This window comes from Dromaius novaehollandiae, chromosome 8, assembly GCF_036370855.1.
Source record: "Dromaius novaehollandiae isolate bDroNov1 chromosome 8, bDroNov1.hap1, whole genome shotgun sequence".
Classification (NCBI taxonomy): domain Eukaryota; kingdom Metazoa; phylum Chordata; class Aves; order Casuariiformes; family Dromaiidae; genus Dromaius; species Dromaius novaehollandiae.
This window is the reverse complement of record NC_088105.1, coordinates 20,086,525-20,330,317: the sequence shown is the minus strand read 5'-3', so window position 1 is coordinate 20,330,317 and position 243,793 is coordinate 20,086,525. Positions and strand designations below refer to the sequence as shown.

The 243,793-nt window shown below is 38.8% G+C and overlaps 7 protein-coding genes and 2 long non-coding RNA genes across 22 annotated transcripts; 4 read left to right on the top strand and 5 right to left on the bottom strand.

The window, feature by feature from the left end:
* Positions 1 to 4,896: 4,896 nt before the first annotated feature.
* GPR88 (G protein-coupled receptor 88) lies at positions 4,897 to 6,290 on the bottom strand. Its single transcript, XM_026094265.2, has one exon. The coding sequence runs from the start codon at positions 5,980 to 5,982 to the stop codon at positions 4,897 to 4,899; it is 1,086 nt and encodes a 361-aa protein (XP_025950050.2). The 5' UTR covers positions 5,983 to 6,290.
* A 5,833-nt stretch (positions 6,291 to 12,123) lies between these two features.
* On the bottom strand, positions 12,124 to 79,277 carry CDC14A (cell division cycle 14A). 5 transcript variants are annotated; one of them, XM_026094260.2, is made up of 16 exons: positions 79,135 to 79,277; positions 77,830 to 77,920; positions 62,157 to 62,232; positions 54,248 to 54,340; positions 47,603 to 47,682; positions 38,003 to 38,069; positions 35,552 to 35,614; positions 32,466 to 32,553; positions 31,103 to 31,333; positions 29,338 to 29,476; positions 26,333 to 26,492; positions 23,507 to 23,622; positions 22,930 to 22,977; positions 21,701 to 21,829; positions 20,475 to 20,802; positions 12,124 to 13,935 (listed from the first exon to the last, which is right to left on the bottom strand). In XM_026094260.2, exons 3-16 carry the CDS (start codon positions 62,196 to 62,198, stop codon positions 13,906 to 13,908), a joined length of 1,614 nt encoding a protein of 537 aa, XP_025950045.1. In that variant the 5' UTR covers positions 62,199 to 62,232; positions 77,830 to 77,920; positions 79,135 to 79,277; the 3' UTR covers positions 12,124 to 13,905. The 5 variants fall into 5 exon arrangements, with proteins under 5 accessions (XP_025950045.1, XP_064371911.1, XP_025950044.1 ...); XM_064515841.1 differs by lacking the exon at positions 79,135 to 79,277 and adding an exon at positions 78,975 to 79,014; XM_026094259.2 differs by lacking the exon at positions 79,135 to 79,277 and adding an exon at positions 78,423 to 78,875.
* A 3,246-nt stretch (positions 79,278 to 82,523) lies between these two features.
* Positions 82,524 to 90,788, bottom strand: EXTL2 (exostosin like glycosyltransferase 2). Of its 2 annotated transcripts, XM_064515833.1 has the most exons (6): positions 90,587 to 90,788; positions 89,812 to 89,928; positions 88,846 to 88,918; positions 87,154 to 87,581; positions 85,729 to 85,799; positions 82,524 to 85,108 (listed from the first exon to the last, which is right to left on the bottom strand). In XM_064515833.1, exons 3-6 carry the CDS (start codon positions 88,848 to 88,850, stop codon positions 84,617 to 84,619), a joined length of 996 nt encoding a protein of 331 aa, XP_064371903.1. In that variant the 5' UTR covers positions 88,851 to 88,918; positions 89,812 to 89,928; positions 90,587 to 90,788; the 3' UTR covers positions 82,524 to 84,616. The 2 variants fall into 2 exon arrangements, with proteins under 2 accessions (XP_064371903.1, XP_064371902.1); XM_064515832.1 differs by lacking the exon at positions 89,812 to 89,928.
* SLC30A7 (solute carrier family 30 member 7) lies at positions 90,751 to 122,886 on the top strand. Its single transcript, XM_064515831.1, has 11 exons — positions 90,751 to 91,420; positions 91,604 to 91,705; positions 96,587 to 96,700; positions 98,346 to 98,433; positions 99,966 to 100,092; positions 101,037 to 101,192; positions 102,854 to 102,904; positions 104,190 to 104,325; positions 116,204 to 116,294; positions 117,349 to 117,498; positions 118,877 to 122,886. Exons 1-11 carry the CDS (start codon positions 91,341 to 91,343, stop codon positions 118,922 to 118,924), a joined length of 1,143 nt encoding a protein of 380 aa, XP_064371901.1. The 5' UTR covers positions 90,751 to 91,340; the 3' UTR covers positions 118,925 to 122,886.
* A 2,018-nt stretch (positions 122,887 to 124,904) lies between these two features.
* Positions 124,905 to 146,006, bottom strand: DPH5 (diphthamide biosynthesis 5). 7 transcript variants are annotated; one of them, XM_026094209.2, is made up of 8 exons: positions 145,926 to 146,006; positions 145,058 to 145,242; positions 142,053 to 142,177; positions 138,898 to 139,006; positions 129,590 to 129,710; positions 127,322 to 127,361; positions 126,151 to 126,254; positions 124,905 to 125,158 (listed from the first exon to the last, which is right to left on the bottom strand). In XM_026094209.2, the coding sequence occupies exons 2-8, from the start codon at positions 145,190 to 145,192 to the stop codon at positions 124,932 to 124,934; spliced, it is 861 nt and encodes a 286-aa protein (XP_025949994.1). In that variant the 5' UTR covers positions 145,193 to 145,242; positions 145,926 to 146,006; the 3' UTR covers positions 124,905 to 124,931. The 7 variants fall into 7 exon arrangements, with proteins under 7 accessions (XP_025949994.1, XP_064371907.1, XP_025949992.1 ...); XM_064515837.1 differs by having other exon boundaries at positions 145,181 to 145,242; positions 145,926 to 146,002; XM_026094207.2 differs by lacking the exon at positions 145,926 to 146,006 and adding an exon at positions 145,499 to 145,592.
* On the top strand, positions 138,334 to 142,057 carry LOC135329033 (uncharacterized). Its single transcript, XR_010390183.1, has 3 exons — positions 138,334 to 138,567; positions 139,353 to 139,511; positions 141,413 to 142,057. It is a non-coding gene; the product is annotated as an uncharacterized LOC135329033 (long non-coding RNA).
* LOC112979776 (uncharacterized oxidoreductase ZK1290.5-like) lies at positions 145,553 to 198,589 on the top strand. Of its 3 annotated transcripts, XM_026094204.2 has the most exons (8): positions 145,557 to 145,719; positions 160,907 to 161,155; positions 169,067 to 169,168; positions 183,170 to 183,261; positions 188,990 to 189,172; positions 189,703 to 189,762; positions 191,936 to 192,037; positions 198,322 to 198,589. In XM_026094204.2, exons 1-7 carry the CDS (start codon positions 145,635 to 145,637, stop codon positions 192,029 to 192,031), a joined length of 867 nt encoding a protein of 288 aa, XP_025949989.1. In that variant the 5' UTR covers positions 145,557 to 145,634; the 3' UTR covers positions 192,032 to 192,037; positions 198,322 to 198,589. The 3 variants fall into 3 exon arrangements, with proteins under 3 accessions (XP_064371905.1, XP_064371904.1, XP_025949989.1); XM_064515834.1 differs by lacking the exon at positions 191,936 to 192,037 and having other exon boundaries at positions 145,556 to 145,719; XM_064515835.1 differs by lacking the exons at positions 169,067 to 169,168; positions 191,936 to 192,037 and having other exon boundaries at positions 145,553 to 145,719.
* Positions 184,185 to 185,583, bottom strand: LOC135329112 (uncharacterized). The gene is made up of 3 exons (XR_010390329.1): positions 185,446 to 185,583; positions 184,878 to 184,974; positions 184,185 to 184,416 (listed from the first exon to the last, which is right to left on the bottom strand). It is a non-coding gene; the product is annotated as an uncharacterized LOC135329112 (long non-coding RNA).
* A 5,644-nt stretch (positions 198,590 to 204,233) lies between the features above and the next one.
* S1PR1 (sphingosine-1-phosphate receptor 1) lies at positions 204,234 to 208,802 on the top strand. Its single transcript, XM_026094293.2, has 2 exons — positions 204,234 to 204,465; positions 206,032 to 208,802. Exon 2 carries the CDS (start codon positions 206,126 to 206,128, stop codon positions 207,263 to 207,265), a length of 1,140 nt encoding a protein of 379 aa, XP_025950078.1. The 5' UTR covers positions 204,234 to 204,465; positions 206,032 to 206,125; the 3' UTR covers positions 207,266 to 208,802.
* The last annotated feature ends 34,991 nt before the right edge of the window (positions 208,803 to 243,793 follow it).

Below are 243,793 nucleotides of genomic sequence, written 5' to 3'. Positions count from 1 at the left end.
TTTCATAACAAGGTCATTTTTTAAAGTTAATCATGATAAGCTCTTTAACTACAAAGTGTTTTTTCTCCAATTGTCAAACTATGCATGACTTTTTTCTACTTTTCTTCCTCTCAGATGAGAATATCAGCAATACAGAGAATATTTGCAGTAAGTCTCACCACTGCTCTACACAGAAAAAAACCCCCACCTTCAACTCCTACTCAGTTTTAGATAGACTTCTAAGTATCTGGGATCCACCCCTTGACTCTTTAGTTTTAGTTTACATTTGTGTCCCAAAACTCACACTGCTCAAGGAGTCACTCTCTGATCAGCAGGATCAAGCATCTGTCCCTCAGTGAAGGATGCTACAGTTACTGAAGTTAGGGAAAAAAGAAAGAGAGCAAAGAAACTATCACTCTGATAAAATGATGACGGTGCATGGGAAGGATTGGCATAAGAGACCAAAAAAAAAGTAGCTTTCTTAGAAGTTAAAGTCACGAGAAAAGCTATTTTCGCTCCCCTTTGGAAAAGGGACTTCTGAATTTAAAGAATACTGCAATAATCTAGTTATGTGATTTAAGATGAAATAGAAGGGTAAAGTATATGTTGTCACTTTTTCTTTAATGAAATGCTACACTTAAATGTCTTCATTTGAAAATAATCTGTATGTGGGTTTTTTAAAAATAGCATCAATTCGGTGGTTAGAAAAAAAGGTTCACAATGTGCTTATGGCTGACTGAATCTGGAGGTTAACTAAGATCTTATTCCAGCTTGTAATGCCAGTAATGCTGTTGAATGTAGTCTCCATAAGTATGCTGATGCAATTCATACTGTTCGGCTTTTTGACTCAAGAGGTTAATAAAAAGTTGCTGCCGTGTGGAATGTTTTGTTAAAAGAAATTGATAATAAAGTTATGTAGCCTTACTTACTAAGAAAAGTACAGAATCCTCCTTCCTAGCACATATATGGAGTCAAATAACTTCAGATGGTTTATTTCATCGTTATCCCAGGTATCTTTCGGCTTTCAGACTTCTTTCTCTGTGCTGCTTCTCAGCATCACACTGTTAGTGCCCCTGTCCTGACACCTTCGTCACGCTTTCCCAGCCTCATTTTGCTGCTTGTACATTTTTACCGTGCCCTTGCTTTGGGCAACGATTGTCCAGTTTTGGTGAAGACCCATATTATTGTAGTTAACTGATTCCACAAAGGAGCTCAGTGGCTCTTCACAACTATCTTAAATAAAGGGTAACCTCAAAAGTTTTAATCCAGTATAAACACCCTCTTTAAGCTATTTCACAAATAACTGTATTTCTGCCTTAGGGTGTTACTCTGAGCATCGCAGCTTTATCTCAAAAGAGCAGATCCCACAGGGAAAGGCTGTATTTCTGCAGGGGCAAACCACAAATTGAGTGGCTGAAGTACAGGCAGCTTTATGTAGGCCATGGTACCAAACAGATGTTTTAAAGCCATTTTAGTAGCCACTACGGTTCATCTCACCCATTGCAGACTCCTAGTTGCTCTCTTTTCCAGAAGCCCTGAGAAAATAGCAAGGGAGTAGGCACCTATTGCACATGAATGATGTGACTGATCTGCTATTGTATAAAGAAAGCCAATGTTTTGATGAGACTACACCCGTCATCTAATAGACGTGAAGCCAACTGACCAGCCATTGTTGGTAGGGAAGTTTTAAGCCATGCTCAAAGCAACTTACTTGGCAGAGTGTTAGAGCAAAGGAGAACTTTGCTTGAATTGCTGATGGTATTTCCCATCGTCTTCATTCACACCTCTTGAAGGACTGGTTGGTTGAAACATTTTAAAGGACAACTGGCAACATAAGCCCTGTAAATTAGTTGTCTGAACACAACAGGAGTTCACACTGAAGAAAAGTCACCAAATTGAAGTGGGCACATTTGAATGAGCTGCATAAAGTACAGCAGAGATGCCAAAAACCAAGAAGCAGATAATTTTCTCATCCAAGAGGTGCCGGCAACACAGAACCAACAGAAGTTGAGCTAGGCCAAGCTTCCATGATCATTTACCACAGAGTATTTATATTGTGGAAATATAAAGAATATGGCTATAGAACAAGGCATACATGACTTCTCTGAGCAGTAATATCTCAGAGTCTGAGATCTGAAGTTGAGATAATTCTTTTTTCTTAATTACTTTAAATTAAAATTATTTTCTGTGTAATGCTATTTTTAAGTCACCTGAGTATATTAAAACAGTCAAAGATATACAGTCAGATGTAATTGCATCAAACTTTCCAAAAGATTTCCAGCTGTTCTCTGGAATTAATGCATAGCATAAGGATAGCTGACTGAAATTTTGTACACAATAGCATTTTTTTATACATATTTGCATTTAAAACATTTTCTATATAAAATACAGGCATTTCAGATTTAACTTGCATGCTCTTCTGTAAGGGACCAAATCCAGAAGTTCCAGTTATTTGACGTTTGGACATCGAATGCTGAAACAGGTTATTGCTTTAATTCCAGACTAACATGTTTCATAGCTTAAAAACAAGGTATTCAGTCTAATTTATTATTTTAAATGTTTGTTCTTTTGCTTATGGGCCCAAGTACTGTGGTTTACCAAATGTCTTTAGTTCCTTTAGATATGTGAGAGGTGGTGATGCTGATCCTTTGGTGGGTTCAGGCCCAAAGACTACTTCATAGTAGAATGAGATCTTAGCCCGGGGTAGCTCTCAGTTTAGATTTTGGCAGTAATCCTGAATATTTTCCACAGTTGGTATAGCTCAAACAGTGGGTGGCTGGAACAGTTCTTCCTCTTCTCCATTTGCACCATAAAGCTAGCAAAAACACAGTCACTGTGATTAGGATGTGAGATTAGAACAAGGATCCTCCACTCTCCAAGATAAGTGCACAGTGTTGATAAAATAAATCTTGCAAGTCTTCTGTGTTCATGTTACCATGCTAGGCCTCCTCGTCTTCCTGATGCTGCCACTCAGGTGGTAGGTACACTGTCGTCGTAATATGGAGGAAGAAAACCTCCCTAAGCTTCAGACTCTAGGAAACCTCTCCTACTTTTCCACAGGTCCTCATAAGTGAATAAAGCTATTTTCACGTTGTTTATGCCAAAATATGGGGGTTTTTTTCTTTTATTTTCATTTTGAAGCCTTGGCTCCTTGTCTTTGTTGAATCCTGACTTCAAGCAGAATTTTCTTCTGTGATGATGGTGACTTTGTTATTTAGAAAAATAAAATAGTGGTATTGGGATTTCAAATATACCATAGTTGCCCAACAGATTTCAGGCTCAGGAAAAAAAAAATGAAAGTCCTCCTTTCCTCTTAAAGCAATTTCTGCTGAAACTTAACCCACCTCAGGCAAGGTAAGCAAAGCATGTAACATTATAAAATATGGCCATATGGACTTATGTTTTACTCCACGTGGAGGAAGATATGTCTGTTCCTTCCTCACTATTGTCTTGCCACTCTAATATCATCATGAGAGCTGCTAAAGTTGTAATAATTCCGGTCACCCAACACAACAAATTTCTATGTTCACACATCCCTATTCTTGTTCTCAAACTAATGTGATTTAGATGTTACCGCACTGATCATTTTAATGAGCAGGGCCCATGAATTTAGGACAGGATTAGCTTCTTCCAGTCTTTTGTCACAAAAGGCAAACAGTGCTATGCACCACCATCACCAGGACCGCACCAGCCGTGTCACGAAAGAGGAAGTAAGTGATCAAGTGATGAAGGAAACAAAGGATTTCAAGTCCATTCCTGAAAGAAATCTTGAGGCTGCAGTACTCACCATGGAGCAGCTCCACTTCCCGCACTGCTCTGAGTGGGAGGAGTTGTTGCCTTTCCAAATGCTACAGAGAATCTGTCATTTTATATTTAGCAGAGGCTGTGAAATCCCACTTTAACAATAATGTGTTTAATAGAAATGCCATGAACTGGTAATTGAACAGATGATAAGGTTAGATGGAGAACACCAGTCTCCATATTGCATTATTTTTCACCTAGTTCATTGCCGTAGGCAGAGGCCTTTGTCAAAGTGTGTTTTATTTAGAGAACTTTCAAAAAGAAAAAAATCCAAACCAGACTACTGAAAGGGGGGGAGTTGTTTGTAACAGTTTCCACAGGTAGCATCAGCCAGAAGTCTGTCAGGAAAAAGTTCAAGGAGGGTCTTGCATGGAGCACAGAGACAATAAAGGGGGGAAAAAACAGTTCCTTGTGGGTGGCTTGGAGTGGGGTTTTTTTGGTTTGTTTGGAGTTTTTCTTTTTTTTCTTTTTTTTGTCAGAATGGGACATTCATCCTTTCTTCACAAGTGAAGCCTGCGTTTCAGGGAGCTCGTTTTAAAGAGATACCGTAAGAACCACACAGATTATACAAACTTGCACTAAGCACCAAGAGGGATGTCCAGGTGCCTCTCCGTCTTACACTGAAATCTCTAAGACAACAGCAGGTACGTACGCAGCAGTATTGACCAGTCGTCCCAGACTCCTCAGCCCAGGCTCTGGGCCGGTCCCCGGCGACAGGCGCTGCCGGGCAGGGAGCGGGCGGCCTGGTCGCCGCGGGCCCACGCAGCCGGGGGCGGCCGGGCCCCAAGGGGAAGGCAGCCGGAGCCCCGGGCCGCCCCTCCGCGCACGGACAGCGGGAGAGGCGCCGGCGGGAAGGGAGGGCGCGGGGCCTCCCGTCAGCGGGGAGGGCCGGCGCGGCGGCAGGGAGGCGGCAGAAGCGTCGCCGCTCCGACGGCGAGTCCCGGCGCGGCGCCGCGGCCACCTCGCGCTGCCTCAGGCGCCGCCGCGGCGGGAAGGGGCGCGAGGCGGGCGCGACCCCCGCCCGCCCGCAGCCCGCGAGCGCCGCCAGCCGGGCGGGCGCGGCGCGGCGCGGGAGCCCCCTCAGCCCCGTGCCGGCGGCTCCGCGCGGGGCGCCGCTCAGCGGGGCGCGGCGGCGGCACTGCCCGCCGTCCCCCGGCGCCGCGGCAGCTGCGGGCAGGGCGGCGCGCTGGCGGCGGCGGCGGCGGCGGCGGCGGCGGGGCGCGGGGCGGCGGCGGGCTCGGCGCGGGGCAGCACGGAGCGCGCCGCGCGGCGGAACTCCTCGCTGCGCCACGTGTAGAGCAGCGGGTTGAGGGCCGAGAGGGAGCAGAGCAGCAGCCAGCTGGCGGCCTGCAGCGCCGGCGGCGCGGGCGGCAGGAAGAAGCCGAGCAGGCTCACCCACACCAGGGGCTGCGTGCCCAGCAGGAAGACGCAGCAGAGCAGCAGGACGGAGACGCTGCTGAGGCGGCGCTGGGCGCGGCGCGGCGGCGGCGGCGCGGCGGGGAAGGGCAGCTGGTGCAGCAGGTGGAAGTTGAGGACGCTGACGCGCTTGGCGCTGCCGCGCACCCGCCGCACGATGCCCAGGTAGCAGTGGAGCAGCAGCGCCGTCTGGCCGAGCACGGCCAGGGCCAGCAGCAGGGCGGTGTAGCGGGGGCCGCCGTCCGTCTGGCGGCCCGGGGGCGGCTGCTGGGCCGCGGCCGGGGCCCAGAGGCCGGGCAGCAGCGGGAGCAGGAGCAGCGCCAGCACCCAGGAGAGCCCGATCATGCAGCCCGTGTGCCGCCGCTGGTAGAGGGCCTGGTAGACGCTGGGCAGCTTGGTGATGAGCACGTACCTGTTGAAGGCCACCAGCAGGTGGGAGGCCAGGGAGACGGTGAGGCCGAGGCCGAGGAGCCCCCCTCGCAGCAGCCGGTACTCCGCAGAGCGGAGCGACGAGGAGTTGGGAGGCAGCAGCCCCAGCACGGCCTCCTGGGGCATCCACAGGGCGCAGACGCTCAGGTCGGCGGCGCAGCCGTTCACGATGAAGGCGTTGCTGGTCGTCTGCAGCTTCTTGAAGGAGAAGACCAAGTAGATGACCATCACATTGGATAAGGTCCCTGAGATAGCCAGCGCCGCGTAGAGCAGCGACAGGAAGATGCGGGTCCCGGAGGAGTCCTCCCAGAGCAGCAGCAGCGGCGAGCTAGCGCTCCAGGAAGAGGCGTTGGGCATCTCGCTGAATGCGGCTCAGTTTTGACTTCTCCCTCTAAATCCCATCCTCACCGGGGTCAGAGGATCCTGCTGCAGAAGTCCCCCGCCAAACACAAGGGAGAAGGTGCAGCTGATGCACTCCAAGGCAGGTTTCAGCCAAATGAGCTGCTAGGTCCAGAAAATGCAGTTAGCAGAAAAGATCCAGCGAACGGCAGTGTCCAGGGCAGGTAGCTAGCAGAGATCCCATGGACTGTAGCTCATGAAAGTGGGTCCATAGGACGCAGATAGCTGTTAGCAGACAGCAGCGGGATTGAGCATTTTGTAGCTGTGAAAATGCCAAAAGCAGCAGCACCTTGCAATCAGCAGCAGAAACGGCAGCAACTGATACAAAGCTTTGCAGTTTCTCCTGTGCCACACTACGTACACTGTATATCATTCCAGGAAGATTCAGCCCTTCCACTCTTCATGAATTATTCAGCAGATTTTCAACTTGTTAAATCAAGAAGAAAAAAACCCAAAACCCTACCATGCTCCAGAAATACTGCAACTACACGGTCTGACTCTTTTCTCTTTGACTTACCAGTTTCTTGGTTCTAACACATTTACACAGCAACTTTCATTTTCAGCAAGCTTTCAAACTAATACCAATTTCAGTCCCTTCTGTCTCAAACACAATCCATTTACTGTAGAAACTCCTCTCCTAGATATTCACTTAAGCTGTTTTTTTGATCTTATTTTTGTTATTAGAAAGCATTCTATGCTTCTATAAACTTTTAAAATTACTTTTAGAACTGGTCTGTAGTAACAGTATGCTTTCCAAATTAAATCACTCTCAGACATGATATATGGGTCCTCGGTAAGACAGTATTTATTTGAGGGAGCTGATAATCAGTCTATATATTTTATGTTTCTTCATATATTTATGAAGAAATGGGAATGGCAAATGAAATGAAAATTCATAATGTATTTCTCTGTCTGGGAGCTATCACTGGTCTTCACTGGAGACAGCTCACATCTCTGGAGTCCTTACATGCATGAGTAACCCTGTGGACCTCTGACCAGGCTTTCAGGTGCAGGAATCTGATATAAAAAACATGTCAGAAGTTCCACACACAGTGTCACAAACAATTTCCCTAAAGCCTTTTGCCATATCCAGCTGGTGGTTAGCAGGAATAGCATGGGAATGAGAAAAGGTGCCTGAAGCTTTTTAAAGTGGTGGATAGAGTAAGTGAACATGTGTGAGCATAGGGGCTAATCTGCACATGCTTTAAAAAAAATGCTGTGCATAAAGGACAAACTATGTTTAGAAACCATCTTCTGAGAAATGCCAAGACTGAATGGCAAAGCCCATTCAAACACAAACTCCCTTATAATATCTTCTTTTTACAGGCAAGAGCCTGAGTTACTTGTCACTTCAGAAATACACTTCATTTCCTTTTGATGCTCAAAAGGTTCTGCCGCCCCCACCCTGCAGCACAGCAATGAGCAGTTTAAAGTGACAAGTCTAAACAGAGCTGCTTCTCCTTTTGCCATCTAATCTCGCCACGGCTGTTTACATGAATTAAACCATTTCAGTATTGCTTTATTAAATGCACTAAAAGTAGTGCTCAGATAAAATAATCTGCAACAATAATAAAGCCGCAAATTCCTCGGATTAAAACCCAAAATGCTAAATGATCAGAAAGAGCAGCCTCATCCTGCTTCTCCTTTTCTCCTTTTGTCTTTTTCTCTCCAAATTGCCAACCTGACTGTTCTGAGAGACGATTTCTCATATTGTAATTATATTTTTAAAAAAAATCCCCTTCCCATATTCCCAGTGTATGACTCACTCAGGTTTCAACACAAATAAAACATTTATTGAATATGGGAATCCCCTCCTAGCAGTAGCTGCTGCTCAGCAAGAACTTTCTTTCACTAGTGACTTATGATCCTAAATCAATGTACAAACACGACAGGATTTATTACTAGGTGCACTGTTTCCCAGCCATTCCGTGCAAAGAGAACAAATACAAGCCTAGATGAACTTTAGATTACATAAGAAAAGGTTTTATCAGAAGAAGTCAGGTCCTCTAATTGTTAGGTCTGCCATCTCGATTCACTTAACAAGTCAAACTATTTACATTTGAAAACATATAAAATGTGCAGAACCTGCACTTCTGCAGCGCATGAGAGCGCTCTTCATGGAGTCTCTACATACAAGGTCAGACAGACCCTTCATGATGTTGGTACGAAAAGAGCCGAGACAGGCTGTATAACGCATGTGAGAATTTCTTGGGTCTAGGGAATTCAACTATAGGGAGAGTCACATTGCTACTTTGTAGTCACCTGGATGGGTGATCTGGAAGGAGCACCTCCTGAAGAGGAAGAGCCTACTTTTCCTCCCACTGAGGCACAGAGACTGGACAACATAAAACAATTTCAAAGACCTCATATACCCCTTCACTTAAAAAATTCAGTTGCCATCTGATATCAAACTACCTCTTCCCAGGTATTCTCATAAAGAAACAAACCCCAAGAGGTTAGCACGAGTTCATCTAAACTGAGCAGGTATCATACACCTAGCACAATGTGGATTTAGGTCAGAATACAGAACTGAAAACTCTTCATTGCTGAGCACAGCTTATCTTCTGTCACCAGGTGAAGAACAACTGTGTTCCTTCTGGAGCTTTCTACAGTACTCAATCTTGTTGATCTACCGTCCCACCTGAAAGATGTGGGAAATAAATGGCTATATATGTTAAAGTTATTTCAGACCTTTAGAGAGATGCATGCAGCAAATAATCACCAGAAAGTCCATGTGCACCACCACAGTCCCATCCAGTGCTCTCCAACAGCTAAACCTCAATAAAAGAGCATACATATTAAAGCTTCAATATTGATAAGTTCTGTACTCTTAGCAAAGGTGCAACCTTGAACAATGCACTGTGTTGCCTAGCAGCCAAAAGGCATTGCCTTCTTAGATACATATATGATGAAGATTTGAGGTTAATGAGTTGGGAAAAACATACATAACTCAAAAAGAGAATTCTGTAAAGACTCAACTCCTCTTCCAGCAACTCTATTTTCTCTTTAATAGCATCTATGGTACCACTTCACTACGGCAATTAAATAAGCTATATATGAGAAACCAAAGCTCTCTGAACACAGTATTAAATGAGTAGACACAAGGCTACAAGGAGCCACTAGAAATTATAATCATTAGAAAACAATTCACTACAAAGCCATTGCCAGTGACTGGAGTTCAAGATTTTCTTTTTCACAGGTAGAAGGGTTATACTGGGTAGTATTTGTTTAGATTTGTTAATCAACTAACATCCAAATTAAAATAAATTGTTAACAGAATGAGAACAGCTCCTAAAACAAGTTAAAAGGAAAAAAAAAAAAAAAAAAGAGGTTATTTCTTTCTGGATAAGAGAAATAAGTTACTTTACCTGGAGCAGTACTGTAGTTTTTGAGAAACATTTTTCCTGGAATATATTCTTGCTGCATAAGGGCAAGTATGAAATAACTGAAATGGGAAAGGACTGTAGGAGACCATTTACTCCTTACCTGATTCTGACTGGGGAGACACATACTCGGAAATAAGTTACTCATCTTTTATTCATGATTAGGTGGGGCACATCTCATTCAAATTGCTGCTTGCGTGTTTGTAGATTCTGTAAGTGAAACACCAGTGAAAAATCAAACATTTCTAAAAGGATATGCCAATGGTAGGTTGTTTTGCACAAAATGTATTAACTTGCTCTGTGTTAAAAGGATAACAAAGGACAATCATAACATGCATGGAGAATTCTCACTTAAGAACAGAGACACCTTAGGCTTGTGCAACACCAAGTTACTGTCACTAGCTCCCGAGATGGCAGAGCTGCTCATTAACAACTTAAGTTCACATCTGTTGGAAAGGAGTCAGCATGACCGAAAATCCTGCATCGCTATCCTGCTGGAGTTGAATGTGGGTGTCAGTAAGTACACAGATAAAAGGGAATCAGTGAAGCCTTTCTAACAGTCCCACACCAAAATTTATTCAGAAAATAAGTTCCCACAGGACTGAATGACAGGTTCTTATATGCACTTAAAGCTGGTTGAAGGGGGGAAAAGGAAGTTACTTTCAAACGGAGAAGAGTTGGTAGCAGGTCCCCCAGATACTCTACAGTGCTTTATTGAAATAGGGACAAAGTGTTAGCTCTCCTTACTCTGGACAAGATTCAGTAAGAAACTGAGTAAAAATACTTGTTTCTCTCAAAAGCATTGATCAGAGTTCCTTTTTTGGAATTAGTTTTGCAGAGAGGTTAAGAGAGAAACTGCTTTTACATGTGGATTATATGCGGGCTACAAAAGTAATCACTCGTCTAATAAGGAATTACCTGGGTATTGGCCAAAGCTGTATTTAGATGTAAGGTGTTTTCAGATACAGTTAATCTTATGATGCTAACGAATGAGAATACCAAAATAGTATGTTAAGAGGTAATTACAGTTGCAATCTAAATTCATTAAGGTAATGAAATTAACTTGTGTGTTTGGATTATTTTGTTACAAAATAGCACATCTTATTTGACAGAAAGGCTCATGTTTGTAATGGACAGGACAATCAATCCAAATATGGATTAATTACAAACATGATTATCTACAGTCTTTTTTAATTAATTAGATTGCTCATATGCTTCAGGTTAGAGATATACATAAGTGATATACTTGACAAGGCCCTTAATTACCGTATTTCTTTCCTGCTGCACTTTACAGTGCAGAGCTAATCAAGTGTCAACCTTTTGAGGCCTCTCATTGTTTAGTTGTCAGTGGAGACCGTTATTACAGAAGCTAAAATCTTCCTCTTTCTGCAGTATTGCAATTCAAAAATATCCTCTAAATTTGTAATAATATCTGACTGAAAAGCTTCATAAACTATACTTTAAAGAGATGATTAAGAGTTTCATAAGTCATTAACCATGGAATTGCAGGCCTAGAGACTTCTAGATTTATCTAGTTATCCTGTTTATCAAACCTATTGTTAAAAATCTCATATGCTATAGCTTGTTCTCACATAATAAGGGAAAATGTATTTATGAAGCAACAAAAAAGGTAAGTTCAAGGATGAGTGACCAGAGGATACAAAACAAAATTCATGGTATTTCTTAAAAGCTAGAAGATTCTAAAGACACTAGTACCTTCCTCAGCTTTAACTGTCCACAAACTCTTTCCATGATGGTACTGACTATATTTATCATGCATTTTTTAAAAGCCTAGAAAATCCATTATGCATTAGCTGGCACTTACTACGTTTTTATCATAGTGAATCCATGTAAGAAAGTTTAAAAGAAAAGGGGAACATAGAACAAGATGGTTGCTTTCAACATATTAGAGATATTTTTAAGCTGCTTTTGCTCTATACCTATACACATCCAAATCAGTATCCATTAACTGAACAAGCCCTTTACTATGCTATTGGAATAGACGGACACTGGAATTTAGGCTATTTCTGCAACTTCTGTTCTATACCTAGTTTTGCCATTCCTTTAGAGTGGCTATGCAGCAGTTATATACTCCATCCACATCATTATAAAAGAAAAACAGTATTGCAGTCCAGACTTATCTGACAGGAATATTAAGTACTGTGGAAAAATAATCACGTAACACAACAAATTTACTGAAAGTGCAGCACAGTGAAACCACATTAGAACCATTTGTGGCTAGTTTTTAAAATCAAAGGAACTCTTCATTTAAGAAAGGATAAAAAACCTAAATGAAAACATGATCTTTCAGATTTTCATGGACAAAGACTGTGCTGTTAACAAGACTAAATAAAACTGTTGCACATGTACAAGAGACAAAGTATATTACACCTTTAACAAGGGTCCCTGTCCAAGAAAATTCAGATACAGGTTTTAAGTTATGGATCTGGAAGTATAACACATTACCATACTGCCACTTTGATTAAATAGGTGAGACTTCATGCTATACAAAGCAAATATAAGAATCTTAGCTAAAGAGACTAGTTATAAAAGAAACTTTTTTGGAAACATTTTGTCTTATTCATAAATACTTTATAAGCTTTAGTAGAAATAAGGTGTTTTGAAGAGCTGCTTTTGTTTGATGTACATTAATATGATTAGATCTCTAACATCAACATAAGACCTGAGTAAGAAAGGCCAAGAAACAAGATAAGAATCTGGCTGATATATGCATTTTATTATCAATTAGCTATATATATATTTATATATGTATGTATCTACATTTCAAAATAAAACAGTATTTATTAAAGAAAACTATTTATAACAAAATACATGACAAAATTCTTTGTAGGAGGTAGAATTACCTTACCATTAACCTATAATTCATATACAGTATATTGTATATATATGCACACACATATGCTACTTAGTGTGTGTATATGTTACATATACACAGTTGTGATAAAGTACAGTATTGCATGTAAATTTTATTCAGTGATTTATATAGCTGCTCTCAGTATTGCTTACTACCACTTTCAGTGCAACTTTCCATGGCAATTGAGACCTGAACTGTTTCAGAAATGAAATGCCATTTTGCAGAGCAAATGCACGTCATTCACAGGTCTTCAGGAACGAAGACTGATAATTCAACCAAATTTTATTTTCTGTTTTCTGTAAAAATATTGGCAAAACGTATGCTATCAATTGTTTTGGTTTGCCTTCTGAATTATAATAACAAATCAAGTTATCATAGCTGTTTAAAAAATGTTGCTGACTATGCACTTGTGGAGTTCTGAAAGATTAGCAGGTGATCTCTAGTACTTTACTACAACACTTTCTTTCAGAATTTCATCCTCAATTGAGCCCAATTAAACTACGTGTTGAAGAGCATCTTTACTACTGCCAAAACTGTTCTATGATACAGATTACATCATGATTAGCTATAAGGTTAATAATATTCAAATTAAAGAACAGGTTTCTGAAATGTCCAGTCGAAAAGTGAAAACACTTAATACACTTCTACATTAACTTCTTGTATGCTTTGCTAAAGAAACTGAACACATCCTGCCAAATGTAGCTTACAAACACATAAGTATGCAACTCTGCCAAATTCACTGTACATATACATTCTTACCAAGTTTAAATTTGGTCTTCCTTTATTGGTGCAGTATATATTGCACAGCAAGATTTTACATTCTACATTGAAAAGTTAAAATACTCCTTTAAGACAAATTAAGGAAAGTATTAATTGTATAAAAGAATCATCAGCTAAATTACTCTTTGCAATGGAGAATGTAAATTATCTCAAAAAAAATATTTTCTCTTTATTTTCCTTATGAGACATCAGCAGCTGAAAGTGGAAAGCTGACTATGTATCAAGTGCTTTCAGTTGATCATGTAGTAACTAGTCTCCCACTAGTTAGACTTCCGTTAAGTTACCACAAGACCAACTAGTGAAAAAGTAATTACATTAGGCTTTAAGCAATAATGATGTTCCCTGTAAGTCAGAAAAAGCTTCTTGCTCATAAAAACAACTTTTCATATCTTCTAGATAAACACCTAAAACATCATTAAAATACACATTTTGGTAGCAAAGAACTGAAGAACACTAAATTAAAATATATTCTAATTTTTACATAATTATATATATTGCTTATCAAAATAGTCTCTTAATACATACATATTTTAACACTGTACACAAGTTATAAATGTATTAAATTCATTAGAAATATCTTCAAGTTGTCTCAGCATTAAAATTTTAAATCTGTATATAACACAGGGTAGTAATCTCCATAAATTCAACTTCAGTGCATCTGTAGTAGTCATTAACCAGAAAATTCTGGCTGTTAATAAGTCTCATCATGATGTTGAAGATGTTGATATATCTTGGATTGAAGACTCCTCCTCTGGATGAGCAGTTTCTTTTCTTTAGTTCTCCTCCTTCACGATGGACTTAGATTTCTAAGAGCTCAACAGGTTTCACCGAAGCAGCAAGGCTTTAGTACTGAACATATTCAGACTGAAGGGACTGTGCAGAGGAGAAAAAGAAACTGATTAAGACTCACAGAGGTGGTCATACTTAGATAGAATATACGTTTTGCACTCAAACATAAGGAGCAGAGGAAGAACAGGAGGAAGAAAAATAAGTCAAGAGAGTTGGGTGGAGGGGGAAGAAATTTGATAATCTGTGTGCTTATGTAAAATGCAATAAAATACCAGTAACTCAAAAACTGAATACAGTAAAGTCCATCAGCTTTTCTGTATCTTCACTTACTTTTCCAAACGAAATTCTAGAGATTTTTGAAAGTTTTACAAATCCTTTAAAACAACACAGACAATACCAAAGCCTTAACAATGTGTTGGGAAAACACACAATTGCAAATATTGTAATTGAATTGCTTTCATTTCTCCTGAACAATAAGAATGAAAGTGCTACTATAAAAATACAGCATACTTCACACGTTGATTCAGATGACAACACAGGAAACATGTATGGTGTAGCTAATCACTGAGGAAAAAATGACAGCACAATTATGCACATGAATAAATTTAGGGATAGTTACTAGGAATAAGAAAACAGAGATGAAGTGAAACTGTTATTGCCAATGGTTCATACGGGTTAGCAAAGAACGTAAGTGTAGTTAAGAGTAAGGACATAATCTGTTCTACTGTATTTATGTGCGTTTCTGATTCTACTGCAGTCTGTTTTATAATAAAAAAAAATTTATCAGTTTAAAAAGACAGCATCCAGACATCTTATTTCCTCCTACACAGATGTGTTCAGTGACAGCTTTTATTGCAGCAGTTTTGTAGTTAATGAGGATTCATCAATGTTTACAAATTTTAAATGATGTAATTTTGATGAATAAGAGCAGTCTTATCTGAAGGCTCCTTGTTGTACAAGAATGTTTTAAAAACAAATAGCTAACAACAACAATAAAACACGCTATCCTTTGAGTTAGATTTATAGAACTATCCTAGAGGTATAAAAATCATGTACATGAATTTAAAAATACTGTTATACTTAATTTTTTTCAAATTTTTCCATCTTGCCAGTTTCCATGACAGCACAGAAGCAAAAGGTGACTCATCTTAAAACTATGTAGATACATACTTTTCAGTAAAAATAGTTATAAATCTAAACATCACTTTAAAAATATTGCAAAAGTAAGAAAAACTTATTGTGAAGTGTGGTTATATTTGATAAGGTATTTCTGCAAGTTATAGCTGGCAAATTCTGTTTTATTTGAAAATTTGAGAAACTGGATATTTTCATCAAATACTTATTCTTATTGGCTAGAATGGCAAGTTTTTTTTTTTTTTATAGCAAAATCAAGTTTTCTATCTATCTGGTTCATCAGCATACAACAGCATAAAGACACATGAGAAAAAAGTAAATGGTTTAAGTTCTAAACTTACACTGATGAAGGAACAAAAACCATTAGGGAAAATATATGGCTGACAAAACTGAAGAACAACAGGAAAACAATTGTCATAGTTATTTTTGTTTGTTTTAACTAGAACAGGAAACACTGTATTACTAAATGGATGTTAACAAAAAACCCCACAGTCCTAAGTAACTATTTCTCTTCCATACTGGCGGGACAGACATGAATGGACATATTTGCATCACAAAATTGTAGACATTCCCAATTTCCTCACTATTGAAATTAAAGAAGACTCATTACAGATGAGCAGTTGGAGTCCTACCAGTCTTAAAAAGCTCCTGCACCACTGGTGTTAACTAGTGGTTAACTATACCCTCTCAGAAGACAGTAAAAGAGTAACAAGTTGATTTTTTTAAAATAGAGTATCTGTACAGTTAAAGATTGTTAGCTCCACATCTAAATACTAGTAAATATGATTCTACTAATAAAAGGAATAGGAATATAATTCATATCACTCAGGAGTTCTTTGATGAGACAGGATAAATGAATAAACATAACCACAGGTATATGTAATAGACTTCTGCCAGTCGCATTATCTCATGTGCTCCAATTAGAAAAGAGTGCAATATAACATACAATTAATCACTTACTGCAGGAGATTAAAGTTTGGTTGACAAGACTGCACAGGATTTCCACATCTCAAGCAGTGAGGTGGAAATCTTATAAAGAGTTCTGTTTTTAACAGAATTATACCAGAACTGCTACCAAGGTTTGATGCTATTCTATATTTTGTTGATGAGTTTAAGACCACTGCTAAAAATCATCACAAACAAAATACCTGAATGACAGCAGTTGAAATGAGAAGACAAAACAATCTTCCTTGGCAGGTAAATTGATTCCATTAAAAAGAAAGTTTTAATATAGCCAAATGCAGAGTTCTATATACAAGAACAAAGAATGCGGAGCATTAAAATATGAGAGTCAGTATCTTTGATAGCAAGAACTCTAATTTTTTGCATGAACTTACAGTGCGTTACACTTAAAAGACTAAAACAAGCTATAGATTTATAAGCAGGACAGCACTGTGTAGCAGCTTTCTGTACCTGAAAGATAGGTGTTAAGAGTGATGCATCTACTTCTTGGAAAAGGATGTTCGGAAACTGTAGAGGACTATCAAACCTATCAAAAATGATCTTTGGGACAGAGAAAGTGTCATAGATGCAAAGAGCTCAACTTAGCTTACTAAATGAAGCCAAAATTGGGATGACTGTCATGAAAGTATTTCAAGCTAGGAAAACAAGGTAATAAAGGACTATAACAATGGCATAATAAAGAGATACAGCAATTTTTAGATTAAAAGTTAAAAGGTTTTAAGCATGACTGTACTCAACCAGTGGAACAAACCATCAAGAAAAGTGATACTGTCTTCAAAATAAGTCACCATCAAGAAGGATCTGCATTAGCCAGTAAATTATGTGCTCACTATCAGACAAAGAGCATGCAGAGATTAAATGATCAAATAATCTATAATTTGTCATCACAAATATAAATTCTATAACTGCACTTAGCAACTCAGTCAGTGGTGTGTAAGAGGTAACAATTTAGTGCCTTCCATTGATTGTGATGGAGGCACAAGGCCAGATGGCACATTTTAGTTAATAAAGGAAGCGCACACAACATTCAGAACATGTTTGAAAAGCAGATCTTCTGAGAAGGAAAGCAGTTTAACCACTATTTCAAAATAAGAGTACTTTACAGATAAGTCACAGAAATCTGTATTTTGTTAGAGATTTTTGCATTACATGATTCTTCCTAAGAAATGCTGCTTCTCACTTCACAATATGTAAAATCCCTTTTCTCCCAACTCACTCTTTTAGTGAAGACCAGATATAGCATCTAATTTAAAGATCTTGCTATGCTGGACTGTGTGTATCCTCTAGTCCTAACCAGCAAATGATAGTAAGACAAAAAACTGTTGAAAACTTACACCATTACATCCTTTCATACATTAATAAGTCATTAAGATAGGTAGGAAGATTAAAAACAGGAGAAACATTCTAAAAAGCTACTTTTTCTGCAAAAATACTTTCTGCTCAGCCTAAAGCTTCATACTATGCCTAGTAAGTTTGATCTGAATCATCATGCCAAGTCACTGAATAGGACTGCAAGGGAACAACGGTTTGTTTCCCCTTGTTCCAACACATGAATAACTACAGCCCCTCTCTGCAGCCAGGATGGCTGCTCACCTGCTTATTAACTGCTCTTTTCATCTTGCTTAAAATAGGAGGCAGTGCTCTTTGCTCTTCTCTTTCCCCCCCCCAAGTATTTTAGTCACCCTTATTCAAGGAGGCCACAATCCTGAAAGTGAGACAGTAATGTACATGGTAATTGCCACTCCCTCCCCTCGACTGCAAATTTTTTTTGGAAATTCCATTAATTTGAACCTTAAGGTTCAACCTTTGTATTCCACAGCATAATAAATAGATACACCATGCTAGCCTAGAATTCTGCAGAATAGCTAATATGTATAAAAAACCAAGGTGCCAAACAATACTACATTTCTTAGCCTATGCCGATGGAACAAGCCAACTAACCCTGCTTTTGTTAACTACCCTTGCTTTTGCAGCATAAAGATATGGCAACTCTACTTTTCCAAAGGAAATGACAGTTCTTAAAATGATGCATTTTCATTAGACATTAAGGTTTGGATATCTGAGGAAGTGTCTCTCGTTTCTCCGACTGCTTACGTTATAGCACTCTTGGAACGTCCGACCTGCTGCGAACAATGCCAGCTTGCTTTCCCTGGCTGTCACACTGCAGTTACATGGCACCTCTCGCCCCAAGGGCTCTGTGCATAGGTGCACGTATTTACACAAAATATGCAGCTGTAACTAAAATATGGACACCCCCCCCCCCCCCCCAAGAATTGCTGCTGAAGCATACCAATCACACAAGGTGCAACAGAAGCGAATGGGAATGGATTGACCTTCCAGAGAATTATTGTTCAAATATATCAAATAAGAGACAACATTGAAGGGCAGGAATAAAAAGACACTGTCACTTAATTATTCAGCTAAGTGATTGTTTTCTCTCTTCATTTGCATATTGACTTTGGTTCCAATATACTAAACTAAAGCCTCTGTCAGTCTTCCTCTTCTCTGAGGACTGGACTTCTGTAAGCACGTTAGATGAAAAAAACTGGGAACACCTTACAAGGATGGCTTTTCAGAATCAGAATTCATGACCAAATGAAAGAATCATGGCTGTGTCTTCAACCAAACATCCTCAGCTTGCTATAGAGCTTCTTTGATTTTTTTTCTCCCCATCTCTACACCTGGAGGTAATAAACCAAATTAGTGACTTGAACTAAAAATAGTATCATATTACTGCTCTAGAACTAGGTTTCTCCTAAGATAACTAGGTTGCTTTTACATCCAACTGGGGAAAAAGCTCCATTATAAATAGTCTGCCTCATAAGGGTTCCACAAAATGTGTGAAAAAACATGGTCAAATTCAACAGCTAAAGCATAACTTTGTAAAACTGAAAGGATGAGATAATATTCAAGATGCCCATAGCAAGTAAGTTACTGCTGATGAGTTTAAACTGAAGTTTAAACTAAATTTAAATGTAACTTTGATCTCAATGCAGAACATACCGATTCTAAGATTGTGGAATATTAACATTTATTTGCAGATGTTGTGGTGAATAATAAGCTAAACGTACTTGCAAACAAGGCCTTTGAAAGCATCAAGTATTTTAAAGAGATATTTCAGGTCAAACAACCTAGCACAGCAACTCTCCTCCTTTTCCAGTGAAAGTTTCCACCAAACTTATAAGAATACAGAACATCTAAGCAGCATCATGCTCTTTTTGTTCTAGTTAGGTTCCAGTCACACACACAGTCAAATAAATACTCAATAGTCTGTTGTGGAATTAATTTTCTGCTGTTGCCTATCCCCAAAAGAAGTGCAGTTCATGCTTCCAAGCTAGAAACATGGCTTCTGAACTGTTAGAGGTGCCACATACTAGCTGTTAATGAGAGAACATATCCCTCATTTCTTCATGAAAATACATTTAGAAGAGAACACAAAAGATGAACAATCTTTTTTGGTTAGGATCTCAACAGCACACAACATGTGCATTGCCTGTTTTAAGACAGCCTCACCACACTCTGGAAAATAGAAACAGGTATAATACACTGAAGAAAGAAAAGAAAGGAATAGTATTCTGAAGTTAACTTATATGATGGTTATTTTATTTCAGCAACTACAAAAAAAATTAAAAACATGAACTGTCAGTGCTACTAAACTGAGATTTACAGGCTTGATTAACTCCTGAGAACGTATTTTATTAAGAACACTGCAGCAAATTCTATGATTAGCAGCATACCAAATCTTTGGATACCCAGATATTTTAAACTGGCTTTAGAATCTGACTTCTATATATGCTTATTTTTTCCCCCCTAAAAATCAGTATTCTATAAATAAAGTTATTTTGTAACTGAAGTCTCCCTAGTCTCTGTACTCAGGATTTTGCATAGACCCACTTTCAAGTTGCACTAATTTATCCATGTAGCTTTTTGATACAGACTCTTTCATACAGAAAAATGGGCATAAAAGAACCCCTAGGCAGCAAAGTTGTAAAGTTAGGAAAACGAAAATGTTGAGAGCATCAGAAATATATTGCCTTAAAATATTTTTCATTCGGTGTTAGAAAAGGTCTAGATTCCAAGTCAAGTGGACTCATTTTCTAAATGAGCATTGTCTTTCAGAACGTAAGATCTTCCACTTAGTATGACAAATGCAAGTTTTTTTAAAACTGTTACTGCATGAAGACTAAGCTACATAGTAAACATAAAATTACTATCTCATGTATAACTTGAAATGAAAGTCTAAAGCAGAAGAAGGTAAAAAAAGAAAGAGAAAAGGTATTAAAATTGGTTTAACTGTAGGAATTATTTATTTTCATGAAACCTCCATGATCTAGAAGCCTGAAAGAGGCAGGAGAAAAAGGTAGCTGAAGTGATATTTACTTAAATTAACAAAGGTGCTGTTAGGTCAGAAAGAGGTCAGAAAGTCATGGTGGGTTACAAGTTTTGGGTGACAGCTTTTCTTGCAGAAGCAAGGAAGGTAAGCATTGGTCAGATGCCTGAAAGGCCTTTTGTGACTGTGAACTTACAGGAATTGATCGACTCAGGTATCGTGCTGGAGGAGTTGTAAGCCCCGTAAAGGAGGGTTGATAGATGCTGTACTCATCTGTCACGGCGCTGTGAGAACTGGTTTGGCTGCTCAGGTTGTTGCCACTAGTGCTGCTTCTGTTGTACAGGTTGTTGTTCAGTTCACGGTTATTTCTGTGAGGCAGCTGCAAGCTGCCATTCAAGTGGCTGGAGATTTGGCTTACAGAAAAACCTGTCCTAGAGGACGATGATGTCATTTTGCTCTCATCATCATCTGAAGCAGCATACAGGTTCCCTAGAGAACTGGCTAGCCTGGAGTTTATGGAAACGCTGAATGGAAAACACATGCAGGGAAAAAGATATACACAATGTATGTACAGATATATGAAAATTTAACAGACAATTCAGGAGACATTAGGGGAATAACATGGACCATTCTGAAATAATTAATGTTTGCACACAGCTTCACTTTTTCCTCTCTCAAATAATGGAAACCAGAATTCTGTGTCTGGAGTTCCCAAACTTGGTTTGTTCAAGTACTATCACTGCCAGCTTCTACCTTGGTGTCAAACCTCACACGTGACAGAAATGGTATTAAAAGGTTCAGGCAGTGAGTGATCCACACTGAAGTGCTTTGTGAACATGTAACAGTTTGGGAATTTCTGTTTCTTAAAAGCCATAACATAAGACAAGACTTCAGGTAACCAAGAATAAAATAAGGTATCCTAAAATACTTACGTTATTTTCAAGTAAACGTTTGTACCCAGAAGTGGTGGAAAAAAACCCTTTCATTTAGCATAATTACTTGGTACAGTAGTAATAATGGAATTAAATAGCAATAACTCAAGGGTTCATAAAAATCATTAATTACAACTCTGTATTCTTCTGGGATTAATAGTATATAGAAATTTTTTTAAGTATTCTTACAAGTCTATAAACTCCTATAAACTCAGATGAGTTTAAAAAAAACACCCCAAAAACTATGAATGGCATAATACTGTTTCTAAATTGAAATAATCCCCCCACGATTCTTATATCAGTAGTTTTCCTTCTTTTTGATCTGCAAATAGCTAACATTTAACTAGTAGAACAGCAAGTAATTTTGTAAGTAAACATAAGCTGTCTTACAACTAAGAACAGCAACCTCTTCATAGATCACACACATGCTGAAAACCATTATACTAGACAATAAGTAATTGTACCGCAATGAAAATAGGAAAACAAAAACCTTTTTAGATTAGAGCCTAAGGATGTGGGGATTCTGTTTATTCTTTTTGCAGATGGTGAAAGAACTGCCATCACTCTGGAGGCCTTCAGAGGAGACATGGATCCTTCTGTACTACCTGAAGTATTCAGCCTAAAAGGAGTGCAGAGTTTTAATGAGAAGCAAGGTTATTAAAATTGAAATATACATCTCCAACACACAGTTTTTAAATATTGACATTTTCAGAAGTGGGAATCTCATGTTTCAAGTACTGAGAACTCATTAGCACACAATTTGCCTGTTCTGAAATTAACTTTTGTCTTACTATCCTCTTCCCAAATTGTATAATATGATATAGCAAGGGAAAAATTATGGGCTACTTCTCATCTTATGTGAAAAATGTTTTGTAGAGGTAAGAGTCCATTTTGTATTGAACTTATCATGAAAAAGAATGGTTTTTGTGCTTATTAAGCATGTATGAGTAGGAAAGCTTAAACTGTAGCTTACACGAGATGAAAAACATCCGCCTTTCCAAATGACAGCAATAACATTTTTGCTAAGTTGCATAAAACATACAGGTCTTTAAGGGGTGACTCAATGACTAAATTCTTCATATTTTCTTAAAGAGTTCTAGGTATGGTGCATTGGGCTATTCCAAAAAAGTTAGCATTCACAGGTGTTCATGTTAGTTTATTAATCTTTAATAAACTAATACACCATCAGTAGTGTGAAATTCTCTCCATCCTTAGACTGCAATATTACCACGATCAGCTCTTAGGGATGAAAGGCCTTGGATACAAGACTCCAATGACAAGCACAGAAGGAATGACACTGAGCAGAAATTAATTTAATTCTGTGCCAAAAAAGGATAAACAGAAGTCTCCCAAATTAGACTTCTCTAGAACCCACCTAAAAATGTGTTGCAATAAAATTGATGGTAATGTGTTTTCTTATTAATGCTTTATAAAGACAAATATTTTATCTTTCATACTTTATTTTAGATGCAGTGATAAAGGGTCCATTGGTTACAAAAACAAAAGACTAGATTCTACCATTCCTATAGTTCTTAAGTCATACTTTTCACACTAGATCAAAGGAAAAAAGTTGTTCCCTGACACTTCTGAAAAGTAATCTGAAACTGCTAATCAATCCATGTGACTGAATACAACACAAGTGCTAACAATTTAAGACTAGAGTGGCATGCATTTAGAACTACTATTAAATATACTGGATGATTTATTCCAAGTTAATACCTGAGAGGTTGTGATATTGACCTGGTGTGCAGTTTCATTTCTTCCAGCCTAAAGAAACCAAAGCAGAAATTTAACTAATCAAATGATAATTTTTTTTGAAGTATAAACCTTATATAAGACATACATGTAAAGTACGAAACTCACAAGAGTTAAGAATTATCAGCAATCTTTTTCAATTTACAGTTTTAATTTACAGTTAAACAAAAGTACTTCAGGTTTATTTTCAGACTTTGCATTTTTACTGTTCTTGAAAGATTCAAGATTTATATGAAGAATAGAGAAAAATAATTTTAGAAACATAACCAAGTTCTTTGAAGAACATTTTGTTAAGTATATAAGTTTTAAAGTGCTAGATAAACATGACTTTGAAGATTCAGACATTTTTCTACTTTTACTGCTAAGCAACAAGTAGTTATCCTAAGCAGGAAGACAGGAAATAAAAGAAATGAATAAAACAAATGTGCAACTATTATACATATAAATTTCTACCACAGATCTAGTACAGCATCCTTAAACAGGACCATATACTTGCTATGAAGATCTGATAGCACAGACTGAATTTAGAACTGCAAATTACCTCAGAGCTCCAGTTGTAGCAGAACGTGGCTGTCTCCGACTTTTTAAGGCACGAAGTTTATCTCCCTGTGTCATGCCATTCTTAGTTTCCATACCTGCTTTTTCTTCAGAATCATTCTGGAAAACACCAAATATGCAAACAAAGAAAAATACAGAATCCTTAAGAGCACAGTGCAGTTTCAAAACATTGAGCATCTCTGAGTGCAGAGATTAATACTTAAAAGGCTAATCCTACAATCTTCTACGTTGATTTGGGCTGTACTCTGCCTTTGCGTAGCTCCAGTGAAGTTAATGTGAGCATGTATTCACAAATGCCTTTTGAGGAATCGGATCTCAAAGTCAGTTCAGAATACTCAAGTCTAGTGTCCGTATATATAAAAAACAAGTTTTTTTTCTTAAGTCTGTTTTTAACGGAACCTCAACTCCAACTCAATACTGCATCACTGTTTTTGAAGTTGTTGTTAATATAGAGGGGAGAGACTAACATGCAATTTTGTGATATACAGAAGACATGGAAGAAATTTAGTTAAAGGTCTGTGTTCTGCAACAGGAGCTAAAAAAAAATATTTTCCTAAGTTACTAAGTTGTGTTTGGACTGGGAGGTTGTTTTTTAAATGAGAAGCTCCTCTGACCTTTAGAAAAATACAGTTTTGGAAGAATTCCCCTTCAAAAACTTAATAAGGAATAGAGGGTGAACAGACTTCAGAGTTTTAATCTACTTTTGCAGTAGTAGAAAATATTTTAAACTAAAAAATATTAGAAGTGTGTGCCAACACTGTTTTTAAGTGTCTATTTATCATTTCTGACTGGCCTCAAAATAGACACTTTTCCAAGGCCCAGATACTAAGTAGAGACTGCCTCTTTAGTATGTAGCAGAAAAATACAACAGCTACACAAAGTAACAAGACCAGTGTAATTTTTTTGTAATTGCCAAATGAAAGTGTATACTAATTACGCTACACATGACCTCAGATTAAGTGTTCATTTGTATTATAGTAGTTCCTATTGAGCATAAGTGACCTCATTGCTCTGTATAAAACAGAACAGTTTCTGCCTTTAACCAAGACAAAAGATTGACAGAAGAGTCTATACAATAGAAGATAATCAAAGTCTGATAGTCTATAAGTGGTGTTGCATTAATTACAGAAGAATGTAAATATTTTAGCTAGATTTTGTTGAAGACCATACACTAGGCCTCTGTTACCTATCGCTCAGCCTCAATGCTGATCAATTTTGTTTCCCAGTCCTTACCGGCCCAACAGTTATCATGTGTAGCTATCTGTCCTCTCAGTCTTAGAGCATATACATTTTGGAACTGGGAATGTTCCTCTGTTTTGAGCTTCTACAGAACCTAGTATAACGAAGTCTTGAAGCATAACCAAAGATACAAAGAGATAAAGAAAAGTAAATGTTTTCAAAACTGAATGTTAACAGTTTTAGTATCACATCTGTAAAAACCTGAAATGGTCATATTAGAGAAAGTTACAGCAGAAAAAGAAGCACTAGGAATAAAAACGAGAACTCAATTTTTGGGTTCTCATATGAGTAGAATCCATGACTGTCAAGATGATCAAAGAAGATCAAAGTGCAGTTTGAACATCTATGTCCTGATAGGATACCTTAAATGACAGGAAATATGTTGCAAAAGACAAAAGGAATGAATCCTATTCCAAGAGCTATTTCTTGTGCATTTTAATAGAGTCCACAGTGCTGATCCCACTGATGCTAGAAGCTACAACAGGGCACCAGGAAACGATCACTTATAGTCAAGTTACACTCTGAATCTGTACTTAAGCCACTGCACAGTGTTCAGGTAGTTGAGTTACATGCAAATAAGCTGCCTTAAATACAGGAAGTACAGAAGTTGTAGCAGCTCAGATTCAAAAACATTACTTTAAACTATATAGCCACGTGTCTGCTGTTTTCATTAGGCATACAAGTCCAGGCATCTCTACACTAGGTTGTATTCTCCTGCTAATAATCTCGATAATTACCTTTATAGATGCCAAGCCACAAATTGAAATTCCAAAAGGCAAACAGTTATCAGTATATAGTCATCACTGTGATAGATCACAATCTGGAAGACTACATTATATATGTTTCTGTGAAGGAACTATCTAGAAAAGGTGCCCAGTAGAGCTTGCTGGTCTTTTACATCAAAAAAGGATTCTGTTGGCAAAATAAAAGCTTTTCAATTACTACAGAGCTAAGACGGAATTACTCAAATGCAATTTGAACAGTTCCTCTGAACTGCTCCTGAAAGATACTATAGGGCAGAATAATGGTTTATAGTTCTTACTGGCTCAGGAGCAGAAATAGGTCTACTTAAGCTCACACTTCAGCTAAAAAATTGTTAGGTCCTCGCCCTATTATGTGCGCATCCCATCAAAGCTTTGTGGACTGCCACAGGATAAGGGATGGACATCTGTACATGCATGCATTAGTAACTAGAAACTTGGAATAAATAACTTCCAGTAGGAAAACTGATTTTTTTCCCCCTCCATTCTCCCATAAATACCTGAAAACCCTGAAAGAATGACTTGAAATAATGCAAACCTGCTGAAGTTTGTGAAATGACTTACAAGTTTTCAATTTGTTTTTGAGAAAGTTGAGATTTGTTCTAATTTGGACCCATTTAGTTTAGCTGTGAAAGACCCATTTAGAGTTTAGCTGTGAAAAACCAATCTAATACAAATACAATTCTAACAGAAAAATCTAAGAATGATCTATAGCTATTTTATATATATATATACACACACACACAGACATGTATATATATAAAAAGCCCCATCTCTGCTTGTGTGAAATTTTTCCTCTGAAACATTACCTCCCCATATTGATCCAACTCCTGTACTTTATTAAAGCTGCCACTGATTGAAACATCATCCAAGCCACAGAGAACTCTGTTAATGTTTCCATCATCAACTACTCGTTGTTTCTGTTTTGATCGTATGAGGTCTCCCTGAAGCCACAGCATTCCTTGCTTCCTGTCAGATAGAAAAGCTAAATTATCAATACATTTGTACACAGATAAAAACCAATAAGAAAACATGCTACCCTTTCAGCTTGCCAGCATTTGAATTGTCTATACATCTTCTTCAGTGGAGAAAGAAAAATCTGCATGAATATCAGAAAAAAAAGTATCATTTTGAATGGTAAAAGGATCACCAAACATGTCTCTAACCATCACAGAAATACTACAGATAAAGCTTCATTTTACAAAATCCTAATGGAAAAAGAATGAATAACTAAACAGGAATTTGGCATAGTATTTTAAAGACTTAAAATAAATCTTTAAAATGAACATAAAATAATAATGCATTTTTAACATGTAGAACAAATGCTGTGGTGCTGTACAGTGTATTATTGGAAGCATGAGTTTTGTATATACAGGCATTGTGCAGTAAAGCTGCAGCTGACTTGCACAGCAGAGCTGGTCATAGTCACATGAAGCTGAACAGGACTACAGCATCAGCTTTCAGGAAATGGAATATTATATTCTGCAGACGGTTAAAAAAAAAAAACACCATCATTTAATTGCTACATCAATATGTGTGGCTGGGTAGGCCTCTGACTAGACCACCTCATTCTTTAATAAGGAAGTTTGCTGGATAGGTATCTGTCAACCATCTATCCATAGACGTTCCATTCAAGAACTGCGAATTCATTATATATTATCATAACAAATATTTATTTATTCTGGACAGAAAAAAATGTGAAGAATTTAATTGCAAAATACCTTCACTGGCAACTTCTCTTTGTTTGGAAACAAAACATTAAGGTGATGCCTAAAAGTTAGTCTGAGCCAGTTGCCCAAACTCCCTCAGCAATGAATGGGAAAGGTAAGGACTTCCAGGAAGACCTCTCTGCATGCCAAGATCAAGAGAGAGGACAGAGTACAGGTGCACACACCATTTTTTCCACCTAACAGAAGAAGCCCAGAAGACGTACTTAATTTTAAACACCTTAGAAATCTCTCAGGATTAATTGCATCCACAGTAACCAACTCATCTGACACTCTCCTAGCAAGTGAGGCCTCTACAGAAAACTGCTCAAATTTCCTTCAATAAAACTCAAAGGACCTAAGAAACAAAGCCCGGACATCTACAGAGGCTTGGGGAGATCAAGTTTGCAAGATCTTACCTTTCTTCCAAATGCAACTTTGTAGCCCTCAAGCCAAGATATTTTAGATAAAATGTATGCAACTGATGTTAGCTTCTTCCTTCTCCCTCCCAAGGAAGGCATTTTGACACTACCAGTGACATCACTTGAGTTTTGTTTGATTATCACACCAGGTATGTATTGTCATTAGGGTAACAGAAAATACTTCCTGAATGATACTTTGCTTTTGATGCTCAGCTCCTAGCCATAAATAAGCAAGATATGAATGAAAACAAAATGGGGGGAAGGGGCAGGGAAACACTCTCAAAACAGGAGATATAGGCCACTACAGAAGTGAGCAGACACTGGTCTTGTTTCTCTTATCTTTTAAGTGAACAGTACTTACTGACCACGCTACCTACTATCTTCCCTCTCTTAATTTTGCTCTGTTGTGGAAGTTTTTCTTGAAAGAGTGCATCATCCAAGCATCAGCATGGTATGCAGAAGAGTTCAGTCCATCTTAAGAGAGCACTAATGGTTTGTAAACACTTTGATTCACATTGTATTTTCAATGATGGTGGGCCATGTCTTGAAAGAGTTCCCTTTCATTTATACTTCAAAGTAAATATGAACCTCATCTCATGCTCAGTTTCTTTTATGAACTCCAATACTACTCCTTCTTTCCCTTTTATATCCTATGTATTTTAAATGCAAGGTCAAAGAACATCTTACTGTATTTATACAGTATTGAGCAGAACTATTATATTCCTCCTTTTCCAAAGGAGTCAAATATCAGGTGGATTTTCTCAAAGTGATTTTTTTTATAACAATGAAACCATCTCCAACTAAAACATATTTGCTTCAGAGCTCACAAAAGTACATCAGTCCTGTATACAACCCACAGAAGTGTTCTCACAAATATCATGATGGCAACTGTAATAGAAAACACACAATGTAGAAACTGCCAGTTTCTACAGTGAAATCAATTTCAATGATTCAATCAAATTCAATGAATCAATCAATTTCTGTAGTGAAATCAAACTCAGTAAGAATACCGGTCTACATCACTGAAGCCAGTGCAATTTTGTCATTCACTGCCAGTCAGCCCAGGATCAAACTGTGAAACACTCCTTCAAATTATCTGTACATGAAATGTTTTCAAACAGAAGTATATAGTCCATTTTGAGAAGGAAGCATATTTAAACCATGCATTTACATTTTGCTAACAACTGTACTAGCTCTGAGTCAGAACTGCTTCATGTATTATGCTAGGAGTTTGACAGGGATCATAAGCTGTCCACCATGTCCTCATCTCATCTTTAGTTAGAAGAAGAAACATATGGACTACACTATGGTAAGACTCGTTTTTAATCAAGCATCATCTTAGGCTATTTTAACAAAACCCTGCTTGTTGGTTTAATCTTTTGTCCACACCTGGAATTTACACTCCCAACGCTGATTGTCTTTATCTCCTATATCCCCAGAACACAAATGTACAAGCTGAGCTTTCAGACTCTCTGTCCCCTAAGATGACAAAATGCCTAGCACTCCAGAAAAAGACAGTTGCTACTGATTAAGTTTGATCTTAATCTCAAATTAACTAACCTTAAATGTATTGCAACAGGCAGTAATATACCACCTCAAGATAGAAAGTAGATCCTATAAATAGTTTAAGATGAATAAAGATGTAGAGAAGCAGCTGATTCTTAGCAATAAAGAAAGTATACATACTCTTCCAAGAAGTGTTGCTGTGGTCCTATAATAGAACCTGGTCGACATATTCTTATCCAAGCAATGGCTTCAGCATGTGTGAACCTGTAGTGTTTCATTATGTAACAGGCGATCAGTGTTCCTGTTCTCCCCAGGCCAGCTACAGAAACATATGAACATATTCATGCACAAAATTGTGAGTTTATAATTATCAAATTAATTTTGCGTATGGGACATGAGGAGAAGGCTTCTTTGTAATGTTATTCACTACCTTGATATTTGAAGGAGGAATTTCTGGATCAGTATCCCATTTATCATAAATAGTTAATAGTGTTAAAGAAAACACACAACAGTGATCATCCTTGTCATTTGTGTAATTCTACTTAAAAACAAAATTAAGGCTCTGATATTAAAGCTGTGAAAAAGCTCAGTAAGAGTTTTGTATTTGTAAACCTAGTAAAAAACAAAGCAAATTAAAGTACCTTTGTACAAAGGCCAATGTGCATACTTTACAAGTCAAAACTGAAATACATGCAAATACATGTGCAAATACATCACTGCATTTAACAGCATGTTTAACTGCCGTGTGTGCTATTTTTTGAATCAAATTTGTTGTAAGTGAGGCTAACCTGTATGGCTATTCAATGTTTTCTATATAAACAGCAATAAATACTGACCAGCACATAAAATTATGTCAGAAGAATCATTTAGAGTGGCAAGAAGTACTCCTAGAGATATAGGTCAGGGTTTGTTTTTTTTTTTTTAAATGCAAAACGAATGCAAGCTGCAAATAGATTACTAAAAAGCTGTACTACGCTAAACATACATCTGAGTAAGAAAACAGCATTAGAAAATTGCAGGTAACACCTACCAACTGCATACGTCGGTAAGACTTCTGTTCTTTCCTGTAAGTTCCTGCTAATATACAAACTTTCTATAGCAACTTTTTGCATTAAAATCTTTTTCTAATAACTTCTGGGAAAGGTGATTTCCAGTGTGGAAGTTCTGCCAGGAATACTTCTGTAACAAGAGTACAAGACTACTCTTGCTAATAAGTAATTTAAATTATGATTATGTCAAATAGCAGAAAGTCAGCTTATTAATGCCAGAAGTTCGAGGTTGTAGCTGCACTAAAAACTTTGTTAAGCAAATAAACTTATTTACCTTTGATATGCATGTTTAGTGCTCAGAGAAGAAATGATGAATGAATAGCACTACTCTTATTTCAGATCAGCAAACCATTTGTCTCTACAATGCCCTTACACAGTTCTAATAACATAAAACAAGCTGAACTCTACAGAGCCTTTGTTATTCCTCCTTGACTAAGGATGCTTTGTGTATTTTCTAGTTGACATGCTGAAACAGGCTGGTTTAAAATACTGGCATCACACTACACTCACAGTAGCTTGAAACGTGGAAGTCACGCTAAACAGAAAAATGTAAAAGCAGTAGTCCAGAAGCATAAAGAAAACCTTCTAGTCTTCAACATTTCCTAGACAATTATTATAATGTTAGTTGTGAAAGCATAATGCAAAAGAGAAATTTCTATCAACTAAAACCCACACCCTTACATGAAATTAAGGGAAACAAAACAAAGAACAACAGATTGTCATGTGCTTTTAGTAGTAGGGTGTAGTACTAAAGAATTTAACATGTACATGAAAATATTGAGTATTTGTCATACATTTAGTCAAATACTGTAAAGCAATATTATTTTCAAAACCAGACAGGTTTTTTTTAAATTTCTGGAATAACTTCCATCTGAGAAATAAATTAGTGAACATACCTTTACAATGTACAGCAATAGCACCCTCAGCATTCTCACAGATGTTCAAGAACCTCTGAACTATACTGTCGCTTGGTGTGCTTCCATCTATGAAGAACAGGTCAAAATGCTCAAAACCAGCATCAATAAAGCGTTTTGCCTCATAGATCTTTTTGTTTAATCTTATGATTGATGTGACATTATGTTTCTTGAAATATGGAAAGTAGGCTTCAGGTGCATGAAGAGGATAGCCTATTTAAAACAAAACAAAAAAAAAACAAACAAACAAACAAAAAAACAAAAAAAAACCTGTTACAACAAATAAGCCATTTCATGTCATAGATTAAGTTTAAGGTCCTAATACCCAAAATCCCCCCTCAAGCATTTTTCAGTATGTTAAACATTCTAACACTGCAAGTGTTTTACTATTGTATTCAAAACAATACACAGATATTAAGTTATAAAGAAATGGTCCACAAAATGCTTTCATAAAGGCCAACATTTATTTATTTTATACATATATATATATATGTATGTATATATATATATATATACATATATATATATATGAAAGCACAATACATCTGAACCACTGTACTGTATCCTGTTTAGCTCACTGCCCTCTACAAGTAGGGATTTATACATATATTAAAGCTAGGCACCTATGAATTCATGTCAGAACAGCTGCTCATCTATAGTAAAGCTGCAGATCAGAAGACAGAATAAAAGGATACTTTAAGACGAGACTTTAGGAAGAAGCTAGATTGGTGATCTATAGCATAGACAAGAGGAGCAGCTAAAGGAAAAATTGTAGTACTGGAAATATTCTTCCTCTGTTATGAAATTAAAAAAGCTTTAGTGCCTTGATTCAGTGGAAAGACAAAAATGATCTTTGAAGAGTTCAGAAAGGTAGAGTGTGAAAAGAAAGAAATCTGATGCTGTTATCAACAGATCTGTACTTGGTTTACCTTTAAATTGCCAACTACTTTCTTTCCCCAGGTCTTTTTTGATAAGTTTCTAATCCTTTATACTTGTAAAGAAGCATGCAGTTTTGTTACAAAACCCTTAACACATTATCATTATTTTATGTAGATCATCTTTAATTCTGCATATTTATCCTATCAGTTGTCTGGCTCAGAAGAAGAGTAAGGGATCTAAATTTCTCAGGCACTTTGTCACTGATTGGAAGTCATTAACTGTTAGAAGAGACCTTTGGAATTAAGCTCTATGATCTTATATAAAATATTCACTGCACAATTATTTTTGAAGAACAAACTTCCTGTAAGGCTTTACCTTCTTCTGCTTATTTGTTGTAACTGTTTAACATGCTGGATATAAGACTGAAGAATAGCATTAAAATGTACATTAGAACACTGAAACATACCATTTTCAAGTTTGCTTTTTGGGTGTGGTCCACTAAATGCTAAAAATTTTCCTGGAATAATCCAGTTGAAGTCACCATTTTCTACTCGCTAAGAAAATTTCAGGAGAGAGAGAGAGAGAGAGAGAGAGAGAGAGAGAGAGAGAGAGAGAGGAGAAAGCATTTTAATATCTTAAAAATTAAAGAAGAGATCAATTTTTTTCAAAACTATTTTTAAGTGCATTAAACAAAACATTTCAGATGTAACACATATGAGAGAAGCTAATTAACCATAAGCCATTTCCCTGAAACTATTGGGGGGGGGGGGGAAGAAAACCCAACTACCAAACTCCACAAAAATCCATTTTGCTAAGATTTTCAAGTAAAAGCAAAAAGATGCTATCATCTAAGGTATTCATCCCTTAGAGGGTTCAGCATTTCAAAAGACACCTACTCATAATAGCACTGGCAAACACCAGTGTTCTTTTATGTGCCAAAGAACATGGAAAAATGCCTTCCCATGAAGCACTGGAAAAAAAAATACACATAGAAAACAAATTAAGAGCAACTAGCCTTCAGAAACAATTATACTCTGTGTAGAAGCATAAATTTACATATTGGCTTATTAATTACAAAAACAGCATGAATCAAATTAAAAGATGGAAAGTTTTTTGTTGTTTTTATGTGAAGTGTGTTCATTCCTTCTTTGACAATGTAATTATCCTCAACACGAGATTTAAGGACATGGCACTTGGTTCAACTGCATTATGAAGCTTTGTGTTTTTTGCTCTCAGCTCAAAGTGCCCTAATGAGTAAAGGGCCCTGATGATGGACATTGCTGTAGTCAATTCATCAGCTGCTTGCCTGGCTAACCCCATTAGGCTTGTTCCCGACGTCCTCACACAGTGCTTGCATAAGGACTAGTGACCTGACTCTCACTGCCAAGTCAGAAAAAAGAAAAAAAAAACCCAAAACTTCCACAAGTTTGTACTGAGGACTGCAATCTCAATATATCAGCACCTCCGCTCCCTTTTTAATGAAAGTCCTGTTGAATAAGTTTTATTTTTTTTATTTTTTTTTATTACCAGATGTATAGCTTCTTTATATTTACAAGGGTTATTGTGGATAAGTTTTAGCCTATCTGAACAATATACATTCAGCACTGCATACAAGTGACATTACTGAGGAAAAGAGAGACAGACACACTGAGTATTTTACATCTAGTTCAACAAAAGGGGAATTGGCTGTCTCAATGTAGGAAGCTGAAAAAAAGCTATAAATACGAAAATGCATTTTCTTTAGCCTGCTTCCTTAACTTTTATGCAACTTTTCTCCCTGTAACTACAAATTTGAAGGCCCAACACAGCAAAACCCTGGAACATTTAAAGTTTTAGAACTACAGCACAGAACATATCTAAACATACAAAGCTGACCACCACGTGTGAAATAGTAGAAAACAAACAAAAGACAGAAACATTAAAGAGGATTCCAGGTTCTCGTTTCTTAAACTAAGAGAGCAGGCAGCATTCTTTAAACACCATTCATACGTATATGCTTTTCATAAAGCACAGACGTTTCATAGACTAATGTAAGCATTAAACAAGATAAGGGGACAGCTTTGTATATAGTTCTAATCAATTATTTTCATACATTTCTCAAGCAGCTTTACTCAACACATACTATCTATATTCATTCCTAGAAAATTCCCACCCATCATCATTTGTTTTTAGAACAAGTTTTACTGCGGTATAGAGAGTAGGTAGAAGGTAGCAGCTTAATATGAAGCTAAACAAACTAAAACAAATGCTAAGTAATTCAAAAATTACTGTTGTAGAGAACAGATTTCTCAGTCCAACCACTATGGAACATTAGAGAATACAGAAATCCTTTTATAAATAATTAAGTTTTATGAATAGCTATATGTTAAAGTGCATCTATTACAATCAATAATTACAGTACAGATTTGTGTTGTAAAATTTTTCCTGTTTATTTCTCTCATGGCTTTCCCTCTTGAGCATTTATGAAGCATTTCCTACAGTTGTGTGTATTTCAGTGATATGCACTGAATCACCCATTTTCCTCACTTGTAAAAACAAAATTGTTACTTAACAAATGCTACATAGACATTTAGAAGAGCAAGCAACCCTAAAACTTGTTTGGTATTAGATACAGTCAACTTAAGATGACAAAATTAAAAATGGACACCTTCAGAGTAAGCAAACCAATTTATTTTCATCATTTGCAAGTTTTCTGAAAATACCAATAGAGAGCAGGCTGGGGGAAGAATACTGGCTGCATACATCCGCTGAGTCTAGGACTTCCTCTGGCTGCAGCCCAGATCACAGGTGCAGGATGGGGCTACTTTAAAGATTTCCTGCAGCAACAGAGCTTGAAATGACTGTCTGCTACTTGAATACAGAGGCAAGAACACCTTAAAAGGTTTAGGTGTGTGTAAGCTACAGAACATGGCCCTAAGGACATCCAGAGTTTCTGTTCTTAAATTCTGAGAAGGCTGGCAGAACAATGGACAACTTCTGTTAGCTTTTGGGGACTCCATTAGGAAGACATTTTAGATGTACTTTCACTACCAGAATCTCCATATAATGCTACTAAAACAGTTCAGAAATTGCTCAATCTATGTGGCTATCAAAAAAGTTGTTTTATATCTGGGACTAGCAGCACCTTAAGAAGTAAGTCTGCAAGTTTTGAAGGAAAACAGATTCTGTGGATCAGCTAAGAGAGATTTTGAGTCATGACGTACACTGGCAGAAGGACAGGGAAGCATAAAAGAGGCCTCAGAAGCCAGGAAAGGTAGGAAAAAACAGTTTAGTTTTATCACAATGTGGTGTCACTAAAATGGCAAGGATTTAGATACTTATCCTGCATGCTGTTGACCTACAGTATACAGCTTAGGATGTTAGTATCAAAGCTTCCAGGGAATATCTAACCAAGAAAGAATACCTGCTTTCATGTGCATACCTTACATATGAACACCGGGTTTTACTTGAATTGCAGTGTTTTTCCAGTATGTTTTAGGTTGTGGGATACTGGATATTCCAACTCATTTTAGACAAACCAAACATATTTAACTCAATATTAGATGTACAAACCTCATAGTGTTCATACTCATCCACATCAAATGTCTTAAAGTCAAAAAGTCCATGCTGCAAGGCCTAAAAGGCAACAAGTTGTCAGTTTATTTTTAGGTATGATATGTAATCCCATTTTCATAATACTGTTCTTGAGAAGCAGAACTAAATCACTACAGATTTGTGCTTGTGGCTTATTAAAGTCTTTACATTAAGACAACATTAAATTTTACACAGATTAACAACACAAAACAGACTACAACAATGGCAACAGAGCATCTCAGTTTCCTTACTACCCCTTCATAAGGATGTTATGATGAGGCCTAAGTTTGTTGCCTATTACTTAAGCCATAAAATTGACTCTCCCCTCCCCAGTATGGATGTGTTTTCTATAAGGCAGATTATAAGAGTTAAAAGCAAATCCCTTTTTGTTGTACACTCAATCATTTTTTTCTTTAAAACAATGAATACATTGTCATGCAGTCGGACACAAAACAGATTATTAGTTTTATATACTGAAATATGATGTTCAGATTTTATCATCATAATATCCAGGCAAAATGACATATTAGAAGATTACAGTACTATGTATAATGGCTATTTTGCAATTTCTTGTTAATATTTTCCTCAATCTGCTGATAGAATGAAGCTAACATGACTGTGTTAAACAAGATTTACTATAGAATTGAAAGAAATCAAATTATGTATTGTACTTGATTACTGTACTATTAAATATATCCATCTTATACTAAATGTTTGTGTATAATACCCTATTAAAAACTAAATTTTGTAAGATATTGATAGCACAAATTTCTTCTATGGAATAGGTGGAGTAAGTTTCTGCAGCATATGCTTATACTGAATCTACCACATTCTGCGAAGTACAGATATTGCACAACATTGTGGGATTGGGTGTGTTAAAACCAGACCACACATCTGTCATTTAAAGCAACAATAATAATTGCCATTTTTTGCTACACAATGCATTTTTTTTAAGGCAAAACAAAAACAGTTTCTTTATAGATGACACAGGATTAATGTTGGACCTGTCACGAAACCTAAGATACTAAGAAGTTTGTTTGAAAAGCTGATTTAAAAGCTGATTTAGAAAATTTCATTTAACTATGGCTGGCTGGCCACACCTCAGAATTGTAGGCCACCTGAATTATGTATATACGATGATATATGCACACACATACCAAATTTATCCAGATAACCCAAGATTTTACTTTAGGATAAGGGACAGTTTCTACTGGAAGTGTTTTTACTTCTGCAGGTGAACAGGGTAAAAATTCAGTAATAAGATTTATGGGAACAACGGGGGGGAAAGAAAAAAAAAAAGATTTGCAAAGTCCTTTTCACGTTTGTTGCAGATAAATTACTGTAAACTCACAGACTGCTTCAGAGAGCTTTAGGATCTGTAAAATGCCTCACAAATTAACAGTCGTAGTGTTAACTGCCAGTTCTTTTCCCACCCACATGGGACTACAAATATTAAACCTACACTGCCCTCTTTCAATTTTTAAGAAATATTTGTTTTATCATATTCTTAAGAATTACAAAGGGTCTTTAAAGGATCTGCCTGTACAGAACCATTCATATAACCTTCCTCCTTCATCAAGATCACTGGGAAATTAGAAGAACAAAATGCAATCCTAGCTTACAGTATGATGTATATACTACTACACAGTTGCCAATTCTTAAGATGGGCCATAAGATTTTAAAAAAAGCAACATTGGAACTTAATTTTCCCCAGGATCACTATCATGATAGAATATATTCAGCAGTCTAAATTAAAATTTTTAAACAAACTTTTTCAGTATGTTTATAGCTTTCCACACTGGGTAACAAACATATTTGGAAAGTGTAACATAGATAGAAAGCCGTGCTTTCAGCAGTAGTCAGCTTGCTTGATAAAGTGACATACCAAAACACTAGTAAAATTATGTCAGTTTCCCTTCTTTTTAAACAATTCTAAAAAGATTAGTGTGTCAAACACCTAAACAGATGGAGCCAAGTATGGGCAAAAACTGCATAAAAATAGTTGTCAGATTAAATCACAATAACCTCAATGAGATAAACACCGAAGGTATCAACCTATGTTACTCCCCTTCACCAATGTTTAAAACCTATTTATTAGCAGATCTGACACATTATCTCGCACTGCTGACTTCAGAACTCCACCCAGGTAGGCCGGGTATGTTTGCACCTCCTAACATGGCAGGTGAGCTTCAGAAACCCGCAGGAGGCCATGCCAGCTAGGGAAAATGCCACCTTCTTCCACTGTCATCATTCAAACACAGTTCTCAGTAACTTAGGCTTCATGGCAGCATACTATTCATTCACACACATCCTGCTTTGAAACCAGATTTTTCTATGTATTTTAGAGTATTTTGCTCCTTTTTTTTTTTTTTTTTTTTTTTTTTTTTACAGTCTATTTAAACCTGTTTGGCTAAGGAAAAGTGTTATTACCTTATTTACTCCCTGTAAACAGTCCAAGATCGTGAGATTGTACGTGCAGTTCCCAAATGAAGCATCCCTATAAATTTAATACAAATGAATTTAATATACACAGAATTATTTTAAGAAGTCAGGAAAAAGAAGCACACAATAGAGTATATTCTTAAAGTTATTCAATCCCACCTGAGAACTATGAATCAAAGTTCAAAGATGACAAAGACGACATCTCTCTACACTCTTGTCTATGCTAAAGCACTACGCTAGAGAGGATGCAACTCAGTGTAAATACAATTAGATACTGCAAGTTATTTTAAGTGCATGCTTCTACCCCAGCTGACAGCACAGCTTTGTACCAAGTTATCCTGACCTGGAACAGGGAGCTTTGCATTCTCAACTGTTCAAGAATAGTGACAAAGCAAAAACTCCTCAGCTGTTACCAGGTTTTAGTCGAGTTATACTGTCTAACAGGAAAAGGTGAATAGATCACTCATTTGAATTTCACTTATAGGCTCTCACTCCAATGCCTGATGCAGATGTGGTTAAAAATTAACTAGATACAATGAAATTGAGAATTCTTCTGACCTTAGTTTTGCCACTATGGAAATAATATAGTTTCTCTTTAAAAGATGATAAAGTACACAAAAGCAGGACATATTCAAGTAGTATGAGACACCAAAATATATCTACACAGCAAATGTATTGTGGAAAACTGAAAAAGTAGTTGTTTTTAAAACACTGCTTCAGGCCAATTTGCATTTTAACAAAGTCCTGCCTGGGCAGATTATTTTCAAATCGCTCACTGATGAAATGTTATAATTCTGCACTAAACTATCTTATCCAGAATGCTAAGAACTGCAGTTAATCAGTTCTGCACCAGTTTATCAAAATCACATCAAAATTTTAGGATAAGTCAGATACATCAGTAATCCACAGTCGATTCAAAATTTTAATCTTGTGTTTACAACTTCCATGGTTTGGCAGTCTACTTGCCACACCTAGCATAAACATCAGTATGGGAAGTTTCATTCATTCCAAAGTGCTTTAAGAGTAGAATAGTTTCTTTTTTTTTTTCCCCCAAAAGAGTAGAATACATGTAGTCATTTTAATTAGCCAGTATTCATAGAAAATGTATTTAATATAACGAAATTAAAAGCTACAAATTTTGCAGTGTCATGTTATGGACAGGCCAGTCCAGAACAGGTTTCTAGTTATTCATTATTAAAAAAAATACTTATCCAGAATATCCTAAATTGGAAATTTTAAAGTGTGAATACACTTTTTAAAAACCCAAATCTAACAAGAAGTCTTCAAAACTGTAACATCATAAAGTATTTTCATTAAAAAGCAGAACATATGAAAGCTGTAAAATATTAACTTAATACATTTTTTTGACAGGAGAAAATGAGATAACAGGTCATTGTGGCGCAAAACAATTCCAGCAAAGTAAAGTGTCTTCTGAACAAAAATCTTAAAGACCAAATGGTAATACGTACCTAACAGAAAATCTTTAAAAGCTGTAATAGTTTTATGAAAGGGCTGACAGAAGCAACTTTAGAGAAATACAGATGGAAGGTATGATGGTAGCAGACATTCTGTATTACATGCTATTTTGATGCAACAAGAACATAATTTTGATTTTATTCATATGAACATAACTACTCCTTCAATTGATAAAATATCTGGTATTACAGCATACAAAACAACACTGGAAAGAAAAGAAAAGAAAAAGCCATGCAATCCCTGAAGCAATAATAAGAAGTGCTCTAAGAGAGGGAGAACACAGAATTTGACCAAGATGCACAAGGTAAGTCTATCACATTTTCAGGTGTATATATTTTTTTAAAGTTACAATTCCCACAGCTATTATCAGTCAGAGCAGCACCATGAAATGGGTACCATCAGCAATCATTTCACAGACCCTACATTCCTAGTCCTGTTCAATGAGTGCACATCGATGCTGGCAACTGACATCTACGGCCTATGTCATCAAGCCTCAAATGTCTTATTTCCATTGCTGTACACCTAGCTATTACGGTAGGTGTACTCTAATTGGAGAGGACAGCTCTGCTGATAACAGAAAAAACAAAAGTCAGGAAAATTCCGAAGAAGCAGAACTTTGGATGAACAAATAAAATTGTTGACACCTAATCCTAAATTCCCACAAGCTCGAATAGTATTCCATAAGGCTTTTTAATACAATACAGTGAATGGGCAACTGAGAAACTCATACCTCCATGTATCTTTTGTGGTAAAAAGTTACAATGTTGTGAAACAATAAGCTCTAGATATGGATGACAGTACAACATAATAGTGATATAATTCCTGGAAGCTGTGCCTAAATATAACCTAATGCTTTAAGGGAAAGCATGATATTTGATGAACTACAGCACATATTCAATATATTACACCGGACTCGCCATAATCTCTCTCTTCCCTTATGTATCAACTAGTAAAAAGAAAAAAATTGTTTGGAAAACAAGTAAATGGAACAAAAGCTATGCAAGTTTCTAAGCTTCTTCATAGCCATTCTGCTTTTAGAGCTCCCAATCCTTTTTCTGGAAGAATCTTTTTTAGTCCCCAAAAATTCAGCTACCTGCTTAGAATCAATTCCAGATGCAAACCCCTTTCTGAAGCTTTATTGTTTTCTACTTCAGACTTTTAAAACTAAGCTATCTCCAGGGATTAAGTTGTAGGTATAAGAAAACTAAACAAACAAAATTAATCTGGCAGAATTTTCATGTACAATCAACTAGGACTCCACATGCCATTATCAATTCACACTGTAGAAAAATATCCCCAGGGTAATCTTACATAGCACACATCCCAAAAGCTACCTTACATGCTAAAAGTAACAGCATCCCACTCTCTCTCTCTTTCCCTCTGTCAAACTAATCCTTTTTGCTAAAGTATGAGGGGGAGATTTTGGTACTTATCAGTTTTAGAGTTGTTTACAAACATAGTTTACATGAATTAACACTATAAAAGGATCACTGAAACAAGAAATGTGCCAGTATTGGTTATTTGGGGTGGGGGAGAATCTGACCATAGTAATCCAGATACTCCATTTTAGATAAGACCATTTTCAATAATTGACTCTAATGATTAATTTGAAACAAAGAAAATTCATCTCTGAAAGTAAAAGTGTCTCTTAATCTCATCACTCTGTGCATCACCCAATTCACCTTTGGGCCTGTTCAAGAATCTGTATTAAGCCTTTAAACTTGCTCATTAACTAGAAAGCACAATACTAGAAAGCATCTTTTATTCCTCCCTTCTATGTACCAACAGTCAAAATTCAGGAAGAATTAAGTACAGATCAGGCAAGTGCTTGTGGAACCAGTATTTGAAGAGAAAAAACTTTTTTTTTCTTAAAAACAGTTTTCAGAACACACAGCAAGCAACAGAATTGTGGTACAATGCATGAGTTATAGGAAGAAGTTTTAAATATACATAGCCTACTTTATGCCATCTTTTTAAATATTAAAGCAATAAAAAACCTAATATACTTATGAAGTAGTAGTGTACTTCTGAAGTGATGCTTTTTATATTCAATCTTCCTATCAAATAGACAGATTTCATGCAATTCCAAAAAGACACATTAATATCCCTCTAGAGTTTAGTCAAACATCATTTTACAGAAGTATTACTCAGAGGGCAGACGCTTAATGCCAATCTTACTGCTAATCTCATGTCTAAAAAGGCCTTGACATACTCAACAGGCAAAGGTTAAAGGTTTATCTTGAACCAACTTCCTGAACGTTTTAAATAATCTACTTGAGTAAAATACCTCAGATAAAATATTTTTCTTTAGAGGGAATTAAGACAGTAACTATTTTGATTCTTTGTTAAATACAACCCCCCCCATAAAAACCCAGAATACCTAGAAGACACAACCTTCTCCAGAATGAAGATAAGTGACCAAGCTGAGCTGAGTGGCCCAGAGAAACCTCCACTTCCCATACCATTGCACTGCACGTCACTTGCAGTCAGAAGTCATGTCAAATCATTACGAAGCTTTGTTAAATATTTCAAAACAAACTTTGATCTTATTTTCTGAATCCTACAATTAATGCATTTGCTAGTAAAACAGAAATAATTAAAAACTAATGCAGAACAGCTGGCTCTACTTCACCATTCTTTATATCAATCTTTCTTCCTACTGATTTCATGCTACCTTCTAGACCATGGATAAAAAAAATACTAGTTGTCAGAACTAGTACTAACCTTCACGAAAATTCTGTTAGAAATACAGTTATTTGCACAAAGTGACTTGCAGAATCAATTAGCTAGTACTGGAGCCATTAGCATGCATTTCCTTGCTCCCCAAGAACAATAATTAATAAATAATACCTAAGTTTTTTTTTTTTAAGCTTGGATAACATGCAATAGGTTCCAAATGGACCACACTTTGTACAACAACAAAACCAAATATATTGAATCATACAAGCACTAATAGTTAATGAGGAAGAGTCCTGTAAGGAAAAAATATCTTTACTAACCTCTGAGAGGCAGCATTTTAGATGAAACTATGATTAAATCCAGACATTCTTTCTGTATAAGCTTACTATTTTCCCCTATCCACAGTCAGCATTCCATCATACACAATTTATGCATGTGCTTAGGTTTAAGGGTACTCATTTTTAAACTTACTGGGACTATTCATGCAGGCATAAAAATTTAGGTGTGTGTTTTTAGTGATGTAAACATAGCTATTCAGATTTAAGTGTGTTCTACCTCTTTGTTTAACTCAGAGGTCTATGCTAAAGGCCGAGAAAAGAGAGGCTGCCTCATTTGATATTGAGATATTAGAGCACATGCAGATATCTCCTGCAGAGTTTTACAGTGTGGCTCCTCTGATTTCTGTTACTGACCACACATATTTCATTACAGTATTCTTTTAGTCTTCTAATGGCCAAATGCTTTACCCTCTTGATTTTTAAACAGTATTTTTACTAGCTGTTACTTGACAATACAAAGTATTTGGTTTCAAAATGAGAAAAATGTGAGTGTTTCTGTGAACTACAGATGGAGTATGAATCTGAATTGGTATTACAGAGCTGTAAATCCCACATCAAATTTCAGTCATCGTGGCTGACCTGAATACTGCACAAGGCCTTCCTTCTAAACACTTTCAATAACAAAATAGTTCGTTTTTATTTGCAAAAGCCAAAAACACAAACTAAAATCTAGCTCTGAAATAAGTGTCATATTTAGAGACTGAACGTTATAATACTAAAATACCTTTAGGCTTTTCTCTTTAATATAAAGTAGTTTGAGATGAAAATCCAGAACTTAGTATTGTTTTATTTTGTGGAATTAAGAAGACACAGTACAAGTTCTTCAAGAGACTAGATGGCCCCACTACAAGGAAACTGAATCAGCCATAAGTAAGATGAAAGTGTTTCAAAGACAGTAATAATGCCTTATCCCCCTGGTTTGGCTACACGTCTTCCATTATAAAAAAGAAAAAGAAAAGCAAACAAACAAAATCCCAATCCCCGCCTTTCACATATCTGGGCAAGGAGAATATTCCAATTTTCATCCACCCCTGAATGGTATTTATTGAAGCAGTCTTTAAATGAAACACAGCTGAAGATCTAAGCCGATTAAAGCCTTTTGAGGTCACCGAACTAGATAAAACTAGATCAGTTTCCTAGTGATCACTTCATGTAAACATACCTCAGTGCCCCATAAAGAATCTGTCAGTCCTGCAACTTCTACCTATTAAAAGTTATTTTTTCCTCCAAATAAAAGACACTTCAGATATCAAATTAACAAACTTTCTAAATAATCTAGCTGCAGCAGTGAACCTTTGATCATTACACACTGATAAGCTCTTACATTTATGTTACCCAACATTACTTACATTACTATTTAAACAGAGATGATCTATTCTAGGAAAGTCGTATAATGTTTTAGTCTCAAAAAAGGGGGGGAGGAAATCAAGTCAATTGTTGGTATTCAGTGTTTACTAATATCCCAAATTATTTCCTTCCTAGACCTTAAAATTGGAGGAAAGGGGTAAGACATTTGAATTGTATTTTTTTCATTGCATACAAGAATTATTATAGTTCTGCTCAAGACAATAACAATATGAAGGGAGTACAGACTTTCTCCTAGCACCAACTTGTTTCCTCACAGTATAGCTTGATGCCAAGCAGATACAGTCCTTAGGCCCAAGCACAGCACAGAGCATGGCACTATGGTGACAAGAGAGCTCTAGTTCCAGCGGCAGTGTAGATTCAATTTGCTTGAGCCTCTGTATCGTGCTCCATTTTGCAGTAGATGCATCTAAAACGTCTTAAAACGGACGGGGGAGAAAGTTATCTCAAGCAAGGGTCTTTGAAAACCAGGCAAGGAAGAATAAATTACTTCTTCCACATCCCTAGCTAATTCTCCCACAGTAGGTCCTCAGTTCTACTTGCCCTTCTCTCACCTCACTAATTCCTAAGCTCCTTAGGTAGCTATTTCCAGCCTCTCCCTATGAATACAATTCCCAAATATCCCCTCCCTATCAGATTCCTTATTTCTTAACTAGCTTCCTATCATGTCAGACTCTTTCAGTCTTACTTCCTCAATCCTCTGTCTCACCTGCTGCACAGCTAGATTAGACTGCTTTCTTTCCCAGCAGGACAAGCTATACCACAGGTAACAGTGTGGTTAGTCTCTAAACCAGTGCCAAGATCTGACATAGTCCAAAGCAGCTCCAAAAGAAGCTTAAGAAGCACTTCCCAACTCCATGTCAAATAAGAATGAAAGAGAGAAAGAGAAAAAGACACCCCTCCCCCCAAAACACAACACAGCCAACCTCTCCCCATGCCACAAGCCACAACCTCCTAAAAAAGGAGAAGTTTTAGTCAACGTATTTTAAGGATATAAAAACAGGCAAATGGATACAGGAAGTGAAAAGTAAAATTAAGCCCCCCAAAGCCATATATACATTAATCCTGAGTTTAATCAGAATTTAATCCTGAGTTTAAATAATACATGTTTTGCCAACAAATTGTTTACTAATATAGCCATTATATAAATATTTCAAGGTGCATCAGTATTTCAAGCTGCAAGGGTTGTTTCAAAGGAGACGTTATGGTTAAATATATATACATACATTTTTTTTTACATTCTAGAGCATGTTTTTTTCATTCAAGCATGCTTCGGATGAAATAAAACAATACTGCAAAAAGTCACAATTCTGACAAATGGGTATTAGCAAGCTTAGCAGCAGCGGAAATGAGAACACCTCCTTCCTGCCTCTGGAAAAGCCAAGCAAACAGAACGATTGCTACTTTAACAAGCAGTTTAAGTTAGGACACAGATTTCGTCAGAACATGGCACATTTGACACTTTGTTCTGCCAACAGTCATGGAAACAGCAATCCATATTAGGACACTAATGTCTTAATTAGCCAATGTTTGCCAAAACAAACACAACTCAAAAGCTTTAGACAAGGACATGGGCATTAACGTGTATTAGAAGCAACACGCTAATAGGAGATTACTGCTCACAGAACCTTTTTGCCAGTGTAGTGCAGGGTAAATCTGTAAGTATAGATAGCAATTTTACAGATTTCTCTGTTGAACATATTTGACATTGCTTGCCTAGAAGGTTTTCACTTACTGTACTGATTTACTTCTCATTCCTTCTGGTTTTGGCTTATGTACAATTAAATTTTGTATTACTATTGTGGTTCTAAATGTTTTCATATCAAGTTGGAAGATGGATGTGAAATAAAGATTTTTATTCATTTTATACATACTAATTTATTTATGAAACATCTTTTCACATGCAGCACCTGCTTTGTTTTCCATGTTCTGGACAAGAAAAAAAAAAAGCATTTATTTAAGAATTAACTGAGGATCACCTCTATCCTCAGTCAGGTGTGATATTCTAAAATTCAAGATTTTAAAAGGTAAAGATTTTATATTTGTTGTGCAGTAAAATTGTCCCCTGGAAACTTATCTTTATAAAATTCATGAATTCTCATGGATGGGTTACGACAGTCCATAGCACTGTGGGCAGATTTGAGGTAGGAAAACAGGTTCATGGCTATGGATAATATTCATTGCTTTAAAGAAATCTGACACCATCATTTGATCTCCCAGCAACCTGCAGCTTGGGAAACACAGGCAGAGAATGCAGGAGAGCTTTAAGTATCAGAAGACTACCTACTCCGCATGCATCTATTGCCTTCTTCCCCTGAAGCTGACAAACTGAATGAAGAATGCACTTTTGTGACAGTTCTGACAATCCAAATTGCAAAAATCAAGTAGCTCCTTTGCTGAACATTGTCTTCCTCAATGTTTTCAGTCAGTATTCTCTCCTTTGGGTAACACAGAATGCTCTTTTTATAAGAGCTATTTTTAGAAAACCTTGCTATTTCTTATATGTCTTTGAAATCCTCCTTTGCTGCCCTGGAGTAGCAGCTTTTTTTCTTGGTACAGGATTTTGTGAATTCAGACTCAGAGGATTTGCTGTGAATAATTAACACTTAAAAAGTTTTTTTTTTCCTGATCATTAAATGTGTTATTGCAGTTCGTATCAGCCTCACAAGAAGTCAGGGAGCCAACTGCTTTCATTGCTCCCTGCCCCCTCAAATAGGTCGACATATGAACTCTCCACTGAAAAAGACCATCACTGATTTGATACTTTCCCCCACCATGCATACCAAATGTATTCATCACTGGCTTAAGATTTTAGTCAAACTGGTCTTTGCATGTACATCTATCATCTCAACAGTTTATATTCTACCAGACTCCTGGGCAAGCCAGAAGAAAGGAAATATCATCTTCCTTTGCTACATGGCCTTAGAATCAGATGAAGCTTTTGCTATAGACAAGGTAGGTCCATGTTTACTAAAGCACAGGCTGACAGCAAATACTATTTTTAAAATGCAGACTTTGCTGGAAAAGAGGATCTTAACCTACTGGCAGTTGCTTTATGCAAACACAGGTAACATCTCATAAGAAAAATGTGAGGATTTTGGTTCATAAAGCAGAGGGGCATTTCACGGTCCACACCATGAAGGAAAAAAAAAAAAAATCTGAAAGTCTCTTTAGATAGACACGACAGTTAAAACTCCTTAGACGCAAGTTGCAATACAACTGCACTATGGGCAGTACAGACAGTTAGAAATTTTCTATTATTTGTTGAAAACAGAAAGGCAAAGTAACTTTAATAACAAACTTCAGTACCCTCTGTAAGACAGAGAAAATATAACAGCTAGAAAACCCCTTTGTTCATCCAAGTCTAGTTGTTCAGCTCCTAGCTAATATGAAAGATTAAGAGTGACTTCAAATAGTAAAACAGGATATATCACGAAGGAAAGTTTTAATTGCTAACTCAAACATGCTTACAGCAATTTTCTAAACCAAAAGTTAGCAAGATTGGCAGTGACTCTCATGACTGAAATCAAAGTGGCTTTATGACTCCATCACAGGGTAAGTAATTTCACCTTAAGTCAAAAACAAATGTTTTGGGAACTAATCATTTTGATACAATGTTGGTATCAGACATTAAACCATTTTCTGCGAAGGGAGAGGGATCTAAAATAATATTTGGTATTTAACAAATTCCAAAACACAAAACTTAAGTCCATTTCACTTAGCCACATACCTAAATGGAAGATATGGTGGATTAGACCCAGATAAAAGTGTCCGGTAAGCGTCTTCTGGTGTTTTCTTCAAGTATATTACCTAAGAGGGAGGAAAAACAAAAACAAAACATCAGCCCTGAGCCTGAAAATCATTACCCACATACATGCATGCCCCTGCTAAACTCCTAAGAATGCATAATATACTCCTTTATGACAAACTCTTATGCCCTTTATAGAACGGAAAAGACACACCTATATGAAGTAAAAACTTAAGCAGAAGTCAGTCAAACAGCTTTTTTTTGTTTGTTTGTTTAAAAAAAGTCACATACTGCTGCAATTGGAAAACACTAAGACAGACTCAACATCATACTAAGATGAAAAATAAGTATGTATACTAGGAGGTCTTTGTCCAACTTCAAATTGATCTGAAAGAAGTATCAACCCAAGTGACACAGGAGACATTTCTCCACCACACCTCGATGGAAGCTTTCCTAACACAAATATTTTCTGATTCTTAATTATCAATATCGAATCAGTTATTAACAATCAACGATGGCCAATTCAACAAGGTTTAACAAGCTGAACCTGTTACTATATGAGACCAGCCTATAGGTGAGGTAACACCTTAAGCCAAGGCTTATTCTAATATCACTGAACACTATCAGCTGCATTGACTTCCTATATAGTAAGAAATTAGAGGACTGTAACATCTTACTGCACTTCAAATTCTTATTTGTACAAGAAAACTGATCCTAAAATACACCTAACTTCAAATACAAATTAAGCAAGCACATTTTTATAAAAAAGGCTTCATTCAGGTTGGAGTGAAGTATTTCACGTGCATAAACATGTTGTGAACAAAGCCACGGAGTTTTCCTATCCATTTCTCTCCAACTCATCTTAAAATCAGCATCTTTGTCTCTATTTTTCAGCTCTATGTATATTTAACTATCGAATAAAAAGCATTATAATAGTTATTTTCCAAATCAAGAAATAGGTTAGTTCCCAATGCAAAAGCTTTACTATCTACCTTTTGACCTCAAGCACATTAGAATATGGGTAAGTGGTGGTCACTGCCAAGGTATCTGCAATTTGCTTTTTTATATCTAGAGTCATATCTCAAGTTAATGAATTCTAACTATTCTGGAAGATGCCAGTTAATACTTTTCTGTATTTGTCTGAACTTCCATATTTCCCCTACAACCTCTGAAAGCACTGCATCCTTTCCATCATCAAAATAGACCATGATTTCTATATGATAACCATTCCATTTATTTTATATTATTACAGGTAATTTGTTTAACTCAATTACCGGATTCTTTGCTGGTGGGGTCAAACCAGTAATTACTAATATTTAAATAGATCCAGAGATTTTCTTATGGCTATATGTATTTATTTACTTCAAGAAGTGGATGGGCCCACTTTTTATTTTTAAGCTCTAATGTCTGCCTTCAGCAATGACTGCTAACTAATGGCATCAGCTTCATGCTTTCAACCCCTGCAGAGTAGGAATGTTATTCTGCTTCCACAGTTATTTGTAAAATATTCGTTTAGTCTATGAAAGATGTTTCCTTTATATTTCCCTCTACTTCACAAGTGCTTCATGTTTAGAAGATTGCATATGGTTTGCAATAGATTTCTCAAAGGAGGTAGGAGGGTAAGAAAAAAATACTGATTTTATTCATGTTGATTAATATCAACATTCATGTCAATTAGCTGCTTTAAATTTAAAGCCCAAGTTACTTCTTACAGACTCAAAAGAGCCTCAGAGGGTAATTCAGAGAACTTAAGGGAGTGAGATGAGTTTCCATCTTAAACAGTTACCTAGTCAGGAATCTGAAGTAGGGACAAAAATCATACAATATGAATGTTCCCCACTGCAGCAGTTTCACAGAAAGATGGGAGCACCTCAAAGATTTCTGCCCAATGACATTAATACATGTAATTTTGAACCAAACACTGCTACCTGTCCACCTACAAAGCTCTTAACAGACGCCAGAATGAGAATAGGAATGAAGATGTTAAGAACATAAAAGGAAAGGGGAGAAGTAAAGAAACACTGAAAAATCTCTTGGAAAAATACTGTGGAGGTCAAGAATAATTAAAGAACTGAAGGAGGAAGGAACATCTAAAGGAGAAGGAAACACTACAGTACATGCCTTCCTTAGTACTTAGAGAAGCAAATCCACTAAGAAAAATCCAAGAGACAGTTTTCTGACTCATCTTTATTGATGAAAACAGAAATGTAGCTTCAGTTTTTTTGAATCTAATATCATGACTCTTCAGAATGCTTTCATTCTGCAACATATATAAGTGTAAAAAACCCCCACAAACCTGTACCAAGTATCTTATATAAATCGAACCTATATCTGAAACAATAGAAGTGAGTTAATTTTTTTTTTTAAACAGTGTCACTTTCTAGATGGCAAGTATTCTCTTACAAGAGTCATTTTACAATAGGCAGGGTTCTCACCCCCTCCTCCACTGCCACTACTGTAACTCACATCATGTGGCCTGCTACCTGTAAAAACAGATGCACCAAATACTGCAAATTAAAATATTTTTGCTCTTGCATTCCCACTTCTATGTTCTCAGCTTCCTGAATAGTTATCTGATTGAAGGCTAAAGCTCACCATAGTTGAGACACTATGTAGGCATGTGACATGTGGCACACACACACTGCCAAGAAAATGCATACCACACGTTCTAAAAAGTTTAGAGAAGAAAAAAGGAAGTCAGTATTTTGCAAATCTGCCTGAACACTTGTCCACATTTCAAATACAGTTTGCTTTTGCCTTGCTCCTACCCCTGCCTTCCATTTTCTCATTAAAATTACATGGAACAAATCCATGCCATAACTGCTAAGTTATCACAAGAATGCTGTGAAGCAACTCTTAAACAACCTGAAGAAAGATGTTGCTTTAAACAGCAAAGAGGCTGTATCTGCTGCAGTAACTGAAAAGCCTTTGTACTTGCTGACCCTCCAAGGGAATGACTCCTGATCCGAGCAGTGTGACATGCTTAGACTGAGAGAACAAACAATTAAAGCTGCAACTAAGGGTTGAGAAGTCTAGCTTACGGTTTTAAATTAGGAAAGACATTCCTGCACACAAATGACTGAACATGCCTTAGTCAGTTCACCGTTATCCAATAATTTGCTCTGACAAAGATTTACAAACTTAAAAACTTGACAGCTTTTCCTTTTTTTAGCATTATGGAGTCTAATAAAAAGCTACTAGTACCAAAATACACACTTAAAGTAAGCACTGGAAAGGAATATGACCAGTCCATTTGCTATCTGCAAGGAAAAGAAAAGAGTTCAATGGATCTCTTTCCAGAGTTTATCATAGCATTAAAACATCATGCTTCACCAGGGCTACTCAAGAGTCAGATTTTAGTCCACGAATCAACTTGTGATCGTTGAAGAACAGAATGAGATACCTATTACTTGTCTTCTATGATAGAGCTTTAATTCTGTCCTAGGTTTACCAGCAGGAGCAAAAGCCATATGAAAGCGCATTTGTTCTCTCTTCTCTCCCCCTGTTCTGCTCGAAGCACAAGCAGCCGCTGGCACAGACTGCCGAGCACTGCGCCTGCCCTCCTCTCCTGGGAGCTCAGCCCTCAGACAGCAGAGAGGGCAGCCAGGAAGGAAGGCCCTGTTTCCAGCCAGGAAAGAAACAACAGATGTCTCAAATAGGGAGAGGGGGAACCCTCCAACCCATCCATGTTGGTAGACGTAAGAAAATGGACTCTCCTTCAAGATTTCCCTAAACACAAATTCTCTGATGAAGAGGGGAGTTCACGTAATCACTTCAGTATAATTGAGTTAACAGAGTGCCTCTTCCCTTCCCTGCTCCAATCAAACAAAAACTATTAGGGATAAGCAATTCGACCCAGGCTCCATTAATTTTGGTATGCACGAAATTATTTGTTGAAATACTATTTTACAACAAATTAAAAAGGATAACTTTTATAATCAGCTATTGCGGAAAACTACATGGAAAAAAACCCCTATACTAAGTCTCTGAATAGAGAAAGGGGAAAATACAGCAACACTAACCTCAACATATTCCCTGTGGCATCTGGTAAGACTTGTCATAAACAGGGTTTTAGTAGCTTTTACCATCACTGAACATTCTGCATTGTAGCCCCAACAATTTATGAGGGAATACAAGACTTCAAGCACCTCATAACTTCTTTTTAAGATCAGGGAAATCTTCATGTTCATCTGTTCCTGTGACACTTAAGTTTTATCTTTTAAAAATCCAGTTTAGAGGAAAAAAAAGAAAAAGAAAGTAATCCTTGTAGAATTCTTAAGAACTAGGAGATTAATTTAGGAACGGGAAGTGACTAGCCTAAATGTATTTAAAGTCCATTGTAAAAATTGGAATTCAGAAAATATATCCTCCTGAGATGTAATTAAAGAAACAAGTTGCTGCAAATAAAGTTTTAAGACTTTGCCTTCTCTTAAGCTTATGACTCTTACTAAAGTATTTTAATAGCTATTAGAGTATTTCAGTTCAACATGTGAAGCTGTTTAATGGAAAAATCTAAGTTGCATAATCACCACTGGAAACCAATTCCTAGAACCTGATCCATTGTTTTCCACGTTTCCTATTACACTTAATATTTTAGCATCAGGACAAATTAAACAAACCTACTCAACCATCTTTACACACATTAGTTGAATTCAAAGCTGTAAGACTTTCTGGTCTCAAAAAGCTTATATACTCAGAAGATATAAAATGTAGAAGACCTTAAATCCAACAGTACATACACTTCTGTTCTGAGGGGGATATTCAAAATGTAATAGATCAAACTGCCAACTGCACACAGTTCTTCCACTAAAGAATATGACTTGATTCCTTCAAATCGGAAACCACACTGTAACATAACCCAACAATGCACACATCTGACAATGTGGCAGAACATTATTAAATGCAAATATTATTTTCCAAGTGTGAAATGAACATGCCTGGATTACAGAAGCTAAGCTTCTGTTAGTTAAAAAAACCAAAAAAATCAGATACGAGGCAGTTCATAAATTCATAAAATGAGTATTTGTTCTAAAATATTATTTACCTGCATTGTTGCAATTTATTATAAAAGAATGTGAATGTATTTCCATAACACTTGCAAGCTTAGGAATAGGTAACTATAGAAGTAATTATGTAATATACTGGATATCTTTTTGTTTCTTAAACTATTATTCAATGTTTTACTAAATTGAGATAAATCAGAAAGTGACTATGTTCCATATAAATGAGGTATGCTCAACAAGTGTGCTCATACTTTTTGGTATTGGTAACACTGATGCAGTAAAGAATTATTCTTTATTACATCAATAGCTTCTAATAATCAGAAGGTATTTAAAACATCTACTAGCTTCTCCAGGAGAGTAACTGCATCAAATGCAGAGATAATTCACTGCCTCGTATGCTAGCAATTAAGAGCTATGAATACTAGCACTGGCTAAACAAGGGTTAACTGTGCAGGCAGTTGTGGCACAGTAGTTTACCTTACTGTACACAGAAGCTACCTTTTCTCATTGTGTAATGCACTACCTTTTATCTGTTACAGAGTACCTACACAATCACACCATGGTACACAACTACATTCTCCCACCTACTTTCCCTCAGAGGAATTCGTTCCCACCCACGCCCACTGTGTACCCTTATCCCTAACTATGGCTGCTGAGCAGCTCATTCAAGTAAGGGCTACCAAATACATGAGACTCTGCCCATGGTTTAGCTTTAAGACACTGTAAATATTGCACAATTTACTAGAAACTGAATTACAACTATATTTTTAGTGCATTTTGTATAACACACTCACTGGGAGATGGCACAGTTCTATTCAGCTGATCAGTTTGCTGCTTGGAGTTCCGTCTTGCATCTTACATGTCTCCTTACCTTTCTGTTGCTAAGACCACTTGGCTTTGCAAGAAGTTCTTTTCATAAATAGTAGCTCTCTCTCTCTTTGGCTCTAGCTAATACCCACACGGTCCTTTTAAACCCCCATCCGAAAGAGGACAGCTACTTGAGATACAGTCATTTAACAAGGACTGGACCAAGAGAATAAAAAGATAATCTCATCGCCTTCAAAATGTCAGTGCCCTACTCTTTCCAGGGCTTCTAGGATGTGTTAGAAGGTGAAGGCAGGATCACACAAGGCCAATCCAGTGAAGGCAATTAGATGCTCTAATCTACATATGTGCTAAGTGAGTGTTTCCTAGCTAGAGGCTTAATTAGACCAGTTTTAAAACGTGAAGGGAATCTTTATAAATACGTAACTTTTAAAATAGAGATAAAAGTATGCAAACAGAAAAGAAAAAGCAGTCTGAATGGAATGACTGAAGCTTCCCTTTCCCTTCGCCCCATAAACAATAACTTTTTTGAAAGAAAGTAGTTTCTTGCACTTTGCTTTGGTAATGCATGCAAGTTTGAGACACCTCTTTATCTGATGAAGAAACTTAACTGAGGTAAAGTGTCAAAGACACAACTTCTTCCCTAACACTCATATGTCAGAATTTTCAAAGATAATTTAGAGAAGAATTAAACAATCTGACTACCTCCCTAAAGGAGCATCCCTTAAGATGCTACTTTATATATAACAAGCATCTCTTAAGGAAGGTTAGAAGCATCCATGTGGTAAGTGGTACTTACAGCATATGCACCTATTAAGAAGGCTGCATTTGCTCGTTTCCGCTGGTCAAAACTGGTGTAGTAAACTATCTTCTTTCTTGATAGACTGAAAGACTGTGAAGCAAGTACAAACAGACAAAAAAAGAAATCAGACAGCATCTTTACTGAGAGAAGAATATACTTTAAAGAGTCACTTTTCTGAAACTGAAAAAATAAGTCAGTAAAAAGTTGTTATAAAGAGCTTCTGAAAGTTATAGAAGGAAAAATTTATTGATATCTTAATCAAGAAGATTGTTTACGGTAAGAGTGAAGGGAAATACTTACTGTATTCATGCATATCTATTAATTCTGCTATGTGAAAATATCCTATAAAATGCAGTTGAACCAAAATAATAAACCCAGCCCTCCCACCTGTCAAATCTCTTTAGCACCTAATTCCTTTAGGATGATGGACACACTCTATATTAAAAAAAAGAAAAAAGAAAAAGATCCTGAAGTATTCAGTTTTATAGGCATTTTATGAGTTAAATAACACACATCTACACCACCTAAAAACAGGGTGACAACATCTTGAAAAAGTAAGAGTTCATTCAAAAAGTTGATTGTACAAGTGAACAGCTCGAGACAAAGCTAGGCACAGAAAAAAAATCAGTAATGCTTGTGGCTCTTCTTTCTTTAGAAAGGAACAAAACCTCCATCAGAATCTCCTGGACAAAACTCCCAATGAGAAACAAGACTAAACACACACCTGAAATGAACAATAATGACAAACTGCAGCAGAACTATTTAAAGCCAGAGAAAGCTAGAATTATGCCACTTAAAACCATGGCAAGTTGGACAGTTTATTGCAGTCTTCTCTTTACTTCATGAATTGCTATACTTTCATTATATTCTGCAACATTATCATACATGTTTTTCCTGACAGATTTCCACAGTACTACTAGTTTTTGAGGAATGCTCAGGTACAGGTATACTGGATTAAAATAACCTTCACATATTTAGAAGCTTAAGAGGTTGTGCAACGTTTGCTGGACTGCCTTTATTCTGATGCTACTGGTACCCAACTTCAGTTCTTTAACTCCTATTTGATGCTAATTTACTTTCTTTTCTATTCTCAGTACTGACGACACTTTTGGGGTGGCAAATGAGGCAACTGCTGCAGGAGTGTGTTTTAGTATATAAATTTGTGCCAACCATATCTTCCAGAAGTTCATAAACATTGATTCTTACCTTACATGTTGACGCAAATTTTAAGAAAGCCTCAGCTGCAGAAGTTTCTGCTGAAATTACTTCTTAGTTTTATAAAGGCCTTAGAGAATTTACAGTTTGCACCCTAAACTCCCCCTCCAACCCTCCCAAAAAAACAAATAGCTGCTAAGTTCAGGAGAAATCAATGTATCCATTATGATAAGCTCCTTACTCCCACCCTCCCCCCTAGAAATAGCCCCTTCAATAGTGGTTTTAACTGTGCATTTAAGCTTGCCTGATCACCCACTGCTTCCACAGGTAGATAAGGAATGAGAGTTGAATTAATGCAACTGAGCACATCTAAATAGGACTATAATCCCTCAAATAGATGTTTGAGGTCAGTTGGAAGGTGTCATATCTTGAGATCAACAGCAACTTCCCCCCCTGTGTACACGCAAACATACAGAGCTTAAGTAACTATTTAATTAGTGAAGTATTCAATTAATATTAAAACCTGACAAAATTAATTACAATAGTTGAAAATCTCTCCTTTCCTTCTCCTCCTTAATGTCTTCATTTTAGTGTTCTATAACTGAAATCCCACCCATAACGCGTAGGTGTGACAAGATTACAGTAGCTCTCCAACAGTGACAGAATTCCAATTATAACTACTGCTTAAAGAGGAGTTGTTCGTAACAGTTTACAGTTCACCTGAAACATTACTTGAAACTGCAAAAAGCTCATTCTGCTAGCTAGCCAAGAGTAAGTTCTATTTAATGAGACTACATTTCACGTTTCATAATTTTAGTGAATAGATTTCATTTTAGAAAATGGGTAGACGAAGTCAGTCCAGTTCTGAGACAATTTTGTACCCGAACTGTCCAAGAAAGTGACAGTCATTTAAATGACATCAATATAGCATTCCACTGCTTCTATTTAATCTCAAAATGCAAAAGTTTAATCCTTATGAGCCATATTGCTATATTGAATACTTAAGTTTTTTTGAATCATGACTAAAGTTTTAACACAAAATTGAAAACTGACATTTACTGAATGGCAGTAAAAACTACCTTGTAGCATACGAAGCTGAGGAAAGTTGCATTAGGATTTTACGTTTCAGAAGTCTACAAAATGGATCACTATTTTTGTCTGCATGAGTTACAGAAAAACCTTATTTAGATGAATTTTAAAGTAAATGTTTGCTGAAGTTACAACAATACAATGACTATGGACACTAAAACACAAATTCTCTGCTCAGCTCAGTTACACTTTCAATACCAATGCTAAGCTATACAAATTATAAAATAAAATCAGCCTATTGATTTTTCTACCATGTTTAACAAGCTAAGTCTAGTCCTTAGGCTATATTCAATTACAAGAATAGTTAAACACTTTTTTTTTTTAAGTAACTATCTTTTACAGCTCCACCTGAACGGATGAGGGCTTTAGCTCCCTTAAATGTTTTGCTTCTCTGAAAGGTAGAGGGTAAGGAAGAAAAAGTGAGACCAAAAACTTGTCAATAAGGAATTCTGCAATAAGGAATTCTGCAATAAGGTTTGTTTAAAGAATAGCTACAGTTAAAGATAACGTAGTAGGAAGTAACCCAGGGCTAATTTAGTAACAAACAAAGTGTGCCTCTCCCCATCCCCCCCTTTTTGAAATCTAAATTTTATACATGAACCGTGAAGCACTGAGGATATTTTTATTTATCAACCACAAAAAAATTCTTGGTAGTGTTGCACATATTAGAACACAATGTTACAGAAGAACAGTCTCTGTCAAGATACATTCTAGAGGAGTATACTCAAGTTAAGTTGCAGGCACTTAACAAAAAAGACCTTTTTCATGCAATCTCTGCTTTTAGTTCAAGAAATGTAGCAGGTTTTGTTTTAGATGAAGCAAATTCATTAATTTATATAAGAGAATTCCAGAATGTGTTATTTTCATTTTAAAATTACTTCTATTTTAACATAGATCAGCTGTTGTTTCTTGAAGACATCAAGAGACTTACTTGTATAGAAAATGACAACAGCTTTAGAAAGTGCCACTGTGGTCAATTACTAGCTCAGCATCTCTTTAAAACCATCATCAGATCGTCACCATCATCACATTGTTTACCTAAAGAACATGGTTTAATATACTTGTATCATTCCGCAATAAGTTACCACAATGTGTTTAATAAATCTGGATCAACACAAATACTACACATAAAAAAGTGAATACGAAGTCTGCAAATTTGTCATAGAAAGTGATGTATTAAAACTAGTACAAGCAACCTCACTCAAAACCTAAGCCATGCTAAGGAGAGAGCTTGCAACTACTACAGTTTCATGCCTGTGACTAGCAGGTTATTTGTATTAAAACAAAAACAAACCAAAAGTCTCCAATTCAGCAGCAATACAGCTGGGTATGAGGAAGGTTAACCCCACAGTTCATAAGTCTGCCAGAACTTTCCCTCTCCCGTCTTTGATCTTCCATAACTTGTATCATCAGTCACAGCAACTCTCCTTCTCACTGATTACCCCTGCTTCTATCAAGGTTGTCCAAGGTTAAGGTTAAACACACAAAAAACACAGTAGTTTTGTTTAAGTCTGACTTTATAAAAATGGTTTAACAGAAAAAAAAAAAAATCACTTCATAATGGAATCAATTGCTTAGCCAAGCATTTTTACCAAACAGAACTCAAAGAACAAGTAGGAGGATAGCGCAGCCAAGCATTCTTTCTTGCTGTTGACTGGGCTAGTCAAAATAGCGGCAGATCATCTCCATAGCAATCAAAACATTATAATTGTAACAAGGTCAGTAAGGCTTTCCTGTAAAGCATAACTTCAGTACTTTACCTCCAACTTGCTCAGAAAAGGAATATATTTGAAAGAGTTCTTCAGCAATTCACAGCAGAACTATTCGCTATTTTAATCAGTCAGCACAAAGTTATAGTAGTTTACTTTAACACATTGATCTGCCTTTAGCACATCAAAATAAAGGACCCCTTCTTCCCTTCCCCCCTCAAGAAAGGGCAGGGAAAGCAGGAAATTGCCTCCATGTTTAACCCTCTCCCAAAACAGAAACAGAAAAACATAGCTGTAGGACTTGAAGGGGGAAGTTTTTTTGTTTTTTTTTTTTAAATGAGATCTTATTCTCACTTCTCCTGTCCCTATTTATAGAAACCTTAAACTTAATAAAAATCTAAGCCTTGAATTCTTTTTGAAACACTACATCTACCTACAAAAGTAATCACAACATTTTGTGCACAATTTTTGCCAGTTTGTTCTTATATTCTTTTCATAAAAAATTGTATATGAAGTGATGAAGCATTAAAAATAAGATGCACGTCTCAGATATTCACTGCTTTGTAACATGCATAAGCTTCCTGTTTCAAGATGACTGCTGCCAGATCTGTTGACATACCATCCAGTGGTGATGTTTTAGATTATTACAGATTAAAACAGAAAAGTTTCAGATTTGACTTAGTCTCAAGAAATAGTAAGGCTGTTTTTGATTCACTCCTGTGAACTCAGCTCATCAGGTCTTTCCATTGTGTCAAGACACAAGTTAACTCATACAGGAAAACCTCTGCCACTAAACCACAGCCAGCTAAAGCATGGCTTCATCTTTGTAAAACCTATTAATGTCCTATGTTAATCCAACTACATTAACAGGCTTTTTTGACCATGGAGACAGGGCCATACCTTTAAAGTTTTAAGAAGAAAGAGTAATTAATTCATACTTTTTATTTATTTATTTTAACAAGGCCAAAGTAAGAAGACCAGAAAAAAGTTCTGTGAATAGCTGCCTCAGACTAGGACAGGACAGGAGTGTGGAACAGAAAGGAGGAGGCTAATCTCCACCAGTATCACAACCAGGCAACACAGTACAGGAAGCAATACATGACTGGGAGAAGAAAAAAGTGCACTGAGTCAGGAAACATACCAAGACAAATGGGAATGGGCAGAGGAAAAAACTAACCGATTTGAGGAAATAAACTGGGACAGGTTGGCAGATACGCAAAAGAGAGGTTTGGATGGTAAGCTCACTGAAATATATTAAGACCTGAGCAAAGCAATGAAGAAAAGTAACTCAAATAGGAAAGAGACAGAAAAGTCACACTTGTCATAGGTAACACAATGGAAGCTTTAGGTATGCCGATTCAAAGATAACTAATACTGTTTATTTGGAAAAGAGTTTATAGAACTCTAGCACCAGGTGAAAATCATCATACATTTGCTGCTGCAATTGTTCACTGCATCAATGCCTTTCTGGTGGGCAAGTCAGAGGTCATGAACTTCTTGTCCTACACTAGTTAGGCTCAGGAAGCCTAGGCTGAAGGAATCCCCTGAGGGACACTTGTGAAGGAGAGACATGAGAAGGTGAAGCACAGCAGGGTAGAAACTGAATCCACAGTTCTCAATCAGTGAAGCCCAGCAGCAGTCTTCTGTAGCTGTGTCTGCAATAAATACTAGATGCAGGCTTCAGCCCTGGGCTTTGGTCTTACAAGGCTACTTACCTATTGCTGATAATACGTAAATTGGGGCAGAGCCTGGCATATCTCTCAGCTATCAGAAAGGCAAAGCTCATATCAACAGTTACTGGGCTACTGGGATCTACTCATGTGAAAGTCTTTACACCACTCAGTTGGGACTCTAAGCTTAAGCTGCTTGATCTGAGGTGTTACTTTCAAGCGACTGAACTATCGGGTCACCCTCCTCTATTACACACCAGTAGTTTGAATCAACCTATTTGGAATTGGCCTCTGGTAAGTAGGCAGCAAACAGCACCTCCTCCCAGCTGAGGCCAGAGCTGATCTGCGTAAGAGTTTTGTGCTGTTCCTGACAATTCGGACTCTAAACCTAGTGGTGCAAGCTTTTTTATTTTGCTTTTTTTCAAAATCTAGAAGTTACATTATAGTAACTTTAAGGTTTGCTAAATCAACCCAGGAAATGTCTGTTATTCATTTAGTTTCAATTTGTCTCCCTCATGTACTGATTCATTAGAATGTATGATCTTTATACTATTACGATCACAAACCATGTATGACTAGCAGCTTGCCTCATTCAGTGCAGATGACAGACTTGAAACAAGAATAAAGACTATAAAGACATTTCTGTTTAACACTGAGGCACTTAAAACCAAGGTCTGAAGTATTTGCTGGTTGTGTTCTTATCTTCCAGGGGAAAAATCTTGGGATTTTGGGCCCAGTTTGAAGGAGTTACAGCTCAACTACAAAGTATGAGGAGACTCTGTACTCACATCTAGAACTGATCCCAGCTTCAACTTGAATCTGGAAGTCAGGACTAATCTCTCTCTATTTCTCATAGCCACAGTGAAAGTTAGAATATTATTATTTTTATTTGGGTATTCTGTGGAGTCACTACTTTACAGAGTAAGCTTCCTCCACAGCAGGATTTGAATATTTTAATAACTCAAATATGAGGTCATAAACAGAAGAATTAAAGTTAAGAAAATCCAAAAAACTAAAATAGCTTTCTTGTGAATCAGCACCATTCATCACGTTTGAATGGCACAGTGGCAACTGAAACTAGGATGATATAAAATAGTGCATCTGGAAGCTATATTTAGTGTTAAAACAAAAAAAGCCAACCAATTTAATGGTAATTCTTTTCCAGTATGATGCTTCTTCTGATATAAGAATCCTCCTAACAGTGGCCAGTGCTATCACTGTTGTCCCTTTTTACATTTTAAAACCTTTCTATTAAAAAATATTAGACCTGTTACTAAAAGGAGGGGAAAATCATAGACACCTATATTTAGTGAAAGATTTCTTGGTATTTGCACACCAGTAATACTAATTAGTACTGTTAGAATTAAAAGCATCTGTTTCATTTCTTGCAATTAATTTTCTATACACGCTACAAATCCCTTTTTCTTGGGCATTTGGGGACAGGGTTAAACTTACAGCTATGCGATCAAGCTTGTGGTTTTATGATAGGACAGTGTTGTTTTAACAGAACTAAATCACAGCCACCTCAGACTTTACTGCTGCATTCAGAAATTCTAGACAGCAAGTTTAAAAGAAAGGACAAATACTCTGCCATTGAGAGAAAAGCTACTGTGGTACCTAAAGAAGATACTAAAGGTGTCTCTTTCTTGTGTAGTGCAATTCAAAACTCAGTCTTGAATCTACAACCGTTACACAGAGGCAGGAAACAAGAAAGCTCCCGGGGAGAAATTAATAGGAATGACACTTCTACAAGCAAGATAAACAGAGACAATTTTCATATGGATGACAACGTTTCCATACTACTACTAGAAGCAACACTAAACTGAAAAAGACTGAAGTTTCAATTTCTCCACTGAAAGAGATTAAACTTAAATAGTGCAATTTTGGGTCCATGCTTTCTTCTTGTTCATGCCCTTTTTTCAGTACCTGGTCTTCCATCATTCATACCAGCACACCTGCTTCATTAGCTGTAAATCCATGAAATATGCACACAACCACAGACTCTGGTTTCTATTTTGTTACTCACTATTTTGTCTTGAAGCTAAGACATGAAAAATGGTGAGCGCATCCTTCAGTGGCTCAGCTGCTAAGCAATTACAGTGCAGATTCCTTTTTACATTCTCCAAAGGGGAAAAAATTCAGGACAAAGGAGAAGACTCTTTAAGCTTAATAGTAAACATCTAGATAATGAATATCTAATAACTGCTTTCAAACTGGGTAATAGCATTTGAAGTTGCATTTTCAGGAATAAAAATTTAGAATAAAGGTTAAAACAAAGCTTACCTTTAACTTCTTATTTAGCTTACAGCAATATCTGTATAACATTGCCAAATTTAAAGGTCCAAAATCTCCATAGAAACTGGGAGAAAAGAGAACAAAAACATCATTGTTATTTATACAAAAGAGCTAAGCAAATTTCAATAAGCATTGTGTTGATAGTTAAATCTACCTGTGGGCAATAGTGAGTAACGATGGCAATATACATGGTGTACCAGATATGCCCTCTACCAATTCAATTATGAGAAAGATAGCAACACATTTTATTTGAAAGCATTTGTAGCTTCAGCAACTACATTTTTCATTACTTATGTACAGTTTAACTGCGGAAGATTCTTTTTCTTCACCCCAGAAAATCCAATCTAGCTTTGGCCAAGATTAGAGAAGAACGGAGTAGAAAACTTCAAGACATGACCCTTTTTAGTCATGCCGATATCATCCTTGTTATATACTCATCTTAAGCAGTTACAGAGCCTCTATCATTACATACTATTAAGAACAGGCTAAGTAAATTTAATCTTACTACCCATAGGAAATTGTAATTAAAAATATCCAGTCTTGATCCTCCTTTGCAATTTAAAGCTATTTCTTTTCATCCCATCCTCCATGATTTCAGAAGCTATATATTATACATAAACTTGATATATCATTAAATTTCCCTTTTCCCTTTCCTGTTGCGTTGTCTCTAGGCTAAATTCTTCTAATTTATCATTTATTTTGTTTTCTGCATTTCAGATTATTCTTGTTGCTCCTTTCTAGATTCTCCTCGCACAGTTCACATTACCCTTGAAGAAGCTTCACCACTGTCCTCAGGATAAGAGCTACTAGCAGGAATAACCTATACAGGGAAATTACTGCGCCGCAGAAGTTGCTGGTAGGGATTCACAGTGTTCTTCCTCACTAACCCTTCATTCATACAGGCACCTTTACAAGTGTTAGCAACTTTTCTGCAAGCATCTTACTCTGCTACGACACCTTCTAGCCTTCTCCCTCCCCACCCAGTGTTCTAGATTGTTTACTTTTCAGAAAGTTGATTATGTTCCACTTAAACGTAAGGAAAAAAAAAAAACACCTTTTCCACTGTGAGGTGGTCAAACATTGGAAATGTTTGTGGAGTATCCCTCCTTGGAGATATTCAAAAGCCAACTGGGCAAGGCTCTGAGCAACCTGCTCTAGTTTGCCATGCTTTGAGCAGGGAAGTTAGACTAGACGGTCTCCAGAGGTCCCTTCCAACATCAACTATTCTGTGATTCTAAGTGAACAAAATGACAAAAGCGGGAGTGGTATATCTTTTTTGGCTTATAATGTTGTTAACGATCCTCCCCTCCACTACCAAGCTCCCTCGAATAAACAAAAAAAGACATGGCCTTTTCTGATCAGTCCCCAAAGTTTAACTGAACACACAGTTTATGTAAAGCATTGAAGAACTCCAGCCATGCTTTAGGATATTGAGTTTTTACTACTATTCATTTGTTAGAAGTACATCAGCATGAAGTCATATATTCTACTTCTACTGTTCTGCATGATTAATCTTAAACAAAAATGTAGGATAAGCACATTAAGATGTCTATCGTGGACAATTTCATTTGTAAATACAAATTAAGATAAGCTTAAGTTGTCCTAACATTTGGCATAAGGTTTCTCTTTCTATTTTGGTGGAGGGGAGGACAAAATACATTTTAATCAATCAATCCATGAACTAACAGTATATTTCTGCCTGTACACAGAATTGACAAAATAAAGCTATTCAGGATGTCTCAGCAACCAAGCTAAAAATGCCACAATCTTAGACTGACTATTCCTCCATCACTTACTACCATTAAGCATGCACTGCTTCCCCTAATGGGGGGGGGGGGGGGGGAGAGCATCAATGCTTGACAGACTAGTATTATCAGTTTGTCTGTGCTACAAAAACAAGATATTTGTCAGAATCCAACCACAATCAGAAAGGAAAGGCACTTCTGGTCACTAATGTTCAGCATTACCCACACACCAAAACACACTGGCAATTCCTGATTCATTTACACAACACCATGTGGGCAGAATAAACAAGCCATTATCTCTGTTGATAACAGATTGTGACACTGTGGGGGGGGGGAAAAGATTATTTGTGTCACACTGTTTACATGAGTAATTTTGAATTTCTCTACTTAATACCTCTAAACAGCAATAAGTTTGAAAAGAAAAATTTAATAGGGCTAGGTGAAACAAGTACTTTCCAATCCTCCAAACCAGAGAGTTCTCTGAAGGGGGGGGGAGAGGGCCTTTGTATTTAAGTCAATGAACTCTGATCTACAAACTCCTTCAATTTATATCCTTAAAACTAAATACAATTTCTAACATGTTTAAACAGAAGAGTTTTCATCTAATCCATTCTTATTATTTTTAGTAATAAAAGTCCATTTTGTACTTTCATTTGGAGATACTTAATCCTAACTCAGACAGAGGATTTTCTTCTTAAGAACAGAATTTTCACCAAGTTAAAGTTAAGTAGAAAGATGGGAAATAGTAGAGGGGAAACTAAGTCATCCTCTGCATAAAGACTTTTATCTGGCAAAAGTTAAAGGCAAAAACCATAGCAGAAATCAAATCTGTTTATATGACAGTCATTGATTAAAAAAAAAAAAATCCAGCCACTGTTAGCTTATTTCTCTCTTTCAAAAGTAATAGATTGTGTCTAGGTGTTTTTTCCAGGCATTTGTATATAATAAAAAAGCTATCAGGATGCCCCTGATGATTAAACCAGTCAAGATCTTGAGACAATCATTTTTGATAGAGGCAGAAACCAGATATAAGGAGCAGAAGATAATGAAATATAGATTAATACCATACTTATATTTTGTTTTAATCAAGTACTTGGATGACACCTTTAAAATTATTCTTCCCCTCATCCCATGAAAGTTTGCAATCCATACAGATATGTGTGTGTGTAAAAAAAAAAAAAAAAAAAAATATATATATATATACATATATATATACATATATATATACACATATATATACACACACACACACATATATATATATATATATATTTATATATTTATACACACACAGACACTTCTTACACTAGGAAGTAGCCAAGCCCCAGACTACTAGATGAATATTTAAATAGTCTCCTTTGAAAGTACTTCCATAATGCTTCCCAGGAGTGGTAGCAGATGTTTGTTGTATCTGTATTTTCCTTAGAACTAACTCCTAGACTGACACCCTTCCTAGGAGTGCTGACAGCTTATCACCTGAGGCATTTGCTGAAGTGTATCACAGGAACTGTTATTCATCTATTCTGTTATGCAAGCAATTACTGTATGTTATTCCAGGGAGTTTAAAGGTGAAAGACTAATCCATAACTCTTTAGGACAGTAGTTGTGGTTGCTTCTAACTGCAGTTCCACTAACCACTAAACCTCTATTGAGCTGGGATGCCACCTAAAAGTGCCACACATCAGCTCAAGCCTTGGGTGTCTCTTTTGAACTCTAAATCCACTTTTTTGTGAGCATTTGAAAACCACTGACTCTAGCACAGCAGCTGAGTGATAAACAGCTTCCATACATTAAACGGACAGTTGGAACCTGGTTATGGTCAGTGAAGGAGAGTTACAGCCATGCAGTCTTTGAACTGAATTGGTAACTTCCATCTTAACATCACAATCAATCTATTTGTCACCAAGGTGTCAAGTTAACTTTCAGAGAGAAACTATTATTTATATTGTACCCTAAAAGTCCAATGTTGAAAACTTTCTGTGTGTGCTCTGAATCCAGCTATTAAGCAGTAGAAGAACTAGCCACTGGAGAAGTGGCCAACAGGCTGCTACAAATATATGCATCAAATGTAGGCTGAACACATTAAGTTCCACAGAAAGTTTCTGGATGAAAGCCAAAAGGATAAATCCACAAATTCATTACAACTTAACTCTTCTGGTCAAGAAAACTTACTTTCACAATCATCTTACTTCCACTACTACTTCCCAAGGTCTCTCCCTCCTTCCCACTACTCAAGTGTGTGAAACAAGGTGGGAAGCCCAGTAATGCTGTGTCCCGGCTCTAGTCCCAGCAATTCCAGCAACACGTAAATTGTCAGGAGCTTTCTTATCCAAGTTAAGACACAATCCTCAACACCTAATACGACTTAGGGATTGCATGCTCTGCACAGAGCAAGGAAGATGCAGTGAACGTAACACTAAAAGCTATATACCACTCCATTACTTGCATCTGGAGGCAGGAAAAATGTAGAGGCTCTGAATTATGCAGAAGGGCACCAGGTACTCACTCCATTTCCCCTTGCATGTTCCAAATCCTCCTCAAAAACCTGGTTCTTCAAAATCCAAGAATAGGGCATAGCTCCAAATTATAGAACGAAATAGGCATTCCAAAAACTTGCATTTTTAATACAATGGTCCTTGAAGTCAAGAACAAAGCATTAATGAATAGATTCTCCAATAAGGAGTTTGTCTATAGAACAATCTTCAGAACACATCAAAAACCTACTCCCTTTGAAGGGGGCGTTGGGGTCCTCCTAACAGAATCCAGGTTTCTTATAAGGGGTTTTTGTATCAAGCTACCCTCCTGTCCAATATAAAACAGGGGCCTAGAGAACAGAAGATCTGTTCTGTTCCTATACCACTTTATTGCGAACAAAAGAAGAAACTTCAATATTTTTGTCAACTGTTTTCCCATGTGAAGAAGTGAGAACAGATATTCCAAAACAACATGTGTATATACAGTTTATTAAATTGTTAGACTGGAAAGAACACCACAAGTGTTAAAGTATAGCACATCAGAAGTTTCAAATGTAAAGTTATGCCAGTTATCCATGTCCTACAGAAGGTCTGACACTCCCAGTTCTCAGGTCTTCTGATTTCATAGTGATCTTCTGGTTTAGAGTGCATTTAAAATCTCTCATTTAAGTGGGAGAACAAAATAAGCCTAGAGTACTATTCTTACTTATAATCTAATAACAGCTTTTGATATCTAGTTGTTTCAGTATATGAAGTTCTGCTACTCAGTATTTATACACATTGACAAAAGAGTGAGAATTTTAAAAAGTTTTCCAAATAAGTTTTTTTTTTTGTAGGCTCTAGCCTACCAAGTTATCTTGGTCATCTGATCCTCAAGTTCAGATCTTCAGAAGCTGCTAAACTGAACAAAGAACTCACTATACTCTGTGTGAAATAACAGCTCTGTTTTTTGTAACAGGGCTACTTTAAAGTTTTCTTTTTCTTTTCAAGTGATACAAGCCAATGAATGATATAGAAGTTAAGGTTTCCTATACAAGTGCTGTTACTGGATAGCCATAGTTAAGCAAGGAAGTATTTTACTCCAAGCAAAAAAACCAAGTTTACTCTCACTCTTCTTACAGGAAAGATAAGCTGCTTTTTTGAATACACACATGCAACAAAGGAAACACTTCTATGAGTGAAGGTCTGAAGAGTACTAATTTAATTTTGTTTTAACTAAGCATTTGAGAATCTTGCTCTATTGCTTCTTGAACTCAAAAATGCAGCTAACATTCTTAGGACTGCTGTGAAATGGGGAAGTAATATACTATGCTTTAAAAGAAAAAAAAATAAAGTTTTAGCATTTAAGATAGTATATATAAAGAATGTCACACTAATTACTTTTACAGCTGTTCACAAGATGTCAGAGAGACTAAATGTGCAAAAAGCAGTTTATGCAAGAGATCTGAAGTCAGAATAAATGTGTATAAAAATATGATTTATGAAAACTGCCATTATAATTTAATCAAGAAGAGAGATTCCTGTTTCTCATTAACTAGAAGTTTTATTCTTCTATTTGAGCCACATACTCAATGTTGAAAGAACACAAAAAGTTGCTTTGATAAAAATAAGTGACAGCCTATTACAAGTTAACCAGTCAAGTGTAGTATTCCCAATCCAGATTTGTTTACTGAAAGGTGAAACACAAAAGACACTATTCTTAGAGAAGAAAAAGTTTTCTACTGGTGCCTAACTCACTAATTGAGGTCCTGCCAAGACAAGGCTTGTCTACCTGCCAAATGACAGTTTTCACCAAGCTGGATTATTTCTCATCAACCCCATTTCCCTGAAGCAATAGTTACCTACCTGCACTACATTACCCTGAAAGATCATATAGATCATATTCTCTTAGAAGTAGTAGTGCAGGCTCTCTCAGGCAGGACTGCAGAAAGTTTCAGAGAGAGAGACTAACATAAAGTCTTACAGAAATTGTCGCCTTCTGATGCGACACTCTCCCGTTCGCCTGAGACGGCACGGAGGCTCCCCCAGCCTCCGGGCCAATGAGCACTGACACCAATATGAGGATGCTGCAAATGGCGTTTATTGTACGCATGTATTTGCTTATATACCTACAAGCACACTGCTATCTCTACGTCATATCCTTCCTCTTCCTTCCTCTTTCCGTGCCATCGCGAGATCTTCCGATCGCCGTTCCCTACATCTCCCCCTCCCCATGCTTTGACTATGCTATTTGCTTTAAATTGCCGTGTCGCGGGTTAAGCGTTCATAGTGTAGGTGTGGGTGGGACCACCCCTTTTCTAGCAGTTGTCTTACCAAGCATCTAAACACTAGTCTACATACTAATATACCTAGCACGAGCATCAGTAGCAGGTGCAACTCTTCTATTAGTAATTGCCTGGCCCATGGTCCTAGCCCAAGCCAATTACCACTACTGAACCCAGAAGGTCAAGCTCTTGCGGGTCCCAGGGCAATGACGCATTCAGCGTGTCAATGCTCTCTCAGCTTTGGTAGGTCTACGGTCAAATTCAATGGGACCCCTATTAAGCATGTCTTAAAAGGGCTGCCCCGCACCCACCAACGTCAGGCAAAATTGCTTATTTCCTGTCCGGTTTGCCAGGTGAGTCATAGATTGTTACTACCCCATTTCACTAACATTGGTTCGCCTTTCACCCCTTGGAGTTCCAGTCCCAGCATCGCTACGAGGAGAGCTACTTGGGTTGCTCCCCCTGCCATCTTCTCGGGTTTTCTGGTTACGCGTTCTTCTTGTGGTTTCACGCGCCTTTTCTCATCTGTTCTTCTTCTCCTGTCTGCTGTCTTTGCTGCTAGAAGGGATCATCAGCTTTTCAGGGTGGTCCTCCCCTGCAATAAAACTCAGACATTCATTAATTCACCTGACTCTCTGCTTCCTGTCTTGTCCTTGCCCTGAGGTCTGGGCGTACCCACTTCATAGGGACCCATCTTACCATTTCTCCCTGCCTGACCGCTGCATACCCTCGTCCTTGGGTTACCAGCTGCCACCCCTCTTCCCATTCCCCTTTTTCCGGGATTCGAACCTTTACGTCTGGTCCCTCGTGCATCGCTCGGACCACCCAATGCTTTTCCGCTGGCGTCTTGTTCTCCTCCCCCCTGATGAACTGATTCAGACCGAATAAGGCGCGCATAATTATTTCTGATTGTTTGTGCGCGGGGATTCTTTGTGTATATCCTTCCCCCTCCCCAAGAATCTCGATCCTTTGCTTTAAAGTGCGGTTTGCTCGCTCGACAATGGCTTGACCTGTGCTATTATAGGCAATACCGTGCACTAGCTTAATTCCCCACCGTACGGCCCATTCTCTCGTGCTTTGCGCTGTGAAACACGTGCCGTTGTCTGTTTTAATAGTTTCTGGGGCACCCAGCCAGGCCATTGCCGTGTGCCAATGCAACTGTGCCGCCCGCGCTGTGACTCGTTTATGTTGGGTCGCAACGATGATACCGCTGTGTGTGTCTACTGTGACAGCCAGCCAGGGCCGTGGTCGAAGTCGCTGGCACATTGTGAAGTCCGTTTGCCATATTTGGTTTCCTTTCAGCCCCCTGGGGTTGATGCCGGCGCCCCACAGGGGGGTTTTTTGGCAATATGGGCAAGCCGCAACCACTTCACGAGCCGTGGTGAGGGGGATGTTGCAGCTTTTTGCCAGTGCTTTTGCACCAACATGGAGAAGGTCGTGCACCTGCCTTGCTTCTGCGACTGTCCACACACCTTTGGCCGCTTGATCGGCTTTATTGTTGCCTTCTTGGTACACTCCTTGGATTGCCTCATGACTCCGAACATGAATAACAGAGGCAGTGGCCCGCCGTTGTTGTAGGGCTTCTTCTAGCATTAGCGCAATGGGCGATCCGGCCCATCCGGGTAATGACATGTTGTGTAACAATTTAAAGACGAACATGGAGTCTGTCACTACATTCAAATGCTCTTCTGGCCACATTTGCAATGCCTGCGCCACAGCTCGGGCCTCTAAATGCTGTACGCTACTGTCCGGCTCGCTGATCTTCACTCGGTGCCATTGGGCCTTTTGATCTTGCCACACAACAACCGCTGCCCTGGTCACCGATGACGCGTCGGTGAACACTGTGCGCCCTGGTGCAGGTCGCTGTAGCACTCGGGCTTTCAGATGGGGCCGAAGGACGGTGAGGTGTGTATACATCTCCAGCACAGGTGATAATCTGATTGTTCCTGGGAATCCTTCTAAAGCTATTGCTATACTATCTTGTTTCTGGACCACGCTGTCCCATTGACTCCTTTTTACCGGCAGGTAAATGGACTCAGGCTCCTTCGCGAAGTGCCGAACGGTGGCGGTTCGTCCCTTCTGTATCATCTGTGCCAACGCTGTTACGATTGTGACGTATGCCGTACTTATTTGGTTTGACACTATCCACCATACGACTTCCGGACGCTCCGGTGTCCCTTGTCCTAGAACGCCTATGGCTCCTGTTCTTGTAACTGCCACGTACAGATTGATTGGTCTGGCCGGGTCGTATCTCGTTACTCCGCCCTTTGCCATGAGATCTTCTATTTTTCGGAGGGCTTCTAACGCGTTCGGTGTCATCTGCCTCGGTTCCCAGGGTTTGTGGCCCTTGAGCAACTCGAACAGTGGCTCCATCCACTCCTTGGGAATACCTATCAGCCCTCGCAGCCATTGGAGAGCTCCAACCAATTGTTGTACATCATGCAACGTTCGTATCTCTTTATTGAGCTTTATCGGCTGTGGGACCACAGCTCTGGGGAGGATGGTGGTTCCCAGATAGTCGACAGATTCTCCCCTTTGTGTCTTCGCTTTCTGGACGTACAATCCCGCTTCATTTAGGCAGTTAATTACTGCCTGTTCTGCCTGATCGGTTTCTTGCTGGGTCTCTGCAGCTATTAGGAGGTCGTCCATGTAATGGATGATAAGCGCGCGTGGGAACTGCGCTCTTACCGGCTGCAATACCTTAGCTACTGCCGCCTGACAAATCGTAGGCGAATTTTTCATACCCTGCGGGAGGACTGTCCATTGATATCGTGCTGCTGGCTCCTGCAGATTCTCTGAGGGCAGTGTGAAGGCAAATCGAGCTTTGTCCTGAGGGGCTAATGGTATAGAGAAAAAGCAATCTTGGATATCCATCACCACAACTGGCCAATTCTTTGGTATTGCTGATGGTAGTGGCAACCCTGTTGTTTGATACATTCCAACATCACCGCTCCTTTTGCAGCGTCTGGTAAAGATGCAAGTTCTACTGCTGCCTGTAGCCTGTCACAAAACTTGTCAAACGGCTCTCCCACTCTCTGCTTCACAGTCATCCATGGCTCTGCCTGCTGCACCAGTGGCCCAATATCATCAAAGGCCTTTCGAGATGCTTCTGTTGTCACCAGTATCTCCCGAGGTGTCAGGCCCGCTGCCTGCTGCTGGGGTGTAGCCATGGCCGCATCATTTCCTCTTAACCGCGGTAGGGTGGATTGGCCCAGTGGGTTCTGCGGGTCTGCCTGTGCGGCCATCAACGCCTGCCGCAGGCGCGAGGTCCACGCTTCTTTCCACATAAGGACCATCGTGGGTGATAAAACCAGTCGCGCGAGGGCGCGACAATCCCACGGTATTAGGCCTCCCGCGTGTGCAGCGTCCAGCAACGTCTGTGTCACCGGGTGTCGCAGGCCCTGTTCTTGCACTGCTTTCAATAGCTGTTGTACCGTCTTTGGATCGAGGGGCATCCATTCCACTGCCCCCCCCCCCGGGGCAATTCGTACTGGGAAGGCCCCTATTGGCGCACGAAACTTGAGGCCACTCAGGGCACATTCCGTCGCTATCAGTTTCCAGTCTGTTAGGGGAATTTCTTTTCCCCCTCCCGCTTGGGTGAAACCTGCTGTCTCTGATGGCCCTCTTTGTTTAGCTGCTGCCTCTGATAGCCCTCTTTGTTTAGCTGTTGCCTCTAATAGCCCTCTTTGTTTAGCTATTGCCTCTGATAGCCCTCTTTGTTTAGCTGTTTCTTCTTCCAGAGCTGTAAGCAGCATAAACATCTGCTCCATATCTCTTGTGACTTTCCTCCTCTTTTTTTTTTTTTTTTTTTTTTTTTTTTTTTTTTTTTCTTTCTCCTTCGCCTCTGACTGCGGCGGGGGAACTCCGCCCTAGTTGCTGCACCTGAGTCTTCAGTCTCCTCCTTCCGCAATGCTGGTCGACGCCCACTCCTCTCTCGGCCAGCGCCATTTTTTCCCGGGTGCGGGACCCTCGGTTTTTCCCCTGCTTCTGGTCTTTCCCCTGCTTCTTCTCTTCTTTCGTTCTCCCACTGCACCCGAATCATGGCCCCCGGTAGCCAGTCTCGGGGATCATCCACTATAAGCAGTCTTTCCTTTTCTTCTGCCTCCTTCACTTTCACCTTGCTTTCTTTTCCTCTACCCGCCTCTGGCTTTTTCATATCTCGGTCTCCACAAAGGTCTCCTGGTTCTCCTAGTTCTCCCCCTTCCATCGTCCTCATCTCTTTCCACGGATACCGCGGCGGAGGCGGAGAAGAGGGCGTTACTGGGTAAGCCTCTGGAGTTTTTGCCTCCCCCTCTCCCCGCTCTGGATCTTGATTAACCGCCTCCTCCTTTATGTCTGTTTCCACACTCTCCGTTTTCACTTCATCCCCTACTATCGTCTCTCCCTCTATCGCCTCCGTTCGCTCCTCTGCGTTCGCTGCTGTCTGTGTTGCCATTTCCGCGGACATGTGTAGCGCCGCGCGGGCAGCCTGCCAGGTCTCAAGCTCCTCCCTAGTCCTTTCTAAAATGATCGTTATATCTCCCCACGTCTTAAGCTCTGCGGCCTTCTTAGTGGCCATAGCTCTCTGAGCAAGTGCACGAGTGCACTTCTCCCAGTTAGAAGGGGAAAAAATGTCCCCTGGTCTAACTATCGCTCCATCTTTCAGGAGCCGCCCGACGCAGTTCGCAACTGCATTCGCTCTCATAGAGAGCCCCCATTCCCGGGCACCCACGCGTATAACCTTAACTACCGCGTCCATGATCCGGATCCTCTCGACCGCCTGCGGTCCGCCGTCTCAGCTATCACGTCGGGGTCACCACTTGTCGCCTTCTGATGCGACACTCTCCCGTTCGCCTGAGACGGCACGGAGGCTCCCCCAGCCTCCGGGCCAATGAGCACTGACACCAATATGAGGATGCTGCAAATGGCGTTTATTGTACGCATGTATTTGCTTATATACCTACAAGCACACTGCTATCTCTACGTCATATCCTTCCTCTTCCTTCCTCTTTCCGTGCCATCGCGAGATCTTCCGATCGCCGTTCCCTACAAGAAATTGTGTGCGTGGGGGGAAGGTTGAGCCTTACAAGTTCAGAGTTGGATAAAACCATTCAGGTTTCTTCTTCTCTCAGCTGAAGAATTTGCATACAAGCTCTTCCTTAGCATGACAAGTTCAAGGTTAAATTGCAGCACATTTGATTGAAATAGTGACAGTTCTAGTAGTGACTTTCTAGTCAGCTAACATTTGAGATGTTCTTAAAAGCATTTAAACCATTCTTGTTTTTATTTTAAGAACTATGAATGTTTAAATAAGTGAGGACAATGTTATGAATTCATTAGAGCTGTTGACAGCTTGAAGGGGAAATTGGAGGCTAAGTACTCCAGATCATGTGTAATCAATCACACTTTGTGTATAATTTAGCGATAAATCATGTGACAAACTACAAGAGCAAGTCAGCATTTATCAGACCAAAACTTTCAAAACCATCAGATTTAGTGCTAGAGCGCTTTTGTTTATTAAACAGAGGTACACTGTTAACGTAAACCATTACATCCTTCTTGCTCTTCAAGAGTAAAAAAGGAGATGAGGCAGGGAACAGATTTTAAGTACGGAGCAATCCAATAATATGCTATTTATGATCATCAGACTAACAACCTACATATTCATTAGTTTTAACATCAAATACTGCTTCAACGAAAGGAAACTAATGCCTCAGTAAAGTCTGTTAAATAAACTTATGTAACACACTTAGAGCTATCGCTAAAGATGGTAGAAACAGCTCAAAGAAAAGAACTTATTTCTCTGCATAATGAAGTATCTATATCTAGTCACTAGAATGATGCATCCTAACAAAATTATGTCAATAAATGGTCATACTAACAAGATAACTTACATATCTCATAGGTGCCAAGAATTTTGTGTTTGAATAGATACCTCTTAACCTCCTACTTGGAAAAATCTGAACAACTCATTTGATTAAAAAAGCAGAAGTGGCCATAAAATCCTGATCCAGAAGAGTAGCAGAGGCAGGCTATTCTGAACAAGGACTAAACCCCCACCCCCCCCCCAAAAAAAAAACCCAACAACAAACCACACACTGTTCTGAGCCACAGCACTTCAAAGCTCACTTGAAAATACTCATTTTGCTGTCATGTAATAAATGTTTCTAACCACTTTCTCAGAAAGAAGGCTGCGTTTTTGGGGAAATGAGCAGGAAATCTGATTTGTTGTATTTAAGTTACACTCCATTACTATGTAGAGATAACCCCTGATGTCAGAGTCTCATTTTGCCGAGCATATGAAACATAACAGATGGATATCAAGCACAGTGATGAGTGTGAGGAAAAGGGAAGGTATAGCAGAAGCAGCATTTTCCTAAGACCCAGGAAACTTGCATTCTATTCCTCATTTTGCCATAGCTTTCTGATTTCAGATAGATATTGACAAAAATATAAGATGGGGACCCTTTCAGCACCAGCTTTTATTTCCTTAAGACAACACAAACTTTATCCAAGATAGAGGGAGGAGAAAAATCGGGCATTATCAGCATGCCATCAGGGAAAGTTTAGAACTGTTAGGTTATTACGTGCACTATATGTGTGCAATATGCACTCATACCACCCAGCAACTGTCACTTAGTTTCTACTCCATGATATGTAGATATACTTTAGCTTAGGAGTACAAAAGGAAAAGTACTAATACTGTTTCAAACATAGGATGACACCTTTAAAAGAGCCCAATACATCAGGAACTATCAATTCAAAAAAAAAAAAAAAAAAGTTACATGTCCAAGCTTCCAAGGTCTTCAGAAGTACCCTAGAAGATAACAAAAACTGCTTTCTTCCATTAACTTGTAATTATCTCCGGTATCATGGTTACATTCTAGCATGTGGTTAACTAGTTATACAGGTTAGGGAATATCCTAACTGAATTTTCTTTATACAATTTTAATGATTACAAATCTCTTTTTGCAGACTTTTTTGGACCCCCTCCCCCAGAAAACCATGCCAGTTACAATCCCTGGCTAGTACAAACATCTGTACCTAATCACACACGCACACCCTGCCTAGGAAGGGCAGAGATCACTCGCACACACCCTGCCCTTTAAGTTCAAACCCCACATGTGTTTTCTTCGCACTTTCTAGAACCATATTAAGAATTGGAAATAAAATACCTTATCAAGAATAACATGAAAGTCTTATGAGATACAAGGTCAATTTTTTCTCTCATTAAAAAACTGGAGCATATTCAAATAATATAAAAATTCAACTGGACAAGGCCTTGAGCAATCTGAATTAACATTAAAATCAGCCTTGCCATAGGGTGCTCTTGAGGTCCCTTCCAAACTGAATTATTCTATGACCATTACAGAACTTACTCTCAACCCAAACAGTTAAATATGAAAAATTATCTTTGAGAATGGATCACTGAAAATATCATGAGGGGACAACAGCTGAAGACTTAGAAGTGTCTGTAGAAAATAATAAACACCAAAACCTTAAGTTTTGCCCTGGAAGTAAGCGAGGAACCAAGAAAGATTACTTTCCACCCTAACAGAAGCAATAGATAAAGAAAAATCACTGGAGGAGGGGGAAGAATGGCTGATGCTCACAAGTATTTCATCTCATATAGTGTGTGTGTGTGTGGGGGGGGGGGAATTGTTTTTAAACTAGAGCACATAGCCTTTTCAGGGAGGAGGGGGAGGAGGGGGGGGCATTTGTTGCAGCAAACACTTTGTCACAGATCTGCCATCTACCATCAGTCCATCTAGGTACATAGTGCGGAGCCACTATGTGCAGACCAGCTAAACCCCTTGCATGAAATAGCCCTGATACTTCCTACAGAAATCCCTACATTTTCCTGAGAGAATCTTCTTTACCAGTGCTGCTCACTGCCATTAGAAAAGTGTGCAGTCTGTTCCAACCTGTCCTTTTCTTGACAAGGCAACTCAAGAGTTTACAGGAAATAGAGTTGTGAGTTGAATCAGTGTTGCTGGAAGGCTTTATATGACCCAAAGGCTGAACACTCCCGCATTAGCTACAAACATGACTCCTGTCCTATCCAGGTTATCAACCTCTCTGCCAGTTTAGTATGTCAGACTATGAACTGCAACAAGCGAGGACTGGATATTTGCTGGGTTTTGCTACTCCTGCCAAGACAGCACAGAACTGTCAACTTTCCTCTGCAAAAAAACAAGACCTTGTCCATCAAAGTCTTAAGTAAAGTAAGGAAAGCTGTGCACGGCTGATACTCTAGATGTTTAATGCTGTTTTACAACCCACAGCCTAAAGCTTACAGCCTCATTTTAAACACAAAATTGCTTGCAGTAAATCTTTTGGTTTTAAGTTCAGACCGTATAAATAATAACAGATGATCTGATAACAGTATAACAGTGATCTAATCAAGATACCAAAACAAGACAACTTAAAATAGATAAACATACTTTTGACTAACAAGTTTTCATCTGCCACAGAAATACTCGGATGTCCCATTGTTAAATGTTTATAGGAATAACCCTACTTAATTAAACAGGGCGATTACTTTATTCTTTCAGTGTACTTACTTCATGTCCCTTAGGATTACTCAAACTATGTTCAATTTAACTGTTAACCTTTTACGTGCTGTTAATGCGTTCTAAACACATGAATCTTTTACTTCACCAATAATACTTTTTCTGCTGTACTAAAGCTACAAAACCAACCAGAAATGCTACCTCAAAATCTTCTGAAGGCTTAAAAAAGTAAACTACAGATGTTTCTTGAAAGCAAAGCTAAGCTTTACAGAATCCTAAAAAGTATATGAAAGATGATTACTCTCTAGATGCATTTTTCTGTATAATAAGTATAAAGCTACTGTTTCATTTCAAACAGTCTTCTAGTTAAGACACCACCTAATAACATATAATTAGTCTTAAGGGATGTTCCCCAATTTATAGACAAATCCCGCAAAGCTCAGATATCCTATTCCTAGCTTAGCTACACCTGAAGTTATTTAACTGGTCTTGTCCTTTTTTTAAAACAGTAATCCTGTCAAACTAGTTTCAACTAAATTATAAATACATTCTGGCTGACTTTACACTGGTGCCATGCACACGTAGCTAAATGAGGCTGAATCGCTCCGTACAGTATCTGACAGCGCTGCAGAGAATCTCGGGTGATCGTTTTGAACACGCAAACCGCAAAAGACCGAAACACTTACTTTTCATAGACCAGCTCCTCATCAGTACAGAAGTAGTGCGTATTTACTGTACTTTTGGGTTTGTTTCGTAAAGTAGCAAAATACAACCGATCTGAAAGACAGTTTAGGGCAACAGCGTGAAGAGCGGCCCGCGGCACGGTGCTCCCCCCGGTCCCAGCCCGGCCCGGCGCGGCCCGCGGGCGGAAGCGGCACCGCCAAACCCTTTTTCTGCTGCGTGAGAGCTGGCGGGAGCGCGGGGTCGTCGTCCCCCCCCCCGGGGCTGGCGGGCCGGACACCCCTCGGGAAGGGATTTTAGAAGGGAAATTTTTGACCCGGGGCCGCAACACATAGCAACAGGTGCCGGCCCCGTTTCTTGCCGGAAAGACAGAGGAGGAGGAAACTGCTTAGGCGTTCCCCACACCAGCACAGGGCAGCCGGCTGGCGGAAACCGCACGGCAGAGGGGGTCAGAGCAACACTGGCTGCGAGGGAGGCACACAACAGCCGGGGAGGAGGGGGAAGACGGGAAAGACCCCCGCGCCGCCGCGGAAGGCTGCGGCGAGCCGGCCCCCCGCAGTCGGGGGCGCCCCGGCAGGGCTCCCCGGCCGCCTCTCACCTTTCAGGAACTCGGAGGCTCCCCCCAGCACTTCGGAGGCGGCTGGCGCCGGCTCCATCTTAAAGAGGGCGCGGAGCGGCGAGGCGCGGGGCAGCTCCGAACTCATGGTGCCCGCGGGCCGCGCCGGCGGCGCGCTCGGCCAGGAGCCGCCCTTTAGGGCATGCCCGCCGGGGCCGCCCGCCGAGAGGGCCGCCGCCGCCGCAACCGCATGGGAACAGCGGCGGAGACGGCAGCAAGCTCCGGGACACGGCGGGCGAGCGAGCGAGCACAGGAACTCCGGCCCCACCCCGCCCGCAGCAGGAGCCGCCCCCGGACACTTAAGGAGGCAACGGGCCGTTACCAGGCGCCCCGCGGCGCTCTAGCAACCACGTTACCACGGCTTTGTTACACCGGCCCGCGGCCGAGGCGGGCCGCTCCCTGCCCTCCCCTCCCCGCTCGCCCCGGCTCCGCCCTCCGCCTCGCCACGGGGCAGCCCGCCAGCGCCCTGGCCCGCCGGGCAGCGGCTTTGCGCCCGGCACGGTCCCGCCCTCCGCCGCCGCCTCGCCCTCTCACCGCCTTCTCCGCCGAGCAGCGCTCGGGCAGCGCCTCCGCCCCCGGCCGCGCTTTCCTCCCCGCCCCGCCCCGCCCCCGGGCCCGCCCGCTACAGAATGTCCCTGGAGAGACGCGGGAGCTCCTGAGGCGGCAGCAGCCGGAGCTGGACCGGAGCCAGTACCTCCGCGATGCAGGTCCAGCTCAGGAGGGAGGTGAGCTAGGCGAGGCGGGGAGGCCGCCACCGGCAGGGAGGGAGGAGGGAAGCGCGTACCGAGCCCTCCGCTGCCTCCCCAGCCTGGAAATGCTACTCGCGGGGGGTCCCGGGCCGGCCGGCCCCGCGCCACAGTGTGGCGTGATGGACAAACCGGTTCGCCAATCCAAGGCCGCCTGTCTATCCCGCTAGCCAATGAGCGAGCAGAGCCTGGTGGGGAGGCGGCTGCTGCCGGGCAGCTGCGCCGCGGCTGCGGCTTCACCCCGCGGCCGCCCCGCGGCCGCCGGTCACTGGCGCGGGCCGCCCGCTCCCGGGTTTCTGCCAACTGTTGGGATCCCTTAGAGCAGGAGGAATTTTGTGTCTCCCCGTGAGTATTGTCTCCTGGGGAGAACTGGCGTGGAAACAAATATTCAGGGAAGAAACTTGTGAAAGAAAAGGACGACAGTCATCCTTCTCGCAAATACCGCCCGCCCGTGGTCACCGGCGCTCCCGTGCCGCGGCTCTCCTCAGCCCTCACCTCTCGGTGGGGACAGCGGAGGAGTTTATGCACGCTCGTCTACTCTGCTAATCATAAGTGAAAGCAACAAAGTACGAAGCTTAAATGCTAAAAAGGCAGGAAAACACGAAAGTTTCTAAGTACCTACATGACGAACAATATCTTGGTTAATTCTGTGTTATGGTACAGTAACGTTCTTCTGTCCGGCACGACACTCCGCCTGATGCCTTGGTTTAGGCTATGGGCTCTCGTAGAGAACTTACCCAGTGATGAAACTTTCACATATACTCGAAGGCTGTAGTAACACTACACAAAAGTACTTACAGCTTGTTGTTTTAAAAAGTGAAAGATTGACTTCTGGTGGTCAGAAAAGCAATTAACGTATTGCCAAAGAGCTACGAGCACTGGAAGTGTTATGTAGAAATACCTCCCCCCCCCCAAAAAAAAAAGAATTAGCACCACACAAAGCAGAGTCTCCCATTTTCACAACCGAACAAGCAAAAGGTAACAGAGAAGAGGTGCTGTGTTGAGAAGAGAAAGGTTGCTATTCTTTCCCAAAGGCAGAAAAGCAAACAAACCCCGAAACACCTTAAAAAGACATGGTGATAGAAAATAATATGCTGCTGTGAGGTCCAGGTTGTTATCACCATGTTTTCATAACACAAACCTACCATGATTACAAGTTCACATAATTAATTACAGTGTGCTGCTGGTGAGGTTTTAAGTAAAACACTCAGAATCTTTATTAGTCAAGTGTCGTAAGTACAAGATAACCTTGAAAGCCATATAAATACACTCATGCGGAAGTGCTAAAGACAGGTAATTCTCTCATGCATTTATTTATTTTTTTGTTTATTTTTGTTTTTGGCATTGGTTTCAATAATTTGTATCCACATTCTTTTATTTTTCTTTTTTCCTTTTTTTTCATAGCTCCAGAACTAATATTCCTAAACATATCTCTCTTGGACTCTCAGTCAGTACTAAGTACTATTCCATGTAAGATGCTTGCAAGATTGAGTCTTCTATAACAGTAATTAAATAAGGGCTGTTGGAGACTATTTTCATGGAAATCAAGCAACATCTTGCAGTAGAAATTGTCTAAATTTGGGGTGACATATCCTGTAGAAAAGTAGATATCGATGTATTCTTTACAGAACCTTAGCTTCTTAACCGTTTTTTCTACTCAAACTTTCATTACAGGCCAATGTTACACAAATTTGTAGGTACACTTGAGTAGAGTTTGTATGAGCATATGTATAGCTTTAGCTAAGGTATCTTGGGCAACAGAAGCGAGGAGCAGTATAGCAGGCTAGCTACCTAGTACCTAGAATCCCTAGATACACACGCTTCTTTTTAAAGCCTATGCTTTGTAAATCTATCTAGTGAGATGCATCTAGGAGGGAAACATGACTAGAAACTGAAGCCCCACTGTCAACTGTTTGTGGATTGCATATGTACCTTTGACAACATTATAAATACTTTTAGTTGCCCATTAGTTCTCATTAGTGGCAATTAGTTAAAGCCTTTGTAAGCACAGAAAATAAGCCTTCCCTTCTTCCCCGTAAAAAATATCTACTAAATAATCCCCATGCTTTATCAGTTCTAATATTGTTTCTTACAGCTTTTAGTATGATTGATCTAGCAAAATTCACTTTATAAAATGCTAGCTTTAAGAATCCTATTTTCATCTCATACTACTTTGTTATTACAATAAATTCTAATTACTATCTTTAACATTTTTGGTTGTATCAAATATCTAGACTACAGTGACATCTTGTGGCTTTTTAACTTTCGTTTTTAACTTCAATCTTCTTTTAACTTTAGTCTTGTAGTCCTGTTGCATCATTTTAAGACTATATCCTTTTTAATAATTAAAACTTCCTGAAACCAACTTTTTGTTAAACTTTACAAATTGAGTTGAATAAACAATAAAAAGGATTTTAAAGTATGATTTTAGATATTTTTTTAATCCTGTGTGTTGAACACTGATTTCTATAGAACATTCAGAGTGGATGATGAGTCTGTTTAGATTTCGAGATACTTCTAAATGACATCTAGATAATCTCTTAGAACAAATCATCATGTGCATACTATCTTGTTAAAAATATAAATGAAATTCTCATTAATAGAGTCCATTAAAGAATCATTAGGCACTTTTATAACCATCAAAGGATAATTCCTAATTTAATTTTCTATAGTGAAATAAGTAATAGCTCAATTTTGAAGCTGGGGAAAATAAAACAGATTCTAATGATGCTGTTTTTCTACTGTTGCTGTCAAAAAGGAGTGTCTAAATTAGCGTTAAAGGATCTACCGAGTAGCCCAGTCTTTTTGTATTGGTGGTCTGCATCTGACATTAAAATATCCCTTAAAAACGTGTATTTTACATGTTGCCTAAGACAATTTGTTATTCAGCTCCCAACTGGAACCTGTTATCCTGCAAAATGAAGACAAATGTGTTATGTATAAGAAGTTACTGACATTAAACAACTAACTAACCAACCAAACAACCCCCCCCCCCAACTCCCGTACCACCACCACAAAAACAGGGAAAAAAAAACCAAAACCATTTTGATTTCTAAGCACAATGAGTTGAGTTAGGGCTAGAACTGCAGTCTAACCTTTGAATTTTCTTTGATATCCAAGCCTAACTGCTCAAGGCTGTGTTTTTTGATGGCTTTTGCCCCCCTGCCCCTTGTGTGTGGGCCTTACCTAACTTTAAATGAATATGTGCCAACAAGTACCTGTGTTTTTTAAAAAATGAGATCTTAGTGCTGTGCATGTGTATGCAAATTGTGAACATACTTTAGACATCTAACACTGGAAAACTTGGTCAATAGTGTGAAAATAAGCACATAACAAATCTGTTTATGTATTTTATTTGACAATGGTACAAATTAAGTTTACCAGTATAATAAAAACTGGTTCTATTAATTCCTTGACTGATACAGAAAAGCAACGCCCCTACCCCTCCTCCCCCCAAAGAAAACCCACCCCAAACAAACAACCCAGTACTGAGATTTGGCTGAGATGACAATTCATTTCACATTTTAAAAGCAGGTAAACAATATCTGTGAGTCTTCACAATTTTAGTTGATACTGCACAGAACAGAAATTACAGAAGACCAATAAGTAAATGAAAGGCAATAAGCTACCATTAGGAAATCTGCATTTCTGAAAAGACTGTAGATCTATTTGTATACTACTTATCATTACACCACGATAATTAAAATCTACTTTTCACTATCACAACAAAATTAAGCAGGTTTTACACTGCTATGTTAAGATTTTGACCCTTAAATCTTACAAAAGTACTAGGAAGACTTCACTGAACGTAAAACAAATCCTCTAATACTGAAAGAACAGGGCGAGATAGCCCCCCTCCCCCAAGTCAGAGACCGTACAGCCAGAATCAGCCCAACTGTAAAGAACTTGTTACACTTTCAAATAATCCTTTTGTTCAGCTAGCCTATTTAAAATAAATATATATATATATATATATACACACACCATTTGTGTACTGGAAATAAGCTGTTACTGATTGCCCATGAATTCCTTTGCACTGGTATTGAGAATCGATTAAAAGCTGATGCTGACATCTACTTTAGATGCCAGATTTGATTCCACTCTGTGATCCAACAAAATCACTGCCTTTGGTTCATTTCCTCCACACCACAAAACAAGTTTTGTAACTGCAATGAAAATGGATTTTGTCCCACCTATGTTAATACAATGTTTCCAGACTACACAGACTCCCAATCTAACAAAAGCTATTAATAATAGCTCTGTTTCTTGCTATAGATGAGGTCAGAGACTGATAATAGTCAGGCCCTGTCAAATATCACTGTACCTTAAAATACCTTTTATAATGCTTTACCCATTCATTGCATGACATTTTAATTCCGTTGTCATAGCCACCAAAAGCAGAGATGAAAGGAACCAAAAGTAAAGTGAACATTCCATTGAAAGAGAAGTTAAAAAAATACTAGACCTATAATATTCCAAAATATACACTCTGGACTAAATGTAAAACAGCTCATTCCTATTTGGAGTTGTAAATAAGATGTTTTTAAAACTGAGGATTTGGGGGGGCACATTTTGTAACAATGTACATGCAAAATATCAAAACAAAACTAAGTACTAAAGGGAGTGTTAATAAGCAATATGGCACCTATTTCTTTTGGCTGCACATGTAAGAATCATATTTCATGTATTCATTTTTCTTACATCACCATCAACTAGGTTTTACCTTTCAATTGATTAGCATTGTTTCAGCAACTCCAGAAAAAGAAGCTGTATCAAAGAGATCATTATCCACTATCTTAGCAATATCACATGTTGTAGGCAATAGTTTTAGGGCTGAGATTAAGGTGTAGTAGTCTTCTGGCTTGCTTTCATATCAGCTTCAGGAATATCTCAGAATACAGAATAATAGCTTATATACAAACTTCAAAGGGGTTTTGTACAGGAGTCTAGAAGCCTAGCCAACAGCTTACTGTAGCCCTTCTATAGTTTCCTGGGGAACTGCAGTGAGGTGAGGAGGGGAAAAGGAACACGTCTCAACATGCGACTATCAAAAATATGCCTAGACATCATTTGACTAGATACATATATTACAAAAGAATATATATATAAAGAATGGTAAATCAAAACTCCTACTGAAGTGTAGGAGTGCATTTTTGTGTGCATGTTTCTGAACAGCTGGCCTGTAATTAACTGTAAAAAGCTTCTTGGATTTTTAAGGAAAGAGGATGATTTTATTACACCTAAACATTAGCATACAGTTTTTAGTTTACAGAATTAGTAAGGAAGGAAAAAATACATAAAAAGCCATACGGAAAAAATTCAGAGGCTATGAATATGGATGACCAAGATGCAGTAATCTATACTTATCTCCTTGCACTTAGTACAATTCACTGAGTATTGGTTAACATCTGCCCTCTTAAACAGATCAGTTTACATTTTATTTTTGTGATTGGCATAATTAGGAAAACCAAACTGAGAAATCATGATATTAGAATATTTTAAGGGCATGCCATCGTAAATATTAACCAGTTTGTTTACACAATAAGATCTCTGTAACAAATGCTCTGCTCGGTGCCACATCCCAGAATAGCCACTGTTAGTGTCTTTTTCTAAATTCCTTATATCAACAGGCTTCACAAACACTCCTGAAGACTTTCCAGTATGCTTTGCCACTAGAAAATTCATGGCAATATCATCACAATTTTGAGTTTCATCTATTAAGGCATAAACAGCTTCTGGCTGTTTTTGAAAATCTGCTAGATATCCACTGTGGAAAAATGCTGCACCAATAAGTACCATAGAATACTGATCTCCATTTCCAAATCCAGGGTTCTGCAATTCAAAGCTGCCATATGTGTATATACCCGAAGGAGTAGAAATGTGCTTTCTAGGAACAAATCCCACTATCTGCTCTGGAAATTGCTGAAAGAAAAAAAAAACAAAAAACATCTTAAATAGTTTCATGAGAGAGACTTCTGCTTTTTTTAAAGTGATGGAAGCACAAAAGTATCGCCAAGAAAGACACAGAGAATGAAACTGTCAGCCTATGCCTCTCTGATCTGCATAAATGTTGCACTTAAATACAGGTTTACAAAATGGACACAATAATGCTTCATTCCACTTCATATAGTGCCAAGAAACATCTACCCAAAATTTACAGCTGTAAATCTGGTACTCAAAATAAGTCTACAGACAATCTTTATTAGGTAAAGAGAGAGAAGAAAAAGTTTTTTTGTTTTGCAGCCTACTAATCACTTTAAATACATTCAATAGTCAACAACTTCAGTGTTCATGTGTAAGAATTTGAAAAATTGAACAATTTGAAAGTCACAGAGTACAGGTATAACTACCACTAAAGAAAACTTTTGCAATTTCTACTATGTAATGCTTCAAGCTTTTAATATTTAACTTTACAACTAGAACAACAATGGTAATACAGTTCAACACCAACATTATGATACCACATTACTTTTTATAATTATAACCATTCATCTCAATTATAACTTGCAAATACTGCCTGCCAAGGTTAAAAAAAAAAATACCTGCCAAACAGAGAAGGCAAAAGCAAGGTCATGGGCACTGACTAGTGTATCATCATCCATCATTAAAACAGCTGAAGGAAGGAAAAAAAATTAAACTTGTCAAAAGGTTAAATACATGAGTCCATTATGCAGTACAACATTTGGCGAGTTAGCTGGGAAACTTGTATAACTATTAGGCTGAACTTCAGAACTGAGTCATAATTCCTTGAAAGTAGACTGAGAAAACATACTTAGATATCAAAGTTAAAGCAAGGTTTCAGCTTTGTGATAACTGGAACCAAATGTAAGTTTTAGATTACTTGCCATGCTATAACAAAACTTATCTCAGCCAGCCTACAATACAAATTGGTTTCTAACTTTGTTTAAAATAGAACTGTAATAAAAAGAATCAGATACCATTCTTTCGTGTTCAAGATTAGTTACATGTAAGGAATTTCTAGTATCAGATATTACCCATCTCCTCATTATTTGCAAGTTCTAAATAAGCAAGCTTAATAAATTACACAGGCAACATTCAATATAATTAACTATAGCAGAAGGAATCTTTGCCTTAGATTTTAGGCAAAAGACTGCGTCAGGAAGGGGAGAAGGGAAGATATTCTTAAGATCAGAATTCCAGGTGTGTTAAGAATTTTAAGTTTATGGTCAGTATAATTGTATTAAGAGCAACAAAACATTCTGAGAGTTGAAGTTGCTACTGTCTTCCTAGAAGTCATGGGTTGAGTAGCATGGCATGTTAGGAAGAGGGCCGTGAAACAGAAGAATTACCTTTACTAATCATGAGTAAGGCCAAGTCTGTAATGCAACATACGGGTTTTGTTCACTTGAGACAAACAGGACTTATTGTTGTGCTTCTCCTGGAAAGAGCTTAGGAAGAATATTTAGATGTACAGCCCAAGGACTGGGGAAAATACATGCATGATTTGAGTGAGAAAGCCAAACATCTGGAGAAGGGAGTTTCTCTGAAAAGCAGGACATTCTTCTGAACTTTGTCTGAAAGTCTGTGGACTAAATCAAATCTTTACCAGTTAGCTTAAGTCTAAATTAAGGCAGAGACTGGACAAATACATGGAGTTTTAATTTCGGTTTACACTATAAAGGGAAGAGAGGCCAAATTACCTATGTTTGCCTAAGAGCAGCCACAGCTGCAAAGGCCCAGGAAATGTATTCAACATCCCTCTTTTTTTCCATACCCTTCATTGACAGGCTGTAGTCCGCTACTGGGTGGTATGCATTGGTCCGTTACCATAACATAGCTTTCTTCTATATTATCCATATATATATAGTTTTTTAAGTTGAATATCTGTTGGGCCCCTTGAACCCACTTGTCTATGGATTTTTCCATAATATAACTCAAACCATCTCTCTTTTAGTACACAGATTTTAAGTGTGAAAATATTAGTAGCAATATGAGCTGCTTATTACCTTTTGTTTCCAGCTCAGGGAAATTCTGGAGTCTGTTCCTCATGCGATTTACCGTTTGAACTTTAAAGACAACGGGGACAGGATGAGGCCCCAGGGAATTCCACATCTCCTCTGGTATCTTCTCACCAACATTGTTCCAAACAACAATTACCTTGTGCAGATGGGGAATGGCTTGATAATGATTTAAAAGTTTTAGCAGTAAGTCGGTTCTATTGTATGTCTGCATAATAAGGGTAAATGAATCCAAGGCAGACTGACTCTGGGTTTTTGGTTCCCTTCTCAAATTGGGCATTTTGTCATCTTTGATATTGGGAAGCAAAGCTGTTAAAGCACCTGCTACAAGAAGTAAGACAATGATCACCACAGAAGTGAAGCGAAGTAGGCGGATTCCCATAACTCGTCCTGGAAGCTTACAGAAGTGAAAATACCTTAAAAACAAGAGAGGAAAAATTATTGGTCTCATGTATACATATCTCCCTTACTCAAAACTCCCACAGAATTGGGCAGACTTTTAAGTAAATAAATGAGTGAATAAATAAGGAGAATTTTAGGGCTTGGACCAATTACTTTCAATTATCAAGAGATACTTCTGGTACTCAATTTCTAATGTTGTTTGATTTTCACTTCCACAATTATTTTTGGTTAACTTTGAATTTCACTGTTCTGTGAAAATTAATCTAGTTATTCTTTAATTCTAGATTGTATATCATCTCTTTCCATTTTCTCAATACCGCGTTTTTAACTAAACATTTACGTACCTCACCAAACCCATCCAGCTGAAATTAGAAAACAAACTTGCACAGAGCTTAACTTCAGTGTTTCCAGCACTGCAGAACTCTGCCTTAGCTGGGAAACAAAAGGGCAATCAGGTACCTCCTCAAGAGCTCTGGCAGAAAAGAGGAAGTAAAACGCTCCTACACTTTTCCTCTGCTCAGGCCCCATATACAGAAGGAACAATCTCAATCACTGGTTTTCTGGACCTTTTGTCAACAATTTTTGTATCTGCTCGATAATGACTATTCAATGTGGAAAATATTATCCAGATCACATTAACTGAAGCTGTAACATAGGTGGAGCAAAGGAAACATGCCAGATGGAGTAATGTATGAATGCAGCAACAACAGTATCAGAGCTGGTCTGCTAACTCTAGAACTCAGCAAAAGCTGGCAGTGTCAGAGGCTAGGTGCTAGCTATCAGCTGACTGGGGGGCAGCCTTAGGGTAAGGTGGGGGTTTCTGGATCCTCACGGTTTGGGGACTGGATAGGAGCTCTCACAAGGGTAGCGCTGACAGCCGTGCCTCTTCCAGGTAGCATTACCAGTTCTTCAAAACTTTACAAATTGCAAACTTAGCGGGATCCAGCAGCCATTGCATAGCATAGTTTTCTCCCCAAATGATGTCACGTGCATTTGTTCTTCACCATTACTCCCAAGATAGGTATGAATCAGATACAAGATCAAAATTCTAAGCTTACGCATCTACGAATATTATTCATGCCACTCTATTAGTGCTTTTTACGATTTCAGTAGGAAATTCTGCTTAAATTAAGTGATCCAGGTCAGCCTCATCAATTAAAATTCTTGAGCGAGTGTTTGAAGTTTTTCATGGCAGTTTTCATTATTCTTTTCACAGTGCGTATACCATGCTTGAAGATATGAATGTAAATTATTTTAGTCTAAAAGGCCTCAACTTACCTCATTGTTGCCAAGTACGATTGTTTTTCCTCACTTTGTTTTACAAAAGGGCAGTTGTTTGTGATATTTTAATCTGTTGGAAATCAAAGGGACTTTATTACTGAAGATCAAGTTATCAAACATGGTACCCAACATCCTTTTACAAGTAAACATTCTCAGTCACTGGCAGATGTACCCATTCTTGGCAATTATCCAGTCCTTTTTCCTCTTGCCCCGTTGAATAATTGTCTCTGCCTTTCAATGAACTCTCCAGAAAGAGGTTGTTAAAGCAGTTTGTTAAAAGGTTGAACCCCCACCCCCACAATATTTGTCTTCTTGTAAAATTGCTGTTTTGTATTATTGTAATGCTTGTGGTCAACCACCGAGATGAGGTAGGTCTCCAGAATCTCGCTCCAGTGCCCTATTCAGTAGGCACCACTAAAATACATATTTGGCTACCAGAGCCAAGCAAGTAGTCTCAATAACAATTCCTTTCTTTTCTGGCTCATCCCCTTCAAACTCTCTATCCACCAAGTTTACCAGTTGCATTACAGCTTTAAGATATGGTATTTTGATTTTTCCTATCTTGTCTGTCCACAAGGCAAAAGGAATGGAAATAAGAGCATAAGGCAAAAGGAATGGAAATAAGAGCATAAGGCAAAAGGAATGGAAATAAGAGCATAAGGCAAAAGGAATGGAAATAAGAGCATAAGCACAAAAAGTAAGGATGCACAGGATGCACGATAGAAACCTAAGTTTGTTAAGTTTCCTAGGTTGTTATAGGGATGGACCTATGAAAATGTAGACAGTAAGAACTTTGATTTAATAATTGAGTCTATGTCAAATTTCATAAGAGCAATTTGTTTTAGGTTATATAAACTTTGTGCTTAAAAATACAGAATTTCCAATTTGCATGTATACCACTTATATATCAATATGAATATGTCCATACATACAGGACTTCACAAGGCTAAGTTCCACTTTTACCAGTGACTTAACGTGTGGTGCTGGCGAAGTCCCTGGTGCTATTTCCGGAGGCTGATGACCGGTTTGGGTTCCTTCATTGCACAGGTGTACAAACTGAGTCACTGTCACGCCTCACTTCTAAAAATGAGCGGCAGCTATTAAGCACTTCTCAGACCCAGCAGATCTCCATCACAAATTGATACAGCCAAAATCATGTGCTTTTAAAAAGGTGAGCCTTAGATTTTCTCCCCCCATTTGCAAACTAGATATAATATTTACCAACATCATCATGATGTGTAAAATTTTAAATTCCACTGAAGATAAAAATATAAACGCTGTTTATTGTGGTAACAAAACGTCCTAGCTTTCCCTGCATTCTTGTGCTTACGCAATTGCATACAGCGGGCTGTAATAACGAGTAAGGATGGGATTATTATACAGTCTCTATTCAAAACGACCCCCTATATAAAATGTTTAGAATTAGCAGCGTAGCACTTTCTAGTAAAAATGTGCTGCTCAGTTTAGCCAATTCAGTAAGGAAATTGCAGTATAAAAGTGACCTCTTAAAAATTCTCCAAATACCCCCTGTAGACAATAACCTCTTTAAGGAAAACTGACGCGAATAAAAAATAAAAGTCAAAATACGGTATTTTAACCCCGGCTAAGGCCGGCATTTCCCTGAAGGCCCCCCCCGCCGCCCGTCCCCGCGCGGACGGTGCCTCCCGCTTCATAACCCCGCCGTGCTGCCCCCGACCAGGCGGCAGCCCCCCCCCCACGCCGGGACCCCGCCGCTCACGCTCCAGCTGCTCCCCGCGGCGCGGCGCGCTCGCCCGCCTCTCGCCGACTGCCCGCAGCTGCGGCGCGGCGACGGGGCGCCAGGCCGCGCGGGAGGGGCGCGGGGAGGCGCGGCCCGCCCGCTCCGCTGACTCAGGGGCGGCCCGCGCAGCACCGCCGCAGCACTACGCCGCCGTCGCTTCCTGCGCCGCGGCGCCCCGCTTCCGCCAGCGGCCCCGGCCCCGGCCTCCGCGCCCGCAGCCCTCCGCCCGGCCCGGCGGCGCTGCGGGGTCGCGGGCGGCCTCCTGCGGCCCTTCCCCGGGAGCGCGGGGGGCGAGGGCCGCGGCGTCGCGTTTTTATGGGGCGAGAAGCTCGCGCGGACCGGGTGAGAACAGAGTCAGCTCTCATTCATTCATTTATTTATTTATTTATTTATTGCCGGCCCCTGACTCAGTGAGGAGGGGAGGCGCTCCCGGCCCCAGAGCGCAGCGGCGCCACACCCTGCCGCAGCCCCCCGCCCCTCGGCGGCGCGAGCGCCCCCGGCCCCGCCCCCCGCCGGGCTGCGCCGCCGTGGCCCCGCCCCCCGGCGCGCCGAGGTGCCCGGAGCCCCGCCCCCGCGGTCGGGTCGTAGCGCGGCGGCGCGGTAGCGGCGCGCAGGCGCGGTAGCGGCGGGCCGGAAGTGTGCCTGGCGTGCGGGGCCGGCCGCGGGGGGGGCGCGCTCCCGCCCCCGCCCTGCCTGCGCGCCCGCCTGCCGCGCGCGCCGCGGCCCCGGCACGATGCTGCCCCTCTCCATCAAGGACGACGAGTACAAGCCGCCCAAGCTGAACCTGCTGCGCAAGGTCTCGGGCTGGTTCAGGTGAGCGGGCCGAGGCGCGGTGGGGCGGGAGCCGCCGGCCGGGCCGGGCCGGGCCGCGCCGCGGTGGCTGGGGCGGCGGCGGAGCCCCGTGGGGGGGCCGGGGGCGCCGGGGCTCCGGGGCTGGGCCCCCCGCTCCCCGCCGCTGCGGCGGCGCCGGTGACGCGCTGTGTGCTCCGCGCTCAGGTCCATCCTGGCGGACAGGACCTCCCGCAACCTCTTCTTCTTCCTCTGCCTCAACCTCTCCTTCGCCTTCGTGGAGCTGCTCTACGGCATCTGGAGTAACAGGTACCGGCCGGGCCGCGGCGGCGGGGGCGGCTCCGGGCGCGCAGGAAGCGGCGCCTGCCGCCGCCAGTGCCACGTCTCCCTCTCGGCGGGGCCGGGCCGGGCCGGGCCGCGGCGGAGCGGGGCGGCCGTTGCTGGGAGCCCGCCGTCGGGGAGGGGGGCGGGGGGGGGCTCCGGGGCGCCGGTGCCCGCCCGGCCGGTCGTGGCGGCTCGGCTCCGCGGCCTGGCAGTGGGTTGCGGGACCCGGGGTTGTGACCGTTTCTCTCCTGCTGCCGGTCCCCGCCATCTGCTGCCTGGGAACGTGGCCGCGGGGGTGAAGTGAGAGCCGGGGGCAAACCCTGGCGTTGCACGGACCATCCTGCCCCCTGAATGACTGAGAGGAGTCAAACATCCTGGTGCGGATAAGCAGTGCTCTACGTAACACGTAAATTCACAAGGGTAGTGACAAGTAGGGTGGCCTTGATGGCTAAAATGCTATGGAAGAGTCTATAGTAAATCCTAAATGGAAAGTGACTTCAGTCCTGGTGTGTGGCATGCAGGTGGAGCGCAGGCAGTGGTCGTGGCATCATCATGCTTCGTTCTTGGTAGAGAAGTTGCTTTATGGGAATACTTAGTCTCTAAGTTGATGCTCGAGTTCTAGAGGGACTGCCATGGAAATGTCATCTAAGCCCAACAGCGTGTACTTGCCCGTTGAACTGAAAGAAGCTTTTCTCAAAAGCTGTAGTATAGATGCAGATTAATGGAGCTTTTAATCAAGAGTCTGAAACGAAGCAGTGATATGGATTTAGAAAAAGTTGCATCCTTCTATTTATCATGTTTTTCTAAATCTTTCACTCAAACTGTACAATAAAATCCTTAACATAGGTTGTAGTAAGTGCTGCTGTAGCACTAGTTAGAACACAGTACCAAACTGTCTTGGATGTGCTTGGTTTTGACTTTGTAGTTGGTTCGTTTTTTTCTTAGGCATGAGAATTTTTTTTGGTACTGCGACTAAAAATAAAATCTATACCAAAGAAGCCATGTATAAGGTATAACTAAAACTAAGAAGCTGAAGTAACACATGCCAGAGGTTTGAGACTGAAGAACTGGGATTACTGGAATTGAGAGCACTCTCTTTATATATTTTTGTTCCTTACAGATATTAAGAATTAGCATTTGTTGGATGATCATTAATTGGACCTCTTATATTTCAACTAATTAATTTCAGATATCCTTATGGTAAGCGTAGGTTTTGGGCTAGTACAAAAGTGTGTGGTTGTTGATATATCTTTGGTTGAGGGGGATTGCAGAGAATATGGCGACACATACCTGTGGTCAGAACACCTGCACGCCTTGGGAGAACAAACCCGTAACAAGCAAACAAGGAACCGTATTGGGAAAACTACTTCCTGAGTTCGAAGAACAGAGTTCCTTTGGCCCTCTGCATCAGAGATGCAGAAACCAAATGGTTGCCAAGGGGATATTCTGTATCATTTTAGTACACGGTGGAATGAAGAAGTACTTCTGTCTTTTGTATGGCCAATATCTGATGCCACAATTGTTAGAAGTGTGTTGAAGGTGATCTTGAATTCTGTTCTCTCTACTGTTCTTGATGGAGCAAATGAGCAAAAGGGATAAGCAAGATTAAAAGACTGCCATGATTCCTCCCTTGGCTTCCACAGACTGTAGAATTTCTTTTCAGTTGTGATTTAGAAAGATACACTTTTACCCACTGAAATTACCACCCTTATTACCTCCTACCTGTATGTGTTTTTTTTTTTTTCCCCAGTGGATATTCCTAGCTAGTCTGAACCGAACCTAAAAAGAGGTGTTCCCCTAGGGATGTCACTTGGTTTTTTGGGAAACTGTCACCTATGTACTTCAAGAATTTGATAGGGAATTCCATTCTGCTTTTTTGTAGGCATCCAGCTAAAATCTTCCATTGCCTTAGGTTTTCATTTAAAGTTTGTTCAGAAAGTCTTCATCTCACTTTGGTAACTGTAGTACCTAAGGATAGTTTATGACGACATTATCCCCTTCCTTAAATGTATTATGTATATAGACATTTATGTTACCTTTGTATGTTATATATGTTACATTTATATAAAATATATTAGTACATACATAAATGTGTATATATACCTGTTTGTGTGTGTGTGTGTGTGTGTGTGTGTGTAGGTTCTGCATGTGTATGTGTTCTTCATATATAAAACAAGACTTTTTTTCTCTTCTGCTCCCCCTCCCCCCAAACCCACTTCTTCCGGAGCTGAGTTTTTCATCGGAAATGTTTCAGATTAGTCTTGGAACTGATTTCAGTCAGGCTGAAAGGGATTGGTTTGTTAATGCTGAGTAAATTTGTCTAATGAACATACTTGACTTCAGTGTGAAAATCTGGCTGTTCTCTAGAACTTTTACCACCAGTAATTGCTCTTTGTTTTTTAGTTTCCAGTAACTGAGTTGTGTACATCACTGTTCTTAGACAGCAAAAGGAATTGGGAAAGTGAAACTTTAAGGGTGATTGTAATAACAAATGGTCATCAGTACCCCTGTATCAAATGTCTTTTCAAATATGAAACAACTTTTGGGTATTGATGCACGTACTTCCTTGCAGATGTACAGAACCGCTGGTTCAAGGTTAGTAAATTAGGCAGATTTTGATAACTGTTGTGTTGTTTTAAATTTGACTTACATGCGCAATACAAACTGACAGAAACTCTCGTTTGTGGGTAACTAACTCATGAATGTTGACCTTAAGTTGCTTTGAACTTTGTAGGATAAAAGAGCATGCTTTTCTGTGTTATCATGAGCAATCAGTCAAGATTGTGATTGTGCATTGATCATTGAAATAAACCATTTAACAAGTGGTCTTTCAGCCTCTGCTGCCTTCAGCTTCTAGATCAAAGGGAAGCGTGTGTCTTCTAGTCCATGGCTTGCAGCTGGTAAGGCAAAGATTTAAGCGCTGGTGAGGTTTACCTGCTGTAGCTCAGTATCGTTCTAACACCACTCTGTCGTTTTTGAACTGGAATCGGCTTGGATCCATTTAGCTGAAAGCACAGATGGAACAGGTACTTGTTTTGTTTTTATTCCTGTATGGACATATTCCAGCCACACAAGAGAAGATACAGTGATCATCAACAAAAGGAGCAAATGACTACCATCTTTAAACTTACCGAAAGGAAGAAGCAGCTGTCCATAGCAACTTAGCGCTCTTGTGTGCTTTCTGCAAGACTCATCAGCTTGTTTTTTAAAAGGCGGACTTGCAGATGACCTGGTTGGGAGGGCTGACTATTTGCCAACTTGTCGTTCTTTCCTCCTGGATGAAGCTTGTAGGTCATAGAATGAAAAACTTTGACACAGCTCTGTGCTATTAGGAATATTATTGCTTCTTCCTTTGATTTAGCTAGTGTAGCTTCACCACACTGTATTAACACACACCTATGTAAGTAAGAATAGCTTACAAATCTATTTGGCAGTGTTAAATAAACATAAAAGGTGGCTTTGTAGGAGAGGCCTATTTATATCTGAAAAGATTAATATTTAATTTCTGCATACTTAAGTGCTTAGTTTTTTTGTTTAGGTTATAAATTCATGCCCTGGCTACTCAGAAAAGCTAACCGAAGAACTAAAAAGCTGTTGTCACAAGAGCAAAATTAACAGAAGTTGAGTATTCTCAGAAGCTCTTCTTCAGTTGGAGTGTTTTGAAATTGGCACCTATTTAATGCTAATTAAATAATCCTTATTCATAAAATTTTGTGTTCCATAATAGATATTAGACTAAGCTTTCCTAGGGTATCCCAGGTCTTTCATGTACTTTGAGGAAGTACTTGTACTTGAGGCTTTTAATCCTTGATATTAGAAAGATAAGTTTGGTCACAATGTATAAGGAAATTTCTGTTCTGAAAAGTACCATACACTAAAGGCATGTTTCTCAACATATTTCCTCTGGCAACTGTCAGCATTTTGACTGTTTGGATCACTAGCATTGTTAATAAACTCCATTTTTGGAATATGGCAAACTGTTATCATCCAGTGATTTTGCTGAAATACTGCCTTGCTTTTTGAGCAGTATGTTGTGGCCCTAATATTTGGAGTCCTTGGGCACATCCACAGCAACAATTCTGACTAACATTTTTTTTTTCCTGGTGTTGATATTTTTGCCAGAAAAGAGAACCAGTAGAACTGTGAGAAAGTGAGCTTAAATCTAGTTCTGTGTCAAGAAAACGAGGTCTTATTCACCATATCTATATAATAGATGATGATCTAAAAATCTGTAGGAAACAACTTCATACAGATCAGAATACTGTAAGAGGTGAAAAATACTCATGCCTGTAGCTGGGTGAACTAGATTAAGTTCTTTAGATGGTGTGTAATAAAAGTAGGGTTTGGTTTCTAAACAGTTTTCTGATTTGAGGCAGTAAACGGAATACAAGTTTATTTCTGTGGTAGAATTTCCAAAACTCTTGAGATGTTACAGTAAGCCTGTGTGCTTTACATGGGAGCGCTGTAATAGAGAAAATGGATGAATGTGGCTTGTCTACATCCCATGGTTCCTAGGTGGTGAGCAGAGGAGCAGTTATTTATGGTATGTAGGTGCATCTCCTTAAGTGGCTTTGGTTTGCGTCTGTGGAATCCACTCCTGAAAAAGGTGTGATAGGATTTTTTGCTAAGCGCTCTTCCTAAGCAACCTTCGCTAAGCTGACGAAAGCAGTTTTGTTAGCACACTTACTTTGGTGATGCAGTGTGAGCTTCTCCTCGGTGCTAGCAGAACCGTGTCCAAAGATTAAGCTTAGAGACACCGTTTGCTCTGCTGGTGTGTAAAAGATTAAATGTTCTTTGTGCTTTTTCTTTTCCCCATACCTAACATACAGCTTCAGAACATAACTTTTTTTTTCTGTTCTTTTCCAGTTTAGGTCTAATATCAGATTCTTTTCATATGTTTTTTGACTGCACTGCTCTTTTGGCTGGATTAGCAGCTTCAGTTATTTCAAAGTGGAGGTCAAATGATGCTTTCTCATATGGGTAAGAAACTTCAGGCTGTTACCTTAATGTATTTTAGTAAACATATAGGTGGTAATTTCTCATTGTGTGCACAAAAACTTTTTGCAGAACACGAAAAAACTATTCAAAGTGTGTTTTTTAAGGTGAGTTATTTAAACTTTAAATGAAGGATGAGACATTTAAACCTTTAAAAGTTTAGTGAGTATCCCTCCTAGAAATGGTAAAAAATTAAAAGGATTGCTTTTGGGCAACAGGTTTATCACTTCTAAGAGCTCTGTGGTGATACTAGTGGAAACGAATTAAGCTGCAGAGCCAAAGGCTGCCCTGCATTGTCATGTGTTCGTGGCACAGGGAAGTAAGAGCAACTGCAGCGTGGGTTTGCCCTCGGAGCGCAGTGAGGTGCAGCGCGGGGAGTCTCGGGCTGTTGGTGCTCCATGCCTCCCCTGGAACCGGCAGTTACGTAACTGAAAGGAGCTAAATCTCAGTGATGCCACATCTGAGATTATAAACCCTGCCTGTCAGAACGGACAGAATTCAATAGCTGTGGCTGCTATTAACAGCAGTAGCACAGCTGTGCTATCCTCAAGGCGAAGTTCGTCTTCCCATGGTGTTGGACTGCCCTTTATGGATATAGCTGCTGTGGGTTGCTGCACTCCCCACAGCATCACTGACAAGAGTGTCAGCATTCGACTTCAGCTGTCTTTCCTAAGCATATGGTTTGAGACTTAAAGCACTGTTTAATTAAGGTGGAAACTCCTGTGTGCCTAGGAATCAATTAGGAAGAACTGGTTATACCATGAACTAGTTGCAATGAAGGCAGGCTCTATATTAATTAACTACTCTGCATTTAAACAGCTAGCATTCAATGTATTGGAGAACAGCCGCAATTTATTAAGTCTGATGTTTGCTACACTGGAATTACATGTTATTCTAACCTGACTTTTTTCATTGGAAAAATTTAGTAGTTGAAATAATTTTTACTTAGCCTTTACTAATATTTTAAAAATCCTCCTACTAAAGGGGGGACAAATTAATGTGTCGTTAATATTTAACAAAACTTTACATCAATAGACTTGGATGTTTACATCCCATCCACTTGTGTTACTTTGTGGCTTCTAAATGCAAGTTTGTACTATAAATTCCTGTAGAGATGTTCTTAAATGGGAAGATTTTAAAGTATTGAAAGTTTTCTTTCACCTAGGTCAAGTAGTGGCTGGGGAGGCAAGCTGAATGATCTCACAGCTAGGTCTGTGGACTTAAACAACTATTCCACTAGACTAGCGGGTTGAGGAGGAGGGTTGTTGTGAGATAGTATCCTACTTGCTTAATTCTCTCTTCCTCCCTTGCTTTCCATCTCCTTATTCTTTCAGTGTTGTATTACAGATAACAACCTTCCAAAAGATCTCAAAGCTGCATCACTTACTACAACTATGAAAGCTGAGTAAAAGTCTACTGTAGTGCAATTTCTGAAACTTCTACCAGAACCAAAACAGTGAATTTCATTTACATTTCTCTAGTTTATATACTATGTCTTCATTTAAAAGTTGCTTGTGTAATGCAAATATTTGAGAACTAGAAGGAGATTGTACCCCAGTTTCTTAGTTCCATTTTCAGCATTTAAATAGCGGTGGTAATACCTGATACTATTATCTTTTGTTTCTTGCAGGTATGTTCGAGCAGAAGTACTTGCTGGTTTTGTAAATGGTTTATTCCTCATCTTTACAGCATTCTTTATTTTTTCTGAAGGTGTTGAGGTATGTTAATGACGTCGACTGCACTTGTTAATTGTCACATTTTTATTTGTGGTGTGTATTTAATGGGAATAAAATTATTGCAAGGGAATGTTTTATATTCAAAACTGGTTAAAAATCTGTGACCTGAACAGAAAATAAGGCCATCCGAAATTGCAATTTAATGTGGCACAGAAAAAAAAGCTTTTTCAGAATATCTGTACCAGACCTTAAATAGTGTGTTTTGATTGTGCATAAAGATTGTCAGATTTACCTTGTCCTCTTTTCAGCCAGTATAGTATTTTATAGAAAGATCTTTACTGCTCATTGTTAAAAGACATGAGGCCAAGAAAGAAAAATAGTCATTAGGAGGGGAGAAGTGTAATTATAAGAAATGGAAAAATATTCTGTGAAGAAGTTGGACTAACTCATTAAAGAAAGAACATCATTCTCTAAATTTTGAAGCCTGATATAAATGCAGAATAGCAACAGTTTTAACTTTTGCCAGAGCACTTTCTTTGAATGTTCTTTTATAAGATGATTCAGCTAATAATTTTAGAGACTTAAAATTTACACATTGAAGTTGTCTGCACCTAAGTGTGTTAGGATTAAGACAGCGTAAAATTGATAACTGATTCTGATCAGCTTGCATGAATGATTTTACTTTTTAATGGGAGATATGTTATAATTTTTTTTAGACTTCTGGTTCAGAATAAGTTAGTTCTGATTTTTGAGCTAGTGGAGAATTAGGAAGAGCTTTCAGGAACATGTCTTCTATGTAGATGAGGCTGTAAATACATTAAAAATCAGTAGAAACTATAGGGTTCTTAGTATCTCTGACATTTACTCTGCTTTCTCCCAAAGTTTTTGAATCTAGATTTTAGGAGTTTAAAAGAACTGTTACAACTTGTTCTTGCTTTCATTATCTTCATCCCCTCACCCTTCTAAGAAGGTATGAGGGTGACTGAGCACTGGAACAGGTTGCCCAGAGGGGTTGTGGAGTCTGCATCCTTACGGACGTTCAAAAGCCATCTGGACAGGGTCCTGGGCAACATGCTCTAGGTGACCCTGCTTAAGCAGGGGGGTTGGACTAGATGGTCTCCAGAGGACCCTTCCAATCTCAACCCTTCTGTGATTCTGTGAAGAAAGGAAGAAAATAAAGAGCCTTCTAGACTCTTGCAAATTGTTTGGATGACTTGTGCAGTCCATGTATTATAATGAACTTAAATGTCTTTCTGTGGTGTTGAGCAATATCCCACAGCATGATGGAACTGACTGTGGTCAAAGCTAGCTGTAATGCTATTGGATCATTTTACTCTACTTTCACAGTTTTAATAAAAACAAAAGTTAAGCTTCAGATAGTGAGAATCACTCTGTGTACCAGCTCAAAACTGGAGGTCCTGAATAATTCCTAATTATGTCTTTATATATGCCTGTTTGTTTGAGAATGCTCCTGTATCTAAGCAGTTTTGGGCCACTGTTTCCTTTTTGTAGTGGCTTTTAATAATTTTGGCTTGTAAAACTCTACATTTGATTTTTTTGTATTTATTTATTAGAGAGCGTTGGAGCCTCCTGATGTGCATCATGAGAGACTTCTTCCTGTTTCTGTATTAGGATTCATCGTAAATCTTATAGGAATATTTGTTTTTCAACATGGAGGTCATGGGCATTCACATGGTTCTGGTATGATGCCTATAATTTTCAGTAGTTTCCGTTCTTAGCAGTCTGTGTTCCAGGACCCTATTATCCTCCAATGACAGTCACAATACTGGATTTTTTTTCTTTTTAGGAGAAAGCCAAGCATAATGTGTACGTGACTTGTTGCAATCTTGACTTTTTAATTATATTACTATCCCTGGTTCATTGCTGCTCTACTTGTGTTAACACCCACTCTCTGGAAGACTTAGATCTCCAGAGTCTGCTTTCTGGAACATGCGCACTTCTGTATCTTACTGGAAGAGATTTGCAGAATGTCTTTTGGACAAAATTAAACTGGAGTTAGAGATAGTCTCTAGTGGAGATTTTATAGAACAACATCTGAACCAAATTTTAAATATGGGATGGAGAGTCAGTTTCAGGTGCTTCTAAACTTAGTGTCCTTTGAACTTTAAACACAGAATTTATTTGCCTAAATGTATATGGTAAACATTCTGATTTTTTTTTTCTGAAAAGCTATGTGCGTCTATTGCAGCATAATATATCAACTGTGACATAGACTGATGGAAGAAAACAGTCCATGGGCAGCACCTTAAACTTGATTTTTTTTCTTTTTTTTAATATTTGAACAGTAGCTATCTTCTAGTTTCTTGAAAGAGCTGTTTTTAATGCATTTGTATGAAATTTTGTGCACATTTGCTCCAGTTGTATTAAAAGTCTAGCATAACTTATCTCAAAAGCAGGAATGTATAAAAGCATTTGACTTCTCAAATCAGGTAAACATTTTTTACGGCTGCATAGCGTAGATTTAGGTTATAAACAGTTTGTGTTAATTTTCTTCTAATAAACTTATGTAAGTCGTACTTCAAGATGACCTGAAGAATGAATAAGTCTTAAGTATTTTAAACAAATGTAAGCATGCTTTTATTCAACACTTGAATTCATATTCTGACAGTGATATTTGTTTATAGGGCATGAACACAGCCATTCTCTATTTAATGGTGGTCTCAGCCATGGACATAGTCATGGAGGTCATGGTCACAGCCATGAACATAAACACGGCCATGGACACACTCATGATCATGGCCATAGTCATGGACACTCTCATAGTCGGGATTATTGTCATGGTAAGTACCTAGTTAGTGGCGTAGACCATCTTGACTCACTTTAAATTTGCTGCTATTGATTCTTCTGAACAGATGAGAAGCTGCTGGCAGCTTGTTGTAGTTAGCACATTTCGAAGTAATTTCACTAAATACAAGGTGCACAATGTCAGTGCCATGTCTTGTGGTTTCTTTTGGTCAATGCTGTTTCACTTGTGATCTGTGCAGTAAGTTCAGTGTTAGTTTTTAAAGGTTTTGCTTTACCTACATTTTTTCAAATGTTCACCTTAGTATGTTGCATGTGAGCAAAAGATAAAACAAATGCTTGTCATAGCAATATAATGAAATGAGTTATCAAGTGTTTTGTTTCTATTTCAGCTTTTGATTGAAATTAATACATGAAGTTAAGCAGCTTTGCTAATGTTCTTGTTTGGGATAATTTTACAGATCAAGAAATTAGGAAAGATGAATGTGTAATTTCACTTCGAGTACTTAAGGATGTTGAGGGTGAACTTCAATTCACAAACTTCAGTTTGTGAACTCAAATATAAACTTTTCCCTGTCCTGTCCAGTCTATTTCCAAGCTGGTTAAGATGCAGAGTACCTTTTTCATTGCTATGCTTAAATCTTTTCTATAAAGGCAAACAGCGTATGAAGAGACATGCCCATGAAATACCATAGGTAATCCTCGCCATGGGAGAAGAGGCAATGTTGTTGCTACTTTTGTGAAACAATATAAATGAAAAAGTATGGTAGTGCAGAGTTGTCCATTCTTCCTGACTAAACCATAAACCGAAGTCTGATATGACTGAGAATGCGTGCATTCAGAGGGGATAGAGTGGTAATTTGCAGGCAGGAGGTGACAAAGAGTATAAAAATATTTTCTTGGCTTGCTACTTCCTTGGTATTTTTAGTAGAAAACTGCTCTTTGTTTTCCAAGTGTTCTCCTGAAGGCGGTTGGAAAGCAGGAGCATCCCCCCTCCTGCCCCTTCCTTGTTCTCCACCTCCGCCCCCCTTCCCCAACCTGACTGTTACATCTTCTGTTCCACAGGAATGAGGTTATATCTGTTTTGTGCACTTTGAAAAACAAATATGAGTGCACTTTTGTATAAATTAAGTATTATATATCCTCAGTAGAAGTCATTTGCTATCCTTTAACAACGCCTTCCCACCCTCCCCACCCCCCATATATGTTCCGTAGAGGCATTAATGTGCGTGGATGGGGGAATTTTTTTGACTTAGTTCTATCTCCTTGTCTTGTCCCTGTTGTTTTACATTGGATATGAATGCTTGCTGAAGTGCATTATTGCTGTGTAGGAAATTCATTTGACCTCATTCTTTCTTTGTGCTTGTTTATACGGCTTCTGTTCTTGAGGTGCCTTCTTTTGCTAAATATTTGAAAGCTTTTTGTTTCTTAAATTGTGTTCATTAGAAAACTGTCAATCTGCAGAGTGTGTGTGTGTGTGTGTGTGTATTTACCATTGTATAACATGATACTGTCTTTAAAAACCTGTGTTTTAAGACTTTAAACCTAATTGTTGCATTGAAAACTCCAGATTAGTTTGGGTTTTTTATAGTTGGCGCAAACTAATCATTAGAGTAGCTTGTCAGTTCAAAGACATTTCAGAAAATAGATCACTTGAGAGACTTTGTGTAGCTTAATATGCCAATAATTGTCTTCACAGATGACCATTCTCTCGAAGGGACAGCTGGATCCAGCAAACAGATTTTACAAGGTATGATAATAGAAATAGCAGTTTATTAGCTGTCATTACGCATCTGTTTTCTGGATAAATGCCATCTTTTTCTTAGAGATAGTTTGTAAAGTCCCTTCTATCTGTGAACAGACCAGTGCCATACCTTCTGCATGGCTAGGTGTTGACACATTCCATGAAATCTAAGTGTAATGCTGTGTCAACACAGTTTAAAAAGGAGATCCCAAAAGCTGGGATTCAGTTTTTTGCTAACAGTGAAAAATTAAAATAACAGAAGTGTAGAAAAGAGTGGTTAAAAGCAGAAATTTAAGGTATCTAATCACATCATGTGCTCTGGGAGTTAAACTCTGTTACAGAAGGTATTTGAAAAATGCAGATCAACATAATCACTGAAGGGCACCTGAGCTTAAAACTTACATTTCATAATGGCCCCCCCCCCCGGCCACCCCAAGATGTTCAAAAGTTAGTGGGGGAGAAATGTACAGTGTAAGAGGTAGTAATTATTTGACATACCCAAATGTCCATGTTGTTTCATCTCTTGTTGGATGCTTTTCTGGGTTAGAGGTTATACTTTGCCTCTTGTTTGTAGTCCTTGCAAGGGAGCATTTTCAATCTCTTCCAGTGTTTATAGTATCTATATTCTGTTAATATGTACTCAGTACTTTAATAATAGATATGAAAAGAGTGACTTTCAAATGAAAGGCATATTTTAACCAAAACATCTCAGGAAGACTCAGTTTTCTGTAATTTTATTTTAACTTTTCAATATAGGCTTATTAGAAAATCAGTGAAGAGCTGATTTATAGTTGTGAGTTATTTTCCTGTGTGGGATCATTTCAGTCTGAAAAACTGTATTCAGAAAGCTGTTTCTGAATGGCTATTCCTGTCACTGCCAGCAGGGAGCTCCAAAAGCTAAACTTTGGCTCGCTGTAAAATGCTTCTTTTCATGTCTTTTAACCTAATGTGTTATTTTTCAAGATCAGTTTGTCTCTACCGTAATATGGCTGGATATTGAATGAAAACTTTTAATTTCATCTGTTAATGACTACTTAAGTTGATAGCAATGCCATGAAATATCACTTAATGCTAATTGCAGAAAATAATATAAATTCTTAAATGCTTTATATTTTAAGGATACATTGAAATCCTGTGATCACTTTCTGTATATTTGACCAAAAATTGAGTAAGAATTTAACAAGCATAAATCATATTACAGTTCTTGTAACTCTTCTCCTCAAACTGTCCTTGAAATATTTCCTTTTACTTCAAGAATACCAAGTTGTATTGATACTTACTATTTTAACAGGTGTATTTCTACACATTGTTGCGGACACACTTGGAAGTATTGGTGTAATCATATCTGCTATACTGATGCAGAACTACGGTCTAATGATAGCAGATCCTATTTGTTCAATGCTGATAGCACTACTTATAGGTGTAAGGTAAGCATTGATAACAGTGGTATTCGGTAGTATGTTTTGATGCTAGTTACAACAGCACAAATTGCAGCTCAGAAGAACAGGTCTATCTGCTTAAAAAATGTGGTTACACTAATGCTTCACAATGTCTGCTTTTCTTCCAAGAGTCATGTTTCCTCTATTCTGTACAGCTGTTTTGGTATGTTCTCACTTAAGTCGTCTTGCTCTTCCTTTTCTACATTTTGGTTCTGTTGGCATAATACTACAAAAATGTCTTTCAGTTTCAGGCTGTAGAAAGTTTCCTCTCTGTGTAGCACATGCTTATATAAACCAATGTACTGTATTAGTAAATGGAGCAGAATGGCTTCAGTGCAGCAGAGTCGAGCCTGCTGGCAGAGGATGTACCCTTGTCTGTCCTTGTTGAATCAAGACCGTTCTATTTTTTTGGAGAGAACCGTTTCTTCCTTTGTAGTTATATTCTGAGCCATCCCAATTCCTTTTAAGATCTGTTGCAAGTACTTCAGGTAGCTGTGTGCTTTACATGATGTTGCTTACTGGGATCACTGTAAATGTGAAACTGTTTGGATTGATTAGACAAGCAAACATTTCATTCAGTGACACTGTGGTTGAGGCTTTTCTGGCAGCAGCTTCAGCGGTGGTAGAGGGCAGAGTGCCACAACTTCAGTTACAAACTAGCAGCTGAACACCTTTCTCTCTTAACAATGGTGAATGTCATCTGAATAATTGTGGCCACCATCATTTGTACCATATATGGCATGTTTATACTATGTGCATGGCAGCTTTCACAGAGTTACTGATGTGAATCTCCCTGTTTATCAGAGCTGGGCAGCTTGCTTCAAGCACTAGAAAATGCCCACAGAAATCTGTGCTAGAGGTCACCGTTAAATTATCGCTTTCATATAAACTCAACATGTAATCCTGTAATTAAATTTTACAAAGGACAAATTATTAACAAACATTATTAATGAAATCTTCAAAAATGGAAAATAAACTGTGCAGGTTAGCCATGGGGAAAGAAGCTATTGCTGAGGTAACAGATGAGGAGAACACCAGTTTCTGTACCCTTCATATTTTAAGTGTCCAGCTTTGTGTAGGTAGGGTAAAGTACCCATGGAGTTGAAAATACCATGTGAATGAGAATGTCATTTGTTTGTATTTTTTCTTCCATACATACAGAGGTTGGAAGAAGGCTGTAGCTTCTATAATAGGGTTTTTACAATAAAGCTAATCGTAGCTCTCCCAGCATAGTTAGGATGGACTTCTGAGATCTGTGTTCTATGCCAAAAAGGCTGGAGAATGCCAATTTGTGTCCTTTGACCTGATAACAGACCCTAATGGTTAACTCTCCCCATAACATTATTTTGTTTGTCCAGGATCACTGTAAATGATCTCTAGGTTCATTATGATAACTCTGAGTGCAGTCATCTGCATTTCAGTTAGCAGAGGCAAGTTCATATTTCTTTCACACTGGCACATCCTGTCACAGCAGTGGTGCAAAGGCTAATTGCAGTTTTTTTGTTTTTTTTTTTTTAACAGTACAACTGTTTTACACTTGACTACTGATGACTTTGCTTGAAATATACCTTAAATGAGAAGATTGCAATTTCAGCCAGATATTCTTTGAGAGTTTGGGTACCCCTTTGTGTTGTTTTACTTTAATAATGTTTATTTACACTTTTAGACATGAGACCATCATTTATAGTACCTTATTCCTTACTTCCATGTGTATGTAATGTGCTGTTCTAGAATTAACCCAAAAGACTTTTCAGATTTTCCTTCAAGATGTTCTTTTGTTGTAACAGGAGTCCAACTAATGATAGGATATATAATAGGTTTAGATAATTTTTGAAAAAAATTGGGACAAAACTAACTTCTGAGAGGGAAGATTACGCTGAAATTTGGTGATACGTGCTTGCAAGCAAACAGTAAACTGATATTTGCAAGAGCTGTATCTAGCTCTGATTTTTCTATTAATTTTTGTTTTTGTTGTTCAGTATCTAGTACAGTAATTCCTCGTTGCATTTGTGGGCCTTTCTGCAGCTTCAATAAATGACTTTGGGGGGGGGGGGGGAGATTTGTTTCTTTCTCCAGTAGGTTTGGTTTTGAATTAAACATTCCTCCTAAACAGTAGACAACTGTTTATCAATGTTACTTGTGCAGAGCAGCCAGTCAAGAATTTGTTGTAACCCACTCATCCAGAAAATCTCCCTCTTACTAACTAAACCAACTTTGACAGGGTGGGGTGAGAGCACATGTGTGCCCCCAGATGTGGAAACATGCACATTTGTTTAGAGATCAGCATGTGTTCTTTGTGGCTGTAGTAAAACAGGCACATTTTTGAGCCAAAGAGATGCAAAAACCAGTCCAATAAAGTTCTTTATCCCGAAGTGTTAATGCTCTCTGGGGATTCGCCCTGACTTGGAACCATAAAGATCTGCTTGTTTCAGGTAGGGTTGAGTTAAAAGCCCCAAGGTGCTTTCTCTCCCTACAGAAGGGCTTTAGCTGGTTTGTTTAAAACTGAAAAGTATTGTATTTTTTTGCTGATCTCCCAGAGCTGTCTTGCACGACTCCACAGTTTATGAAGTTGTTCATTTCCATTTTAGTTGCCTACTTAAACCTCTGGTTCTACCTTTAATGTATTAGTTATTAACTGAACTAGAGAGGTGATATTTGTCCTCACTACTACTGTTGATGTTACCATCAGCTGTTGATGAAAGCAAAACCTTGAGCTTGGATCCTGCTCTGTCCTCGGGGACTCTGAAGCATTAAAGGCAGTCAGCTGGGATTTCAGAAGCTCTATGGGAATGCTTTTGTTCTTGGCTGTCAACTTGTTACTTGGAAGGGAGACCTCTCTCTTAGGAGAGTGTCAGTTTTTTGTGTTGACAAGTACATGTTTCTCCTTGTTCTGGGTGCAGTGCTAATTTTATCTCCCTTGACTACTCTTTGGAGGGTACTGGTTACCTGAGAGCTAACTGGAGCCGATCTTACTATCCTACCCCAGTCTGTTGTACTGGAATGAGAGAAAATTCTATTTTTGAGCGCTCATAATGGCCTTCTGTCACTTGCTCTCATATGTCAAATTACCATATTGGATTAAGACCTGTCTAAAATATAGATGCTTTTCTGTCATCAAGAAATATCTTAGGAAGCAAATTATGAATACAGCAGGTGGCTATATGAGTGCAGTTCTGAAATCATGGTAGGAGAGTTGTCCAGACTTGAATCCTTTCCATTAATTTTTAGATAATGAGGATAAACTTTTCTGAATGTTATAATTTAGAAAACCTACTGGTTATGTATGAAATGAAGCATCTATTGAGCAAACTGTTTTCATAAAGTTGAAAATTCCCAATAAAATATGAGCTAGGGAATGAGTTTTTACTGATGTTGGTTGAAGGCTTTCTACTCTAAGGGAAGAATGGTAAGAGAAATGTAGATTATAGTACCACTTTGGATGTGTGTTTAGGCTAAATACTTAGTAGGTTTCCCAGTTTGCTTAGAGATGAACGAGGGCGGAGCTGTTGATACAAACCAGAGGCCAGAGCCGTCTTTGGACAAACAGCATTCTTGTAAAACAGTGTCATAAGAAGTGAAAGAAGTCTTTGGATTCGTAACTTTTTAAAAGTTGTTTTCAAAATTAGCTGCATGTTCCGGAACTCCGTCACTGTTGCAATTTGGAAAGATCATACTGTTCCAGTATGGTAGGTGTTAGTGGAGGTATGTATTCAGATGTACTTTTGATTTTTTTTCAGTGAAAATAGTTTTATTTTCTTATGCTAAGCTTTAAACATATGTATTAAAAGGAGGAATTCTTGTGGTAGTAGGTGCAGGAGCAGCAAAGATAATGGTGTGAAAGCATTTGGATATATGGGTTCGAGACTAGTGAGAACCTATTTTGTCTTTCTAGCAAATTACACTGGCATGTTTGTCATTGGAAGAGCTAAGTAGTGCAGTGTAGCATGACTGTGTAACTAAGTCGCAGCTTTTATGCCTTGTAAAGATACTGTGATGCAATGGTACAAACTAATGGAGAGAAGTAATTATGTTCAAATGGAAGAATAATAAATGCATCTGAATAGTTAAATTTGGTATACGTTACTGGATGTAGGATGGTATTTATGAAATCATGTGGTATTTTGCTTGTGCCTCCTTGAAATAAGCAAGTGAATAGAGTGGACTAACAAAACTGTCACCAAGAGTTTCCAAGTTCTGAATGACTTAGCTGCTTCATTAACTGGGTATGTTTTAACATTTTCTTAAAGTCAGAAATAATTATCTCACTGGGCTTTAAAGTCAGAAATAATTATCTCACTGGGCTTTATCTCAGGCTTTACAAAATGAAAGACTATGCAATTCAGTCTCATAATTTTCCTGAAATCGATGATTAGGTGTAGTTTAAATTAAAAATATATACCAGGAAAACTGCACTAGTATTTTACACTTTGCATGTCCAAGCAAATATTTAACAAAATATGAATATGGAGAATGGACTTACCTTTTTAAATGTACTTTGAGGATCAGGTAACTGTCACAATTTACTTCTGATATTGCAGTAAGCTATGTTTTAGTTGAATGTCTGATAATATTGTGTTCATAAGATTATTAGATTTTATATACAAAATGCTTAAATTCTAGGAGTGTGCATAGAACATTCTGCATAATTCAGATGTATCTGGTAAAAGTGTAAACTTGTATGGAGGTTATTTAACTAAGCTACAATAGTAGTGCTTTTGACACCCCTTTTATAGTTAAAGTTTGAGATCAGAAGCTGAAGATGATGATAGTGATAATGCCTTTTGAGGCATGCGAGATTCTGAGGGGCATTTTAACAGCTTGCTTTTTAGCAAAAAAACTTTTCAAGAAAATAAGGTGAAAAACAAAAGGCAAACTAAGATATTGAGAAGAAAACTACTGTGTAATTGGTGAATTTGTGTTTGACACTTAGTGCATTTTTAATAGATTGAGGTTGTAGTGAAGGTTATTGCTTGCTTTTTTGGTCAAGTAAAATGTGCACATAACACTTACTGTGTTAGAGATTTGGCTTCAAAAATGTATCCTTTAAGTTGTTGCTTAATGGTCTGGTTTAGCTTGAGTTATAGAAAGTGTGGTACAGAGGTGGGAGGTTTGACCCAGGGCTTTTTTCTACCGTCTCCCTGCTGGGATACCTGTGTATCTAAAGAGAGGGAATAAAGGCAGACCACAACCCCTTTTTCCCTTCTTGGAGCTGTCTAGTAGGCCAGGAGGGATAGCTAAGCAGTTGCATGTGACTGTGGAGGGGAAATGATGTTCTCACTGGAGTTTGATCTTAATCCAGAGCTGCTTATATGTAGGTGAAATAACCATTCATTTTATGCTTGAATGTCTACTTTCTTCAATGTAGGGCAGTCTTCTAACTTGATTACTGGAGTCATGCCTGCTCTGTTAGTGCGTCTTCTGCTCTGCTCAGTTCTCTGTAATGATGGCAACACTTCCCAAAAGAAATCACAAAAGCTTCTGTATAGGATGACTAAAGCACTTCTCACTTACAACATAGAGAAAGCTGTGCAGCATCTAATTTGTGACCTGTTCGGTCATGTGCAGATGCACACACAGTTGAACAATGCCTCTTCAGAGAAACGAAGCAATGCTTTGAATTCAAATAGGTGAGCCCTCCTGTAGACAACAGCTCTAATTAGTATGAATTGTCAGCTGCTGACATGGTTGGCTCTGTGTTGCTCCTATGATCTTTCACTAAGGCTGTTCTAAGGTCACATATTCTGTGCCTAATTCCCCTTGACTTGGCATAGGATGTTCTGGCTACGCAATGGAAATCTGGTGTGGGATTCTGCTGAGGTTATGTTTTCACTGAGAAACAAATACAATTTTTTAAGTTTAGTCAAGCAGAACTTGAACAGTTCTTACTGTAGCATAGTGAGGTAAGATCAGCAATTCCCTTTAGTTGACCATGACTGTCTACATCCCAGTAAAAACTTGTCTTCACTGGGTTTATACAGAAATATTGTTAAAACCTATTAAATATCTTGATTTAAAATTCATCTTTTTTGGAGGAAAGAAAAATAGCCCAAATATTACTGTTTTGGTATGGAGAAGCAAAGGCATGAAATCAGATATTTTCCACTTTGTATACTTCATTATTGTGTTACTTGCTTTTTCTCCATTTATTTATTTATCTGTTGAGTCTTGAGAAGCAGGGAGTTGGTAGCTTGTGGTTCCTCAATTGGAGGGCTATATCCTGTAGTCTTTTAAAATGTCTGCATCATAAATCCATGGCCAATTCTGAGGGCTGAGGCTGATGTAGGGTTCTTCTGGAGCTCTTGAGCGGTCCCAGATGCCCCAGCATAGCTGGTGAATATCTGATGAATCTGTTTTCTTTTATTACTTTTTATACTGTCTCATGGAAATGTCTGTTTAGTTTAAAAATATAAATAGGACATGCTTAATAGACAAGTCTGTTCTTAAATGCTTCATCATCATTTTGTTTGAAATCTTTTTTTTTTAAAAAAAGTCACTCTTTTCAGGTCTTCTCCAAGATATTTTTTCATATCTGCTTGAGTCAATAAACAATTACCCAAGTCTCTAACTACTTTAAATATTTAAAACTAAATGTTTATTTCTTTTAGGTAGAAATATTCCAAAATATTGAAGCAATTTTAGTATTTCAATCAACTATGTGAAATTAGTTGTCAGGCAAAAACCATGGCTCCGGTATAAAGCTAGAAGTTTGTCAGAAACCACTATTAAAGCCGCATGTTTCTAGAAAGGCACCGTAGACTAAATATGATACTTGACTGGGTAGAGCATGTAGATTGCATACTAGTGGTCAAAGAAATGAAGCAATTAGCTTCAGTCATTTAGTGAAGTAAAAATGATGTAACCCAAGAAAACTACATAAAGCCTAGAGCTGCTTTAGCCTGGTGTAATGCAAAAGAGCTTTGGGGGAGAACAAACCTGTGACATTTGTGGCATAGAAGTATGAAAATTGACTTTGCTTATAAGTTAATGCTTTGTTTGACATGCGGATTATCCTTAACTTTTAAATGAAGTGCTGCATTTGCTAAAATTCAGAAGGAGCATTCTGCAGCAGAACTCCCCTGAACTAGCATGTTTGCAGTTGGACTTGTTTTGAGCTGTCGTTGTTAAATGGCATGCACTACCTTTATTTACAGGGTAATGGAACCTGCCAGCCTCGGTTGAGGATCAGAACCCTGTTTTGCTAAGAATATGTCCGTTGAAAAAGTCATTTGTGCTTCAGATAGTATCCTCACGAGGAAATAAGATACTCAACGTGATAATTCATGCATTAACTGCCAACTGTGTTGTCTTTGCTGAGATTTTTCTTACCTTTATAAGCTTCAGAATTTTTTTCCCATGAAGGCAATTGAATTTCTCTGAAATTTCGTGTCGGCTCTCTATGGCCACTCGGGAAATGGTATAGCTGTAACAAGTGCTTTTTTCGTTTGAGCGAAAGAATAAGGTCCATTTCCTTGGTGACTGAGGTTGTTCCAATCATAAATAAAGGCGCGTGCGTGTTCCTTATCAGCTCAGTACATGGCTATGTAAGAATCAGTGCTGATGTTAAAACGGTAGAGTCAAAGGTGTTCCTAGCCTTTCGTTAGCTTTCATTCCAAAGTCACCCCCTTCTCTCCCCCCCCCCCAAAATTTCTGATAACGAAAGGTACTGTCATTATTACTAGTATTATCAGTATTATTGTAGTATTAGTATGGCATAATTATGAGAATAGATCATGTAAAATTGGAAAAGTAAATATTAAACTTTTCGGTTATAATCCTTGTCTTGAGGAAAGCCTGCATTTTGCTTAAAATTGCCATTGCCTAATGGGTTTTTTTTTATAAAACTTAAAAGTTTTGAAATAGGTTGACATTCCTGGCACTGCAGATGTGGGTGGAGGCTGGAAATGTATGATTTTGAAATCTCGCTTTACACTTTAGGCTACAGTACTTGAAGGAAGAACCTTAGTTGGCCTCAAGTCCTAGCAGGATTTGTTTACCTTCCACAGAATCTGTTACAAGTATCCTTTATTTTTCATGGCACTGACAGCAATAAATGAATTTCCTGTTTGTACAATGATTATGTAAAGGGTCTTTATCCCTGTGCTTTTTTCAGTTTTGCTGTCTTAAAATTATGCCGATGCTAGACAATACTGCTGTCTGTAACTACATGAACAGTGACATAAATGGTAAGGGACTGAAGTGGGTATGAGTGTTATCTAGATGTGGTACAAGTTGGTTGTGATTCTAATACTTTCATACGTATAGTGTTTGGCTTTGATTGTTAATCAAGCCATATGTAGTGGCTGCCAACTGGATTCATCAGATTCATATCAGTGGATTTTTACCTGTTTCAACACCTTTATTTCCTCTGTAACAGTGTGTGTAAAACTGTAACATGCTTTCTGGCTGCTAATCCCTTTTGCACCCACTAGCCATTTTTACTATTACTGCTTTTTGTAGAGGATATGTTCATGTCCTGTATCTTTCTGTGGGTTAGCACCTCTTTCAAATCCCGTTGCCCTGTGTAATACTGTGATACAGTTGGCTTTGGTGATCGGAACCAGGTGAAAAATTTTCCCTGCTTTAATAGCAAAACTTATGGTGTGCTTATGCATGAAAAAAACCCTCAGTGAGAATTCTGCACTATTTATTTTCCTTAATAGTCTTTTTGTAATTAAAAAATAAAATAAGGGGAAGTATCAGCACAATAGTTGCTGCAGATACAACCACGTGCATTTTGCACTACAGACTACCCAAAAAAAGGAAAGCTTGGTCAAACTCTAAGCACATTTTCAGCCTGCTCGGCAGAATCATCTTTCCTAGTGGATGTTTTTCAGTCACTGGGGATGCAGCTAATACCCCTAGTGCCTCCTGATGATTAAGTGATACTGGTTTTCAGTTTGTGTTTGAAAAGGAAAGTGGGCTTTGTTTTTGAAACAGTGGAAAATCAGAGATATCAGAAAACTCTGGATTCTATAATTTGTCATGTTAGTTTGGCTTGCCCTAAAAGACTACCTTATACAAAAAAATGTCCCTTGGGGTGGAGAGATGTGTGTGTGCGCTCGTGTGCTCTTGTAGAATTTGTGAGGTCATATCACATCACTGCAGCTCTCCTTTGGTCTTTTCAGCTTTACAAAAGGTAAATTCTTAGTTGAACACTGTGCCCAAGAAAGATGTGACCTGGGATATGCTTCAGCATTTATCTACAGTGTCAAGCCACTTCCTAGACTTAGCTGTATTATTTGGATGCTTAAGATGTTACTGTTTCAGTTAAACACCATGGTTTTGGGCTTCTTGTTAAGTCTGGATAAAAATTGTAATTTGTGGAATGTTATTGCCAAATATTTGTACAGGGGGTTTCTGTTAAAGCCTTAGTATGGAGCCATTATAAAAAACAAATAGGAGAAATCTTGCCAGCAAGGAAACAAACTCGTAAGCTGTACTGCCTATACTAGGAGTGGAATGTCTTTCCTCATTCACTTTTTGTATTAGCTGAGTTTGCACTAATGGTTCCATCAGATTTTAAGTGCTGCTTAAAATTGAACACAGTTGCCTGGCAAGAAGAGACGGTATTTGGTGCTTGCGCACACCCTCCCAATGGTGTAGACTCCACCTTGGAAGCCAGTTCCTTAAGGTAAAAGCTTTTCAGAATTAAGCAACTCTAAATTTAAATACGTCTTCAGCTGAATAGCTCTCTAACAGGGTTTTAACTTCCCCTTTTCAGTGTGCACCCTGTTCCAGAATCAATCAACCAGTTTCACTGACCAAATCATTTTTAGAATGGGCTAGCATGCACCACTTGCTAGTTTTAGGTTTCCATAGGTTGTCTCTCCAAATTTCCCACTTGTTGATTCATTTCCATTAGATCAGATAATGTACATTAGTTTTATCAGATAACCTAAATATTTCATTCAAATCAGAAGTGTTTTGGTCAGACTTTAATGGATAGTCTTTCCCACTTAGTGGTATCTCTCAATAGAAAAAGAAGCTCTTGTATTCTCTATTTGTTCAGTCCTTTCCCTGGGGAAAAATACGCAGGCTGTGCGTGTATGTTTGAAGCTTTTGGATGCATATTGTTAGAGGGGCCTCATTAAATTTATGGAGATAGTGTCACTATTCAAAGATCTTGTATTTAGTTTGCATCACGAACTTGTGTGTTGGTCTTTCAAAGTTTTTGTTAAAAGCAAGCCTGCATTTTTAACTTGTTCGTTAAACTGAAATCAATTAAGCAATGAATTAATTGGCATTCTAGCTTCCTTTAAGGTAATGTTTGTGACACAGAGGTTATTTAGTGAGGGGGGACCATTGATAAGAGCAACTTCTTCCCTACACCTCTGTAATCCACTGTCTGTAGAACGTGACACCCCAGTGATGCTTACTTTGGACAGATGAACAATTAGGGTGTTGCTATATGGTCAGTTGTCTTGGTGGCACGTCCGTCTTGGGCCTTCTCTGCCTGCCCCTAATTGCTCCTTCCTGTTTCTGAACTGATTCTCAGTAACAGTACAACTGCATGAGGCACGTCAGGGAGTGCATCCGGCAGTGGATTTGGCTGGGAGAACAGGCGTAGGTGCAGAGCGGCCTGCTCTGAGGGTGCTCGTTTCTCCAGCCTGGTTCGTTGCCCGGGAGCCCCGCGCTCCCTGCCCCGCTGGGGATTAGCAGAGGGCTGAGCTTAGGAGCGGAGGCTGCATGAACTGGCACTGCTTCCGTGTACGACTGGAATGATGCCTTTAAAGATGGAAGGGAATGGTTAGGTCCTGCTCTTCCCCATCTTTGAGTATATAGTTTTCTTTGAGTTTTCTGCAGTGCATTCTCCTGTGCTCCCTGTGTTAAATGAGACTTCTGCAGTTTCCTTTAACAGACAGCCTAACTGATCTCTTACACATTTTTTCTGGGTGATTTTTTTTCTCTCAATATGACTGCTCATGTACTTCAGTTGTGATGCCAGTATTGGACAGTGAAATTCAGCTTACAGCTTCTGAAATTTATCTTCAGTTTTGCTGGAGAATGTACAATATGTACTGTTGTTTAACCTTCAACATTGGGCTACAGATTTTTAGCATCCTCCTGAAAATTATAGGATGCTGTAGTGAACCAAACGTGATGTGCTGTCCTAACCAAAGTTCACCATACTGAATACTTAAAAGTACAGATTTTTAGTATTAGCTTCAGAGTATAGCCCTACTGGTCTCCTGTTTTAATTTAAAAAAAAATGCAGTTTTATGAAAGTTCTTTTTTAGTTTGCTGATTAAACAAGACCATGCAGCCAGGAGGGAACCTCTAATTGTTTCCAGATGTTTAATGCTTGAGCTCGGATGAGGCCCTACACTTAGTTCACTTCAAGAATATGCTAAGCTGTCTGTTTCTGAGAAAATAACTTTGTTATAGCTGGACTGATCAATGCTAATTTTGTTTTATGGTCTCCCCATTATTATGTTAGTTCATAAGAAAAATATGCCTTAAGCCAGACACAAAAGCAAAAATGGTTTCACTTGCATATTTTTATGCTTGTGACTGCCATTGAAGTAGGTTTTGCTTCTGAACTATACTTACCAGCTGCTTTGTCACGTAAGTTTTAGGACACTTAGAGACTCCATCCCAAATCCCATAATTACTTTGTCAATCTGTGATTGTCCACTGGTGGTCTCTGTGAGAAATCTGAGGGCGCAGTATTCTTGTCTTTAGTAAGACACCATAGCAATTTTGTCAATCTTTTAATCTGCTATAGCAGGTTTTCATGGCAACTTCATCAGTTTCTAGTAAAACAACTAAAGAAAAATTCTTCAAGAGCGTGAAGGAATGTAGTGTTACTGCTTATTCTGCATGTTTTGAAAATATGATAGTAAGCAATTTCCTTATTTCTTTCTAGTGTTGTTCCACTTTTAAAAGAATCCATTGGCATTTTGATGCAGCGAACTCCTCCTTCCCTGGAAAATGCTCTGCCTCAGTGCTATCAGAGGGTGAGCTCTTATACTTAGGCCATTTTTGTTTAAGATTGCTGATTGATCGAGCCTCAACTGTGTATTCTGAGGATGTTTTGCAATGTTTTGCCAGTAATGCCCATGAAACATTCCTTAGATTGTACAAATGGAGATACCAGTTTGATTCTTACATTTCCGAAGTCCTAAATTGTATGTATAGTTTCAACTCAATTTGTGTCCTAAAACATGTTGCATTGGTTTAGACAAATAGATCCCAAAGCCTTTCCTTTCCAAGTACTCTGTGCTGATAAGTAGTGCATAATGTTTTTGTTCTGTTTTTGCTCAGGGCAGTTTTTTGTCTTTCTTTCCTTAAAATCTCCTTCTGTCTTTAGGAAAGCGAGGTGGCTTAACACTGAAAGTCTGTATCAGACTATATAGGCTACCCTGGATTTGGCGGCTCCTAGTATTCCTCTTTAGCTTATCCATCATTGTGTCATGTTCTGAACATTCAATGTGCCTTTGCGAGGTTAATAAAATGCATGTGTGGAAGGAGTGCCATTGTTTCAGATCGCAATTGTCACATGAAGGGTTTGCTAAAATGGGACAGAGGAAAAAGAATTTTGTTGGGACAGACCTAAACCCTTGCAAAATATTTACAGAAATTCAATATATTAGTATTCCTGTTAATAGTTAGAATCTCTCACAAAGTGTTTATGGGAAAATTCCTGGCTAACATCTGCATTTGTAAAAATTACTGTTTAAATTTGAGATGGCATTCAATTAAGTAACTTTGTGTCTGTTCTCTCTTGGGCAACTGTTTTCAAAAATGCACAGCAGATCTCAGTAAAATATATGTAGAATACAAATACAGCTGGATACAGCTTCTATGTATATGTAATGATTTTGTATATTTTCATTTTCCTTACAACTACTGAGGGAGTAATAAGGAATTTAAGTGAAATATCACAAACTGCATAGTGAACTAGTGGAAGTAAAAGGATACATCAGCTTCTAAAATGTTTTCTAGAAAAACATGGTACATATAAATGTTTTTTTAAGAAATACATTTTTTCAACAGTTGCTTGTGTTTTAGGTGCAACAGTTGCAAGGAGTTTACAGTTTACATGATCCGCATTTCTGGACCCTCTGTACAGATGTTTACATAGGGACTCTGAAACTACTAGTAGCTCCTGATGCTGATGCAAGGTGGATTCTAAGCCAGACTCACAATATTTTTACTCAGGTATGTCTCTCATCAGTGGAAATCGCACACATGTCAAAGTCGGTATCACCTTTCTCATGATGTGATGTAATTCTGATCACAAAAAAAAAGGTTTCTGGTTTTGATATAACTGTTGAAAAGTTTTTCTGCTGTGAAGAGCGATTTCAAAAATCTTGTGTAGGTAGACTTGCTGTACCTCTCTGCATAAGTTTTTGCCACTTACTGGAGATAACAGCTGTAGCTTTCTGAGGTGTATCAAATGAAGGTGAAGCCAAGCCCTATACTGACCACTGAGAAACCAAGAAAATAGATGAGGATTCCCTGCAGGTAAGGTTTTTGATCACAGACTGGAACTATTTCTTTTTGTTCACTGGGCTGATGCTGTATTTGTCATTGATTGCTGTTCCTTAAGAAGCCACATTCTTTACCTATTTTGTGTTGCCTTTTAGTAACATCCATGCTGTGGTGGTCATTAGTCAACACTTAACCAGCAAGTGTCATCTCTTATAAGACTGATATATCCTCCTTTATTTTCCTACCAAATTTATATAAAAAAATAGTGATGTATTTGATAGCATTTGAAGCTGATATGAAATGTTGGAATTCTTGTGACCAACAGAAACCTCATTAGAAGTTGATGGTTCTTGCCTAGAGAAGATCAAAATGTCAAAAACTTCAGCTATTTTTTTGTATTGCTTCCTTACATATTTAACAATTAAAAAATAAAAAAATCACTTTGGCTACCTGTTCAAGTATAGGTACTGGATATGAATAGTCTACAAGCAGAATCTAGAGTCTATTATACATGATGATGATAAAACTAAGGAAGGCCTGTTTCCTACAGCTTCTGAGGGGAGAAATGGTTTGATGCAGTTCACATGCCTAGAGGGTTACCAAAAGTTATTTTGGCATGTCATGTGAATTCACTGTAGCCGTTCTTGGTTCTTGCGAAAAACTTAGCATAGAATAGGTTCAAACCACAAATCCCATGTTATGTTCTTGTGCTTTGTGCCATTTTAAACTGACAGCTCTTCAAGCAGATAACTTTTGAGGCAGATAAACTTGTACAAAAGAAAGTAAGAATCACATTTGTCTAGCTTCATTTGTGACATAGTTGTTACTTAAGGTGAATCAGAAAATGTAATATGGCAAAGCTAATGTTAATATACATTTACTGCATGTGCCTTTTTTGACTGTATGAAGAAACATGTATTCATACAGCGCTCTTAACAGTTTCTGGGTTTATAAATTGCCAGTAACTCAATGAATGATTTACTAAATGTGGAAGGTGCATACTAAGTTCCTTGTTAGGTAACTTACTGGTGTGAACTGGTGTTCAGGACAGTTAAATTGCTTTGGCTTCTCAGTTTCTTTTAAACTCTCCTTTTCTTATCCACAGGCGGGAGTAAGACAGCTTTACGTACAGATAGATGTTGCAGCCATGTAGTCAATTTCTAAACTGTGCTGTCGGACCAAAGTTTTCTGTACTGTATATACTTCTCAAGACAGTTGCCTCCACCACTGTTCCGGAATTGACTGAATAGACTTCTGCTAGACTTGGGCTACTGATGGAGTTCACTTCTAAGGAGTAAATATTGAATGAATGTCATGGACTTTGGGTCTTGTCTTTTTGTGGCCCCTAAACTTGTAAGTTTTTGTGGGTTAGCTTTTTTCTTTTTTTTTTTCTCCTTACTACATTTGTTCCAATAGGAAACTAACATTGTGGTACTGTCATGTCTTCAGTGAAGCTGCTGAAACCACTGCTCATTCCCATAAAACCAGTGTTATCAAAAATTGGAAACTTGTTTTGTACATAATGTCACAATGGCTGACATGCTTTAATATAATTCTATGTTTGTACAATTGTTTGTACTTTGCAAACTTAATGAACCAAACCATATTGGGTTTTCAAAGTGCCTTTTATATCAGAAGTATTTGCCAGCATAGATATGGAACATTGGAGGGTTTCATTACTTTTACAAACATATCTTGTATGCAGTCTGATATTTACTAGTGATGTATGTGGGGTTTTTGTGTACTTACATAGCTGTAGATGTTAGACTTCCCTTATGCTTGTGTCTTACCAAACAAACAGAAAAATGCTAAATGTAAAAGGCAAAGCTATCATGAAGAGACTTGTTTCCAAAACAAGCTGGATACTTCGTTGTATGTCTGTTGTGGAAATCATTTTAGTCAAAGTATTAGACCTCAATCCTATTCTTAAGTCTCTTTATACTGTTACAGTAATGAAACATTACATGATGCTACCCATGTTCATAGTCACCAAAAGACCAGGCAGCTGAGGTAAGATGCTGGTGGCAGAAGCAATGCCTGAAGCTTTTTATCTTCCACGTTGTGCAGGGAAAAGAAAAGAATTAAATCACTAAGTTGTTTGAAAACTTAGTCTCCTCAATTTTAATAGACTGTAGAAATTCTTACTAGAGATTAGTGAGATAACTATTGCCCTTCCAAATACTGAAAATAGGTGTTCCTAGTGGTTATACCTGAAATGGAAATAAGGACCACTTTTCATTTAAAATTATGCTTTTTCCAAGTTGACAAGTCTGATATTTTTGATTTTGTCTGTCCCACCGTAACCTTGTATGTTTTCATCAAAACTAGTTTTTCTCAATGCAGTAAATTTTTTTCCAGAAACATTAGTCAATCATATTTTTCTAGCATTTACTTTCACTTTATATTTTCAGATTTGAGTGGTGTTTTCAAAGACAATCTGCTAGACTTGGTATTACAGCTAATGATTCTTTGAAATTGTAGTAGTTAACTTGGTAATGGAAGATTTTAGAAACAGACACTTTACAAACAGAACATTGTGGAGTAAAACAAGATGAAAGCATTCTTATGAAAAATCATAGCTGCTACTGATTGGTGTGGATTTTAGGTATTCTTTTGGTACTTGATATGGGGAAATACTGAAATCAGGGCCCTCTGAAGCTGATAATGTCTGTGTAGTAAGTGCTAGGTACTATGAAAATATCTAAGATTCATTTGCAGAAATAGTTCGTCTGCTACTGCGATATTGCTGAAATTATGATGGAGAAGAGCTGTTTCTTGCATTCGTTTTTGTCGCTCCTATATGGTATCCAAATTCTGATCTCTTTTCACATGAAAATGCTGATCATTGCTAAATTGATACCTGGTACCTGAATTCAGCCTATGAGATGCAGGAATGTGATTGTTCATTCTGTACAAAGCTTGGGTTTGTTCACTTTAGCTTGCAACTGGAACTGAAAATTGGATGTAAAGAACAGTAAAAAGCCACATACCACTTTGAAGCTTTACAGTCCCCTTCTCCCAGGCACATCCCAGTCTTCAGACCCTTCTTTATCCCTGTTACTGGTTTCTGACCCTATTCAGTTCTCCTGGGAATGCAGCTGCGCTGTTCCGTATCCCTCTCCTCAGGCCTCCTGCATGGCAGCCCTGTCCAGCTCGCTCCAGCGCTCGCCTTGCTCACGCTGTGCCAGGCCGGCAGTTCTGCAGTGGGGGACGGCGTCTGGAGGCTACGTGGGCACGGAGGGAAGAAGGGAGGTTGTCAGAATCCACTGACCAAATCTGGATATTAATTCAAGATATAATTTGTGTATCTGATCACAGAAAAGATAGTTAAAAGACAAAGCTGTGATAATAAGTGCCAAGACCCTTCACACTGTTTTTGTAGTATGTTACAGGCTTCTTGTTTGTTGGTGGCATGATTTCTTGATTTTTTTTTTTTTTTATATGTAATATTACTACTATCTGAGGCTACAGTGTATCAACAGAAATCATTTTAAAAGCAAGCGCTATCCAACTTTGTAGCAATTGTGTCATGATTCAAGAGCCCTCTTTGGTTTAAATCATTTTTGTAGCAGTGCAGTGTCTTATTTCAGGTCTAGGCTTTCTAAAGTACTGTAGTGCCACCTAAGTTGTTAGGCCTGGCCACTGTTTGACTTTTCTCAATGAAAAGACAGTTGCTGTGATTTACTCTAAGTCTCCAAGTGAGAATCTGCCTGGGTTGTAGTTGGGTTTTGTTAAGATGTAAATTTACAGACTTTTAAAATACAACAAATGGAGTGAAAAAGCTTATAAGCTGGTTACAATCACAAAAATTAGTTTTAATCATGTTTTGAAGTCTTTGTATTGCTTATGAGGATTTCTTATCTGACTGTTGGAAACACACACATGCAGGTCTGGATTTTCTAACCAAGATAGTGTAGAAACATCAAGTCATCCTTAAAAGTAATGAAGCAAGCATGAAGATATGTATTGTTTGTTAAATATAATTTTGAGGGTCATATAGGGAAGCCAGTTTCAAAGTAGACTTAGCCTTTTTAGCCTTTCTGAAAAAGATAAGCATCAATAGATTCTACAAAAGGCAGTAGATATATCTAATAATTAAATATAATTATATCCAGAATGTCAATAAGCAGGGTGACATCTGATTTTTTTTCACCTACTTGCTTTGGTTTTAGGAGACTACAAATCATGCAATTGAAAGTGAAACCTTTCATATCTTGAACATTATTTTGTGTTTTGCTAACTATGTAATACTTTGCTTATTATAAAACAGTTTGCCTTTAACATGTTAATGGAGAAGCCTACCTTTTTTTTTTTTTTTTTTTTTTTTTTTTTTTTTTTTTTAGGACAAAAACATAGATTTGTATGAATGACTAACATCCAATGATGGATGAATGCCTGCAGATAATCTGCTAAAACTGACTTTTCTGATACAGGTACTAGATTTTGAACTAAGTTTTCCAAATACTCTTTTCTTTTGGTGTTATAGATTACCTGCCATAGGGTTACGGGTCTGTATAAATGGTTTTCTTCTGTGACTGAAGACAGCAACTTACAACCATACTGTTCCAAAGGCTAAGTCTGCAAACTGCATGCTTTTTTCAGGAACTGCTGCAAAATGTTATTTCACTTTTCTAAGCAGCAACCTGTGGAAGTCTTAGCTGCATTTCTGGAGAGTTTAAAAAAAGAAAAAAACCACTGTAGTGTTCTGTACTTAAAATGCCCCAAATGTTTGGCATGCTAAATAACGGTGGAAGAAAACTGCTCTTCTCCTTAGGAGTATACATAGTAAAAACCGATCCTTTGTAGGCTAATCCTGAAAACTTATCCTTATGGATAAGACTTGTTCTTTATACAAATAAGGCCCAGATAAAGAGCTAGACTACTTACGTGATTTACTAAACAAATGCAAAAAGTGCTGGTCCAAATAAATGACTGCTTTTTATGGACTCTTGTTCACTGAAACTAAAGTTTAATCTCATCACTTGTAAGAGCCAATGACAATACCCATTGTGATATTCTAAACTTGAACTTTCTAGCTGTGTTACAAGTGGTTCTTGTCTTTACATACAGATTGAAACAACTTCTACTAATAAAATGGACCTTAGTGAGTTTTAATATTCTTTTTTTTTTTCTGAAGAAGTAAAGCTGGGTTTAAAGATGGAGGAAGGAAATGGTATTTCTTTTAACTTGTTGGTAAATAAGCCTGTTGAGAAGCTACTGCTGAACTTCAGTTTTCCCACCCTTAAACTAAACTGTTCAATCAGATTGTGAAGTTCATGGCTTTTCCTTCATCCTGAGTGCAGACTGAAGTTGCAGAGAAACCTTGATGCTTTTGTAAAATGCAAATTAAGTTGGGCATTACTCTTTATTAAATGCAAGTCCTAACCAATACTCATCTAACAAGATCTTTAAATACGAATTCAGAGCAACAGTTTTAGCTACTAATTAAGCCTGGTCTTGTTTTCTCCAGCAGCTATCAAAATGTTATTTGCTATGATTCTTGTTATCCCACCCCTTTTAAGTGTGGTTTAGGGGAGTAAGTAAAGAGGGATATATGTTAAACAGAAATGTACTTCATAATCCACTTCTTTGATCCCTAATACTGACTCACTGGTTAATTTCTCCTTTACACTTGTCGCAAAATCCCTATCTGCAACCTCCTTGGATTCCCTTTGGGTTTTCTCCCTGTTCAAGCTTTGTTGCAGTGACCATCCATGTTGGGACCTCACTGGCCAGAGACTGCTATAATGTGAAAAGATGCCAGCTGTGCTGCTGTTTTGTCTGGCAGGTGAAAACTGCAGGCTTTGCTTTGTGCAAATACTGGTGAATCTACTTGTCTGTTTTAGTGAGCCACAGGAGTTCCTGCCTATGTGGTAATTTGGCAGAAATAATATGTAAAAAGGAGTTGCATATTTCACTTCCCAAATGCATTAATCTTTCATGCATATGGTAGGGTCTTGTACAAGAATTAAATGAATTGCTGCAATACTTTGGCTGGAATGTGAAATAATGTGAATGAAGAAATTGCTAAAAATCATTCCTGGTAGGATACAACATATTGCTTGCCTTGTTTTCAATTACAGCTACTTTCAGCTACATGAATTACTCCTAGCAGTGAACTTAAGTTGAATAGAGCAGTGTCCAAATACCTGTGAAGAAATCTGGTAACTCCTTGTGTTACCAACTCACCGAAATTCTGAAGACCATATATTATTTTGTTCTGGAATACTAATGTTAGTAGCTTAGCCATGACTTGTCCCAAGTGCAATATTAGAAAATTTTAATGTAATCTTTTCTACTTGAATATGGTCTATATAGTATCCTATATTACTGGAAAAAATATGGGATCAAGTTTCTTTCCAATAAATTTTCAGTTAAAAAAAATCTGCATGTCTGTTCTATTGTCTTTGCAGCATGACTAGTTTGAATAGCAGCCACCATCAGCTGCTAGCTGATTCTGAAGAGAAATCTCGGTCTTTTTCTGAGAATTGTTGCTGCACTTTGAGTCCAGTGCTTCATAAATGTTACCACTAACACAGAGAAATCTAGTTCTATTATAAGTTGCAAATTTCTGAAATGAGAAATGCCATGTGGCTTCTACCTCTTGTTCCCCAGCTGTCCAAAGGGTGAGTTTGTTGTTCTTAGTTCACAGAGTTGTAAAGAATATTCTCACTTTCCAAAGTGTAAAGATAGATACAGACCTCAGGTTTTTGTGCAGTATTGTATTGTTTTGCATTAGTGAGAAAACTCTTAAATTTCTGGAAAGCTGAAATGCAGAATTCAACACTTAAAATACACTTACTACAACATATGCAGTAGGCCCAATTAACATATTAAAGCAAAAGTGATCCTGGATAGACCATCTGCTACATCTCTTCTTGAGTTCTGGCCTTGTACCTTCTTACCCTAGTCATCAGCTTGAAGCTGATGTGGATGTAAGTAAGTTTACTGAACCAGACAAAGGGTTCCTGGGGTTTAAAGGCTTTTGGAGAAGTCTTTAGATGTCATAAGCTAATACCAGCAGGTGCATCTTGCATTTTACAGCCTCAGATAAAAGAGGGTCATGTTCCTACAATTTTGTCCTCTATAGCAGCATACAATCTAAATGCACTTAAGCAAGCACTAAGATGGAATAAAAACTTAAAATGCTCCATTTTTATTTAAATGGTCCTTTTAAATGCATTATTTTCAGAGTTGGAACAGCTATCAACAGAAAAAAGCTTAAGCATTTCTAATTCCAGAGGATGCATAGAGCCTGTTACAATCATGGAATGTAGCGGGCCACCTAATTCCACAGTAGACATCTGATGTAGTGTGCCAGAAGCAATTTTCTGATCTGGAGCACCCACACGTGCAAGGCCAACACAAATGGTGTTTTCAGTAATTTCTGGAAGAAAGAAAAAGTCAAGAAGTGATCCCTCTAGAACTTTTTCAGGGGCTAAGTTCAAACTATCACTAAAAATCTGGATTTATTGAATAATAACCACATCACAAAGGAAAGAAAATAAAGTGCTTAAACATTAACACCAATCTTGTAAGTCTCCAAATAGTAAGTCAGAGTGGCTTACAGAGTAGAAGCCCGTTCTCATAAGAAAATAGAAAGCTGTATTTTAGGGATGTTTATAAGTATGAATGGGAAGGCAGCACAAGTAGAATACGAAATTCATTCTGGAATTGTATTCACTCAGAAAAGACTGCTGCTTCCAATTCATTTACACATAGGATAAAATGGAAGGATTGTTTCCTTTTCATCTTAACAATGTATCAGGAATAAACTTTTAAAAGAAGGAGAATAGATGGGAAAATTATTTTTAACAAATTCATCCATGACAAGTGAGTCATCTTTATAACTGCTATAGACAAACAAAAACAGATTTCACCCCGGTCTTAAAAAATATCTTCCATAGTCTGTTCTTGACTAGTGTTAAGAATTCAAGGTCAAAATTGCAGCCCTGCATCTTAGAATTGATCTAAATTCATGTTGGTATTCATGTAGAGTAGAGTGTGACCAGTCTAAATAAAACATAGGGGAGATTTTAAAAGCCTAACTGATCTAAAATGCTCAGGATCCTTCACCATCTCACAATTCCAGTGGATCAAAGAGTTCACAGTTTAAGATGGACAGAAACAATACAGGATTACCAAACTGAGACTTTGACTAAATCTCCAGGAGTCACTAATGCTCATTCACCTATGTTCACTGACCTACAGGATGCTTGAACTCTGCCAAATCCATCTCATGATTGGGATTTAAAGCAGCCTAATTCCACTGCAGATCAAGAGAATGCTCAGATTAAAAGGAAAGGAGGAGAGTTCAGAGGCTCATCAAAAAGTGAGAACAGAGAGGGGTAGTAGATAGAAATGCTGCAGTAACAGTACCTGGTTCTTCTCCTTGGAGTCTCCTATTTTTAATAATGGTAAGAAGCTGTTCTGCAGCTTGGTTCACACTCATGTAGCGTGGTGGCTCGTATACCTTCCTTCCCCTGCAGGGAAAGAAATTAGAGTAATTTAATGTATAACACGTTCCACTATCCCTAACATTCTTAATCTATTTCCAGTTAAACCTTTGGACCAGGAAACTGAATGTGAAGAAGGTCAGGGTCTCAGGCTGGGCCTTTTGGAGAAAAGTGAAATTTTTAAGGGAGAAAGAAGTCTATTGTGTTCTCAGCACACCTGTGAAACAGCAGGGCTTCCATCTGGCAGATCATTTAAGTCTTAAGAGCAAATTCAGCTGTTGGAAGCAATATGCAGGTTTTGTGCAACTGCTCCTGAAAGATGCATTAGACCTAAATTCAAGGACCAACTAGTGTTTTCCTATCCAATGCCTTGTAGACAGATGATTATAGACTAGAAATATATTCTTAAATGAAATGCTTCTTAGTTATTTTGCCAACTGTGGATTAACTCAAACGTTTTATTTCAGAGCTCCAGAACAAACAAACCTCAATGTTACTGTCAGACTTCATGAATGTGAATTTAAACCAGAGTTACAGCATGTCTGTAAGTATTTATATTCTGCGTTGTCAAAACATACAGATTGCAGGGCGATGATTAAGATGTGGCAAGAGTATTTTTCAGATGCAGTTAAATGAACTTATTTAACTAAGCAACATATATAAAATTATTTTGTTAAAAAGTGTGGTGTGTATTCAGCACTTCATTTTTTCTAGCCAGTGTAAGGAAGAATTAATTCAGGACACAGTTTCAGCTATTAATCTATTTCAGGGTGGGATACAGCACTACGCAAGACAGAATGGTAGTAAAATAACACTTCATCTGCCAAGCAGAAGGTTCACCCCACTCTGACCTAGTCTTTCTCACAGAAAGAATTAAAACAAAAATTATCTGCTGCTACAGCTTCATTCAGTTACTGTAAATAAAGCTAGGTCCTACTGTAACCAACAGAAAAGTTCTACTTAAAAGGAACAAAAGACTATGCCCCCTGAGAAGTACAAGAGGACAAGGCAGGTGAGTTCAGTAATAGACTATGAGCAAAGAACCTTTGTAAACATGCTGTGTGCTTCTATATGTTTTCAAAATGATGACTTACTTCATTAGATTCTCCAGAGACTGCTCCTTCACTTTAATGTCTGTAGAATGAAACAGTAATATTAAAATGCAGAATCCCTACAAACTTTCCAGTTACACTTCTCTGTGTAGATAAAGCTTAGTTTACTTAGCAGATTTGGTAAACTTTATAGGAATATTTTAGCCATTACAGGAAAATGACTATGGATTACAGCCAAAGTTTAACCCATTCTATCCTGCTTAATATAGTAATAATAAAATACTATGATTTTACACATGTGTAAGTTTCACAGATTCTGGAGCAACTTAGCAGAATAAAAAATATTGCTAAGTATAAAAATGGCAGGCATTATTTACTATCGGATTGCTAAATGCCAGGATGTTTAAACACACAAGGATATTGGGACCACTCTTAATTTATGAATACTTTGTGGTCACAGAAGGCAAAAAAGTATGACTGATCGACAGCGATTACATCACTACCGTGCAGGAACCTAACTTTCATTAGCACTTCCTTCCTGTCCCAATGAAAATTTAGAACAATCTTCTGTTATGGGAAAAAGAGGATTTGGGGGGGGGAGGGGGGGGCAGAGAAAGAAAGGGGGGTCAGGTAAGAATCTGCACATCTGCAATTCTACAAAACTCTACTAGACCACAATCTCTCTGAGAGACAATCAAATGATATTATTATGCATTACACTCCCTAAATACGCTGACAGACAATCATATTATACTAGCCTATATTCAAACGCCTGAAAAATATTATCAAAGTGAAAGCTAGACACATTTTCAAACTTAATTAAAAAAATAATGTATCACTTAGATGATGAGATCAACTCCTAAACCAAAGTGATTCTGAAAGATTTTCTGAAGGAATATGCAAAGTTGCAAGATTACTGGTGCACAGCCTATCAAATTGCTTATATGTCAATGCAGTTGCTTTGAAATCAGAAATATATCAGCCTTTTTTTACATCACATTTGCTTACCATATAATCGACTTGGATAATCAGTTGAATAAACAATCAATACATACATCAGAATGACCAACTAGTATTAAGGAAACAATTAACTAGGAAACTGATAGTTTTTGGCTGTGAGTTACAATTAGATTCTTATATGATAGTATGACAGATGTCCCTGAATAAAGAGATTTATAATTCAATTTTACTATTTCAAAGTTTTTACTCTTCCTGCTGCATAAAATAAAAAGGGAGAATGTAGAAGTAATTACAAAAAGAATCCAAAGAATACTTTTAATTTTAACATAAAGTCATAATAATCCTTGTCTGAAACATTTCTGAAGTTATCCTTCTTTAAAACAAATCACTGTATCAAAATTCTGCTTTTTAGCCAAGTTTGAACACAACCAAATTTCAAGGCATCGGAAAGTCTGATGTGCAGTGATGCTTACACATTTAAATTGTTTCCTGATCAGGATTCCTCCAGTTACCACAGAATTTGTTTTTACTTAAAATATTAATGTATCAAGCATTAACAGATCCCAGCTGTGTCTGAAAGACATAAAGAAAGGATATCTAATTCTATATACAAATAAGCAAGTGCCTTACAGTGTATACTCAGGCAATTCAATAACCTTTGAGAAGCTACCCAGACAAGTAGACTTACTCAGAAGGAGATTTTCAGCCTAGGATTCTTGGGCAGCAAAGATAAAGAAAGATCAGACAAAGCCATGGGAGAGCCTGAGGACAGCGGTCAGTTAGAATCACTTTTCTGTTTCGGATCCACGATCAGCAAGGATTTTTTATAGTATGCAAGCTTCTCTCCTGACAATCACCTTTTGCCAAAACATCATTAGATGAGATTATTTAGGAAATCAGATATCACCTCACAAAATACAAGTGTGGGTAGAGGTATGATTTAGCTCCTTAAAAGGTCAAATGTATTAAGTTTTAAACCAATTAAATCAATAAAATGTAGTGGCTAGTTACTGCAATCTCATTTGGGCCCTGAGCTAGATCTAGCCTAAAATTTTACTGACTGTTACAGCAAACACAGGCCTCCTGCTCCTGTTTGACTTCTACAGAGGCACAATTTCTTACAGATTTTCTGAAGAGGAATGAAGACATTCCTGGCCACTGTAGCATGAACAACAGCTGAACTAATTCTGAGTACACATACACTAAAGCTTTGATTTTTAGAGCATTTTCACAGATTACATTAGCTGAGAACATTTGTTTAATCACAGACACTTCATCTCACTCCTATCACTGCTGTGTCTGGACACTGTGGAAGATGGTAGCTAAGGAACAGGGATAGCTGCTGCTTACCAAGTAAGCACAGTGTGTGCATTCCATTCTGCCTGTTCTTCGTGATCTTGTCAAAAAAACTTTCTGGCTTCCATGCATCTGTCCAGAAAACTATAGAAACTGTTTCTCCAAAATTGTACAACTGTAAAACAAAACAAATCCAATAACATACACATACAATTTATAAAAGTAGAAGAGAACACAAAACATGACATAAAAATCTGAAGCCCTTAAAAAGGCAAAGTGTTGCAAGGTTAGAATCAAAATTACTACTTACTATTTCTTACTTCAGTAAAAGATAGGCAACTTCTAATAATGCGTGCAATGTCTTCCTAAGCTTTGATTCTACTGCTATGGTATGATTTGTACTAAAACAGGTGCAGATGAAAGTTGTACCATGCAAAAGAAGTTACAGTCTAAAATGGCATTTGATCTAAAGATCTGAAGACAGGGACAGATTGTGCATGTAGCAGAGAGGTGAAAATTTTTCTGATAAACATATAATAAAAAGAATATTGCTAGCAGATTCTATGTTAAGTATACTCACTGCCTTTAGCCTCAGTCTTGGCATTATTTATTACCATAAGTCCCTAATCTTTGTGAAGACATTTGAAGCAATAGTCTTGCCAACCATTTCCAGTGATGCAAAACTGAAAGTCAGATGTAAGCTAAAGTAGAATTTGGCTTGGAAGTATTGGTAACTGACTTGAAAAAGGGTAGAAGTGCACATCAATTTCGGTCAATACAGCTCTGGAATGAGGCCAGCCAAGATAGATTTTACAGCTTGCCAATATTCTGTCTGCTTGAGCCTACCTGTTCTGCCAGAGATTGGTAAAGCATGGAGATACTCTAGCTGCAATATTTTCTTTTGCCTGTACTGTAGCTACATAGTTCCTCACTGGTTGGCAAAGACAGGATAGCAGGGAAACAACAATTAGATAAACTGACCTCCCCACCGTCTCTGTAAATGTGGAAGGAAGAATTTCCAAGCCCACGACAGGAGGCACCACGTCTGCTGCTAGCAGAGGAAGGACCCTGCCTACAAGTAGCATGGCAGCTCTGTGCCATCTGCGGATTCCCCTATGCATACATATTTTACTGTGGCATTAGGTTGTGGTTTTAGCTCCTTCACGCTGGCAGAGCAGAACAGAGAAGACAGAGGGCAAACAGAATTTGAATCAAAGCAGAAACACATTTGTTTTCAAGGGATCAAGAGCTCAAATTTTAACCATTCATGCTGACAGGAACAGCATTTATTCAGAGAGTCCTGGAACATTACTGAAAACATTTCCTCTTTTAAATATTTCATTCTAGCACAAGGACAAGAACACACAGCGTACATTTCACAACCTAAAGGTTCTGCCAGTAACCTAAAAATAGGTTGAACCAACAAGTGCTCCTGATGTAACTTTTTAACTATTTAAAGGCTACGGTTCTAGAAAAAGAAAAAACCAAACTATATTTTTCCTATCTTTCATTTGGCTGGTTAGAGCTCTTTCCATTTCGTAGGCAACCTGAAGAAAAACTATTAGAACAAGGAGTTTCTCTTTCTCTCCTCCATTGTTGGAGCATCTGGGAACAAGTTAACTTTTAATCTCTTTGGTGAGGCAGTAGTATACCTTCAGTCATCAACAGTTGCTGAAATGTCCAGTACCAGCCTGACTGACTAGTTTATTATCTGCCACCTGAAAGCCACTGCAGTCATTTCCCAAAAAGAAGTAGCCCTCCTTCAGTAGAGAAGGTGGCCTCAGATTTTAATCACAGTTCCTTTGGCATCTTGATAACCTGAAGGAGAGAAACTTCTACCTCTGCCTTATAGCAAAGAGGTGTGCAGAAATGGGCAGAACATTACTACCTGATAACAATGTTACAGGTAATCAGATCTTTTAAACCACTCTGCCACATCATAACAGCAAGTTGGATGTCCAGCTTGTATATCCTACACTACTTGTTCTGATCTTATTATTTCTCTCAGATGTTCTTTCCATTGATCAACACAGAGATTCTTCCAAAATCTTTGCCAACAAGTTAAGCAAGTTATCCTTTTTGTGCAAGCACTACTACAGTCGGATTCACTGAATCTGTCTTTCATTTACCATCAGCACCAGATTTTGCATTAAAGTTTGAATGTCAAAAAAGAACAAAGCATTTTTGTCAGAAAGAGCTTGTCTGCTCAGTAGAAGCAACTTTAGAATGTCTTCAAGAAGTACAGGTACCATGAGAAAACCATAGTTACAGTCTCAAAAAATTATACAGCTTGGTTTCTCGGCAGCTAGAAGGCATGGAAGTAGCTTCTACACCAACAGGATGGAATGGGGAATATTTTATTAACCTCAAAAATGCCTTTGCAACTTATATTTTTGTACTAACTAAACACTGAAGAATAGATTTCCTAGCATTAATGCATGCACATTTTTTACTTTAAAAGAAATAAAAGAGTGGAAAATACTACTTTGCAAACTTTCTGGTATACCAATAATCTATGAATTCTGTGGAACTGAAGCAATGAATGGATACGCCTATTCCTTTTTTTTTCTTTGCCTCTTACAGAATACTGCGTAAAGCTGAGTTCTTCAGTTCACATTTTCATGAGCTCAGAAGAAGCTGTAACCTTCTGTTTTATTCACACACACAATACGAAAGAATGTCTGACAACTTTTGGTTCTGAGGTGCCTGTCTGCTCTCAGTTAGTATTTTTAACCCTTCTATTAATATTTCTTGCTTTACTTGTTATTTACATAAGCAATATTGACAGCTAATTGTGAGGCCAGAATAAAGTATGAGAGAAAAAGTGCTGTATCATGATCTCAGCTCAGAAAGCCTACATGTAAGTGAAATTTCAAAAGAAACTACACAGCAACTTCATGAATGGCCTGTCCAAATGACATTAGAAACCTGAAGCTGTCCAGATCACCAGAAGCTCACTTAAAATACTGGTGTGGCAAATCACCACAAGAATATAGAGTATGAAAAGAAGGAAGGACTTGAAACTAAATAGGGAAATTAAAAAAGGAAGATTCCCCCATCCCCTCTAAAAAGCACTAAAGCAAGCAGGAGAGAAAATGCAAGATAGTATTAAAGGGCAATAGGGCAACAGCTGCAGAGAAACCAAGAAATAAACATTTCAAAATGCAGACATTTATTTTTACAGCATCTTTCCCAGAATTATTGCTATATCAGCTGCAATGGTGACACTGCAATTCTTCAGTTAAGAACCTAACTCCTGTCCTAAAATTTCAGAACAGTTTCAGAAGTGGGAACATTCCAGGTGAAGAAAACAATAAGGAGTCTTGTCATTATGTTTTTCAGACTCAGCACCTTTATACATATGCAAATGCTCGTAAACCTCGTAGGATTATAATGATATTCAGCTATGTTCTGTGCCGAGATTGTCACAGGTTACATTGTAGATTATTCTTACAAGACAGGAGTATTCTGCCAATGAAGCTACAGCACAGCCTGATCACATCACACTGACACCAAGAGGCTGTTGCTGCTCTGCCAATTCCCCAGTGGAATTTGGAGACTATGTAGCACCTTGCATGATCCCAGGTTGTGTCCTGATAAATTCCAGTGAACATACACTGAAAACCTAAGACATGTTTTGTTTATCTTTGTCATAAGTTTTGCTGTGATGCTATGCAATGTTCATCATCAACCTAACAAGTCAGATTTTTGTCCCCTTATCCTCCATAACCAGTTTACACCCTTCCACACCATACCTACCTCATATTCAATCGTCTCTACTGTGCTATTTACTATATATTTTGCCAGACAACAACTTGGGAAGTAGAAGGATCAGCAACAGAGGTAGCAGGAATCAGTCAAGCTTCATTTTTAGTCATTATTGGTCATACAAAACAAACATAAGCTTAGACCTAGCCTTTTATGCCATATTATCTTGTACCACAGGCTTTTAATGCATAAGATGAGAACTTTCATGTGAAATGGATGTTTCTGCATTTCACACAGACAGGGCTGGAACTCCTTTTGGTACTGCAAGCCAACAAACTGGCTCAGCTGTCTCATGAACCTCCAACCCCCTTAGTATGTGCTGGAGAGAAAGCAACTGTGAAAAGAAGGATATCTGGCTGAGGATAGCCCACTCCACATGACTGCAGTCTTCAGAATGCAGCTGAGACAAATGACATAAAAGCAGGCGAAGGGAGAAACATTCTTTTTCTTTTGGCTGCCCTCTGTACCAGTACTTAGGAAACAGCCACTCCTGAAGCAGAACCAATTCAACTATCAAAAGACACAAACTCATTCCATGAAGCAGACTTGAACAAGACAGGATTTGCCCTCAAAAGGTAACATTATCTTGTCTTTAGTAACCTCCTCAGACTCTTCCCAGCAATACTAGACTGATTCCTTCCCACCCTCTTCACTTGGGTTAGTAAGCTGAAATAAAGATATCTAAATAGAGACATGAATCTATTCTGATTAAATGGGTGTTTCTGGGTCATATATCCTGGTAACAAATCACATTAAGTTGCACAGCAAATGTGAGTAATAAAGTAATATAACTAGTATTGATTTAACATTTAATTGGTTTGAGAAACAAACACTGAATTTTAAAGGGCCTGGAAACAGGTAGTCAGCAAAAACACCAACTAGTGATAGAAAATGGTTTATCATTTTACGTGAATAAAAAATATTTTGCATAGAGCTTCTCAGATTAGAGTATTTTTGAAGGCTAAAGCACAGAGACAGGGTGGAACTCAAAGGTTCTATTCCTGCAATTACTACAGGTTTTCTGTTTGACTTTGTGCATGGCAAGTAATGATAGCATCCCTCAGCTTCCTTATCTATAAGTAATACTTCTGTACTTGACACAAAAAGCTTACTCAACTATTAAAGACTCAAAGACAACATGATAAGCATGGCAGGAGAGCTCCTTTTGTGTTTCAGATACAAATGATCAGCTAGTAGATAAAAGGTAAAACTACTTTGTAACTCTAATTGTGTTACAAGAATTAACTGGACTGCTAAGAAAAAAAATAAGTGAGATGAGTCACTGTAAGAAAAGAGGGGACAGGCAGATGTTTGTTCTGAAGCTATTCAGGTGGAAAGTAGGTATGTCTCAAAAGAAAGGCAAGCCTTAGCCATGACATGTATTTTGCTAGCTACCTTACCAACACATAAAAACACACAAAAAAACCCCACCTTACAAAACTAGCAATGCTATTCTCCCAGAAATGAGCGGCTCTAACTTTAGATCTAGTCATGTTTATTAAACAAAGAGATAAATGGAACCAGGTCTAAGAATGGGAACGGAAAGCCTAGGAGATGTAATGGTGCACCCTGTACAAGGGAAAGAGGTTGGACTCTTTCCTTCCACAAAGACCTTTCTTAGTAGATCTGAGGCACAAAAAGAAAACAGGTTGCTAAAGACAACTTAAGAACACACCACTTAATTTAAAGAATCTTGAAGCAGATCAGACCATTCATTATGTTTTGATAATAGGAGCAAGAAGAGAATCTGCTTTCAAGTTGAGGAGGGATTTGTACATTTAGGGTAGTACAAAGGATATACACAGAATTTCAGCTAACTAGTAGGATTAACTAATTGGATGTGTTTGCTGAAGCTTAAATCTGCTCACTATATTCTATTCTAGATGTTTTCAAGTATCTCCCTTCAGAAAATCCTGTCTCATCTTTCTTTTCTCTTTCATTTTCCTCTGTGGATCTTTCACCTTTCCCATCTCTTTCCTTCTAACTCGTTATCTCAGCCCTTTGTCCCCACCCCCATGGCTTGTCTCCAGCTTTACACTTCAGTTCTCAATCATCTTTTTCATAGTACACTGTATTTCAAGCCATTTCGATTTTAGCATCATTCTTTCATATGCATCACAGGTCAGTATGATGCAGAGCAAGTCAGACTAGACTCTTTCCCCCATCTTCGGCTTGCAGCGCTGAATGACACTCCAATGAAGAGAACTAAGGCCATGTCTTGCTCTCAGGTGAGCAGCGGTAGAACAGAAGTAACTCTTCAAAATACCAAGTTTTCCAAACCTAGAGAACTAGAGCCCAGCTGCTAACAATGAAAGCTGAAGTGTACCACTAGTTATCTCCTATCAGAAGTGCTTTGTGAGAACTTCGGTCTTTCCTTGGGGATTTCCCCCCCACACCTGATTTCCCCAGCAGCATGCACAGATACCAAACCTCACGACTTCATCAGCATTTATTCTTGACTATAACAACAGCCATAGTGATCAACCTACTTCAGCGTCAGATTCCAGACAAGAGAGGTAAATCTACGGAGAACATACTAAGGGGCAATTCACATGCAGGCAGTTTGCCTCTTGGTTGTTCCCCTCTCTTCTGTTTTCATTTGTTTTTGAAGGAAAAAAACTAGAATAAATATCTGACATAGCAAGAACAGTGTATAAGGGATAGCAACAGCAGGTCATGGAGCCTTATGCTCTGTCTAGTACTTTGCTAATTTATACTGTCCCCCGCTTTCAATACCTGCAACTCATTGTATCAGTCAGCAGAGAAAGAACTTCCCAGAAGTTCGAATAGTTTAGTTTTTAAAACTGAAAAAAAGAAATCTTAAGACTTTATATAAAGCAATCTTCACCTGTGCAGTCTCAAAATAGCCGCACTGATTCTGTTATGTTAAATTGGCAAGATGGTAAGAATTTTTTCTGGAGTTTTTTTTGGAAGAGAGATTCCCTCTTCTTCACTCAATGCCTGTAATTTGGCAACAAATGTATTTATGCTCTTTGAATGTGAGAAACAAACCATAACTAATATTCTGAGCTCACACATTTTGCAGAGATTGTTGCACAGTATTTGTGATATACAGAATCAGAAAGCTTACTCTGACTTCAGTAATTCTCTACATTGCAGGAAAACCATACAACTACCAGCACTTTGATAGTGGCACAGAAACATTGCAGATGTTGCTGATCACAAAAGACGTTCTTTTGTGAACATACTGGGCAGTAGCTGCATTTTACTGAGGGTCTAATCAGCAGTTACAGCTCACTACGCACATGGCTTTCAGAACAACGTATAAAGGTGTTTCCTGTTTTTCTCTAGTAAGAAAGAAAGAGGTTTTGTATCACAATCTGATTAAAACAAGAAAAAAAGCCAAGCCTTTTCTGTGGTGAAGCAAAAGAGGAATCCCTGCTATACTTGACAGCAACTTTGCAATTTGAAACACAGTACCTCCAAAACCAAACTGATGGCAGGAGACAGCCACATAACATATAGAGGTAGATGGAGACTGTTCAGAGAAATTACAAACCTCCACCACAACTCTTCATTAAATCATAGGCTGCTTTTTAGGGTGATATCCTTCACTTGCTCTTTACACTCATAGGGCACAATTAAGAGTTAATCATACAGCTGGTTATAGTCCTGTCCGGTAACACAATGTGATCACAATTTCCTAAAATGCTTTTTACAACGGGAATGTTGACTTATGAGAAGGCAGCCCCTCCCAAGCCAGGACGGAAAAGGAGGCTATTGCCAGAGTGAATAACATCCCATTTCCTTCATGGTCTGTTCCCCTCACCATGGGTTAGGGAAATATTAGCTAATGTCCAAAACTGTGCTGACATGAAAAATGTATGCGGACTTTTTTGTAATATAGTCCCAGTTAGTTTTCTGCTCTCTTTTTTCAGCCAATCTAGAAGCCCTACACTCCTTCCTTTGCCTACCCGTAGTTGCAAGGCAGAGCAAGCTTTGAGAAAATTGTGTCAGCTGTGATCTTTGGGAATATGAGCTTTGCATCTTCTTTCCTAATGGGCATAAAAGAAAGAACAGTAAAAGGTGATGGGTAGGAGAAAACACTTGTCAACAGTCTGACAGCAGAGGCAAACTTTGTACCACCATAAAGCCAAAAGGGGAAAGGGTGAGTCCCAGCCTCAACTCTGGCGTTACCCACCCCAGTAAGTGCAGTCATGCAACAGCTGCCACCTGTCTGCTGTACGTGTAGAGTTTAAACACCAAGGAGTCTATTTCCTTCCTAAAAAGATAATTTTGCCTGAGGCTTACAGCAATAGGCAGGTGTCACTAAGAAAGGGCTCACAGGAAGAGCTATAAAGATTGCAACAATCCTGTGTTGCATTCCCTTTTGTACTAGCAGTCTATGTACTAGTACCAGAATGGGTGTACTAGTACAAGAATTTAGCAGCAACGTGCTGCTGCTAAACTGTCAGATCAGACAGCGCTCTCGCATTTCTAACCCATGTCCTCCAGGTGTGATCAAAGCTAGATATTACACTCATCCTATTACAACAGATTTTCTGTCGCCAGGCAGCACTGAAATAAGGTACTGGAGTTTGTCAGCATATATTTGAAGGTATCACTTGTTTGTTGAAATAAAAGATAGTGTTTTTTCTGTTAAGTTAGGAAGGAACATTTCCTCCTGCAAAGATGACAGCACGTTGTTCAGACCCTCAACTCCCATCTGTAGCACCCTTACATTCCCGTGCTTGCTTACAGTCTTGACAGACCTCAAGCTTTGTTTAAGGGTTCCTATACAGAGGCAACAACTTTGAGTGCTGAGAGGGCAGGTTCCCTGCTGCGCAGGTGATGTAAGATAAGAACATATCCTATGCTACAGGAATCAGCAAGAACAAGAGGAGGAAGCTGTAACTAATCTACATGTGATTAGTGATGCTACATACATTGATACAACGTTTTTCATGTAGGAAAATAAGTGAGCTGTATACACGTAAAAGGAAGTAGTCAAGGATTTTCTTTTTGGACACTTGATCTTTGCTGCTTTAGCCATGCAAGAAGTACAGAAACTGTCACTTGTTCTTTCAGTCCTTCGCTAGAGCAAATCCCTTACATCTCAGCAGACAGGCAGGAAGTGAAGACCAGTCAACTCAGGAGAGAAAGAATGCATTGTGTGCACAATTCTGGAACTGGTTATGATCCACGCTGGACCCATACACAGGCCTGTTTATGTATTCCTTTTATTACAAGAAGAGCATATTTCTCAACAGGATAACAAACTAATTTCAGAATAAACTTATCAGGTAACCATCAGTGGTAGAAGGGAGCTAACATGGGCAAAGCTTTATCTGTAAAACAACTTAAATGTCAAAGTCTCGTGGGGGAGTAGGTTAGAGTGCAGAGAAGAGAAGAGAAGTGTTGTTGTGCACATGCACTCATAAAAGTGGACTTGTGCTGGTTTTGCTGATGTGTAGCATGCTGAAAAGGAAGTGTTAACAAATTCTGACAACAGAAATGTACAATTGCTACAGATCTTCAAGCTTTAGATTGCAACATGCCCTACTGCATCAGTAGGGAAGCTCAACAATTCTAAGTTTAGCAGTTGTGGAATAGCATATACACAAAAAAGTTACCTGTAAACCACAGCAGCCCACTGCATTCATTATTGAAGCATTATGAATGACCCTGTATGGAATCCCCAGTTTTACTGCACGCAGTACTAAATCACTGTGCGTCGTGGCCCTGTAGTAAAAAGGGAGGGGGGTTAAAGATTCAAAATACACACCGTATATTACTAGCACTGTAGTTTGCTTTGAAAGTAAAATCAAATCCTTCACAAATAAGGCAATGCAGAGGTGTCAAAAAGGCAACAGTAACTCGACTTACTGTTATGGGAAAGTAAAAAACTGCAATAAAGCTTCCATATATTGTCTTCCCCAGCTGAAAATATAGGCAGCCTCACTATGCTACTGTTCTTTGCAGCTTTCTGGTGTCATTAAAACTGCAACACTAGCACAATTGTTACTTTTAAAGTAAGTTTGACAAATATTTGAAAAGGAAAGTTCCATTTGTCCTTTATCTTTTGCAGGTGTCTGCTGGACATCTGTTGAACTGTAAACATCAGTACTACTTGGCATAGACTGCAGCAAAATTCCAGTATTTCCTTAAACACTGCACAGCTAGGCCTTCTCCAGCACCTGCTAGGAAAGCAACATTCTCAAATAAGCAGAACTTTGAACAGATTGAGGTGAGCTGTGTGCAGTACTTGGAAAAGCCATCCTTAAAGTAAATCAACTATTAAAATACTTAAGCCAAAATTACTCCAAATAACAATGTCTAAATTTGTTGAGAGAACAATTTTATTCAAAAGTAATTACAAACAATTCTAGTTAAGTTTAGAAATAAAGCTCAATTTGGCACCAGGTATCTAATACTCGAAACACCTTGCCATGACTGTAGCAAGAATCACTGGACTTGCAGTTAACAGAGTCCTTTTAAGATGGTAAATAAATATAGACCCAGAGTAGTCTTATCTTTGAACTGCAACAATTTTGAAATGTTTATCTTGCTTGCAGACAGTTTAAATACATGTTAGGAACTACATTTTTCCATGTGAAATATGGAAATTCACATACCCCTCATCTGAATTTATCAAATCTGAACAATGGCTTTAGTTATGTCCTTTCCCCAAGGTGTATCACACACACAGTCCTGACCATAATAAAGAAGGAAGCAGAGAAAGAAATAGCATATACTGATCAGAATAATTAAATAGGAAGACTGCTTTCACCCTGGCCAGGTTCAGTTCCCATACAAAATTCCCTTGATCTCTGGCCTGATAATTTCCACCCTGCATGTCTGACTAGCACCATTCAGCAGATCAGGTGCTTCAGATAGTAACACAAATGTGGCAGCAGCTGGCAGGGCTGCAAGGATGAACCGTTAAAAAAAAAAAAAAATCAGTTTCACTGGAGAAACTAAATAGAGGAATCTGATTTTGAAAAATCAGAGACCTGATAAAAATAGACTCCTAGATCCAGTGGAACACAGTAAGGTTATCTAAAACAGCACTCCCATTAGGAAATAAAATATGCTCCTGACTTCCATAAGCAAAGGTGATTTAAGAATGCTTGCTCTAAGAGTCCTGGGGGCTAGTTTTAATGCCTTGTATTATTCTCTTCACACACACAGGACAAGGGGCACTGGAGGATTTTGTGGTTATGCTAATGCTGACCAAGGGATCAGCTGGCTTTATTCACTGAAATTTGCTCCAGCCAGTATTTTTTCCCCAATAGATCTGTCCATAATGACTGTAGCTAAAAGCAGAAGAGCCCTCAGCTAATACCAACAAAAGGCCTGATGGAGTTAGCCCTCTGTACCCCAGGCTATGCTAATATCTTCTGTCACTGACAGAACATTCAAGAAGTTTCATGGGTAGTAATAACATGAATATTAGTACAGGCTAGATGAAGCTGGGCTTTCTGGTATGACATTAAAATTATTAGGCTCCTGCTAGCACATTTACAGTTGTTACCATGTCTCCAGATGAAACATTTGCAGCAAACAACAGTGAGAAGAACTACAACACAGGCATAGCAACTTTTTTCACCTTAACCATTAGCCACAGACAGCCGAGATTTTCTAAAGATTCAGACAAACACTCTTCTTGCATGCAAACATATTTGAAATACCAAGATCAGCTGCAGTCACACACTTTCCATCCACCTTCCTTGCAGCTTCTCCTAAGACAGAAACATTCGGTTCTCTTTCTTAGTCATCTCATGAATACCTAAATCCATCAGTCCCTGGTCAGGGTACAGGTAACATGGCTCTACATGAATCCTAATTTTAACATTAACATGCATTGAAAATATAATTAATATTTCTGAAATATAGCATCATCTGCCCCTAAGTACTAGTTTAATATAAGATTCTCTTGGCAATTCCCTTTATCCTGTATTTACATAAATTATCCACTTTTGATAGATGTGCACACTGCTCCTCTTTTTCATAAACTCTCTGTATATTTTTCTCCCACAAATAGGGTGCTCAGTGATTTGATTTTTCTTGTGCCCCTTAATGCTGTGGTATAAATCTTGAATCACCAGCTGGAGACTAAAAGCTCTTCTGTATGGCTTGACATTACAGACTGATGATGCCTGACTGAGAAGACAGAAAGAGATCCTTCTGGTGATAGGAAAAAAACCCATATATACCTTCCAGCAGGAATACAAAATGGAAACAAAAGGCTTAACACACCAAGCTAAGACATTTATAATGACCTAAGTGACTTTAAAGACTAGCACATATCAAAACAGAAGCACTGTACAACAAGCAATCAACATTCATTCTAAAACAACTGAGAATACAAGCCACAGTTTATAAATATAAATCACGACTAAAAGACTATGCTCTCAAAACATGTTGCTTTTCTTAGTTATGCCAAAGCCTAGAATTTTTTGTTAGCAAATGAAACCTGGGACAAAGTATTCTCTATGAAGGCCAGCATAGAGAATGAAATGACAATAAATCACTGCTGAAGAAGAGATTTATACCTCCCTGAGCTCCACATTCCTATCTGTAAGGGATGTCTGGGTGAGAAAACTCCAAAGCAAGATGCAGTGTAGAGAATTGTGTGTATATTTTGTATGATATAAAAATGTTCTGAAAATCAACTATTCCTTATTCACAAAGAATTATAGCTATGGAGGGCAGCCCCAGTCTACTTGGGAAAAAAAAAAAAAAGTGATCAGGCTAGAGCAATAATCAAAATGTTGCCTCATCTTACCCAAAGGGATCACCAACCACAAGAAAAGCAACATCACAAACATCAGCTTCTTTTAAAATGCTATCTGCTTCTTGTTCCACTGTTTCTCGATCAGCCAAAATCAGTTCTTTTCCATAAAACTCTTCCTAGAAAGTGAAATTAATAAGAAACACCAAAATAAGACATTGGGATTGTTTTCATCTCTCTGTGTTCCAATCCAGGAACACAGACACAGACAGCATATACTGGAAGAGCCAGCTCAATTATTATCCCCAGCCGTTTGACCCACATGTTAGAAAACCCTACCTCCCCCTGCAAGAACATCTGAATGTCCCATTAGGCAGCTCCTGAGTTGACAAAAATTACTGCCAATCATATTACTACACCAATTCGGTTTTCTTTATGCCATCTGTATCAGTTCAGGAGTTGCTCCACAAGCAGCCTGGTTACACCTACAGGTTGAAGGTCCCTGGGTAGCCACTAGGCATAATAATCTAGCCAGTCATCCCATTGGAACTCATCCCCACTCACATGTCTGAGCCTAACTGCTTAGGCTCATTATAATACTAACATCAAACCAGATACAAATAAGAAACTAGCTATTACTATAACCTAGTTTTCCAGCTTTTATTTTCCTTTACTACATTGTAACTAACCACATCTAAGGAATGAGTTCATATTAATCCTTCACCTTCAGTTCTCCATAAGAAATACTGTACCATGTATGCAGGTAAATACATTTGACTGTCCTTCAAACACTTCCCTTCAGCAGCTAAGTAATCATTAGGTCTCTTTGCATGTTTTGAATGTATTTGCAGAGTACAACCTCAGATGTGTAGTAAAACTTCACTTAGTTCTAGAAACATGCTTACTGATTATCTCAAACATCTCTGTCTCTGTAAGTCAAGTTTCACCATACATTTCACATGCTGTTTACGTGATTAGAAAAAAAGTTTTTTCCAGGGCATAGACCAAAAATGGTGGTTTTGTTCTGACAGCATTCAGCACATTTGCACGTTAATACAAATATCTACAAGCTATTAAAATTGGCAGTTATCATCCAAAAAGGGTTTCCTCTGACTTTTCCTTTGATTTCAGTGGTAAATTCGTCTTTGCACGAATTGACAAGAGAACCACCGTATTTGTACAGAAGAGGAATGGGGCTTCCATAAAAAAAAAAGAAGTACATCCAAAAGCTAGAGTACTGGCCATGGGACCTCAGATACTGGGTTTGTTTCCCTTTTCTAAAGGGGACCTCCTCACTCATTTTGGATAAGTTTCGCTGTCTCTGTAAAATAAGTGTATTATTCTCCTGTGGAACAAATCACAAACTGTTCAGGTTCTACAGAAAGGGCACCAAACATGTACATAAGCAAATCTGACACCTATGATTCAGAATGGTTGACAACCACCCTGGAGTACTGCTGAGGTCCATACTATTATTAAGAGACTCAAAATTAATTTTGACATCCCACTTGTTTTTCTTAAGCGTCTTATACTACATGGACATTAGCAAGCAGCACAGAACAGCAAGAGCAGATCTGTAAAGCAAAACAGTTGGTGCTAAGAATCCAGTAACAACGCTCTATACATTTTGGTGGGTTTACCACAGGACCAGACCAACTCTAGTCCAGTACTGTGAACGAATGCTCTTTACAAGCTGAAGGGCATTCCCAGAGCACACCTTTCAGGTTATTTTTACCCAGAGGAATCCATCTGCAAGCTCTCAGACTGCTTCACAATGCAAACCAAGGCACATTAGAGTTTAATAAAAGCACTCTCCTGATCTAAACTAAAAACATAGACTCACTAGGAGGTCACTAGGTCCAAACAGTTCTTTCACCAAACTGAGAGCTAATTTAGATGGTCAGCACTGAACAGCCTTTCATATACGTTTAGATAGGAAAACAAAGATAAAACTAAGTCATGTCATTTGAATTTTGATATTTGACTTAAAAAAAGGCAAAGATATTCGACAATTTTCTTTTATTTGATGTTTTGTTTTCAGCTGACTAGGAAGCATCCATCAAAAATTCTTTTTGATTGAAAATGCAGGTCTTGCAAAGTAAAAATATTCAAAGAATCACTTCTATTTTGCCAACTTTCCAGCTATTCAGCAACAACAAAAATTGTCATGAACGGATTAATTCCAATTCAGGTTGCTTCAGGGTACCGAGTTAAACAAAAATACACAGAGTGTATCTACATTGCAAAATACAGGAGATATTTGGGGCCATTTCTGGTATTTTTTTAGCCTAGTTTGTGTCTGGTAACAACATAATGCTGACTCCAACCTAAATAGCTCACATTGCTATAGATACATGTAGCTATGCCTACATATACCTGAAGCATTATAGCTATACTGCTTCCTCTGATCTGTGAGGAGATAAGCCCCCTTTTTTGGTAATATTTCAACATTATTTGTCTATGAGCAGCAGACCCAGAAGAGGTGTAATTCATAGGGGTTTTTACTACTATCATCTTCCACAAAGTGCATTTACTGACAGAAACTCATCTCCACATCATCAGATAGCCCACCTCAGACTGAACTGCATGATCTGTTCTGGGAGACTTGGCATGGTGAGACCGCCTATCCCACAAAGAAACATGAAACTCTAAGGCACGCTAATTACTATTCCTAGCAGACATCATAACACGTCAGGCAAATACAGAAGTTCAAGGCACCAAAATAAGTATCTTTTAATCAAATCAGAAATTTTTCTAAGCAAGTTCTTTAATATTTCAGGCTATCCTTATCTTGTTGGAATTTGAGATGAAAATAAGTGTCCAAGTATGAATATTACTTGTAGGAAGGAAAATTTTATTTTTGTTCCAGCCTTCTCACAAGGTAGGAGAGCAATTCCTCCTATCAAATATAGCACATAAAGGTCACATACATTCTCTTTATGAGATCACACGCTGTTATTTTTTCCTGTTGAAGTTACTGACCTACCACTCTAGTACCCTCCTTAATAGGCCCCAGGAGATACCTTACAGCTTGGTGAGACAGCAGCGGCCAAACCTACCAGCGCTTCCTTCCCTACAGTGAGGATGGACGTGTAGGCCTCTAGGTACACCCTGCGGCACTGCCTCACCACCTCCAGACCTTTCACCGTGATGTCCTTAGCATCTCCCAAGCCCAGTCCTACCAGGTACAGCATGTCAAGGCGAGGGCGTCAAAAGTGCCAGGGCCGGGTGCCAGCGCCGCCACCTACCACGGGAGGGAAACGGGCATCAGCCAGGGGCATCTCACACCTCGCCCGGCACGGAGGCCTCGCCCCGCTCCTCTCACCCGCCTCTCCAGAGCCAGAGCCAGAGCCAGAGCCAGAGCCAGAGCCAGAGCGCGCGTACCGGCGCGTAGCGTAGCGTAGCGTAGCGGCCCGGCCCGGCCCGGCCCGGCCCGGCCCGGCCGCGAGGGCTCCCCGCGCCGCGCTCGCCCCAACGGCCCCCAACAGCCGCTCTCCCACCTGCCAACCACGCCGCTCCAACCAGCCACTCCCCCGCCCGCTTTACGGCGCTCCGCGGCAGCCGCGGAGGCTGCCGGGAGCTGTAGTCTGCCGCAGAGGCGGCTCAAGGAGCGCGCGCGGGCTGCGGCGGTTAAGCATGGCGGCGCGGCAGGGGGGCGGGGCGCACGGGTGCCCCACACTGCCGCTCGCCAACGGCCGGAGCATCCCGGTGCTGGGGCTCGGTAAGTGCCGTGCATCGCCCGCCGCCGCCGGGCCGCCTTTGGCCTGGGCCGCGCTTCTCAAAGGAGCGGCCCTGGGTGAAACTCGCGCCGCCGAAGCCCTGCCTGCCTGCGCCGCCCCTGCTGAGACGCTGTAGCGTGGTGGCGGGCGCGTGAGGGGGCTCCGGGGGCCGCCAGGAGGCGGCTTGGGGCCCGGCGCAGCGAGCGACCTTTCCCCTGAAGGGACGCGGGGCCCGGCCTCCTGCCCAGCTTCGCCTCAGGTCGCCCGCGCGGGGCGGGGCGGGGCGGTTCGCGCCCTCTCCTGGAAGGGCGGCTGCTATTGGGCGGCTCCTCACGGCCGCGTTCAATGAAGCTCGGGCGCTGGAGGCTCCTTCTGCTTCCCTGTGGCGAGGCGAGCTGAGGAACAGGTGCTTTTCCGCTTGGGAGTGCAAGTAACTCCTTCCACACCCCCCTGAGTGTTATTCGGTAGCTCTTACGGTGTTCGGGGGACTTGCTTAAAGCGGAGTTTCTTATTGGAAGTTTTGCAATGTGTTTTTTTTTCTTCAGCTTCAGCTGTTGCAGTCAAATGCCTGCGTGGGAATCTCAACTTCTATTTAAAATCAGAAGGCCAGTGTAACCTTCTGTCTCATGGCTGCACGACAAGGTCTCCTTTCTGTATTTTGAAAGAATCCAAATGCTCTATTTGCTAAACCCTTGCAGGGCTTTAGAGGCTGTTGGTCATACAAGTCTTTATGACACTTTTAATAATAATTGTGTTTTTAGGAAAAGAAAGAGCCACTTTTCTGCTTGAATTATCATAATGAAAGGGGAAACTAATTTTCTGTTGATAATAAAATTAAATATGGCCAGATGCAAATTACCAGTTTTGCAGTGAAGAGTCCTGCCTGACAATCAGTAAGGCTCTTAAAGGTGTTTCCCCCTCCCCACTTCAGGGAGGCAAACAAAGCATCCCCCCCCCCAACTGTTTGAGAATAGGAGAAAAAGGTTTTTATATTTATTGAACTGCAGAAGAAAAAGCCCACAATTATCTTGCAGTAGTATACTCCTTTTAGCTGTATGAAGGAACATCAGGTTTATGCTATCCCTGTTCTTAATTCATGGATTTGCTGATGGTTCAGAAGATGCAAAATCTTACATGAGTATAGCGCCTGAATTATCTATCCTTAAAGGCATCTCTTTTAAGTCAGCATAGGAACATGTGAGGGGAGGGGGGTAAATATCAGTCATTCTACGTTGTTACAGTCTGCTGTACACATAGTAGAGAGAGTGTTTCAATCTTCAGAACATGAAAAAGCATTAACTCTCCCAGTGTGGGGGATGTAGTAAAGACTGCCTGGTAGGTGCACCACAAAGAGGCAAGCATATACCAGTGACTGTCATATGCTTGAGGTTCCTGTAGGTACTCTTTAATGGCTCTTTTTGCAGTAGAAAGAATTTTACCTCTTCCACCTAGGATGCAGGTAGAAATCTTAGACTGGATTTTTCCAAAAGTCTCTTTCATTGACTGTATATTCTAAAACATGGATACTCTTCTAAGTCAATCTTTTATGATGCAATTTTATTTTAGGTCAGTTCAATATCCCAGGTTTTCCATGATTTTAGACAAACATACAAATCAAAGGCACTTATGTTCTTTGTCTGTGATGCTGGAGTCATTCAGTGACACAAATATCAGGCTAAGCTGTAAAATAAAATGACCTTCATGCTCTTTACATCCTGTAGGTCCTGACTTCAGAGCAGTTATGTAGGGTTTTCCATAGTATGAAGGAGGGTAAATTTGGAGATGAGGATTTTAGAGACAGTGAATTAAGCCACTTAAATCAATAAGAGTTGGTCTTTGATTTTAATAGGGACAGTGTTTCAACCAGAAACGCTAGATGAATAGATAGAGCTTGTAATGCTTGTTTCATGGTACCCAAAATCATTTTGAGCAGACTTAGGAAGTCATAGTAACTCAGTGACATCAACAAAAGGATTTAAAAGTCTATAAAATGTTGGTAACTGCTTTTACCATATATTTTGCACATATACACATTCATAAACATTTAGTATGTATATGCTGGATGTAGCTATTTGTTGTTTTATTATCTATTAACCTTAATAAGACCTTGATGCAGCTGTCCCTTACAGTTCAGCATGTAGTGGAATGACGGACAAATGCATTTTAGACTGTCTCCAGAGACATAATTTTTCTATTGGAGATTGTTAAGTAATACATTACTTAAATGGTTGGAAGAAGTAGTACACTAGAAAGTAATTGGGCGGAAAGACTCCTTGTGTCCTCTACTGGATAGCATTCTGCCTGCTGTCCTTCAGTTATATCAGTAAGTACTAAGTAGTTGTTTATCAAGCCTGAACTCAACCACAGTGAAGGACTAACAACATAGAAGAACAACAAAATTAAGACTGAAGTATTCTCGGCCAGTAACTTCTGTTAGGTACAGCTTTCAAGGAGCTTCTCTTGATCTGCAGTGGTGTCACGAAGAGCAGAATTTGGTTCTTTGACTTCACTTTTCTGTTCTTGTCTTGATAGAGTAACAGTTGATGTGTTGCTTATACATTCTGCAGCTTTTTGAGGATCTTGCAATATACAGGAAAAGTCAGGTAAATTTAAGAAATCCTTGTTATATGCTGCAAAACATTGCAGATAAGAAAAGCTCAAGACTCGCAACACTTGTATTTGTGGTCAAGTTATAAATACCAAGGTACACCACCTAACATCAAGGGATCTTGATCCATGGTAGGCGTTCCTACTTGCTACTGTTTTATGAATTAATGATTTATTTTTGCTACAGCCTTACTGCACTAGTGTTTGCAGTTCAAAAAATTTATTCAGCAATAAACTAGGGGAGAGTAGAACTTCTCTCAATGAGGTAGTGCAAAAGCATTTCTGCAGGATTTAAGATGTGGTTATTTCTTTGTCATTTGTTATCCCTCTAAACATGCAGACCTAATTGTTATCCATGAAAAATGATCTTTGAGAGGACAGACATCTATGTTGCTTCTGTTGCTGGACAAGCTTTCCTAAGCTTCAGAGACAGGTAAATATGCAGTGTTGAGGTAGTTGCAACTACCCAGTCATGTCAACTGAGAGGCAGTCATGTCAACTGAGAGGCAGAGCAGATATGCGAGTTATTTCCAAGTGATGAAAACTCTTTTGTAGCAGCCAAGAGATGGAATAGGAGACATGTTAACATGGCTCTCAGCTAGACCATGTTACTCAAGATGGAGTCCAACAGCAGAGTCTAGGATAGCATTCTGAGAGGAAGGGAAAAAAAGCTTCAGATGGGAAAAGGTGGTAGCAGTTCTTTTTTTAATCAGGGCTTTGGTATGTGAGTTGGTTTGTTTTTAAAAGCTCTCAGGAGCTTTTTTCCATGTCAGGGCTGCCTTGGCTTTCAAATTTGTATAGAAATGTGATTAAATTGGTCAAGGTTTGATGCAAAAGGGGAGACAGGACAAGAAGGCGATAAAGTAGTCTTTCATTAGCCTGCCATTCTTTTTCTGATGCTTTGCACTCATTTACCCAAGCTATTCTTGGTGAGGAGGACCCATTTCCATTAAAAATGTCTAGTGAGGAAGATTATGTAGTATGTGAAACAGTTTATGATCAGTCTGAAGGGTTACTTGAAACAATATGCCAAAATCTGAACATCCAAAATTCTATATTTACCTATATGCATGTTCATATTATATTGTATTTGCATTGTGTCCACCAGCAAGACAAATATACCAGCACTGGTAAAGCAAGCTGTCTTTCTTAAGACACTTACTGATTATCTTAAGGCAGCCCACCTTTGTGTTAGAAGTTGCTGTATAGCTGAAGTTTTAATCAATAAGGGAAAAATAACCTACCTCTTCTTATAAGTCTAAAATGAAAGAGTATTTTGGCCCTAATACTAGATGGAAGTGCAGAGATATGCCCCAGAGGAGTACATTACCTCATAATGGCTTTAGATTGCTTTAGAAAATGGCTACATTCAATATGTTGCTAATAAGGTAGCTGTAACTTTCCATATTTGCAAGATTTACTTTATTAGCATTTTAAAAATATGGGGCAAATAATTGATTAGTATACAATGACAGTGTTTTGAAGTTGCACTTCTCTGTAGGAGCTATGTGTTTCAAATTGTATATTTTGTTGTGAGTCTTTGTAGTATAGTAAGGAATTCCCCATAGTTTCCTTGTCTTAATTTAACTACGGGATACTTGGTTCTTATTTAAAGCAACATTGTTAAAAATGGATTATTTTTCAAAGTGGTACACAAAATTTCATTCTCCTCTGGCTTTGGAAAGATAATGCCTATGCTTTGTACCGTTCATTTTTACTTCTAGTTAAGTAGGGAGCCCTCACGAAAGTTTTCATTTCGTTAAGAATTTTTTTTCCGTTAAGTCTGTGAGATAAAGCTGCCGCCATCTAAAGCATTTGGATAGAATTCAGTAGCAAGGGAAGTTTCCTAATATTTTAGTTATAGGAAGAAAACTTTTTCAAGGTCATTTGCTGAATGGTTGAGTTCAGTATAGCATTACTCTTTGTTGGAAGGCTTCGTGGTGTGAGGGAGACTTGACAAAGTCTCCTAGTGGTAAAAAGTATTTGATTAATTCATGAACCTTAACAATATGCTTCTCTGAACACCTTATTTTCAAGCTAGAAGCAGGCACTCCTGTGCATTTTAAAACTTCGAAGTTGTGGAAGCTCCATACATAGTTATAAATAAATAAAATTTTACCTCCCTTTGTTACAAAAGGGCCCTGAAGCCCAGTAAGAGTCATCTCTTAAGGCTTGTTCTGGCTCTATAGTGAAACTATGTTTAACCCTTTGATAAAGATTTTTTGATAAAAACCCTTTTTGTTTTTTCTATGCACAGTACTCATGAAATTCAGGGTATTTGGTCATATAGCCTGTGATTTCCTGACAAGTCATATAATTGATACCAAAAAATACAAAGAATGTTATCTAGTAAAGTTGTTTTCTGTGTAAACCTTGGTGTAGCTAGAATTAGTAACAGCTTGATGAAATAAAAATTTCTCCTACTATCAAAGTATAAAATTAATCACATGCTTATTTTGGAAGGTGGTTCAGGACAGAAAAATTACAAAACAAGTATTTTATTAATAATAATGATGTTCATTACAGAAGTGCCTGAAGATCATTCAAGAATGGTGCCACTATAATAGGCATTGCAATAGGAAAGCAGACAGGTACTCGCCTGAACAAATTACAATCAAATAGCCAAAACCTGAGAAAGAGAAATAAAAAACAATCTGAGTAAGTAATATGATATCAGTTAACTTCTGGCAATATTAATTTGTTTATGTTTAATTTTTACTGCATATGTCAGTATGTTACACTAACATGGTAAAATGATACATACAGGCACATGCATACAATTCCTCTATACTGTAGAGAAACCTAAAATCTCTCTTGTCCTCATATCAGGGTGTTCCTTAGAACTGCTTCCTGCAATTCGGCTGTAGCTTTATCTACCGAAATAAATAATAAAAATAAATTTTTACTGACTTTGCTGATTACAACATTTAAGACATAACATCATTTGCATCACAGCCACGCAAAACTTCTTGTATTATTCCCAGTTCTTTTCACAAGTGAGATTTTTCTGGTGGAAAACATAAAGCTGGATTACTGCATTTTCATTACATTATGTTTCCTTTTTTTCCCACCATAAAAAGCTACACATAATTTGGAACCTAGTGCTTAGTGCAAATATTTTAATGTTTTTTTCCAATGCACATTACCTTTTCTATATCCTTACTAATCCAGTTATCTGCTTTTTAATTATTAATTCTAGGGTTGCTCATGGTCATTCTTAAACTTAACTGTGGTCAGAAAAAAGTGTATCCTGTTGGGACTGGAATCAATTGAGGTTTTGCTTTTCAACCCAATGGTAGCAGAATAAGCCTTCACTTTTTGTCATTCACCACTAGTGCCTTTTTTCATCACTCTTTCAGTTCTTAAGGAAATTTATCGAACAGTGATCCTAGTACCAAGCCCTGTGTTACTCCCCCCTATTAATCTTATCCCGTAATAAAGATTGACTGTTTTTCTCCCTTTTGTTTTATGTCTCAACTAGTTTTTTTTTATTCTGTCAGGACTTTACTTCTCACCCATGGTTACCAAGTTTCTGCAATAGCCTCTTGTGATGAACAAAATGCCACAACTATAAATCTTTGTCTCATTCATCCACTGTTTCAGTAGCTCTGACCTTGAGAAGTTGTACTTGAGCTTTGAGGGCCTCCAGATATTTAACTTCTCTCATATGTACAAAACGTGGATGTATTCCAGGCAGCTGTATATTTGTAGAGAATGGAACAAAATGAGTATCCTCTCCCAACCTGACTAAACTTGCTGACCTCTTGCCCTCCTTGCTTTCTTCAAATTTCACCTGGTTGTAGCCTGATGTTTTATTCTTTAAAAAACAGAATGCTATACGAATGTGGGGTGTGTTTGTGTGTGTGTGTTTCCACTTGAATTTAAGCTGTGGTATGAGTGCTGCCATCTGATGGGAGGTATATCAGTATTTTAATAGCGTTTTTAGAGGGCAAAATAATGTGAAAAGAACATGTCCTTTCAAACTGTGCTCCTGGTGAATTATTTCCTCATTTCATTGTTTATGTTCCAAAGCTAGAATGCATGTGCACCTGCAAGAATAATGTCCACTTGCACTGATTTATATTTGACCTATTAACTGTGACTTAATAGCAGAAAGATAGCTTCCTTTCTTTCATGCTGGATTCTTTTTGGCAATCACACTGTTGCTGATGTGATACAGATGAATTTTAAAGGTCTCTCAATAAATATAAGTAATAAAAACAAAATTAGACTTTAATGGCTGTTTAATAATTAAAGCTTTTGTCAGTTTAAACAGAGACATTTTCTATGTATGCTTTAAAATTTTCTGTTGCCAGCATTACTTTTAAACGTTATGACTTTAAGTGTCCACTAGATGAATGAATTAGTTGTAACCCATTTGAAATGAATAAGGAAGGAAGCTCCAGTGTATTTAGCTTTTGTCTTTCACCACACTTCTGTAATGTAGAGAAATGGTATAAAACTTTATTTAAAAAACATTTCCTGACTTTTATCTTTCAGCCTACATATAGCAGATTTCAATCATCATACTTTTTATTTCCCGCCCCCTTCCCCTTTGCCAGAGTTCCTTGGCATAGTTTTTGGCAGCACTGAATGGTGATGTCACATGGTGGTGTAACCTAAATTGCAGTAGTTCCTCATGCCTGCAACGAGGGAGGAAAGGGAGACTGAATCCTAAACTTTCTTCAGTTCTAGTGTTTATGCCAAGTATCTCCAATACAGACAGTGATACAAAATCTTCCTTATGAACAAAAAAAAAGGGGGGGGGGGGAGCACCATCTTTGTGGCTTTACATCAGTTTCATAACTGTAAGCTCTGTTCCCTGGGCTTACTGCCTGAATGGAAGTACTTTGCATTCTAATGCATGCTATTCCAAGGTTGCATGTGTAAGGGGAGAGGCAAGGCTGCAAGAAATGTTGTTGTCTTGGAAACCTTGAGGAAAATATATTTTAAATTCTTAAATGATATGAAAATGTAGAGCACTTTATCAGAAGCATTCTTTATTGTTCAGTTTTAATTTGCATAACTGATAGCTGTGTTGCTGCTGTCCTTTGAACTCATGAACGCTATTAGATATCAGTGGGACTCTGCAGATTTCAGATGTTGCACTGCTGCATGATTTTGCAGGAGCAAAAGGTCATGCTTCACAGTTGCACTTATTCTATAAGTAGTCCTGTGGGTTTGCAGGGTACTGTTATGATGTTTAAAATTAGCTGTCATTTTGAATGCCATGTTGAATTAGGATCTTAAAATGAGTTCTTGTGTATATGTTTTCCTGATGTAAGCTGCAAATCATAAAATATTGTAAAGAGAATATTATAGGAAAAAGTATAAAAAGAACTGAAATTTAAGTGTTTTTTAATTAGTGACCTCATGGTAAACTACAATTTTTAACATTACTATCCCTCTACTATATGCTTAATCATAAATGATGTAACGTATATGCAGATATTAAGCCCTTACTCAGTACTTAAGTAGGGTATTGTCCTAGTTCTTACTGCTGTGAAATTTTGACTTAAAAATACGTTTTGATCATTCCTTTTTTGGAAGTTGTTTAGGGGAGAAAAATGTCACAGGTCTCTTGTATTGTGAATTATTTCCAAACGTCTAACATCAGTAATCAATTAGTGTAATCTTTATTAGAGTAGTATGGGATGATGCATTGATTAAAGGGAGAAAAATAAAATATTTTTATGCGGTCTGTTCAATCTTTATTCAGTCTAAGTTTGCTGTACATTGCACATACGCTTACCTGTTATGAAGTTAAAAGTTCTATCAAGGTATGATAAGTGCTAGAAGTATTTTCAATTGAGTTAACAAAGGGAACAGAATGAAAATCATTTAAAACTGGTTCACACCAGCAATTCTTTGTGCACTATTAACTGCTAAGATCTAGTCACAAAACATTATTCTGAGGAGAAAAGGTTTAGTGAACCCTAGAAATTGGATTTGATTTATGCCAGAAAATCTGCCTTTTCACTGCTTGAGATTTCTATGGAAGAAAGCCACAGTCTTTTACCAAATGGTTTCTAAGGTAACATCTTATAGCAGAGCATCTGAAAACAATTTGGTTGTTAATGAGAAATAGTTCTCACGATGGTGGGAAAGTGTTGAGCGAAAGAAAAGGCTTGGAGATTTGGCAGTCTGGCTGTAGAGGCATTTAAATAACTGTGTGCTGCAGCTCTGCTTATGAAATTTCTACATGGATTACGCATTTGTAGTCTGTCTTTCAGATGTATAGGTCAGTTCTCAGAGCTGTCCTTCCCTGTAAGTTTAACTGAGAAGTTCTGAGCAATAAAAACAAGCATCTGTACATGAAAGCTGAATAACTTAAATAGTTGGCATTGCCGAATGGAAAGATCTTTACTCTTACAGCACAAATATTTGTGTTTTGGGGGTCATACTGTATTTCTTATTGCCAGAAATACATTAATGAATTGGAGTGATAGCATCCCAGTGACAATAGACATTGCTTGCAGGGTTCCTGTGCTTGTTGTGGGAGTCATTCTGAGAAATGACTTTTATAATCTCCTTTTCTAAAGTTCTGACTAGTTAAATTTTAGCTTGGTGATCAGAGATGTACCTTAATTTTACAGCAGATCTGAATATCCTTTACAGTCAGGCCCTCTGTGAGGGGATGGAGCTTCTGTCAACAGTGGCTCATTGCCATTTCTTCCTTCCTCTCAGGAAGAGCGAAAGCTAGCAATTCTGTCTTCCCTTTCCCTGGAAACATGATAAACATGTAATGGCTCCTTCCTAATTTTCCACTGCAGCTAGACTCTATTCCTATGTCCCGCTCTTTGGTGCCTGAATAGAATTGCAGAGTTCAAGATCGCACTTGCATGCTTTCCTTCCTTGTGCTATTGAGGTCTATGAATTTATTTTAACTGGAACACAAAGGAGAAAAGCAGTCTCAGAGTGACCACTTTGCACTAAACAGTGGATTACATTTAGCAAGAAGATCTGAAGCAATATATAAGTAAAACTTCTATTAATAAAGAAAAAAATCAATAAAATTCAGACAGCTGTGCAAAGGCAAGAGAAACCTCAGGGTGGAATCTCTAGGGTTTTTACCTAGGTCAGATTTGTTAACAATGTTTTATTAGCATAGCAATGTTAGTTACGAACATGAAAATATCACATGCATACAGTATAGCTGTGATGCCATAAAAATGCATGTGAACATAGCTAAGACCTCTGATAGGAGTTCTCTGGTGAATCTTTTTGTACCAGTGTGCCCTTACTGTATCGAAGTACTTGCCTCACTGCTGTGCTGGCAGAGTCCTCGCCATGCTGTGAGACTTGCAGAAGCAAGTTCACATCCACACTGCAACTGCTGTAGCTCACATTGCATCATATTTCTACAAAACTACCTTTATCAGCACCTGCTTATTGCAGTTACAGCACTGCATTGGTGTTTTGATGTTGCAGCATCAAAAAAGGGGTAACGGTTTCAGGAACAATGTAGTAAATTCCTGCAACTTCTCTGCAGCTTTGACCTAGTTTTTAAATGGCTGGGTTTTAGATAACTGGTCCGCTGCTCTAGTCCTGATCAAAGCATTGGTTATATAATACAAGTCTGCTTAGTGCCTTTCTGTTATCACTGATGTTGTCCTAACAGGTCTTCTAGATGCCTGTCATCTCTGTAGGTTGCATTCCTGCATTCAGTTCAAGGGCAGCTGCTGCATTATACGTACATTAGATGCCACTCTTGCAAACTGAGTAAAATGTCTGAGTTGTATCATTAAAATGGTTGTGATTGCATTTAGAATGTCACTGCATCCCATAACTAGAAATAGTCTGTAACTGCCTTATGAAAATTATATAGAATGATAGCTTTATAACAAGCTTGACTTTGATTTCGCCTACTGTAAAAGAAACCCCTATGCTCTTCCAAAGAAGATGGGATGCAATATATTCTTTATCATTTGATGCTAAATGTGATTTTCAGAGTAACTGACCTTGTTAAGAAAAAGGTAAGCCAGAACATAGGAGCAAGAACACTTGGGTTCTAGTGCTGTCATTGTAGGATGTTAACGTGACATTATGTGGCTCTCTGAGAGCAGCTCTGGTGAGGATGCTGGGGCGTACAACCCCTGTACTACAGAAATAAAGGCAGGTTCTTGGAGAAGCACTTTCTGATGATTTGACAATTGGCTTGAACACAACTTATTATTAAAAACACTGAGCATATCGATAGATCTAACTGCTGCTGCCAAACAGGGAACATTTCTTGCCCCATTTTTCTCCGCCTTCCTTGTCTTGGTGTTTCTTCCCTCTTGGGGCTTATTTGGCTTGCTGAATAATTAGAAAACTCTACACTTTTTTTTCCACCCTGTTTAAAAATCTGAATCGGCTTGTCAGGAGATCAGATGAACACAAGAGTAGGTGAGACTGTGGCCACCTCTTTCAATGATAGTGAACAGTAGATCGCCTGTCCTTGAGCCATCCTATAGAAGAGGCATGTGATTTTGTGAATGGATTAGTAATAAACCTTGAAATGTGTAACACGTCCATTTGCTGTGCATGTAGACAAAGCTTTATGTTTTATCATCAAATGTGATTATAAAGTATTAGTGAAATCAAGCTGTATTGACAGATACTTATTAGGTCAAATGATAAAGTGAAATAATAGAAATAAAACCAATAGAAAAAGCTATTTCAAGCTTATACAATACCATGTACATACAATGAGTATGTAAACATGGATAAAAGGCCATGTTTGAGACACTGCTTTTGCGTTTTCTCATGTGACTACTGAGAGTTAGAAAATTAGCAAAGGAATGGACATTTTTCTAGGTGTTTTGTTTAAATCAACAATGTTTCATTTTAATTCTGGGTGCTGATGTCAGAAGAGAATATCTTGGCTGTGGATTCGCTAACAGACTTTTCTAACATAAGCGAACCCACTGATTTCAAGTAGCCATAGTTATTCACATCACAGAACATTTTTTTGTGTTCAGATTATTAAATAATATTTTCACATTTCACACAGGACATGAGGACACACTCCTTCACAAAGGAAGAGAGAAAGTGCGATAGGTCCTGATTTTCTTTTTCAGTAGTATTAGTGTTTTGAGTCTTTGCGTAGTTCTACGATGTTCTGTGAAGGACAGGTTTAACGAGGCTAAGGCACTGCTGAGATGGTGTGTAAAGCTCTGGAGGAGAGGAGCTAGCGTATGGGTTCGTAATTCTTCCCCCAAAGCTGGAGAAGGGGGGTTGCCTTTAGCCACTGCCTTATGAACAAGATCCCTCTACATCTAATCTTTGGTGCTTGTTATGGATTGCTGGAGTGCAGGCTTCTCATCCCAATTTTGTTAGCAGTGTTCTGCAGGGTATCGAGAAAGTGATGAGTAGTTGTGACAAAAAGAACAAGCTATTCTGTGTACAGCAGAACTAATAAAGCCTCGTTTTGTATGGATTTGTGTCCTTTGACCTCTCCATATTTCTATTGCAGTATCCTCTTTCCTCCCAACTATTAGTTTTCACAAAATCTGCAGGAATAAAACTATTTTAGATGTCTTCAGCTCTCTCAAATTTGGGTTAAGTTCACTTAAATGAGACAATAGCCTTATTTCCTCAGGAAAGCAAGTTAAAATAACTTTTTTTAAATAGAAGTTTCCCAGACTTGTTCATATTTGACTTCATTTAATAAAAAAGAATTTGTAATTTTTTCATTACAAAACTCTAGAATAAAAAAATGTTAATGCAGTATTTTAGAAACAGGAAGGGGATGGAATAAGTGCTAGTTCATATTAGTTTTAAATGAAAGTCCAGATTTTGTCTTTAATTATGTATGTATTACATACAGTGTGAAATACATCTCTGAGGGAAAAAAAAAGATAATTCAAACATGTAAGAATGTTAAAGTTAGTGTATTCAAATAATGTTAAGTCTGGTTTAAACATGTAAAACAAAGAAACAATGAGCAAAAGGTCAGCATTTAAGTTATTTCACCTTCTTTTGTCACTCTTCTGAATCTATGAATTGCAAAATGTTTAGTCACATGAGTAAATGCAAGAAAACTGCAGTTTCTAAAATCTAGAAGCTGTAATGTCAGTTGCATTGTTAACTCTTAGATTCCTGGTTTTCATTATTAACTTGGTTTGCAAAGTGGTAATATTACATAATTGTTAAGCTTTTTTTTTTTCTTTTTTTAATTTAGTGCATAAGGGCTGTTGTAGTCCATTTTAAGACAGAAATTGAGATAATTCCCTCTGGAATGATCTTTGTCTCTTTATTTCCTCTGGAACAATTGTACATGCCACCTCTGACTGGAGAACAATAACAAAAATATTCTGAATTTTCCTTCTTCCCCACTCCCTCCCTTTAACTTAAAAGGGTTAAAAAAAAATTGTGTGTGCTAAATATTCTTTCTGGAATCCATTATGCATGAAAAGGATCCAGTCCATTTGCAAGACTTCTAAATGAACTCCATTCATTCTGTGCTTAGAAATGTCCATTTAACCACAGTCACAATAGTTATAACCTAATTTCTTTGGCACCAATACCAGCTTATTAAAAGTGAAGAAATTATTATGAAGTATGGTAATTTCTGTATGCTAGTTATATAATTCTTTATTAAAATTCCTTTAGTATCCATATAATATAATAATTACATGTTCTCTGTAAATAGTTGCAATGTAGTAAGATTCATTTAAAGTAATTAAGCAGAGTTATGTAGATTTTGCAGTATCTAGTTTGGGAATGTAGTTTGATCTGGTTTTGCTTATTTCAGTGTGAAACAAGATACAGGACCTCATTTCTAGATGATTCATGAATAAAGCCGTTTATAATATTAGTGATAATTAGTGGCAGTGGAGAAAAAGTTGTAAAGATTTCTCTTTTTTAAAACTTTAAAAATTTGAGTTATATTTGGAAGATAAAATATTTGAGATATGCATATCAAAACTGCAGGAATATAGTGTTATGATTTCATTGCTCTAAAATCCGTGAAGGAAAACCAAGAATTCACTACTCCAAATTCTGGATGTCATATAAAAAAAAGTAAATCGAGGATTGTCCCATTGTGGTCAGCAGAACTTCATGAACCCCGGGTGAATATGTATGCATGTGATATCAGACAATGTATCTTATTTTAAATGGCTTGGAAGTGTTGAGAAAGATTAGAGATATCATTGGCTTTCCTTCTAAGACTGGAAATGAACAAAACCGATAAGCACTCAGGAGAACCTGGCTTTTCATGCATGCAGAGAAGGCTTTTGTCAGTTCTCGTTGCTGCCTATGTTGTTAGCGTTGCGCGAGGGAGTGGAGCACACCACCCTGGCATTCTCTCTCTGTTTCGGCTATGGAAGAGTCTAAGGATGAGCGTAAAATAACTGTTTATCTTCATTTGTTTCCTTTTTCTGACAAACTCAGTGGGCATATTACAGTTTAACTTCATAATGTGCAGATAGTTGTGTTTAAATATTCTGGTTGGAGGGAAATAGTTAACAGAGGATACAAATTTCAAGTGTATATTACTCTTGTTTGACCTGGAGTCTTTATTTACTAGATTCAGCAGAGGCTGAGGACCCTGATACTGCAGTTGACAGAGTTGGCTGTCATGACTGCCCAGGGCCATTCCGAAGTTAATGACACAGCCATTTGCTTGCTTGCTATTGTTTATAGAAGTAGGGTCTTTAAATAGTAGCCGTCATCTTAGCAACTGGCTATTCTAGCTGACTAGAACTGACTGAGCGTTTCCTCAGACAAACTGTAGAAAGTACTGTTTGTGGGAAGTGTGTGAGTGGGGGTGAATGGGTGAGGGGCTCATGGCAGGAAAAACAACTAACAGGAAAGGGTAAGTAGAAACATCATCCTTCTTGCACTCAGCCAGTTCTTTATCTGACAGTCCTCCTGCTGGTTGCTTTTCCTGCTAACTCTCCTCCTCCTTCCGTCCCCTTGACATGCAAACTGCACTATTTCATACATCCAGTGAATACCTACACAATGAGAGTTGCAATACTTTGTTACTGAAACTCCCTGTATACCTATTCTCCAGCTCTTGTGCAAGATTCCATTCTTCTGGGTATTGCTGAGCTTGACTTGTATGCAAGTTGTGCCTGCAATGTGGCCCAGTGTGGGGCTATACAGTGCAATAACAACTTGAAGCTACCAGGAGTTCAACAGAGTAAAGATTTCAGGATCTCTTTCCTACAAAGCAAACTGCTTTTTATATATTTGTTTCTTCTTGTTAATGTTTTCATCTGTAAATATTGTATTTCTGTATGAAAATGAAATGTCACATTAATATTCCAAAAAGGATATATTTTCTCTTTGGTAGTCTTCAGCCTGACTTCTGATCTCACTTCTTACTGTTCAATACTATTTATATTTGTTTTCAATAGAGTTATTTCTGACTGGCATCAATATACTAGCACCTTATGTGTTTTCCCAGCCTGGAGATCTGTAAGCACACACTATATGTCAATTCTCATTTCTTTATTATTTTGAAAGGAAGATGCAGTGAGAAGGTTCTGTGACAGTTTACAAAATGAGAAGAACAAAAATAAGAAAAAAAATCTGAAATGTCACTTGTAATTTACTGTTGATAATTGACCTCTAATTTCTTTTCTTTAGGTACTTCCCATCAAGGTGGCTATTCCCATGATGCTGTGGTCTATGCATTACAAAAATGTGGCATTCGTCATATTGACACAGCAAAAAGATATGGCTGCGAATCTCTCCTCCAAAAAGCCATCAAAGCCAGTTGTGTGAAACGGGAGGACCTCTGGATAACTACCAAGCTATGGCATAGTGATTATGGCTATGAAAACACAAAAAAAGCCTGCCTGGAGTCCTGTAAAAGACTTGGTGTTGAATATCTTGGTATGAATATTTATATAGTTCATCTATTGCACCTTCCATAGAAATACTCAGAAAGATAAATGAACTCCTGAATCAACACTGTAGTAAAGATAGATTCCAGGAGCCAAATTTTGCTTTTATTAGCATGTTTGCAATTTCCTGTTCTGTTTGTTGTCTGGAAAGCTCATGTGTGTAACTGAGAGCATGGAATATATCCCTAATTTTAACTGTTGCAAATATTTTAAAATATTTTAAACTACATTTTTATAAAATTATATTTCATTATTAAATTTATTTGATGGCCATTTACATGACTGGCAAAGTATTTTGCAAAACTAACAACCCCCCCCCCCAAACCTGTGAAACAGATTCAGAAACTTAAAAATGATTTAGTGATAAATGCCTGATTTCTTGTCTCGTCTTCTAAATTGCAAGCAATGGGCATCCTCTAAAACTTTCTTTGTAGGACTATTAACATCTTTTAAAAATCTGACTAGCTCCCTTTGTTTTTTATCTGATGCAAAATCATTTTGGGAAAATGTTTATAGGGTCTAGAAGACTTCAGGAGATTAAACCTTACTAACACTGAATTGGACTTAGGTACTCTTGAATTCACTGTCATCATCAACCTCTCATAGTGAAATTGTTACTGAAAGAATTCCCATATTAGATGGACAAGGAACTGCAATGACCCAAATTAATTCTTTGTACCAACCAGGTGACAGCAGTAGAGGTACCTGCTAGAAATAAATGTGAAATATTTTTGAATGTTTTTACTTCTTCCTTCCTAGCTGGAGCAATGAAAAGAAAGTGGAGGGAAAGAGGAAGATAAATTTAAAGTAATAATCTAAAATAATGACACTGATGGAGATCGTGTTTATGCAGACGAACAAAGAATAATTGATCTAACCATCAAACATTATCTGTGATTGTCCTGTAAAGCCTCACTTTGCTTCTCTTCCTCTCCTTGTCCTTCTATTACCAATAAATGCACTTAAATGAACAAGTGAAAACTTTTGTAAAGTACAGATTTTGCAGAATAATTTATTGATGGCAGCTGTGTGCTAGATTCACTGGCGTTTTTCTTCTGTACATTGCAAGATGAAGGGAAAAAACCTATACCTGTTAAAGACTGTGTTATTTGTATGCACGTTTGGCTACATTCTTTATGGAAATGTGTCCATCAGCTTCTTGCATAGGTATAGAATAATACAAAATGAATTAAAATCTCTTTTGGTCTGTCCAGTGCAATTACAGGCCATTGTAAAGAGGCTTTCATAAACAAAGTTTCAATCCCTGACTTTGTCCTCTAAATTAAGAAATAACATGTTTCCTCCTCAGTGCTTTCTACTTCTTTGGGTTTTGTGCTTGCTTTCTTTTTTTCTTCTGCTTGCTATGGCACTGGTGCTGAATGCTGATGAGTGAAAATTTGACTCAACTCCAGGAAATCATCTTCTATTGATTCCTTCCACCTTACTGTAATTTGATTGTTTTCTCGGATACTAGATTTTTTTTTCTAAGCAGGTGCTCACACAAATACTTAATTTAGATATTACTGCTAAGCAGAAATATGTGAAATGAGGAGGAAAAAATCTGTGAGGAAGAAATGTTCTTGTTGCTGTCACTGTGTGAGTGAATCCTTGGACTGGCATAAACAGAACTTAAGTTTGTGAGATATTTTCAAATCTGAAACTTTTTTTTGAGCATGTTACTACTCAAATCAAGAAGCTGCTACAACTACCTGCACTATTTGCCTCCCTAACAGATACTACTTTTATTCCTCACCTGTCTTCCTCCCTTTTTTTTCTCTTCACCTTTTTTTCCCCACTGATGTAGGGATGTCTGAACAATTTATAAAATTTTTCCTGAACCACCACTTACAGTCTTACATAATGACCTAAATCAACACCGATTTCTATTTTCTTTAATTTGACCATCTGTAAACTGTGATGGCTTAGGAGCTATCACAGCCACCGATCCATCAATGAGGTCAATAACTTCTGCAAGAGGGATGGATGACAAATAGAGTAACCATTTTGGCCATTTGAATCACCTGCACTAGTCATTTTAGATAGACGCAGTATGATCTGCACTTGGGTTAGAGAAGTATGGTTGAGTTTTAAGTTTAGTCCTAGATGTACTGGTGAATTAGGCCCTTAAAGGAGGGACAATATATGGTGTGTTTCATGGGGTTCATGCTTCAGGGAGGCATGTACCTTCCAGACCTCCAATAGGCCTAGAAATAAAAGTGCTATTGGCAGGATTTCCAAGCAAAAATTAGCAATCTTTTAATGTAAACTTTTCAAGTGTTTCAAGAATGCTGAAAATAAGGGCTTTTTGTTGGAAATGTTGACACTTATCACAAATCTAACAAAAGTAACTGCAATGCAGAAGACGAGTTTGCAAATACAGTTATAGGCTTGTAGAACTAAGCTTATTTATCCCTAGGTTTTCATTCATGAGCATGCACCTGCATTTTATGTTATCTTTCTGCTAGCCAGTTTATGCCATGAAGAGGGCATCAAATCCACAACAAGAAAAGTTTTAGTAATAGTATGGCAAATTGTCAAGGCTTATGTAGGAAAGTAAATTTTTAGTTACAAGCTAGTGTTAAAGCCAGCAGTTCTGTGAAATAAAGGTACATGAAAAGTGAAACAGAATATATAAGTGCATGGGTGTAGGTGCGAGTGTATGTATAAATGAAGATGAAATTGTAGGGCTTGATTTGCAAGGTGCTAGGTACTTACTCTTCTTATTGGCCCACAGGTATTTTGGAAAGTTTTCTAACAGATGCGGCAGGAGTAAGCAGATCCTTATTTGATGTAAACTATGTTTAGCTCATTTTAAAAGAATTTCCTGATTCATCATATGATATTAACCAAATATGTGGTGGTTCTCAGCATTTCCATGTATTTATTTCTGTGAAGTTACACCTTGATGTTAGGAAGTTAGCCATTCAGAAGACTGCGACAGAAAAAGCTCTAAGAGCCTTGACAGTGTAAATGGTGTAGCTGAGCTCTTTGTTCCAAACAAAGTCCTGTTAATTTCCTTGAGGATCCATTTGGGCTACACAGTCCATCCATGCAGCCTGAGCTAGAGACTCAGGGAATAATATAATGGTGACTGATGAATCTGTGCATTAGCAATACAGAAAAATGTGAGCTGTTGAGACTGATGTGAGGCAGTCACTGCTTTAAGAGAAAGTCTTCCATGTAAAATACTGTTAGGAAGCCTTTTGGATAAACGCTTGTGGGGAAAATGACATTAGGAGAGCAATGTTCCAGGGTTTTTATTTGAATTGTTAGATTATATATCCATGAGAAGCTGGAAATTTGTATTATTTGTGGGCAGTGGCTAGAACAGATATTCTGCTTCTTGCATTTTCTAAATGAGGTCCTCCAACTGGCAGTCACAATAAACCAATATGAAATGGCAGCAAATATTATAGGTTTGGCAATAGCAGAATACGTTCCTTGGGATCTGGATGAAACATCCAAAGTAACTTCTTGAATGCGCCTTGTGGGTTACTGTATTCATAAACAATTTTATTTTCCATGCGACTGTTTTGAATCTGTCGGATTCAACCAAATCTAACCTATCATAAATCTGCAGCTGGAGTTGGACAAATGTTTGTTATATCAGCATATTCAGTGTAATAGAACTTGGCCATTTTTTGTATCTAAATAATGATGAAACACCCAGTTCGGATTGTGTATTAATGCAGAACATTTTGGAGGTTACTTCACATTGATCCGTGTTCCAATAGAATAAAAAAAAAAAAAAGAAAGAAAGATAGAGCAAGAGAGACAAGTACATACTAAGTGCAGTGAAGACTGAGAAAAGCAAAGAAAATATGGTGATTGCATTGAGATAACCACATGCTAATCACTGAAAAATACTGTTTTGCTTTTAAATGTGTAAAATGTCCCTGCACTTTTGCATTAAAAGGGACCATGTTGATTGTGGGTGCCGCAACCACTAAGAAGTAATAAGCCACTCAGCATTTTAAATGTCAGTGTGAAAATAGTTCACATAATGTTAGGTTTCCGGCAGCACTGTTTTTTTGACATTTCAACTTTAGGCACCACTACAGCTTGATTGTCTCTAAAAGGGTGCTCTAAAAAGCTGCTAAATACAAGGCATGATTGTGAATGTATTCAGGTTTTCTTCCAGTGCATCCTGATACTGTGGATCATTGCTTTTTATTTTGAGTTAAGAATATTAAAACCCTCCAATGATAGAAATGATACAATTCTTGATTACTGGAACCCTAAGCTATTTTGATAAATTACTTAAAACTAATTTATTGTCTCAAAGTATAATGTTTGTGTTCATGTAATCCCTCGGGGAGGAAAACATTTTGAGCAAAAGAAAGTGCATGGGTGTAGGTGCGAGTGTATGTATAAATGAAGATGAAATTGTAGGGCTTGATTTGCAAGGTGCTAGGTACTTACTCTTCTTATTGGCCCACAGGTATTTTGGAAAGTTTTCTAACAGATGCAGCAGGAGTAAGCAGATCCTTATTTGGTGTAAACTATGTTTAGCTCATTTTAAAAGAGTGGCAGCTCCATCGCGCGCTGTATTCTGCCATGCTTTCCGTTCCTGGCCCAGCTGTGTTGGTTGGTGCGTGATGGGCAGACCCAAGGCCACTCTGCGCTGCATCTCAGTAAGATAGACTGCCCTTGCTCCACGCATCCTTCAGGAACACTTCCTGCAGTCAAGGACTGCACTGTGTGATCTGGTGGATGCTTTCTAGCCCTGAATTCATATATTTCCAGTCATTGAGAAGTACCAGATAGTCTTTTATCTTTCATGAGTAGGTATGTGCTCCACCGAAATTGATGGGAGTTTTGTCATCTACTTTCTTATGATCAGGATTTGGCTTCTAAACAGTTGATATGTTTGTGTTAGTCATCAGCTTTAGAATGAGTTTTACTTGGGTCCAGCAAGGGCTTTGATGTTTGAGTCCTCTGAAAAAGGACCAACTTAATATTGTTTTACTTGTCCTTCCCACTCTTGAGAACCTGCGCATGTAAGCTGCCATAATCTTAATTCTTTGGAAAAGTGCAGTTTTTACAGCCTTTCAGTAGTCGTCTTTCTTGGTCTGTTTCTTTTCCTACCTCTTGTTTTGTAAATAAGCTTGCCATGCTTAATTTTAGAAATGTAAATTTATGCACATGCAAAATACGTAATTGAAAAATACTACCTTGTTTGGGTTCCATATATTGGAATTAATTTTATGTTAAAAATGGGCAAACTGAGTCTTACAGATAGTGTTGCCAGTTATGCCAATACTAAGCTGTTTTTTGATTTAATCAGAAAGCCTCAACTGAAATAAACATCGTAAGATGATATGAATATCACATACCTGGTAGCATGGCCTTTCTAAAATAAAGAGCCAGTAGCTAATCATCTTTGCATGGAAAGAAGCCTCAGACTCTAATATAGGGAAGGGTAATGTATTACGTTTGTGAAATATGTCAGGCCAGAGATCTTTCAGTTTTCAAGTCTGTTGAAAGTCACTTCATGCTTCAATTTCTTGGGCTGAGTACAAGGTATCTTTGTATGTGGAAATCCAGTGTAGCTGTTTCTGTCAACATATACATACTATGATGCCTAACTGAATATTTAGGCTTTTGGAAAAGTAGCTTTTGGTAAAAAAGAAAATCTATTGAAGTTAATAGCTGTTTTTTGTTTACACTGAAATGAAATGTTTTGGTGTAGTTAAGCTGTTCTTTTTGGTCTGATTTGGAGGCCATGATAGGCAGCAATGAAAGATACATGTTGCCTCCACTTTTAGGTGAGGTAGGTCTCTGATTCCAGTAACTTGCACGTACTTGCCTATGACGTTTGCCGTATGCATTTAAATTAAAACATGGCAGCCTCTTTGCAGGAACTGCTGCCAATGGCAATGGATCAAAACAAACCCTTGATATTAGCAATGGACTGGCTTTAGAAAACAGTATGATGGCATATTCCAAATGCTAATCCTTAAAATTACTTCTGATATAAATCAGTGGAAATTTTAACACAGACTTAACTGGTAATAGGATTAGAGTAGTCATGAGTGTTTTGAAAATATCAGCCTTACCAAATGCTTTAACCAATATCTCAATAATGGTTTTCAGTTAAACATTACATAAATATTTGTATTTATGCTTAATAAATACAACTCATTTCTTCCAAATAATTAAGGAAGAAATAATTATTCACGGATCAGTGATGAAGAAAACTGCATTTTTTTTTTACTCTTTTCTAAATTTGTGAGTGAATTTCATGCATGTAAGAGCAAAGAATGAATGGCTTCCTCCTTGAATGGGACATAGATCCAGCTGCAGATTGCTGTATATGAACTGTATTTACTTGTCTGAGCAGTGCTATTTGAAAGTCTAATGGGTTGTTGACATCAGTAAGTGCAGATCTAGCTCATGATTTTGCGGTGTGTTTTATACCTTTTCCTACATACATCTGTAATGTATTTCAATCTACAAAATTCTACGCTGTTCTAAGTAGATTCTTAGTATAAGCAAAATACTTTTGACAATATTGCAAGGATGAGCACAAATGTGAACCAGTGTACAAAACTGAATTTGGTGCTATCCTGTCCTCTTAAATGAAGGTTTGAATTTGTATTCATAATCCTTAAACCTGAATTAAACAAAAAATAGGGCAGAGGACACACAAAGGTGCTGTGAGTGAATGCTGTGGTGCATTTGAAGAACAAAGCACCCTTTTCATTGCAAAGAATTCTTTCTTTCTTTTTTTTTATTTCTTAACCTTGAATAGATATAAACTACCAAAAAAGGAACATTATAAAGCACAATAATGCACATCTCAACCATTCATTTCTTTCCTTCTCCTGTTTTGTGTCAGACTAATTTATGAAGCAAAGACTAATACCTATTTGATTGAGATGTCTACAGTTATCTGCTGAATTTGTGGTTAGGATTTAAATAGAAATGTAGTGGTTTTCAAAGTTTCTCCTAAGTTTCTCTTTCAGAATGGCAAGCAATGTCTACAGACCTTTAAAGGATTTGTGAGTCCTATCATTTTGCAAATTGGGAACACTTCTTTTGAGGATCTAAACTGCAGGTTTACTAGTCCATCTTTGAGCAATCAGATTTGGAATTCTGAGTCCAGGATATGTAAATTTATCTTTTTTAATTTTATGTTGGAAATGCTTCATTTTTGACTAGGAGGATAGGTTTTTTTTTCTTGCATGGAGGTGATGCAAAAAATGCTTTCCTGAGACAGCCATTCTCGGTAGTGACTTGAATAATTTCATCAGCAGTAAATGTTAGTTGTGTTTGAAAATGTCCTTAACACTTCATAAAATGTAGTAAAACACAGCTTTGTTCCCTAAAATTTGCAATTTTTTGGTAATGGTTAAAAAAAAATTGCAAACACAAATGCTAGCACAAAATTATAGCAAAAGAACTCCATGAAAGAATGATTGTGCTATAATTTCCAAGAGAAATGCATAAATGGAAGTATTCTTTAGAAAAGAAAAACAGGCCTGTTGCTGTGGTTCTATAAAATATCTCTAGAAGTGCCGAGCATATTTGCCTTCCACAAGCTTGGGGACTTTTAGCACTTCAGCAGTAGTCCAGTCTTACTCTAGTGACCAAAATCCCTTTGTGTTCAGAGTTTAAGTGCTTGTGGGGCTGTGAAACTCTGATTACAGTGACCTAAGACTGAGGCACATGTATAACTTTTGACACCTTTAGTTGTTAGTGAAACGTTGTAGATTTAGTTTATTAAAACTGAATGGTTGTATACAGTGATGACCATGGAGTAATAATTATAACTGTTTTGAAGATAATATGTTAGAGGCCATTATGGATGAAGTGTGCTACTTTGCACAGTGGGGTTTTTGTTTTGTTTTGCTTTTTAGAGAATTTAATAAAGATTCTGATTGTGTTTCTTTTTTAGATCTTTATTTGATACACTGGCCTGATGCATATGTTTCGGGTAAAAGCAATCGGGAGGTCCGAGCTGAAACTTGGAGAGCCATGGAGGAGCTGTATGAGAAAGGTGGTATAATCATGAAAACCTGTCTTGACAAAAGGAATTATAATGCATTTTAAGGTTTTGGGAATTCGTAGGGAGAGATGTTCAAAAAGTTTATTCATGTTGGACCCTCGGATTTCAGTGGGACTTGAATGTTTGTCATGTGGATCTCTGAAAATTGCAGCCTTAGTATTCTGGTAAGCTAAATAAGAGTTTTCTGTTGCTTGTAAATAATACATTGCCAAATTGTGCTCCTGAGGTTATTGTATACTTTCTTGAGGAAATCTACAGATTACATTGAAAGTTTTGTGCTACTGTAGAATGTCTTTGTAGACTCTATTTTAAGTATAAATCATGCTACTTTAATCTTTTTTTTTTTTAATTATATGGTGCTATTTTCCACTTTATTGTATATTGTGGTACTTTGTAGATCTTTGCTGCTTGTGATTTAGAGAAGGTTGAGAAAACAGACTAGCTAGATGAAGAACAAATATTGACGTGCGGATTTTTTGGTAGCTAACTTTTGAAGCCGGGAGGGGGGAAGTTTTCAAAGGAAAATCCTCTCAAATCCTAGTGAAAACTCTCAATTTTATTTTTGGTGCCAGCAACCTCCAATTTACATTCATAACAATAGGAAAGAGTAGACTGCCCCAACCAAAATTTATCATGTAGATTTAAGAGGATGATTTTGCTCTTTAAGTATGCAGTACTATTAGAAGTGATTTCATGAGAGAAGATCCTGTGACACTCCAGAGAAGTTCCATGGACAGTAGAATGGGAGAGGACTTCTTGGGCTAAGTAGACTATCTGCTAACCCAGAGTTACTGAAATAGTGATTGTATCAGGACAGTGGAATTATCACACAAAGGCAATTGCAGGGTGTATGCCACTACCAGTTTTACCAGAGCAATAAACAAACCCATTCCTTACCCTTCAACACTTCAAGTACTCTTGGTCTGCCTCTGGAAACACAGAAGTGAATTATCTTTGATATATCTTTTATTCTTTGTATATTAAGTGTGCAGGAAGTTGTAAAAAAATCTTTTCTGTCGTGTAACAGATTGCAACGTTCAGTTTTTAAAGAATGACTACGCCAACCTAAAATTTCAAAGCATCACTGACTTTAAGTCATTTGAGTTATTCCAGAACCTACTTAATCTTTCCATTGAGAAGTGTTTTCTGATGAGTGTTTAAGTTAGTGCAGGACATTTGTGCCTAGATATTTCATCCTAACTTGATGCATATACATTGGGGATAATTTTCACCTTTTATTATTATTGTCTGCCCCATTGTCTTTATTCTGCTTTTGCATATGTGTGTTTGTGATTTTTTTTCTAACACAACAGTCTTTCTTCCTCTGTCTTTCTTCCTTTACTTATCTTCCTAATAAGAAAGATTGTGAATTACTCAAGGATCTTCCAGTAAAACCCTGGAAATGCTGTCACTGGCCTCACAGACAGAGGGAGAATTACTTTTATTTTTTGTTTCTATATGTCTTAGTACATGTCTTTATGCACATCCCAGATGGGTGTTTTTTTGCTCTTGCATTTCTTCAGCAATTCTTCAATTTGCATGTTGCTACCTTCTGCCTTTTTCTGATTTGAAGCTTTTTGTAGACCCAGAATTGACTTAACTAAGCATAAGTTTTCCAACTCTGTTTATCTAACTTACCTCAGTTAAATTTGCCTTCTCCTATAGATCATATATTAATCTGGTTGAATCAAGCACCTTAGAACATTAACCACCACATTTTTGCTATAAGGGATATAGACTCTGGATGTCCTGACCATAACCTGAAATGATATGCTGATGTTAACCACTCTGGAGATGGAAATACAATGATTCCTGAGGAAAATATTAAATAATTCCTTTGCATGGTTAACCACTAAACTTTCTGTGGAAGATTAAACACTTGCTGCATATCTTAATGTCACTTGGAATGTGTTATGTGAGTAATTTGTTAACCTTAGTATGAATTTAATATACGATTGGGTCAAAATCCTAACTTGAGAGAGAGAGAAGAAAAAATTCTTTGGGGGAGGGAAGAATTCAGTCGAATATACAACTTACCTTTGTCTTCTCTGAACTTTATGTAACTTTTTCGGACTTCACTGGGCATTGCTTCAGATAGTTATTGGTTCCTTTTTGCAGTATTGTGATTTTATTATTATTATTATTATTATTTTAGGAAATGTTTATTCTGTTTAAAAAAAACCCCAAAAAACTAAAAGCTCTACATCTGACAACTGAACATTTTATAAATAATAATATGCTTGTGCAGTCAGTTCACGGAGGAAAGATTGAAATTATTCAACCTGTTAGTGTGTTTAACAGCCAGCTGTGTCCAGGGTTTCCAGACTGAAGGGTTTCTGAAAATACAGTAACAATAAACACTGTTCTCCCAGAAAAATAAGATTGTGCTATGGGAATAATAATGTATATCTTTCTGCAAGAGACTTTTGAGACCATTAAAAGCTCTCATTATGGACCGAAGTCTTTGGTCTGGCTGAAGTTAACAAGCTTTTCTTTAATGACTTCTTTGTATTCACAGATAGTTCAAGTGCATATATTTGAAAATCTCAATCTTTTAGCTTCAATTTAAATCTAGGTTAATATTTATCATGCAAAATTCCACCTAGCTGGGGCAAGCACCGTTTTAAGGTAATGTAAATAATTAATAGGCTTTTTCTCACCCTAGAAGGAGGGTAAACAGTGTTGGTACCAAGGACTAAAACTTTTTAATAGCTCATGGGTGGGATTTTTTTGCTCGATTATTTTTGCTTTTTGTTTTTTTTAGGCTTGTATTAAGTTTTAGATTGGTAACAATGGTCACAAATTGTCACAAGAAAATTCCCAGTTGGACAGAAGGAAAAATTCTTCACTGCAGGAGTGATTAAGCACAGGAAAGTTGTTCAGACAGTTGTAGAGACTGTCAAAACTCAACTGGATATGGTCTTGAGGAAACTGGTCTAATGTAGAAGGTTAACCCTTGAGTATTGAGTAGGATGTTGGACTAGGTGACTGGCAAAAGTTCCCCCTAACTTTAATTTTCCTGTGATTCTACAATCTGTAGCTGCCATTAGTTTGGAACAATGCTAAGCTGAATGTGGGACCCTTTAGTGCTGAGTTCTGTTTAGGAGCCATTCTGCTTTGTGTGTACAAGAGGATGGAAAATTCCGAGTTCCACATTTCTCTTTGGGCACCCTGGCTCCTCGTGTATTGCTGTGTTGTATTTTGTAGTATATCTTCTTTCCACGCAATCTCCTTATCTTTGACCTATTACTATATGCCTCTGTAACCCATTTGTTGTTCTGTCCAAATGCTATTGCTGCTACCAGCATTTTGGCTGTATTCTCTTATCTTCCTTCCTCAGTGTATTCCCATTGGCCACCAGTACCCACTGATTGCAAAGCTCAAATAATCCCTGACTTTCTGCAGAGTGTTTGTTTGTACCTGTAAGAACAGAAAATCCAGGCAGAGACTGCACTTACCAAAAGTTTGCATGGTGCTTTAAACACAGGAAAGAAAAAGCTATAATTTGTAACCCATAACACTTTTGCAGAGTGTTACTTACTTTAGTGGCTTTCTGGTCAGATATAAGGGATCATCAGCTTTTTTTCTGATTGTAGCATGTGGCTCTCAGATTACAAACCTCTCATGCTCTGAACTTGTTTTTTAAATTGCCTTATTTGTCCCCAGTTTCTCAGAAAAGGCAAGTAGAACACATTGCGTCCTGCAGAGGTGATATATGAGGCATGCGCATCTTGGTTGTTTCCTGGGCCTAACTAGCTCCTCAGTAAATGACCAACTGTAATGGAGAAGAACTGCTGATATTTGTGGTGCATCCACATTCACAGCTTTGTAGACGTGGCCTAAAAAAAAAAAAAAAAAACCTCTCTAAGATGGATTCGAACTAGGCTCATCTGAGAGGCAGGATATATCGCTGAGACACAGGGCTGCAGTAACACAACTTGTAGGGCTTCTGGGCTGAAGTATCTTCTTACCCAGCTAACTGAGGAGGGATCGGGGGCTTGACTCTGTGCACCTGTCCAGGTAGGTTTGCACTAGTAGTTACAAAACTCTGCCCCCAGTTAATAAAAACTCTGTATGAGCAGTTAAAAACAAATCTGAAATACTTGCCAAAATTATTTGAATGGACACTTTATGGAGCAGAAAACTTATGTAGAGAGTTAAATGAGCCTCTTCAGACAATAATGAATCTAGTTTTAGAAAACTTCCAAGTACCAGAGGCTGTAGAAGAAATAGCAAGGTTTTTATTTGAGTGCAGTGTGTGCTAATGGAATTGTGATATATGATTGGTAGGTAAGCATCTACCAGCTCATTGAGATGTGTGTACATCCTTAACTTTGGTCTTTCTTGATCCCTGAGTGCCTAATAGTGCTTCCTCTATATGCCGTTAACAGAGGTTCTGGTTTGAGTTGTAACATCAGAAGCTTCTCATAAACAGAAAATAATAGGTTCAGGTAATGAAAGAGACAGGTGATGAAAGAGACAGATGTTATCCTTTGTTATCGTTAAAAAATCCCCACTGTGGCTTACCACTATACTGTTTTTAAGAATCCTCCCTTTGTATTTCATTGAAAGGAATTTGATATTAACACTTTTCAGAAGGTCATCTATGAACAATTTAAAATGAGACTCTGGATAGTATTTGTCAGAGATCCGATTTACTCTCCGCAGTTGGTTAGTTGCCGTACTGAAGTCTGGGGCTGCACTCTTTGGATCCAGTTTGCTTTATGTCTTTGAATCCTAAACAGAATCTCGTTACTGGCCCAAGGCTGGGATCTCAGGAACACACTTGAAAGAGCATTTCATATTTTAGCATTCTGTCACTAGTGCTTGAATCCATGGTCCAACTGCCTGACGCAACTGAGCAACTATCTCAAGATTTCACTTCAGATTAAACACATTTTCCCAGAATTACAGGTGTTTTTCTTGAAAGGTAGAACATAACAGATATTAGAGCATGCCTATTCTTGTATAAAAACAGATATAGGGCTTCTGAAGCCACTGTTGGCCCTTACAGCAAGAAAAATGCACAATCTATGTTAAAATAACAAACCCTGAAAATTTTTTCTAATGCAGCTTTTTATCCCTCTGGGTTGATGTCTGGGACGTGGTCCAGTATCTTTCTGGTTTGCCCTTGAACTACAGAGGCTTTGGCTGGTTAAACATGCCAGTCTTTTATATTCTCCTGGCTAAATCCTCCAGTATGTTCTTAGTCTGTTAAAAGTCCTACCACTATTTTTCCCTCTTTATTCAGAATTTTTTTTTAGTTTTACTCTCTAGGCTCTTTTGCCTATAATAAGCAAGGCAAGGTTAAACTTTTAGCCAGCTTTTTTAGCATTCCTGTTGTATAGCCAGAGTCCAGTCATTAAATTGACTGTTTTCGCGTAATATTTTTCTACAAAAAGATGTCATAAGGTCCTTGTCAATAAAGTTAGGAACTTCTTTACATCAGCATACAAAGCTATAGCAATTGTATTATTCCATAACATGAACCAAAATTTATAAATTGTATGTACAATTCTGCAAATTATACAGAAATTGTATTAGAACGATTATTTTGCACAGTAAGTTATAACACTGCTTGATACCTGTGAGAGATTCATGTGCTGATAAGAAAGGACTCAGTGCAGAGAGTTATATTTTGTGTCATGGCTACAGGATATTGCCATCCATAGATCTTCAAAGCCTGGGATTTGCGTGTGTCTAGGCCCAGCCCTGCTTCCAGGGGCAGCTGGGCCCTCTTTTGGTGCAGGGGTAGCTCTGGGACCACAGCTCTGCACCCGTCCAGGTAGTCAGCTCGACTAGAGGAAGATTGACTAGTGGAAAGCTCTGAACAGTCAGAGTTGTTTATGTTGAGAATTAGCAGCAAATGAGCGGCGGAGTATACTTAGTTTTCTTTACAGTTTTTAGAATGAGTACATATACATGACAGTGTGGGATGAATATGCTTTCTGCACTAAAGAATTGCCATTTAAAAAGACTGGATGATTTCTGGTAATTTATTAATCGTGTAGACCAAACTGATAGCAGTTAAGATCTCACTGTTAAACTGATTCTGACTAGCTGAGGATCTAGTCCAGTACTTGTAACTTAGGTTTCAAAAAGTAGCTTCTTTAGAAGCTGTTATGTCTGAGACTGTAGTGTTTTCTGTTGCTGCTGTTGTGATTTGTTAATCTGCTCCAGTTTGGTTGCAGCTGCTTCACAGGAGCAGGAAGAATATTAAAAATCTTAATCCTAAAACCAGGTAAAATTAAGTTCGGGTGAATTGTCTGCCAAGTGACTCCATTGCTGTACGTGCAGATGTGTTAAGGCTACAGAAAGAGTAAACAAATCAGTATCTGCAGTCTAGTGCTGAGAGCGTTCCCTTGGAGGCAGAGAGCTCTAGATGTGCATCTTTGTTCAACAGACTGCGTATGCATTTTCCATCAAAGAGTTAAGGGATAAACAGTGCTGAGGAAAAAATGAGAAAAAATTCTTATTTTGGTCAATGAGATGTTTATGGATAATAGCTGGCTCTTCCTGTTGTAACAGCTGAAATCAACTAGGATTCTTGTAATATCAAACCTATGGTTTGAATTTTTGTGGACTGGTACATTCTCATTTGTGGAATTATCTTCTCCGATACCTCAGGACAGAGGCTTGGCTGCCTACAGAGCCCATTCCAAGATACATACGTTGAGTCAAACGTTCCCTTGACAGCTGCAACATTCCTGTCCCAGCAGTTGTCCGCTGGCAGATGAAAGCACTGTGGTAACTGCTTTTACATCATGAATAGTCATTACGCATGCACAGTGGTAATTGGTCTGCTCCTAGCAAAATGACCCTTTCCATATGCAGTGAGTGCCTTTAATGACCCTGATTTTGGCATTGTGGCTAGCCCATCATTTTGGAAAGCTTTTCATACACATGCACATGATTACTTGTCCCTCCATGTAGAAACGCTGGGGAGAATGAGGGCTTCCAGACAGTTTTTGGCCCTGAAATTGGCAAGTGTGGTAACATGGTGGTTGCTCAGTTCACATCCCACGGGGTCTTGGTGCCGTTTTGCTATATGTGGAACTTCTTGCTTGCTTTCTTTTAGTGCAAGCAGTACAGCTTATGCTTACATGAGATATTCATGCTTGCACCAGAAATTCCTTAATGTATTAATAAATGATTTTGTTAAATGTAGAGAAATGTTCTTGAATGGAATGAATTATATTTATTTTCATATAGTTGTTATTTTTAATAGTGTTTTCTCTCCATTGTGATTTGAAGAGAGTCCCATATAGTAACAAGGAGTGTTTAGCCCTAATAATGGAAGCGAAGTGGCAATTTTCTTGGAGAAGTCATGTTTTGCCTAATCCCAAATGAGGGAAGAAATCTCATTAACCTTATTAATATCCTTGTCTTTCATCTTTGGGCATAGACCAGTGCAGTCGTCATGTTTTCTTCCTGCGTTATCTGTCAATTCTCAAAGGTATGAGGGCTGAGTAAGCCAAATACATTTTTTTGTGTGGGTGATACACAGTGCTAGTACATCCTTTCCTAGATGACATATTCTGCTGTAGATGATATTCTACTGAGAGATTATTCTGTGCCTATGCTTATATTGTCAAATGCTGTACAACTGACATTTCACAAACACTTGTGCTATATTTCCACAGAATATTTGTCTTACGAGTGAGTATGTTGGCAGAAATCATGTGTATGTGTCTGTGGAAGCTTTGCTGAAGTTTTAATTGGTAAAAGCAAATAACTGATTTTCATAGCAACACAGATCTCATTAGTGTCAGTATATTCTCTCTGCATATATAAAGATGTCTGGTGAGCTTATCAGAAACGCAGTTAAGAAAAAAAGTGTTTTCATGGGTTGAAGGTGCCTGCAGTTGGTGAGGATGTTGGTTGCACCACACCCTGTTGATCAGATAAGACTGCCATAGAAGACATGCAGAAAAAAAAGACTACTCACTTTTTATGTTAAAGATCAGAAAGAAGCCTTCATAATGTGAAACACTTAAGAACAAGAATTTGCTATTTGGTGCAGATGTAAAATGGAAATAAATCTAAACTTGCAAGACTGACTGTCCACATTTGTTATATTTTACTGTTTTTTGGTTTTGTTTTGTTTTTTCCTGTAATGGACTTTATTTCTAAATGTAAAAATAAGCCCTCAGACTGCTTTGTTTAATGATCTAGAGGTTTCAGCGTGGATACAAGAACTCTTGGAAGAAGCTACTGTTGAAGTCCATTGTAAAGGAAAGTCTTGCCTAAAAAAACTTTGTCTCAGTAAATAACATACCTGATTTGGGGAAAAGAAATCATTTATCCCTCTTTTTTTAGATGTTACTTTCTTAATTTGTGTCTTCCCAATTGTTTGTGAGCTGTTGCTTTGAACAGGAGCTGCAGAATGATCTAGGTATAAAAATGTGCTTTCAGGCTTTTTTATTAAAGCAGTGTTCTGTGTACAGCATGACTCTACATGTGTAAAGCTGCCACAAGAGAAGGGAAGTCTACTGAAGTGCAGGGGAATTGATTCAGCTTTGAAAACAACCAAAGACGACCTTTTTGATGGAACATTCTAATCTGATGTGACTTGTAGTGCCAGCTTGAGGAAGAAATTTGCCAGATGGTGTTGCACCGAAGTAGTGAGGATGAGCAGCTAGGGTCAAAGAGACTGAGAATACATTAAGCTAGTATTGCTACCTTACACTATTTAATCCGATATTTAGCTGATGTGTTAACTGAATTTTTATAATGGATTTTCAGCCACGGAAGTTGACAATTTGACTACTGCTGTTGTGTTGTCCTCACAGATTGTTGTGGTTTACAGGTGATCTGTAACAGGAGTAAGAATAATAGAATTGCAGTAGCAGGAAAGTCATTTTGAGGCAGATAATGCACCTATATCGCTGTAGCAGGTAGGGTGAGGAAAAAAATCCCTTGTGGGTGGAAGCACAATTTCTGTGGTTAGGAAGTGGGTCCTGTTGTCAGTTTTGCCGGCCCTCCTATAGTGACTTTACACAGGACGCTTAGCCTTTTGACGTCTATGTTTTATAGTCTGTAAAATGGGAACAAGTCTTATTTCATAGATTTAAAACTTAATTCCTTATTGGTTGTATGTAAAGAGTCATCTGCTTTCTTTCTGAAGGCTTTGACTTGCAATCTGCGTGTTGGGCACTCTCAGCCTACAGCTTTGATTTAGCAAGCCATGCTGGAATCCAACCCTTTATGGTTTCCATGAGTAATAGCATTTGCCTGAAGTGAGGTTTTTAATGTACTTATCACAGAAAATGTGGACCTTTCCAACGTGCCTAACTTCTTTCAAGAAAAATACTGCAGTTGGCCTCTTGTGAAAAGTGGATGCATTTGTTTTTACGCTGTGGCTTGGGTAGAACCCATAACAGAATGGGCACTGTTGGCTGGACGTGGGAATTCTCCCTTGCCCGGCCTGATGTCGAACAACAGGGAGGGGGAGGAAAATTGGCTCCACAAACCCAGTATCCAGTTTTGACATTTAAAAAAAAAATTTTTTTTGATCTGAACTTTGTACAGTTAATATTTCAGAAAGTCTTTAGAAGTCTGATAAAAGTCCATAGTAGTGCTTGAGAAAGATAAGGCTCACTATTGTAAGAGAACAATGCTGTGGTGCCAAGACAGTATATTTATGCTTTATTGTGGCAAGACTAACAGTGCCAATCAAACTCTATAATTTTGGTGTTATACTAAGTAAAGGAAGAAATAACCAATCATTCTGTAGGTTGCTATAAAAAGTGTGTTAAGCTTAATACACCACTGCATTGCGAGGCAGTTCATTAGCTGAGATATTGCTTCACAGCAGCTGGAGTAATACAGGCTGAAATTACTCCCCTATATGCTGGAGGCCAAGATGATTGTATATGCAGTAAGAAAGATACTATCATCAACCATTATTTTGAAATCCAGTATGTTTTCAAATTTGTCTTGCAGAGTTTCATGACAGTTTTTCAAAGCTGGATGAAAATTTCTGTTCAGCATTGTGCACTGGTTAGTCAATTTTTAACATGCATACAAGAAGCATTACTGCCCAGTTTTCCTTTAAGCCTCTGAAGTCAGAGCCTCAAGGAGTAGGGCAAAACTTCAGTAAGCCTTAGGAGCTAATGTGGAATTGCAAACTGTTTGTTTATTGCACCTGGCACTTTCTCAAAATCTGCTTCATATGGGCCAAACCACTCATTTCCTCAAGCAGATAAGGAGGATACTTTTTCTCCCTGAGTCAAAGTTCCGTGACTCTGTATTTAAGACAGTATAAATGTATATTTTAAAAATGTACTTTTGGAGGCATCTTAACTAGCACATTTTACAATGTTTGGCTCGGCGGAGGGAACCTGAACTTCAGGACTTGCTAAATTGGTGGAGTCAAAGGAAGTATAGATTTTAAAAGCACCTGCTACCATAACAGGACATGAATTGTGCCTGAATTGTCTGAAATGGGATTTTTAAGCTTGCTAAACTGGTATTAAATTGAAAGTAAACACCTTTTCTTTTCCCATTTCAGAGCTCTGAGGGTTTGAGATCCATGACAAACTCTAGCGAACCTGACCATGTGGGAGGTCCCTGAGAGACGAGAAGAAACGTGACCCCACTTGGTCTTTTCCCACCATCATAGCTGTTTCAAGGCAAATGAGTGAAGGAACCTTTTAGGCAAATTTCCCCTGAGGTTGAGTCTTTTTATATAGAAAAAATACAAACGCATGTTTTATCGTTTTAAATGCAAGTGTTAAAAAAAAAAAAAAGTTCTTAGGTAGACAAGGGCTTAAATATTCATATTATGCAAGTAGATGTAATGTAGTTTATGAATCTTAGTCTCCAATTGCAGCAAAAGTAAACTTATTGAGGGAGAGGTGCAGAAGTGTTCATATCACACACATCTTGTCCTATAGTAAACTGTTTCATCATCTCTCCACCCAAGGGAGAAATTGGTCCCTAATGCAAGTTAGACTAGTCTAAGAATTTTTGAGTTTATGCTTTACAGCAGAAAGGCTTAATTGATATAAATTGCACTCTGGCCCTCCTGATCTCCTGTTCTGTGTCTTATCAGAGCATTATTTGTATCTAAGGAGAGGCTGATAGAGAACCCGTTAAGGTATTCCCTTAAGTGAGGAGAATCTTGAGCTGCTTATTCCAAACCTGGGCATTTTTTGTGATGCCTGCACAAAGCACAGCAATTAAACATGATGAAGCCTGTGATATGGCTTTAAATATTTTGAGGTACTAGAAGAATTAATAACTACTACCACATCAGCAGTAGAAATAAAAAAATACATACTGAAGAACCCAATGTGTTTAATTTCATGTATCTTGTTTGATATACGTAGTCATAAGTGTTAGGTCTGACAGATGAGGCCCAGGGGCTAGTCTTTCCTTCATTTTCTTGTCAATCATTTTCTATCTAATTCCTTATTCTTAGGAATTAATTCAGCAGATGTTAACATGGAAATAATTCTGCATAATCTCCTGATTAAGGCAGTCTTTTCCAGATTTAGGCAATTTAGGGCAAATCTGTTAATCTTCAGTCAAGTAGATGGAAGCACTTCTTGCCATCTCTGAAGGAGAATCCATTGATCATCAGTTGAAATTTAGACTCTTCATTGTTTAGGAAATTCCAGTGTTTCAAGTTCATGTTACTAATGTGTGTGGGAATAAGATTTTTACTAGTCAGACTGTGTAATTGTTTTCATATTTATTGTATTTTGAGTGTTTTGACTCTTGTATTAAATTACAATATAACTTTTATGTATTAGACTTGTAACCAAAAGCAAACCAATCAAGCTGAAATGAAGGGTTCTAACTTTACTAAAACAAAATATGTGGATTTAATGAAATTGAAATATTTCAGTCTTCTTCCATTAAAAAAGATGATAAAATGCTGTTTCCACAAAGCATTTGAATTATTATTATTATTATTATTATTATTATTATTATTATTACTTATTTATTCCTTTGGAAAATTTTGACTTTCTTGGCTGTTTTGAATTCAGCCTTCTCTGTGCAATATTGCTCTAAATACAGTAGTGCCATGATACTGATTTTTAGTCGAGGTGACTCAGATGGCTTAAAACATAACTGAACTGAAACTTCTTGATGGGAGCTCTAACAAACTTCACAGTGAATGCAATGAGACTGTGGAACAACCTTCCAAGTAAAGTTGCAGACTTTTACTAAAGGTATGTAAGAAGCAAAACACTGTGTATAATGTAGGGAAGAAAACAGCTAGCTTTTTGTGGGAATTGACAAGAAGTCTAATATGCCCTTTCAGCTTTCACTTCTGCAATTAAGTTTTGTTGTGTTTTAGTCTGAAGTAAAAGCTTTATTCTTCAGAGGCAGTAACAGCCTGTTTTTTATAACTCCTTAGCTCTCAAAAACAGTGTGCAAAATTTTTGTTCACCATTGTGTTAAAACTGACAATGTTTTTCAAGAAAATGTGTTGACGCTCCAGGATTGTTTGTCAGCAGAAGTCAAAAGCTCATGTTTCACTCCTTCTGACAGATTAAATACAAATTATGCAAATTGCTGTAATGTAGGTTATAACCTGATTATGTTACACATTTGAGCAGTGATCATATCTGTAAGTGAAAGCTATCTAGCGTTTTACTTGTTAATGTATTTTTTACCTTTATATTCTACAAAAGAAACCACATTAAAAAGTGATAGTAGGCATGCAGGTTTTATAGACTTAACTGCTTGTGCTGCCAAAATAGGTAAAAGCAACACTGTAGTGGAGTTGCCTATAGTGGCTTTTCAAATACAGAACTTATTTTTCAGGGCTCTAGCAATGTGGTTATAATAATTAGCAGTAAAGTGTAACTTCACTTTTGGAATTTAAATGGCTAAGACTAGAACAATTAAATTTCTTTATTTTGTCCAGCTACATCTGATCTGCAAATTCAAGATATTTTGTAATCATATAGCTCATTTTTTATTTAAATGACAATCTAGTCTGTCTATGAATTACTTCTTATACATAAAACATATGTGCATTTTAAAAATAGGTACATGCTTAGTACATTGCCCTCCAGCATTTTCATTAGCTTTATTCTAGATCAGGGTAAATTCTTCATTTTAATGTATTTGTATGTGCCAGTTGCATTAATGAGTGCTTTATGTGAGTCTGTATCTGAGGTTCAATTTCAAGGCAGCCGCACAGAGTTCCCTACTGACCTCAAGACAGTGGTGATTGTAACTGTGGGATGAAGGCAGAGTTGGTTCAGACATGGTTGGTTTCACATCAGATGTCTGAAATTGCCCAGTGTCTTTTTTTCCCAAAAAATAAACAGTATAACCTTTGGCTTAATTCCTTTCTTTTTTGTGCATGCATACACACTTAAGGCTTATTTTTAAAATAACCCTAATGTCGTCTATGTGCAGTTTTATTTTCATTTGCATGTCAACAGGAGCTAAGAAATCTAGCAGTTTTCTTCTTACAGTTTCAGTTTCTTGATTCTTCTTAGACACTGCTTATTTAATTCTAACTTTTTTACTGACTTTTATGTAACATCTTTGTAATAGTAACAATCTAATAGAAATGTAAGCAGGGTTATATAGTTCATTTGGACTGCGTGTCCTTGTGTTTGTTACCCGTACCTTATTAGTCTTCTGCAAATGTTCCACTTTTCTTTAGTTTTGGCAAGCTGCTCAGAACACCATTTCCTTCTTTTCATTCTGGTGAAGTGCAATTGTTCTTTGCTTACACTACATTAGCCTTTCCCAGAATTTAGCTTGGAGTTTTTATACACTGGGGAGCTTCCAGTGTGTTTAGATTATAAAATGGTTTCCTAGTGTGACTGTGACGGAACCATGCTTTCAGATAATGCTGTCAAACTAGATTTCAGGGGTTTTCTTGTTTGTTTCTGCTATACAGAAGGGATGTGTGCAGTCCCAGTCATTTTGGGTCTTGAAAGTGATATTTTTCCAAGTTATCCTCCCACATAGTTAGGATTGTCCTAGAACCTTTTCTTGTTCTGTTTCTCTTGTTAGGTTTGTGTAGATCGATTGGTGTAAGCAACTTTCTTATCAGTCATCTTGAGCAACTAGAGGAAGACTGTGTGGTTATCCCACATGTTAATCAGGTGAGTGGATAAATGTATTTAAAGTATTTGAGTTTGATGTTTTTGGTTTTTAATAGTCCTCTCCTCTTCACCCTGTGCCTGAAAGACCAGACTCCGCTAGCCTTATTCTTGGATTTTCTTCCCTTTTATTTCACTATATCAAAATACATGTTAGAAACCATTTAGGAAGGCCACCTGAACTGAAAAAACTATGTCCCTCTTCCTTTCCCCTGTTCTGCCCAGGCTACTTGTTTGTGGCTGGTTTTGAGGCATAAACTAGTGAAAAGTCAGTGTGGCAGGTTTGATGCTAACAGCAGAGAAATAAAATTCCAGTAGCACTGAACATCTAGCATCTCCAGAGTGAATGAGCTTTTTGAGAGCCTGTGCTCAAATACTGTAAATGATTCCTCTAAGCAACACTGAAACCCTGAGATGAATTAGGTATCTGTTGAAGTGGGTGCTGTTACCCTTGTTCGCCCCTGTTTTCATCAGCAAGATCACCTTCAATTCAGTGAACTTCTCATTTAGGAAGATGCTGCCAGGGCCCAGGCAAGGTTTTTTGCTGCTCTAGGCAGATAAAAAGTTGCCATCTACGTAACAGCGGGCTTCCAGGGCACAGACAACTGGTCCCTGGTTGCAGCTGTCTGCCCACAGCTGTGCGGGAAATCCCTGCCCCAGTGCCTATCACCTACTGCTAGTGAAAATGTCTGTCTGCTAACACAGAGCAGGGGACTGGAATGGCTCAAGGGCAGACACATGTTCTTCCCCCTGCTACAGGTGGTGAGGATTTCTGGCAGCTGTTTATGGTATTGTATCATAAATGGCCACAATAAGGTTGCCCAGAAGATGGCTGTCAGAACCTAAAATCTCTGATTTCTGCTGGCCTCTAGACTCTGCATATGCTACAGACAAAAAGAGACAGATTTTTCTGTTCATGTCTGTATAGCAATGTGATTCCTGCTGTGCTTGCCTTTTTTATTTCTTAGAGCTTTTTGTCTTACGTAGACAATTACAAAGCAGCAAAATATGGAAAAGAAAGAAAAAAATAAAATTGGAAAAAATGGTGGTTATTTCAGGTTCAGTCTTTCTGCCTTTCCTTCTCTTTGTGGTTGGCTGTTGATGAAGATGCATCCATTTCTGGTGGTTATAACACATTTTTCTAGTAGAGCTGAAAGACTAAAGTGTGTTATTTTCAAAATGGAGATTATCTTTTAGTGTATTACAAATAATCAAACATTTTGTAAGCAGATAAAGGAATTCTGTTCTGGATTGTGTGAGAGTGTGGGCTGGGTTACTAAAGGGTAGTTGTGGGTAATGTTAAATTAACCTAAAATCAAATAAAATATAAAACCAAATAAACTATTTAAGTTCAGTTATTCAAAATAAGCCATTGAATTATGACTAAAGACAGGCAGGTTGATGACTGTTAAAGAATCAGTGAGTTTGCCAAGGTTCAGCTGTGTCTTCTCTTCAGAAATACACATCTCCAAAGCCCTACTGGAGTTTGGCAGAAATTGTTACTGGCTATTAAATGAGAGTAGCCTTTCCATGCCCTATTAAATCACTACAAGAACCTCCCCCCCTCCCCACCCCCCCAGAATCAAACCCTTGGATTTCTTTCCCAAATTTTGTCTTACCCACAGTGTCAGTCTTAAAATGTCATTACGTGTCAGAAGTAGTAATGGAGCAAAGTTGCTTCTTGGTATTGTTTGGTGGCATCTTTTTGTTCTGTGGCTGAAAAAAAGGAGACAAAATGTTGAGACAGTAATGATACTGCAAGATTGATGGCAACTGTGTGTGTGCACCTTGCTGTATTCTGATGGTCAGTTTTAGCTGATTAGATGTTTTCATCAACCAAACTCCAGAAGAAAACTGTTTAGAAAGCAAGTTATTTTTTTCAGTATTCAGCCATTTACTTAAGCAGCATTTACTTAAGTGATGTGCAGCATTGTTCCAAGTTAAAAACAAAAACCAACAATAAAATAACCATACCGCTGCAAACTGCTCCACCTTGAACGCTTTCATTAAGAAATTATATAGCATTAATTTACACTTCTCAGAGTTACAGGGGTCTGACAAGCTGTAATTTAAAGTATCCTCAAAATAGCATTTATTTTGTTTCTTGCTTAGTGTTGGAAGGGAGACGCTTCAGTTGCTGAGCTTGATGAAGAGATTGCTTAACCACTACCAAGTAACAGTTCTTACCGTTATGGTAAAATTGAAAGTTATTTTTCTGTGATGAGGATGAAGTAGGAAGACAAGAGAAAAGCAGTTCTTTATCAGACTTTGTAGCCTTTACAAACCAGGTAGTAAGCACTGCTTCTCTTTTTGGTTCCTGGATGAAACTGTTTCATCATGGTGTGTAACAATGTGGGAGAGACCAGACTCTACAAGAATGTAGTCTTGTTAAGGCATGTAGTAGTAAGTAAGCAGCTTTTAATATAACCAGTTACAGTTTTAAAAAAATACTGTGAATCACTGTATACAAAACCACAATAAATATTTTATTCTACCATCACATAGGATGAAACATACAACCTAGAAGTTACATGTTTATATCCCAGAGTTTGTAACCGACTTGGCAGTGCCAAGTCTGGATTTGTGGTCAGGGACGAAACAGCCTCTTTGAAGTTCCTTGTGCCTCTCACTCACTAGGGAAAAGGTTACCTTTTCCTAAGAATTTAATTTGTATGTACATTTCATTTAATAAGACCATATGTTGAATCCAGATATAAACTGTTACTCTCCAGATTCTGTGTAGGAGTGTTCGTCAATATTTCTCTGCTTTTGCAGAAGTGCAAATTACTGTGTAACAAGCTCAGAGTGATTTAAGTAATGTTGTTAATATCTGTGTTAACATGGAGCCTTATGCCCTATCTGGTAAACTTGTACAAGATAGAAATGTAGTTTAATATTTTGAGGCCTCAGGAAGCAACTTACCTACTTTTGCTCTATCGAAAAAACTCATTTCTGGGCTTAAATTTTAATTTTCTAAAGAAAAATAATTAGAAGAGTGTGCATTCCCCTTGAAGCTCACTGAAGTCCAGACGTGGGAAAATTTTGCCAGGTGAAAAGGTTTGAGGGACCTGCAGCAGGGTGGAAAGAACACGGCCTGACACTGTCCCCTGGCTGCTGCGAGGTCGGGCCGCCGGGGTCGTCATCCGGCTCGGCTCTTCCCCATTGCGCTCTGGCCGGCCCCAAAACGCCGCTTCCTTTGCGCTGCCCTCTCGCTGGCCAGGAGCAACCGGGAAGGCGTCAGTACTGGGAACTGCACACTTCTGTTAAACACGTGCCAGACTTGACTCAGAAATCACTCAGCACAAAGCACCAGAAAAGATGAAGATCTTGCTCCACCACCATACGGCTGGGAGTCCTCGCCTGAGAAAAGTCTGGGGACTAAAATAGCAAGGGCGGTGCAGGCCAGGAAGCATGAGTGACGATTATTATTATGAGGGGAAGCACAGGCCACCCACCCTATGCCTTTGCTAGCTCAGGATGCTATTCCCTTGCCTTCAGAAGCTGCTAGAAACTTCCAGAAATGTTTGAAGAGAAAAGCAAATTCAAAAGCAATTATTTTATGGGGTTTTTTATGCTTAGCAATTTTAATACAAAAACAAATCACTTGCACCTACCAGCGGGTGGCTGTGTGTGCAGAATTCGGCTCACAAAATTTAAGAGTCTTGATTCAGCGGAGGGAACAAAGTACAGTTTTTTTCAGGCAAGAAGCGGCTGTTGCGCTGTATTCTGCGCGCCAGGCTGGCGGGTGACAGCAGCACACCGTACTGCTTCAGCTGTTGGTGGGGTAGTCTGGAGCACTGCGCCTTCGAAACCGTATTAGACCAGTGGCTAAATTCTGCTTACAGTTGTATTAGTAATGTTTAATAAGTCATCTGAAGCCATACAGATATTCCATGTTTTTCAGCATTTGAACCTAAATCAGTCATTCTTTATTTAATATTTTCTAGGCTATTATATATTATACATGATTTTTTTTAAAAAAACAAGTAGTTTCTACTAAAATTTCTTACTGTATTAATTCAGTAATACACCCTCTAGATAATATTTGTAAACATTTTTATTAGATCCCAATGTTCACATTTTATTAATATTTTTGAAGATGCTCCATTTTATGTGTATTTCATAATCAGTATAAAATTTTACCTTCCCTAAGAGAGCACTGGCTGTTTCTCTGAAATGTTCAGTTTTGTTGTAGTGTAGTCTGATAAGGAGCACGTTAGGCTTGCTTTGGATTTTGTTAATCAGTGTTTTGAAAGGAACTGCTTGTTCATTCTTTCTTTCCCTTGCCGTTTTGCGTAACACACAATTAGAATATTTTCTAGTCAGCTCAGGTGCAAAAAAAAAAAAAATTAATAAATGCATGACCTAAACACTGGTCTTACAAATATAAACATGAAAGACAAAGGCCACTCGAAGGTCAAGCAACATCAAAGGTTGAAGACATGGATGTGTCTGCTGCTTGAACCTTGGTCCCGAGTCCAGCTAGTAATTTAGATCATAGCAGCTTTCGGCTGACTCAGCCCAGCCTTCGAGGGGCACGTTTTTTTCTCAGCATATCTTGAATGAGTGCCAGCCTATTGTTCCTGGCTATTGTTGTCTGAAAAGACAACATGTACTAAAGATGAGAAACAGGAAACGTTCGTTTGTCCCTTTTATGGTAGAAGAAAATTTCCAAGATTCCGTGTGTTGAGGTAATTGTTCAGAAGAGTGTTTTTCTTCCGAAGGCGCAGGAGTCGGGTCGCTGGAACACTGGTGACGGCGAGCTGAGCTAAAGCCACATCACATGGTTGTGTCCTACTTCATAAAAGAAAACACCATTTGCTTTCATCTGAGTGCAAAGGAAGGAGTGTTTCTAACAGCGTATATGCTGCGAAATATTTTTTAAAATAATGTAATAAGGAATAATAAAGAGGTTCAGTTTTGGTTTGGTTAAATGCCAGGCTTCTTAACTCTTTTGAAATCCCTCTTTTTTTTCCCCCCTTACTTTCTAATAACCTTTGTTTTCTTTCACTTCCTACAACTATATCTGTATCTTGTCACTTTTTCCTCTCTCAGCTGGTTCTTGGCAAATCATGGTCTTCCTTCCTACCAAGGGTCTCCTGCGCATCCCCTTCCACAGCTGTGTCTGCTCCCTCAGGTGCTGGCTGTGACCCTGGGCAGAGCGAGGATACAGGACTGTCTGTGTATCCATTCCAAGCAGAGGTCAGGCCCTGGTCCCAGACAAACTGTTCTGGTCAATCTGTTATACACGGTACATGTACATGCACATGTGTATGCACATGGTAGCCTTTACAGCTCAGGGGATCAACAAATGGGAAAGGGGGTGTGTAGGGAAAATAGGTAGCCTCAAATCGCCAATAAAAATGACCCAAGACTGACTCCCACTGTGTGTTTACCTGTGTTCCTCAAACACAGTGCAGTCTGCATTACCTGAGAACAGGAGGGCAAATCCAACTGCAGACAGAGAAATCAGCTGCTCCACGCAGCTTTCTTCTTGGGGGAAGCATAAAATACGTAGTAAATTATTGTGTAAGTTAATGACAAATTACTAGTGGGTTGTTACCTTCCACATGTCTTCTAAAATTGATAGCTTACATAAATCTGCCAGCAGTAGTGATTTCATTCATGTATTTTTAAGAAGATGGGGCAAAAATATTATTGTTTATTAACAATATTTCTCCTAAATGTATTCTCGAGGTTTTTATTAACAGTTTCTTCCTATTTATCTAAGGTTGAATACCACCCTTTCCAAAGACCTCAGGAGCTGGTGGATTATTGTAGGAGCAAAAATATTATTTTTGAAGGCTACTGTCCTTTAGCCAAAGGTGAAGCACTCACACATCCTACCGTCATTCAGCTGGCAAAGAAATATGGCAGAACTCCAGCACAGATTTGCATACGCTGGAGTATACAGGTAATGGAGGGGGGCGATAAAAGACTAACTCCTCTCAGAAAAGAAAATGTAAATAGTTTTTCTGTACATCAACCCAAAACTTATACAGAAAGGATTGTTGCCTTTAATATGCAGATGTCCCATGAACTAACTGTGCTGTACTGGCTGCTTGGAATGTAGTACACAAAGTGCAGCAGTATTTTACATGTGTGAAGAATCTGATTGTAGAGAATAAAAGGAACCGCTGATAAGAGATGTTTTCCAACTAAATGTTGCAGTCAGTGAGTGGTATCATTCTCTTCCTGTAGCTCAATGAAAAGCATCACCCAGTGAAATAGTGTATTAAGTTGACATAAACCATATAATCTGTGTTAGAATTTAATGCAGTGTATATAACTGCAATTACAATTAGTTGCATGTAGAAATGTCAGTGACATCTAAAAAGTAAAATGAAAACCTCAGAAGGCATGAATAATGTATTGAAAAGTTATGAAAGTGAGATTATTTTCCTTGAAACTATCTATACATTTTAACGATAAGGTGTTTTTCAGAATGGGATTGTCACTATTCCAAAGTCCACAAGAGCAGAAAGGATACAGGAAAACTGCAAGGTAAGATTTGGTTACGTACTCAAGTCAGAGTAATATCCGAAGTACTGTTGTTTTTAACACTTGGGTATGCCTGCCTGTTTTCCTATGCCAGTTTTACATCAGACAAGTCAGTTAAAATTGTCAAATTAAAGCATAAAATTACTCTAGTGTAGTAGAATACTGTAATCCATGAATCTTAGAAATCAAATGGGATTTTAATTACTATGTACAAAAAAAGGTATCCATAAAGAGAGCTTTCATAGTTGATTTTTATTAATAATATTTTTATTTATTACTTGGATGGTGATAGAACAACATATTCCAATTATGGATAGGTCCTTCCTGTGATAGGCACACAAGAGTCAAATGGAAGGAATTTATTTGTACGCCACGCATAGCACACAAACACTGTGTGAAAGCTGTAAAACTCCGGAGGGGTAATCCAGGAGACCTTTTAAAAAAGTCACAGCACTGGCAGAGCTGGCTCTTCCCCTGCCTTTTTCCCATTGACTTGCAGGGAGGTCCTAGCATGCAGGTGATGGATGAAGTCAAAGTGAGAAAGGAAAAGGGATTGGCAGCATCCCCCCTCCTCCTTTTTTTTTCTTTCTCCCTCCATTTTACACCAAATGTCTTTAATTCATACCTCCTTCTCTCCATTTCTCTAATCTGAAGCATTGGAGAAAGGTTTTCTTGGGGAAGAAGTCCCACAATAACATTGTCGTTACCTCCAAAAATATTTTAGGAGTATGAACTGTTTTGCAAATCAGGAACAAACTGCAAGAAAATGGGAGTCGTCTTACCTCCAGCTAATCACTGACAGCGTGTATGTGTAAATTAACACAAACATAATGAAGTTTTCTTTTGGTGGCTATGCTTGTTATATAGCTCCTACCCTGACTGTTTATTCTGCCATCTACTCTGCCTTCTGTGGTGGAGGCACAGCTGTTTGTGCTACTGTATTGTGAACCAGATCAGAGAACTAATCCAGGTTAAAAATCCCCCCCCCCCCCCCCCGCTATTAATTTGAACCCAGATTAATTCTGTGTGCTTTACAAAGTTTACTGTGTGGCCCCACTAACTGGTTTAGCACAACTGAGGGGGTGCATTGTGGCAAAACCTAAAACACTTAGGACGGGGAAAAAATTGGCAGTTACCTGACACCATTTATCACATCTCCCTTTTTTCCTCTTTCCCCCACCCCAATGTGTTGGCCTAAGTCTGTACCATTTCTGGTTCAGTTTGGGGAAACCATGGACATCATTAAGCCCTGAGTATACAATATTTCTAGTTCAATGGCTGGTCTGGGGTTTGGGTTTAAAAAGCCTGAGCACTGAGGTTCAACTAGAAAGAGGCATGCTAGCAGCAGCAATCCCTGGCTAACGCGGGATGGGAGGAGCTCCTTTGGCAGCAGTTCAGGCTCCACAGGATTTTTTGTTGGGTATGAAGGAGCCCTGACAAACACTACAGAGACTTTAGAGCAACTTCAGTTTTGAAGTGATAATATCTGAATAAGACACCTGCTAAGAAAACACTGGCACTAACATTCATGTTGCAGGCCTCACCACAGGAGAACTTAAAGGCTCTAAGAACCTATGCATGGAGATAGGTGGTTGCTTTCAAGTTAGAGTTAGTGCTGCGGAACTATGGCACTCTTTCTGTAGTAGCTGATCCAAAAGTGTTTTGTCTGAGTAGGCAGAGACAAGGCAAAGAGAAATACAACCTTTGTTTTGCTAGCTTTGTGAAAGTCCCGATACTTCTAATAGTTCTTTGACTGGCTGAAGTTCTGAGGGAAAGAACTGACCAGCTGAGTGTGACAGAGAAACACCGAGCTCGTGTTTCCAGGGGGATTGCAGTCAGGGTGTTCATGTGCCTTTGCCAACGACCATACAGAGTGCTGTCAAAAACCGCTTTGATATTACCACTATCTCGGACCTTTGCCTGAGGCCAGAGTGCTATGAAATCATCTACCAGAGTCTACAAATGAAAATGAGAGTCACAAAGGAGCAAATGACCCAACGGAGCCTGTCAACTTAATAGAATGGTATTTGTCTATGAGAAAAATTCTGAATAGCTTTTAAAAGGAAAAAATCTAGAAAAATCCTGCCTCAATTTTAAATGAACCTTGGTGAGTTTAATGTGAACGCTCCTGATTCTTTCACTATCCATTATGTTAACTATATATGCCTTCCCGTAGGTGTTTGATTTTACAATAGCAGAAGATGATGTTGACATTCTAGATGGCATGCATGATGGCAGACATGTTTCCTGGGACCCAGGCCTTATTGTGTGAATGAAGGTTTGAGCTTTTCCCTTTGTCAGAGATCAGTGAGTCACCCCATGTGACTTACCTTCAGAGAAGGTTACAATAAGAATGTAATTGTAAGCTTAACGGTGGGTATTAATGATAACTGATTTGAAATCCTTAACACTGATAATGGACAAAAGATGTTGTTGGGGTAATACTTTCATACAGAGATCTTGTGTTTCCATCTAAAATCCTTATCCATAGTTCACTGAAGCCCTTGTAAAGCCTGCTGTTTATATCATTGGCCTTGCATCAGGTCATTTAAGAAAGAACACAAGGAGATATCACTTCTTAAAAGATAAAAGGCATTAGTATACAATACAGGTGTTAAGTACAAAATAAGTTGTCACATACTTTGTTAGAGGGTTACAATATGCAAAGAAGAAAAAGCTGGGTGAGAAAAACAGATGAATACTGTTGCTATTCCATTACTACCTATAAAGCTCCAGTGAGAATGTGATCCCACTGTAATAAGCACTATATAAGAGCATCATAAAAAAAAAGAGTTTTATGGGTATTATTGCATAGTAATTGAGTTGTCCCAGAGAGCTTTATGCCTGTTATTTACCAGCCTCTAGGCATAAAGTAGAAGCCTTTCCAGAGAAATCCACATACAGATAAACTAATTGCATGACTTAAGAGTTGAGCAGCAAGCTCTAAGAGCCAGACAAAGAGACATCTTCATTATTACTGATCTTTTTCTCCTATTCTAAATTCTGGTGAGTTGTTTTTAGCTTTTAGCAAGAATTAGTCTTGCTTTCGCTTCATCCAGGAGATCTCATTAACAAATATACTGTTTCTCAGATTTTATTGTATTTGCATATGCGCATACCTGCACAAAAAGAATACATGTGTATACACACGCATGTATACTCACATACCTAGTTTATAGATATGTTTTCAGAAATATACCTGCAGAGTCTTTTATCCACTGAATATTTGACTTCTCACATTGGTTTGGTATTTTAGGAGTTCCTGTGTCTAGAAAGGTATGGAAAATCTGACTATGATTTATATTGTGTGTGGACTTCCTGAGACAGTTTTCCCAGTGCTGTTCTGCTTTATTCATATCATGAAACAAAGTTCCTTAGCTTTTTATCGAGAAACAGCCAACAGCAATCATGTATTCTAGCCTGCATTGTTTGTCCTCAAAGCAGAGCTTGACTAAAATATAGAGAATTTTTTCTTTTTGATAACAGCTCCTTAGCATAATTGGCTGGTTATTATTTGTAAACATTTCAGAGAAAATTTGTCTAGGTTTGCCTCTTGAACCATTGTATCATTTTAAAAATACAAGGTGTTTTATGAAATGCTGCCCTCACTGATTAATACCTGTATAATGTACTGTCCCAAAAAGACAAGCAGTTTACACAGTAGAGATTATTGTCCAGCTTTTCAAATGTGCCCTGAAGTTTGGGGTGCTTTGATATCTGGGAATGCAAGTTTAGATGTGTAAAAGTTGCAATGTATCTGGCTTAACTGGTGTGATGAAGGGTCCAATATTTCCAAAAAGTAAGACATATTTATAAAATTAAGGTCATTTTTAGGGTTTTGTAGCATTTACAAAAAACGATGATAAACTCTGAAATGCACACAAATAAAGCTTTCTACCTCTGGGTATCAGGTAATTCTTCTGAAAAGTCATTTTATAGGACAATACCCTAGTGTAATAGTTTGCTTAGATTTTAGCAGTGGGACAAAAATACAGTGCTTATGCTGTCGTGCTTTTGCTTCTGTACAACGTGTCAGAATTCAGAGCACAGTGAATCATTTGCCTAGTATTCACCCAAAGTGTTTTTTGCCAGTGAAGACTATTTCAGAAACTACAGAAGAGAATTTGGAGTTTTACCTCTAGTTCTCTCTAAAGAAGCAATTATCATGTCAACATACTATCCCCTTTTCATGTGTAAATGATGCATATGAAGTGAAACAAACTTCTATGTAAGCTAGCAAATTTTTGCTTCAATATTACCAGGACACTATTAATTAAGACTAACTACATGTTTGGATGTCCCGTATTAGCCTGAACAGCTCTCATTTTCCTGCACTTGTTTCTGCCTGATTGCCTCCCTGTTCTGAGCTAAACAGAACTAAACTAGATTTTCATTCCGATTCCCCCATATAGATGACTATAGGTTACAGCGAGGATGACTTCCTAACTCATTGTTGTATTTCATTTTTCCCTCTGTCAAAGGTATTTTACTCTTGCTTTTGCAACTGCTTTTGCTAGGAGGTCAAGCCACCATGTTATCAGATCTACATTATATCCAAGCAGTACAAAAGTAATGGAAGGTATGATCAGATAGAGACAGTATCACTGTTGTGGAATGGTTATGGAAAGTTACAGTCTTAGTCCAATTATTTGTCCAATTTTAGTCACTTTTCTAACTATCTTCAGACTTAATTATTGTTGTTTCAGGATTTTTTTTCCAGGGTGGCTTTTTTTAAAAAATATTTTTTTCCCCAGTAGTTCTTTTGTTACCTGGTAGTGGCTTTAGAATTATGGAAATATTCCGTATTTCCAATATATGGAAATAAGAGTTAACTTTCAAGGAATAACTATGTAGAAAGCTGAGTGTAGTTTGAGCTAATATGAGCTTTTTAATTGCTAAGACTCAGCTGACCCATGTTATCTATCTCCCAGGTGTGCTGTGCTGCTTCGCACATTGTGCCATCACTAGTCACCACCATTGTTTTCAGCTAGAAGCTGCAACTCCCCCAAGAGCCTGGAATCCTGTTATCGCCTGTCTGCTTGCAATATAATGCATCTTACTGTTGTAGCTTGCTTTCGTTTGAATACAGCTTTCAGAAGTTTTACACTGTGCTGCTTTAGAAGCCCTGAGCAAATCCTCTTTCGGTTTTGATCAGGTTGCTCAGGGAAAGACTAACTCAGTGGGTTCATATTTTATACTCCTCTCTACAACTAAATTGATATTATAAATGTGGAAGACAGTTTCCTTTTAAACAAAGGCTGCTGCAGAATAGTAAGTCCACATTAAGTCTTCTAAATCAAATTTTCTAAAGTACCTACAAACTTGATCATAATATAAAAAAATAAGGCAATAAGCAATCAGAAGGTGAACAGTCGATGAGATTTAGGGTTGGCAGTGAAGAGTGATGTCCTCTAATAGGAGGAGAACCTAGAAGACCGATGCCATGTAAAAGTGCTGAACATACAAAACCAGGAAGTTTTAACTTTTTTATTTCTTCCTTTGATCAGTACCCTGGAGGTGCTCATTTTCAAGACTTTCCTTCTTCTTCTTTTTTTTTTTTTTTTTTTAAAAAAAAAACTTAGGATTTCATCTTTCAAGTGAATTTTTTGAAAGATACCATGCATGTTCTTCTCCAGGGCTGAAATTTCTCCTCCTGTCCTTACTTGCATAATACAAGCTTTCTCTAAAGAGAAAGCTTTTCTACCTTTCTACAATGACATTTGTTAAGATACAGCAAAATATCCATTTTATCACAGTAACCATCATCTTGCCAATAGGACAAGGAACTACAGCTGAAAAATCTATGGCACTTTTTCCTCCATGTTATATAGATTATTTATGGTCATGACTTATGAGGGCAGCCCCCTCTAGTTAAGATAAATCATTATTTTAAATAAGATAAAATTTATCAGTATTATCCACCTAAGTGCAGTCAGCCGCCTTTGCAGGAGCACTGTGATTGTTAGTGGAATGGAAACTCTTTTGAAACAAATAAGGAAAGGAAAAAAATAAACAAAGTCAGTGGAAAGGGTGAGGCCACTTTTTGTGCAGCCAAGTAGCTTCCTGTCTGATTTTGAGTGGCTCCCTCTCTCCTTTTTGAGGATATTTGTGTATTTATGAATTTCATCTTTTATTTTACTGGCGATAAAGGCACCTAAGAACCTTTAACTGATAAATAATGGCAATGGCTTTGTAAAGTGCATACTTGAAGAATTTTTTTTTATCAGGCCGCAGAAGTGTTTCTACAGTATCTGTCCCCCAATGTAAATTTGAAGACAAGTATGTTATTTTTCTGACTAATATATGTAATAAGGAAACTATAGTAGTAGTAAGTTCACAAACCCTCTAAGTGAAGTAGACTGAAATGTATCCACCGCTCTTTTTACACTGTGGTTAACGCCAGTTGATTTGCTTTTAAAATAGCAGTGCAGAAATATTTTGACAGGAAAGCTGACATCAACCTCATGTTTGCAAAAGTGGGGACTAAGATGGAGTTGCACTTGCTGCCACTAATTGAATCCAAGTGGTTAACTCTGCCCACCTTACTACCCCGCTTCCAAAGCCTGGAAGCTCTGAGGAACGCAGCTGTAGCTATAGTGCGTTGGGTAAAAATAAAAAATAAGCCAACTTACTGGCAATTCTTTCTGTTGCTGTGCTGGGAGTCTTTTTTGTACTTAATTTTTGGCACTTTTTGCAATCTCCCTTAAAACGTCTGTACTTCTGAGAGAGAATTTGAAGCATTTGCACTGCCTTGTAGTGAGCCTATGTAATATTTATGATATATATGTTGCAGCCTTACTATTTGTCTTTATTCAGTGGCCACTTGTCTCTCTGCAGCATCACACAGACCTAATTACAGCTACCAGGCATTATAGAATAGTTATGAGTTTCTAAGGAACCAAAGCATGAGCACTGTCTCCAAAACTACGCATTACCCACTGAAATGCAAAGGAGCACAAAGCCTGAGATGAATTTGAATCAGTGATGTTGATGCTACTTCCCTGTGGTATAACCTGTATCACTCTAACTCTGTTAGACATGGCCAACATTAGGGCATGTACTTCTCTAAGCAAGCTTGCAGACATCCATTGGTACCAGATCTCAATCACCTATGTAAACCACTTCACTGCTTTATTGGCTGTAACATGTTTTTTGCATGAGATAGTGGTTCCCTGCATCAGGCTTTTGTAGTAAAGGCAGTTGTGCCCTACAAGAATTATTTATGATCTTGCTAAGGGCTCTGCTAGCCAGTGCCCTTTAAGAACTGTTCCGTGGCTGAACTACTAAAAGGATATGCAGGAGTGTGTTGGCAGGATATCATCCTATTGATGGTTGCTTCCCCACCCCCCCCAACCTTCTTTCCTTCCAGCAAAATAGATTTCCATGACTTTTTAGCTGAGGCTTCACAATTCCAAAATAATGAACTGGTGTTAAATTCATAACTTGGCTGTGAAATGTGTGTGTGTGTAGGGGGGCTACTATTACTTTTACAGTTTCGTGGTAGCAAGAAGAGCAGAGATTGCTGTTTTCTTTTCTCTGTGAACTCATTCTTTCCTAATGGTTCTCTGTGACCTGGATTCATCCTGTTAAAGGAATAAGTATATTGTTGCCAAGCTGAATTTAGGGTAAGTCACTGAGTTTAGGTGCAGTTTGAGGGTGGTGAAAGATTAATCCATGAAGTATAGCTGTGATGGTCATATACTATGGTATAAATTGACTTCCCTGATGTAAACAAACAAACAAAAAAATCTCTATATTAATGAAACAGCAAGTGTCTGTTTTTATCCCATGATCTGTGAGATTTTGCATGATTATCAGAAATAATAATTAGAATCAAGATGTATATACATTTTGATTAGTCTGGAAGATTATCACATCAGGAAATGGTTATTTTACTGTTTTTGTCCTCAGTAATACACATAAGTAATATCTATGATCTGCCAAATAATGGCAGACTTTTCAGCTAAGATTGCTGTTACTTCAGAATAGCATGTTAAGATCAGTTATTGTGTCCATTCATGTCTTTAGTTTGTCCTAGCAGAAAGTGTACAGTAGGACTTTTGTGTGCTCTATATGATTAGAATAAAAAAAAAGTTTTCAAAAAGCTTTCTCATACACTTTTAATAATGCTGGCCTATACAGTTTCATCACTATGGAACTTCTCCTATATTTTAATACATACCAAAGAAGATGCATCATGATTAGCTGTATTAAAGTTGCTTATGGTTTTGGGAGCAAGGTTTTCCAATAAAACTATTTCGGGTCACTTTCTGAACTCCTTCAATTCTTTCCACTTGGAATTAAACTTCTCCTAATGTTATGTTCAGCTTACTGATCTAAAAATAAAATACAAATCCTCACAAAAACCAAATATGTCAGACTTGTTACAATAACATTTAAAAATAATGGTCCATTCAATAAATAATTAATTGATAAATATTCAGTACTTAAAATGAAAACATTTTCTAAATTAGAAAATGCTAATACTAAGCATGTATGCATGTGCTCTAGTCTTGTTTTCATTTTCAGCAATGTTTTCATCACTCTTTTTCTCCAAACCAGGTTTTTGATTTTCATCTGAGGGAAGAAGATACGGAATTTTTGAACACCATGAATATCAACAGAAAATTAATTTATCTAACCTATCCACGGTGGAAAGAATAATTTCAAACCAGATTGTTCTAAACTCAGAAGTGGTGGAACTGAAACATTAATTCATTTTAAACTAAACAGTAAATCTAAATGGTTCTCTTGGGTACTCAGACCTCCTGTCAATGGCTTAGATTTACTATTATGTTAAAAATTAATAAAATTATTTTGTTTCCTCTTTTCTCATGTTTCTTGCTTGCTTTTAACATTTTTTCTGCTTTTCCAGAGCTTTATGGAATATTCTTCCCATATAGATTGAGCAATATTCTAATTAAGTTTCTTCTACCTGGGTCTATTTCATTTAAGCTGTCATTTGAATTCATTTGAACGAATTAGGTTTTTTCCTGACAGGCAGATTTTAATGGGTATTAAGTACTTAATGACATAGATAGGAGCATGGTAAAATGTGCAGAACAGTTAAAAAAAAAGTTAAGTGACAAACACCAGTAGGAATAAGTAGGTATTTTTGTCCTTTTGAAAATCCTAGCAGAAACTTATGTGTGTGTCTAGGTACTTAGATTTCTGTGAAGAGAAGTCCTGACATCACTTGAGTTTGGTTTTTGTTTTTTCCTTTAGCTGTCTTCCATTGCAAGTAAAATTAACTTTTGCTTAATTTATTTCTGCACAAATTCATAGTATTCTTATCTTAAACAGATTGACAGTACTTGGCATTTCTATATGTGCTTTCTGCAGGTATCACCACTGCTCTATTATCACAGAATCACAGACTGGTTGAGGTTGGACTAGATGATCTCCAGAGGTCCCTTCCAACCCCCTTGCTCAAGCAAGGTCACCTAGAGCACATTGCCCAGGATTGTGTCCAGATGGCTTCTGAGTATCTCCAAGGATGGAGATTCCACAACCTCTCTGGGCAACCTGTTCCAGTGCTCAGTCACCCTCACAGTAGACAAGTTTTTCCTCATGCTCAGATGGAGCTTCCTGTGTTTCAGTTCGTGACCTTTGCCTCTCGTCCTATTGCTGGGCACCACTGAAAAGAGCCTGGCCTCATCCTCTCTACACCCACCCTTCTGATACTTGTACACGGTGATAAGATCTCCCTTCTGTCTTTTCTTCTCAGGCTGGACAGGCCCAGCTCTCTCAGCCTTTCTTCCTAGGAGAGATGCTCCAGTCCCTTCATCTTAGTAGCCTTCCACTGGACTCACTCCAGTAGCTCCATGTCTCTCTTGTGTTGGGCAGCCCAAAAGTGGACATGGTACTCCAGATGCAGCCTCACCAGGGCTGAGTAGAGGGGGAGGATGACCTCCCTTGACCTGCTGGCAAAGCTATAATGCAACCCAGAATACAATTGGCCTTCTTGGCCGCAAGGGCACGTTTTTGGCTCATGGTCAACTTGTTGTCTACCAGGACCCCCAGGTCCTTCTCCATAAAGCTTCTTTCCAGCAGGTCAGCCCCCAGCCTGTACTGGTGCATCGGGTTGTTCCTCCCTAGGTGCAGAACTTTGCACTTCCCTCTGAACTCCACGAGGTTCCTCTCTGCCCATCTCTCCAGCCTGTCGAGGTCCCTCTGAAGAGCAGCACAGCCTTCTGGGGTATCAGCCACTCCTGCCAGTTTTGTATCATCAGCGAACTTGCTGAGGGTGTGCTCTGTCCCATCATCCAGGTCACTGGTGAGTAAGTTGAACAGTACTGGACCCAGAATCTTTTAGTTTTAAGAATTTAACTGGCTTTCAGATAAAAAATAGCTGGAGAAAGGACATAGATGGTCTATTTCACAAGATCGTGTCTTTACTGCTTAACAAAACAGTGTGTAACGTTATACTCAAGCTAATTCTAACAAGCTTGTTTGGTATTAGAGGTGGTACAAATGCAATGGCTTAGCACTCTGTTTGCACTAATTTATGCCACATTATCTAGGGCTCAGGTTAATTTAAAAGTTAGTTCTGGTATCTCGGTAAGGAACTGCAGCCTAGGTATTTAGACACTATGCTGTGTAATGAGAACTGCATTGTATTCTTAATTGTGTGAAGCAGATCTTGAAAAAAATATTCAAAATAAGGTATATTTGTTCCAGATTCCAGGAGAAATCTGAATCTGGAGTAATGCCTCACTTCTGTATGGTTATTTGCATTTCTTCTAGTCACATGATTTTGGGGGGATTCCACCGGCCGCTCTTTGTGCTCTTTCTCAGCGAAGGAAGCCTTTCTGGTTGTACTGGTCAAGGGTCGTTGTGTCTTGGCCCTGGCACATCAGGGAGGAATGGCTCTGGTTTATGGCCTCGCTTATGTCTGGATGAATAAAAGTACTTTTTGCATATATAGATTAAGATTTGTGAAGGCACATAGATGTCTTGTGTTGAAGTAAAATCCTGTGCAAATCTGTCTTGCAGGGGTTTTCTGTCACCTTTGAAGATGGATAATGATCAGACCCTCCTCTGATGCAGTTGTGATTTGTCCAGTAATGCAGGTACTATGAGCACTATCTTCTGATGATGCCAGAGACATGACTTGTGGAATACTAATTGTAACAGATCTATTACTACGCAAGCTTTGGGAATACCCCAGTCTGCAACTTCTTTTCTGACAAAGTCAAAGCACTTTCCTGCAAGACTGTGTAATATCCTTTTTCTCAGCCAAGAGTTACAGTGTGTTGTGCTGGAGGGAAAATTTTTCATTTACATTTATTTTAAGGTCCTTTAGTTTCTTTTTAAAAGATCTCTTTGTAAAGTATTCTGAAATTTCTGGACTATATTACTGCTAATTCCAGTTGGATGAATGTGTGTCGATCAAGTCATACTAACAGAGTGAAGTCTTCTATGAAGAATTCTGTAATCTGAAAGGGATTGTTTCTTTTTTTTTCTTCTTCCATAGGACAGTTTATTCTTTTCATAGTTTTCTTTGGCTTCACTGGTATAAAATGATCAGTGTTCTATCAATTTGTGTGGCTTTGATTAAGACACTAAAGCTCAAATTTAGGCCTCTTACCTGGGTGATCTGGCATCACCTGCCACTAGCCAAGTTTCTGAAATTCTCAGATAGAATGTTACACAAGAACTTTGGTTATTACAGGCAGTCACTGTTGTTTGGTTGGTTGGTTCGTATTTGGTGCCGGACCCTAAAACGTGATCTTCTGTCGGTCCCAGAAACTCAAGTAGCTAAGAGCATATAGACATTCAATATCCGTGTAAAAAAAAAAAAAAAATCATCTGCCACTTCACGCTTATGGACTTACTGCATAAACTTTTTTTAGCCAGTTAACCCAAGTAAAGTCCCAGGTCATGAACGTGCACAGTCTTCCCTTTTGCATTCCACTGAAAGGTGCTTTCTGGTTATTCTGAACTGATGTATGAATAACATTATGTTGTTCTTTCTCCTTACTCTGAACATAGGCAATTTCAGAGCAGAATTTTCAAATGAGCTATATAACCCTGGATTTCTGTAGTGTATCTGTAGAGGTAAAAGATTCCTTAATGCTGGAGCTGGCACTCATTTTAGGTTTAGGAAGATACTATGAGAAGAATACTTATTCTGTTAACTGGGATGGAGTATGATCCCAATGTAAATCACCTCCCTAAGTATTTATCAGTGTATCTTGGTAGAGTTGGCTGGAAAAGCCTGAATTTACGCCCCTTGTGAGGAGGCTATGATCTGTGCTGGTGAGCCACACTAAGATACCATCTCTGAGCTTTTAAATGTCGATCACTACAAAGTCAAGTGATTTGGTTTCATTGCCTGAGAAAGGTGAGGGAATATTTCAGTTTCCTCTCTGCTAAGATGTCAACACAGCTATAAAAGTGATTGGTCATCTACGTTTCACAATGCTTTTTGTGATACAAATATCCAGCTGTTTGGAGTGGAACTGAAATTGCTCACACAGCCTGTGACAAGTAATTAGCTGGTCACAGCTCTGCATTAGAGCCCTCTCAGCTGGCTACTCAGTGACCTAAACATGAAAACTTGTATATCTGATTACTGAAACCCTGAGTCATGCTACCCTTTAATTAAAGCATGTTACTTTAATATATTTCTTTTGCTTAAAATTATATAGGAATGATTTCCTAGAGGAAAGCGCCTGATGAATGCACTTCTATTTAGTATTTTCTATACATTAGCTAAATAAAGGGGGAGAGCTTGAAATATCTAGGGTATGTCAGGCAGTTGCAGGGGATGCATGTGTCAACCTCAAGCATGATTTATCTTATGTGCCTTTTCTGACAGTTGTAATTTAACGACTGTATTTTCCTCCAGGCTCTCAGGAGGCAAAACATCTTTTCGAGTTTCTAGTTTTGTGGTGGAAGGGTGAATGTCTATTTGGCAGCGTAATTTATCTGAGTCATTCTGGGAGAGGTGTGGAGCAATTGAAACATGACTATAAGCATAAATAAGTAAAGGACTCTTCCTGAGAGTAGAGTTGCTCTTACCATCTTTCAGAAAGAAAAGCTGCTTCCCCATAACAATTGCTATTGCTAGTTGAATTGTGTGATGCCCTGAACTAAACGTCCTCCTATATTAAGCTGTTGTCTATTGTGATATTCTTTTGCATTTCAATTTGAGGTGGGGTTAAAGAGAACAGAGCAAGGAAGGAAGAGGAACACTTCTGCAGTAAGAGCAACTGTAGATTACCAACACAGTCACCACTTCACATACACTGTAGTGTTTTTTTTCTTGTAAAAGTTTAAAGAAAGAAGGAATTTTAAAACATAAACCCACTTCCTTATCTTTTTCTGTCTCTGTATAATACCACCATTATCAGGGTAGGTAGCTGCCATGGCCAATTTTGTTTTTTAAAATGAATTTAAAATATTTGTTGTCTGAATATTTTCAAAATTCAGGAATACTGCAGACTTTTCTGAACATTCAAGATCTTTTTTTTTCATGTGGGAACACCAGCACATGGAGGTAAGTGACTGATGGTGGTATAAGGTGGTTGGCATGAGCCTGGAAGGAAGCAATGACCTAAGTCCCCCGATGAACCATGTGCCAGTGCTCACTCGGGCCTTCCCGCCGTGCTGGCCGGCACTGGCCCTTCCCCGTCAGGCTGGTGCGCGCTGGGCGAGGAGGCTGCTGGCGTTACCCAGTGCTGCCGCAGCGGCAGGCCACAAGCGACGGTGACTCCCCCCGCGGTGGCTCCTGCAGCCGCCGGGCCTGCCAGGACAAAAGCGCACCTCAGCAAGGCCCCGAGCTTGGTAAGGTGAAAAGAGTGGTGACAACCTCTTTCAAGTCTTTACTTAAGTATCACTTACGAAGTGCAGCCTGAGATGGGTCTGAGGCGACACGCAGGGTAACTGCTGGTGTTCTCCCTGCTGTGCCCACGCTCAGGAGAAGAGAAGAAAAACCGGCAGAAGAGATGCCAGCCTTTGCCCCCACCACGGCAGGGCCCGGTTTGGAGCCGCTGGCCTCCGTAGGGTGGGGGAGCGAGGAGAGCCGCCGGCCCCGGGGAGCCCCTGGGGGTCCCCGCGGGAGGCGACACGCCGGGCCGGGCCGGGCTGTGCCGGGCCGGGGCAGGGGGCGGCGGGGTCCCCCGGCGCGCCGCCGCTCAACTCGGGGAGCCGCTTGGGGCCGGGGCCGGGGCCGTGCCCGGCTGGAGCGGGGGGGAGGCGGCGGGGGTGCCACCCTCCCGCCGCGGCACCCAGGCAGGGCACGGGGAGGAGGCTGAGGTGAGCGCGTCCGACGGCGGGAGCTGCCCCGCGTCACGCCTTTTCCGGGCTTTTCCTCTGGGAGCCCCTGTCTCCCCCAGGCTCGCCGGGATCCGAAGGCGCCGCCGCAGAGCGGGCTGCGCGGGGCTGCTCCCTTGCCGGCGGCCGGAGCCGCAGGGGGAGGGCCGGGCCGGGCCGGGCCGGGCGGCCGGGGGCACCGCGGCGGCGAGGGCGGCGCGGCCCGGGCTGGGCTGGGCTGGGCTGGCAGGTCCCAAACACGAGCCGCGCCTCCGCGCCGCGGAGAGCCGCGCAGGGAGGAGTTAGAGGAGAACAGTCGGAAACGGGGAGGAGAGCAGCGGCTGCAGGACCATTAAAACCGCGGGAGCGTGTCCGGCCGCGGGAGCTGCTCCGCGGGCACGCAAGATGCGGGGGGCCGCTGCGGGCTGCGCGCCGCGCCCGAGCAAGGTAAGGAGCGGGGGCCCCGCGGGGCCGGGGGCAGCGCGGTGCTTCTCCTCGGCGAGCACCGCCGCGGGATGCTCACGAAAAAGGCGAGGGTCAGCGGGGGCCGTCGGGGACGGTCGTGCCCGGCTCGCATGCCGCGTCCGGCGCAGGTGGTGCGGGCTGGACCCCAGGAGCGGGGCAGACTGGAGCCTGGGAACGGTGCGGGGCAAGAGCGGTGCGGGGCAGCAGCGGGGCAGACTGGAGCCTGGGAACGGTGCGGAGCAGGAGCGGTGCAGACTGGAGCCAGGCAGCGGTGTGGAGCAGGATCAGTGCAGGAGCGGGGCAGACTGGAGCCCAGGAGCGGTGCAGGAGCGGTGCGGAGCAGGAGCGGGGCAGACTGGAGCCCGGCAACGGTGCGGGGCAGGAGCGGTGCAGACGAGTCCAGGAGCGGTGCAGGAGCGGGGCAGACTGGAGCCCGGCAGCGGTGCGGGGCAGGATCAGTGCAGGAGCGGGGCAGACTGGAGCCCGGCAGCGGTGCGGGGCAGGATCAGTGCAGGAGCGGGGCAGACTGGAGCCCGGCAGCGGTGCGGGGCAGGATCAGTGCAGGAGCGGGGCAGACTGGAGCCCGGCAGCGGTGCGGGCAGGAGCCCGGCGCCGCTGAGCGGCAGGCACCTGGGAGCCGTGCGGGAAGCCGTGCCCGCTGGCCTCGCACCTCTGGCTTTGCCCTTAGGTTATAATTCATCAGCTCTCCCTGTCCTCCTTCCTTTGCATCATTTCATGTGTTTAATTCTTTTTAGATGTCCACTAAAAAACGCTTATATGAAAAGGCAGTTTCCTCTGTATCTGCAGTCCTTAGAAATGCCCATTTCAAAAGCTTGCAATGCTAACTATTTCAAATGCAAAGTATTTTCTGCTATTCTTCAAGACCCAGAGCGTATGTTTGCAAGCTAACTTACTCTTCTCAACTTTCTAACTTTTATGCGGCTTTGTAAAAGCAGACGCTTGCTGAACAGAAGTATGGGCACCTTTCCTGTTTACAGCTTTGAGTTGATTTCTTGCTTATATACATCAGTGAATCACCTTCATCACTGCAGAAGATGGCATCAGTAAATTGCATAATTACCCCCCTCCAAAACATAGATGTTATTAATGGAGAATACCAGTCTCCTGTCAAGTAATTTCTTTACAGGCTTCCATGTATTTGCATTTAAAACAAATCGAGCCTTTTCACTTTCTAAATCTCTGCTGCTGTGTATGTAGTGTTTCCTACTGAAGAAAAAGGTATACTAGAACTTATTTTTGGAGAGCTTTGAGATCTTTCACATCGGAAGAAGTCCAGGCCCTGCTGACTCCTGCCTTTTTGTGCATTTCTGCATGACAGGACCTTTTCATCGTATTAACTTTACCTGTTTAATATGCCCAACCACCTTTTAAAATGTTAACATGTTAACAGGTGAATGAAACTAATTCCTTTGTGATTACACCCCGGGGTCTGACGTACAATTAAATTAGCAGATTGTCTTACACTGTTGTTTCTTTGCTTGCCTGCCTTCGTTTAACTCTGGGGTTGGTTTGCGCCTCTCGTTTCAGGGCTGCCGCTGGTGAGGCTGCCCGGAGCCCGCCGGGTTCGCTCTTGGCGTCCCCCTCTGGCGGCCGCTCGGGAAGCGCCGCCCAGCCTGGCACCATGAGCTCCCTCACCACCGCCCCGCTGAAGGTCGTCAGCAACCTTGCCAACATCGATGTCAACTATATCATCAAAGAGCATTACAATTACACAGGAAAGCTAAATGAGAATGCGGACAGTGGAATAAAAGTGACTTCGGTGGTTTTTATTATCATTTGCTGCTTTATAATCTTAGAGAACATTTTTGTCTTGCTCACCATCTGGAAAACCAAGAAGTTTCACAGACCCATGTACTATTTCATTGGGAACTTGGCTCTTTCAGACTTGCTGGCTGGGGTGGCTTACACTGCCAATCTCCTGCTCTCTGGACACAAAACTTACAGCCTCACCCCCTCCCAGTGGTTTGTAAGAGAAGGCAGCATGTTTGTTGCCTTGTCAGCTTCTGTGTTCAGCTTGTTGGCCATTGCCATCGAGAGATATATCACCATGTTGAAGATGAAACTCCACAATGGCAGCAACAGCTTTCGCTCCTTCTTGCTGATCAGTGCTTGCTGGGTTATCTCCGTGATACTGGGGGGACTCCCGATTATGGGCTGGAACTGCATCAGCCTCTTGTCCAACTGCTCCACAGTGCTGCCTCTCTACCATAAGCACTATATTCTCTTTTGCACCACAGTTTTCACCGGCCTTTTGTTATCTATTGTCGTCCTCTATTGCAGGATCTATTCCATGGTGAGGACTAGGAGCCGTAGGCTGACGTTTCGAAAAAACATTACCAAAGCTACTAGGAGCTCAGAGAAGTCCTTAGCTTTGCTCAAGACAGTGATTATAGTCCTGAGTGCCTTCATTGCCTGCTGGGCTCCTTTGTTCATCCTGCTTTTACTGGATGTGGGGTGCAAAGTGAAAACCTGCCCAATCCTCTTTAAAGCAGAGTATTTCTTAGTGCTGGCCGTGCTCAACTCAGCCACGAACCCTATCATCTATACCTTAACAAACAAAGAAATGAGGAGGGCTTTCATCAAGATTCTGTGCTGCTGCAAATGTCCCCCTGCAGATTCTGGGACCAAATTCAAGAGGCCGATCATCGGAGGGATGGAGTTCAGCCGGAGCAAATCTGACAACTCCTCCCACCCACAGAAGGAGGAAGGTGACCGTCCTGAAACCATCATGTCTTCAGGCAATGTTACCTCGTCGTCTTAGGCGTAACCACGGGGGCCTGTTTCAGAGCCTTTCCTCTGAAATCTGACAGCCGGGACGCCTCCTGCTCACTATGGCAGCGTTGGGCTAAGTGAGCAAGTAGCATTAGTTATAGAGAGGCAAACGGTGCACTTGCAAGGCTGGAGGTCAAGAAATGGGACAGACTGTTCTGGCTTGAAAATCTTTTTCCCTGGAGCATGTTTTGTCTTTTCACTGAGGCAGCTCAGGATTGTCAGGCGCATTCATATCCTGAAATCTCCTTAGTAACTCTGAAAGACTGATGCCTTGGTGAAATGATGCCTGGTGCGTGTGAGAGAAAGAGAGTGGGGGCGGAGAGAAAGGGAGAATGAATTTTTTTTTTTTTTTTCCTGTGAGAAGAATGTGAAGTTATTTTTTCTTTACTTGCAGCAAACCACTGACACAAAGATCCTTCTGTACTGAGTTTAGTGATGGCTCTGGTATACTTGGTCAGAAGTGTTTGTTTAGCACATAGCAAGGAAAGAGATCACACAAATACAATTTGGACCATGTACAACCGTAATTTTGCATCACTTTCCAGAGCTTTTAGTTAAGTAATAAGATTTTATTTGCAGAGTCCAAAGTTGTTGGGGTTTTATTTAGCAAGATCATAGCTGTGAAATTTTGCTGACAGTCCACATCACATTTGAAGACCAGGAGCCAGACTCTGCAGTTACTTTTCACTTATACAATTCTGTTGGCTGCTTCAAATTTTATGGAGTAGCTCAGAGGAGCATTTGGCCCTATACGTTGATTGCCTTGTTAGTAAATAAACTGCATTATCATGACAAATGCAAGGTAGAGCTAAAGGTCATTTCTCTTTAAGATGACTGAAAGTAAATCTAACAGTATAGAATACTATTGACAATAGTAAGATTTTTGCCTGAGTAAAAACTGAAGGGTAATTTCAGTGTTAGGTCCATAGTATTTCCAAAGGTAAAGATCAGTCAGGAAATCTGAAAGGAATACCTTGAGTTTCAGAAAAATTAAAGGAAAGTTTAAGTGAAATGATTATAGATAAATGCACTTCCATAATAAAATGCAATACACAGTTTGGCACATTTTATTAGCGTTTATAATTTCAGCAAAGATGTCTGTATTTTATCAGTTCATGGAAGAAGTACCTTTAATTAAATTGAATGTATTTGTTTTACAGCATCATTTTTATTCCTCTGTTTTTCTAACCTGTGCTAATGGGGTTGAATGTGTACAATGTAAATAATTTAAAAAGATGCAGGAGACTTCATGCACCTAGAGTATTACTGTAACAAAAGTGGTATATCTGGGATAGCTGAGAGCAATTGACTGATTTACAGTTATTGGCAATTCTTAGAAATGTTTTTTGTAAAAAAATAAATAAATAAATAAAAAATATTGCCTTTGTAGTAAGATTTCCAGTGCAATTAAACTGATTTTTTTTCTGGTTTTAAAAATAGTATTTAAAATGTTTCTGACTTTTATTGTTCAATTTGCACATAGCTTTATTGACTTCTAAACATTAATAAACTGATTTTTTTAAAGATTCTGTTTTCACAAGACTAATAGTTTTGTACTATTATGGGCTTGCACGACGGGTTTGGTTTCTTGTTAGTAGAAGTCAATAGAAGAATTTCTTATATCAGTACCCGTTGGATTAAGCCTATTCTGTGGGATCTTCCCGACCAGGTAAGACATAGATGCATAATGCCACTTAGAAGATCATGTAGAATACAAAATTAATGCTAGAATGTTTTTTTCATCACCACATATGCTATACTGATGAGATGCCAATAAAAGAATCTAAATAGTAGCATGTTGGCAAGCAATTTTTCTCCAATAAACAACAAAGTAGAAACAGAAGAAAAATTAGATACCTGTAAGTTCTGCCCTACCACCTGGAGTGTAGTAAGTGAAAGAATAGTATCCAACCACCAATATCAGTCATCAGTTTTAAATTTTGTTTATTACAACCATCATTTAAGTTTACAAAATATGGAACTGTGGCCTCAGTTAAGTAATTGCTGTAGCCTCACTAGGCCCACCAAGAAAGAATATGGCTGTGTATTTGAATAGGTACTGTATTACTTCTTCTAAAGGTTTGACTTCCATTTCCTCTCTTGCAGCCATTCTCTCTAGGTATTACTTTAAACTCTCATGGAGCTTATACAGGATGCAGTTGGAGTGTAAAGATAAACCTCACCTTCTCGTACTGTATGTCATCACTGTGCAGGGTTTACTGTGGGAAACCAGAGCCTACTCACAGAGGAAGGCTTTAGGTCATAACCTCACTTCCTGAAGGAAATTCCAAAAATGCCCTGAAGACAAAAGAGTGGAAACAGGCTGGAATTTCTCTCCATCTGTCTGCCTGTACGGAAGGAATGATTTCATGTGTGCTCACTTCCTAGGCTTTTAATTAGTGTCCTGAGCAACGTTGGAAAAAATGTCAAATCTGTATTTGTGCAAAAGATAAAGTCTGCTTTGGCTCAGGCTGTCATTTGGGCAGTGATGGCTTATGTAAGGTACTGACAGTCATAAGGGAAAGCATGACTTTAGCCCAGGGTTGAAATCACTTCTATGCAGAGCACCAAAAGTATATAAACTACGAAAGTCCAAGTTAAGCCCTTAAAGTACTATTGGTGAGTAAAGAAAGGCAAGATATAGGGACATGGGTTTTGGTCTTCATTTTAGCCCTGATCTGCCTTTGTAGGAATGTTTTTATTCAAAAGACTCCTCGGACTAGGTCCTTTCTGCTCTTGAAGCCTTAAGGGCATTAAGGTTGTTTGTCCCATATGGGCTGGAGATCACATAACAAGGGATGAGCCATGTCCAAGGATGCCTATGTCACAGTTCCCTCGTGACAATCAGCCTTTATGTATCTGTAGGTGATAGCCAACAGGTTAGTCACTTCCCTTCTTTGTCTTGGTTGCTGTATCCCTCTCTTATCTACTTTGTTTAATTGCAGGGCAAGCCTTTGGGGGGGAAATGACTCTTTCCCACTACGCATTTGTTTGATGGAAGCCCAATTTTGGTAGGTAGCTCAAAGCACTAAAGTAATTCATGCAATAGAAGAAAAAAAATGCAAAGGCCATAGTCTGGGAAGCATTTCCTATGCTTTTGATCAAGATGACTGAGATCCATTTCCTCCATGGTCAGGCCACATCTATGCATGTAGAAAAGCTTCAGGCAGGGAATAATAATAATAATAATAATAACAACAACGACAATAATAATAATAAAAAGTTAGGGTTCCTGACGGAAAGAAAGTCAGGCTGTTGGTATCTCTCTTCGCTTCCTATAGGAGAACTCTACAACTCCTTGACCACTGAAATCTATTATACTAAATCAACAGGTTAGGCCAGATGCACAGTGCTCAGTTTTGTGATGTGTAATGTAGAAAGCACCCTTTCAAGGCGCTACAGTGCCTTCTGTATGCAATGAGAGGGCATATAGCTTTGCCCTTTTGTTGACCATGTGCCAAACTGGCAGAGAAAATGAACTGGGAACTGAAAAGGTACATTATACCAAATTTGTAAATGAAATAAAATAGCCTGAATTCTCAGGAATGACCTGGTCCTTTGATTTATATTCTTTTTCCTAGGCGTTCTTCCAGTATCAGGAATTGCACAGGGATAGAAAATGATCATAAAATCTGTCTGTTGCTCCCCTGGTGACTGCCTAAATATAGGTATGCCAGTGCCCAGGTATAAACAGCACTATGTATACTGGGCAGCAGAAGGGCTGCAGTCAAAATCCCCCAAAGACTAGGCGTTTTAGGACACAGGTTGCATCAAAACTGTTACAAAGAGGAACAAACCTTAGGCCTCCTGTATAGTGTACCAAAACTAGAGGAAACAGAAAGGTAAAAATACTGTTATCCATCCTCTTCTTATTCTGCCAACTAAAAGCTACAGGGATTGCTCAACTGTGACATTTCCTAACTCGTAATTTGGCCTGGAAGACGCTAATACTGATGGCATTTTATATGGACTGAGGTATTATCTAATGCTGTAAAAGGGCCATATTGACTAAGCATCCAAAAATGTGGACACTTAGAATTGATCTATGCTAAGTCTGTTACCTATGAATTTCTGGAAACTCCCGAAAGACAGGCATCATCATTTATGGGGTTTTGAAATTCCCCAGGAATAATGTTGTTACATTTTAATATTTTTCTCTTCTTTTTCTTGGAAAACAGAAAACTGTATGACTGAACCTTCAAGGATTTAAGAAACAAATGAACAAAAAAATCCATCTAAGTTCTGTTCCCATTATACGCTTTCATGAGCTTTTCTAATCCTACCTTTGCATCTATAGATGGAAAGAATTTCTTCATTCTCTATGGTCTAATTTATTCTGATAGAACATTATTTCTTTTTACGGAATCTGCAAGAATTGCATTGGGTCGAGAGCTCCCCCTTTAATTATTGCTCTAGGCATGGCATTTTCTAAAATTCTGTCTCTATAATAACTGGCAGTAACCAAATCAAGTTTGCACACAAGAGGTGGATGCAAGTCTGTTGGTACAGCTGATTTGTTGCAGTAAGAGGTTTATACTGAAATAAACGTCTAGAGATCTGAAACTCAAGCATCTGAGATACATGGAGATACTAACGAAAAAATGTTTTTTACGGGGGAAAGCTGAGAACATAATTTGTATAGACTTACATGATTTACTAAAGAGAATTATTTTCATGTCAAGGATCGTCTCCCATGACCCTTGCTGCTGGCTGGCTGGGCAGGGAGAAGATGATATATTCCTTGTGTGTGTTCTACTAATCTACATATTCTGAGTGCTGTGTCAAAGCAGCGTTTTCCAAACAAAACCCCAGAGGGGTCTGCATAGCCTGATCACTTACCATACTGAAAAATACTATATTGGAGTTGAACAGTAACTGTTTTCCTGTATTCAGAATTCCTAATATTACCTTCATAGTACAAAAAGGCAGGAAATCAGATTAGCCACACTCAAGACCTCTCCAGGCATTGACAAGTCCTAAGCTACAGCAAAGTTGACAAAGCTCTGTCAACTTCCTGCGAACATTTAAGACTGGTTTAGTAATTACATAATGGGAACCTCGCACGAAGGCCAGCTAAAATGGATTTTGAGCTTATATGAATGATCACTTGGAGAAGATCCATTTTTAAATATATAGTACAACAATTATATATCAAAAGGGCTCATTGGAAAAGCAGGTGACAAGAGCCAGTTAGTGTCAGCATACATATGCAACATTTACAATGCTTGTTCATGATCACTCCTCTCACTTAAAAGCAGGCTCAAAATACAGACTGAATAATTTTTGATAACTAATGCACATTTTGAAATCACAGGCTAGAGGGAAATAACTGAATAAATACTGTGTTAAAATTATCTTCTGGGCTCCATGAAATCACTGATGAAAGCATTATCACTCTCCGGGAAAAGTTTTTGGTTTGAATCCTAGCTGACACCTGAAACTACAACAATGAACTACTAAACCTAGTTTTGCTCTCTTCAGCACAGATAAGCTTTGCATGGGCCAAGACTTCTTGACTTAGCAAGACACTGTGGTATAAATTGCTGGGATACTATCTCATATAAGCAATCTCATACAATCTCATGTCCATATGAAGCACCTACAGTTGAATAATGTGAAGGTGGGACACAAATTGATACAAGCAATGGAAATAGAATACATGTGGTTGCAGAGAAAATACAGTAACAAATAGCATGATGTGCAAACTGGATTGTGATACAGAGTGAGAAAACAGGCTTCAGGAACAATATGGGATTGGTGCTGTAGTGGCAGTAGTAGAGGTAGTTCTGTGGTAGCAAAGGCACAAGGTTGGGGCTTTTCAGTTATGGACTCTAACTGCAGGTCAGCAGTTCTCTCCTGGGCAACTCTGGGCAAATTCTCACGAATTCTCACCTTCCTGCAAAGAACTACATACACAAGGACATTCAAAAGTGAGTATTTTTAATTTTGTGGTACTATTCAAAAAGTTGGCATCTGTGGCATTTTGGCTATGGTAGATGGTCTCCCAGCTCATTTAGTGCCCAGCTGCTTGAAGTATCTTCTTGTGCTGTGACGATCTCATGCTGCTCTATGACAATTCCGATAGGGTGGGAAATTAATTTGTTTTTTAGTAACACTCACTGCATGTACAACTCTCTCCAGCTTCATGGTTGGAATAAACATTGAGATCTTGGCTGAAGAAAACATTTTTTAAGAGCAGCTATTATTGAAAAACAACTCACTGAAGTCTGTATGATTATCTTTTTTGCTGTCGGGGAAGACATAACCATGGTCTAACGGATTCTTCTAATCTGGTGTCCACTTAGATGCCTGTTGCACAACGAATACATTTGAGCTATTTCCCTTTTAGATGTTTTGTATTTGCACTGCAACTCCCACTTTTACTGCTGGTTTAAATAGTTTGTAGCTGGCGTGCAGGTTCTCTCTCTGATTAGGGTAATTTGAATTTCTTCTTTTGAAGAAATCTTCTACATTAGCATGAACTATTACTTCAAAACAGACTACAAGTCTGTGTTAAAAACTTTTCTTTTTTTCTATTTTTTCTAGAAAATCAGAAATCCGGTACATGTTGTGTCTTATCAGCTTTTGTACTACTTTGTATGTCACATGCAAATATTCCTTTAAGAAATCCAGAAGATTAAGTTTCATATCAGAGGCTGTCCATTTCTCATGTTAAAGTGACAGTATTTTGTAAGAGTTTATAGAGCTGTCAGGGAGAGGAACTTGTCCGTACAAATGAAACTGTGGAGTAATACAGGACCTTTTAACTTGTAATGATTCATCAGTGAAAGTGGCTCTAGTCAGAATTCTTTAATGATACAGCGCAAAGTTCTGCTTTTCACTAAAAACCTGCTGAAAAATGCAGAGGCCTCAGAGAGGGTTCAGAGAAGGACAACAAAGCGAGGTGCTCTAATAGGATGAACTAATATAAAAGGCTCAGTGAGCAAAGCCTTTTCCCATCACAGAGAAGCGGGAAACAAAATATTCTGGCCTACAAACTACGTTATGGAAGTGGATGATAGAGAAATACAACTGTTTAAACTTCAAGACAGAAAGCAAACTATGCCTTTGGAAACCAGAGCTAATTAAAACATGGCAAGTATTTCAGATCAGAATTTATCTGAATTTTGATATTTGTACACTCAACATACCTCAGTGTTTTAGAATAGAACGGTTTGCTTCGTTTAACTAACATGACTGCAGTATTTGAACCCGACATCTTTAATACAGCACCCCAAATCTGCTCACAAATACTAACGCCGCCTCCTACACGGAAAGAGGAGTTATGTGAAAGGCGTATTTAAACGCTCGCGGAGGCGCCGCCCCAGCCGCCCGCGGCTCCGGCAGCCATTTTGCGTTTGGGCGCGAGCCGCCTGCAGTCAGCAGGTAAATCACCGCCGCCCTAGCACTCGTCAGGCCCTAGGGGCAGGCCGCTAGATCACCTCCAGGGGAAAAATGGCTCCCAGCCATTAAAAAGATTAGCAGTGGCTCAGGGTTGCTTATTTTGGGACGAAAACCAGCCTCTTCTCCTCTTGAGGCCCTTTTCGAGACCACTCAAACCCCTCCCGCTCCTGTGGCCGCTTCGCTCCCCCGACCCCCCCCCCCACCACCTTTTCCTCTACGCTGTCCCTGCTCTCTCCTGGGCTTTCCTGCCGTCTCCCCGGCCCAGGCCCTTCCTGCGCTGCGCTTCCCTTCCCCTGCGCTTCCCTCTTGTGTTGTTTTGTCTGGGCGGTTTTGTTGGCAGAGGCTGAGCTTACCCGAGCGGCGCGGGGCGGGCGCCTTTGAAGCCGGGCTGCGCTCGCTGGTCGGCCGCTCCCCTGCGAGGGCGGGCGGCGGCGTGGCGGGTCTCTCTCACGCGGATAAAACACAGCAGTAGGGAAAAAAAGTAACTGAAAACACTTTTTTTTTTTTTAAGCATGCTGTAATGGAGAGGTAAAGTTTAAAACGTCTGACTGGTCCTGAGGCAAGGCAGTAGGAATCGCGGGGTTCGGTCCAGGCTACCCCGCGCCACAGAGGCCGGGGCCGCCACCGGACAGGGCGGTTGCGGCGGGGCCGTTCCCGCGCTTCCCGCCGAGCGGCGCGAGCCGCCTCGCCCCGCCGAGGGGAGTCGCGCGGCCGTTGGCGCTGAGGGGGCCGCAGCCCCTAACCGGCGTTTGAAGCTCTCGGAGAGTTAAAACAACCGCTTAGAAAACGTGAAATGCCGCTGTGGCGTCAATGAGTGTACGGTTAATGGGTGTTAAGCCTGAAACTTAAAGGTGATAATTTACATGCGGTAACTAGGCTTGTAGGTAGTCATTTCTTTTTTTTCTTTCGTGTGTGGGGGTTATTCAAATGCTTATATTTCTTACTGATTCTTTCACCTGAAGCATCAAACCATCCACCTTCAAATAGATAGTGCCTTTAAAGTGCGGCGAGGAAGAAGGTGAGATGAAAGGATGGGTGTGCCCTTGCAAAAAAGCAAAACCTGATTTCCTTGCTGCGGGCTCCAACTGCCTGCTGCTCTCCAGGTGGCAGCAATGTGGGTGTTCTCTCCCTCCCCCTTAAAATCTCCAGCTCCTCCTGGCAATTTCTCTATATTCTCAGTAGAAACAACACATGGGGAGCTTCTGAGCAATATGAAAACAACTAGAAATATTCCTGGCTCACTGCGAATCTTGGATTGTTTATAAAATGATTTTTTTTTTGAAAGCTCGATTTCGTACTTAGCTGAAGCAGCACCGACCTTGCTTCTGGCTGCCTGAGGACATGGCTGAGGACCTGCCTGGCAGAGCCTCCCAGGGTGCCGCCCTGAAAGCCTGCCTCAGCCCCAGAGGTCTACAGCACAGGCTGTCTGCAGCGAGGAGAGAGCTTAGAGAGAGTAAAGAAGTGTATTCCTGACCTTCAGGGTGCTGGGCATAGAAAATGGTATGTTCCTAAGGTTGTGAGGTGAAGGAGGGCAGCCTCTCTGGGTGTTGTATCAAAGGGGAAAGAGGACCCTGGGTCTAGCTCGACTTTTCTTGCCAAACAGCATGGCGGATTCTGCTGTTTGTAGAGGAACATGTAGACCTACAATAGTTGCTCTGTATGTGTGTTATGGAAATTAGGCTTGTCGGCCTCCATAACAGGGCTCGACCCTAGGTTCCCGCAGAAAAGTTCAGAGTCAAATCAAAACAAATCAGATAACTTTAATCACGTGCGTGCCGTAATTACAGCTCGAGCTGGGTGCCTCCAAAGAGGCACCCCAACATAAACAAATAATTATAGTCTTTTCGACTTACATTTCCCACCCCTCATGTGATAGTTAGACCAATGGTAATTTTTTGGTCTGGGGTCTCCTGCTCCTCATTGGGTCTCATCGTCATTCTGAGGCAAGATGTTTTTCTCCTCATTTTTGTTTTTTGCAGTTTCTGATGACGGTTGTACTTCCGTTTTTGTTGGGTCTGGCGGTTGTCTCCCAAGGTCTTATTTTCCCAATTGTTTTGGCATCTTCCCTCTTGGAGGCAGTGACACAGGTGCACAGACTGTGTGTGGCTTCCTTATTTTCCCAGCCTGAATGAGCTCTGAGGCACTTTTTTTTTATTAAACTAAGTAAAGATTCATTACTTTTCCCAGGCTCGTCCTAAGGCTTCAGCAAATCTAGCCACTCATGCTAAGCAAGTTTTATATAAGTTGTGGTAAGCAGCTATTTCTAGACAGTTTCAATTCACTATTCTTTAATGTGTGTGTGTGTTCGTGTAGGTGTTGCTGTAAGATGGCTCCCCTGTTGAAGTATGTTGAGAGAGCATGATGTTATGCACCCTTGAAGTCTGAGCTAACAAGGTCTTGGTAGCTGGATTTTAATTTGATCACAAAATCCATTATAAAGTGCACAAATTGTCGCACAGATTGTACACAAAGTGCTTATTTCAGTCTTGCATTTACTGTAATTCTATAAATGTATTTGAGTTATTGTCTGTTCCCAACCTCTGTTTGGCCTTCTGGAAACAGGTTATCAAAGAAACAAGGCCCAGAGCAGGCCAGCATCATGCCAACTTGACACATTGGTAATTATAATATGAATCAATACATAGGAAAGTGGAAGACCCAACCAAGCAACCTTCGGGCCATCATCTCCAGTGATCTCCTATGTATTTGTGTAGGCAATTTATCAATAAAGTAATCAGGGTTTTGGTCTTTCTTCCTGAAGACATTTCCTTGTGATTTGCTCAATTCATCAAAGCATTTCTCTGCAGGGATGGAAGGGACTGCAAGCAATCAAATACAGTCAGGTACACTGAAGAAAGTGCAAGTATTCCTAGAGAAAAAGCTTTTCATCCTGTTTCACTGGGTCCTTCCACAGAATGAGATTAGTATGACTCTGAACCACACTCGTTTTCAGAGCAAAGTGGAACAAACAACCAACAAAGTATTTTTCGTTGTATTTAAGGCATTTTAATGTACACCACTTGCAACTGTAGCATTGTGTGTGGCCTCTACTCTCTTACTGTTATGGGAAATCAACCTAATAAAACTTCTCCTTCTCTTCTAAATGAATGTCATTGTTTTAATACAATGAGTCAGAAAAGAAACAATATTAACTATAAAATAATGACAATCTAACCACCAGCATGAATTCTCCCTTCCCCCATTCATCAATCAACTGCAATGCCATTAAGCATGTTTCCTCATTGTAATCATAATCTGGCAATAGTTTAATGAAGCTGAAAGTGGAGGAGTTCCACAAATCAGAAATAGGATTTTCATTGATATAGTTGCAAGCATGAGACCTTGTTTTCCAAGCCAGAGAACTGGAGAGGAAGAAAAAAAAAAAAAGGTTACTTATGAGTCTTGCTTATATATGTTGAGCAGCTTAATGTCTGTCTGTGTTTTTTTAGCTAGTACAGTGTTGGCTTTAACATGTTCAGAGTTTGATGACTTAATGAATGAAACTGATGGCATTCTATAAACCCCTTGTATGGAGGCAAAAACAAATATTTCTGCTTTCTTCTACTGCAATTTAACTTTTTGCTGTACTGGCTTTGTTCTATGAATTTCAGCCTCTTTGGCATGTGATGTTTGGCTTAACGTTACCAAGTTATCTGTTATCTGAAATTATTTTCTAGAGTTCAGGCTAGAAAACTGCTTTGCCATATGGGGAAATAATTTGTTGACCTGGGAATATTCTATTTAAATTGAGAGTCCTTAAAGTTTAATAGTACTCTGCTGTTAGCCCTGCTAACAGCCTGTTATAGAGTTGATCTAAAATTCCACAGCCAGCAAGGTGAAGGTAACAGAGAGCTAACGTGAGCCTTACAATTAAAATCGAATATTGGTTTAGGAGAGATAGGCGCAAACATTATTACTATGTTAATATGAAGTTCACAGATCGATTTCCCACATTGCCAGAATGATACTTAGGGGTTCAGGCATGTTCATGCAGGTTGTATGTTACTGCTCTGTGTACCAAAAAAAAAAAAAAAAAAAAAAAGTCTGGCCTGTTTGACCAGTTGTGGTTAAGGTACACCAGTTTCTGTCACTGATGATACATGAGAAGAGAATGTAAACACCATCAGTCCTTTGCCTTTAATTCCTCCTCCTGAATGGCTGTGTAGACATTTGCATTTGAGTTAACTGGGGGCAGCATGTAGAATGATTTAGGAACAAGGCTTGAACTTGTTTCTTCCTTGATCCTAGCAATCTTTGAAACTCTGCCACGGTACCCTGTGAATTTATTAGAGTTCACAAAGGTAAACCTTGTGAATCTATGAGACAAAAAGCAAAAGCAGACCAGAAGAACAGGCTGCCCTTCTTGTTTCCATTTGTAGTTTCATGCGTTTCTGGGTTGTGGTTGTGGTGTTTAATTTTTTTTTTTTTTTTTTTTAATTTAGCTTTCGCACAGAAAGTATGTGTCAAGTGCAGACACAGCTCCTCTGTCTGTACTTTAACCTGGTCACCTGTGAGCCTGAAAGCTGTGTAACCACAGGGCAGCCAAAGCTAACATACTGTATTTGCTGTGGCTTACTAGTTTCAGCAATGCTAACATGGCTAGCTGGCTTCTGGACCTGATCTGTCTTGCATCCTGCCAGCCCTAGATACTCTCATTTATCTGCCCCCAGGCATGTAGATGTACCCGGAGCTGTTTTGATTGCAGATATATTACTACAGTTCCGTTTGTGGTTGCTGTTTGAATTTCAAAAGAGTGCTTTTATATGTAAAGTGTTGGGGAAGCTGAAATTACACTGTTTACTTGTCTTCTCTGGAAGAGGATTGTAAATGCAGAAGACTTGTCGTCTTGCTTTTCTTCAGGGGTGTGTGTGGCCTTTTTTTTTCTTAAACAGGTCAGGTATCATTCTAAAGATTCCCATTACTCCTTGTTAAATGTCCTGTCACAAGATTCAGCTGGTTGGTCTCTAAACTTCACACTGGCTTAGTCTTTGTTATAATATCACAATTAGCAATGGGATTATGAATGGTAAGCAACTTAAAGCAGACTGCAAGAGTTACTGTGATACTCATTTAATAAACATCCTATGCTGAGATGAACTTGTTCCTGGTGAAAGTTGGTGGAAATTCCATCAAAGTTGTTAAGAGTTCAGCGCACTTGCACTAGACCTGCATCTGACCCTCTCAGTGGTCTCAGCTTTACATATTGATTCTAGCTCTGGGTCAGACCTTGAACTGTTGCTGTCGATGGAAGAGTTACCATCAGCTTCCCTGGGAGCAATATTAGAATTGTAGTGAAAAATGAGTGATTGTAGCACTTTTTAATTTTTTCCTGGGCTGCTGCTTGCATGCTGGCTCAGTCATTGCTCCCAGCATGAAAGGGAAATCCTGCAAAGTTGATCACGCCTGTGAGTTTCAGAATGACAATATAAGATTTTTAAAAAAACAAACTTCAGCCCCACCCTTCCAGGCTACAGTTGGATGTTTATTTAAGCAAACCAGAAAGTCTGCATCAGCAGAAAATGAACTATTTTGTTCACTCATTGTTAAGAATCCAGAATAGTGCAAAATGAGTGAATGGCAGCTGTGTGAGTGTTTCTTTTACTCCATGAAATGGAATTCATGTCAGAGTTATAGAAGTATTTTGAAGTAAGAATTGCCAAAATTTATGGCATAGAACACACTTAAAATAATGTGATTCTTTCTCTGGGAATAGTAGTACCTAAAAATAGTCCATAATGAACCCAGTCTCTGCTGACTAAGTTAACTTGCACAAAATCATTACCAGAAGAAAGGGGAAATCAGTGATGGGGGACAAGGGGGCAGCTGGGCAGCTGAAAGTTTTGAGGATCGAAACAGAGCTGCTTGTTCAGAATAGACCCTTATATGGGTAAACTTCCCATATAATCCATACAACTATAGCCTACTTTGCTGCAGAATTACAGGATTTTTTTTTAGTAGACATTATTTCATTTTTGCGTATGAAACCATGGTTTCTAATAAGGTCTGGGCAATTAATATTGTGATGTGTTTTTCCTTCCATGTACCTTGAAAAAATAAAAAAGGTGAGTCCAGAGCGCTCACAGCTCATGTTTTACAGGAGACTGAATGCTTAGCCTAATGGCGATTTTAGAGGTGGAGAAGTTGAAGGCTTCCCTGTTGGTCATGGGCATCTGCACCCTCTGTCTGTGCTAGATAGAATGTTTTCTCTCTAGAGTCTTCACATGTCGTGTGACTGATGGGACTATCCAGTTATATTTAATTTACTGAGAACCAGTAGAAGTGTCAGTATACTAGATGAAATAAGTTAATCAGTATGGATAATAGTTTCATAAGTGAGTGCTAGAGTGCTGAGAATATCATCTTTTATACCTGTCTGGATAGACTCTACTGAGCCTGATTTTCACAAGATATGTTTCTATGCTTTTCTGCAGATGTAATTAGACATATCTGCACTAAAGCATCCAGAATCAATGGTTACCCTTACGGGTGGATATCTGGATTGTAGCACTTCTCAGATGAATATATTTTCCATAATCCATTGTATTTTTCTTAATCTCACAAAGAATGTGCTAGAGTCTGGATAAAACCAAGATATTGGAGAAGATAAACCACTTCTTGAGTCTCTTGAACTTTTCCTTGTTCTAAGATGTAGGTAATTCCTAGAACTTGGTTATGTGGGGTTTTTTTAGTTTCTTGCAACCTGCCTCTGCATTTCTTGATTCTGCCAGGAATGGAAAGAGAAATGGTGAAAGCTGATGAGAAATAAGGGTTCCCACGGGACTGTAGCATGACTGGAAATATGGAATGCTGGGTGTGCCATTAGGCAGCAGTCAACAAAAGTTACAAACTTATATTTTGTGAAGCTTTCAGTTTCTCAAAATCTTAGTGTTGCACAAAATCACAGGCCTGGAAAAACCAAAGAAAGTCATCTAATCTACTGCTGTACTTTCAATCATAATGAATTTTACAAGGTCATCCTGGAGAAATGTTTGACATGTTTGTGATGACCTCTGTTGGTGAGGACTTAAAAATTTTCCAAGCAATCCATCCTAGTACTTTGTTATCCTTACCACTAAAATGCCTAAAATTCTTTTTTTGCAATTTAAGCCCATCACTACTTATTCCATCTTTTCTGCCCACAGAGGTTAGTCTTCCATTTCTTCTTGCAGAAGAGTTTTATGTATTTGAAAACTGTCAGGCTGGCCACCTTGTTCTTCTGTTCTTTAGACTAGCCAGTCCCAGTTCATGTAATCTTTTCTCAAATTTTTTTCTAGGCCTCTAGTGACTTTTTACTTTTTTCTTCTGGATTGTATTTAATTGGGTATTTCCTCCCGTGTTCACCACCTGCCTGCCACTCATCTATATGCTTCTTCTAGGCTGTTCTGTTTGTAGTTTTCCGTTAAAAAGTGCTTTGTTTGTATGGTAGAAGAGAGCTGCCAGAAAGGGAGGCTAATAGTGTTGTTTTGGGGGCGAAAATAAAAAGGAAGCGCATTATCACCCTGGAGTAGGGGGAATGACGCTACCCAAAAAGTTCTTCTTCCTCTGGACCTAAAGCAGTTATTGTTGGTCCTTGTCTCTTTTCTCTTGTATCCCCAATTTATCCTCCCACATCCCCTGAGTTCTGGCTGAGTGAGAATAGTATATACAGTATCTAATTTGGACTTATTTTGACACTGACTGGCCAATTTACGTACCCAGCCAAAAAGAACACAATTATTGAGCCCAACCTGCAATCTTGCTCTCAGTTGGGACATTGTTTTGGGTCTTCCTCCCATGCTCCTCCATTATGACACCTGTGGAGAACTTGATACCTCTGGGATGTCTACCTTTCTTTCATATTTTATTGAAATAGAACACAGGATCAAAAGATTGGGAGTAGGGGTAAAGGGTGTCAAGCTACGGATAGCCTGGCAGCATCCACCTAGGAATACTGATGCTTCTAGACTTTTTCTCTGAGAACAGCACGAGTCAACAGAATGCCTGAAATAGTAATTGTGAAAGTATCATGTTCAACATAGTGTTGACTCTGAATCTTAATGATTGCCTTTGAAGTGATTGCCTGATTAATTCACTTACAAATTAGGATCACTTACAAGGATGTATAGGTGCTCTAGTCATAATGCCGCAAATAAATTTGTTCTGTGATAGCAGTGGCTATCATGAGCAGTGCCGTAGACGTAGCAGAATGACTAAGTTTAATAAGCAGATTAGAATGACAATACAAAGCTAGGCCAGAGGTCCAGCTAGTCTAGTATTCTCTATATGATGGGTCAACAGCTGGTGTCTAGGAAACCATGTAGGAGCAGAAGTATTTAAGGATACTTCCACATATACCTTTGCAGCTTGTAGCTATATATGAGAGAAACAACAGTGATGTCTTTGTCTTTAAACCATCTTCCAGACTTGTTACAAGGTAATAAAAGTTTAGACATTGTTGCAAACTTAAGGATACTTTCTAGTCAGGTTTATGGAATAAGGAAATTCCCCTGTTAATGAGACAAGATGGCCATCTAGCGGCTGCTCACTTGATTCTTGTTCAAAGAAAGCAACACAAAAAGCAATGTTTGTTTTGGATTGTTTGACTTTCATGAATGGATGCTAGCTAACCTAACTGTTTGACATGGGAGTTTTAAAATGTTCCTTCCCCTAATTTGGATAATTGATAATTAATGCCATAGACAAGGCATTCTGTGGTGCAGTAACTTGGTCCCATGTGATAATTTGGTAGAGACCAGTATGATACAGTATCAGAGTATGCACTAAATGGATTTAAAATAGCTGACAGGTCTTACAATGTAATTGTTTACAGGGGGAGCTTTCAGGTTTGTATTCTTAGACTAACAATATTTATTTATTTATTTTTGTTAATGACTTGGCAGAAAACCTATGGTTATTGCTAATAAAATTTCAGTTATTAGCTAAGAGAATAGGTAGATAATGAATTAGATAAGTAGTGAATAACGAACACAGGGTTCACTTAGTAACCTGAGTAAGAAAATCAGATTATAAAGCCGTAAAGGATTATTATAAGTGTCTGGTGCAGGTCTGTGAAGGCCTCTAGATCATTGTCTGTGGCATCCAGTATGCAATGCAGACAGAAAAATATTCCACTTCCTTTCTCTGAGACTATACCAAGGACAGGTCTACACCTTCATGTAGAAGGAGATCCGTGCTCATCTCCATGTATCCTGAATTATCTGGTCAGTGCAGTGGCTATGGCAGTTTCTCTAGCTAGTAAGTTATCTGCTCATTTCCATGAATGTCATACTAAGGTGTAACAGCATCACCTTTTGACATCTACCATAATTCATATTGCAGCATGTATATATATGTGTGTGTGCGCACACATGCGTGCAATGTGAATTACCGCTCACACATTCAGAATAGAACAATCATGCTACTTTATATACTGAAGTATCCGTAGAAGAGAGGGTTAGAAACTGAAGAAAGATGGATTATGTAACTCTTGTTGTTAATGGCATGTTGTAAGCTACTTCCTTGTAAAAATGACCTTGAAAGGGACAATTTCCTCTGCCCAAAGTGTATACTTGCTGCCTCATTGCTCCTGTAGGAGAGAAAAATTAAAGTGATTTTTTTTTTCTATTTCAGTGGAAATAGTAATAGTTTAAAAAAGTTAGCCCAGCTATTTGAAGTTCATCTGTGTGTACTTCTGATCATCTTCAACGAGTGTTTGCAGAAGAACAGATTTTTATGGCTGCAAAGAACTTTACTGAGAAAAAGCAGATCTAAATAATGAGAGCAGCTTTACTGTACGTGCCTTATTTTTGTTCTAGCTAGAAAACTGAACTGGAAAATGAACTGCTCTTTCATAGCACTGTTCTGGTATATTTTTGAACAAACTTAGAGATTCCCAGGAATCTCTTCTTCCCTTGAATTAGTTATTGATAAAGAAGACAGATTTTTTTTCTTAATGTTTGTTTTGGCCATGTGATATATATCCTGTATGGCACTGGCTACTGCAAGCAAAAGTCCATTACAAATAATTTACTTGAACTTACTCAAGCATTTAAGATAAATCCATTTGTTTGACCAGCTAATAGCTGTCTGGTCATGTAATGACTGTGACAGTAGAGTCTACTTGTTTTTCTGTGACAGGGTATGGCCACTTCCCACTGTAATCAAGGATTCCCACTGTAATCAAGGATTCCCACTGTAATCAAGGATTCCCACTGTAATCAGAATACATTTCTTGTATTCTGAAGATGAAGAATAGCATATTCTGTTATTCAGCTCTGAAAAAGAGCTGAAACAGAGACATGAATAGAAGATCTGTGCGAGCAGCTGTAAGTATACTGAAGCATGGTTTAAATTTTAGAGATGGATTTTCTGGAAAACATAGCCAGAAAATACATCTTGAATATTAATAGAATTCATGGGGTCTATAGTTAAGCTGAATGTGGGGAAATACCGTGATAAGGGATGTAAAAAATATCATTGGACTTTCCTCTTCCTAAATTGCCTTGTGGGAAGACAGCTAGAGGAATGTCCTTTCTATAGTCAACTTTTCAGTCTTTATGGCAGGGTCTTTTAAGTATCTAGGCAACTGGTGAAGACACATTACTTTATGTAAATTATGGATCTTTTTCAGGGGCTGTAACTGAAGTTAACTTGGGTAGCTAGATAGAAATATTCCATCCTGTCCTCTAGAGAGGATACTACCATTTCCAGATTTTTGTTTGTGACAACAGCAAAGAGGAGGCAAGGGTTTTTATAATTGAACTGTGGGGCTGAGATTGCAAATCTATGTCTAGATTAGTGAAAGTTTGCTACTGAATCTTATGGATTCTGAGTCTTCTTGGAGACGATAATTGTCCCAGATCCCTAGAATTTTTATGGAGAATATATATAAGGAACCTAGAACTTAGTGGTAAACCGCAAATTAAAAATAAGTGTGTGTGTGTGTATGTGTGTATATATACAATACATAAAAATATATATTTATATATATATTTATATATATAAAAATCAACTGCATGCCTCTGCTGATGATATTTCTCAGTGTTGCTATGGGCCACTGTCTTCCCTGAAAACAAGTAACGTATCTTACTGTTTCCCCATTGGGAATAGTCAGAGATAGTGGTCATTTTGAAAAAGACAACTTGTAGTGAAATTTTTTTAAATTAAACTGGTCACCTCATCTGCAGGGGAAAAAACAACCTGTGTAGAAAATTGACTTGGTATAAACATTAATAGTAAAAAGTTGCTTTTAAATATTACTCACATATCCAATTTCAATTAGATTTAACTGTGTAGAAGGATTATTCTGCTTTTATTAAAATCATTTATGGCAAAAATAGACATCGAATTTCATAATGGGTTAACTTCAGTTAACTAACTCCAAATTAGTAAGTATGTAGGAGGTGATTAAGAGAAAAAATCCTCATTGCTAACCTAAATACAGAGCAAACAGTCTTTTACATTGGTGCACAACCTATGCATAGAAAAAGATGTTTAAAAAAAAAAAGACATTAAAGATATCAAATTTTAATCAGTTTTCGGAAGAGAAGAAAGTAGTCAGTGCAGATATACAACAATACAGAATCCTATACACAGCATCCATCTTCCCCTGTTCCAAATTTAAGGAAGGCAGACATGTAACAATAGAAAACAAAAACGGTATGTTAAAATGCCTGTCTGCAAATTTCATACAGACTAGCAATCATGTAGGCTTATTGTGTGATTCAGACCCTATCTGAATGTCAGGTAGAAAGCATGACCCTGTGTTAGTCTGCGCTAAGTCAGAGTAGGCTGATGGCTCATAGACCTGGGAGAATTCCTTCCAGCTCTCCACTTCTGCAGCATCTCCTGCTCCATCTTCCATGAACAGAGAAGGGACTGGAGGTATTGCCTTCTGTGCCTGTGCAGAACTTCGTGCCTAGAGGTTGCTGCTCCTGCTTTCCTACGGACCAAAAAAAAGGGGCAGGGGAAGGTATCCCACAACTAGTATCTGGCCCCTGCTACTAGAAATTTTGGGTAATCCTAAAATGGTTATTTATAGCCAATACCTTACAAATGTAAGACTTTCCTGTCCCTACATCCCCTGTGAGGAAAGGAGATACTGTTTTCTCCATGTTACTGAGATGAGACCCTCTATGTGTATGCACTGTTTACTCATTTTAAACGTATATACATCACGGCTTGATGTGTATATAACTTCTGTTCCCTGTGAGCAGTTGAAACATAGAAATTTGCATGTGCGCAAATAGAGGACAATAGAGGTAATACCATGAAATTAAAAGGGGAAAGTTTAAGCTGAACAGCAGGAAAAATATCTTGCCAGTGAAGTGTATTCTGTAGCAAGTCCAGCCTCCCAAGGGGAATGGTGAAAGCTTCATCCCCTGGAGTATTTAAAGCTAATGTAAAAATCAAATATGCACTAGGAACTGTTTTGCCTTGGCAATGAAATAGAACAGATGGCTTAGTAGATGTCAGCCATCTCTAACATCTGTGATTTTGTCTAAAGTCTCTAGAATATCCTGGACAGGGCTTGTGTCAACTGAAACTGTATAGGCCACTAAAAAATCCGTATGCCTCTGGGGTTTATTTCATTTTCCTCTTGGAACAGCAATAACTGTTAAAGTACAGGGTATACACTGGAAGTGGCTGGAATTAATGATGCTTGGCTGTTTGCTGGGCTATTGGGTTTTGTCAGCTGATTGTGAATCGAAAGGGTATGCCCTCAGCCTCAGTCACTATCACTTAGAAGAAAATACTTCTTTCCTCCCTTCCTGGATGCAGGCAGCCTGTAAGTAGCACATGTTCACTTTGGTCCAAAATTGTCAAGTCATAGGTTGGATCCCTGTTGTGATTTTATTTGTATAATTTGCTTGGCCCATGCATCCTTGGCTACTGCTTAAAAATGTACTGCTATAATAAACAGTCTTGTCAGGTATTTCACAGCTTTGTCCTAATGGAATAAATCTCTACTAAAGCCCCAAATCTTTTGCTTGGTCTTACCCATCAGTCATATCCTGCCTGGCTGCAGATAAAAAGATGGGGTTTGCATTGCATCCTGAAGATTAATACATCTATGCTGTAATAGACTAAAAGCGGGCAAGCAACTTCCAAAAACAAGTAGGTCTGCTGCAGGACATCTTACAAGATACCTTTTCTTTTCCTTCAGACAAGCTGCTCCAAATCACTATCCAGATAACATGGGCACAATAATATCCCATGGTCTTTGTAAAAATGCTGTGCTTTTTTTGCACTCCTGGAATGTGCAGCAACCAAGCGTTGAAGGCTTTCACCATTGCTAACCGGCACCCTGGCCCTATTGATTCATCATTGTCATTCACCATCATGCCACTGATTTAACTGAATTTCCCTCCACTTTAATTTTCTTTAATGGCAGCATGTTACTGAATATAGTATATTCATGATTTCAGCTGTTAATTACTGATTTTCTTTTAAATTAAGAAAAGAGAAAGTATAAAATGATAGAGCAAAAGGATATTTTGTGAGTGATTAATCTAGCTGTCATTTTGAAGTAGGCATGTGATATCCAAGGATTATGTTGTAGGATTTGTAAGCAAAGCAATGTATAGTGTAGTAGAAGTAACACAGTTGTTTATTTCAAGTAGGTTCTTTTTCTGATACATAATGTGTTATGTGTAATGCATATCATTACACGTAATCATGCATATTTTTTAGGGTGATGTTCCATTTGTGTGGAATTTATTTGTGTCTGTATGTAGTGTTCTTGGTAGAGAAATCAATCTGTATCATATGGTCTGCAGTGTCAAAAGGTTCAGTAGAAGGGTTTTGCTGTTCTAAAAGAGTTGTTAACCTGAAATGTTTAATTTTACTAGTGTTAATTTTGCTGGCAAGGCTTTAAAAGCTTTACATTGGTAGTTGACCTTGTAGTGAAACTCACATAATTATTCATAACTATAGCATTAATCTTAAAAATTTATGCATGTTGTTTTTAGGCATTTTTATATTGCTATCATGTATTATGCAATTACATAATAAAGGCTACCTTGAAATAATGTTAAGATTGTAAAGCCAAACACTCAAATTTAGAAAGCCTAGAATACCCCTTGCACCATAGAGGGTCCCTGGCTTTTGAGAAGCAGCTGCTGGGAGGTCCCACCCACATGTGGTAGCTCTGTCTGTAGGTTGGTGTTTTCCTGGTTCAGTTGTCTGTTCTGGTGTTCCATGAAGTGCTGGAAGGGACTCCTCAGATAGTTCAGCTCCCAAAGTCCATTAAATCTTTACTGAGCTGGCTTTGGTTAAGGTTCTTGGAAGATTTGGCCAGACTTTGGTGGTGACAAAGCATGACATAGTATACCTCTTAATCGGGCCTACTTCAAAGGTAGACATGGTAGAACATCCTTGTGAAAGTGATAAATTTGCAATTCTGAGAAATGGATGATTTTGATTAGGTCTTTTTCCAAAAAAAGTTAGCCTGAGGCAGACAGCCTCATGTTAAATGAAGGCAGAATGCTTAAAGTTTGGCAACTGAGAAACAGTTGAAGAGTTTACAATGAAAAGGCGATTGCAAAACAATGTTGGTTGTATAATATATGGCTGTTTTTCACTTATGAATTATGAATCAGGCACCTTGTCCTGTCCGTATTGTAACAGAAGTTTCAGTCATATAGAACAGGATGGAACTTTATAGTAGTGTAGCTAGCTGGGTTTTTCGTACCTGTATGTTTTAAAAAAAACAAAATGTTAGGGCAAACTTTCTAAAAATACATGAAGGAGATGTATTCCTTACTGCTCTTTGGAGCTTTGAAAACTTCCTGTGTAATACAGAAACCCCTTTCAGTAAGCCCAGAAGGCAAAAATGGATTGTAATCCAAAACACAGCTCAAATACATATCTATGAGCCTGTGAAAAGGAAGAACGCCCTGCTAGCAAGCTGATACCAGAGATAAATGGGAATAAAAGCGCATCTAAGAAGCGGCTTTGGCAGTGTGTTTAAATAGCTCTTTCAGAAATGCTTTTAACAGTGCATGATAAGTGTATGTTTAAGGGAGGAATGTATCTGGGGTAGGAAATGATTAAAAATTAATTTACAATAACAGCATGAAAGGTGGAAGGACAGGCTGTTGTTTTATTTTAAATGGCTTTACTGTCCTATGTTTCTCTATTATAGGTTTTGTTATAAATGTTATTCCTGTAGGATGCAATTAATTCAGAACCTTCATGGGGATAAAATGTTTCATTGAGGAATGCACTTTTTAAAGAATTTCTTTTGTAGATATAAGACTGACAGGATCAAAGCATCACATAATAAGGCAATAAAATTAGGAGACAATTGTGTTAGTTTTGAATATGATACTATTTTCCAGCAGTGAAGAAAAGAACACAAAGCATGGGACTAGGTGAAGCCAAGCCCAGAAAAAATGTATCAGCATGATGACTAGCGCAGTATTTTTGATTATGATCATATACACTCTCAAAATACTGAAGGTCTGCTACTACACAGTGACTAGCCAAAACAATGTAAAATGCATATAGTGCGAAGCACAAAGAGCAGTGCTGTAGCTATTCTTCATAAACCTAAAGGTCACCTTCAGAAAAGCATCAGGGTTCTTTGAAGTTTTGCTGGTCTGAATCAACTTGTACTAGGCAAAGAGCTGAAGGCAGAACAGGTAAAAGCAGTTGGTTGGTTGGGTTTTTTTTTTTTGAATACAGTCTGCATGCTAATTAGTGGATTATTTCTGTTAGCTTTAATTATGTGCATTCCTGTATGCTGGCTAGATTTTTGAGGTTAGGGTGAAAGTCCAACAGATATCAGGGCCAGAGGTAGGTTTAAAAAAAAAAAAGACTCAGAAGTAGCATTGCAAGAAAATCAGTCTTGTCACTGCCCCATCACTGATAAGTAATTGCAGAACTGCTGGAAAAGCATAGGTTTCACTCAGGTGCTTGAATCCCCATATGAGCTCATTTGTCCTTCCCCCTGCCTCCCCCAAGCTAAAGCGACTGATAGAAGTCAACAAAATAAAGGCAAATACTTAAGCAAAAATAACATCTTCTGGTAACACTGATTGTGAGGAGGAATGATTTCAGAAGAACAGAACAACATGGTAGTAGGGCTGGACATAGATAGTGTTTTTGACAAGTACTTTGTTTCCTCACTGTCTTAGGGATAGCTTCCTCACTGTCTTAGGGATAGCTTCCTCACTGTCTTAGGGATAGCTGGTATAGCATAGGCCCATCTTCCCCTGATTTTGATTAACAGCAACAGTTCCTTTCTGAATATAGATTTGTAGAGTCCTCTTACTTGCTACGATCTCACTTCATCTTTAAATCCATTAGTCATTCTTAATGGTCCTCTAACATGTATGCAGAAGCATTTGTGAACAAGCTGGTTGGGCTCAGACACGCACAGTGTCTGCATAAAGTATGTTGGTGTGTGTGTGTTTTTTGTTTGTTTTTAAATTCTGGTGAATAATAATCAGAGTTTTTGGTATTTTATTTTTTTTTCTTTTTAATTTCTGGTGACTTAGGATTTCGTCTGCTTGGATCAATATTTTCTTTTCACAGACATGGAGGTAGTCTGTGTAAAATGCCTGTAACTTGGGACATAGCAATCCATATTTTACCAGATTCATTTCTAACAGTACAATTCTGCTGTCGTTTAGTAAGTTTTGTAATAGTATAATTCCGCTGACTTTCATTTACTGTGGTTTAAGTGGGATTAGGTTGGGCCCACATGAAATACTGAAATCATCAGTATTTATATAGCAGGGTGAAATTGGTACTGGACAATTTAAACAAAGTTAGGTTGACTAGATATATAAATCAAAATCCACCATTCATGTAACCGCTGAATCCATGATGCAGCTAGTGTGCTATATTTGTAAAGGAAAGACACCATTTCTGTTTTGTGTGCATAAAACCATGCTGACAATGCTGTATCTTTACTATCTGTTGCCAGCAGAGGGTAGATAAATACACCTTTTTCAGCTGCTGTAATATTTGCAAAGGAAAGTTCCACTGTAAATACATAAGCAGCAAGTTTTATATATTGCAACAATAAATTATGACTCTACAAAAAGAAGAAATAAAATCAAAACAAAACAAGCTTTTCATATAAAAGGAAAGCCAAACAGAAACCAGAATTTTTAACATCAGCTTTTCACTTGATGGTTTAACATCATCCTTCATTATCTTTTTCTCTTGATGTATTAATCCATGATATCTACTGTTTTCTTTCCAGGTTTTTCCTTTTTGGTTAGTATTGTAATGTTCTCACATTATATAAATGGTAGATAAAGAGAAATTACGTATACTGTCAGTGTTCTCTGTTGTGCAAGGTCTATTGTTTCTTCTCCTTAGCAGCAGTTTCCGGTTATCCATAAGATTCTTGCCAGATTTCTTCCAGCTGGTACTGCAGCACTCATCATGTGACCCAGACACAGTGTATTCTGCCCACTCGAACCCCCATTCTTTCCTGAAGCAAAATCTTAAAAGTCTCTGGATATGAGAGTTTCAGTTTAGTTATACACGATTTATCTGATCTGTCCTTTCAAGGTCTCACCAGACTGGTCATTTAATAAGCCCTGTCATCTTCCAGTCCACAAATCTGTGGCCTCAGGGAGAGTGGGAGGACACCACTTTTGCCATGTAAGCCATTTCTTTCCTGCAGAAAACTGATTTCTCCAACCAACAAAATCTCTTCTTCAGGATCAAATGGAAGAAAAATCTGTAACTACTGATGTTTCACACGCCTGCAGTAGAAATTGCCACATGGAGAAATTTCAGAGTTGCCAGTACAGTTTAAGAGAGTTCATTTGAGCCCAGCGATACCTGATGCATACGTCTCAATCAGTTTCATTGTCTCTTGCATGCAGAGCACTTTCATTTTCCTGTCATTTAGTGGGAAGACCATGCAACCCTTAAATTGGATTTAGCTTTGAGGAAAAAGATTTTGAAGAAGCATTTGTCTGAAGAAATTTGCCTGTTTCTCATACTCAGGTATGGCATGAATGCATACAATGTGAACATTATGTTTTTTGCAAGGCTGTTGCAGTTTGCTTCATAGGTCCTGAAATATGACACAAGTCCTATCATTTATCAGAGACATGATGGTATAGCAATGCCCATATGGTCATTTTGTGTGCTTGAAATACATCTGAATTCTCTGTTAGTATTTAGATAATAGTAAGAAGTATATCACAATAAGAAGGAAAATATTTGACATACAGCCCTTAAATGTCTAGATGCAGTATAGTTGTATTTGCATTGCATTTTACATCTCCCAGGTTGTGTGCAGGGACTCCCAATCAGACTATTTTATCACATGGGAAGAATTCTCTGACTTTCTGTGAATTAAAAGCATGTCACATCACGTAATAGCTGTTGTTATAATACTGATAAATGAGAAATTTCTAAATCCAACTGGCCTTTGCCATGTTCGCCTACATGATGATGTCACTGTTTATAACATCATAATGTCTTTCAGTGACAGACATCTCTATCTAGGTGCAAGACAAAGAACTACTGACAGAGCAGTGTATCCATGTATCCATGGCTACTGAGATAATCAGAGGCTTTGACAACAAATTGATTATCTTGCTGATCAAATATTTTGCCCGAACTGATCAGCACTCTGAAAGTCATGACTTTTCCCCTCTCGGAAGAAAAAAATGGCATATCTAATCAAACTTCCTTTGTCTTTATAAAGTATTTATACAACATAGAAAAGGAAATAAAAAAAGCCTGGTCTGGATTTTCCACAGCTAGTGGTCACACAGGATTGCTATTGAAGGGGAGTGTAGGCTATAAGTCACTGTGATTCTAATCTGTTATTAGGTCAGAAATAGTGTCACCATGGGCTTCTCACCTGTAGTCTTTTGTTGAGCTCCATTAAGTTGCTTCACTCTGAATAGTCAATGAAGTACTGAGTCTGGAAAGTGGCAGCTTTTTTTTCCCTTTTCCATTTACCCTGTTGTTCTGTTTCATGTAATTATAATACAAAAACAATTACAGTGTAAATTACTAGACCTTTACTGACAATTTTGTCTTTTTATATGCTATTCTTTTCCTAATGACTTATTCCCTCCTGCATGGCATTTTAGATTGTTCCTGGAGCTAGCCATTAATGCAGGGGCCAAACCCTCAAATGAAGGCTGAGACAGAGGATGCATGCTGGAACTGGCATAGGAGGAGGACATTTGACTTGCCATATTCCTAGGCTGCTGTCCAAGGAGAAATTGGGCGCTAAATATAAGAAGAGTCCTCCCACCAGAACCAGTCTTCCAGCAGTTTTACTTTACTTTCCTCATGGCTCTGTTTAGTGTCACATTCAGTTTCATGGCTTAAGAAAGCTGAAAATTGAGTAATTGCATGTTTTCAATTCTTGAGGCATTCTGACTGTTTCTGTGAAGATAAAAGAAGAGTAAAATCTATTCTGTAATAGAAGCAGATTCCTTTGGTAGAAGTGAAGAGTATTTTTATAGGGTGATTGAACAGTTGGACATTAACTCATAGATGTATTCCAGTTGCTTGTGTGACAGAGACAGGCTGTTTGCAATCCATAGGGCATGTGTGCATGCGTTTGTCCTAAGTGAAGAAAAAAAATGCTTCACTTAGGACAAACAGGGCCATTTGGATCGTTTTGTCTGGCTTCCAGCAGGGGAGTGGTGATTTCTTTGCTAAATGGGATGGTGTTTTGAACTATTTAGAACAGATGGAGAGAAAATTAGACTGTTGTGATAAGAATGGAGAGTTGCAATGCAGATAGATTAACAGGTCACCTTTATACTCTAGGCTGTTTCTTATTTTTCTCACCTCTGGCCAGCATGCAGTTAAATTCCTCATTTGTTTGACAAAGCAAATAGTTGAAAGGTCCCACTCTTCTCTGAACTAATACATCTTCAGAATTATCTTCCACCCTGTTGTAACCAAGAAATATTGCTCTGAAAGTGGAGGAGGAAGATATTTTAGGAATTATGGAAAAAATGGATGTTCCTGTAAAAGATTTTTTTGTTTGTTTGTTTGTTTTTTTAATCAAAAGCAAATGAGACCATTTAAAATACTTCCAATTGCCCTATACTTCTGCAGCTTATTAACTATCAGGTGTAAACTTGGCTTCTCCTGGTTGCCATTAAGGGAACACACTTAGATGGATTGTTAGAAAGTTCAGTCACTATTGCACATTCTGTTTAATGATTTGCTGGTACCATTATTCTAGAGTCATAAAGACCATAAAGTAAAGGAAAAGTCATAAACACATTACTTTCTTCTCAGTTAGTGGTGTTCTTTGGCAGCTTAGGATATCTTCTTTTATGGAATTTACCTTAATTCCCTAGCTTGGCTCTTAAAATATTAGCCCCAGCTAAGTGGTAGGAACTGAAGACAGTTGGCTGACTTTTTTAATTGCTTCTTCACAACTGAATATAGACTTCTGAACAAATTTCCTGTAGCTTTACAAGATCTCAATTGCTACTTTGTTTTTTGGGGCTAAGAAAAAAAAATATATTTTTTTTTCAGCGTTTTTTTCCCCATATCTAGGGCTTTTCAGATTCATCCACAGCAATTAGTAAATATTTGAAAGTGTTTGTAGAAATTGTAGGTTTGGTTGCTTGGCAAAATTTCAGGGGCTTTTTAAGCGCTTTTTAGATTTTCTCAATCTGGATGCCTGGAAAAAGACAAACAATAATATTCTTGCATATCAGCTTACACAGTAGCACAAAGTCTTATTGTTTCTATGACAACAAATAGCATTTTCATTTCCCAAATTCCTCATTTTCTGTGAGGTACGATAGTCTGTATAACAGATGAGTGGGAAGATGGCAAACCTTCTGGATTTGAAGGCATGTAGGTGCCTGTGAAAGTTCATATTTGTCAGACTTTGGTTATGTTACTGCTGTACCAAACCTAACTGCAGTGCAGCATGGAGATGCCTGAATGAGCTTCAAATTAGGTATCTCAGGACTGGCAGCAGTCTGACCAGTGCATAAGCAGTTACCCATGAGCTCCTTTGCGCTGCTGTCAAGTGACTTAGGTGTGTTGGTTTGTTCTGTTCAAATGCTTCCCAGTGAATTGCGAAGAAGCTATAGTACAGAATGGAGTTTGTCTTAAAGAAACAACTGATTGTCTCCTTCCCCATCAGCATTTAACAGGCTCAAATATCACACTAAAAGAAATGACTTTGGATTAGGAACAAATTTTTCCTGTATTTCTCATTTCTTCCCATGCCTTTGCTTCCACGTTTTTGGAGAAACCTTTATACAGCCTGTTTCTCAGCTGTTCCTGAATCACCACTGAACATGTCTTTTGCAGTTTTACTTCACCAAACTTTCGCTTCACTGCATTTAACAATTACTTCTTTAATGGTCAAGTTCCAGGTTGTCTTGCCCTTCCAGTGTCTTTTCTGCTACCCTTGATCCTCAGTATTTCTTCCTCATCTTTCAAGACTCGGTGTCTTTGGTTATCCCTTGAACCTGTCTTTCAGCATCTTCTCTCTCTGTGTCTGCTCTGAATCCAAAGCTGTGATAGCAGCTTGTGTAGAATTCCTGGCTGTCCTTTACGCTTGTTGGCATGGGGATAGGCGGCATACTACTGTGTGGTGATAGTGTGGGCTTTTTGTCCTTCAAACGCCTCCTCTAAATCTAGTTCATGGAGCTGCCAGAGTAGTGGCCTTTTGTGGGCGCCTTCTGTTTTGAGGGGAACAGAGTTGCCTTCTTCGGTAGCAGCAGTCAGTGGTCATGGCTACATTTACTTACTTTTTTTTTTTTTTTTAATCCTTCTTTGAGGACAAAGGCCCTTCTCACCCACCTGTTGTCACAGCTTTAGGAAAATCTTTCTCCACTGCCTGCCGGAGCCATACTACTAACAGTTGGCAGCAGAAGAGTACCTTTGTTTGCATTGTCTGTTGTTTTTTAAGTTCCAAAGGGAAGGGATTGTATCTAAGATGCTGCTGCTGTTCTTACTCAGTTGGCAATACTGTGTCCTCTGGACACACATCTGTGAGTGTCTGTGTTTTATGGAGAGAAGCCTCTTTTTTCACCTATTTTGCTTTAGCAGTTGGTATCCTGTATTTACTGAAGCCCTTCCAAATTGTAACCTAAATCAACAAAACAGCTTTCCTTCAATGTCTTTTAAACAAGCACTCTCTTTTATTAAAACTGGATTACTTTACTGACAGAAGTCATGGAGGGCCAAACCGAACCAACAGCATAACGCTATTGAAGGCTTTTCATGGAAAAAGTGCAGTTAAAATTCCAGCAGGGGATGAGTTTGACTCCTGTGTAGATGGTATTTTCTGAAGCGCAAATTTGCCAAATGTACTCTGCATTATGTTCTGGACTTTGTGCCTCATAACGGCAGATTGCCATTAGCAAACGGACTGGAATGCACAAAGTGAAAACCATTGGTATTCCAGAAGTAGTGATGGTTTGAGGTTGAAATACTCCTTGTTCCTGAGGGAGCCCCAAAGTCATGCTAGCATCTAACTGAAATTCAGGTCAGGTATTTAGAGCCTGAATGTGAAATGAAGACACAACAGGAAGGTGAGAGATAGATATTTTGGTATTCTTAATCAAAGTCTCTCTTACATGAACCTGGCTACACAATTGTTTAGGAAGAAAAATAGTCTTACAGTCTCCTGTACTAGACTTTTATATTTGAAAATTTTGCCCAACTGTAATTGAACTGCATGGAAATGAGAAGGGAAGTGTTGAATCACAGTGTGAGAAGGGAAACTAACAAAACCTCCAATTTTGTTTTGCTGTTTTCCTGCCCAAAGGGCTCAGGAAGAGCATGTGGTCACAGCGTGTGGATGAGGAGGGCCGGTGAGGTAGAAGCGTGACACAAACAAACATAAGGTGCAGTGAGTAGAGGACCAGCCTGTGGGATTGGAGTTTGCTTCTTATCTCTGCCTCTGACCTAATTTTCAGAGAAGATTCCTATTTGCATGTAATATTAATATGCTAAGAGAAAATAATGAAACATAACTAGATAATTGAATGCAGCCAGCAATTTATTAAGTGTGGGTGGAATATCTGTAAAATGGCAATTATGCTGGTCTTTAACATATGTATTTTTAAACAGCTGGAGACTGTTGCTGATAGAGCAACAGGAGTAGTGCTGAACCCCAGGAGTAGTGGGTTTTTTTGGGGGGGGGAGGGAGGGTTGAGATCTTCTGATTATGTAATTAAATAAGCAACAGATATCTGTATTATGCAGAGAGCAGAATTACTGGGGACAAATGGCATTTACCCACACTGGGGATGCTACTGGCTGTTTGCAGTCTTGAAGACCACTGTAGATCCATTCTTAGCACCAGAAGTATTTCCATTGGCTTCAGTACTGCTCACACTCCAGGAGCAAACCACCAGTGTTACAGACCTTATGTACTATTGTCTAATTGCTCCGGCAGATCACAGGGATGGACACTTGGAGATCTTTCATGGCTGTCTGATTGCTGTAAATACTGAGCTATTAGACATAGAGATAAAATGCCACGTTCTTCTATGTTTTTGTGGAGACTGACCTGTTAGGCATGCTCGATGAAGCCCTACTGTTCAAGCTTGCATTGATTTAAGTGGAAGAAACTATTGTTTGTGAGTAGCAATGTATCTGACCAGCTCCCACCCATGTGACTGTGTGAAATGAGAGCTGGGCTTAGTATTTGGGCTTTAAGGTTAAGTTAGAAACAAGCCTGCCCATTGTGTTTCAAAATGCTGATGTATTGAAGATGAAAACCAATTATTCACATCATTTGTCTCTCTCTGACCCAACAATGAAAAATCTAATTGTTTTTAGCTACAAGAGAAGAAACAAATGTCCTTTAGTAGAATTAACTTCAAACGATGTCAACCCGAAGATGTCTTTTGCTGTCATGTCAGCAAATTTCAGGGAGATATTCTAAGATGGAGGAGGATTGATAGAAAAGGAATTGTCAGGGGAGATGTAGCTGGAGTTTAAAGAACAGTGTGTGGTAGTAAGCATATTACACTTTTTGATTTGCCTTCTGCTCAGAGACTTGCAAAAAAAAATCAAAGCAATTTCTGGCTGCAGCCTAGAACTGTAAACCTCGTGAATACAAAATATGCAGGTAATCTGAACCCATTTGCAGTCATGGTTTGTACAAGCAGATAGCCTATTTCTGTGAGCCTCTTCAGGAAATTTGCAAGTGCTGTGGTAGGATTTGACCTTGCCCATGTATCATACCAAAACAAGGAAAGCTGTAATTAGGCATTGCAGACTCAAGAGGGAAAGGTCAGATAATACACTAAAAACACTATTTAATGTGCAGTTCTTTGAGCACAAATGCTGATGTATGAGAAGTACTGTTGATTAAATGTTATGGTATTAGCAGGGATTTGACACACCAGATTTAATGGATTACAACAGGAAATCATAAGCAAGAAAAACCCCAGGAAGAACAGTGTAATTCTTTAATGCAAGCAGTAAAAGGGTAGACTGTATTTTTCTTAATCAAAATTACTATAAACTAGAGAAAATACGAGTTATTGTTGTTTTATATGAAAGTAATTGTTTCTTAAAAAAGAAAAAAATACTTCTTGCTAATGACCAGTGCGTGACACTGAAACATTCAGCAGGCTGGTGTGAGTGGAAATAGGGCAAACACTGCTACCCAGCACTGAGACTTGGCTAGTGGATCTTGTTTCAGTTTCCCTCTGCTACAAATAGTGTTAATAAGTAATAGTATGATGAACACCTGCTTCAGCACCCACTACCACATTTGACATAGTCTTTATTACTTACTAAATTAATAATGAACCAGATCTGAACTGACAGTTTAGGATTTGAGCCAAAGTCTATTCAAGTCTCAATATCGCTCTGCTCAATATCGGGGCAGAGAAGTCTGTAGCCCACTTACTCAGTCTGGTTGTGCTTAAAAGGTGCATAGGCCTGTGCAACCTCTGTGATATGACACAGATTAAAGCAAGCTTTAGCTGCAACCTAAGCCCGATAGAGAGTCATTTATCTGTACATCCTCGGTGTATACCCTATGGTATATTCAGTCCTGCACTTACCACTAAATTTGAGACAAGCTCTGCTTGAAATGTAAGGCTGCCCCTCAGCCATTACCTCCCAAACACCGCCATCATATTTTTCAGCATGTCAGGCTTTCTCTTGATGTTGTACAGCATTTGACAGCCAAATGTTGTATAACACTGCTGCAGGGTTGTTCTAATTTCTACAACAGATATGGCTGTTCAAGTCATGGTACAGTTCTGCATTGTTGAATGTATTTGTAGCAGAGGCTGAACATTTCTTGCTGTATTATTGTTAAATGGGACCTTACTTTGCAGGAAGTGCTCTAAAAGATGCAGGCCCAGTCTTTGCTGACTATTTGTCCTTATAAAGAAACGCTGTTGAATATATTCATAAAGTCCAGAAGTGAGAATTTGAGTATAAAGATGTCTTGAACATAAACTGAAAAATTAATGCTAGCATGGTTTTGGAAAAATACCTGTTGTTTTCTCAATACTTCTAATTTTGACATTGACAAAAAAGTTATATGGTATTTATCCAATTTTAACTTTAAAAGCAAATTATAGTGGAACAGGGAGGTAATGGCTTTATTCACGCACTAGCAATTATGTTCTGTTTACCACTACTCAGAATATCCTTGAGCCATTTGTTACATCTGTCTTCCAACTGTGTTAAAAGTGGGACAACATTGCACTGAATTTTGCATGCAGACAATTTGGTTGCTTTGTGCTAAGTCAAGATATGAGTATAGTCAAGCTAAAATACAAATGGTTAATAATATGTGTGAAATTAAAAAAGACTAATTTCAGTCAGAAAGGTACTGGTAATAAATACTGTCTATTAAAAATGGCAATACAGAATGAAAAATATGTTCACCAAATACTGTAAATATGTGGAAAGCAAACTCATTTGAGCATCCAAACAAAATTAACTTTCCTCCATTTGTGATGCATATCACTTTTGGACATAACAGTATGATATGGCTAAATAAAAATCTGCCTTCAGTTATAAGTGAAAAGCACTAGAGAAAGAAAGCTGTTGGAAATGTTTATAATTTTTAGTTTTACTAATGGTTTCCTAATTGGGATTTAAAAATATCTTTTTAATGAAGTCAAATGATGAAATCATCATTTGAAAATCATGTATGAATTAGATCCTAATTGATCTTAAATTACAAGCACTTGTTTATAAAATGTTCTAAAACTGATGAGCTGTGAAACTGTCTGCACGCTCTGCTCTGTCATTTCCAAAACACTGAAGTAAACTGTTACTCCAAGTTAATTGCTCCAAACTCTACAGATTTAAGATGCTGAGTGCTGCTAATGTTTTTACTGATTGGAGTACGACCTCCTAATGTTCAAAAAGCTTGTTTGCTGTAGAGGTAAAGAGGTAGAAAACAGGGAAAAAAACAATTAAAAAATGCACTTGAAAAGCCAGACTACATTAGACTCCAATCAAATCAAATTTTGCAATGGATTAAAGTTAGCCTTTTTGTGCTAAGAGAGATTTGGTTTAGGTTTTGAGTTTTTCTCCTTTCTTTCTTTGCTGTGGTAATTCACGATTTACAGTCTCAGGACGGTTCCAGCAGTAGGGTTCTGAAAGCACATAGGGCTGCTAATAAGGAGGTGACCTTTATTCTTTGGCCCCAGCCAGATAGCTTGGATTGCTGTTACAAGCGTGTGTTTTGCTAGAAACAGGGCATGAGTCACCATGCATTGAATAGTGGCCATGTTACACTTACGTGTGTGTGCTCACTTGCTCGCTCGCTCTCTCACTTGCTTTTTCCTTTTTTTCCCTACACCATTTGAAAATAAACTCTGCTGTCAACTAAGCCCAGCAACTGAAAGGAAGAAGATAGTAAAGGACATACTGTTAGGATAGAAGGTAGTATCAATAACCTGAGTCATCTAAAGAGGAGATGTGTGTTTCTTAGAGAAAGTTCTTACTGGCAGATATCTCTGAGTTCTGTTGCTTTTCTTGTTGGTGCAAAGCAATTTCCTTCTGCAGAGACTTAATTGATGTAGGAAGAGATTGATTCTCCTTGGGTTGAGATGACTTGCAGGTTTTTTTTCTATTCATACATGAGCATGGTCTTAGCTGCATTCTGGAGGTCTTCTAGATACAGAAAATCACTGCTTGCTTAGGACCTCCTTCACCTCCTCTAAGAGAAGTTTGAAGTACTGGTTACTTTGTCAGGTTGCATGTGAAGCAAAACATCCTTTCCCACTTGTCATGGAAATAACAGCTGGACTGTATTTTGTTCTAATTCCCTGGCTTGTGATTCTTTCATTAATGATTTCAATGAAGATTGATTTGGATTACTAAGGTCTTTGACCTTCCTCTTTTCCCCTCACCCCATCCATCTTTGATGTGAAAGGCCTGAGAGTTCTGTTGGCATGATGTAGTTGAGTCGAGCTTGTAACCTGCGTGACTTTGTAAAGTTTTGTGGTATAAATTTACTTATAATTTGTATGGATGTTTCTGCTGGCCTAGTGAGTTGAACATAACAATTTCACTGCCTTTTACAGCTGAATATGCATATGAAGAAAAGTTGCAGAATTAAGTCATTTGATCCTTGGTTTATCAACTGTTATTGGTATATCTGGAATCTCGTAGAGGGCAATTTGGAACATATCTTTGCCTAATTACATCACTACTCCATGTGTTGTACAAAAACAAATCTAATGGAAACCTCACTAGTTTAGAAAGAGACGATTTTTTCCACTTAATTCAAACAGAGCTATGCTGTTCTTTGAGCAAAATTCTTACCGTGCAAATACTGAGGAAAAGTTATCTTAAATATTAGCATGGCTACTAAATTGGCATGGATGAAAGGGTTTAGACAGATTGAGAGGTATAAGCAACTTCACTTGCCCCACTTTGACAAAAGATTAATTTCCTGATTTCCTTTAATGATCTCATGATGAATGGGAGATATCAGATTAAGACTTCTTCCTTAATGTGTACAGTTCTTCAGGATGAATCATGTGCTTCTTGAGACAGTGAGATTCAATGAAGCAGCTTCCCACTGATTTCAGGCAATCTTCTGTCAGGCCCTGAGTGTACTAATAGGCCTTAATGGTCCTGACCAGCCTTACCTGGGGCTTCCACCCACACCTACACCAATGGCCCAGGAGTCCTGTTTCAGCTCAGCCCAGGGCCTTCAGTCCCTGCCTGAGCTATGCTGTAGGAGCACCAATCTCCAGTTTGACTACGGCCACATCTTTGCCTGGCCAGGGACTGCACCGATCTGGACTCTGACTTCTTGGCTTGGGCTCAAGTCTGTCTTGTCACTCTGGACCTGCTCAGCAATCACCGAACTGTGTCTGACCCTCTCACCAGACCTGATCCTAGTCCTGGCCTGCAGACTGACTTCCTAACTTGATCTCAGACCTGCCTCATCACCATGAACTTGCCTGAAGATCTGGACTCTTGGCTGAAGCTGGCTACCATCTCCAGACCTGACCAGCTTGCCTTCCTTGGGTACTGTGGGATGGGCCCTGGTAGGTGAGGCATCTGCCCTGCTGTCTAGCACTTGGCTTCCTGGCCCTTAGGGAGCAGTTGGCCCTTGCTGCTCCCTGACACCTTCACTGGCTTCTGATTTGTGAGGGACTGCTGTGTGTTTTTTACTTAATTTTTTTTAAAGACACACCTTTATGTCTGTAGACCTAGTATCTGCTATTATTTAGCTAGTTCATATGTACATAAAAACACATTTACTAGAAATCAAGACCTCAGGAAAATAATTCTTAATTTCTTCTTAATTTAGGAGCACAAGTAGGCAGTATAGCATGCACAAATTGCAAGAGACAGCTACTGGATTTCAGTGAGAATTAAAGAAAATTCCCTGGCATACCTGCATTCTAAAACTATAAAAGTTCTAGCAGTGGAAAAGTTCCACAATTCCAAGTGTTTTGAAGCTTATGCCATTCTGGCAGCTATGTTGGATTCTTTCATATTGGAGCAAAAAATTTCTTCTGCACAGGAAAATCTAGCATCTGTTTCTGATTTGATTTTCAGAAAATTTTAACTCATGACACTGTCTAGCTGAAAACAATAAGATGTTCAAATATAAACTGAATCACTAGAGGCTGAAATATGCCTTTATGCTGCTAGTCTCCATGGTTTAATTCCTAGAGAAACATCAGAAAAAAAAATACCACAATGC

Coding starts and splice junctions, on each gene's coding strand:
- GPR88 (XM_026094265.2), bottom strand. CDS start 5,982: ATGCCCAACGCCTCTTCCTGGAGCGCTAGCTCGCCGCTGCTGCTGCTC.
- CDC14A (XM_064515838.1), bottom strand. CDS start 71,588: ATGTATCAAACAACAGGGTTGCCACTACCATCAGCAATACCAAAGAAT.
- EXTL2 (XM_064515833.1), bottom strand. Junction 85,800..87,153: donor CCCTGAGCTGGAAACAAAAG/GTAATAAGCAGC, acceptor TCCTTCCTTCAG/CTGTTTTAATGATGGATGAT. Junction 85,109..85,728: donor TTGCCTTCTCTGTTTGGCAG/GTATTTTTTTTT, acceptor TTTTTCTTTCAG/CAATTTCCAGAGCAGATAGT.
- SLC30A7 (XM_064515831.1), top strand. CDS start 91,341: ATGCTGCCCCTCTCCATCAAGGACGACGAGTACAAGCCGCCCAAGCTG. Junction 91,421..91,603: donor AAGGTCTCGGGCTGGTTCAG/GTGAGCGGGCCG, acceptor CTCCGCGCTCAG/GTCCATCCTGGCGGACAGGA. Junction 101,193..102,853: donor TAGTCGGGATTATTGTCATG/GTAAGTACCTAG, acceptor TTGTCTTCACAG/ATGACCATTCTCTCGAAGGG.
- DPH5 (XM_026094209.2), bottom strand. CDS start 145,192: ATGCTGTACCTGGTAGGACTGGGCTTGGGAGATGCTAAGGACATCACG. Junction 129,711..138,897: donor TGGGCTGCTGTGGTTTACAG/GTAACTTTTTTG, acceptor TTTGTTTTACAG/TTGTACAATTTTGGAGAAAC. Junction 127,362..129,589: donor GCACACACTGTGCTTACTTG/GTAAGCAGCAGC, acceptor TTCATTCTACAG/ACATTAAAGTGAAGGAGCAG.
- LOC112979776 (XM_064515834.1), top strand. CDS start 145,635: ATGGCGGCGCGGCAGGGGGGCGGGGCGCACGGGTGCCCCACACTGCCG. Junction 169,169..183,169: donor GGAGGAGCTGTATGAGAAAG/GTGGTATAATCA, acceptor TTCTCTTGTTAG/GTTTGTGTAGATCGATTGGT. Junction 183,262..188,989: donor TTATCCCACATGTTAATCAG/GTGAGTGGATAA, acceptor TATTTATCTAAG/GTTGAATACCACCCTTTCCA.
- S1PR1 (XM_026094293.2), top strand. CDS start 206,126: ATGAGCTCCCTCACCACCGCCCCGCTGAAGGTCGTCAGCAACCTTGCC.